This window comes from Cryptomeria japonica, chromosome 8, assembly GCF_030272615.1.
Source record: "Cryptomeria japonica chromosome 8, Sugi_1.0, whole genome shotgun sequence".
Classification (NCBI taxonomy): domain Eukaryota; kingdom Viridiplantae; phylum Streptophyta; class Pinopsida; order Cupressales; family Cupressaceae; genus Cryptomeria; species Cryptomeria japonica.
This window is the reverse complement of record NC_081412.1, coordinates 159,016,138-159,304,495: the sequence shown is the minus strand read 5'-3', so window position 1 is coordinate 159,304,495 and position 288,358 is coordinate 159,016,138. Positions and strand designations below refer to the sequence as shown.

General features: G+C 36.6%; 2 protein-coding genes across 6 annotated transcripts; one reads left to right on the top strand and one right to left on the bottom strand.

Moving 5' to 3' along the window:
- Positions 1–78,087: 78,087 nt before the first annotated feature.
- On the top strand, positions 78,088–207,791 carry LOC131044817 (probable UDP-3-O-acyl-N-acetylglucosamine deacetylase 1, mitochondrial). 5 transcript variants are annotated; one of them, XM_057978256.2, is made up of 7 exons: positions 78,088–78,461; positions 79,425–79,721; positions 80,138–80,344; positions 138,380–138,481; positions 164,250–164,314; positions 192,919–193,063; positions 199,408–199,688. In XM_057978256.2, the coding sequence occupies exons 1-7, from the start codon at positions 78,315–78,317 to the stop codon at positions 199,450–199,452; spliced, it is 1,008 nt and encodes a 335-aa protein (XP_057834239.2). In that variant the 5' UTR covers positions 78,088–78,314; the 3' UTR covers positions 199,453–199,688. The 5 variants fall into 5 exon arrangements, with proteins under 5 accessions (XP_057834239.2, XP_057834238.2, XP_057834241.2 ...); XM_057978255.2 differs by lacking the exon at positions 199,408–199,688 and adding an exon at positions 196,536–198,006; XM_057978257.2 differs by lacking the exon at positions 199,408–199,688 and adding an exon at positions 199,868–200,257 and having other exon boundaries at positions 78,089–78,461.
- A 2,332-nt stretch (positions 207,792–210,123) lies between these two features.
- LOC131044800 (E3 ubiquitin-protein ligase At4g11680) lies at positions 210,124–217,775 on the bottom strand. Its single transcript, XM_057978241.2, has 5 exons — positions 216,949–217,775; positions 213,011–213,130; positions 212,781–212,913; positions 210,762–210,926; positions 210,124–210,549 (listed from the first exon to the last, which is right to left on the bottom strand). Exons 1-5 carry the CDS (start codon positions 217,395–217,397, stop codon positions 210,382–210,384), a joined length of 1,035 nt encoding a protein of 344 aa, XP_057834224.1. The 5' UTR covers positions 217,398–217,775; the 3' UTR covers positions 210,124–210,381.
- Between the last annotated feature and the right edge of the window lie 70,583 nt (positions 217,776–288,358).

The window sequence follows — 288,358 nt, the reverse complement described above, 5'->3', positions numbered from 1 at the left end:
CTGATTGACACACATTAATCAGTTCTTTATGAAAGTTCATGACGAATATTTATAAAAAAAAAAAAGTAAAAAGGTATACATTCGTTACAAATATTATTTTCAAAATGTTATTTTCCAATTTTGTAGATATAAGGTAGAATTGATAAATTTTGCTTATGTAATCTTTGTCAGCCTATTACTAATAATAATATTATAAGTCATAAGTATTAAAGTGGAGAAATAAGGGATAAATTTGGCTGACATGATCTATCATTTCAAATTTTAAAAGTAATGATTATGGTAATAAAGTACACATGTTAAGGCCACTACCAACTCAGAAAATCTAGAACAAAGTACAGAGTGATGGTTGGCGGATCGTGCGGAATAAGTATGAAATTAATGAACCGATGTGTGTACAATTAATTGATATCTGAGATAGATCTTTTATCTTGAATTAAAAATTAAGTCATACTTATTTTGCAAACTAAGCTCAAAGTTGCAGAGTTGAAGACAAAGTTTTCAAAACTAAGGGGAGAATGGGAAACAAAAGAATAATAGAGCCAGAAAATTTCAATCTAGACCCAGAAACAGAGAGATTGTTGGAACAAGTGGGTTGGCTGAAATTCATTAAAATGTATGACGGATTTAAATTCGAAATAGTAGAAGAGTTTGTGAAAAAAATTAATGTAAATGTTACCCGAGTGGGTGGAGAAGTGATAGAAGTAACACCCCAGGTCATTAGTGAAATGTTAGGCACTCTGATTGAAGGGAAATTAGTAAAAAAGGGCCACATCAATTTTGATGAGGTAATTAACACATTTCATGAAGGAAATGAGAGACGGCTTAAGTTGCAGATACACAAGGGTAGCACGAAAGGTGTGAACAAACGCAGTTTAGACGAGCCATGAAAAACAATAGTACTCTAGCTCATGAAGTTCTTCACTTGCAAGGGACAATACGACACTGTGTTGGGCCCAGGCATGCAACTTTTGGTTCACCTGAGGTATGCAAACACCAGGCCAGAGGCTAGGTAAACCTCCCAACTTTCTTATTTTCACAAATTGCTTCAATGATATCTAGGGTAAAGGAAAAAGGTAGTCAAATTAAGTATCATAGTTTGATTCACCTCAATGTTAAGCATCACTTTGAATTTGGAAAGGAAAATAGCTAGAATTTTTGTCTTCACCTATCAAGAAAAAGGCAAAGAAGGGACCCATAACAAAAAGGGTAAAAATGGAAAAAGGGGAACCCTCACAAAAGAAGATGAAAAGGTCAATTGGGGAAACTGGGTCCACAGAAAAGGATAGACAAAGTAAAAAGAAAAGGGTAGAAACTGATGAGCCCAAAACCTCAAGAGTTACTCATAGCTCTGTTAGAAGGGTAACTAAAGAAAAGGTGGATAAAAAACCTGATTCTCCTATCGCCACCCATTTAGCTCTTGACGACCCCCCTGTGTCAAACCTTAGTGAACCCATTCAACAAACCACTGTGAAAAGCCCCCATGCCTCACCGTTTGCTAAGGTTCAACCTTTTGTATCAATTCCACCATCTGTGTCAACTCAGCCTAGTCAACTAGATGTTGATAATGTGCCACCAAAAGAACCAAAATTGGAAAAATCCCCTGAACAATTTTCACTTAAGATCATTACCATTGATGATGAATCCTCAGATGATTTTGGGATGCAACAATTAACCCAGTCCTCTGCACCTTTAGGAGTTGATACTAGAATTATAGAATCTTCTCAAGAAATTGAGATTACTCAAAGCCAGTCGTCTTCTTCCCATAACTTTGAAACCCCATTACCTTCATCCCCTCAATTTTCTAGAAAAGAAGGTTAAGAAATTTTGGTTGAGGAAAAAGTTCTTTGGCTAGTAGAAAAGGGGAGAAGAGAAGAGAATGAAGAATTGTTGAAGGTAAGGATATTATCCAAAGTAGAAACAAATCTTTTTGAAGCTAACAAGAAAATGAGGTTTCTAGAAGAAAATCTTATACAAAAAGAAGACGAAACAAAGGCCACCTTGCAAACTGAGCAAATACATAAAGAGGTTGATATGTAAGAAGAAAACTAGAGAAAATGGATGAAAGAAATAGAAGAAGCATTGTATCAGGCCACTACTCAAATATTACAAAATGAAGTAGAAATAAGGAGGTTGAGAGAAGAGTTGGCAAGGAAAGAATAACAATTAAAATGTCAGAGAACACCAACTCATGCTCAAGGCACTTCAACTTCCTTTGCTACTCCTTGGGAACTTTCCTTGGCTATTGAAAAATGTAAACAATAAAAATATGAGCTGACAAAGTGAAATATCAAAGGGATAAAGCCCCTCAATGAGTAGAGCAAGTGGCAGAGCTATTATCAACTCTGTTGGCAATGAGAAAACCCTCTGGGGTATATGCTTTGTTCCTCGGAGAGATATTTCTTCAGTGGAATATTAACGACCTAGTACTAGGGAGGAAAATAGAATATGATGACGATGATGACTTCCTTGAGGAATTTTATAGGAGTCATCATGTTTACCAGGAGCAAATGTGTGAATTTTATTTGCATGGTTTTCTCCTAGGCTACTATTACCAATCCTTTCTGAACATTTTTTGTTGGTGAAATTCAAATCAGGGAATTTGTCTCATTGTTGTAAAACCAAGTAGAGTGGGAAGATAGGCTGAACCAATACAAAGAACAACAAAATAGGTTGGGACTTCCCATAAGAGATGAAAGTCCCAAATCATCAGGATACAGATCCAAGTACATCTCCATTGCCCAACTTGAGCAGGTACAACCAACCTATCAGAGGAACCTCACTACAAGTATCAGAACATTTAGAGATGTGCATAATTAGTTGTCTTATAAGGCCCTACAATCATCCAAAGTAAGGTATAATACTATACCAGTACAACGTCATAGGAGAGAACCCATTTCTCCTACTAATATTACCTAGAGCTTAAACAAAGAAAGTTCAATCATCAGGATTATTGGAGATCAATAAATACATAGGGTAGGAATGAGGTTTAGGCCTCCATTGATAATCATGCTAGCACCTTAGTTAAATGTACCCACTAACTTTTTAGGAACAAATTTGAGAGAATGAACTAATGCAATTGAACACTGGAATGGATATGTGCCTCCTAGACCATACCATCGATATAAAATCTATTGGAAACAATGCAACAAACTAAGAGGTGGGGTGAATCAATTTGTACCAAAAACTACTGCAACTTAAACCACAATTTAGATCTGATAATGAACAGTTAAAGCATTAAACAACACCACATCAATAGCACACATAACACCAATATTTTTGACGTGGAAAACCCAGTTAAGGGAAAAACCACTATGGGAACCTATCCATAATGAGATAATACCCTATTAGGAGTAAATGTGAATATTACAATAGGAATGCACATGCATTCAGGCACACTTCCTAGAGCTCACTGCTCAAGATAAGAAACCCAAAAAGGCTACAACCTTAAGGGAAGGCTCACTACCTTACAAGAAGTCTCACTGACTTACAAAAACATTCGGACTACAATCCGGATCATATGAACTATGAGAATAACATCTCCATATACTTGAGTACAGTTTCGGTTAAGCACATAGTCTGCTTTGCACCACTTCTCTTCTTCATAATTCTAATAGATCAAATCACTCATTCGCACATACAGCTTGATCATACACTTGCAAATACAATGCAAACACTCGCAGACATACATCTTACATGATTATTACATATATTTATACAAACCCTCAACCTCTTTTTCAAGGTAGGCTAAACCCTCAATACAAATTACAAAATAATATCCTCACACGCTACAACAATACAAGAGGACCAAAAAATGTCAACTAAGACATATTCTGGACCCAAATCAATACCACAAATATGAAACACCTCAAAGAATTACGTCCCATCATCTGTAACACGCTACAACTACCAATAATGTCACATAACATGAAGAACATCACCGAACAAGGAAAATATTCAATAACACACACAATAATCAATATGAACAACCAATAAGCATAGAACACAATCTAGAGACATTCACAAGCAATGTGAATTGCATCACAACAACCGCAACAACTCGAATCACCAGAATCATCATCATCTCTCTACCGAAGCACAAGAACATCAACATAACTAACTGTCAACCTGAAAGATTTGCTTGTAGATATCCAAATCATGGACCAAACTAACTGAGGACACACATCAATGTTTAAAAAAAATTCCACTCATCCTCAACCAAAGATATATCAATTCCAGAGAAATACGGGGCACAATCCAGAATACCGAATAACATGAACAACTAAATAACATCCCAATACCATATCTCATAAATCAATCGAATCATCATGCAGGCCTCTACAAATAGGAATTAACCATCTACAGACAACATACCAGAAACCCTTTAAACTACATCAACTCATATGCAATACACAGGCTAAACCAATGCATCCAATCAAACTGCAACACTAAAATACACAGAAGAAAACTTTCCAACAATCTCCTCATCAACAATCTCCACATATGTTGACATCAATGACAACATATCAGCCAATATCCAACAATATCCCCATTTGTCATTGATGGTAACATATTAATGTGAAAAACAATCAATGCAAAGAAAGAAATGAACTCATAACAATCTCCCTCAAAATCACAAGGATCAGCTCCCCCTTTGACAAACAACTCAAAATACTTCAAGGTTTTTCACATGCTTCTCTCCCACTTTGACATCAATGACAAAGGCTTAGGAATCAGGCTTCTCTCCCCATAAATCTGAACATCTGAATCATCAACACTAACACTAACTACTCCCCCTGAGTAGCAGCCGCACTCATCAATCTAGAGCATAAATATCTCTATGAAATTCATCGGACTAATGCAAATATATGCACCTTAGTTCTCAACAGGAGGGGAAATTGTCGTCAACTTTTCTCAGAGATACTCAAAAGTATCTTTAGGCAAGGGCTTCATAAAGATATTTGTAATCTATTCCTTTGTAGATACATACTCCAATTTGACTTATTTCTCATTCACCTTCTCTCTCAAGAAATGAAACTTGATTGATATATGATTTGTCTTGGAGTGCAACACCAGATTCTTTGAGATATTTATAGCACTTGAATTATCATAATATATAGCAATAGGCTCATCATAAATAACACTTATATCCTTCAACATCTGCTTCATCCAAATTACCTAAGTATAATTGCTAACAGCAACAATGTATTCAGCTTCTGTAGTAGATAAGGAAATAGCATCATGCTTCTTACTTCCCCAAGAAACCAACTTCTTTCCCAAAAAGAATACACCGCCAATAGTACTTTTTCGATCATCAATGTCACCTACCCAATCAACATCTATAAAATCACTCAAAGTAAAGTCATCATTCTTAGAATACCACAAACCAAAATCAATTGTTCCTTTCAAATATTTGAATATCCATTTTATAGCAGTAACATGAGATTCCTTAACATCAACTTAAAATCTAGAAACATGACACAAAACATTCATTATGTCAAGTCGAGTCTAAGTCAAATACAACAAACTACCAACCATAGATCTATATCTGGCCTGATTAGCTTTCAGAGAGTCGTCATCTTTTATCAGCTTACATCTGGTCACCATAGCTGTACCAACAGGTTTAGAATCCTCAAAACCAAATTTCTTCAACAACTCCTTCACATACTTAGACTAAGATATAAAAATACCTTTATCTAACTAAGAAATTTGCAATCCCAGAAAGATTTTCATTTCTCCAATCATAGACATTTTAAATTCATTTTGCATTTCTCCATCAATTTCTTACATAGGCAATCATTTCCTCCAAATATAATATCATCAACAAAAACTTAAACAATCAAGATAGTATTCTGATCAATCTTGAAGTAAAGATTACTATCAATAGTACCTTTATTGAATCCAAAATTCATTAAATACTTATCCAATCTGGTATACCAGGCTCTGGGGGCTTGCTTCAATCCATACAATGCTTTCATCAACCAGCAAACCATGTCCTTCTCATTTGTCAACTAAAATCAATCTAGTTGCTCAATGTAGACTTCTTCTTCCAATTCGCCATTAAGAAAAGTTGATTTGACATCCATCTGATAAACCTTGAAATCTTTGTGATCAGCATACACAAGAAATAATCTAACAGCTTCAATTCTAGCCATAGGAGCAAAAGCCTCCTCATACTCAATTCCTTCCATTTGTGAACAACCTTTACAAACAAGTCCATCTTTATTTCAAACAACTTCACCATGTTCATTCAACTTATTTTGGAATACCCATTTAGTTCCAATTACATTTTTATCCTTAGGTCTAGGAACAAGAATCCATGTATTATATTTCTCAATCTAATTCAATTCTTCTTCCATAGCTTTAATCCAATTTTCATCTTTCCATGCTTCATCAACATTCTTATGCTCATAGAGTTGACAGAATGGAACTCACAGTAAAGAAGATAGCTGAAAAGAACTTCTAGATTCTCAAAGCCTTGGTGGACAACATGAACATTTTGATTAACCAATTTGATAACATCAAAGATAAAGAGGGCGACAAGGATCAGCTGGACAAAAAAGGTCACGAGAAGAGGACTAGAGCCAATACCAAGAATAAGGGCGACATCAAGGGTCGAGAGCTGGATGATTTAAAGACCTCTGCGAGCAACATGAAGCAAATGGTGGTCCACACTAAAGATATCATGAAAAATATCTAGCTGTCTCGATCTCGGTCTCGGTCTCGATCTTTGTCTTTGTCTTTGTGCTGTCTCTTTTCTTTTCTTTCGCTGTCTTTTTGTGGTTCTTCATGTTATGTGTGTTGAGATCCCTTTTTGTTTGGATGGGATTAGTTTTTTTTATTGGAGTGATCAGGCACGGTTCTTTCTAGCTCTTTTGCTCTCCTGATATGTAAAAGTTTTGGGTTCCTTTCAAAAACCTACTTTTACTTAATCAAAACATTCTTATGCTTAATCTTACAAATCAAACAAATTTCTTCAACAAGTCTTCTTCTAGTCATCACACCTTTATTCTTGTCACCAATAATCTAATTTTCTGAATGATTCAACCTCACATACCTAGGTGTTTTTGGATTTTCTTGAATTTCAGGTTCTTGAACTCTTTCTTCTACACTAGCATCTGCACCTTCATTCTCAGACTTTTTCAGAGCAATTTGAACTTGACTTTGGGTCTGCACTAGCTTTCCTCTATCAGAACTCACATCTTGATCATTAGAATAATATCTGCAAGATCTAATCTATCTTATATTACCTTCATCAACCTTCAAATTAGCACTTTCAACCATCTTTCCCATTTATTTATTATAACAATAGTAGGCCTTACTTTTAGTTGAATAACCAAGAAAGATTCCTTCATCACATCTAGCATCAAACTTTCCAAGATCTTCATCTCTTTTGATATAGCATTTACTACCAAAAATTCTAAAATATCTAACAATAGGAGCATGACCAAACCATAACTCACAAGGAGACTTACCAGTATCACCTTTGACATTTACCTGGTTAAGAGTGTATACTGTAGCTCACAACTTCTCTCCACAATACATGCGGAACATTTCCTTCAATCATCATGGTTCTAGAAGCTTCTTGAACTGTTTTATTCTTCCTCTCCACAACACCATTATGTTGTGGTTCCCTAGGAGCAGATAATTGTCTCTTAACTATATGCTCTTCACAGTATGCATTAAAATCACTAGAAGTGAATTATCTACCTCTATCAAATCTCAGATACTTCAACTTCATTCCAGTCATAGTTTCAACTCTAGCTTTGAAAATCTTGAACTTCTCCAACACTTCAGACTTCTCCCTTAATAAGGTAACCCACATCATCATTGAATAGTCATCAATCAGCAACATGAAATACCTGTCACCCTGCAAGCTTCTCACTCTAGAAGGACCACATAGATCAGTATGCACAAGATCCAATAATCTATTAGAATTATATTGTTTTCTCTTATATAAGTAACTCTTGTTTGCTTCCCTAATTAACATCCCTTACATACCGGATTAGAAGGCTTTATTAACTTCGCTAGATCTCTTATAGCCTGAGTAGAGCTTAGCTTAACCATGCAATTAAAATTTACATGACACATCCTTTTATTCCATAACCAACTTTCATCTATCTAGGCAATCAAACAAATTTTACCACCAACATTCAAGTGAAAGATATTACCTTTAGTCTTTGTCCCTGATGCAATCTTAGTTCTGAAGCTACTCAAGATCTCACATTTACCTTTATTCAATTGCAAGTTATATCCCTTATCAACTATCTGACCAACACTCAAAAGATTATTCTTTAAACCTTCAACATACAACACATCATCAATATTATGCTTACCATCAAGAGAAATAGAACCTCTACCATGGATTACACAAGCTTTGTTATCACCAAATCTTACTATACCACCATCATACCTTTCCAAGTTCACAAATTTACACTTATCGCCTATCATATGATGAGAGCAACCACTGTGCATTACCCATTCATCTTTTTCCTCAACTTTAGCAGCTAAAGCTTTCTCCTCATTAGTGTAGCTTATAGAATCTATAGTTACAAGATCATCTTCCTTGATAGCAATGAACACAAATTCATCTCCTAAATTACCCTTATCTAACTCATTATCTGGTACACCTTCATCAGCAGTATAAAAACACTTCTTCTGATATTTAGGTGTATATGGCTTAAATGGCTTCTTAGTATTTATATCTCTTTCTGGACACCTTGATGCAAAATGTCCTATCTTATTACATAAAAATCATTTAAGAGTTAATTTTCCTTCATACTTACCAACACCTTTAGAAAATCTTCTGGCAATAAGTGCTTCAAGCTCCTCAAGCTCTCTTTCTTCATCTTCCATCTCTTTCTCATATCTAGATACTCTTGTAGAACTTTCTCCTGGATCATATCTCTGCTTCCCGGAAATAGTAGCTTTGAATGCAGATTCAGCCCTAGGAAGAGGGTCACCAAACTCACTCAACTCAAAAGCAGCAAGCTTACCAAGCAACATGTATCTTGTCACATTTGTCACAGTATGGATCTCATCAATAGCAGTAGCTTTATGCTTGTAAACAGGAAGCAAGGATCTCAACACTTTATCAACAATCTCAAACTCTTCTAATACTCCACTGACACATCTGATTCCACACACAAGATCATTCACTTTCTACATAAAAGAAGTAATTCTCATCTTCACCCATCTTCGAGTTCTCATATTTACCCTTCAAGATCTGCAACTTAGCAATCTTCACATGGCTATCACCTTCATGCAAGGTCTCCAATTTTACCAAGATCCCATGAGCAGTTTCTAAGTCCATTACATTAGCCATCTCAGAATATGACAAAGCACTCAATAATGATTCCTTGGCTCTAATATTTAATTTTGCTTCCTTTATCTCATTCGGAGTAGTAGGACCATTTGGCGGAACATTATATACATTCTTGGTAATCTTCCAGTACTCTTCTCCAATGCATCTCAAATAAACTTGCATTCGGATATTCTTGAGAGTGTAATGTGTTCCATCAAATATCAGACTATCCTTCTTGAAACCAAAGGTTGCCATCCTAGATCTCCTCAAGCAGTCAAGCTTCTTCTGGAAGATCTATCTCGGATACCAATTGTTGGCAACAATACAACAAACTGAAAGGGGGGGTGAATCAGTTTGCACCAAAAACTACTACAACTTAAACCACAATTCATATCTGATAATGAACAGTTAAAGCAGTAAACAACACCACATTAATAGCACACATAACACCAAGATTTTTGATGTGGAAAACTTGGTTAAGGAAAAAACCACGATGGGAACCTACCCACAATGAGATAATACCTTGTTAGGAGTAAATGTGAATATTACAATGGGAATGCACATGCATTCATGCACACTGCCTAGAGCTCACTGCTCAAGATAAGAAACCCAGAAAGGCTACAACCTTAAGGGAAGGATCACTGCCTTACAGGAAGTCTCACTGACTTACAAAAACATTTGGAATACAATCTAGGTCATATGAACTATGAGAATAGCATCTCCATATGTTTGAGTAAAGTTTTGGTTAAGCACATAGTCTGCTCTGCACCACTTCTCTTCTTCATACTTCTGAAAGATCAAATCACTTGTTCGCACATACAACTCGATAATACACTCACAAATACAATGTAGACAATCACAGACATACATCTTATATGATTATTACATATATTTATACAAACCCTCAACCTCTATTTCAAGGTTGGCTAAATCCTCAATACAAATTATAAAATAATATCCTCACACACTGCAACAATACATGCGGACCAAAACAATGTCAGTTAAGACATAGTCTGGACCCAAATCAATAGCGCAAATATGAAACACCTCCAAGAATTACATCTCGAACATCTGCAACACGCTACAACTACCAAGAATGTCGCATAACACAAAGAACATCACCGGACAAGGAAAAGTTGTAATAATGTGAACAATAATCAATGTGGACCACCAATAAGCATAGAACGTGATCTAAAGACATTCACAAGCAACGTGAATTGCATCACAACAACCGCAACAACTTGGATCACCAGAATCATCATCATCTCTCTACCAGAGCACAAGGACATCAATATAACTGACTGTCAACTTCAAAGATTTTCTTGTGGATATCCAAATCATGGACCAAACTAACCGAGGACACACATCAACATCCAAAACACATTCCACTCATCCACAACCAAAGATATAGAAATTTCAGAGCAATATCAAATAACACAAACAACTGCATAACATCTCAATACCGAATCTCATAAATCGATCAAATCATCATGCAGACCTCTACAAATAGGAATGAACCATCTATAGACAACATACTAGAAACGCTTAAAACCGCATCAACTCGTCTGCAATACATAGACTAAACCAACACATCCAATTAAACTGCAACACTGGAATACACAAAAGAAAACTTTCCAACAATCTCCACATATGTTGACATTAATGACAACATATCAACCAATATCCAACAATTTCAACCATCTAGACCTGGTCCTTTGGATTGAGAGACAAAATAGAGATATACTAGATCAACCATGAGGACATTGTTCATAGCAACAGGGGGAGGAAATGATGAGCATTGATGATGTTACTTTTAACTATACTTTCTTCGTAAAACTTTTAATATTTTATGAACTATTATGCCTGGCGGCAGATATAATCCATGCATATTTACTCTTTTCAACTATTATATTCTGCTAATTAGGAAGTTTATTAGAAGTAATATCTTGTGATTAAATGTTTCACTTTTTGCTTACTAATATGGATGAATGATTGAATGTTCAGAATGATTACCTTTGTGTTATGTTCTATTTTCTCAAATGTATTTTCAAATGTGTTTCAATCTAACCAGAAGACAAAGAGTTTTGAAGTCCAGTTCAACCACCATGTGAATGATGAATACTCCTGATCGTTCCAGCTAGAGAGATTTCCTTGATCTCCTCTGGGTCTATTTTATCAACTATTTCCATGAACTTTAACTTCAATCTGAATTTATTAATTTAGTGTTAAGTCTTCTTCAGTTCGGTTCTTAGTTGTGACTTTGTTTTAAGCAGGTAACTTTGCTTTTGAATCAAAATAAGGATATGTACAAATATCCCATTGCGTTATTGTGAAAGCTAGCTAGTTAGTCAGATAGTCTGTAACTTGGCCAATAGTTTAGAGTCTTATATTTTGTAATCTACAAACTTGTTCTACTTCCTTTTGGAAGTTTATTTTAATGAAGATTTGAAGTTGATCCAAGAATAGTTGTGTTACAAATCCCACTGGAGGAAGAGCAAGTCTTGCTCGAACGAAGGGAGGTGATCTTTGTTTAAATTTCATTTCTATTATGTGCATTGATGTCATTGCATTCTTTTCTATTCAATTGTGATGAGTTTGAGTAGATGAAATTGATTGCAAAAAAAATTATAGTTATTCATTTTCATGCTGAGGTACCTTAGTGAAAGGATGTATTGTTAAAACTCTTAGTTTTGTAGTTTTGCTTAATTTTATTCAGTCGTGTATTTTGCTTTCATAGTAACTGATGGAGATGATGGAATTAGGAATTAAGATTGGAACAGAGATTTTATCAGTCTGACTCATCAAATTTAGTTGTTTCAATATTTGATAGAATAGGTTTGAATTCTGCAAGCATAAAATAGATTTCATTTCATGCAAACGTAAAATATATTTTCTTTTCAGCATATAACTTAGGATTCAAATTAATAGGAAATTAAAGTTTGTTTTAGTTTTAAAGTAGATAATTCCATGAATGATTCTTGATCATGTCATGTTCAACTCTTGATACAAGAGCCAAAATCTTAGGTTAGTTCTAGCTTCTTTAACTTAGACTTGTAGAACATCTTTAGACTTCAAATTTAGCTGTAGAAAAGAGATCCTAAGAGCTCCTAACAGAGCATGACCGAACCTAAGTCACTATTTTATGGTGAAAAAACCCCCAACTTTAAACCAAATCCTTATCGTAGATAGCTTTAAGACACACGCGATTCAATATTCAAAATAAATAAAATGGTGCAAGATGCAATATTAATGACCTTGCCCACCATTTGGAAGGGTTGAAGGTGTTATATTCTTGAGAGTAGCATTTCTCTCCTGATGGACAATGGGAAAATGAATTGTTGGAGTATCATTATCTTGGTCATCCTGCTAGTTTGCATCCCCCAATATTAACTCCAGACAGAGAATTATGTGGAGTGGAATTATGAGATGAATTAGAGGCAACCTGAGAGGTTGGTAAAGATGAAGGTGAAGGGTATTGCTAAATTTATGCCACAACTGCTTGGATGGTTTGGCTATTAGTATTGGGAACGTATCTTCCAAGAGAGTCCATCCTTATATGCATGCAATAAATAGGACCCTTGCTCCAATAGTACCTGCAAATGGTTAGTAAAATTGTTGGGGTTTGTTTAGAATCTCAAAGTCCTACAAACTAAAAGCAACAATTTCTATTTCTAAGAAAACATAAAAAATTATTAAACCCAAATAATTTCATAACTTGACTCCATCCCGGACAATAACGCCAAAAATATTGAGCCTTATAATTCTGATTGAGATTCGAAACCAGTTATTGATCTTCATAACTCAAGGTTATCTATCCATTCTAAGCAATCCTTCATTGTTTAAAGGCTACTCTTACTTGTCAACCAAGGGTCATATAACTTTAATTGGTACAACACTCTATGTGCATTACAAACCTATATTGGGTTGTTATCCTATATTAATTTTAAAAAATATGGTGAAAGAAAGTGCTAGAAAGAAACTATAAAAATGACTATCATTAAAATAGAGATATCAAATAAATAACAAGTGCAATATAAACAAAACATTACACTACAACAATTCAATCTAAAGCAATTAGAATAAAATAACCACTAACTTCTATTGAAGAAAAACAATCATTAACTATTGATTTGATTGGGAGGTGGAACTGAATAGATTGAATTGTTAACATGATAGATTAAATAGATAATTGAATAGATTGAATACTTAACCGAGTTAACTAGGAAGATGACTAGTTTGATTGCATGTTAGAAAAAAGTTGATTGGGAGTTAGAAATAGAGATTGAAGATTTAACTGAATTGATTAATCAGTTATAATTTTAACATGTGTTGTAGGATTTTTATTTGAAATTCAATTTGATTTGCATTTGAATTGAATTTTGATTTTCAAAATCATGAAATTGAAATGCACATGTACTTGAAATTAACTAAAATTGGAATTTGGGGGTTTGAAATTAGAATTTGAAGAATATTTGAAATTAGATGAAATTAGAATTTGGGGGTTTGGATTAGAAGAATAAATTAGTTAATTAAATAATTTAAAGAAATTATTTAACTATTACAAATAAAATTAAAAGATTATTTAATTAAAGGAATTAAATCGTAATTAATTAAATAATAAATATTTAATTAATATTAGAGAAGGGGTTAAATGATTAAATTGATGAAGATAGAAATAGAATAATTAGTAATGTTGAAATATGGTGATTAAATTAGTTCAAAAGAATAAGAATTAACTTAATTAAATAATTTTAATTAAGACGAATAATTAGCATGCAATCATTGAGACATTTTTAGGTGTCTACATTTGCCCCTCTTTGAGACAATGTCGGACCGACATTGTTTCAAAGAAAACGAAAAAAAATTGCCCCAGTATGTCTCGACAATAATTTAGGGTGTAAATATGCCCCCTCGGGAGATTGTTTGTGTATTAAAAGCATGAATGATCTCTCGAAAGAAGAAGAATGTTAGATGAAAGATGGAAGAATGGTTAACTTGATGACACAAATGAGTTTGAATGGATAGAAGAGATGGTTAGAATGATTTGTAGATTGATTGATTGATCAGATTGATTGGATTGATCAGATTGATAAGATAAAGATCAAGACTAGTCTCAAGAAGGATTCATCCTGTATAAGACAAAGATGATCAAAACGTCTGGTTTCAGGAAGGATACATCCTGTATAAGACAAAGATAGATGATTGTGCCTGGTTTCACGAAGGACATATCCTGTATAAGATGAATGATTGATGAAAGTTGGATGAGTGATGAAGATATTATGAAAGTGAATAATGATTAGTAAGAAGTGAAGAATGTTAAGAAATAGAATTGATTGAATGATAGAAAAGTTGATGTGAGGAAAGGATTTGAGATGGAATTATAGATGAGATAAAGAGATTGGAAAAGATATAACCATGACTTCTTGTGCCTTGCAATATATTCATCATTGAGCCTTATTATGCTTCAATGGAGCTTTGTACACCAAGGTATAAGGAACCAAGATGTAAATGAGATCTCATTGCAAAAAACAAACACGCTGCAGACAAGGAGTGAACCCCTTCATTCTGGGTATAACACTAAGGGTCGAGGTATGTGTGATAGTTACAAGCATAGTTATCCTTGACATCATTTTTGCATATGATACTTGTTGAATAAACGTACCAACACAGACACTCAAAGCACCATTACCCTTGAACTTCATGAAAACACACCACAGACAACAAACAAATTATAGGATCATGAACCTTCTCGACTCCTCTAGTCACTTGTGGACATCCTTGAGTAGCATAGGAACATGATCTATCATAAATCGATTAAAGATAAATCAATTAAATATAAGACTAACTTGACCAAATGTGTCAACAACCATACTAATATTCTTTCCAAGGATACGTGTTTCTAGGATGATTGTTTGATAGGATGCCCATTGTAGGAAAGATGTATTTGTTAGGAAATGATATCTGATAGGGTGCGTCTTTTAGGAATGATGTATCCATAAAGGTACATTGTTTGATAAGGATCTTGAAAACTAATAGGCTATTGATCAGTTAGGTTGTAAACTAGCTTGGTAGTCTGTCTGTTGATGCATGATTTGTTAAGCTCAATGTTTTGATCTGTTTTGCATTTTGTGTCTGTTGAAATGCTTCTCATTTGCAAAGTATAATTTATTGTACATTGTGATTGATGTATAGTTTTCGGGTTTTTGATTCTTTTTTTATTTTTAGGGTTTTTCAGTTTATTTGATATTTTTTGGATTTTTTCAGGACATTATATGATTTTTTTGGATTTTTTCAAGATATTTTATAATTTTTTTGGATTTTGAACATTTTTTTTCTTTTTTTTGGATTTTGAAAGATGAAACATGACCTATCATCAATTGATAAAGATAAGACTAACTAGGAAAAAATCTAGCAGCCATATTGATTTGTGCCATTGTTTTGATTTCTTGATGCAATGGTTGATAGGAATGTTTGGTTTCAAAGAGTGAGTACCTCATGTAAGACCAATCTGTCTAGTTTCGAGTGTACCCTTCCCTGTATAAGAAATTTTGATTGATTGATTGATTTTGATCGATGGATTGATTAACAAGACATGTGATTAGTTTGATTGTAGACTTTGAGAGTTTGGTTGTTGTTGATTTGATTGGATGATGGTATATGCTTTCTTTGTATCCACCTAGGTATTAGGTCTGCGAGAGATAATTTATTGCTTTGATTCTAATTTTTCTGGTTTTTCTAATTTTTAGGACTTTTGATTTTTTGGGGTTTTGAAAGTTTTTTTTTTTTTTTTTGGATTACAAGCAAGATGTATTTGTTTGCCCCCGAGTGTCTAGCAAGGCAAGGAATATTATGAATGGATGAATGAATTGTTGAGGTGAAGATGGATAGGAAAAAGATGGAGGTAGCTTATTATGGAATCAAATGTGAGTTGGTTTCTAAGGACTATCTTGTGATGGATAACATGTTTCCAAGCTAAGGGATTTGATAGTGTAAGGCAACTGCATGGTGCATTGAATGGCATGTGGTCCACATGAAAGGATATGTCAAGAGCTTTTTGAAACCATGCTTTTGCATTTTTCTTTATGTCCTTAGTTTTGATCAAGATCAAGGGATGGAAAAGGGGATATGGATGGAGATAGGCTATGGATAGAAGAAGCAAAGAATGGATATGATAAGGGATGTGGACTAGAGGTTATGGATAGGGTGAAGAAAAGAGGATGCTTGATGCTTATGAAGATCATTATCTTTGTCAAGATCAAAGACGGAAAAACAAGATGGATGAAGATAGGGTGATGGATAGTGGATGAAGGATAATGGGAGATGTGGTAGGAGGGATAAAGTGGATGAAACTTGCCCCTGATTATAGAGGTATCCATTTGCAAAAAGGTGATGTGTGAAACCTTTAGAACATGTAGTACTCGAATAAGTGTTCCTGAACATTTCAAAGATAGAGACCCAACCCACACTTAGAACAGAAAATTTAACAGAATATATCTAGTGACTAGGAAGCATACTCAAAAGAGAAGAAGAATCCCAAACTGGATCAAGGTACTTAGTCTTTAATTACCCATGTGTGTGCAAGTGGGTTCATTTTGGTCCATATGATCATTGTAATCTTTAGAATCTGGCATGACTAACTACATGAGTTATACTGACTTCAAAAGCATCCTTGATACAGCCTAGCCACTAGCGAGCATTTATAGCTCCAGCGAGGTTATGGTTGTAGTCTCAAGAATATTGCTTCATTTTCAACTAGGCATCCATAGCCTCAATGGAGTTACTCGCATGTTCCCAAAGCCAAGCATTTTGATATTGTATTTCATTGCATTTTTGCTTTTCTTTTCTCGGTATTTCTTTTCTTGCTCATTCTTTTGTTTTGATCTTTTGATATTGCTTTTTATCATCATGATTCTTTTGTGCATTGGCTCATAATCAATGAAGCTCGTGTGGGTTAGAAAATTACAGTGGCGTTGAAGTAGGATTTTAGATTTTTCACTAGCCACGTCTTCACCTTAAAAACCATAATGACTTAGGGCAATTGATTAATTGCATGAGATATAGTAATCGGAAGATATTCTTATTAAGATACAATAAGTGATTCTCTTTCCAAATCGAGTATGCATCCAAACCAAAAGATAATGTTAAAGAGAAACAACCTCAAATTTTGAAGTGTTTCATGAATAGATATCTAGGAAATGGACTGAACATAAGATTGAGCATGGGCGAGCATGTGATAAAATGACACAAATGTCTATTTCATAGATGAAGGATTTATGCAAAGGATTGAATGGGAGGGATGGAAGGATGGAAAATAGGTGTTGGATAATAGATAGGATGTTGGAAGATTTGTGCAAGTATCAATGGAAATGTGTTCAAGATCAATGTTAGCACACAACTTGAGAGGTGGTGGAGTGATAGAGGACAAGTGGATTTTAGATTTTGAGATATTGATGGAGAAGTAGATGTGGATTTCGGGACATAAGGACCCAAAATAGACAAAGGAGGTGATCAAAGAATAGATTTGGAAAGTGATACATGTGTAGATAGACAATTGAAGGAAGCTTTTGGAATAGCAAGCCTAGATGCCAATTTTCTTTTTTCCTTGGGATGCACATTGATTTTATAGGATCCACATTGATTTTGATTTTTTCCTTTCTTATCGATTCTTTGGAATGTATTGCTTCTATGAGAGACTTAGGAATCCACATAGTTTTGGATTTTTCTTTTCTCATAATGGGTCTTTGTAGCCTTTTGGATATTGTTTTTTTTCTTTTGGATCAGATCTTTGATTTGACATGTCTTTTAGATTAGACATGTTGATCTTTGGATGTATGTGGATTTTTGGACTTGTGGATTTTATCCTTGACATCCAAATTTCTTTTAAAGGGAACGGGATTCATTGATGAATAGGAATGATATGGAGGTATGTTGGATGGGTTCAATAAGGTAGATGGTTGGAAGGTACTCAAAGATGTGTGCCTTTTCTGATATAGATTTATGATAGGGTAATTGGATTGGGAGCTAGGGGTCATATAGATAGGTGATGGAGGAATGTAGGGTCCTAAGATGGATGGAAGGGAGGAAGGCTTTGATTTTGAGTTAAAAGATCCAAAATAGATTTGGATGATGGGGAATGTGCATGCCTCAATATAGGTGGAGGAATGTGGGATTTAGAAGAAGGGATACTTTGATATTGAATTGGAAGAGGATCATCGGAGTTTGTTCTTCACTCTTGATTTTGAATTGGATCATTATAGGGTATAGAAGGGACATCGGGATCTTGCTTAGAAGGTAGGTGTTGAATGGGAATAAGAAACACACTTTTCTCTTGAGGTGGAAAGGGCTCATTGTGAATGGAATATAAAAGGATTAGGGGATAATCATAAGACTCTTAACATGTGGGATCTTGATAAAAAATTGGATTAGATGAAAGGGTTTGTTCTTGATCTTGAGTTATTTCAAGACTCATTTCTTTTAACTTTGGATTATCCTCTTGACATGGGGTAGGGGTTTGGATATGCATGGAGGATTATTGGAAGGATCCAACATGTTGGCATGATGAAAAGGATTTTGAATGGGACTCTTTAGAATTGGTTTTGACATATTGTTTTGCTTTTCAAGATTTTTGGATGATAATGCAACTAAAATGCGCCTATGTTTTTTGAATTTTTTTTTTTTTTGGAATTTAAGATGACTCTAAAAATATGAACTAGATGCACCTGTAGACTCTAAGATCTTGATTGATCACAAGGTTTGAAATGATTCAAACACCGGTAGATAGGTTTCAATTGACCCTAGAGGCATTGGTTTTAGTAGTCGGATGCAAGTTTGAACCAGGACAAATGCAAAACAAGAGACTAGCAAAATCGAAGGACCAGATTGAGGACATTGTGAAAGAGATATTGAGGATTGTTATTGACCTAGGTTGAAATTTTGACAGACGATACTCTATACCAAACTGATGAGTAAGGGCACCCATTTTGATTGATGGTTGATATGAGGGCCTTATGAAATCAATGACTTCTTAAGCGAATGCTTGGACTTGATTTTATAAAGACTATGCAAGGACTAGTTGAAAGAGACTAAATGATAAGCTTGGACTTGATGCTAAATGCAAAGTGAGGACTATGCATGGACTTTTGAGGATTGATTCTGAGACAATGCAAGGACTAAATAATGACTATGTAAGAACTATGTATGGACTAAGCAAGGACTATGCAACTTTATGAGACTTATGGACTTTGAACAAACCTATGATCGCAAAGGATTTGAAAAAGATGACTTTGTTCAGAATTTAGGACTTGTTTGCAATTGATTGAGCTTTGTTGTTTATGTGGTTTTGTTTGAGGACAAATCTTTGTTTTGAAATATTTTGAAAACACAACATGCAGATAGCAAAGATAGTATGGCCAAATGGACTTGTTTGGACACACTCTAAAAATCAGAGTTACGTAAGGAAGAGTCTGAATTAGCCTAGATTCAATAGATCTTTTACTGGTCAAAAACATGAATGATTATCAGATATTGAAAACACTCTTCTAGGCTAGAAAGTGGAAACCATTCAATGGGGCCTCCGCAACAAAATACCCAAGCAAGACGGATAGATAGAGAATTTGGTAGCACTGGATCCACTCCATGACACACACTTCTCGGGCATGCCAGATTCTCTTACCCCGAAGATCCAAAGATCTTATCACCGGGGAATTCATGTCTCATTCTTAAAGGGTACATGAGGGGTATCAATGCAACAGTGGGTCCACCCTACATATTAAGCAAATGCTCCAAACACAGTGAACAATAATTCATTTCTTTTAAATATCGCAATGTGTGAGCTAAGATAACATAAGACAGATTCATGTCCAATTTTAAGCCCAAATTGAAGTGTGAACTGCATACATGTCCATTTTATAGCACCAAATATGAAGTGTGAATTTCATGCATGTCCATTTTAAATCACTAAATGAAGTGTGAGTTTCATGCATGTCCATTTTAAGCACCAAACAAAATATGAATTGCATGCATGTCCATTTTAAGCACTAAACCAAGTGTGAACTAAAAATCTAAGAGATCCTGCAATCACACATGTTAATAGTTTCACAAAATCTTGGACCGATTGAGACTTCCCTATTTTCCTCGCCACAGGCTATACACAAAATATCAATAACACCGAAAATCCAAAATAAAAAGGAAAACCCAAAAATAGAAAACTTACTATTTTACCAAACGAATGTGAAATCCTATCTAGACGAATGTGAAATGATGACTACACTAATGCAAAATTCTACTATTACAAATGTCAAAATTCTGACAGAACGATTGTGCAATACTGTCAGAATGAATGCCTATTTCACAAATGAAGGATGTATGCAAAGGATTGAATGGGAGGAACAGAAGGATGGAAAATTCACCATAGCTAACTAGAATATTAGGAAATCATGAATCCTATCTAGTTAATGAATTCTAATAAATATCAATGAAAGTAAGAATTCAAAACAAGGTTATAAAATAAATAAATCAAAACCCCCTTATTGCATAGATGCAAATTGTTTCCCTTGTTCTTCTCTTCTTTGAGTAATGTTGGCTCTCAGATATTGCACTACTAGCCTGCAAATGGTACAAAGATTTGAAGTTCATGATTGTTCAAAATGAAGAATTGATGTTGAATTTATAGATTTTTGGAGAAGATTAGTTGAGAGGTGGAACTCAAGTGAGCTCACATGTTGATTGATAGTTGAACTAATTTGATTGGGAGGTGGAACTCAATAGATTGAATTGTTAACAGGATAGATTTAATACATGGCTGAATATATTGAATAGTTAACTGAGTTAACTAGGGAGATGACTGGTTTGATTGCATGTTAGAAAAAAGTTGATTAAGAGTTAGAAATAGAGATTAAATAATTAACCGAATTGATTAATCAGTTATAATTTTAGCATGTGTTGTAGGATTTTTATTTGAAATTCAATTTGATTTGCATTTGAATTGAAATTTGATTTTCTAAATCATGAAATTGAAATGCACATGTACTTGAAATTAACTGAAATTGGAATTTTGGGTTTTGAAATTAGAATTTGATGAATATTTGAAATTAGATGAAATTAGAATTTGGGGATTTGGATTAGAAGAATAAATTGGTTAATTAAATAATTTAAAGAAATTATTTAACTATTACAAATAAAATTAATTAAATAATAATATTATTTAATTAAAAGGATTAAATTGTAATTAATTAAATAATTATTATTTAATTAATATTAGGAAAGGAGTTAAATGATTAAAATGATGAAGATAAAAATAGAATAATTAGTAATGTTGAAATATGGTGATTAAATTAGTTTGAAAGAATAAGAATTAACTTAATTAAGTAATTAAAGAATTATTTGATTAATTAAGACGAATAATTAGCGTGTAATCAATAAGACTTTTTTAGGTGTCTACACCATTATCCTATTGAAATTCAAGGGAACTACTTTAATATTAAACACTTGAAACAAAATTAACTAAGCTAAGATAAACTACAAGCACCTCTACCTCAAGTGGTCCCTCTTGGGTAAGTACTTTCTATGAAGTTACAGGATTACACAACTATTTCAGAATGGCATTGTATTTATTAATCACAAGTTTACATACTCTCTTGCAAAATAGAGCTGCTACAATAATCACAAAGTAATTAACCTTTTCAAGTTTCATTTGAGCTCACTTGTGTAATAAATGTATGACTATTTCTTCTAACAAACTATTGCTCAATCCTTGAATCCAGGGAGAGAGATATTGAGCGGATAAATAAACCATAAAATGAGAAAGAGACCTATTAGGATTAAAATTCCCAATAACTATTAAGACATAAATGTCCACTTGAATTAGTTCAACATATTACTAAATGACACACCTTCATGTGGTTAAGATCATTATAGAAGATGTCCATGTGCTAGTGTCATTCTTGGATAGCTTGATCCACCTGGAACTGCATTTGACTCAATCAACATTGGCTTTGCCTATGGCTGCAAGAGCTAACACAATGTTTGGTTGCAAGAACAATTGACTCTAGTCTGAATGAAGTGTTGTGCAATAGGTTAGTACATACAACATTGCAAATCATAGCAATCAACCATTTCCATCCATAACATTCACAATTACAAGCATATATATATGTATGTATGTATGTATGTATGTATTGTATTAGATCCATTAATCAACCATATTAAGAGTGCTCGTGTCAAGGCTTAATAACATAATAAGTCACACTATGACTAAAGTTTGCAACGTCTATGTCATAAAACTTAACTAAAATTTATAATGCATCTTATAAAAAGTGGACAAAATAACGACCTATCAAATGCTACAAGAAGGATATTAGGAAAAGTTACTCTTAGTCTTGACAATGGGAATAAAAAGATTGAATTTTTTTTGTATGTTGAAGGCTTGAAGTATAATATTCTTAGTGTGAGTCAAATGTGTAATCAAGGACACTCTCTTACTTTCAATGCTCAAGGTTGCGAGATAAGGAAGGCAAGTACAAAAAAATTAGTTTTTGCAAATAGAATAGAAAACAACCTATACATCTTTAGTGAGATCAAGGGAGAAAAATATTATATGGGACAAACAAATGAAATTTGGGTTATGAAATAGAAGAATCAGACATATAAACTTTGATAATCTAGTGAAAATCAACACCAAAAAAGACATAAGAGATATGTCAAAGATTGTTAAACCTTCAAACGCTCTTTACAAGAAATGGCAATGTGAGAAATAAACAAAAGAAACATTTAAGACAAAGGAGTACACAATGGCAAAGCCTTTGGAACTTGTCAACAATGATCTTTGTGGTCCCACAAGAACATGAAGTTTGCAAGTTGAAATTTATTTTATGTTTCTAATTGATGACTATTCAAGAATGACAAAGAAAATTTTGAATAATTCAACAAGTTTAAAGGTTTTAAAGCCTTGGTAAAAAATGAAATTAGATTGAAATTCAAGTGCTTGAAACTAGATTGAAGGGGTACTGCCCTACTACTAAACAACAAGTGGTCTCACTCTATTAAGGATTTTTGTATATCTCCATGTAATAGAGATTTATGGATCGCTTTGAAGGGTGAAGAAAAAGTAAATAAGACATGTTAAATTTATGCACCTAATCATTACTATGAAAGGATTGAACTTTGGAAATGGATGTGCACTCTATCTAATGTTCCCTAGTTCATAGGTGGATATTTTAACATGATAGAAGGTGATGAAGATAAAAATGATGCCTTAGATATTAGGCAGAAGGGCAATGTGATTTTAATTGAATCTTTTTGACCCTTTGAGGGGCCTTAAAAAGGGTAGTAAAGGAATCTTGTATATATGGTGCAATTTTTTAAAAAGGTCCCAAAAGAATATAATGTAGGCTTGACATATTTTATGCAAATAGATGTTTCTTTACTTTGACCTTGTTGATGATGTGAATAGAGTAAATTCTATCCTAGTTCCCTCTCTAACCATCATCCTATCGTGGCTAAGATCCTACCTAGCAATAATATACCTTCTGAAATCAAGAAAAACAACTTGTTCATACAAAATACCTTTTTGTTGAATGTGGAAGATTGTATTGATGCTATATTCACCCTAAGGGAACTAAATAGATTCCTTCTAAGAGATTGGTGTACTATTGAGAGGTGGAATAAGAACGTCAATAGTTGGACTATAATATTTCAAACCATTGGTTAGAAGAGGGTTCTTGATGGCAAAAAAAGAGAGTTGAATCTACAAAATAGATTGCACATTCTTAAAAAGTCCTTGCAATCTAAACCTTCTACTGAGGTGTTAAATGATGACTTGGCCTCTACTAAACATAGCCCTAGAGTTTTGCAAACTAAGAAAACTTGAGGCTTATGGATTAGGTCTAAAATGAGTTGTATCTCCATTGGGGACAAAGGTTCTAGTTTCTTCTTCAATTATATTAGACAAAGAAATGTTAAGGAAAAAATTGTTGGAGTCTATAGTGACCAAAAGATATTGTGAAACATTTTTTCTTATTTTACAAGACTTTATTCTCTTCTAAAGAGAATTATAATGATAGTGTTGAAGCCATAAATTGTTTTAAGGAGGTTTTTCATAAAATATTAGTAGAGTTGATGTTGAGTAGCTTAATAAGAAAATTTCCAAAGAGGAAATAATCCAAATAATTTTGACCTTTAAGAATGATAAATCTCCTAGTGTTGATGGTTTACCTATAGAATTTTATAAGAAAAACTACTAATGGATTAATGAGGACCTTTTGCAAGTTTACATTGAGGCTATTGGATCAAGTTCACTTGACATCAACATTAATAAGGGCATCATAAGGCTTTTTCCAAAAGAAGGTGACAAATCACTAATAAAAAACTAGGTTGGTAGATATTCCCCCCACCTTCACTAGCAATACTCATACTTTATTCATCGAAGGAAGATAAATTCTTGAGAATTTAATTACCAGTGGGAGGAGATGAAGTGGGCAAAAATATCTAATCAAGAATTGGGTATGTTTTTTTATAATTTGAGAAGGCTTAGGATAGAGTGGATTGGCCATTTGTATTCATGACCCTATAAGCCTTTGGCTTTCCTCCTTTATTTTTATAGATGGTTAAAACCCTCTACCAAGATGCAGTTGTAGATGCTTAAAATTAATTAAATTAATATTTAATCAATTTAGCCCTTTCGCATAATTAATCATTTATTTTATGTTAGTCTCCCCTCTTAAAATTAATTAAATTATATTTTAATTAGTTTTACCGCCTTTTCCTTACAATTAATTTATCAAGATTAATTATATTCCATTATTCTAAAATCATTTCAACCCCAACCTAAGTTAATATTTCTTCAAAATCCTAATTAACTAACTAATTTCAATTAATTACCTAATCCTCCTGATTCCTACAAATCACCTCTTTAATCCCTATCATCTAGCCTAATTAATTTTGTCCTAATCATGATTATCATTTCCTTTGATTTTATATTCCTCCACACATTCTCTCTCCCCATGTCTCATCCTCCTAACTTGCCCACTTGCACTCTAACCTCTCATTAACCTACCTAATCACTCTTCCTAATAATTTGCACATCCCTAATCACCTTGATTATGGATGAGTCAACCCTTTGTCATAAATGGCTTTCCCATCTCATCCTCCAACCTTAAATGCCACAAAATTTGGTTCATTTAAGAAATTTCAAATTCCTTGGATCTTCTCATGCCCCCTTTTCCCAAGGAATTTTTAATTCCTTTATCCTTTATTCTCCCCACACATCCTCTTTTTTGAGAATTTTTATTTCTTCTTGTCCTCTCCCAAAGAATTTTATATTCCTTTCCCCTCTTCCCAAGGCACTTGGGGAACTCTTCTCCATGTACTTGATAAGTGTGGAGACAAGAAATGCCTTTATGGAAAAATCTCTTGGATCTCCCACTTGTCCTCTCAAATCCTCTCCCACTCAATTTCAATCCTAACCCTCCATTCCTCTTCAATCTTGGTCATCTATTTTGGGCCCCTCTAATCTATAAATCGAAGTCTTCTCCCCTTACAATCATATCCATCTTTTTTATATTGTTATTGTTGGATATTGTTGATAAATTTTTTGGAATGATGTGTTGTCATTGATGTCAACATATTATTTTGTGTATTTCAATGTTGCAGTCAGATTAAATGAATTGATTTGGTCAGTGTGTTGCAGTTGAGTTGTTGTGGTTTGATGGGTTTAGAGATACTTATTTGTAGTTGATTCAACTGAACTTTCAGTGATTCACACGATGATTTGATCGAGCTATGAGGTCCGTTACTCTAGTTGATATTTAGTTGTTCGTGTTATTCGGTATTCTAGTTTATGCTCCACATTGCTTCGGAATTACATTATCTTGGTTTGTGGTTTTGGCAGAGTCTTTGGGACGTTCATATGTGTCCTTAATTTAGATGGTTCATGATTTGGAAGTCCATGAAGTGAATCTTTCCGTTTGTCAGTTAGTTCATTGTGTGTTTTTGAGGTTTGGTATAATGATAATGGAGATTCTAGTGAGTGGTGATGTTGTGGTTATTTTTGTGGTGATTCATGTTGCTACATTTCTATATCATGTTCTATCCATGTTGATGGTCTGCATTGATCGTTGTGCGCGTTGTTGATCATTTTCTTAATTCAGTGGTGTTATTCATGTTATCTGACATTATTGGTGATTGTAGCGTATTGCGGATGATCGAGGCATAATTGTTGGAGGTGTTGCATATTTGCAGTATTGATTTGGGTCCAGACTATGTCTTAGCTGACATTGTTTTGGTCTGCATGTATTGTTGTAGCGTGTGAGGTTATTATTTTTTAATTTGTGTTGAGGGTTTAGCTGACCTTGAAATATAGGTTGATGATTTGTATAAATATATGTAATATTCATTTGTGAGAGGCATCTGCATGTGTGAACATTGAATTGATCTTTCAATAGTAGAGAAGAAGTGCAAAAGAGTGTGAAAGAGTGTGAAGAAGTGGAAAGAGTAGAGTTTGAGTATATGTGCTTAATCAAAACTATAATCAGGCATTGGGAGATGTTATTTTCACAGTTCATGTAATCTAGATTGTTGTCTGAATTTTGTAAGACATTGTCTTCCTCATAGTTGTAGCCTTTCTTGTATTTGAGTAGTGAGCTCTAGGCAATGTGCCTGAATGCATGTGCATTCCCCATTGTAATATTTACATTTACTCGTAACAGGGTATTATCTCATTGTGGGTAGGTTCCCACCATGGTTTTTCCCTTAACCAAGTTTTCCACGTCAAAAGTCTTGGTGTTATATGTGTTATTGATGTGGTGATGGTTTATGTTTTCATTGCTAATAATCAATCTGAATTTAAGTTTGAGTTACGTTCAGTTTGTGAGAAAATTGATTCACCCCCCCCCCCCTCTCAGTTTGCTCCATTGTTGCCAAAAATTATGTTGTCCCTTTAAGCAACAAAATCATCCATTGCACCTACATTATGCCCAAATATTGTCTCATATAAGTTAATCCATCTATCACATTATATTAATCATATATTTTGTTGTGTAGTGGAGAGCAATCCACATCCCTCATCCTAAGGAGAAAATCAAGTGGAGATCTTGGGCGCATACTTCCACTTCCCACTCAATTGGAGGAGGTGAAGAAAGAAGGCGAAACAAGTTTATTTGTGTGCATTTTATGTTTATTGTGTTTTATTTAACATTACATGCATGTGATTTTGCTAACCTGGATTTCCTCGTCCTCATTTTGGCATGCCTAGTGGGACCCATTGTCTCTTAAATTTGACATATTTTTTGTGAGTTTCTTGTGAATATTAGCGAGGTACCAATTCAACATCTCCATATCACATCAGCGTTTGTGGCTACTTTTTGATGTTTCCGCTATAGACTAGACATCTCTGTCATGTCATTTCCAGAATTAAGTGTTTTTGCAGGTTCAGAGTTTCGTCGTATGCATTTGCAGAATAGTGTATGTTCCTTTATTTCATCGTTTGCACACAAAAGTTTAGACATCTCCGTTTAACCCTTTTTTCTGTGCAGGTTTCTCATTTTTAGTAAAATACTAAAAAAAATCACAAAACATTGTAAAAATCACAAAAATATCTCAATTTTTAGCTCTCTAGTTTTACTGATCTATAGATTTATTCTTTCTCTTAAATATTATGGAAAAAAATTATTTTCAGGACTAACTGTTTTTCTCTAGAAGCCTAATCGATGTCTGCACTTCTACACTGACATCTTTGTTTTGTCATCGTTTTGATGTCTGCACCTATCTTTCACCATCTTCACTTTAATTAATTTCATATCAAGTTTTTTTCTAATCATCTTGTGGTTTTGCAACTCCTTCTCGTTTGTCAAAGACTTAAATCTATAGACTACTAATTATTGTTGCAGTTTTGAATGTCAAAAACATCTTTTTACCGCTAGATGTATGTTAGATTTAATTTTGTGCATTTAGTAATTAGAAAACAATTTGCTTTCCGCATTTGAGTGGGATAGTAGGTATATGCTCTCCCCTTGTGAAAGATTGGGTGACCAAAAAACCAGACCTATCCCCTTTTTTTGTCATAGTTTAGAACCTTTAGAAGGCTTGCCTCCTGAGAAGCCTTAGACCAAGTAAGAGGGAAGGACCCAAGTGGTACTCTTTCAGTCCGCTATATAAATATTTATGAGGGTGATGAAAGTCATTCTCACTTGGTGTCAATCTGTTATACTGACGGATGTCTCCTCTAGTGTCAATGTGACATATTTTACATTTGTTCAAAGGATTGGGAGGCCTCTTAATTGAGTGAACCATCACATGTATAGCCACTAGTATTTCCCTAGAAGCTGACTAAACACCTTTTAGATGTAGAGGCCAAAATCCCATTTTCTTGTTGGTGCAGGAGGTCGGACCTTCGAAGCCACCCCACATCGTATTGTTCAAAGTAGAGATAGATGTCTCCCGATTCATAAGATCTCTAGATCTTTAGGGTATGAGATTTTGGTATGCCCAAGAAGTGTGTGTTGTGTAAGGGGGATCCAGTGCTACCGAATCTCTATCTATCCACTTTTTTTAAGTATATGGATAAATCCAAGTGTAGAATCAACGAGGAGAATCCTCTTTCCAACCTAGGTAGTACATTCTTTCAAATGTTTTCAATTGTGCATATCAGTGAATTTTATAAAATTGGGCTAATCTAGGCCCTCCTTTTCACGATTGTCTCAAGTGTCACATTGGCCAACATGTATTCATGCTTGATATCTCTTGCCAAGATAAACGAATCCTACATTTCCAAGTTTGACCAAAAATTCAACAAAAATCCATCAAATTTTATCTTGTCACTGTCAAACTAAATTTCATCATTTGCGCCTAAGAATCATCATCTGCATCTTTGTTTTGTTGTTTGCTCTTTCCAGAGAATTGTCATCTATGTTTGAGATTTGTCATCTCCGCCTCTATTTTTCTGTCTTCGCCTGAACTAAATTTCCTATTAGTTTTCTTCCATGCACCATAACCAAAGGTTCCTCAAGCATCCCAAAAAGTCAATTCATTGCCAAGTCAAGAAAAAGAAGCCTAGCCGCAAGCAAATCCTAAAGCGCGAAGCTTCCTATACAAAAATTGAAAGCTCATGTTGAAACACCACATCTTCCTATTGTTGACGATTTTTCTTGCTACCTTCAATCCTAGGAGAAATTATAAAAACCTATACCATGGGATTAAAAATTTAGGTCATATGCTCGACCCTATCCACAGATTGAAGGCAAGAAAACACAATATAATAGGGCTTAAACAAGCCCTCTTTACTTTGAGCTCCACCAAAATCAAGATGGTATTCCCAATTTACGGGCTTGTGCAACACCACACACTCATCCTTAAAATGCAACCACGGGCTGCTAATGATGGATAATTCTCAAGTTTACAGATAATGGGTGTTCGTAATTTACCATTATCTAGCATTAATCCTATTTCTCTTAGATAGTCTCTCAAAACAATTAAATAAACATCTCCGCTTTAATTTCTTAGAAAATGAGTGCACATTGCCCCTAGAGATTTAAATTATTGAAACAAAAAACAAAGACACGTGAATAAATCAAGATTTTGAATATTTGTGATTCTTCTACATCAGGTTTTTTGAGAACTTCATAAACTAATGCTTAATATCGGGTACAGAGTCAAACCCATAGCCAAATGCAGACACCAAACAATAATTTACCTTAGTTGGTGAGCTTTTACATCATTAATGCTTGACATTAACACAACCCCTATTATTAAAAAAATCATCCTTATTGATCCACATCATAGCCCTAAACTTACTGCAATACACATGCAGAAATTTAATCTATTCTTTAAAGAGAACCCACTAAATAAATTACACATTCACAAGATTTTGCAAAGACGAATAACAAAACCCTTGGTATTATTAATCATATAAGATGGAAGAGTACAATCTAGAGATCATTTCTGCAAAATTCTCATTAAAACTATTGGTGTAATTAATTATTCATGTTGGATGTTATTACACCTTACTTAAGTTTACTAAGGATAATGCATTTCATAGTAGTTTGGGTATGAGACACTTGGGTGTTTGTGCCACATTGGGATAGTGTGTGTAGGAGAATTTCCACCTTTTGTGGTCTTGTTGTTACATTCCACATTTGGTGGGTGAATCACCTCATGTGGAATATTATATTGTTTCTCCTACCTACCCCTACTTATCCCTACCTACCCTTGTTTCTTATTGAGCCACATGTCATGTTTGTGTGCTCACATATCCATATACTCTTGCCTATATAAGCAGGCTCATATTCATTGTATGTAACAACTATTGAACAATTGATCATTTATCTATTGATGAGAATACAATTTATTCTTCTCCTATATTTTGTCTCTCTATTTTGTACTTTTCATTGAGCTCTTGATCTTGGCAAAATCTCACATGGTATCGGAGCCATTAGAGCGTCACTGATTTGTCTTTGAGAGGCATTATTAGAGGCTTACATTTTCATATCTGAGGAGAAGCATCTTTTGGAGGCGTCCTAGACTAGATCCGACATCAGAGTTGAGTCTGGGTGGCCGTTTCCATGAATTTTGACTATAAATTCACCTATATTGGGTGAAAGTCGATTTTGGGGCTTGGAGGAAAAATTTAGCCAATATGGTACGGATTTTATTTTTTAAAAAAATCATAAAATTTTTCAAGCGATTTTATTTTCAATTTTTTCTTTTTTTAAATCGTAGTTTTAAATATTGTATTGTAAAAGTTATTTTTTCAAAAAAATCAAAAAAAAATTTGTGGGGGGGTCCGCAGACCATCCCACGACACCGTAATGTCAAATTAATTTTTTTGCAAAGTGTTGTGATTGTTTTTGGAGGCCTCACAGCATCGCCATTGAAACTTCATACTTTGTCGCCGCCGCCTAGGACCTCCCGCTGGCTCCGGTCACCTTCACCGGCATTTCTCCCTTATCGGCGTCCACCGGCTCCACGCTTCCCATCCTCGGCACCCGGTTTCTCCCTGCCACCACCCATGGTCTTCCCGGCAGCCTCACTCTGGTTGCATCACCTACCTGGTTCTCTGACTGCTTCCTTCTGCCGACGCCGCTACTATCTCCATTCTGGCCCCCACACCGTGTTGTGTTTTCTCCTCGCCATGCTGTGTCGGCACCGGCAACCTCACCAACAGTCTACACCCCCGACCAGTACCACCACTGATCACCCCCACCCTCCTCCAGTTGTTGCCAGTCCATGTTCTCCCCAGCAACCGGCGACTTGTATTTTGTCAGCCCATACACTTTCTCACTGCATACTCCGGCCCGCCTATACCTGCCACTAGCGATCTCTCGGCAAGAATTCTAGGGCCTTCTAATAGAGCCACATGGAAGGAGCTTACTTGTCTACTCAACGAACCGAAGAATACAGTCAATGCCCTTTCATTCCACTTGGCATCACCAGATTCGACCACATCAACAGGCTAAACCTGTCCATTCACCTGCCTTGCATGATGCCACATCATTGCCACATCGGCACACATGCAGACAACCAACTCATCTGACACGTCAGTAGCCACATCAGCTTCGTACATTGCCACATCGTCTTCTGTACAACACATGTCATTTTGTGATTGGGCCACGTCATTGGTTTGTACTGTACGGACGCCACGCAGGCAGGGAGGCAAATATTTGGCGATGGCCATATGACCATCAAATTTAACCTCGCAAATTGCTAATGTCGTCATTTTTAAAAAATTTGGCAGGCCCCTTCCTGTTGAGCTTTTTGATTTTGCGGTTCAACTTCAAATGGCCATATCTTGCTCATTTTTTCTCTTTTTTTGGTTCATTTTTTTTTGAAATGGGCTCATTTTTCATGTACTTTCTCATGGAGGAACTATTTTCTGATTTTCGTATACATATTTTTTAAAAATCGCAGTTTTTGGTGACTGTACCTGTCCAATCCCCGTTTCCGCAAGTTCCGGGACTCCGTTTGGGCTCATACGAACTCCTTTTCAAGTGTCATTTTTTTTTAAAGTGCATAATTTTTTGTCTACTTTCATAATTTTCTATCAGCTTATAGTTATTTTGAGTGTAAATTTTACTATTGGCATATGGTCCTATTTGGCCAATTTGGCACTTGTATTGCATATATCTATCTTTCTGGTCTTTTGCATTGTAGTTCTTAGCCTATTGGGGCAGTTGTAAAACAAAATCAGAAGTCCACCTTTCCATTGTTTGCAAGTGGCCTATTGTACATGCACTACATATAAAGTGCCAAAATCATCATTTTGCAGGGGGTACTTTGATTGAGTGAATTTGGGGGGGTGTCTCTTGTGATTTTGTGCTCTTGTGTTCTTTTTGTTTTTTGCTATGGGTTCTCCTAAGTTTCCTCTCTTAACTCCTCATAATTATGCTACTTGGAAAATTTATGCATGGAGTAAATTTATGGAAAAGGGACTAACTCATTACATTGATGGAACTATTGTTGCTCCTGTTGATCCTAAGTTTGATACTATTGCTCACTTGGATTGTCTCACTAAAAATATCATGGCAATTGGTACCTTAAGAATGTATGTATCAAAGGATCTCATCTTTCATATTAAAAAATGTACCTTAATTAAGGGTGCTTGGAAAAAGTTTCAAGACTTGTATTGTCAAGTTGATGAGATTGCAGGATATCAAATTGATAGTGATATCACCATGTTAGATCCCAAGAACTTTGATACTATACAAGATTATGTCACTAAAGAAAAAGAGTTGAGGGCACAACTCAAGGATTGTGGCATTAATAAGAAGGATACTCAATTGATCTTCAATTTGATGGGCAAACTTCCACAAGAATATACAGCATTTGTTTCTAGTTTCCAAACCCATAGGATGAAAATGGGTTCAAGCTACACAATGTCTACATTTGATGCTTTCATCTAAATGTTGATGATGGAACAAACTAAGTTGATAAGCATGGGCATTCTTAAGGCTTCCAAGTCTCAAGCATTAGTGGCAAATCAAGGGAACAGATGAAATCAAGGAAAGGACAACTCAAACAAGAAGAAATGGCAATCAAAGCCTAAGGACAAAGCACCACCTTCTCCACAACAAGGAGATTCATCCTCTTTCAAGAAGGACAATTCACCAAAGAGGGAGAGACCTACTTGTGCCTATTGTAAAAAGGTTGGTCATGAGGAGCGTTGTTGCCATTATAAGAAGATTGACGAGCTCACTCACATCCTCAAAAAGCACAACATTGATTTGCCTTGTGCCTACAAGGAGGATGCATCACCTTCCACTTCCTCACAATCAAAGAGGAAAGGGCAAGGATTCATGGCTTCAACAAGTGGGAAGACTCGCTCTTTTGGGACAAGAAAAGGAAAAGCTCTTTATGCTAGTACAAGTCATGATTCAGGGAGATGGCTTCTAGATTCAGGGGCTTCTCTTCGTATGGCTTCTTCACAGTCTATGTTTTCTACATTTGAGCCTTGCACCATGCCATAGATTTTGATGGGTAATCATACATATATGAATGTGATTGGAAAAGGAACCATTGCCATTGGTGATAACTCCTTCAATGATGTGTTGTGTGTACCCCACTTGACAAACAATCTTCTTTCCATCTATCAAATCACACATGGGGAAACTAAGAGAATTGTGGAGTTCACACCTGAGTCAGTTTTCATTAGAGACTTGGAGACTAAAGATATCATTACAACTGGGGTGGTTGATCATGCATCTCGGTTATATTCCTTTTAAGATTTTGTTCCTAGTGATGAGGATGATTTTACATATGATGATTCTTCACATGATGATTCTACATATGATGATTTAGATTTTGAGGAGAACTTTGGGTACTTGAACTTGGGGATTCTCACATGTGAACCTTTCTTGAGCCTTGCATTTCATCTCCTCTTATTGCTATCACATCACCTATTGCACTTCATCATGCAGCTAGTGTGACAGTTTTGCCTTCTTGTGATTCAATGCAACAGAGCATATCTTGTCTTCCAGCTTTAGTTTCTTGGGATGACTACTTGACAGACATTGCATGTTTGTTTATGGAGTCCTACATTGCAGATTTTGGAGACATCATTCATGATATTCATCTTCTCTTTGATGAAGATGATCCTTCTTCGATTCTTGCGAGGGAACACCCTGACCCTCTTGTTCATTCTCTACATGATCATTCTTTCGAGGTTGACATGATTGTGCATTCTTATGTACAATAGTTGGAAGAGGTATCTTTATGTTTTGAGGAGACATGTGAGTCTTTGGGACTTGTTCTACATTCATCTCCACTAGATCTTGCAATGTCTTTTTTAGTAGTGTGGAGCAGTTCACCACCTTTGGAGGGGGTATCTTTCAGCATCGACATGGAGACACTTGAGCAGTTTTTAGAGACTTCATTCATCATGACTTTTTTTCCTACATCTTCCCTTCATGATTGGGAAGACTTCATGGATACACCTTTGGTTTTGTTTCTTCCTAAGGGGAGGAGCATTGTTCGACAATCATGGAGAAGTTTCTTAATACATTCTCGATCTTCTACCATTGGTGTAGATTCTACATTGAGGGGGGGCTACCTAGCTTATCTTCTTCTCTCATATGGGGGGGACTTTTTCCTCACATGGGGTTTTGTCCTTTACATACTTCTATGAGAGTTCTCTTGTATAGTTTTCATCTCTCTTTTGGGGGAGGGTTTTTTTCCCATTGGGTTTTTCTCTCTTTCCCCACTTTATGAGAGATTTCATTGCATTGGTGTGCATTTGAGTTTGTACATGGGTATCTAATATGGCCTCGTAGCCAGGACCTATCTTGCATTGCTTAGTTTCATTGTAGACTTAAGTGAATTTCCCTAAGTTGCACTTAAGGGGGGGTTGGTGTAATTAATTATTATGTTGGATGTTATTACACCTTACTTAAGTTTACTTAGGATAATGCATTTCATAGTAGTTTGGGTATGAGACACTTGGGTGTGTGTGCCACATTGGGATAGTGTGTGTAGGAGAATTCCCACCTTTTGTGGTCTTGTTGTTACATTACACATTCGGTGGGTGATCCACCTCATGTGGAATATTATATTGTTTCTCCTACCTACTCCTACTTATCCCTACCTACCCTTGTTTCTTATTGAACCACATGTCATGTTTGGGTTCTCACATATCCATATAGTCTTCCCAATATAAGCAGGCTCATATTCATTGTATGTAACAACTATTGAACACTTGATCATTTATCTATTGATGAGAATACTGTTTATTCTTGTCATGTATTTTGTCTCTCTATTTTGTACTTTTCATTGAGCTCTTGATCTTGGTAAAATCTCACAAAAACTTATATACTATCTAACATTACTGAAGAGGTGTTTACATTTTCATCGCTGAAAATCCCTTTCCCTACCCTAGACACTGTTGCTAATGTACCTTCCAAAAAACTTCACCGACCAGAATCCTCCTCTCTTTTTTTACAACCTTGGAATTCCTTTTATAGTAACAAGGAATGCAACAAGCTTCAGGTTGCTTACAACTAGCATATTTTCTTTTGACACATATTTGGATTATATGCATAACAGAAATATTCCCATTGCAAATTTAGAAAAGGACAAAATATTAGACTATGTGCATAAGAAACCATCTTGGTGAAGAATATAATGTCGTTGAAGTCTGACTGCTTGAGTCGTTCCACCATCGCATTGTTGATGACTTTAGGGATACAAGATCCTCACTAGACAAACCAAAGGAGGAGCTCACAAAACTAGAAAATAAGCTAGTAAAACTAGCAGAGGAGCTCATGGAGCTAGAAGAGATTCTCATAGAGAAATATTGTAAGTAGAATAGGAGTTCAACTTAAGTTATCAATTTCAGCTAAACAGGCTCTCTTCTAAAGTCGATTCTCCCCTATCCTCATTGTTCTCCTCCCCACTCCCCTTGCCTCTTAGTCATAAAATGGTGAAGAGATGATGATAGGTAGCTCTTGAAATGCCTTTTGCAATTGAGACTTTCTTTCAATATCCCTTTAGCTACCTTTCAAATTTTCAATATCCCTTTAGCTACAAGGCAGTTTACTGAAGTATTATCCACCCAAAGTCGTTGAGCCTACATTTTGTAAGCACACAGTCCTTTTTTGCACATAGGCACTCCATTTTTGAAACTATTATCAAAAAAACCCCAGGGAAGTATTTGTAATACTACTCGACAAATTTTTCAATCACTAACTTCGGAGAAAGATTGAAGTTTCAAATTCATAAGTTCTAAAAATAGTTAGGACAACTTTGCCATGCATATATAAGATCTTTCCTACATTTTGTCTTTTCAAAGGATTAAAACTTATCCTCTACGATTTCCTAACTGCTAGTGCATTTCATTCTTAAAAGAAAAGTCAACATCCATACCCATGCAACTTTCTAGGCAACGCAATTCTTTCTCGAGCTTATCACACATTAGGTCTTCTAATTATCCTGATCGGTGATTATCTTCTATAGTTGATTTGTTGAGATCTTCCTATTTTTAGGTCGTAATATTTACACCCCAACCTATTATTGTGTCAACGCTTTTTGCATGTCGCCTTCTCTATGTCTTTTCTATTGATCTTCCTTTGTGCTTGGTAGAATCAAAAATCTTGACTTGTCTTCATTCGATACTTTCTTATCCAGCATGGTGCCACATGGTAGAAAACTTCTTGTTTTACCCCTCGAATCTGTCACAAAATCTGAATTGGAGCTCCTTCTTAGTCCACACGTGCACCAAATCATTTAGTGGGGGCAACCTTGCATCAACCCTCGCCACCTCCGCATGCCTGAAAAATGCTCTACCTTTCTTATGTAACACACGGTAATCTGAGGTCAGTGTCTACTTCTATATCTTCCTTATGTTACCCCCACATACTCGCAAACTGCTCTTGGTGTTATGTCACTATACCGTGGGAGTGCGGGGTCAATGCTTCCTTTGGAATCTTCCTCCCTTTCCTCCCCGCATACCCATATGATACCATAGGACAATCTTATTAGCAATGCAAGGTGTGGGGTACCACCTTTTACGTATTAGAACCTATCTCTGCATCTCCACATGGAAATTGAGGTAGCGGGTAAAACCGTAAGGATAAAATAGGCACATGCGTTTAGCCAAAGGGTTTAGGATCATGCAAAGGGGTTGAATGCTAGGTATTTGACATTAGAATACTAGGGGCACAATACACCTAAGGTTATTGCGAGCTATAAAAGTCAGTTATGATGAAAGCGCAAAGGAATGGGGCTGGTTTCAAATGATAAGAAACCCATGAGGAAAGAATTCAAGTCATGGGTGACCAGAACATAAAGTCACTAATCAAACATAAAATGCCTGCCAAAAGGATATTTGAATGTGATTTATAACAAAGGAAAGGCTCAAAACCAAGTTCACTAAGGCGTTTTACAAAAGCTCTTGCAGGAATGTGTACAATTCTAATTTTCACATTGGGCACCAAAATTTCTTGAAAATTTTGAGAGTGTCGACACCTACACTATTTCCATGATTACCTACATGGTTTCAACAACGAGTTTGACCAAGAGCCATTGAGAACTCATGCTTTTAATCAAAGGTCACCATTATCCCAATTATTAAATAGGAGCGGTCACCTTTCATTGTCTTACCTTCCTCAACTTGAGATCACATATTCAATGTCTTCTCATCTCGGATAACCTTCCCTTTCTCCCATCATTATCAATCCATTCTCCCATAATCATTTTCTCCCCACCGTTAAGGACTTAGCACAATCACATCTTCTAATCCAAAAATCAATCACCAATCATCAATCCTATATCAAGGTTAGTACTTTGCAAAGTCTAATTTAGATCTTTATCTTTAATTGACCCCTAATTAGTGTAGCACTTGAGAAAGTATCTATCTCAAGTACCTTAATTAGTCCTAATCACTTGGGTTGATCCAAACCCTAATACTTTGTCTAATTTTGCTTGGGAACTTAGTCTATCCTAAGTATAAGAAGGCTTAATCAAATCAAACCATAATCTAAAGATCTAAATTTGGCCTAGCTTGGTTGTTACCTTGCTTTCTGGATCATAACATCAACCCCTACACCTCGCCTAATCATAATCCAAGGACTAACACCATGTTGATCCAAATCAATCTTGTCTTAATCCAAGGACTATCCAATCCAATCATTTCACATCAATCCAAATCCATTCCAAAGTCGTTAAGTCCTTGTTCTCATTGTCATCTTACTCCCTCTCATCACTTCCCTAATCAAGTCTATCCATCTAATTTTAACTTGTCACCCTACTCTCGTCATTTTGAGGTTACCTATGCATGGTCTTGACTTGTTCTCAAAAAGAAAATATGGCTGCTCAAAGCAGTGAGTTACCCAACCCCAGCCTCTATGTTGATCATGACACTCAAATAAAGGAAGAACAAGCTGACCAACCCGAGCATTCTCTACACTTGAAGACCTTTGTAGATGACCCATACGATGAGGAAATGATCGATAAACTTGTCAAAATAACTCCTAGTGCTTTCCTAACTAAGCTTATCAAACAAGGAGCTCAATTACCTCCTGATTTTGACTGATCTATCCTTGACACTCCTATGGAAGGCGACATAACTAATTGATATCTTCTCAACACCATCCCTAATCCATCACCTAAGACTTTCACGCCCATTAGTACTTCCAATCCTCCCATTTCTCAACCACCTAGATCATTTGCACCTCCATAATTTTGCCAACTACATCAATGCTATCTTAGCCCCCATCAGTGTCATTTCCACCTCGCGCCCTCCGATCACTTTGTCCTATCAGTATCTTGGTGGTGGTATACTAGTTGCGTCCACACATATCCCAAGGTCTAACTCAAGTCAATACATCCCTAATGTTCAAAATCAACAACCTGACCTTATCAGGGAAATCCAGGACATGAAGGATCTCATTAAAAATTTAAAGGACGAGACTCATAAGAAATCATACATGTTTAAGGAAATTTGTCCTTGTCCTTATGAGGGTGATTGTACGGATCTGTGTCGCACTTAAGGCTAACAATGCCTGTTCCAGCCGGACTGATTTGGTAGCCACGTAGCGCTCGCATGGCAAGGGGGTTCTGGCTGGAACCCCCTTGCCCTATATAAGATCCAAAATCCGCCCAAGCCCCTCATTTTGAATTGAGCGGCCAAGCCCCTCATTTTGCATTGAGCGGCTTGGAGTTGAGCAGGAGGGCGCAAAAAATCTCAGAGATCTGACTGGAAGGGTTTCGGTGGTAAGTACCTTCTTTTTTTTTTTTTTAAATGTATTTATTTTATCATATTAATTTATATTGTTTGTTTTTTTAATAGTTTTTAATAGAAAATTATTTTTTTGATAGCAAATTAATTTTTTTTAAGTTTTTAATTTTTATTTTATTTTTGTATTTATTCTATCATATTAGTTTAGAATATTAGAAAATAAATACATACATGTTCATAAATACACAAATACATACACAAACATACACATACATACATACATACATACACACATACATACACATACATACAAACCTACATACATACATACATACACATACATACCTACATACATACAAACATACACATACATACAAACCTACATACAAACATACACACCTACCTACATACATACATACATACATATACATACATATAAAATAATTATATGTACACCTTAGGACATACACATACATAAAAATACATACACATACATACCTAGGTCTACATACATAAATACACACATACATGTACATACCTACATGTACATACACATACATAAATACATACACATATATACATAAATACACATAAAATAATTATATACGCCTTAGGACATACATACACCTCCGGACATGCTATCAGGGGTTGTGTGTGGTCCTGAGGGGTCACACACACATGACCCCTAATAGCATGTCCAACACGTGTGTGACCCCTCAGGACCACACACGACCCCTGATAACATGTCCTGAGGTGTATGGATGTATGTATGTGTATGTATACATCCTAAGGTGTATATAATTATTTTATATGACCCCTTAGGACCGCACAAGGCCCCTTACGACACATGTGCACCCCTTAGCACCTATTAGGACCACATAAGACCAAATGGTGTTGGAAGGGGTCTTAAGTGGTCCTAAGGGGTCACACGTCTTCTAACACGTGGGTGACCCCTTAGGACCACACCAGGCCCTTACAACACATGTGCACCCCTTAGCACCTATTAGGACCACATAAGAGCAAATGGTGTCGCAAGGGGTCTTAAGTGGTCCTAAGGGGTCACACATGTGTTCTAACACATGGGTGACCCCTTAGGACCACACAAGGCACCTTGTGACACATGTGCACCCCTTAGGACCTATTAGGATTAATTAAATTTTATATGCAAAAATGTAAATTAATTTGACTTAATTTGTCTTAATTTGACTTAATTTGACTAATTTTCAAATTAATTATTGTATATGCAAATATATGTAATTGTAAATTAGACATATATTGAAATTTAAAATTAACTTTATAGTTGTTTAAATTTCTTTTGTGCATAGATCTAGAAATTTGTCTTAAATTTGTCTTTATATCTAGAAAATTTTAACTCAAGTATGCATTTATGACGTTTAAATTTCTTTTTTGTATATGTCTAATTTTTTTAATTTACATGTTTAAATATGTTTAAAATGCTTTAAATGTATGTATGTACTTTTTTAATTATTGTTTAATGTGTACTACATACATGCACATGTGCAGATATATATATCTAGATCTACATTACCCACTCACATCATGTTTGATGAGCCTGGATCACATAACGCCAGTAGTTCTGAGCCTAGTGTTCATCCTCGTGGGAGTGAGTAGACGTCACATAGGTCTGCCACAACTCTACAGGAGAGAGAATCTCTACAATCAGACAGCAGAGGCACTCCAACGTGCCTTAGATCATTTAAATATCACATTGGGAAACATGTGTGATCAACCAGATAAACAAACAAGTGAGATTATTAGACATGAGCTACTTCATATGATTGACCTCATTGACAATTATAATCCATATGATGAGGTCAACGCAGAGGAATTCTATAGATCCCTTTCACGCAATGTATGTGGTATGGTGAAATGGGACACGATGAATGATAGGGTTTCCATAGCTGATGTGAAAGCCATGTTTCCTCATTTTCAGGCCTTTGGTAGGGTGAAGGGTTATATGCCTACCAGGTGCACGGATGCACTAGTAGCACCTTTTATCTATCCTAGATGGTTAGCCACTCATCATACGTGGCCCCAAAAGGATGAGTTGCCCCTTTATTTCTGCAAACAATTGTTTGTAGAGTTTCATTTGTTGGATGATGTTGATTACACCAATTTTTCAAAACATGCTGGGCAAGGGAAGGACAGATTTTTAGATAAGTTTAGACGACCAGGTGCAGCCTCGCGCATTAATAAACGGCCATTGATTGGTCCAAACCTTGCGGTTCTTCCCAAGAGTGTGAACCTAGCACATGTTGCAGATAGTATACCAGATGACACTCGACATTCCATCTTTTCCAGTATTGCTACTATAGCCACACAGGTGGATGAGATGACATCAAATCGGGTGGGTAGGTATTTGTTGCGCTCTCATACTAGCATTCATGATGCATCAGTGAGTGATGATCCATATGTTTGAGTAGACATACCATCGCCGATGGATGATGCATGCATGCATGCATGACATAGCTCCTTTACGACAGATCAGTGCATGCTTATCCAGTGATCTCTTGGATTCATATCAGGTCATTGCTATGGAGCATGGGATCCCACTAGAGGATGCCCCATCATTTTTTAGGCGTGTACTTGGTAGACCGGGTGCTTCTAGCCATGGTTGTGAGCATACATATTATTAGCCTACTGCTACTGCAGATCCTACTACCTCGCCCCAGCATACAGTAGTTGGTCAGGATACACCTCCTCCTCCTATTTATACATCAATTGATCGAGCCACAATACCTAGTACTGGATTTTCAGGGATGTTCACTACCATTCTTTTGGAGCCAGACAATGAGGGGGATCATGTTGCAGTGGGCTCCTTGCATGATTCTGACATTAGCAGGATCGGACGAGCCTTACATGCTACGGGAGAGGTATGAATTATATAATATATAATTTACTAATTTTAATTTATAAATTTTATATAGCTACTTGATTGTACACATCAACTGCATAGATTAAATTAATTATATATATTGGATTGTATTTTTTGAACTATATAGGGTATCACATTAGGGTCAATGTATGGAGATTTGGATGCTGCCACTGACCCAGTTGTTCATCAGGAGACACAGGTATATATAAAGTTTAAATTATTATTTTTTTGTTTTTAAGTTCTATTTAAATGGATATCTAGGTGTTGATTAAATAATTTCAAGTGGTTTAAATTATATATATATATATATCAAACAAAATGTGTGCATTGTCTAGGATGAGCGAGCATTGCCCAGGATGAGCCATTCATCCCGCAAACATTTTAGAGTCCAGCATGCACGCGATGGAGGTGTTAGAGACCCCGAGGTATGTTTATCTACAACCACGTGTACATGTACATGTTCAAGTAGATTTGATTTGATCTTTAAAATAAATTTTATATATATATATATATATATATATATATATATATATATATATATTTATTTATTTATTTATTTATTTATTTATCTATTTAAAACTTAATAATGAATGTTTAAATAATGTAGTATGTGAGTTCATGTGTAATTTATATTGCAGGTGCAGGGGGTGATGTTTGAGGATTTGCACATTGCCACCGGCCCTGTTCATCAAGAGACACGGGTATACATTATAACTTTAAATTAATTCAATCTAAAATATTTAAGTTCTATTTTTAAAGGGTTAGTTTTCAAGTTATAAATATATGTGTATGTATGTATATCTAATGAAATTTCAACGTTGCAGGATGCACCACTATTACGCTGGTTAAGCTCCTCATCACACAGATGTCCTAGAATCCTGCATGCACATGGTGGTGATGTTAGAGACCCTTTAGAGGTATGTTTGTCTACACATATGCTCTTAATATATATGTTACTTAAAAAAAATCACTCTATATTCAAATTAAATTTTAAATTAATATATGAGTTTATGTGGGCATACTCTATTGCAGGTGCATGGGGCGATGTTTGAGGATTTGCACATTGCCACCGGCCCTGTTCATGAGGAGACATAGGTATACATTATAACTTTAAATTTAATTGTTTCTTTTAAATATTTAAGTTCTATATTTAAAGGGTTAGGTTCCAAGTTATAAATATATGTGTATGTATATCTAACAAAATTTCAACATTGCAGGATGCACCACTATCACGTAGGTTGAGCTCCTCATCACATAGACGTCCTAGAATCCTGCATGCACATGGTGGTGATGTTAGAGACTCTTCAAAGGTATGTTTGTCTACGTACAAATGCTCTTAATCTATGTTACTTAAAAAAAAATTCTCTAGTACATTCAAATTAATTATTTAATGTATGATTTTATGTGTGCATACTCTATTGCAGGCGCATGGATCAGAACATGGTTTAGGACAGAGCCCCGAGTGACCCATTGTTTATATATGTGTGTGTGTGTGTGTGTGTGTGTGTGTGTGTGTGTGTGTGTGTGTGTGTGTGTGTGTGTGTGTGTGTGTGTGTGTGTGTGTGCACATTTTATAGACATTTCATATCTGTACATGTGTACTAGGCATTTCATACATGTGTATTGTACACATTTCATATATGTATGTGTACTAGATATTTATTTTCCATATTTCATGTGTGTGTGTGTACTAGACATTTAATACATGTGTACATGTGATAGATAGACATATATGTGTATGTGTTAGATAGATCTATATTTCATACTACTTTGCATGTTTATATATATATATATATATATATATATATATATATATATATATATATATATATATATATATATATATATATATATATATATATATATATATATATATATATATATATATATATATATAGAGAGAGAGAGAGAGAGAGAGAGAGAGAGAGAGAGAGAGAGAGAGAGAGAGAGAGAGAGAGAGAACGTTTTTGAAAGTTAAGTGTTTAAATGATAGAATCTCTAAGTCATTTGAATTTAGTTAAGTGTTCTAGTTAATTGTATGTATATGTGAAAGTTATGTGTTTATGTATATTTTAGTTGTTCATTTTAGTTAAGTGTTTATGTACATGTTTAATGAACTTACTTCAAAAATTTAATGAATTTATATCCATGACGCAAATATCCCCTTAAGACCACTTAAAACACCTTAGGACAACATAATTAGATGAATCCAAACAACATAATTAAATGAAACAATATATGTGTAAATATAAATTAAATGAATGTACATAGATGAATAAAACGAATCCATGCATGTGTAAAAATATAAAAGAATCAGTGATGCAAATATCCCTTTAAATCCCCTTAAGACCACTTAAAACACCTTAGGACAACATAATTAGATGAATCCAAACAACATAATTAAATTAAACAATATATGTGTAAATATAAATTAAATGAATTTACATAGATGAATAAAATGAATCCATGCATGTGTAAAAATATAAAAGAACCAATGACGCAAATATCCCCTTAAGACCACTTAAAACACCTTAGGACAACATAATTAGATGAATACAAACAACATAATTAAATTAAACAATATGCGTGTAAATATAAATTAAATGAATGTACATAGATGAATAAAATGAATCCATGCATGTGTAAAAATATAAAAGAATCAATGATGCAAATATCCCCTTAAATCCCCTTAAGACCACTTAAAACACCTTAAGACAACATAATTAGTTGTTCATTTTAGTTAAATCCCCTTAAGCATACAAATTTAGTCGTTAAAATTTAATTTAGTTGTTCATTTTAGTTAAGTGTTTATGTATGTTTAATGAACTTAAAAAATTTAATGAACTTATATCTATATATTTAAACTTAATGAACTTATATCCTTGACGCAAATATCCCCTTAAATCCCCTTAAGACCACTTAAAACACCTTAGGACAACATTATTAGGTGAATCCAAACAACATAATTAAATATATGTGTAAATATAAATTAAATGAATGTACATAGATGAATAAAACGAATCCATGCATGTGTAAAAATATAAATGAATCCATGACACAAATATCCCCTTAAGACATACATTTAAAGATGATTTAATAGGTGATTCACACATTGAAAATTCAAGCTACCTGTGTAACTATATATACATGCGTAACTATATATACAACATAATTAAATGAAACTATACATGTGTAAATAAAAATTAAATGAATACATAGAAGAATAAAATGAATCCATGCATGTGTACAAATATAAATGAATCCATACATGTGTTTAAATGACCCCTTAAGACAACATGTAATGAAATGAATCCATACACATAAATAAAATTAAAAATTAAAATCAATATGTATACATGTTCAATGCATAGAAACAAAATATTTAATTTAAGAATAAAACATGTAAAATCGTAGTATAAAAAGTAAAATAAATGCATCAACAAAACTAAATTTCCACAAGTTATCCAAATTGCTACACATGTCTAGAAATGTCTATATATATATATATATAGGAGTTTATCAAAATAAGACCTATCTAGTAAATTTTACTTGTTCAAACATGACAAGTGAACTTAAAGCTCGTGGTACATATAATCTGGATCCTCCCTATCTTTTATAATTTCTAAAAAAAATTCATGATCTTCAATAAGCAACCTCAACTTTTGGTTGCCACGTCCTCTTTTTGGCAATGTCTCCAACTACAATCTTGTCACTATTACTAAGTGACTATAGTGTAGAACTTTTTGGCTAGGCATATAATCAATGAATGTTACACCATTTGTATCTATCTTTATTTGTTGATAATAGGTGCCTTCAACAACAACTGAACCAGTGGGATATTGTTGCCCATCATCATCACTGACTGATTCCAATAAATTGCATTTTGGTTGTGTGCATCGCAGTAAATAATAATATACACTTCCAATATTGTCAGGATCAGCAATCACTGCAAAAATATCACCTGTGAAAATAGACCACATGTATATATATTTCAAGCAATATTAGTTCATTACACATTTTAAAATTAATTTTGAACAATATTAAATTAAATAAGAATTTAAAAATTTATACATGTACATATATATAATTTACAAAATATGCATGCACACACCTATAACAACTAAATCAGAAACACGTTCATAATCAGTTGAATATAAAGGATCATGAATATCAATAATGTCACTATCTTCGTATTGAGGCATTGTGTAAAATTCTTTCATTTCCCATTGCAAAACATATCCATTAGCAATATTTTGACAATGAGTATCTGTGTTGTTCGCAATGCGATCAACACAAAAGCATGATTTTCCTCTTGCAAGAATAACACGAGGCTTGCTAAATCCCATAGTCACAACTTGATGAAAACTTCTAATACCATTAATTGATTGACAATTATAAGGATTTGATCGATCAATATCTGATAATAGAAAAATTATTTAGTCAATTTTAGTTCATTTCACACACACACACACATATACACAAATTTTTAAAATAATTCAAGAACACTTGAATGTTTAAGAATATATATATATACCTTTAACTTCCCAAAAATAACACTTGTTGTAAGTTGTATCACGACTAGCAAAATGATTTTTGCACCATTCAATAATATCATTAGAATTATGTATGGTGTTACCTGTACAAAAGCTCTTTCTTTAGAAAATTGGACAACCCACACACACACACACACACACACACACATATATATATATATGAAGAGAATTAAAATTGTACACAAATATGAAGAGAATTAAATTTGTACACAAATATGAAGAGAATTTACCTGCAAGTTCATGTTGGCGAAGTGCACGCTTCACACATGCTCTCCTTTTCCATGTCCACTCTTAAAGAAGTTCCACAAACTTTATGCTACGTCGAACATGTTGTAGGGATAAACCAGTTAAAAGCTTTTGCAGACTTAAATTGCCTTGACATGATTCACACACACACACACACACACACACACACACACACACACACACATATATTTAAACTTTTGACCTATTATATACAATAAAATCATATATAATAAAAAAATCAACGTAAATAATCAATTTCAAATCTAATGTACTTACTAGCACATCCATCTGACCAAATCCAATGTTGTTTACATTCTATCCCACGATCTTTAATATCTTCAAAAAACATTCCAAAACAATGTGCTACATAGCTCCTATCATGACACGTATCATCACTGATATAGAAATGGACCTCCTTGATGATAATGCGTTCATTTTCAGTACTCTCTATACCATCCACATGAAATTGTGCATGTCTGTAGCAAACTTGTACAAATATTGCAACTTGATCAGAATGATAATATTGACTTTGAATTTTTGTGTGAGGACTAAATGTATAGTTCTCGGAGAAATTTACAATTGAAAGAATACGACCTGGTGGAAAATAATTATTTGAATCACGAAACTATTTAGCCTGCCATCTTGCACCATGACAATGTTGGATATGTGGATATATCATATTACAAAATCTATCTATAAACTGAATGTAGGGCAATTCACTCTCTTTCAACATAATTTTTCTGGATTTAGTTCCTTACTTACTTTGGTATATCTCATATTCAAATCTCTTCCATATAACTAGTGCATAAATATCAATATTCTTAGTTTGCAACACAAACTTACTCAAAAATCCACAATCATTGCATTCAACTTTTATACATTGTATTTTGAACTCATCTGAATCTTCTAATTTATCACATAAAATAGACTTCACAAAATTTGTTGTACTTGTAGGAATGACTAGATTTGGATTAATTGTTGCCATGAACTTCTTATATGACTGCAAGTGTAGATGAAATTCAACATGATTTCAACAACAACAAGTTTCACGTACCTTATTTATGCGTACAAAGCAAGGACAAAATCTCTCAAACATCCTTTGGAAAATCTTTACATCTGGAAATTTTTGCTTGAATGCTTCAAACAATTCACTTTGTGTTGTATCTAAGAAATGTTTTGGATGTGTAATCTTTTTACCATCTTCATCTATCATCTATAGAGTATCCCTTCTATTGGAAGAAACACGAGATTGGTTGGTCCAATAATCAATGGCCTGTCTTTTTACATCTTCAGAAATTATGTCTTTTCTAGGAACCCTACAGATATTTACCCAATTCTTTTCAATATTTCCATCCAACATATTTCTCTTCCTAATGTATCTTTGAACGGTTCTTCTAGATACATGCATTAATTGAGAAATTGCATTGGCTTGTTTTCTATGAGTCAATTCCTTACTAGTAATCATAGTCATCAATGCTCTACGTGCAGCACTTAAATCAACACCTCGACTTGTGTTGTCAATACAATTCAATGCTTCTTGTAAATTTTTAATTATAGTTTGTTTTACTAATGTATCAGGAGAACTTTTCTTATTACCAACACCCAACAACTCCAAAACAAGTTTCATTTCCCTTTTCCTAAATAACTTAGCAAATAATTGTTCTCTTCCAACAATAGACTTATTTTTAAAATAATCATCCCACAATTTATTACAATGCAATTTTAATGTGCTTTCAGGTATCATATCTTTAGATGGAATTTCATTGAAAAGACTATCTTCATCTATTTCCATCAAAATTTCCATACCCGAAAAAAAAAAAAAATTCATCTTGTACTTGAGTAGATGTTTCTTGAACATCATCATGTTGGTCTTGAATAATAACGGATTGTTGTTGACTACGTTTTGTATGACCTTTCATCTTATCGTCCCTTTTACGATCATACAACCTTGATCTAGTCCTCTTATTCTCCATTACAAAAAATATTTAGATCTTCAAAATTTTGTGCTTTGAACCTAAAAACAAAACATGCAAATATGCAAATCTTCAAAATTTAGTGCTTTGAACTAAAAAGGTTATATATCTAGTTACTTTTCCTCGGTTCTTAACAAAAAAAATGTAATTAGTGAAATGGATAAATAATTTTGCATTCTTAAACTTAACATGTGTAAATTTCATCCATTTAGATCATTTGACTTGAAGTCCAACTTTTATAATTTAGAAAATGAAAAAATAAGGCTCAAGAAATTTAGGAGCATTGATAAAAAGTAAGAAATTAAGTATACTTCAATTAGATACATTTGACTATATGCAATGTACATATGAACGTGATTTAATAGCATTAATTGCTTGAAATCACTTAGCTAATATATAGAGAATTTGAGTCAAGTATTAGAAAATAAAATATAATATAATTCAATACTAAATAGTGTTGGATATATACTCAATTTCATTAAAGTGTTTAAATATATTTTACAAATTCAATATTTAGTTAGATTTTAAGTATGTAAATTTATAGGAATTAATCTACTCATATAGTAAATAAGTTATATCTAGTTACTTTTCCTTGTTCTTAAAAAACAAAATGTGATTAATGAAATGTATAAATAATTTTGTTTTCTTAAACTTTTTAAATTGAATAAATGAAACATGTGTAAATTTTATCCATTTAGATCATTTGTCTTAAACTCCAATTTTTAAAATTTAGAAAATGAAAAAAGAACATTTAAAAGCATTGATCTAAAGAGTAAGAAATTAAGTTTACTTGGATTCTACATTTGACTATGCAATGTACAATGAACATGATTTAATAACATTAATAACATGATTTAATAACAATAATTGAAAAAATAATTTAAGATAACATAATTGAAAATAAATGATTGAATCGTAATTAACGAATAATAAAATAAAGTTTTAAATTTAATCTAAAAAATATTTAATTTCCAAAAAAATATCTAATATTGTAAATTAAGCATTATTGAAAAAATAATTTAAAATAACATACTTGGAAAGGGTAGACGCCTTCCGAAAAAAAATTCAAAAATCTTCGCCCCTTTATAAAATTAGAAATATTCGCCCCTTTATAATCTCCTACTCGCTCCAAAATGCCACTTTATTTGAAAAAAAAAAAAAAAATTTGCAAAAATAACTCTTATTATTTTCGCACTTGATTGTTTTGGTTTTTTTAATGAGAAAAATAACTCTTTTTTATATGTGGTTCAAGCGACCGATCGTACAGCGTCAACCCTCACAGTTCCAGCCAGAACGCTTTAGGCCGAAATGTTTCCGACTGAACGGCCTATGTGGAATGCTAAGTGGCAGCCACATCAACAAAAATGATGATTTTCTCAAACTTGTCAGTTCTGCAACAAAATTCAATAGGTAAATTAAACTTATTAAAAAAATTAAAAATACCTTTTTGTAGAGATCAAAGTCACAATTCTACTCATATAATTTTTTTAATATTTTGATTACATTTAATATATAAAAAATTAAAAATACTACAACTAGGTATTCTTTTGTTCGATAATAGGCTTCTTTGAAAAAAAATAAAAAAATATCAAATCACTTCAAAAAAATTTGAAAAAAATATGGTTCACTAGAAGAAAAAGTCTTCTTGAAAAGTGTATTTTTAGTTTTTTAATTATCATAAATTGAATAGACAAATTGTAGTGGGAGACAAAAACTGTCAAATTCTGGTATATTCGACTTCCAAATGCTATTACAAAGAAAATATATATCAAAAAATTATTATTATTTTTCATGCACTGTATAAATATGTGATCTATAATGGATATCAAAAAAAAAAAAAAGTTGATTTACATTTTCTTTTGAGGTGGGAACTAAACCCCCTCTTTTTCAGCAATAAAAAAATGGACTTTAAAGCTAAAAAAAACATATAAATTATTGAAATTTTTTTTTCGAAAAATAGTAGACTTAAACTTCAACAAATTTTACACATTTCATCAGTTTACATCATCTTCAAATTCAAAATGAAAATGACACTTTTATGGTGACGAAATTGAACAGTTATTGTTGTGTTAGCCTTTTCCTTTTTAAAAGTGTGACACATGTTTGTACTTTTACCCATGATCCTTCTATCTCAGTGGCTCCATACCCTCTCAATTTTAAAATGCCTAAATTCGAAAAATACAAAGGCAAAGATGACCCTAGGGAACATGTGCAATAATTCTATATTGCTTGTCAAGAGGTTTCGTATAGTGATGTCTACCTGTGATGACTTTTTCCCAAGAGCCTTAGTGGACCTGCCCTTGCTTGGTTCTCGGCCTTACCTCATGGCTCAATCAAGTCATTTAATAAACTAGTATTAAATTTTGTGTCACGTTATGAATACAACATTGAGAATGACGCCTCTATAATAGATCTATGCAATACAAAGCAAAGGACTAGAGAGACCTTCACCAACTTTTTGCAAAGGTGGCAACATCTTATTAGGAAATTCCCATGGGACATACTTGAATCCTATTAGATTGAGTTGTTTCAATGCAACCTTATCCCCAAAATGTCTCATCCCCTGAGCCATCAATGTCTTGAATCTTTTGAGCAAGTCACTAAAAAAGACTTTAGCATTAGAGAAAGTTCTCCTAGAGCAAAGTATCGTAAAGCCTTATAAAAAAAATTTCCAAGCATCCTCATCCAATGACAAATCTAGGTTTTGGTCTAAGAAAAAGAATGTCATCAATGACGAAGTCACTAATTCCAAACCTATCCAATCTATGACTATCCCAACCAAGCCTACCACCACCAATAATCAATCCCACAACCAATCGGACTCATGAAACCAATCCCTATCTCGCAACAACATCTCCATTCCAAGGCAATCATCCCATCCAAATAATCAACCTCTACGCAAATGCACTCCACTTGTTGAACCTATTGACGATGTCTTCTAGAATCTTGTCAAGGTTGGTTCTATCGACTTTCCTATGACCTGGTCATATGAGGCTAACCAACCAAAACCCTGATGGTATAATGAGAACGAATATTGTGAGTACCATCGTTTCCAAGGCAATGATACACTAAAGTGCATGAAACTTAAGAACTACATTCAGGACCTTATTGACAAAGGTGATGTTGAGGTTGTGGTTGCTAAACCTAACAACTCCAATGATAAGCTCAAGATGCATCAGGACCCTTTCCCCAAGCATGGTAACGATAAAGGCTCGTCATCTCATTTGGTCCCTTATGACTTTGTTGGAACCCTAATTTTTTGCAAAATTTAGAGTTCCACATAATGAGAAAACCTTGAAAAATGTTCTCCTAAACCCCTTGATCAATAAGTGGATTCACTATTCCATCATCTTCCCTCTCATAAAGATATATGTACATTTATATCTATCCCACCAAAGTGAATATCTTTTGCATCTATGATTGTTCAAGCCAAACCAATTGCTCCTCCCAATTGTCCATATAATAATGACCCACCATATCTATTTTTAGAATCCCAAAACCTCGTTTAGTATTTTTCCTAAGTTCAATCCATTTCCAATTTATTCAGTTTGTTGCCCTCACATTGCAAAGTTTATTAAAGTGGCCTTGTACACAAATTGATATTTCATATTCAAATAACCTTCATACCTCACCAATTGATCCATGCAATTGTTAATATGATTACGAACTCCTGTGCAAATTCCCAAAGCCTCATTCCATTTGATAAATTTTTTCGAACCTAAACCAAATGCAATTCATGCAAATCTGATGTTTGCACAATGTTAAAATCAATTATAACGCCTACTTTGGAAATTAATTTCTCTCACCTCAAGATGGATTTTACAGAACCGTTTTTTGCTATGAATTCTTGGCTCATATGTCTACATGTTTTCGGTGAAGGTGTGATTGAGCACACTTTAGCCCTCTTCCTGGAATCAACATCTGGGTATATGACTGAAAGCTACTATTGAAGTTGGATCTCATATACCGAATAATGCACGCGATGACTTCATTGAAAGATTCTATGAATTTTCAAGCAAATAAAATTGGTAGGCGTAAATCCAAAAACAACAATCTTTTTCTATTTCCTTCCAGGCTGCACAGTTATGAGAATTTTATTATAGCGAATGAACACCCTTCGAAGCATTAAGGAAAGAAGGATTTTTGGCAATTGCAGACAAGTATGCAAAATGTTGACATAATGCCTTGTAGAAATATGGTCTCATGATTACAAAATCTGCACAGATTAATTTAACAAAGATAAAAACAACTGGCATATATAAAGCACGACTCCTAGTACTCATTCCAGTAACACCAAAAGCATTGAGAATAGAGGAATTATGTTAGATGTTGAAGCTACAACTACTTCAGTAGACATGGATGCGAAATATGGGAAGCATAGATACAGCTTCTGAACCATAATTGTAATTTCCCAAAGAAATATCAACTATGGAATGCGGTAATCGCCAAATGTGCAGAAAATGTATTTCTTGAAATGTTTTTGGAGTTTTCAAGCAAATGCGAACAGCAGCTTGAGGGATTAGTTTCCAAGCAAGGAGGCAATGACATTATTTATCGAAATGTAAGGAACAAATATCCAGTGCCATCGGCTTGATGAATGTTGTAATTGGAAACACTTCAGTAAATATTCTTGGGGAGTGTAACGGTGTATCTGGCCTCAAAGAAAAATGACCTCCGGAAGTAAAATAATTGAAGGAGTTGCACAAAATGGATTTGTTGATAATATCTTTAGGGTTTCCAAAATATAATGAAAAGGCACAAGTTAGGATATTAGGGCATAAAATTAAAGGAAGAATATTATAGATGAGATTGTCAAATCGGGCAAATCATTATAAAAATGAAAAGCTCAAGTCTGCGGACTGGGAAGAGATTAATTATTAAATAGACCTTTGATTCTATTACAAGGATAAATGTGGAGGGAAGAAAAATTCTGATGAAGGTGATTTACATTTAAAGAGGTGTAACGTGATGACAGAATTTTATTTTTTTTACTCGGGTTACTTATTTCATAAAATGGGAACTTTGAAAAGGGATAAATTTTAGAAAAGAAGAAGTGGGTAACCGTGCTGGATAATTTAAGAAAGATAAAACCATCAATATAAAGAAAGTTCAACTTACTAAATATATATTACAATTATTTCAAAAAAGGGAGAATAAAGTACTTTTATAAAGATTAAAATTTATTGTGAGGCGAAATACCATAAGAAGAGAAGCAAAGTTCATTCATGGGAAAAGGAAAGATGGTTATTTTTACTTAAAAAGGAAAAATGTAACATTCAAGTGAATATGTTAGAATTTGGGTGAAACTATGAGGGAGATTTTTATGACAGAATTTACAAAGTGAAAATGAAGGTGAATGTCAAGAGGATAATTAAATTAAAAGAAAGAGAGCAAGTAAATAAATGGACATTGGTGATATATTTATAAAATGATGGATAAATCTAAATGATTTATTTAAAAGCAAGCTATTCTTATATTATTCATTAAAATGGTACTATTTTTAGGAATTATTAAGTTGAAGACCAAAGGGTTTATTGATAATTACTTATGTCTTAAGGGCTTGTCATTGAATGGTTTTATATAACCAAAGATTGTAGAAACATTTTGCTCTGAAAGTGTCTTCAATTGCTTATTATTTTAAATACAAAATATCATTAATATTGTCTCTGAATTTATTCTTCTCAATCATATAAATCAATTTATCAAGGATATACGTGATTTATCCATACAGCACAAAATGCTCATGTGTGTTCTATTTAATTGGTCTTTTCAAGGAAAAGTTAAATATTGTTGAAGGAATGCAGTGATTCAGAAGGATAGGATTGGATTACAGTTTTATGATTTGCATATTTGCATGTTTATGCAAGGCATAAACACATACTTCCAGTTTTTGCAAGGTATAAATTGGAGTACTGCTGGGCAATTTGAGTTTCCTGACATTTGATAAAGAAAAACATCATTTTGACTCGGCAACCCAAGATAAGGCACTGGTCAGTTTTAAATGCATCATTAATCAAATCATCATAAAATTTCAATTTCAATTTTATGTAAGCAAGAGATAGGAGTAGGGTTAGAACTTAAATCAATTTGTTTCAGATATTCATGCCAATTTGGAATAGAGACTAGTTTAGTTAGAATAATACAATTATAATTTGTTTAATAAAAAAAGGTACACCCACCTAGGTCCTGCAAAGCCTAAAGTGACAGGAATTAAAACCAAATTGGTTATTCCATTAGTTGGCCAAAGTTGATTGTTGATCCTGGTCACAAAGCTTGGCATATTTTTAGGGTTCCACAACCTGCAATTTTGAGCTCCAATAGACTATACCAACAATATCATTTCCTTTGACTCCTTGGTAGGCCACATTTAACTTGTCGATACTCATGTACCATTACTATCCAAGGAGTTGACCCTACATCAACACCTTGTAGACCCAGGATAACCATTCAGGGTGCCCCTCCTGCATAGTCAACCAATAGACCTAATCAAGCTAAAATAGTCATCCAGGGTGCTTCACCCTCCATTCCCCCTCCATAGAATGATTGCAACGTCACCAACCACCGAGGGAGAGTAATAATCCAAGGAGCTCCTCCTCCTCCATCTTCCATGTCATTTGCCAATTGCTACAACATCCTTGACCACCTTGACAAGGTACGTGCATATATTTCCATCCTGGAGCTTCTCAAGACCTCACTCATCCATAAAGACATCCTTGAACAAGCCCTTTTGGAATATCGTGTCCCTAACAACATAAATGTCACCCAAATTCAGGCCTTGATAGGTAATCTCCTTGCGCAACACCACCTGGTTTTCACTTCCAAAGATGCTCCCTTTGTCGATCCTTCTCACAATAAACCCCTTCACATCGAAGTCATTGTACATAAACATAAAATAAATAGTCCTTACAGATGGTGGATCTGGACTAAACCTCTATACATATAAACTAATCAAACAATAGGGAATCTCTGAAGATTTGGTTGATACATATGGAAAGATCACAATAAAGGCATATGATGATGTAGAATGCATCTCCAAAGGAACTATCACATTTCCTCTTCAAGTGGGCCCTGCAATAGTTGAAACCATCTGCTAGGTCTGGGACCTTAATCTCTCCTACAATATCCTCCTTGGCCATCTATGGATTCATTCCATTCAAGTCATTCCATCCACCTACCATCAATGTTTGAAATTCCATACAATGGTAGAGAAATCACTATCTTTGTTGATCCACAACCTTTTCAATGCTGCAAAATCCTTGAAGGAAAACATCCCTACCATTGCCTACTGAACACATCAGCTTCACCACCACCATCTGGCACTTCCAATGTCGCATCCACCTCCACCCAACCCAAGATTAAGGTCATGGTTGTTGACAACAGTTGTAGAGAATACACCCTTCAAAACACATTCTATGTGAGACATCTCCCTCCTCCAAGTCTTATGGTAGAACCAAAGAAATTGAGATTCAAAAGAAACCTACCATGCAATGTAAAAAAATCGCTTTTCAATAGTGGGGCCCACTTGATGAAGAATGCCTTGAAATTGATGTCACCTCCTAGCTCTACCAAGAGTAAAATAAAGCACCTACAAAATTCTTAAAGAAATGTATCCAAAGGCAACAACTTTAGTAGAAAAGATGGGTTACAAAGGACATGGTCTTGGACCTAAGGAAGAAGGAAGAAAAGAACCTATCTCACCAGCTTCATATAAACACAATAGGGCTTGGGTTACTCCCTAGTGCCCAAAGTTACCATCGTTGGTGCTCCAATAGACCCTCCCTCTAACGTCGACAAATCTAATGAAGAGGAATTCCATGAAGTGCCTTTCAAATATCCTAGTGACCTTTTCGATGATGCCTACATAAACACCATCACCCCTATCATGGAAGATCATGTTGACAATCTCCTGGGTAAATCAAAGGCATGTGAAGAGCACATTCTTGTCTTAAGAAGGATCTTTGAGAGATTGGAAAAGTATAAGCTATAACTCAATCCCACGAAATATGTCTTTGGAGTCACATCTGGAAAACTATTGGGGTTCATTATGTCACGTAGAGGAATTGAAGTAGATCCAGCAAAGGTGAAAGCAAATATGGAAATGCCTCCTCCTAGGACACTCAAGTAGCTTAATAGTCTACAGGGCAAACTTTAGTCTATCTATCGATACATAGCACAGCTTGTAGACAAGTGCCATCCATTTGCTCACCTCTTATGAAAAGACACAAAGTTTCAATGAGATTGTTTATGCTAGAAAGCTTTTGACAAACTCAAAGAATATTTGGCATCCCCTCCAATATTGATGCCTCCTATTATGAGACGACCACTTATTCTGTACATCTCAACTATGTTTGTGGCCTTGGGGGCATTACTTGCACAAATTGATGATCAGGGTAAAGAGTTTGTCATTTACTACATTAGTTGCACACTAGTAGAACATGATCTTAAATACACTCTAATAGAACAAGCATTCCTTGCAGTTGTTTTCAGTACTTAGAATCTTTGTCACTACATGATCAATCATAAGACCAAGCTCATTGCAAAGATTGACCCCCTCAAATACCTACTATCAAGGACTACTCTTACAGGACACATTGCCAAGTGGGTTATACTGCTAAGTGAATTCGACATTAAGTATGTAGACTGGAAAGCCATTAAAGACAAGTCATTTTTTATCAGTTGGTTGATACCCCACTACAAGGAGAACATCCTCTCATTACAAAATTTCCAGATGACTCTATCATGGCAATCACCCAGTCTACCAAATGAAACTTCTAATTTAATGGTTCCTACACACAACATAGATCGAGGGTAGGCATTCTATTGATCACCCCTCAAGGTGATTGCATACCCAAGTCTTACAAGATAGCCTTTGCAAGCACAAATAATATAGTGGAGTATGAAGCTCTCATTACTAGACTTTGCCTGGCTATTCAATGCAAGATCATGGACCTACACGTCTATGGAGACTCTCAACTTGTCATTAAACAAGTCAATGATGAGTAAAAACCAAAGATTACAAGTTGCTCCCTTATCACTGCATGATAGAGGACTTTCAACAACACTTCACTTCCATCCAATTCGAGGAGATCCCTTAGCTAAACAATAGAGCTACATACACTATAGCCACTATCAGTTCCCTCCTACAAATGCAAGCAAACAGTCAAAAATGTGAATTCTTGGTTGAGCATCTTCTAGTCCCTACATACGATGTCCTTGAGTCCAACATGGTGTGTGTCCTTGTTGGACCCGACACTTCCTGGTATCAAGAGACCTACACCTACCTTCACGATAATGCCATTCCCCCTCACCTCACTAAAACCCAACAACAGAATTTCATTCGCCAATCAGCCTGTTACACTATTATTGGAGACACCTTGTTCTAAAGGCACTTCAATGGAACCCTCCTAAGGTGTTTAGATAAAGAGGAGGATGAACGAGTATTACGAGAGGTACATGAAGGTATTTGTGGGGCATACTCAAGTGACCTTGTTTTGGCTAAGAATCTCTTACACACAAGATATTACTGGCCTACAATGGAACAAGATGCATATCACTATGTCAAGAAATGTGTGCCTTGTCAGAAAGATGGTGATAATATTCACGCGTCATCTCAAGATCTACAACCATTTATTACACCTTGGCCTTTCTTGTAGTGGGGAATCGATATCATCAATAAAATCCACCCCACCTCATCCAATGGTCACAAATTCATAATCACCACTACATAACTCTTCACCAAGTGGGTGGAAGCTATACCACTCACCTTTACCATTGGAAAACAAATAGCGAAGTTTATCCTAAACTACTTAATCTATCGATATGGAATCCTTGAGGTTATCATTACAGACAATGGTAGACCTTTCAAGAATTAGGATGTCAAGGAACTATGCCATATATTTGCCATCCAACATTGCTTTTCCACTCCATAATACCCGTAAGGTAATGGTCAAGCTAAGGCTTTGAATGAAACTCTCATCAAGATCCTAAAAAATATAGTCAATGAAGTTGGTCATGATTGGCACTTGCAACTCAATCCCATCCTTTGGGCCTATTGCACAAGTATCCTTACGCCCACAAAAGCCAGACCGTACTCCCTAGTCTTCGGTTCTGAAGTCGTCCTCCCCCTTGAGATTGAGATCCCTTCACTTTGGGTGTCCCTACAAAATTTTCTCCCTAACGAAGAATATAGAGTGACAAGATTACAAGAGCCTGAATTGTTAGATGAACGGTGTCCCAAGGCCTTAGATCATCTCCAGGTTTATCAGAATTGCCTCTAACTTGGCTAAAACAAGAAAGTCAGGGCCTGAGAATTTTCTATTGGTGATGTTGTCCTTATAGAAAATCAAAGAAACTTTCAGGACCAAGAAAAGAAAGGCAAGTTCAAGCCTAATTGGTTGGGGCATATGTCATCACTACAAAATATGATTCCAATGCTTATCAATTGGCCACACTTGAAGGAGAACCCTTGGATGAGCCTATAAACATCCTACACCTAACGAAGTTTTATGCCTAATCTTTAAAGAGTCCCAATTTTTCAAAAATCAGCAAAAAAATAAAATAAAATGAAAAAAGCAAAAAAGTAAAGACAAATCATTTTGTCCATTAGTGAAAACCACTTTGTGGTGCTATGAATAAGTACCTTGGTGAATACATGTTCTCAGATGCTAAGGTAAATAAGTTAGATCCACCATCTCTTTGGACGCTCATCACATCCTCTTGCACTCATCCCCTTCCATCATGCTTCATATCCATATTCCCCTTTGCCATTCATCCTCACTAGGCTTACCATCCTATTCCCATTCGTGCATGCATTCTTCTCTATGGTCATATCCACGCACTTCCATTTTTTTCTCCCTCTCGTTGAGATGATGAGTTATTTTCTGAACCATGAATAAGTATCGACCCATCATATTGAGCTTTACCCCATCATAGTGAGCTTTCCACCCCAATATTTTAAGCTTTTCCTATCAACCTAAGCTTTTCTTGACTTGTTCATTAACCAAAAGCCCATCCATAATGTGCTAATCAAATCTAAGCGGCAATTCTCTTATTTGCATACCTTGCACATCCATTTGGTCTTTTTGCCACTTTTGCAATCATGTCCATTATCTTTTTCCATAGGGATGCATCCTTTCCATGTCTAGAAATCCATCTAGATCCATGTCCTACTCTTGGCAAGAGATGTCTGTTGGCCATGTGTATGTCATCTGCATGATTGGTCTTTTCACTTTGATTTTTTTTTTTTCCTATGCCTATACCTATTTGGGGCTACCTTGATCATCCTATATCTTGGCATGTCTTCAGTTGGTATACATTGGGCCATCTTTTTGTGTATGATGTGTTTGATGATTTCTCGTTTATGATCCAATGGTATCGCATTTACACCATCATCAGTGTTCGCAAACTTGTGTGCATTGAGATAACCTATTGTTTGAGAGTCTAGTCCATGCCTCGGATAATCATAACATCCTAATTTCTATAATCAGTGGTGTAGATAATCCATGGCAATATCAAAACTAGGTTTTCTCTCCACATTTACACAACAAAATCCCACCCATCCACTCATTCCACTTCATTCATTTACCCTTGAGACTCCAACTTATTCATTCAGCCTCCCTCTTTCTTCTTCTTCTATCTTATGTATTTCATTGTATTATGGTTGACATATCACAAAAATTATCCACCTCCATTTTGCACAATCATCTCATTTGCATTTATCCTTATGTTTCATTTGCATTTCCTTTAAAGGATTCATTCTCATTTGCATAGATAATTTTAGAATTTATTTTCATATCATTGCATACCATAATCATTTTAGAGTTCATAATCGTTTTTTTTCAAATTCAAATTCCAGTCGCATTACATATCATAATCATCTTAGGATTCATTCCCATTTGCATATTATTTTCGAATTCATTACATTGCATATCATTTTAGGATTCGTTTTTCATACCATAATCATATTCGGATTCGTTTTCAATTTCATTTATCATACTCATTTATAGGGTTCATTTTATACTCATTTTATAAGATTCAGTTTCGTAATCATTTTTAGAGTTCATATACTTGAATATCATTTCCTTTTAAGGTCCATTTTTCATGTGATTACATTTTAATATTTATCTCATTTTATATTAATTTAGAATGCATAGTCTCATAGCATTCCATAAACATCCACTTGCATTTCATTCATTATGTGTTACATTATACAATTCCAAAATAATAATTATAATTGCAATCATACATATCACATTATATTATGAACATCATGCATATTACATCATCTGAATACCATCGTCATTACAATTTTCACATCATGCATCCATCCCAAAACATCAACATCTCATATAAGCATTGCACCGCCATGCACATATAAGTATCCCTTGCACACACAATAGGTTAGGCATCATTATAATACATTCATGTCATCCATATCATCATAGCACACACATCACATCGATACCATACCTACATGCATATAGATGTCCATCCTTCATACACAATTTGTTAGGAATATCTCATACATCAAATCATAACACATGCATCTCATAATAGTAATACACACATCATACATCCATCCTACATCACAAACATTTCATCTAGATCATCATAATCATCATATAAACATAAGCTTGCATCATCATGAATTCATCATCAAATGTACCACAGTCCATAATAAATGTCCATCATAAGTGCAATCATAATTGAATCGCCGCCAACATCATGAGCCATCTCATATATATCAAAAAACAATGTGTCCAATCATAATACAATGGAGTATAATCCTCGAAGGGTCATAAATTTTTTTAGAGTCCCAGAGCTATCCCGTGCTCTCCCTGTCACCTACACCTGGGTCAGTGTTGATGGTGATTTTATGCACTATGCAACATAGAATAAAATACTAAGTATATTATCCTCTCTTGAACAAAGACTCCCAAATGCTAAGTTGTGTGATCAAGTGGGATGACTCCAAGGTTCTCGAATGCCAGGTCTTGACGTGCTCTTGGATAGAATCAGTTGTATATGATGTAATATTGTTGGGATCACAAGGTGGACTTATGTTGAATGCTTGAATGCTTTGAATGTCATTGGAACATGGGATTTCACTTGATTTGAAAAAAAAGGGAAAAAGGGAAAAAGGATAGGGTTTTGAGAAGCTAATCTAACTCTAGGAACGTAGGAGCAATGGACAATCTTTGATGGAACTCGAACTAAGATTTTCTTTGACATGCTATGAACATATCCACAAGGCTAGTGCAATCTTATAGGGATAGCTTTATGATTTTCAAATCATCAGCACAAGCATGACACCATCAAGTTGATGCATATCAATGAAGGAGCGATAATTGAAGTTAAGCTTGGCTAAATAGATCTAGTTGACTACGCAGGGCACTTTACCATCGTCAAGGTGTTAGTAGTATGAACATAAGACTTTCACCATTGATCATACACAAAGTTCTTCCATTCATCTAAATAACATGAAAATCAAATTGAGAAATAGAGACCATGTAAATTGTTGAATCAACACATAGAATTCACCATATCCTCGATGAAGTTTACATGTCTTTTACAATAATGTCTTGGCAACAATCTTTGGCTTCTCTTCTTAGTCTAACTATTTGCTATCTGTCTGACTTGATCGACTACTATCTATTTTCTATCCACTCTCTATTCTTGAACTACTCCTATTAACTTTACAAATGAAGAAGTGGAGCCTTTTATAGTGCTCTCATTACAATTCAATGGCTTAGGTTGATTCACAATCAATGGATAAGATTGAAAGATAAAAACCCTAATTAGGGTTTGCTACACCCATTACAAAGCATTTAATGCTTGACCAATGATATATTTATAATTAAAGGGACACATTTCCTTCTTAAAAAATTCAAGCAATAGATGACAGTAGTAGGTACATCAAACTTTGTGCCCACATGTGGTAGTTATCTTCTTTGTAGGATGAGTCATGTGCATTGAATCTGGACACCTTATCTTAAAATTATATGATTGGATAAGTGATGATTGGGCGCCACCTCAGCTTCCTTGATCATTGTAATTCATCGCAAGTTGTAATTGTAAATGAGACAGATCTCTTGATACTCAACATTATCAAGCTCATGATGTGATGATGACTCTGCTCATGTTGATCTTCTCACTTTGATTAACTCTTCTGAAACTGTCTCTTGTCTTGATCACTTGCATTCTCAAGGTTTCATTTGGCTATACTAGCAATGATTCTTAGATTTCCGAAGGAAATTCAAGATTGTGAAAATTCTTCTTTGAGTGCTTGATGTTGATGCTATTCTTTGCCTTGATGTTGCTTTTCCATTACTCCTCATGTTGATTGCTTGCATCAGACCTTGTCATTGCCTAAGACGGACCTCATTCTTGTCTAGGATGGACCTTGTTCTTGTCTTGGATGGACCTCATTCTAGCCTAGAATGCCTTGAAGTGCAATATCTTCCTTGATGAGAGTTTGTCGTGTTCGAGCCATCCTTCACTTGTGAGAGATGCTTAAGTTAGTTTCATGAAATGATGGTTGATTTGCAAACAAAACTCAATTGCCTTAATGCAAGACATAATGCTAGGGTGGTAATTCTAACCCTCAACAAGGAAAAAAAAACAATCCTCTTCACTAATAATGAATCCTTGCAGATGATCAAAAAAATGTTCAAAATTTATTGAAAGAGTTATTCATGACTAAAATTGACGAAATATACCAGCACTGGAATAAAACTATGAACTAATCAAAATGGACTGGCACTTAATTCTGGACGAAATCGTCCTCTTTCAAGGCTTCTAAACAATAATCTTGCTCCCAAACTCGATTTTGATCAATTCACTGGCATTTGAAGGAAACAAAATTGTTATCTCCTTGGACAAAATCACTAGTCACACTCGATATCCCCACTGTATTTCTACATCAAAATCGTTTTGGCAATGAAGTCATTCGCTGTGATTGTCTATTGAAATATAAGATCGAAACTCCAATCCCTGGTCCCTAATACAATTCGTTGTGACCATACTTGAGCTAGATGATGATGCAATATCAATCACTTGCCTTATTCAAACTCAGATCATTGTCCATTAGCTGAATCGTCCCTTCTCATCAAAATCGTATGAAGGAGAACTTAATTTCAGCAAAGGTAAATTCGCTATCTTCCAGCAATCGTTGTCCATGAATTCATCATAACTCTAATCCAAAGTTGCATAACATGAATTGTTGCCCCTTACTAATCAATTCGCTGATGGAGTTAAATCGCTTCTTATTTTTAAATCATTACTAAGGGAGATAATGACATCTACAAATGTAATGGTTCTGCCTCTAAACTTGCTACCTTGGAATGAATTCACTTATCAATCATGCTTGGTCTTGATCAAAATCACGGCTAGCACTGCATAAAATCATTGTGACATGAGTTGAATCGATGTTATTTGGCAAAGGCAATATCGATTTTGAATTGATCAAATGAAATTCAAGCTTATACTCGCTCAAAGAGATTGATACCTCATCACAAATTGATGGCAAGCTTCATTTAATGTTCTTGCAATCAAAACAATAGAGGGATCCGGTTGTGATCATTTAATTGCGAGATAGCTAAAAAAGAACACCATATTATAAATTTGTGACTTTCATGTGAATCGCCACCTAGGTCAAATGTGTTGGGATGCATCCATTAATACAAGGTGCCACGAATTAAATGATTTCAATCGATGCTCATGAAAGACCCCGAGTTTTACAATTTGAATCACTTAGTATAAATTAAATGCAATACCTTGTATTGATCGAGTCATGTCAGAATTATAGATTCAAACGCATTGCCATCCATTCATAGAGCGAACCTCGTGCATAAAATATGCCTTAATCAATCTTGATAAAACAATCTCGAGTTTTACATCTCTCTTTAAATGCAAACCCCCTATAACCCTTCATAAATGCAAATGCCACATACTAAGTGTCTTCCGATTATCGAACTTTTAAAATTTGAATTTGAATTACAAATCGACTAGCTATATCGAACTTGGCATTTTGCATTGATCAAACTAGCTCATGATTATTGATTTTCAATGCTCTCTTTTCCATGGCAACTCTCATTGAAATGCCTTGCATGCATCATTTAAAGTCATCATCCTCCAACTATAAAACTCACATTGAATGTGGCATATAGATTGCAATGTGGAAACTCAAACTCTAAGGTGGTGCCATTAAATGCTTATGCCTTGCACAAATATGTCCATCATTTCAAACGTATAGCTTGCATGAATCAAGCATGTCATCATCCTCTTGTTCATCGTAGCTCATCACAAATTGCATCATTTTTTGAAACTCAAGGCGTTATCCTCTTTTCTCCATCTCAAATCGAATTTAGCTTGCTAGGACAGATTGGTCCACTTTGTAAATCATTGTGGTCAAAGGACAATATGTGTTTGGTCAAAGGACAATGCATTCTAGCCTAGAACAAATGGTGTTCTAGTCTAGAATAGGTAGCTTCCTAGCTTAGAACGCTTGGTGTTCTAGCCTAGAATGACTGGTGTTCTAGTCTAGAATGGCTTGATAATGCAATTGTGTAAATGTTCTAAGTCAAAAGATAGGGTGGTTCTAGCTTTGAACAAGTAGTGATCTAGCTTGGAACGATTGATGTTCTAGTCTAGAACGGATGGCCTTCTAGCCTAGAATGAGTAGGGAACTAGCCTAGGACGGGTAGTGTTCTATCCTAGAATGACAAACTTGTTTTCATGCCTTAGCCAAATTTTCTTATTATTTTAATCAAGCAATTCAAGAGATGTATCAGTCTTTAGCCCGTGTTTTAAAGGCCCAGCTGGAAGTTGCATGGCTTGATTTGATTTTCTTGAATAGTCACAGAAAGGTTGGCCTCAATGATGTGGCATTGTAAATGCCTTAGAAACTTTTTTTTTCTCTCTACCATAAGGTTTTGATGGGGCCCAAGTATGCTACGTGGGGTCAAAGGAAATCACACTCCTTAAAAAATATTTTAAATTTCCAAATTTAAAGTTTAGTGGGCAAGCATGTGTGGCACGGTAGTGAGAGGAGGAACCAAAGGTGATGAGGTGGAAAAGGGGGGCGATAGGAATGGAGTGGGATGAGAGGTGACACTGTGGCAAGGAGGGAGTTATAAGCTGCAGTAAGGGAAAGCCACAAGGGAAATGAAGAGATAGGAGGTACAAAAGGGGAGTGGAAAAAGGAACCGCAAGGTGAGTGAAAGTAGGATACACGGTAAGGTTAGGATAAGAGGGGTAGGTTAGGAGCTACGGGGTATGAAATGGGAGTGGGAAAACGAACCACGAGGTGAGTGAAAATAGGATACGGGGTAAGGTTAGGGTAAGAGGGGTAGGTTAGGAGCTACGGGGTTAGGGGAGTTATAAGGAGATAACAAAAGGTTGGGTGTAGGGTGTAGGGGGTATAAGAGATAAGCTAAGGGGGTTATGAAAGGGGTAGTAAGGAGGGTTATGGAGGGTTTTAAGGGAGGTGTGTTAAGATAAGATAGGGGTAGGAGGTAGGGCAGGAAGGTAGGTTTAGGATATAAGGTGTGGGTTAGGATATAGGAAATGGAAGTTGGGGAATAAAAGATAGGATGATGTGGGAGGTATAAGGGGTAATGAAGGGAGGATATAATAGGTAAAAAAGGAGGTAAAGGGTATGAAATATGAGACGGGGTTAGAGGAAGGTGAAAGGAAGATGGAAGGGATAGAAGATGTAGGTGAGGTAGTGATGATAGGTGAAGATGGAGAAAGATAATGAAAGGAGATGGGAGTGGAAGGTGAAGTAGAAATATAAGAAGGAAAGTTGGAAATGGAAAGGAAGGGGAGATGAAGAATGGGCTAAGGAAAGTAAGAGAAAATGGAAGGACTCTGGAATAATGAGGGAGTGAGATGGAAATATGGAAATGAGGGGAGATGGAAGGGAAGCGATCGGACTTGGGCATCCATTGGTAATGCTTGAAAGGCAATTTGGAAGCTTTGGAGGGCCAAGGAAGTTTTGTACCTCACTTCATCCTAAAGAGAGACTTCACTTGGTCAACTCCTGACCAACTACACGTCTTACAAATGAAAGGCTAATAGCAAAGAGTTGACAACTACCAACAACTAAGCTAAGACAACTAACCTAGAAAGCGAAAAAGTGGGAGTCCCCATTTGCAATGGGGTGATGGGTGAAAACGTCACAACAATCAACCCATCCTCTTGATGGTCCTGTTAGTGGTAGTTGTGGTGCTCTCGTGCCCACAAACTCTCCTAATGTATATAAATGTGTCTATCGAGTCTGGGTCCTCGCAGCAAACGTAAGCGCTCACTGGTCTAGAGGTACCATATCTTGATACAACCCTTTATAATACTAAGCCTCTCATAGGGCCCTCTTTGCAACTCAATGTGAATCCATGGCATAAGTGAACACCTATGTCATCTGTGTTGGTATCAGTAGCTGCCTAGTGACATCCCTCTCTCCTCTGAGGTGGGTGACATTGGCCTATAACCAGGCCAACTGAGATTTCAATTCATCTACCTCTACCTTGAGTTGCTCAATCCTCTCCATTAGCTCCCCTCCCCTATCCTCCTATAGTACCTCTGTTGTGGAATCCTTCTTCGTGTAGTCGGTATCTCTCTCTGTCGTCACTATATCTAGGGCCATATGTAGTGCATCCCTCTTTGCTCAAAGCCCATTTGTCCTCGCTCTCTCCCCATTTGTCCTCGCTCTCTCCCTCTCCACCTCATCTTGAAGGATCTCTGCATGAGCCCTCTCTTTGTCCCTGACCCTCTCCTGACCTACCTCATCTGCTAGGCTTGTTGATCGATCCCTATTCATGTCCCGCTCTAAGGTGATCTAATCTAAGGTATCCTGTAAAACTTGTGCTCCTTGCACCTACGGTTATGGCCCTTAAGGTGGTTGCACTACTGGTGGTGCTACTATTGGGACTTGTACCTATCCCCCCAACTGACCCTGTATGATCTGTATGGGTGTCGTTGGCAATTGTACCTGAACACCTTACCTCCCCCTCCTTTGTCATCGACATGGAGCCCTCGTTGCTCTCTGCTCTCTCTGGCCTCCTCTAGCCCATCTCCCTCTACCTCTCCCGCCTCCATCTCCTCCCCCCGCTTCGTCATCCCCATCCCCTCCTACCACCTAATTCAAGGACGAAGCAATCTTATTTGGTGCTAGTACCTCTGGTATGGTCAGTCATGTTGGTCGGTGGAACTCCCACCACACTGTGTATGCCTTTGTGCAACCAACGTCAATAATATCAGGACTAGGGTCCCAGTCTATTGTTGTCATACCATCTTAGCTAACTCAAGCCTTAAATGGCCCTATAGCATCCCCCCATGTAGTAGTCTCTTGGGTAGTCCATGGATGTGTCCTCTCCTCCTCGACAATGTCATGTTGTATCCCAAACTACAACATCACCCGATGAGGTAGGTACTGATCTATCATATGTACAGTGTGGCCGATCAACTAGCACAATGTCGGAACAAAAGAAAGATAATAGGCATCCACTGCCCACTACTCATAGATTTTGTAAGGGTGCCACGTAAAATCCATTATTTCATCGATGCATTGATGCCAATAGCCCATTTCACCTACTTTGGTATAATGCAATAACCCACCATATTTGTCTACGTAGGGGTATTGGGGCTGCCACTCCCTAACATGGAGAGGCCGACATAAGGCTATGTGCTTGAATGCCCATATGTGAAGCAAAGTAACACTAGTCCCCGAGTTCTTGTACCCTCGATAGGCACACATGTGAATACCGTGGTACAATTGCCTGAGTATGGCATTCCCCCAGGCAAACTGAATCCCATCCTCCATAATGTAATACAAGAAATGCAACCAATCGATCAAAAATCCATTCCCACTAAGATTGGGCATCATCCTACCACCAATCAAACTGCAGATGTATAGAACCAACCATGTCATCCATTGAGGCCGCTCCATGGCCCGCTCCAACACCATGTGTGTCTTGTCCATAGGTAGGTCATCCATCTAACATAGATGCCGCAAGTAGTACTCCCCGCCCCCCAGTCGATACTCTAGAATCACACCATGAATAGGAACTCACAAAATGCACCACACATCCAGTAAAGTGATAAAAGCCTCTTTGGTTGGCAGATGGAAGGAACAGGTGTCACTGTGCAATCGCTCCATGAGTGTTGTCATCATAACTGTATGAGCATGAATCCTAGGCCATTGATGTACCCACTGTAGCCCAACATGATATAACACACCCCTCTCTACTCTAGTAAGATGGCTCTAATATCTCATTATGGGATACCAGGACTCTCGTGATTTTAGTGGACCTAAATCCCCCTGCATCCACAAAACCACTCATACTAGCCTTATTCTTCCAATTTCCCATATCTCGCACCTTGGGGCATCTTCTGGAAACCCCTCATATCCTCTCCATCCATTTGTCTTTCCCCTCTTGTCCTTTAGGTGGAGAAGGTGATATCCCCTTGTAGAGATGTCGAAACTGCAACTTGGGCATCGTTTTGCAGAACACGGACAATGATCCTTAGACCGCCTTCCTTTCCCCCTCCCTTCCCATCACAGACGTTGATCGCCTGATCGATGCCTACGTAGGAGACAATCCACCTGTAGAGACATGGATCTGTCGCGTAGATGCCTAAAATTAATTAAATTAATATTTAATAAATCATATTAATTATGTTAGTCTCCCTTCTTCTTAGATACCTTTTTGCATAATTAATCATATTAATCATGTTAGTCTCCCTTCTTCTTACAATTAATTAAATTACATTTTAATTGATTTTACCACTTTTTCCTTATAATTAATTTATCAAAATTAATTATATTCTATTCTTCTAAAATAATTTCAATCCCTAACCTTAGTTAATATTTTTTCTAAATCCTAATTAGCTAATTAATTTCAATTAATTAACTAATCACCCCAATTCCTGCAAATCGCCTCCTTAATCCCTGTCATCTAGCCTAATCATGATTATCATTTTCTTCAATTTTATATTTTTCCACTCATTCTCTCCTCATGTCTCATCCTCCTAACTTGTCCACTTACACTCTAACCTCTCATCAACCCACTTAATCACTCTTCCTAATCATTTTCACATCCCTAATCACCTTTATTAGGGATGGGTCAACCCTTTGCCATAAATGGCTTTCCCATCTCATCCTCCAACCTTAAAGGCCACCAACTTTGGTTCAAACTCCTTGGATCTTCTCATGTTCCCTCTTCCCAAAGAATTTTTAATTCCTTTATCCTTTATTCTCCCCACACATCCTCTTTTATGGGAATATGAAATTGCTCTAGTCCTCTCCCAATGAATTTTATATTTCTTTCCTCTATTCCCAAGGTACTTGGGGAACTCTTCCCCATGTACTTGAGAAGTGTGGAGATAAGAAATGCCTTTATGGAAAAATCTCTTGGATCTCCCACTTGTCCTCTCAAATCTTCTCCCATTCACTTTCAATCCTAACCCTCCATTCCTCTTCAATCTTGGGCATCCATTTTGGGTCCCTCCAATCTATAAATTGGAGTCTCCTCCCTTCACAATCATACCCATCTTTTGCACATTGTTATGTTGTCCCTTTGAGCAACAAAATTATCCATCACACCTATATTATGCTGAAATATTGTCTCGTATAAGCCAATTCATCTATCACATTATCTGAATCATATACTTTGTTTTGTAGTGGAGATCGATCCACATCCCTCATGCTAAGGAGCAAATCAAGTGGAGATCTTGGGAGCATACTTCCACTTCCCACTTGATCAAAGGAGGTGAAGAAAGAAGGTGAAACAAGTTTATTTATGTGTGTTTTATATTTCTTGTGTTTTATTTAACATTAATTGCATGTGATTTTGCTAACCTGGATTTCCTCATCCTCAATAGTGACCCAAATTGACGTCACTAGTATTATATTTGATCCTTTCACTCTTCAAAGGTCCATCAAAAAAAGATGCCCTTAGCCCCTATCCTTTTTGTTATTACTTTTCATCGTATTCTTTTTTTTTTTAGGAGTCCAAATTTGGGGCTAAGTGTGCAACCTATCTCCCTTCCAAATCAAGACAATTTGATTCATGTGCAATTTGTTGATAACACTATTATGTTTTTTACATTTAATGTAGACAATTTTGGTAACCTTTTGAACATATTATAGATTTTTTATAAAGCTTCAAGTGCTAAGCTCTCTAGAGACAAGTCAATGGTTTTATGTTGGAAAGACAAATCTCCTGTATGGTTTGGGGAATTTGATCTCTAATGGAGTGACCCAAATAAACAAGTCAAGTATTTGGGAATCCCATTTGCTGTTATTCCTTGCCTTAAAAATAGGTGTAATTGGATAAAGAGAAATTTGATGCAAAAATTGGTAAATTGATAGAGCATTACATATCCCTAGTTGGGAGGTTTCAAGTCTGTCAAAAGATTATTTCTTCATATAGTCTATACTACTCTTCGATTTGGCTATTATGTAGTTATCAAGTCAACAAGATCCCAAAAAATAGTTAGGTCATTCCTTTGGTCAAATGGAAAAGGGAAGAAGAAAAAACACTCAATGAAGTGGGAGTGGTGTTGTTTAAGAAAATTGCAAGGTGGCATAGGTCTTACAGACCTAAAAACACATGGTATCTCTCTAACAGTTAAATGGATCTTAAAAGCCTTGGAGGGTAATCAACCCTAGAAATTTGTTGTGAGGAATACCATTCAACTAATATACCTTGAACATGCAAAAGGGTGGGAAAATCTGAATGTTTATGACTCCTTATTTGGTAAATTCTCTGTGGTCCCCTTTGGTTCAAGAGCATTTGGAAAGTCGAAGAATTGGTAAGAAACAATGTTATTGGTTGTGAATTATTCAATAATAATGACAACAATATTGTTGAATCTTGATCTAAATGGTGTAATTTATATCATAAAGATAAAGCCCTGGCATCATTGTAGGGTTGCTCCTCCAAATTATGGTATAGTAAAGACATTACAAATTTCACTCATATTTGAATAACATGTAGATAAATATTAGTATGATCTGAGCATTGATTATGGCCTTCCTTAGTTTCATTGCAAGACACATTCATTAATCAGGGAAGCTCGTGAGAATTTTCCTTTTCTTATCAATGCTACTTCTAATTTAGACATGGTTAACACTGCTAAATGGTGTGATGGCACATAATCGAAAGTGGTATATTGATCCATGGTACAAACTCATGTTGTGATCAATCACCTCAATGGTTGCTAGAATCTAAAGCTCACTCTTGCCTAATGGTCCAAAACTATTAATCATTTGTGGTCTTGTGTGTTGGAACCAAAGAAATGTTGCTTTAAATGGCTCAAATTTTTAAAGAAACATCAAATGTCCTATCCTAATATCAACATTTGTCTAACATGTAGAGTTCCCAAGACAGTTGAATATATTTAATTTTTTTTTTTGGTAAGGAGGTTTGGTCGATTTTATTAGTTGGGTTAGAGTCTTGGGTTGCCAACTCGAGTCTTTGTATGCTCGAGGTTTTATTTGGTTATATTAAAGGTCTTGGAAAAGTTTATAATTTGTTTCGAGTTGTTTTACTTGATGAGATTCTTTGGGTTTTATGGAAGTTAGGAATGAAAAATGGTTTCATGGATGGAAGAGAAAGCTTACTGAGTCATCTAGAAGGCCCATTTTAAATATGGTTTTAATGTTGATTACTATTACCATTGAAATTTTTAGGTAGAGGTTCAAGGATCTCAGAGGTCTTGGTCACATTGTTGTCAATAGGTTAAAAATAAAGTATGTTGGCTACTGGCCAGAATCAAGGAAAGGTAATGAAAAGTTTCTAGAAGACTATCTTGAATTCCAAAAACAATACAACAAGAAGTACAAGGACACTCTCACAGAGGATCTAGGATTCAATATTGAGAAAATATATAGTTTTTTAGTTAATGATGATTTCATGCCAGAGATTAATAGGTCTAATAAATATATTTCCACTATTGATCCATCTTTAAGGTGGAATGTCAAAGACACTTATAGTGAAAATTTTGTTTTAATTGCTTGCTTACTTTTTTTTCTCTCTTTGACAACAATGACTCAGACATATACATATACACCTTTTTAATAGTAGTAATGCTTCTTGTCAATTGGTATGCACCATCTTTGGGGATTTCAACTGCTTGGCAATGGATATTCTCTATTTTGACAAGGAATATATAACACTATTATAATAAAACCACAATCTTTTGACAAAATTGTTATAGTAAAACAATAATGTTTAGGGCTTGAAATAGGTTACTACTTCAATAGTGGGTTTATAACATCTAGACATATAGTTTTTGTTGAACATAAGGGACATTTCTAGAGCAATGGTAGTGGATTTAGTCTTTCTTGTTAGCATGGTTAATATTTGGGTTGCAATGATATTTTCTTTCCACCATGATGTATATTTGTTTTGAAACATTGCCTTTGATCCTCTAGACTTGCATATCCTCATTTTGTGTTTGATATTATACTCTCTGAGTTGTTCTTGGTAATATATTATGGATTCAAAAAATGCTTGATATTAGATCATGGAGGTGAGTTTACCTCAAATAAATTTGGATATTTTTGTGAGTATCATGGAATAGAAATATATTTTCTATCTTCAAGGACTCCATAACAAAACGGAGTTGTAGAAAGAAAGAATCAAATTGTAAAAGAGATGGCTGGAAAAAAATTGAATGGATATATGCTACTCGACAAGTTTTGGAGGGAACTGGTTAACATAACAATCTATGTTCTAAACAATGGAAAATTAGAGTTAATTATAGTACTTGACACCTTATGAACTTCGGAAGGGAAAACTAGCAACAATCAAATACTTCAAGGTTTTCAAGAGTAAGTGCTATATAAGAAGAGATCATGGCGATTTGGGAAAATTTGACTTCATATTTTATGAGAGTATCTTTCTTGGTTATTCTTTAAGAAGCAAATATTATAGATGTTATAATAGAATACTATGAAATATTGTAGAAAATGCCAATGTGAAAATGGATGAAGCAATGCAAGCAAATTATCACCTGGAAGACCCAAGTTGCAAGGAAGAAGAAAATGAAGACTTGATCTACATGGAAGAAGAAGAAGTCAGAAGAGAAGAAGTAGTGCAGAGAGATATGAATACACCGTCTAGATTTGTCCAGGAGAATCATTCAAAAAATCTAATTCTTGGTGATAAAGATATTGGGGTACATACTAGAAGAAGATTAGAAAGTACATCAAAACATGCATATCTCTCCTTTCTATCTAAAACAGAGCCAAATGAATTTGCATAAGCTAGAGAAGACAAGCATTGGATTGATGCTATGGAAGAAAAGTTGAATCGAATTGAAAAGAATGAGACATGGGAGCTCATTTTTATACCAAAAGATAAGAATGTGATTGGTGCAAGATGCATCTTTAGGAACAAAGCAAGGTTATTTTGCAAACGATATGCTCTAGTTGAAGGTATTAATTTTGAAGAAACTTTTTTTCTTATTGCAAAATTAGAAGTTATCAAAATGCTTTTGGCATTTGCGTATTTCAAGAACTTCTATGAAATTGATGCCAAGTCAACCTTTCTTAAATGATAATTGAGAGGAAGAATTATACATTGAACATTGAAAGAATTTCTATTATAAAAAAATGTGGATTATGTGTGCAAGTTAAAGAAAGAACTATATGGGCTAAAGCAAGCCCCCGAAGCTTGCTCTGAAGACTTGACAAATAAGTCTTTTGATGCTTCTGGATTCGATTGTGTGCAATTTTTTTAGACATCAACATTTTGAATCACACTCTGTGATTCATCATCTTTCATCTCGTTTAAACTCTCATCCTGATGATGAATCACAAAGTGTGATTCGAAACGTTGATGTATAAAATTTTTTTGCACACAATTGAATCCAGAAGCATCAAAAGAATTATTACATGGATTGTGCAAATCTGATAGCATTAATTACTTGACAAATATCTACAACAACAAGGCTTGAAAAGAAGAATTATGGATATTAATCTCTACATCAAGACAGAAGGTGAGATTTAGTTGATTGTTGTGGTTTATGTCGATGATATAATTTTTGGAGGTAACAACTTAATAGATTGTGCCAAGTGTTCACAAAGGAAATGCAACAAAATTTGAGATGCTTGGTGAGTTATCATTCTTCCTTGGTTTTTAATTTCTCAATCCGATAAATATATGTTTATTTTACAAACCAAATACATTAAGGAATGTTGAAGAAATTTAGGATAGAAGATTGCAAACTAGTCAACACACCCATAGTCATATGTTGTAAATTAAGTAAAAATGACGAGTCTCTTCAAGTAAATCAAACATTATACAAGTCAATGATTTGGAGCCTACTACGTATGACAACATCACAACCAAACACTATGCAAGTGGTGGGCATGGTAACACATTTTCAATTAGCACCAAAAGAAATTCGTGTACAAGTAGTCAAAAGAATATTTAAATATCTAAAGGGCACTTTGGATTTTGTCTTGTGGCATTCACTCTAACAACATACACAAATGTAGATTAGGCAATGTTGATAGAAAAAGTACAAGTGGAGGAACATTATTTCTTGGCAACAATCTAGTGTCATGGTTAATCAATAAACAACCTTCAATTTCTTTTCCATAGTAGAGGCATAATACATGGTAGTAGTATCATGTTGCACACAAGTTATTTGGATGGAAAAGACATTGAAGGGCATAGAGGTAAAATATGATCATCCTATTCTCATACTTTGTGACGACATGAGTGCAATTAATATTTCAAAGAATCTAATTATGCATTATAGGGAAAAGCACATTCCTCTCAAGTATAATTTCTTATAAGAATATGCTGCGAAAGAGAATGTCAAGTTGGAGCATGGTGTCAAATAAGAATAGATTGCATAAATCTTTACAAAGCCCCTTCTTAAAGCAAAATTTGAGTATTTAAGATAGAATTCGGGAGTAATATCTCTCTCATCTATTCACTAAATTACAAAGGAGAAGCATGAATTTAGGGGGAGCTATTCATTGTATTGTCTTTTAGCTTCATGAATACTTCTCTATTGATGTCAAAGGGGGGGGGTTACAAACAATTATTTCTTTGCAAGGTTACCATCAATGACAAAGGGGAATATTGTTGGATAAATTGTTGTCATTGATGTTAAAGGAGAATTGAGCATAATTGCTACCATCACATTATTGCTGACAAAGAAGAAAATAATATGTCTTACCATGCAATGATGGAGGTTTAAACAAAAATGAAAATACTTTTTTGAGTCTCATTTTTGGGCTGGCTGACCCATGTATTATTGACGCCCACATCTTGCAAATTAATAATTAAATTTATTATTTTTGGGGCCTCCTTGGCATGGGTGAACTCCCTTAGTGTGGTCACCCATCTTGGGAAAAGTTAATATAAAATAACTTTTTTATTCTTGCAAGCGGCTGGCCTCCTTGAGGAAGAATCGCTTCCCTTCATGAAGAGGCATAGGAAAGGTATAAATAGAAGTCGTGTGGGGGTAAATGAAAGCAAGTAATTAAATAAATATCTTTCTAACTCAAGCACATTTATTATAGATTTAACAAACTTTGAAGGAGATTTATAAAAAACTTTGAAGGAGATTTATAACAAACTTTCAAGGAGATTTATAACATATTTACAAATAGACTCACAAGAAAAAATTACGAAGAAGATTCACATGATTATCATGCTTTCAAGAAGCAATAATCAAGGAGATGAAATTTTCATTCATTTGGAGGTTGATGCCTCTTAATCAAAGAGATTGGTATCTCTTGCTAAGTTGGTGCTTCTAGTGGGGTGTTGTCTACATAGATTTATAAGAGCATTTTTCTTTTGTGGTGGTTGGATTTGGATAGTAGATCCAAGCAATCCTTCACTATGGTTTTTTCCCAAAAGGGTTTCCATGTAGATCTTATGTTCTTAACTGTGTGGATCTTGTGTGTTTGATGTTATTATGGTTTTTAAGTTTTAAATAAGCAAAATAGTCTTGTATTGATTCACCCCCTCTTAATATAAGTGTGCGCTCATCATCATCTTGTGATGGTGGACCAATTAGAATACTATTGTCATCTCTTACATCTTCTCTTGGCACTCGACATTAGCCATTCTTTAGCCCAAAATGATTCATTTTACATGATGCATTCTTTACTAAGGTCTTTTGCTTGGTTCTTATTTGTATAACCCATGTCTAACCTTGGAATCTGCAACCCCTACTGTCATTTTTGTAGACAACTGGGGTCTCTCAAGCATCTTTTTTGGTTTTGCACTAGAGCTTAAGAAGCTTGGAGTTGGATACATGACTTCTTCAAACTTTTTTGATCAACACCTTCTCATGTCATAATGTTGTTACGTGATCGAGCTTGTCTCCCATTTAAACTTGTTCATATTTGTCATGTTTTCAAAGAGGGATTTCTCTTTAGTATTTAGAAAGATAGAAATTTAGCTCCAATTTTCACATTGTTTGATTAATACTCTATTTTCTTTATATACAAAAACTATGATTTTCTCTAATGTGCTTATGTAGATCCGAGTACAAGCTCACAAAGTTCACTAGGATTTGCACATATGTAGGAATTCCTTGATCCCCAGGGTAGTTCTTCTTACACAATTTCCAGAGTCTTAGCTCTTGGTTCCTCCTGGGTGCATGCATGGTTGTGGTCGATTTGCCATATGAGACCAATTAGTCTAGTTTCAAGGCTCTTAGCTGCGAGGTTCTTGAGATCGTGCTCCTCATAGATGATCTCAACCTTTTTGGCCACCTTCCACCTCTTCTCATAAGTGTGGTGCTCTTGACTAGTTGAATTATAATAGATTCCATCCCTTGAAATTGACTATTTCCCTTGTTTGTGCCCAACAACTTATTGAAAACCTTTAGAAAAAAAGTCTTAAACTAGTTGAAAGCCTATTGATGATTGATTGGACTTTATATATTTTGATCTTTTGTTTAGATTCGATCCCACTTTAATTACGAGGGTGTACAAGTGAAATCCAACTTAATTCTTCAAAAAAAAAAGCTCTAAATTCAAACGTTGTCACTCCATCCATACTGAAAAAAATTCATAAATAAGAATTCAAATTCCGAACGTTTATGAGTCACGCTTTTCCACCCTCCCGCGTTTTCTTGCCTGTATTCTTTCATTCGTTCACAACTTCCTGCAAGCAAATCTTGCTCATCGGTTATATTACACGAAACCTGATAAAATATGGCTAGGGTTTCTAAGTTCTCTACAGCAATGCAATTCGTTTACTCAAAATATTTATCAACTGCGCGTAGCTTCACTGTAGCAGCGCAGGAGCCAATACTACCCGTCAAATCGTGTGCGTTTTCTCCAAAGGTGGCATGGAAGAGGGTAATCGTTCGATGTTCTGATCTCGTATATATAATTAAATCTTGTGATAAGGACGAATGCTACTGTTAATTTTCGTTATATTTAAATTTAATCAGTTAAATTTTACGTTTGCTAAAATAACTGAAAAAATCTTATGCTGGAAACGTATAGGAATGAGGGTTTCTGGTACATAAAATTTCACAGTGAACCCTTAAAAATATTTAGATTTTCGTGGAATTCAGTGCCCATATGACTTCTATGGGCTGTGATTCTGTTCAATCTTTAAAAATAAAGTAATTCTTTATCGTTTTTACTGTAAGCCTTGATTATTTGCTAGATTTTGATGGATAAAATGCACATTTATGATATTTTTAATGGTAATTAAGATGAATAAACGTGTGTTTAGCTGTTCAAAAAGTTTGCAAAACGCTGTAGCTGTGCCTACCATGTTTATAACATACCAGGGTGAGCACTTGTTTACAAGATTGTTTCTGCCTGGATTGGGTAAACTATGTTCTGTGGCGATACCTTCATCCCGCGGTTTCTCATCCCTTGTATAGGCCTCGCTCTTTCCCCATGCAATTTTACTGCTGAATTATTGATTCTAGGATTTTAAGGATGCTTCTAGGCATCTCCTTTTTGTGTCCCCGTGTTCTCCATTACCTCCTCTGAATGGTGTTCGATGGAAAATAGATTTTAAATTAATTTCTCAAGATTTTATGTCCTAGTTAACGACTACAAATAACTATGCAATTGCTCCGAATTTTGTTATGTAGGGAACATGCTGAAAAAATATCGTTTCTATTGGTGATTGTTTTATGATAAGTTCTCCAAGCTTCAGAGAAGAGGCTATGTCTCCAATTTTTTTTGCAATTGTGCTTGTTACATAGTGTGCAATATGCATGTTAGAAAGAAATGTGTATCGTCATGTGTTTCACTTTCGCTATATATCTTGTTATCATTGTAATCATATGAAAATTTCAGACAGGGCAGCTTCAGCGCACAATTTCAAGAGGGTTTAGTAAAGCTGGGGTGGGACTTCATTCTGGAGATGAAGCTGTTGTGAGAGTCTTACCGGCTATGGCTGGAGAGGGCAGGTATTTTATTATTGGTAAATGTAGGGTTAGGGTTCCTGCTTCTACAATACATTTGAGTGATACCACTCTGAGTGTTCACATTGGGAAAGGTGGCACAAGTGTGCGCACCGTAGAGCACTTGCTCTCTGCTTTGGAAGGGATGGGGATTGATAATTGCCGCATTGAAATTGAGGGTGCCAATGAGGTAATTTGATTACTTATCCATTTATTTTGGTAAGTTGTTTATATCTCCTGTTAAACCGGTGTAGATTCTACTAGAAATCAAGCTTAGCGGGCAGTTGTTCTTTTTTTCCTTTAATGAAAGTTGAAACTTTCATGCTGCAGTTAAAAAATATGTAATGCTCCGCATTGTGGGTTTGGTTTAATAGTAAGTATGGGAGCAATGACCAACCAGTAGTTTGATATTTCAAATATCTTTAGTTCTTTCATTTTTAAACAGTTTATGTCTGATCTAAGGTGGAAATAACTGGTAGGATTGAGCCTCAATTTAGCGGAGGGATCGATATTCACATGATCTTCTTATTTTAAATTAAAAATTTAGCATCTGGATTTTGTACTTATAATAGATTTGCATAATATTTAATTTTGATTAACATGTAGGTGCCTATATTGGATGGATCTGCATTGGAATGGGTAGAAGCCATAGAGGAAGCTGGTACATGTATTGCAAAGAATAATTTTGGCATGGATGTAGAGAAGATGGCTCTCATAGTCTGTGAACCATTCCATGTGATGAAGGGCGAATCATTTGTAGCAGTTTATCCTGCAGCATCCACCCGTATAACTTATGGTATTGATTTTCAACAGGCAGGTAGATTTATTATTTTATAGAAACTATTCATTTTATGTTACTTCATAAATCACGACAGAATTACATAGACATATGAGGTTTGAGATAGTCTTTCCACAAAAGCAGAACAATATCCTTGAAAAGTTATATGCCTTCTACTTAGAAAGGAAATTGTAACAGGGTGGATGGTTACCCATAATCTTTGATCATCAATGTGAATCCTGTAAGTGTCCCTTTCTAATCCAAGGTGCCCATAAAAAGATTGGCATATGTTTCATGGATCTACAACCTAAAGGATTTACAGTATTGGACATCAACAAAATATATTCAACACTATTTTCTTGCCATCATAAAACATGTACGGGACATAGGATTTTAAGATACATGGTTATCAAATATAAAGTATATCCTAAAATCATATTTTCCAATATATAATCCCTGTGGTCCACAATCATGAATTGGTTATTTATTCCCAGTTTTCTGTAGATTTGAAGATATACAATGTAGAGACATTAAGGTGTTATAAACAATCTTGGCTTCATTAGTAGCTTTGCTGGAGAAGCAGCAATTCAGATACTCTCTTCTCAAATTCAGTTCTAGCATTCAAATATTTTGATCAAACATCACTTCTTAGGATCTTGACTCAGCTTTTCTTAACTCAAACAAGATGAAATGTAAGGTTTTGTCTAACACTGTCATACAGATATTTAATTGCATAGCAATAGAATGGCTTGTGCATCTCCATTTCTAGTTTCTTGAAACAGACATTGAATCTATTGTCATTTAAATGGGTAAATTTATGGAATAGCTTTGAAGAGTTGAAGATAAACACACATCAGTTTTTTGTTAACTTTTGACTACAAAACTATTTCTGCCAGCTTTTTCACTTTGTTTTAAATTATAACCTCATAAAACCTTTCATCAGAAGATATCCTGTTTGTGATAGAGACTCCTTAGGGAGTTTATCTATCTATCCTCAAACATGGGAAATTTAAAAACGGTTTTTGTTTCCGTCCCAAGCGATATACAAAAATTCATACCCACTTATTCCCAACAGCAAATTGCTGTGCTTGCCAAATTTGCTTTAGGATCTTTTGGCACCATGGATTTGTTGATGTGTTTTTTATGCACATGCAAACACAAAATAAAATACAAAGGTATCTTATCCTCTCTTGAACAAAGTCTCTCATATGCTATGCTTCGCGATCAAATGAGACAACTCCAAGGTTATGAAATGTCAGGTCTTGACGTGTGGATAAGTTCAGTAGTTTGATGTGATAATGCTGGAATCACAAGGGGACTTACGTTGTACATGAATACTCAATCTTATCATGGATTAGGATGGGTATGCCGATGACTTAGGATTTAGCAATGTAGCTCCAGACTTAATTCTAACAAGAATTATTGAAAAAGGGGGCAAAAAGAATAGGGTTTTGAAAATCTATTCTAAGCCTAGGAATGTAGGAAATGATGAACAAATTTAGTGGAATCAAATTAGGCAGGGTCTCATAAATAGGTATTGACACAAGCTTAGTGCAATCATCTAAGGTATACTTATTGATTTTCAAACTATTACCATCAAACGTTGACACCATCCAAATTGACGCTTGTCAAGGGATGCATAATAATTGAAGTTAAGCTTACTCAAATTTCCAGTTGACCACACAAGGCGCACTTACCAATGACAAAAGGCTAGAGGTATGGATTAAGGATTCCACACAAATATACTCAACAAATCTTCCACTCAATCTAACAAACATGAAAACAAATTCTAATCTAAAATTCTAATCTAACTTGGAGGAATTGAGAACCATGAATGCAAAAGAACATTTGAACAGAAAAATCACCAACAAATTGAACAATGATTTAGATTCAAATAGCTACAACATATACTAACAATTCTACAAAAACTCTCTTACAAATGAGAGGCGATGGGGTATATATAGAGCCTCAAAAGAAATGAACGACTCAGATTGATTCAAGATCAACGACCAAGATTACAAGATAAAACCCTAATTAGGGTTTGTACAACCACCATTACATTGGCCAATAAGAAATGAGGGTAGGTAAGATAAATAATATTTGATGTAGCACCATGTGTCACCTATTCCCTCCTTGAATGAATGTTGACTTGGTACCCTTTGATTGAATGGATGGTGACTAGGATGCCACCTTAGCTTGCCTTGTACATTCTTCATCTTCACAATGTTTGGAATCCCTTATGATACTTTACATTCCATCCTTAAGTTTAACTGTTCCCTCCTTATTTTTGGAAAATTTCCCAATCTTGGAATCCTAAAATATTTCCTTCCTTGATGCACTTTGATATTGGAATTCCTTGATGTAGTTCCAGATTTCATAATGTGAAATCCCTTTGTGCTCATGTCTTGAACTTGCTTTCCTTCATTTATTCATCATCAAGGTGAAGTCTTCTTCATGATTGATCTAGTCCTCATCTTCACCTTCTAGAATCTCTGTCCGGAAATCCCCATCCAATCTTTGAAGTATTGATCTTCCTTATCTGCATTGCGTGCATCCTCTTTCACCTCAAGCCTTGATCATCATGCTTCCTATCCTCGTAACAATCCTGCAAAACAAACAAGCATTGAATCAAACACCCATGTGATAAACTTGATTTTAACCTTGGTGGGAAATCCATCCGCATAGGGGCAGTTTAGTCCTCAAAACCATCCGCATCATCCCTGTTCATTTCTTCACTTGGTGGAAATTTGATGCCTATCTAGACAACTTCTTTCCTTTGTAATTCCACCCTACAGTGGAAATCCGACTCCCATCTGGATTCATTGTTCTTGAAAATTTTGTGTTGATTCGATCACCATTTGATGGAATGGACATCCGGGCACCATCAGGGCTTTGTTCCTGACATTTGTCCCAACATGTGATAGGTATTCTTAGAAAATTGTAACACCAATTCTGGAAAATATGAAGGTTTGGATTGAAATCTAGAAAATTCTCCCGAAGAAAACCCGATTTTCAGACTTAGGATAAGTCTGATCACAATTGCTAAGTCTGAAGACACCCATGTAAACTCAGAAAATCAAGTATCTGGAGCCCAAAAATGAATGTCCAGGTCTGGAAATATCACTTGGAGGTCTGAAAACACTCAGAAAGTAACTGATTTTTGATATCAAAGTTGTAATAAAAGTTTGTTTTTCTGAGGACAAAGTCTGAATATGCCCTCCAATGCCTAGAAATACTCAGAAAATGGTGTATTCAAGTCTGATTTTCTGATTCTTAAGTCTGAATACACCCTCTGAAAGTCTGAAAATGGCTCCAAAAAGTCTGAAGACACACTGAAAATGATGAATATCAATGGCTGGAAGTGGTCACAGCCTTGTCACATGCTTGCATTTGAATTATTTTGACCTTCAAAACTCAGAAATGGTCACATCTGGGCGCAACTATGTGGCTGGAAATGAAGTTTCAGTCTGAAGACAACCTGGTATACTTAGGAAAATACCAAAAATGGAGTCCAAAAGTATAGCACAATGCTTGGAAAAGGGTGTGGAAAAGTCTGATTTTTAGTTCTTAAAGTCTGAAGACACCCTTCCAAGGTCTAACAATGGCTGCCCAATGTCTGAAGACAACTTGCAACTTCAATAAATTAGTCATTTAAACTTGTCGCAGTCACAAGAAACACCTGTATTTGATGGATTTCACCTTCCCAAAGTGAAGTTTGTCAAATCTGGGCACAAACAAAGGGCTGGTAAAAAATATCCAAGTCTGAAGACAAATCTGAAAGTGAAGTTTCAGACTTAGATCAGCAATGGAAGCTCCACCAGATGCCCAAAAAACTCATAGGGATGATGCACAAGTGAAATTTCCCAAGTGGGCAAGTGACTGGAAATGAAAATCAGTTTGAAGACAACTTGCAACTATGGAGTTTCAGACTGTAACAACAATGGCAGCCCTTGAAAATGCACTGAAAAATCCTCCAAACAGGCCTTAACCAAAATCGCCTTAGTGTGGATGAGCTGGGCAATGAAAAATAACTCCGAAAATGAAGTTTCCAGCCAACATGGCGCCCAACAAGGTCTGAAAATAATGGCAGCCCCTTAACACTCAAACATATCACCAAAATTCATCAAGATATGGAGGAATCAGCCTCCCAAATAAAATCGCCTAACTTCAGCCATGACGCCACTTCATAAAAATCGCCTAAGACATGAAAATCGTCCTCCAAGCTTGTTGTAATGGTCTCCAAAAATGACGCCCAGGTCTGATTGGGCAAACAAATACTTCAAATTTGCAACTTCAACTCCCAACAATGGTGTCAACTTGACATTTGGGCAAAAATCACCCAGCTGGGACCTCCAATCTGCCTTCAATCAGCCACCTAACTGTCACATCAACAACTTATAATGTTATTTTAATGCTGGGTAGGCATACTTAAAACACATTTTCACCTTGAAACTTCACCACACAAGCAATGTGGGATAAAAATTTGATACTTATACTTGCCTGGGGAAAATCGATTTGCTTCTAGAAGTATCTAATCGTTAAATGTTCATTGCAAATTATTTATTAATTGTTTTTTGATTTTTTAAATAATTATTAACACTTGATCAAAAACAATTAAATGAGGCTCATTTATTAAAATATTTTAAAATTTAGATCAAAATTGACCCTTGGGGGGAAAATCGCCCCATGTTGGGATAAAAATCCCAATGAGAACTTATTAAAAATCATTAAAATGGTCTTTGGGGGAAAATCGACCCCAGTCTGGATAGCAATCTGGACTAAAAAATCTTCAATTTGTACTTGTTCGTACTAAAATCCACAAAAAACCATCATGAAAAGCTATGGTGGAAAATCGATAGTCATCAGGAATCCTCACTTAACTCATCCGCAACTTCATCCACACTCCCTAGGGGAAATTCAAAGGTAGTCAAGAAAATCCCCAACACTTAGACAAAATTTAATCATCCTGGGGGAAAATCGACCCTAGTATAGATCCACAATGGTGGAAAAATGGGGCATGTCTGGATTCCAAGGGAAATCCATGTCCAATCTGGATTTTGAGTGGGGAAAATCATGGGTAGTCAGGAATATGAGGGGAAAAGCACCTCTAGTTTGGAATTTTGACCTTTTGACCCTTAGAATATGGATTTTCATCCGGAATATGATTATTTTTCCACTCAAAACCACTAGGAAACTTCAAAACTCAATAAAACTCAACTGGACTTAGGCAAATTCACCAAAAAATTGAGTGAGAATAAGGAAACCTATCGGGATAAAGTGCAAAATCAACTTGAATAACTTCCTAGGAGTGAGAAAACAACTCCTAAAGGTCCCGAAACACCTTGGCACTCAAAAATCACTGATGTGGACGTTCAAAAACACGCTAATGCTCAAATGTCAACGCAACACTTAGCAAGAATAAATCAAAACCCTAAGGCAACCCCTAGACTTAGGCAAAACTCAGGATCACTCTAACATTTTGGCATTTTAAACACATGATCCTATCCAAAATTCAAAAACCCTCTTAACGGCAAAGGCAAACACTAGGAAACTAGGCAAAACTTCTACTCTAAAAAGCGAAAAGTGGGGGGTCGCCATTTGCAATGGGGCGATGTGTGGAGACGTGACAACAAGATTCTAAACATTCATGCCCCATTAAAATGTTTGCTTGTTCTCCGAGATTAGAATCATTAAGATCTTCATGGTCTTGAGGGAACGCATGTAAGTTCTATGATGTAGTTAGTGTACAATTACTATTATTATGTTCTAATAGTATGGGTTATTTGATTATGTATTAATTGTTTGAAATCTCATGTAGTTATAAGTGTCAGTTTGTGTTCCTTTTGCCAACTGTTGGGTCCTTTAAATACATTGTATATTGCAAGGAAAGTAGTATGATCTAGTTGGATCACTTTGATCCTTGGATAACCATCTCTGGTTTTGTTCTGTAATAATTTCATGTGCGAATAAAGATATATTTTACTCTTTTATCTGGTATGCTTTTTTTATGTCTATTATTATATCATTATTCATTTTATCAAAGAGAGCAGTAAACATATGATGCAAGATGCATCCCTTTGTTCCCCGTTGACTCCTTAATAGCCATTGTAATAACAAAGTTCTAATTTGTGGTTGTAGATAGTTATTTCTTATCATTAATAAATATTCTGTGTTGTCTAAGATAGTGAACTTTACATGGCTGTCATGACCATTGAGACCAACGCTTGTGTCTTACTCAACAATTATTGGTATTTCAAATAGCATTTCCATTTGTGGGTAAGGGTGTTGATTTTATGATACATTCTCCTTGTACTCCGAAACATTATATTGAACACTACCTATTAAATATAAGCATCATTCTTTATATTCTAGATAATATTTTCCTAGTATGATTTGTGATTCCAACTTTTAATTTGTATTGCAACTCATGGTTTAGTAGTGTAGATCTTAGAGCTAACATTTTTGGCATTGTCGCCTTTGCGAACTTGAGTCAAATTTGAAGTAAATTTGAAAATCAGTTGATAATAACTATTAAGATGGAAGCCTAGGAGTAAATGGGTTGACCTATACAAGAACCACTTGGCACATAAAAACAAAGATAAGGACTTACTCCCAACTTAAGTATTTGTGGGAACTCTCAATACAAGAACATGTAAGAGAAGATTAAACTACATAAGTATTCACATATTTTATTTGGCATAGTTGCTAGTAATCAAAGAGGTCAATTGACTATTGGACATTCTATGTACTTCATTATAAGGCAACAAATCATTTTACAAGATCTTCATGCTGGAAGATATTGTATAGCATAAAGACAACATATCTTACAATGGAAAAAAATGGTGCCATTGGGAAGAAGGGGAACAACTTGAATACTAATGTCGAATTCCAAACAATTAATGCCATCGAGCCTAAACAAAGGTGATGGAAGGAGATAAAGTGGTTAGGGAGTGGACTACGAAATTTCATGATCTATTGGATTGGTGTAACAACAAGATTGAAGAAGGTTGTGAGAGACAATCAATTGTAGACATTTATCAAAACAATATTGAAGCTGAACCAAAAGCACAAGCCGAAGTAGTTGGCCGCACCAAATGTAGAATTCATTCGACACTAGAGAGTTTTACATCACTCACAAGGGAAGAATGCATAGAAATTGCTAGATAATGACCCATTCTAGAGGAAGAAAGAATTGAACTTTGCCACTAGGATGGGTTGGAGGGTGTTGAACAAGAATCCATAATATCGATAAAATCAATTGAGTCCCCTCATTTCTAGGGAAGTCTTTGTTTTGAGATAGAGTTTGATGACTAACTTGTAGAAGAAGAGATAATAGCTTATGATGTATTGAAAAATTGCTTTTAGAAGATACTGAAGTAGATGCTAGGGTAGAGAAAGTGACTTCAAAACACAAAGCTTGAAGTCAACAAAAGTACCATATAAGTTGCCTATATCACATGAAGGGTCGAGGATACAACTGTCTGTGATAGTGTTGAAAAAGTAGAGGAATGTCATTGGCAAACTTTTTTGAGGAGGATTCTACATTGCAATTGCATCTAGTATGACAATCTAAAATGATTACCATGATGCCCCCAAATAAGATTCCATCAAGTATTGTTAATATTGAGAAAGCTCCTTGTATTATCTTTATGATGGTGTAAATAAGGAACAGTGAATAGTCTATGATATATGATAATGATTCATAAGATCAAAAACTATACAGGCAACATTATAACAAGTGGCTTCGCTAGAGGGTGACAACCGACTTTACGTGATTAGTAATGGTCAAAGTATGGTCAATGTATCATCAACTTTATATACAACGCATGATCAACTTTATGCTGTACAGTTTGTGGTCAGCTTATGTAATAATCAGCTTCCTAAGACAGCCCAGGATCAATGATGATGAGTTGGGGTATTACCCACTTCATTGTGAATTAAGGAATTTGAAAAAAGTTTATTAACTCCAGAAGATAAGACATATGTTCATTGCATTGATAAGAATGATATGGACATTTAGTGTTGTTGGGAATGATGTAACTAACACTATCATTGATCCCATACGATATGAACCCGTTAGCAGACAATCGACCAGTATTGACCATAATATTGATTAAGGAGGGGAGACTATCCATCCTTGAGGAAAGCACAAAGATTGCCGTCAAACTATGGTGCTTAATGCAAGGACTATCAAGAGATGAAGGGATATACGATGATGAGGAGAAGGGAATGCTACATGAACAGGGAAAGAGTCTCATATAGAGACGGTAAATGGCTTAGTCGACATATGTATCCACAATCATAAGAATTAACAAACTCATCAATATTCTTCATCAACCTCAAAAGGCTGATCGTATTATCATCATCGATAATGAATTGTCAAGTCTAATATACATCGGCGACTATGATTAAGCACTCACTTCCGATAAGCAAAGGATTGGTATATCATGGTCAGCGTTTTTGATTTATGTAGGGTCAATGATTAAGTTATTAGCAATAACAAATAACTTTGGGATATAAATATAGCAATTAAGTAATAATCAAAGGATATCGTTGCCTGGAAGGAAGTGGTCAAACAAGTGAAGATTAATGCTAACCATTAAGATTAGATGTCTATACATAACCCAAACTGAATTGTTATCGAATGGCTATGAAGAGATGCAACCTCTTCAATTGCAAGATATAAGAAGGCTGACGTTGAAGAGACGTTGGAAAAAAAAGGAGAGGAAGTTTTTATTATCTGAATTTCTGATCCCTTGGATCTTTAAAGCTGAGCAGATTGACCAAGTGTCAATAAAGTTGCATAGAGAACATAATTGAAATCAGGAAGAGTACCGTTAAGTCTGGTTGCAAGCACACAACGTCAGATTGGGACAGAGACATACCACTATAGGTGATACCAGCAAATGCAAATGTGCATTCATATCGATACGTCAAACATCACAGCATACTCCTAATTATATAATTATTTTGACATATCAGATGTAACAGTGGAATTATAATTGCACAATAGACCGATACATCAGACACAGTATTATATAGTTTTATTGTTATCTTCAGGAGGAGATTCGTTGCATATTTTATCAAAACATCAGCTAGAGCAGAGATCTTTAATTATCTGCAGATTGGAATATCTTACTTGGCTTAATTCCTAATGACATATCAGATACAGTAGCAATCTGATATCCAGTCTTCGTATTAAATACAGAGTGCTCATATCATCTATATATATATATATATATACATAGAGACTTATCTCAAAATTGATTGGTTGAGTAATTGTTCCCTAAACTCATAAAGAATAACACAAGGGGACATTACAATTACTCCATCTCTGGGTCCAAATTTTGAGAGGTAGAAGGTGCCAAAATATATTGTGATGGGTTTGAAGATTTAGTGTGCTATTGTAGAATATGCATAACCATTTGGGTGTAAATGGATGAACAAATAAATTCCGTTGGTTCTGATTGTTTCTAGCAATAGTTAGAGGAGTGGGAATTGATTGGTTCATTGATGTTCAAGTTGAAGCAAATTTATAATAACTCTTGGGATAAATTGGATGAGGCGAGAATGAATTTTGGTTTCTTTGAGATGACAATGAAACTATGGGAGAAGTTTCTAACATGTGACAAAGGTGATATCGAAATGTTTGAATGATAATATTAGGCTTAAATAATTGCTAGGTAAATTGGCAAAGACCTATTGATGGGTTGACATAAAAGGATTTGTAACCATGTTGTGGAGGAAGACACCTTCATTTTATGAATATGCACATAATAGAGCAATGGATATTGAATGCAAATACAAAATGTCCTCATGTTCTAGGAGAAGTAAAGATAACGAATCTAATTCAAGTGACAATAGTGAACTAGGGTTTTCACAAACTTTGATGGGACATGCTTTGGATGGTGAAGGAGGTTTCCAAGAAGGGAAAAAGTCTTGAGGTGTATAGATCATACAATAAAAGGGCCAAAGGCCACACCAAGGTTGACTATCCAAAGAAAGCGTCTTGAGGTTTTTGCACTTTCTTTAGTCTATTGTATGTCTTATCCTTTTATCATACACTTTCTCCATCCTCTAGTTGTTTTCTTTTTGGCTACATCAATTGTACAACTTTTTTGCATAAAGATCAATTGTACTCCCCATATCTCCAATGATAATAGTGTAGACTACAATTGCAATTGTCTCATGACTCCTCTTTGAAGCTATCAAATACCTTGCATGATGAAAGAGTTTAAGGAGGTTTCCAAGGAGGGAAAAAGTCTTGAGGTGTATAGATCATACAATAAAAGGGCCAATCGCCACACCAAAGTTGACTATCCAAAGAAAGTGTCTTGAGGTTTTTGGACTTTCTTTAGTCTATCATATGTCTTATTCTTCTATCAGACACTTTCTCCATCCTTTACTTGTTTTCTTCTTGGCTACATCAATTGTACAACTTTTTGCATCAAAGATCAATTGTACTCCCCATATCTCCAATGATAATAGTGTGGACTATAATTGCAATTGTCTCATGACTCCTCTTTGAAGCTATCAAATGCCTTGCCATTCCATTGACTATATGGCTTCCATTTGACATCATACGTATGCTTCTTCAATTGTTGTGTAACTCTCTATTAGAGCCTCACAACCCTCTACCAATAGTTTGTGAGTAAATTCTCTTTTCTATGGCCAAAAAGGTCAAACATTACAATACAACTTGCCTTTGATTCAATTGTTTGGTTTGCGTTTCCGTTATATTGCTTGCTTTTAATTCCCTTGGACAACTTATTAATTCATTGCATGTTGCTCCATCTAGCCAATAATTGTCATTTATATGGGCCTCAGCAGGTCATTGTATTTTACAATTATTTACACCTTCACACTCTATATAGCTAGCAAATCTTAGGTATGTTAAGTTGAAAGAATTTTGTTTTATAGGAAAAATTCTTTGTTTTTCTAGAGGAGTAAGATTTCTTTTTTCCAAGGGCCAATCTTCTAGAAGAGCATGCTATGTAGGACGTGCCACCCTTTTTCTAGAGTTTTGGGTGAAAGTCACAAATTCAAGGGCCAAAACCGTGTTGTAAGATTCTCTAACAAAAGAGTTTTAGCGAGCATTTTGTGATGAAAAAATTAGGCTTTGCAAGCATTGTAATGACTGAAAAATAAAAACAAGGCATAGGTACTTCATCCTTAGTTGTATGGCCAAAAATGTAGAAGACAAACTTAGATAAAGTTTTCACAAAATATTCCATTGGTTAGGAGGGTTGGATAGTTCTAGTTTAGCCCAAAATTTGATTGTTGAGAATGACTCAAATTAGAGGGATTTTGGAAAGAATTATCACTAGATTTTTTCTAATTTAATTGCAATGGATTGTGGAAACATAATGCCTCTAAGAGAATGATTTAAACATTCTTGCTTTGAAGTGGTGCTAGTTTGAAATTGCCTTGGCACAGTGGTTTTAAAATGAAAAGGAGGAATTTTTTTTATAAAAGCAAAGCAATGCCACACTTACAATTCTCAATTCAAAGAGTTGAACCACCATTCAATCTAGGGCATGATGGGCTAATAAAGTACAAGACCACAAATTGAGGATCACTTTATAGAGGGTTGATGTAGATAAAATTCTTCAAATGTGTTACTTTAAGTATTGTGATTTTGAGCTTGATGTTGCATGCTATCCAACTATGATTGAGAGGCCAAATTCCTCGAGTGCTACATGGGTTAGGTCTTTGGTGTACCCTATTAATTGCTTAGTTTAGATGCAAACTAATACTTTGTAGGTTATGCAAACTAAAGACTATGCTATTCAAGCTTTTTCAAGTAGATATGATTGGTATATATTTTCAGGCATAGACGTGGATCAAAGGCTATAGGGGTAAAAAAAGAACATTTGGTTACTATATAATGAAGGTGTGTTATGGATATTGTATGTTGTTGGTTGGTTTGTGCTACTATGGTTGTTTGTTATTTGACCCTTGGGTTGAGATTTATAGTCGGGGAAAATTGCTGTCTACTTGGATTCATGAGATCTTTTACTTCAAACATAAGCGATTTTATATTACTCAACATGTCATTAGACTCTTTTTAGACAAAACAAGTGATGTTGGGAGGAGCCTTGAGGGTCGACAACAATTTTGACCTTACCTAGCCATTTTTTTTTCAATGGTAGTTTTTGGGCACTTAGTTGATAGAGGCGAAAAGGTAGGATGACCCCACATAAGATAGCCAATCCACTACTAAGGAAAATAAAATGGATTTTTATCAGGAAAGTAGCTTTTGCTAATAAAGATTTGGTCAATTAGGATGAGTCAAGTGACATCGACGACAACTTAGAGGAGTTGGAGGACAATAGGGTGTTGAACCTTTATTTAGCACTTATCACTTAATTTTGAAGATCGGTGCCTCATTTTCAAAGAGATTGGTGTCTCTTGCTGAGTTGGCACTCGATTGTGGGGATTTGTGTCTCCAATAGGTTGGTGCCTATGGTTCATCTAAAGGGGATTGGTGTCTCTTGTAGGTTGGTGCCTACAAAGATTGTAATAACTTTCTAATACAAAAGCACTATTTTGCCATGGTTTTCTCCTGGAAGGGTCTCCACATAAATCATGTGTGCTTGTGTTCATACTTGCTAGATCATGCTTTTGTGATTGATTAAGTCTTGAAGTATTGCCATTGTGATTAATCACTTTGAAAGTTAAAAGTTTGTTATTATACGTATTCAATCCCCCTCTCAATATAATCGTGTGCTCTTCAATTGGTACCAAAGCTGGTTCCTTTGGATATAGTGTTGAGCACAGGGTTATATTGAGAGGGGGGGGTGACTCTGTATAACAATAACTTTTACCAATTTAAACTTCATCAATCCCAATTACGACAATCATTCAAATGCAAAGAACATGGGAACACGATATTTACATGGAAATCCGTACAAGAGAAAACCATGGGAAATTACTTTTTATAATAATTTGTTTTACAAATTTAGAAGCACCAACCCCTCATTTGATTCGTCAACTCTTGTCCACTTGAGGCACTTGTTGGAAATATTGTCATTGATGTCAAAGGCAATTAGTGAAAAAGTGAAGTTATGCTATTGATGTAAAAAGTAAGAAGACAATACAAGACGATCATCAATGTCAAAGGTAAGAAGACAAGCTATGCCTATGACTTATATTATAATCCAACGAATTTATTAAAGATTGGTAAAGAAAGACAAAGACTTCATATTAACCTTGTTAATTTTAAGACCAGACAGATAATAGTAAGCAGAAAATAACAAAGAAAACACACATAACACAGCAGTACCCTGGGAAAACCTCCCTCTTGGAGGTGAAAAACCCAGCAACAAGTCTTAGATGTTTATTAGGCAATAATCAGAAGTGATTTTACAATATGCTTCAGTACTTGAAGCTGTCAACACATAATGGACATAATAGCTTCAACCTAGGGAGTGAACTTATCTGCAATTCGGATGGTGCTGTCCCAAAGATGAAGTTCGCTGCCCTTTAAATGGAATTCGCTGACCTCCCAAGGTGATAGCAGTGCTTCAGATAAGGTTCGCTGAGCTTCCAATAATATTCGCTGTCTTCTAATAGCGTTCGCTGTCCCCTGATTGTGTTCGCTGTGCACTCAATGATGATTGCTGCCTTTAGATGATGTTTGCTGATCTCTGATCATAATATGTTGATCGCTGAAGTAATTCGCTTATGACAGATAGGAATGTATTTTCCAAAATGTGTATTTGATGTTTGTAAATGACTTTGTATATATATGTGACCAACCAACCTAGAAGCCTTAGGTCGGCCTTGCTAAATGATTTCATAATAATCTAAGGTTGGCGTCCAATATAGGGTCAGACCAATAATCATTTACAAGTTACATTTATATATAGGTCTTGTCCTATCCACAAGTTACATTATACATAGGTCTTGTCCTATCCATAGCAAGATATAATTACAAGTTACATGTATTTGATTCAGCCCTAAGTTACATCATTTGCCTTCACGTTACATGTGTTTGGGCCTGGCCCTAAGTGGTTTGGATTGCATGAGAGATAATACATAGGAATTTTTATTGTCATTGACAACATTAAAATTCAATAGTCAGGTATCCGAGCTAGCTACAATTTTCAACACCCCCTCTTAGCTAGGGAGGATAGCTGCCACTTGTCATGATCCATTCATGACCTTCATCTTGCATTGCCCGCAAGGATGAATGTATAAGCTCCATAGAGTATACCTGCAATAAAAAACATAAATATCATGAACTCATTTCATGATGTCCATCTTGCATTGCTCGCAGAGGATGGATCCACCTTGCATTGCCCGCAGAGGGTGGAAGAGGTCTTACACCTCAGCCTTCTCCCAGAGAAGGATATAGTTTCACCTTGTATTGCCCGCAGAGGGTGAAAGAGGTCTTGCACCTCAGCCTTCTCCCAGAGAAGGATACAATGTCACCTTGCATTGCCCGCAGAGGGTGGAAGAGGTCTTACACCTCAGCCTTCTCCCAGAGAAGGATATAGTTTCACCTTGTATTGCCCGCAGAGGGTGAAAGAGGTCTTGCACCTCAGCCTTCTCCCAGAGAAGGATACAATGTCACCTTGCATTGCCCGCAGAGGGTGACTCCACCTTGCATTGACCGCAGAGGGTGGAAGATGCAAACTAAATTGCATCACTAAGATTGAGACTCCCTCTCAATCAATGCTGTGTTCTCCACTATTCCAAGCTTCTCTCTGAAGTACTCAAACTTCACTTGAGCTAGAGGCTTGGCGAGAACATCTGAAACCTGTTCATCAGTACTGATATATTTCAACTAGATTGCACCTCTTTGTGCCATATCACGAACATAGTGATAATGAGTTTCCACGTATTTTGACCTGTCATGAAACACGAGATTATCAGACATTTTAATACAACTCTAGTTATCACAATAAATAACAGTGGATTCTCAAGGTTGTCCAAACAACCCAGGAAGAAGTTTGCGAAGCCAAACTGCTTCTCTCATTGCCACACTTGAAGCAATGTATTCAACTTCTGCAGTACTCAATGCAACTGAGGACTGTTTCCTACTGGCCCAAGAGATTATAGCAGAACCCAAGCTGAAACAAATTCCTGAAGTGCTTTTCCTGTCAATAACACTTCCAGCCCAATCAGAATTAGAGTAGCCTTCCAAATTGATCACCGTGTTGATTGGATACTTCAGCCCATAGACAACTGTTCCACGTAAGTATCTCAGGATGTGCTTGGCTGCCACCAAGTGAACATGCTTTGGTTGGTTCATGAATTGGCTAAGTGCACTCATTGCATAGCAAATATCTGGTCTAGTGTTAACTAGATACATCAAGGATCCAATCAATTGCCTGTACTCTGAAGAATCTGCAAAATTAGAATTAGCTGCATAAATACTCAACTTCTTTAAGTTAGTTTCTATAAGAGTAGACATAGATTTACAATCCATCATATCAATGGCATATTATCTTGGCTAAGGATAAGATCTTTGCCATACTTCTAGTCCTAGACAGTAATTCATTAGGCCTAGATCCTTCATTCCAAATTCAATGGCTAATTCTTTCTTACATCTAATGATGAGACTATCTCCAACAATTAGAAATAAATCATTCACATATATATAAGAAACAAAATTAGCAGTTCACTATTGAATACTTTTAAAGTGAAGATTAGAATCAACATCATTCTTGCAAGATCCTAAACTAATCAAATACTTGTCAATCTTCTCATACCAAGCTCAAGAAGTTTGCTTGAGGCCGTAAAGAGCTTTTCTTTAATCTGCACGCATGAGATTCTCTATCTTGATTCTCATAACCTTCTAGTTATTCAATATAGACAACATTAAGAAAACAATCTTTATATCTAACTTCCAGCCTGCAACATTAGCTATAATGGTTCTAATATTAGTATATCTAGCAGCAAGAGCAAATTTTTCCTTCTAACTATGAGCTACTCATCTAGCTTCATATTTTCAAAAACTTCCATATGGAACTCCCTCTTGATTCTTAATATAAAATTGTGGTAATCAAGTCTTATGAAGATTGCATCATATAAGAATCAATCAAGGAAGGCAGCCATAAATCAAAGATGAGAAATGCCAATCTTTTCCTTACTTCTCTTTTACGAAATTGACCCATAGCACAATCATTATGATCAAGGCATACCTTCAAGTGAAGAAACCAAGCTCCCTCTTAAGCTTGAAGGCATGGTAATTCAAGAATCTCTTGAAGAGAAGCATCAACATGATTAAATATCCCGATAGAATGAATTAACATGTAAAGTAACTTATCGCTTTATTGACTAGACTTCCACCATTGACAACATATGCCAAGATTGCTCAAAAGGATATTGCTAGTCTATGATCAACTTCAACCATAGTGTAAAGCTACACAACATTCTAAAATTGTTTTCCATATTTGAATAACAGAGAGTTAGCTATATCAGAAAACAAAGGCAAGTGTATGACTTCAGAAAACATTTTACAAAATCCATAAGCAAGGTATATAAGCCAAATTGTCTTTCCAGCCAATGCGTAAAATCAAATATGAGTATCAACCACTGAAAATGATACACATTGTAGTTGAGCACAAGCGTATGATAAAAAACCCAACTCTAATAAGTTAGATACCTTATTCATCTTAGGTTTCATCATCAAGAGAATACTTACTTCAAAGAATGTAATAGGCAGTATGCTCAAATTGAAGAGATAATATCACAATGAATATTTATGTGAGGATGGCGAAAGCCATTACAAAAAAAAATGCATTAGAGCTAAAGGCAATCCTCTACACAAGAGGAGCAGAGCAAGGTTATAATAGAAGTATAACAAGGATCATGAGAGCTTTATGAAGAGCTGAAGAGAACCAAGAGTTGCACAGTCACAACCCTACATGACAACCTTATCCAAACATAAATTACTTATAGAATAGAGGATACAACCCATAGAAGATTTGATGCAAATCAAGAGACACACCATAAGAGTATATAATTCCAGAGCAACAAGACTATTGAGCATTTCAAGACTTAGATAGAATACAGTGCATCAGAACTATGCAACAAGTATCATAAAGGATCAGATCATAATATGAAGATAGTGAGGTCATCATTGGGCATAGATACTAAATAGGATGACTAAGACATCTTACCTTTACAAGCCTATCACACCAATGACTAAGGTTCCATGTTTCTGAATCTCCTATAAATTTATTCATCTTCCTATTTGTGCTTGTAGTTATATCTATCATAATACTCCTAGATTTATATCTGATTACACATGCTGAAGTCTTAAGTGCCAAGGATATATTTAGATCAAAGCATCAATTCGGATCATTACAAACCATATCAAATAGGTTGAGAGATAAACATACTCAAAATAGAGAGTAGGGCATAACTAACTTCAATAATTCAAACTGGATTAGAACAATTTCTTAACACAAGAACAAAGCTCGAACTAGGGTGACTGTTACAAACCCTAAGAAGATAGTTATGCAACCCTTAAAGGAATACTAAGATCTGAAAACAAGTGCACAAATCAACATATGAAAGCACCCTCAGATGAAGTAGTTAACAAGCAAGAGAACTTTGTGCACTAGATAAGACACCAAGGCAATCAGATGCAAATCTCCAAACCAAGTGGACCCTACAATTGAGAATAGAGAAATGAGAACACCTGAAATCTTATTCTTGCTATCATCCCATCGATGCCCTCAATTTGCCAGCAGGTATGCTGTCCAGATTTGTTGCTGATTCATGCTAGCCCTAGTCCTGCAAAAGAAGTAATACAAGATCTACCTTCAAGCTGTTAGGCTTTATAGAAGGAACCTGCTCTGATACCATGTTAATTTTAAGACTAGATAGATAACAGTAAGCAAAAAATAACAAAGAAAACACGCATAACACAGCAGTACCCTGGGAAAACCTCCCTCCTGGAGGTGAAAAACCCAACAACAAGTCTTAGATGTTTATTAGGCAATGATCAGAAGTGATTTTACAATATGCTTCAGTACTTGAAGCTGTCAGCACATAATGGACAATAATAGCTTCAACCTAGGGAGTGAACTTATCTACAATTCGCATGTTGCTGTCCTAAAGATGAAGTTCGCTGCCCTTTAAATGGAATTCACTGACCTCCCAAGGTGATAGCAGTGCTTCAGATAAGGTTCGCTAAGCTTCCAATAATATTCTCTGTCTTCTAATAGTGTTCGCTGTCCCTTGATTGCGTTCGTTGTGCACTCAATGATGATTGCTGCCTTTAAATGATGTTTGCTGATCTCTGATCATAATATGCTGATCGCTGAAGTAATTTGCCTTATGACAGATAGGAATGTATTTTCCAAAATGTATATCTGATGTTTGTAAATGACTTTGTATATATATGTGACCAACTAACTATTGATGTGTATTTTGTACATGACCAAACATAGAATAAAATACCCAGAGGTATCTTATCCTCTCTTGAGTAAAGTTTCCGAATGCTGAAGATATCGCAAAAAAGGATCAATCGGTAAAACTTCAAGGTTTTTTTATGTAGGTTCTCTACTCGTGGATAAGCACCAGTGGTCGTTGTGTTTATTGTTTTTCAAGGGGCCTTACGTACTTTCAAGGAAAGCTTGTTCGTGCGACTACTTTTCAAATGAGGAAACAGGATTCTCCTAATGCTAATTGATGTTTCAAAAAAGATCAAAAGATAAAGTTTTTAAGGAGGCGAGACTAAATTAATCCTAAGAATGACTCAGTAATGATTGGTCTTGATAGAACTCTACCAATTTCAGTATTGCCAAGAGATTACAACTCCACTGGAATTGGTGCGATCTTCTAAGGGGATTCAATGATTTTCAAATCACTAAGGGGATAGATACTATCAGTAAGATACATATCAATGCCTCCAACAATGATTGAACTCTTAAACAATCTCAATGTTTCCAGTTGACCACACAGGGCATTCTTACAATCAGTGGAGCTAGTGGTTTGGAATATGAGTCTTATCAAAGATCAAGCACAACATTCGTCCTTCAAACTTAAAACTTAAATGCTATCTCTACTAGGAGCGATTCAAGAAGACAAACAACCATGAAAATAGCCACAAGGATTGCAATAAAACACCACAACTTCAATATTTCATTGATCTCATAGCCAAATAAAACAACAATTGTTCAACTTTCTCTCTTCACTACTTATTTCTATGTTGCTGTCAATGTTAAACTCTTAAATTCTAACTCTCTCTCATACTTTTTCTAACTTTTTAAAATGAAATGAGCAAGGGCTTATATATCTCTCTCAAATACAATGAACGGCCTGGATCAAAAGAAGATCGATGGTTGAGATTTTGACACCTAAACCCTAATTAGGGTTTGTTACAAAAAAGCCCCCATTTAGATAAACATTATCAATCCATAGCCAATAGGAATTGGCACAAATAACGAGGAGGCAGACCAATAGGAATTAAGTTGCCACATCATTTTATAGCATATTCAATGAAACTGGATGCGATTGCCGTAATCTCAGCAATGGGAATCTCAGGAAGATTCTTCATCCGTTCTTCCAAGTGAAGGACTTGATCAAAGGCAGTGAGAAGAGTCGTCTCCCATCCAAGCTCTATCTCTTTTGTTTTCTCAATCAGGAACATAGTAGCATACATCTGATTTTGCTGCTCTTCGGTGACTGTGTTTCTCCTCTTTGCAAAAGATGATCTTGATCTTGTCTTCCAATTCCTAGATGTCTACATCTGTCTCGATCTCAATTCTTCTGTCAAGGATCGTACACAATACCTCAAACATCTTGTCTTGAATAGGATGGATAGTTCCCTCAACTTGGTTGCATCTGGAACTGATATCCTCGAAAAGAACTTCCTTCATCTGGAGCAAAGTTGACCACTGCAGAAGGCTATGGGCTTCTCCATTCATTATCTTCTCTTGTGCTAGAACCTGTCTTGGTGTCCTTCTTATCACTTGCAAGACCGGGATGCCAACATCTCTAGTGTGAGCGAATGCATCCATAGTTACCAATAGATTATGAATGATCTCAAGAATCTGGATAGCCCGATGGACCGTCTTCATCATCCTTGTTGCAAATTCAATGGCAACCTTGTAAGATTCATCAATCCAAGAACTCATGATTTGAGCTAAGTTCTTCATTCTTTCTGCCTCATTTACTGATTCAAGAGGGAGTGCATGCAAAGGAGATATTGCTGGATCTTGTCGTCTCAAAGGTTGATTAAGATGGCTAAAATAATTCCTCCAAGCACTGACCTCTCTTTCTAGTTTCTTATTCTTTTCCATTTCTTCTTTGAGTTTGTCGTTAAGTGCTCTCACAGAATCAGTTGCTTCTTCCATAGCCTGCTCGAAGGTAAGTGGGCCAAGATCAATTGTATCTAGATCATATTCTTCTGCTAGAATCTCATCCTCATACTTGTCTACCAATGGTGTAGCTATCTGCACCTTTCTGGATCCTGCTTCATCTCTAATTACTTTTGACATCTTGGTGGCCTTCTTTTTGACCTCTTCATGAGAACTTCCTATGAGACTTTCCAAGTCGAGCACTTGTTCCTCCTCTTCGACCACAACTACCTTTGTCAGTCTTTCTTTTAGCCAATCTGGAATTGAAGACTTTCTTTCCCTTACTTGTATTTCTTTAGGCAGAGGTCTATCTTCCCTGAAAGGAGATGTTGCTTCATCATCATTCTTTTCTTCTTGTTGTTCATTAGCACCAACTTGGAGAGATTGACTCGATGAATGCTGAGGTGCCTGTCCTTTACCTTGTTTATCATTCTGCACCATGGATTCCATAGACTCATCAATTTCATACACTATCTGCCTTTGATCTTCTCCTTGACTTGCTTCCTTTTCATGCCTAGAAGATGTACTCGGTGGACGATCAGGATTCACTTTTTGTTTCTTCTTGGAAGGTTCTCTTTTCTCAGGTCCTTCCTTTCTCTTTGATCCCTTGGAATGAGAAGTATTCTCACTCACACTTGCTTCTCCTTCTTCCGTTCTTGTTTCCAGGGTGAATGTCATAGATACATTCTGTTCTTTCAACTTTTGATGCTGTACATCCACCCATTTGCGAGTGCACTTTAAAACAGGATCCATCAATGCTCTCAGGTCTGCAACTTTGGGTTCGTTCCAATCTACCTTCACCTCTTTATCCTCCTTCTCATAGGAAGATTGGAGATATCTGCCACTGTCTTGGGCTTGATCAGCTACTCTATAAACCTTACACTTCCTGATGAGATCCAAGAGTAATCTGGAATGCATCTTTCTTTTCACCTCTATGTCATCCTGAACATTCATCCAGAAATCCTCTACTTGAAACTCATGCTTGTTCTTCTTCTCGACTGTCTCTTCCATGTGACCATGAGGGTCAAAATTCTCCCTTGAGGCAAAGGATGTGAATGAATATAGAGATAATTCTTTCTCTGCATCTTTAGCGGCTTGAGAATTTGGACATGCTTCAATTGAATTTCCTAGCAGGATAGGCACGGGAATTCCATTTCCATGCTTATGTCTTGATGCTCTAGCATAAGCTGCCAATTGTCTAGTCACTTCAAGTAGTATTATTCTGTCTGTAGGATATCTCGGCAACATGTAGGGAGGTGAAGGACATCCATGAACTCTGATGTATGTGAATTTTGGAAACTGAATGAACCATGCACCATGCTTCTTCACGAGCTCCTGCGCTTCCAGAGACAATCGATTGTGAATCCCTCCTTGCAATGTCTTGGTGATATACATCGTGAAGGTATCATTGATTAGCTTGTAATCATTCCTTGGTGGATGATGTAGTTGAATATAAGAATCACAAGCCCTTATTTCTCCGGGTCCTCTCCCAACAACCCCTCTGTGCGGTAGCCTTGCATACTCAAAACTTCTGACTAAGGAATATATGACATATGAACTCATGTGAAAAGACTTGGTAGGGGCTAGCCTCCTCAATTACTCGTCCAGGTTATTACTAATGATTCTGGCCCAATTGAACTTTCCTTGTCCTTGCATAATCACTTGTATGAAGAAGAACATCCATTTGTCGAAGAAGAAAGCTTGAGAGGCACCAGTAACCCGATTGAGCATGGTTATCAAATCCTTGAATTCTTCTTGGAAATCAATTCTGTGCGGCGTATTGGGAATCTTGTTCAGGCGAGGTCTACTTTTGAGCAACCAATTCTTGTTGATGAAGTTCAGACAGGAATTAGGATCATCCTCGTACACAGACCTAGCTCCTTCTAGACTTTTGTAGATCATGTCTCTCTGCTCCGGGAGATGAAAAGCTTCACTTATAGCTTCCTCCGAAAGGTAGGCTAAGACAGTTCCATCCTCAGCTACGATCGTCCTTGAATGTGAATCATAGTGTCGGGCACATTCGATCATCAACTCGTGACACTTGACTGCAGGAGGGAAACCTGCAGCCTTGATGATGCCACTCTCAATTATCCTCTTCGCAACAGGTGACGGCTTGCCGATGTAGGGCGCTTCCCGAAACTTCTTCACATTGAAGTTTCCTAGATTGGTGTCTCCGATATTGCTCCACTTGGACACGATCCTGGTCTCCAATTCATCGTTCTTCTGATCCTCCTTGATGAGAGCCTGCTGGGTAGTGGATCCACTGGCCTTGGGGGTCGTCATTTGATACCTACAAGAAATGCTTAAGTTAGGTTTGAGCATGATATCTTAAGATAGGGAATTTGAGATCTTTCAAGGAAATAAGAAGATTACAATTTGAAAATAATATGATGAACCTTTAGAATTATGAATTTTCAAATTGATATTAATTGTCAATTAAATCAGATTGTGCAAGACCTAACCTTACAAAGGATTGCTATGGAAAATCAAATTAAATCCTGAATAAGGTTTCAAAATCTGATCATACATACCCTTTCCTTGATTTTAACTATCAACCTTGAAAAAATGGATAAAGGAAAATGGAGATTTGCTGGACAAAGATCCTTAATTTGAATTTCAGGTCCTTCTCTTTGATGGCTTTAACTGTCCATCAACCTTCGAGCTTCCTCCAAAATCCGGAAATTAGCCTTCAAGTAATGATTTCGCCTTCAACTTGCTTTCAAGATCTGGAAATTATCCTCCAATCTGCTCAATTTCACAGCTCCAAATCTGCTCCTCAAATTCGCATGAGGGAAAGTGAATGAATGATTTAAAAATTTCAAAACACACCTCTCCTATATAGGGCGCTCACCTCACTTTACCCCTAGGCCGACTTGGCAAATAGGTAAATAAATAAAATAAAAACCACTTTAAGGCATGGCCGACTTGATTATAAAGCAAAAATAAGATGTCTTGAGCGCTAAAGTGGGGATTTTTTGATTTTTAGGATAATTTGAAAGCCTAAAGGTTGATTTTTTTAATTTTAAGGCTTAGAAAGAGTTAATTAATCAATTTATTAGTGCCTTAGCTCCTGCGAATTTGTCTTGGTCCGCAAATGAGATTTAATTCAAGGTTTGATGAAGGCTCACCTTTTCCATAGGCACTAAAATACTTAAGATATGAGGAAGGCTTAAATTATTCCAAGGAGGCTTGTTTGAACTTTTCATCTAGGCTTATTCACTCCATTAATCAAAATCCTCACAACCTAGATTTGTCATCAGTTCATGTTCTTTGTCTAGCCCAAACAAGGTGAAGAATAGGCTTCCTCAAGGATTTCGCCCTAGACCCTTTGGAAGGGTCAGGAGCGATTTTCTTGATTAGGCCTCAATTACTCCATTTTTTACTTCAAAATTCTCCGGAGGGTGAGCAAATGCTTGTTTTCGTTCAACAAAGTCCAGGGATCCATCCTTTTAGCCTCTCACATGGGTAAATTAGGTGATAATGGGAATTTCGCTCTGGACCCTTTGGAAGGGTCAGGATCGAAATTCCTTCTTTAGGCTTTATTTTCCACTTCCTTTACCTCAATTCACCCTATAAGGCAAGAATATCTCACTCTAGCCTCAACCATGCCATAGGTATCAATGTTTTAGCTTCACTCAAGGGGAAAATGGTTGATTTGGAGAATTTCGCCCTGGACCCTTTGGAAGGGTCAGGAGTGATTTTCTCTCTTTGCTTGTTTTCCTTCACTTCAACTCACCTTGCAAGGCGTGAATAACCTCCCTCCAGTCTTTTCATGCCTTAGGAATCAAAATCTTGTCTTGACACAAAGGGGAAATAGTGATTTTGATGAATTTCGCTCTAGACCCTTTGGAAGGGTCAGGAGCAAAATTCACTTTTTGCCTGCCTATTCACACCCAATTTCACTTTCTTCACTTCACTTCATCTGGAATCCCTCACATTGAATCCATTTCCCAACTTGGCAACATTGGTTTGATCTTCACAAGGCCTAAAAGGTCAAATTCGCTCAAAAACCTAGCCAGGGACAGGACCTATCCAAAATTTCGCTTTGGACCCTTTGGAAGGGTCAGGAGCGAAATTCCAATTTTAGCTCAAAATTTGCATCTTTGGTGGTCAAAAATCTTTCCAAGGAATTCCAAATAGCTTCTTTCACTCTAGTCTAGGCCTGACTTCACTCAAATCTTGGAGAAAAAGGTGGTTTTTAAGGGTTTTTGCTTTGGACCCTTTGGAAGGGTCAGGAGCGAGAAACTTGTTTTGAGCTTATTCCTCCATCATTTCAACTTGAATCCACCTCACAAGGCAAGAAAACACTTTTCCTCTCTCATCCAACCCAAGTTTGACTTGATTTTGCAAGAAAAAATAGGTGATTGAAGAATTTTCGCCCTGGACCCTCTGGAAGGGTCAGGAGCGATTTTCATCATTTGGCTCAATTCTCTCAAACTTGATAATCATTGGCAATTTGAAGTCATTCTTAAGGCCTTCTTTGATCCTGATCCACACTAGATTTGGCATAAAATCAAGGGAAAAGATAGGTTTTGCACAATTTCGCTATGGACCCTTTGGAAGGGCCAGCGGCGAATTTCCCTTTCGAGCCCAAAATCATAATTTTTTGAGACAACAATCAATTCAAGGGCAATCTCAAGGGCATCCCTCACCTTGGTCTAGGCATTGCTTGGCACATATTTTGGAGAAAATGATGGGTTTTAGGATTTTCGCTTTGGACCCTTTGGAAGGGTCAGGAGCGAAATTCCAACTTTAGACCAAAATCATCATTCTTTCAATCCCAATCTTCTTGGCAAGGTAAAATTTTATCTCTTTTCGCCTAAGGAACAAGGTTTTAAGCCCAAGCAAGGTTGAAAATATAGGTTTGCAAGGAATTTCGCCCTGGACCCTTTGGAAGGGTCAGGAGCGAAATTTCTTTTCTTGGCTAAAACCCTCATTCTCCAACGCTTTCAAACATCCCTAAGGATTTCAATATGTCCATTCTCTCTTTCAACATGTCTTGGACATCAAAATTTGGTCAAACTAGGGAGGAAATGAGTCTTAGGTAGATTTTCGCTCTGGACCCTTTGGAAGGGTCAGGAGCGAAAATCTTGATTTAGGCTTTGATTGCTCATTTTTCAAACTTCAATCTTCTCTGGAGGCAAACGTAGATCATTTTCCACCTAAGGAACAAGGTTTCAAGCCCAAACAAGGTAGCAAATGAGGTTTATAGTGAATTTCGCTCTGGACCCTTTGGAAGGGTCAAGAGCGAAATTCTCTTTTGGGCTAAACTCTTGATCTTCTAAAGCATCCCACTCCCTCTCAAGGCAAGAACATACCAATTTATCCTCCATCATGCCAACACCTAGCCAAAATAAGGAAGAAAACAAGAGCTATAAGGATTTTCGCTCTGGACCCTTTGGAAGGGTCAGGAGTGAAAATCATGTTTTGACCTTGATTCTTGAATTTTCCAATTCCAATCCTCTTTGAGAGGCAAACATAGATCCTTCCTCTTGCATCTCCACCAATATCCTGACTTTGGCTAGAGGGAAAATGAGTGCTTTCAAGAATTTCGCTCTGGACCCTTTGGAAGGGTCAGGAGCGAAATTCCAATTTTAGGCTAGAATTCCTCATCTTTCAATCTTCACAAGGCTAGAACATTCAAAAACACCTCCAAGCATGCCTTAGAAATCAAGAGCTTGGCCTGGACAATGAAGAAATTGAGGTCTTCAAGGATTTTCGCTTTGGACCCTTTGGAAGGGTCAGGAGCGAAAATCACTTCCCAGGTTGATTTTCATCTTCCTTTCAACTCATTCTCATACAAACTTGTTCAATTCAACTTCCTTTCATCGCAATCAAGACAAATCTCCATCCAATTGGGTCTAGGCGAGGTCAAACTAGGTTTCAAGGTCAAAGGAAGGCAAAAAATGGAAGATTTCGCTCTGGATCCTTTGGAAGGGTCAGGAGCGAAAATCTTCATTTGGGCTAAAATCTTTCATCTCCTCCACCTCAAGTCACTCCCTAAGGCTAGAATATGTCAAACACTTCCATACATACCTCAAAAACTAGGAATTTGGTCTCGACAAGTGAGAAATTGAGGTGTTAAAGGATTTTCGCTCTGGACCCTTTGGAAGGGTCAGGAGCAAAAATCATGTTTTTGGACAAAATCCCCACCTTTTAGTGCCTTCATTCACTTCTCTTGGCCAGAGTACATCAATCCACCTTCCAACATGCCTTAGAGACCAATAGCTTAGCCATAATTAGGAAGGAAATGAGGGTTATGAGGATTTTTCGCTCTGGACCCTTTGGAAGGGTCAGGAGCTAATTTCCTCTTCCAGGCTAACTTCCATTATTTTAATACTTCAAACCTCGAATATCCTTCCAAAACTCCTTCAGTCATCATCAAGTGCATTTGCTCATCCACTTTTGAAATCGCCACTTCCATCTCTCCCTGACCACTGACTTTGCTTAATTGACTCGGACCTGGAGGAAAACAAGACTCTGACAAGAAAACCATCACTCCAGACCTACCCCTACCTGAGACTTACCATCCCTTTTCCTCAATCTATCCATCTTCATTCTCCTAAAAGGAAAAGCTCCACTAAGGCAAACCTAGGGTTCCAGGCAGACAACTAATGACCTCCCAAAACCAGGCTAGACTTAGCTTGAAAGAAACCCTAAGACAAGCTCTCGGAAGAAACCCTAATCTACCTAGCCCAGGCGACCACTCACTCACTCCAAACCTAGCAAGCAGAGAGAAAACATAACCAAGGGAAAACAAAACCCTAAGAAAAAGAGGGGGTCCCCATTCTAATGGGGCGATGTGTGAAATGGTCACAACACTAACCTAGAAGCCTTGGGTCGGCCTTGCTAAATGATTCATAATAATCTAAGGTTGGCGCCCAATATAGGGTCAGACCAATAATCAGTTACAAGTTACATTTATATATAGGTCTTGTCCTATCCACAAGTTACATTATACATAGGTCTTGTCCTATCCATAGCAAGATATAATTACAAGTTACATGTATTTGATCCAGCCCTAAGTTACATCATTTGCCTTCACGTTACATGTGTTTGGGCCCAGCCCTAAGTGGTTCGGATTGCATCAGAGATAATACATAGGAATTTTAATTGTCACTGACAACATTAAAATTCAATAGTTAGGTATCCGAGCCAGCTACAATTTTCAACAAACCTAAGATGCATACAAGACAGTAAAAGTAAACAGATAAAGCAAGTGGAAAAGACATAAAAGAACAGTGACTATATGAGAAACCATAAGTAGCGAATGACACAAAGACTATCATTGTTTGCTAAGGACGTGAATAATATAATCAACTCTTGGTGATCGTCTCCCATTGTTTAGAAGACACCGATCAGATTTGTATGAAGACTTCAAAGAATAAAATGAGAGTAATTATAAGTATCTTGATGCGTGGCGGTATTTCATCAAAACAAAGCTTATCGATTCCATGCCAGGCGAGCAAATTCATAACACGTATGGTGATTTCATAACATCAAGGAGGTAAATAATTAACATGCTATCTGATTCAAATACAATTTGCATCGATCGAAAGGAATTAAGACAACTGCTATGGTTGGTATTGTTTATGGATCTGTATTAAGCCAAGAAGACAATTTTCAGTTTATGAATGATAGTGATTATGAAAGGCAGGTTTAATAAAAGAGTGAAAGCGACTATGACTAGAACAGTAATGGGTATGTCCAACGTGGCCCAACACTACAGCGACTTGCAGGAAGAATGCCGACTTGATATGGTAGCCGACTTATAGAGCAACGACTTAATCAGGAATATCTATTTTCAGACTACGGAGATTGTGCTTAGTATAGGAATGACTGATGTATTTCATTCAAAAAGGTGTCAAGGAAGCAATCTAATAATCAACGATCAAGAATTATATCTATATTACCTAAGTCAAAGCAACGATTAAGTATACAACCATAACAAAAGGCGGTGATACCACATAGTAAAAATATGAACAATGACTTCCTCATTGACAGCAGTGAATGAAATACGAAGCTTCTATAAGAGTGTAAAGTTTGTGAAAAATAAGTGCGAATATAAGTATAATCAACAAAGGTGTGATTCTATATGAATCACGATTTGAGCCAAGGCAAAGATTTGTTAATATTCTGTTAAGACAAAATGTTAGAACTGCAGCGATTATGATATTAGAAGCGGCTTTATTCAAAGGATAAATATATTGAGAACAACAAAAGAGGCAGCGATTGATATTATATTACTGTTCGGAAGGAGATCCACCAACCTCATCATGAGCAGCAGACAGAAACAAACAGAAAAGGATGCGATCAAGGTAGTATTATAAAGAAGCAGTGATTCAGAATATTAAGATCAAGCGTTTAAATGGAAGTGATTTAAGACAGCATTGGTTATCAAAGTTTGATCCATATAATAGAGGAAAGGGTGCGTTTTCATATGATCAATGTATCGATAAAGTTAAAGAAAATCGATTTAATTAAGTGTGGAAGAAGAAATTAATATGCCAGTAGACTTCATACAATTAAGGAACAACTGAAATCATCATTCCGGCAGTAATGAAGAAAAAAATGACAGAATAGACAACAGCAATCCTTAGGAAAAGAGTTTATAGAACATTCAAAATAAGGACAACATTTAGTTTACAAAGACAAGGAGGGTGCAATGTGTTTGATGAGGTGGCATTCTGAATTTTTAGAAGGTGGCATACTTGATAATAAATGAAGTTTAATACAGCATCTTGATTAATGAGGTGGTCTGATTTGCTTTATTGAGGAGAGACGTGTTTAGAAGATGCATCTCTTGGAATAACTAAATGAATGTTTGCTAATTGTAAACAACGGTGGATGAGAGACAGCTATTAATTAATTAATAAAAAACAGCGTTTGATGAAGAAAAAGGTCAACTTCTTTGAGCATTTATGTTAAAACGAACATTTGTTTATGAAAGACGTCTCTCTGTATCCTTAGTGAAGGGTGACTTATCTCTTCAATAAAGAGGAAAAGGTATATTATAAGATTGTGTATGGTGTGTGTTTTAAAAAGTATATGCACAAAAGGACATTAATATGAAGAGAAAGCAGATTTGGTAAAGACTGTATGAACAGATAAACTTAATAGCAGATTAAGAAGATAGTTTTTGTAGCAGAGTTGATCAGGAGATTATGGCAGATTTAAGAAAGAAAATTATGGCAGTTTGAAGAAGAGCTTGTGAAGTGAACATACATAGAATCTACCATCCGTTGTTATAGCAACATTGTCAAGGTAGAATTTCAGATTTCAGTAAAGTGGGTTGGTGCTCACGAATTCTGAAGTGGGAGTTGGTACTTCCAGTGGGTTGGTGCTCACAGAATTCAGAAGTGGGAGTTGGTGCTTCCAGTGGGTTGGTGCTCACAAACATAGGGGTTGGTGCCTACGAACTTTGTAAAAGAAGATATTCATATAAAAGCATTAATTTGCCGTGGTTTTCTCCCGTAAGGGTTTCCACGTATATATCTTGTTTTCATATTAGTTAAATCATATATGAATGTTGGTTTGCAATGAATATGTTAATGAGATAAGTTGCGTACTTGTAATTAAAGTTGAAAAGGTTTAAGTTGGTGAAATTCATTGTTACACTGATTCATGCCCCACCCCCCTCCCCTCCCCTCCCCTCCCCACCTCTCAGTATAACTGTGTGCTCTTCAGCACCAACCTCTCATTCAGTTTGTGAGAACTTTCCCACTAGAGGCACCAACCTCTCATTCAAATTTCTACCATAGTAATGTTGTTTTAATCAACAGATGATGTATCCACATTTTTACTATAAATCTCTTCCACAAATCTGCTATAAAGTCTTATATAACCTGATCATAAGACTGTCATAAAGTATCCACAATCTCTTCTCAAAAGTCTGTTACAAATTCTTCATACACTTCACCTTAAATCTGAAATGATCTTCATATAATTCTCTCTTAATCTGGTGCATATATTATATATTTGATTTTCTTCTTCACACACAATACACACACTCCTCTTCATCTAAACAACCTTCCTTTTATATCTTCTCATCTCCTTAGAGACATCTCCTTTCAAGTAACCATAACTCTTCAAACAAGTCACATCTCTTCACATTCCTTAGTAACCGTACTTAGTAATCTCTTTACAAGTTTGTTTGCATATTAAACAAGAAATAACGTCTGTATTTGCTGTGTGTTTAGTGTTAAATTGCCTTTGCTGCATTTTTGTTTATTGTCATATGAGTTGGCCAGCTTTTATCAATCTGCCACCATTCATTCTTTGTTGCACATTAATATGTTATTACTGTTCTATGTAGTTGACCTTCTTGCTATAGTCGGTTCTATTGAATTGGCTCTATGATTTTGTGTGTACCATCTTTGTACTCACTGCCTATTGTCATCAAACAAATTGCCACTTTTATATCCATTAAATCGTTTTGCTTTGTTATCATATGTTTCTTTAACATTCTGTCTGCAATCATTTTGTATAATCATGGAATGTCTTTAGACATGGATACCAGAATTAGTTGTAGTGTTCTACCTCAAGTTAAAGAATATTTGTAAAGGAGATGATAAAGTGAAAAAGGCAAAAATTCAAACAAAGCCTCAAGATGAACGAAGAAGAGAATACAACCTCCTATTTGCTTCATTTTGATGAGATTGTAAACACAATAAGCGGTCTTGGTGAAGAAGTTGATGAAGCCATAATTGTTCAAAAGGTATAAGGTCCTTGCCTTTAAGAATTGATTCCAAAGTTTTGACAATTGAAGAAATGAAAGATCTAGACAAATTGACAAAGGAGGAGTTGCATGGAATTCTTACCCCTTATGAAATGAGGATTGAAGATAAACTACCAAAAATTGAGGCCCCCTTCAAAGGATCAAGGAAGGGAAAGGTTAAAGTATGCAAACCAAGTGATAGCTCATGCAATGAAACAGATGAAGAAGAAGCTCACTTCATGAGAAAGCTAAAGAAAGGATCCGAGAAATATCAAGGTAAGTTACCATTTAAATGTTTTAATCATGGTAAAATAGGATATTTTGCTTCTAAATGTTTGCAGGATAAGAATGGAAGCAGCAAGGATAAAGAGGATCATTACATAAAGAAAGGAATAAAGCATCACCAAAAGAAGAGCTACAATCTGTTGTGCGTTGCACATGCTCCTTGTCGCCGACAGGGTCCCCCTTCCTTTTTTGGGCCTTTCCGTCTTCGCCCTGTTGAGTTTCTCATAGAGCCTCTCGCATCCTTTCGAGCGAGCCTGCGATCAGTCCGTGAGATGATAATGTTGTGCGGAGGAGCCGGTGATCCATGTGGTCAGTCGAGCCCTCGGGCACAAATTCCAAGAGATTGTTTAACCTTGTAAAAATTGCCTTAAATAGGTGTAGGATGATGGAGTTTGGCGAAGTCCGCCAATTAAAGAACAACGTGTCTGAAGGTCGCGTGAGGATCTAAAGTCACTAGTTTTTGCATAAGAATGATGAGAGAGATTACATGATGTTGGTTCTTACAAATTCACAAGATTTGAATGAATGGCGATTTTCACCATCTGAAAGGCAAAGGAAGAGAGAGATTTTTCAAAATGCCAAACTTGACAAAATGGCCAAAAGGGCTGAAATTCGGACCTTAAGGCCAAAATGAGAGAAAAAGGTTAAAAATCTTGTCAAAAAGGCCAAAAGGGCCGAAATTCAGACCTTTAGGCCGAAATGCAAAACAAAAAGAAAATTGGCAAAACTCACAAAAGGTCCGAAATATTAGAAAAGTGAAGAAATTGGTGAAAAGGCCAAAGGGCCCAAATTTTGGACCCTTTAAGTGAAATGCTTAAAAGTGAAAAAGTTTGAAAAAGGGCCAAAAGGGCCGAAATTCGGACCTTAAGGCCGAAATGTCAAAAAATGAAAAGTTTGAAAAATGGCCAAAGTGCCGAAATTGACAAAATGGTCGATAAGTCCGAAGTTTGCAAAAGCCTCGTGAGTGCCGAAAATCGTGAAAGAGGAGAATATCGCGAAAGAGGAGAATGTTGCGGGAGAGTTAAAAGTTAGAAAGTTTAAAGGCTTGCAAAACCACTGAAAACGCCAAACTTAGGCGATAAACCAAAAGGTGCGAAAAGTTTATAGGTTTTCAAAACCTCTCCAATCCCCGAAATTCGCCAAAAGGGCGAAAATTGTCAAAGTTTAAGATTGGCAAACTGGTCCAAAGTGCCGAAGTTTCAAAACCTTCGAAAACCGCATTGTGGAAGGGAAGTAAAGCAAATAAAGTTCGAAAGGCAATCGAAAACCCCGAAATCATGCGATAAGGCAAAATCATGATTTTTAAGCTCTGTGTGAAACCCCCCCATTCTCTAGAAATCGCTGGAAAAGGGCATAAGTGCCACGATTTTTAAATGCTTGCAATAGCACGCAAAATGCCGAGGTTCGTGTAGCCCAAAAATCGCGATTCCTATACATTGCAATCATTCCAAACTCTCATACCACCAAAAATCGCGATTTGAGGTAAATACGAAAGAAGGTTCAAAGTTTTAAATAGTCTTCAAAACTCTCCGATTCACCGAAGTTTGCCATCCACAGTCCCCTTTCAGAATCGTGTTTCAACTAAGTTACCTAGGTTAAGATCGCAAATCGCCCAAGGTAAAAATCGCTATGACTAAATGTTTAAATCTGCATTTACCTTTCAAACCATGGGCGCGAGAATTTGAATTAAAGTTAACCGTTGAAATTCAAAATTGCAGACCCTCCCATTCAAAATTTGGAATTTATTCTTGTAGGGCCAATCGTACAAATTTCTCGCCTTTCATTTTCGCCAGGTAAGTGTGCTCTACCTCTTTCAATCATCTGAAGTATTTGCAAATTGGATAGATGTGTGTGCGGAAAAATTGATTAAAATGCTTAAGTCTTCAAGTCCCATCTTTTTCCGTTTGTAAGGCGTCATGCAAAGCGATCGAAATAAGAATTTACTCCTAAGGTTTAACAAGAAATTGCATTTTCTAACTTAGGAAAAATTTCTCAAGCTTTGTCCATTTTTGAAAATTGATCTTGAAAATGCCTAAGTATAAACCTGTAGTCGAAAGGTTCATAACTATTTATGTTTCAATCAATCAAGCTTTTTTAGCTAACAATATCATGTTGTTTTCGATTCAATTTTTGAATTAATCCTTGAATGCTGGCATATTCTTTATCTAACCCCCTTTACTTCCCTTTTATCGCCTCGTAATCTGCGTCCGACTGTGTAGGATAAATGCCTAAATCAGTGATAGAATCATCAAAGACGCCTGCTATAGCCGAGACATTGCAAGCATCCAAATCAGATATCCCTCGCCGAGTCGAAAGGATGAAGTACCAGTATCAAAGAGGGGGTTGAGGGAGTCAAAAGTTCAAAGTGTTTGGGACAATGTCGGTGATACTGACCTAGGCCATATCGATATCCAAGATTTCAAAAGCCGGGTCTTCTCCCCTAATGCCTACGGCAGGCCTAGACAGATGATGGAAAGTGGCATCGCCCAAGCAGCAGGATTTCCCCCAGCAGTGCAAAACTATGAGTTAGTAGTAGAGGCTGCTCGACATTACCAACCAGATTCTAGTTTGGTGCTCCTCGAGGACATGGTCCTCGCTAATTTCACTCCTGAAGCCATTGGCGACGCATTCGACATTCCCTTCCCAAACAATCCCACGGCCACAACTGTAGATGAGGCGCAAGTGGCGTATGATATGAATCCTACCAGGTGCAGAACATTGATCAATGAAGAGTGGTACAAGGAGAGAAGACCTCCAAGAGTCAGAATTGGGAAAAAGACCTCAAGAAGTGACTTTCACAATGAGCATGGGGACATGGTCACATTGCTCAACAGGGTTATGGGACTTCCCAAATCCAACTACTTTGAAGAGTGCATGTTTTATTTCACAGAGCAAGTCTTCGCTGGGAAGTCCAAGTTTGACTGGGCCTAGATTATAAGCGACAACATCCGCACTCAGCTAATCGAACTTGAGACAAAGAAGTACTTCACTATGACATCCTATTTAGTCTATATGTTCGCCAAGAACCAGCCATTGCCAAGTTTGATAATGAAAGGTGAAATTGGGAATGGACCTGATCAAGTAAAAGTATATGATTGTTACCCATAGCTTCACTATCAGGATATAGCCCAGAGAGAAAAGAACAGCCCGACTTATGCAGTTGGCTAGTATGAGCGCGTCAATGACGCCTTCACAATGCGCTTAGTTAGGCTTATGCAGGGAGGATTACACATAAGGCTCTCAGAGCAAGCTACTATTCTAGTACAGAGATACGGAGCCTGGTTCATCCAGTTCCCAAGGTTCTCCTATATCCGGATAGCTAGCTTTGATGGTGCCCCTCTCCGACTTCCACGGTACCCAACCGACAAGATAGTTCTTATGGAGGTCGCAAGGCAGTCACGTCCGACCGGCATCTTACTCAGAGACAACAAGGAGGCTGGATTCGCATTCCCCATGATTATAGGCAACCAGGATGACCATCTAAAGACCCCCACTCAAGCAGAGGAATCCTTCGCAGAGCTGGCCTCCTATGGCCTACAGGAGCATTTTCCAAGGAAATGCTTCGATCATGACAATTTGGCAAAGAGAGCCTATGGCAGGCGATATAGAGCAAAGGAATCAGTTCAAGATTATTGGAAAAATTGCTCTGATGACTATGAGGTCCGGAGGCGTGAATATTCGAGGCTGAGTGTGCAGCAAATGCGGTTCTATGAATATCGCCGGGTCCTAGATCAACTCATAGATTCAGGGAATTGTTTGCAGGTTCGGGAATTTGAGGCGGTAAGACATCTTTTGCCGGGTGTTGATTGGTCGTAGGACCTGATCACTGATTTTGAGGCAGTCATGGCAGCCCCAGGAAGATATACTGACCAATGGTTACACCAACAGATTGAGCGACTAATTCATGAAGGGGTCCAGTTCACTTACCACTTAATGGGTAGCCTTGATTCTCAGTCCTCCGAGGATGAGGGAACTTCCAGTGCACCGAGGGAAGAAATTGAAAAGCCCGAGAAAAGGAAGAAGGCTAAAGCCAGCAGAGGAACTCGGACATCCAAGAGAACAAGAAGGGAAAAAATTCCCATTAGGAGACCAGAGGTCACTTCATCGTCAAAGGACCCCAGTTCGTCCGACGATGTCGTAGAACTAGATTATATACCTGCTCCGCCTTCCCAAAGCGATATTGATGCGTTTGGAGTTGATGACCCTCCCACACCCGACATGCTAGACGTCGAGCTAAGAGTCATTGAATCGGCCGAGCGGGGTAACCAAATTGAGGAAGGAGAGATTCCATCCATTCAGGGGATCGAAGTACATGAACCTACCCAACAGAGCCGCCACTAATTGCTGCTCCACAATGCTACTAAAGATGACTCTACCGTTGAAGGAGAGCAAAGGACAGAGGAGACCCGCGAGCTCGAAAGGACTGCAGAGCAAACATCACACGAGGGCACCAGACAATTGTTCAGTGAAGTGGGAGAAAACTCTGTTGCAAGCAAGGAGCTTGACACCTCCTCCACTCCTCCAGTAATGGAGCAGCTGCAAATTTGTGATGAGTCGGCTGAAAACATCAAAGAGCAGAGTGTAAACTTAACCATAGCATCAGCCCAGACTGTACCTCAAGAATGGTTAGTTGCCTGAGCTCAGCGCAAGGCCGCCACAAAGCCACCCATCGATTTGGAGGATATCTTCTCATTGAGGATGTAAAGAAAATGGCCCACCACCAAGAAACCGTTTTGGTCAAATTGTACGAGATGAAGCGGGAATGCCTCATAATTCATGAAGCCGTTACTACAACTCTCCCCCTCTGACGGCTCTCTTCTGGACCCATCCACAAATTCCTACATTGTCTGACATCTTGGACCCCCACGACGTCAACATTTTTAAAGAATGGTACTGGACTATCAGCATGAAGAATGACACAAAGGCCACCATTAACAAAGAGCAAGAGACATGCGATGAAATTTTGAGAAACACAAGGGACCTTGGTGGAGTAATCCTCCGATCCATGGTTTTGGGTTGGCAAAATAGTCTGTCCGATCCCATAATCCATCTAGATTGGGAGGATAGATTAAAAATAGATAAGGTCGCCTACTCTACAGAGGACCTAGATTTTGCTAGTAAATTACACTCTGATACCTTGAGTTTTGAGGCTAATCGGTCTAGCTGGCAAGACGGTTTGAAATGCATAGATCATTATCTGGAGAGCATGTAGTATAAAATTCATCATCCCCCTATGCCTCAGTTCGGTTTGCTGTTCCAATTGTGCATCAGGTTCTAGAGGTATGTTCGTGAGGAACGCGCAACATGTCGAGACCTTTGCCAAGAATATTTACATGGAGAGGATCAATTCTTGGTAAAAGGATATGAAGCTGGAAAAGAAAAAGTGCTCTCCTAAAGTGTTTTTCCTTTTTAATTTTGAAAAGTGCACTTTTTGGCCAAAGGGTCATGTTTGACTTCCAAGTCAACTAAATGTAAAACTTTATGTGTATGCACTTTTTTGAATTATTTTTGGATAAGTTCTAATTACCTTTTGGGGTAGTTATTGCTCCCTTTGGGGTAGTTGTTGATATTTACCCCCCATTTATGGGTATGTGTACTCTTTTTGTATGGATGAATCTTGGCCATTTGTTTAGATTAAATCTTGGCCGTTCATCCATTTTTGAAGCCTATTTAAGGGACTGGTTTTCTCTCATTTTGTAAGTTCTTGGATTGTTGCTGAAGCTCTGGCAAAATTTACAGGATTTAATGCAAAGTTAAGACTGTTTCAAGTTTCCTTGTGAGTGCATGGTCTCCTTCTTCATTAATCTAGAATTTTCAGTTATGTTTCTTTCCTTTATATAGCATTTTCTAAGTAAACATTTGACAGAATCCTCGCTGTTCATACCATTAGGGAATGGCTGATTGTCTTTCCTTCTGCATGGTTAATTTGAACCTTTCATAGGCTTAGTTTGGTTATTGAATGCTCACTGAATGAATGTCAAAGTTCTAATGTTGTGTTTAATAGCATGAAAATTCAATTTTGCCTTGAAGATCGCACTAGATTGATGCAAGTATTGTTCTTAAATGGCTGGTAATGCTTAATTTAGTTATTCAGAGGTGTCCGTCTGTTTATTGAATCTGCTATCTTAGTTAAAATTTATATTTTCTCTATCTCTCTCTCTCTCTCCATCCTTCCTTTTTCCCCTTTTTTTACCAAGAGAATCCGCAATCCTATTGAAAACAGTATCAACCCAATTGAAGTCATTCGATAAGCAAGACTATTAAAGTTCCAGGGAACTCGTCCAGCAATTGCCTATTTTACCGTAAGTCCCCTTGTGTTTCCAGCAAAAACACATCAAACCACTGAGTAATCCCACAGTCAAGACCTGACAAACGAAACCTTGAGGTTGTCCCCTTTGATCAAACGTAGAAAATAGCACTAGGGATTTCCTTATCTCAAGAGAGGATAGAATACTCAGCAAGTTTATTCTATTCTGCGTTGGCCATATGGAGTTTGCAGCAATGCGACTTTAGACACGTCAACACAATCAAGGCAACAATGAAAAGAAAAAGAACTATCATAAATACAAAAAAAAGTCTTTATTCAAGAAAAGATGATAGCTCATTGGAGGGAAGCAATGAAGAAAGTTCAAGTTGTGATGGAGAAGAAATACTCTTCATGGCAATGGAAATAAATAATGATAAAGACAGAGAAAAAGAAGGAAAAGATTTAAAAGGGATGTGCAATGAAGACAGAGAGGAAGTAAACCTTGAGGAAGAACTACATTATGCTTACAAAGGAAACGAGAAGCTTAAGAAAATTTCAAAACAGAAGGTATGAGTTCAAGAGGATAGTGAAGCCCATGAAAAACTAAAACAGAGTCTTGAAAAATCGGATAAAATGATTGTAGATGTGAAAGTACAATTAGAAGAGGCAAAATGAATTGAGGAAGTTATAAGAGATCAGCTTAAGGCAAAGGAATCCGATTGCGAAAAATTGGAGCCTCAAGTCATCTCTTTAAAGGAGTTGGAGAAATCTATTGAATAGTTGAATCGAAGCTTGAAGTTTGACAAGAGCACTGAAATATTAGATGACATCATCAATTTGCAAAGGTCACCTCTTATTAAAACCAGCCTTGGTTTTGTTGAAGATCAAAAGAAGGTAAAGGAAGCTACAAGTTCCAATACTATCGATTTGCTATAGAAGACAAGTGAAGAAAAGCTAAAAAGCTACATCAAAGCTGTCAAGAGTTCCACCAGAAGGGAAGGAAGCAAGGAGGAGAATTAAGTCTCACAAAATAACAACCCAACTCCAAAGGCAAACAAGGACGACTTAAGAAAGCCCTTTTGTCAAAGGCATCCACATATAACCAGGTTCCATTCCTTTCATGGCTATTGTTTTTCATGCAATCATTTTGGTCACAAAGTAGTCGATTGTAGAATTCATACAAGGGATAACATTGGTTTCACCAAGAGGAGCTATAATTTATTTGCTCCTCTAATGGATTGTAACATTATATTATACAAGTGCAACAATTTTGGGCACATAACATGTTTATGCAAAACTACTTTTGCTGAGCCTCCAAGACAAAATAAGGAGGAGGATGTTCATAACAAAAAGGATGAATCAACTAGGGTTTGGAAGGAGGAGCAAGAAAAGGAAAAATAATCTATGTTTGTTCAACCAGCTCTACATGCACAAAACAAAGGAGATAATTGGTATGCTGATAGTGGTTGTTCAAGGCACATGATAGGGGACAACAATAAATTTCTTACTCTCAAACAAGTGAATGAAGGGACAGTGAAATTTGGAGACAATGCCAAGGCAAATATAAAAGGAAAAGAGACTCTTAGTTTGGATAATGGAAGAACAAACATTGAGAATATCCTGTGTCAAAGGGTAGAATCTCTTAGGGTAAGTCAATTGTGTGATCAAGGGCACACTCTCACATTCCATCCTAAGGGATGTGAAATCAAGAAGGATAGGAAATTGATATCAGATGCATATAGAACATCTAATAATATCTAAATCCTCCATGAAATTAAAAGCCAAAGATGTTACATGAGGAAATAAGACAAGAGCTGGCTATGGTACGAGAGAATGGGGTACCTAAACTTTGACAATCTTGGCAAGATCAGTCTTAAGGAAGTTGTGAGAGACATGCCAATGATTTCAAAGCTTGTAAACATTACCTATAAGCAATGTCAACTTGGGAAGCATACTAGAGTGAGTTTTAAATCAAAGGAACACTTTGCATTGAAACCATTAGAGCTTATACATACGAATCTCCGTGGTCCAACCAAAACAAGAAGCATGCAAGGAGAAAGATATTTTATGTTATTAATTGATGATTACTCTAGAATGACTTGGGTCACATTTTTAAAGGAAAAATCTAAAGCTCTTGACAATTTTAAGGCATTCAAAGCCTTAGTGGATAATGAGTTAGGCTTGAAAATCAAATGTCTTGGAAGAGACAAAGGAGGAGAATTTTCTTCCAATATATTTCGAAGACTTCTATGAGAAGCATGGGATAAGAAGACAGTTGCCATTTGCAAGAAATCTGCAACAAAATAAAGTTGTGGAAATAAAGAATAGAACAATCAAAGAAATGGCTAGAGCCATGTTAAATGAGTCAAAGTTATCTCACACCTTTTGGAGAGATGCAGTTCATACGATAGTTTACATTTTGAATCATGCACAAAACTAAGTAAACAATAACAAAACAACATATGAGTTATGGAAAGGAAGGCCTGCAATAGTGAAGTATTTCAAAGTGTTTGGAGGCACATGTTACATAAGGAGAGATGAAAAAGATCTAAGGAAGTTTGATTCGAGAGCTGGTGAAGGAATATTCCTAAGCTACTCTACAAGAAGTAAAGTGTACAGATGCTACAATAAGAGGCCACACGAGGTCATTGAAAGTGCAAATTTGAAAGTAGATGAAGGAAAATACTATAAAGAAGTGCAAGAAAATGTTCCTCAAAATGAGGAAGTTCTCAAATAAGAGGAAACAGAGGTAGAAACTAAGAAAGAGATAGTTGGGCAAGGGAACCCGAAGAAACCATCATGAGCACCACCCAAGACTCCATCCAGATTTGTCCAAAAGAATCATTCGAAAGATTTAATTATTGGGGACAAAGATACAAAAATTTATACTAAGAGGAGATTTACTAGCACATTAGAACATGCAAATTTGTGCTTGCTCTCCAAAATAGAACCAAAGGACTTTACAGGGGCGAGGGCAAGCATTGGATAAAGGCTATGGAAGAGGAACTGGATCAAATTGAGAAGAATGAAAATTGGGAACTTGTCCCAAGAGCTAAAATAAGAATGTGATCAGCACCAAGTGGGTTTACAAGAACAAGCTAAACGAGGATGGACAAATTGTGAAAAACAAGGCAAGATTAGTTTGCAAGGGGTATGCTCACATTGAAGGAATTGATTTCGAAGAAACTTTTGCCCTTGTTGCTCGTATGGAGGCGATAAGGATATTTTTAGCTCTTGCTAGCTTCAAGAATTTCAAGGTCTACCAAATGGATGTGAAGTTTTCTTTCGTTAATGGCAATCTAGAGGAAGAGGTTTACATGGAACAACCAAAAGTTTTCTTGTTGTCAAAAAACAAGGATTATGTGTGCAAATTAAAGAAAGTGCTTTATGGACTAAAACAAGCTCCTAGAGCATGGTTTGCAAGGGTGGATAAAAGCTATAACAACAAGGGTTCAGGAAGGAGATGTAGATAGCAACCTTCATGTCAAAATTGTTGGTGAAGACTAGTTGATAGTTGTTGTGTACATGGATGATATTATATTTAGCGGATTAATGATAATGTCTGTCAAGACTTTGCTAAGGAGACACAAAAAAGAATTTGAAATGTGTATGCTTGGTGATGGATTTTTATCTCGCAAACCAAGTATATCAAGGCTATGTTGAAGAAGTTTATAATAGAGGATTGTAATCCTATTAGCACACCCATGGTAACAGGATGTAAATTAAATAAGGATGACGAATCACCTGAGATAAATTATACACTCTATAGGTTGATGATTGGAAGCCTATTGTATGTGACAGCTTCAAGGCTTGACATTACATAGGTAGTTGTTATGGTAGCAAGGTTTCATGCCGTGCCTAAAGAAACTCATGTGCAAGTTATAAGATGGATATTCAAATATTTGAAAGGTACATTGGATTTTGGCCTATGGTATCCATGGGGTGAAGATTTCACCTTAACAACATATATAGATGCAGATTGGATCAGTAGTGTTGATGAAAGAAAGAGTACAAGTGGGGGTTCATTCTTTCTAGGAGATAATCTTGTCTCTTGGTTTAGTAATAAACAAGCATCGGTTTCTTTATCTACAATAGAGGCCGAATATATTGCAGCAATAGCTTGTTGCACACAGGTTCTTTGGGTGAAACAAACTTTGAAGAATATTAAGGTTAAGTATGAGCATCCCATCTCATATTTTGTGGCAATACAATTGCAATCAAGATCTCAAAGAATCTAGTCATGCAAAGCATATTTCCATTAAGTATCACTTTTTAAGGGAATAGGTGGTTGATCACCAAATAAAGTTGGAATATATTTCTACAAAGGAACAAATTGCAGACATCTCCACAAAGCCTCTTCCAAGAGAGACTTTTGAGTATCTAACGGAGAAATTGGGGTGATATCAGTCTCATCTAGTCACTAAGTTATTCAGAAGGACCATGTGTTCAGGGTAGCTATTCCCTATCTTATTTTTTGACCTCGGAAAGCCTTTGCTATTGATGTCAAATGGGGAGGAGTAAAGTAAGGGGGAGCATTAAGTTAGGGGGAGAAGTATGTTTATTTGCATTTAAGATTTTTTCTTTGTAGGGTTGCCATTAATGGCAAAGGGGGAGATTGTTGGAAATTGTTGTCATTGATGTCAAAGGCATTCAAAGAGCAAGATTGAAGGTTAGTGAAAGATCCCAAATGGATCCTTTTGCTGTTGCTGCTGTAAATTCTTAATTAAACATACTATATTTTTTGTAATTTTCCGGTGATCTTATAGAATAGACAGAAGTTGCAGAAAGGGATTGTTTCTTTTTGGGTTTTGATGTTATAAGTAAAGTAATTGATAAATAGCAACAACTGTGAAATAAAATAGTAAACAATGTTCATATGTAAGAACACTTGAGCAATCTGAAAATACTGCAAATCATACCAGGCAAAGAACCTAGTTTTGTATTCAACAAGAATCCATACTTTTATTTGGAGTTGTTCTCAATCTCGATTGATGCCAGATGGAGGAATATTACTGGCAACGAACAAGGAAGACCAAATAAGCTGATTACAACCCTTCAAGCCAACATACAAACAAGGCGTGGTTGCAAAGGAGGCGTGGAAGCTGTTGCAAATCATGTGCCAGCTGAAATAGACCAGCCGCCCTGTTGAAACCCCCAATATGCACGCTGAATCTTCAGGACAAGAAGATGTGTCTTCTACCTCTGACAATCTTTGTGCAATCCTGGATAAATCCACTGTCAACTCCTGCTGAGGGCTACGTCCCAGCAAGCTCAGACCTAGGGTTTGCGTCCCAGACCAAAATCACTCTTCTAGAGCAATTCCCAAATTCGCAAGTTTCAAAATGATCAAAGATGCTATCAATTAGGTTTTCATCTCTTTATAACTCCTTTCCCTTTGCAAATTGAACCCTAAAGAATAATAAAGCTTGTGCTTTATAATTAAAGTGACACTTTCCCAATTATGGCGTCAAACTATAGAAAAATATCACTTTATTGCGAATAAATAGCTTCAAGCATCCAAAAAGACTCCGGGAGGTGAGAATCATGTAGCAAAGTTCAAGACCTTTCCAACGAGCTATAACACATAGGCATATCAAACCAGATGAAGCCAAAAACCCCTTATTACTCCGAAATGGCTATATACGTAGCTTTATTTTAATTTATTTAATCGCTAACTTAGGAAATATTTAAATATATTAAAAGATTTCCATAGATCCAATAGTAGCCCAAAATAACCAACCAAACATGAATCTGACTTTGTCACCTATCCGTGACTGATACTGGACAAGATGGGCCAATTGGCAGTCCCATCCCTAAAAACTAGGGTTGCTCCTAGAAACTAGGAAACACACCCAATCTTCCTGAAACTGAAACCATGGTATGCTCTCGTGGAACCTCAAATATGGAAACTGCCACAACCTCCTAGAAAGTAGGGAATCGCCCTAAAAAGTAGGAACCTCTCTCCAAACACTTGTAACTGCTCAAAAGGATCCTGCTCTACTCCTTGGTCCCCTAGGTGGTCATTTAGTCAACTGCTAGTTCTCCCTAAAAAATAGGAGACCTCCCTAAAATGTAGGAACTATCATTTGAAGGTCCAAAACGGCTCACAGAGCCCCTGCAAAGCTCCGTGACCCTCAAAATGAGTCCCCTAACCATGCCATTGACCTACGGGAACTCGAATGGTAGGTCAACCCCTGCTCATCTCATGTCCGGGAGATGCTGATATGCCTATATCCTGGGCCTCCTCATGGGGACTCTCCACCAACTCCTCCTGTCGAGGACTCTGTACCACCTACTCCTGACGGGGACTCATCGCTGGCTCCGTCGTGGGTGGAGGGTCTTGCTCCACTACTCTGATGTCCTTCGTCGAACTGTCACCTACCAAATCTACTACCTCATGAGGGCCTGGCAACTCTCGACGTGGGGAAAGAAGGGCTGCTCCCACTGGTGCTACCGGTGCCAATTGGAACTGGCTCAACCATGCACTCATCTCAGCCTGGGATGGGGTGCCACTCTGCACATCTGCTCTACCCGCGGTGCCAACCCTACCGCTGTGATTGCTGCGGCTCCCTCCATCTCCCCACTTGGTATGGCGTCCTCTATCAGAGTCCCTCCATCAACATCTCCAATAGCTAATACTCCCACCAATGTCATGCTCATGCCTGGAGGGGTCATGTTTACAGGTGCTCTCAATCACCCAAAACTTGGTACTGGCACAAAAGTTGTCGTGGCACCAAGAGGTGGCATGGGTTGGATGAACTCACTCTTCCCAGATGAGAGTGGAGGTGTGAACAAGATGATTGAGGTGGGTTTGACAACAACTGTCTCAACAAGAGGGATGGAGGACGCGATATCTCTCTCCTTTGTAAGCTCTCCCCCTCTGCCAACCATCCAGAGACTCCCCCTGCTGGCGTGGGATGAATTAGTGGATGGTGCCTTCGTACTCTCTTCGCCATCCTACCCATTCGTGTCGGCGTCGGACTCTGATTCTGAAACCACCACCTGCCGCTTCCTCTTCTTCCCCATCTGCTTTTCACCTCCTGGCCCTAGGATATCCAAATGGGTCCAATAAAAATAAGGTGGCTGGTCAGGAGCCACCCGACCTCTCAGTACTAGAAGATCCTGGGTCCTTGGTGGTATCTGCTGGCGCACCGCATCAAGAAATAATCCTATGGCATGGTGGGGCTTGTATAATGTGCGATGCTGCATCCTCATAAACTTGTCCATCTGGTTCGCCAAGGGGGATGCTCAGTCATACACCACCCCATTCCTTAGTCCATTCATGAGGACAACCTGGGCAATGGCGATGTTGGATACCCTACTTGCCCCTGTGAGACGACTCTTCAATACATCCAATAGGCATTTCCACTCCCCTTCGCGTAGAAAAGTCTTCTTCAGTCCTCTGCCCTTGCGTGCATGCTTCAAGCTATCCTATTCCCTCTGCGTGAGATCGCTGTGACACATTAACTTCAAGAGCGTCTCTTTGAAGTCGGCAGTAGGTTTCTGATTCTTGTCAATTTTCTTTCCTTGAGACCTTGGAATGCCAAAAACTCTCGTAAATTCCTTTGCTGCAAATGAAACCACAATCTTGTGATGTTCATAATCGAACACTGATTGTCACTGATGCCTATCATAGGCGTGGATCATGCTTTTGAGCACTACCTCAAAATTCTTAATACAAAAGATGGACATCTGGATGCCCAATGCACCTATGCATGTTTCAACTGCTTCTTGATGGTATTTGTGGGGCATCTTGAACCACCACTTCCTACAATCAGCCCCATTCAAGCCCTCAAACGTGACTGTCTCAAATGTTAATTCGTCTTTTGCTGCCATCTATACCTGCACTTTCGATCTATTTTTATGTGCCTTACTCTTGTTGCTGTCTTCCATGCCGCCCCTTACTTTGATACCTGAAGGCAGAATCCGAATAGCTTTCTTGTTGGCAGAGGGTGACGACACTATAGCAGGTAATTGCCGCAATTGTCTTTTCCAATTCTTTCCTCTGCTGGGGTCCATTAATGATTTCCCTTTTGTCTCTTGTCGCTTTAAATATATTAGAAAAATAGGGTTAGGGAAACAATTTCAGCATGTGCTTACCCCCTCAATGCGTGCTTTTATAATTCTGTGACCACAACCTCCCCGCGTCACTTCCGTATGGGTGCTGCCAATTTAACCCTTTCGTTCGACCATTAATATATTGTACGGTTTTTATGTTTCTCTCCGCTGTACTAAAATCTATGTTTGTCTCGTTGTACGCTGTATGATATTTGTTTTCTTGCCTTGTTTCTTTGCCACTGTACATCGTACGGTGACTATATGTTGTACGGTAGTCTTTTTCCCTCCATTGTACGGTGATTTCCTTTGTTACTTGGCAATTCGTTTCTCCTCTTGCTGTACGATGTGTAGATATAGTATATACTGTGCGAGGCTTTTTTTCCCTTTATCCACTGTACGGTAAGAATACACCGTATGGTTATTTTTATTTTCTTTCCCCGCTTTTCGCCGTACCGTGATTCGTTTTTTCAATTTTTTTTTTATTTCTTAACTTTTTTTTTAGAAAAACAACTTTACCTAAATATGTCCACTAGAAGATTTTGGGTCGGTCTGCTGCCCATGATATGGCTTTAATTTAGAACCATTCACAGCCTTCGCCACTTCTCGACCATCTAAGGTCTATAACTTGATTAACCCGTTTTCAGCCACCTCTATGGCCCTAACCATTTTACTTTGAATTTGCCGGGTTTAATCTCATTGCGCCCATTGTACTTCAGCACCAATTGTCCCAGAGTGAGCCTCATCCGCTTTAAGTGTTTGTCATGCCACATCTTCTTGCATTGTTGGGCTGCCTTGGTGGCCCATTGAGCCATCATCCTTTTCTCGTCCAATTTGTTCGAGGTATATAAACTCCCTCTTAGGCTCTCCATATCCCCAAGTCTATTATCAATAGCAATGCGAAGGCTTGGCACCATGAACTCGGCTGGTACAACAACTTCCTGCTCGTACATGAGTTGAAACGACATCTAACCTGTTGTCACCTTGTAGGTCGTGCAGTAGGCCCACAAAAGAGAGGGTAACTTTTCTTCCCAGTCTTCTCCCTCAACACCACACGACTTATAGATTACTCCCACTATAATCTTGTTGGTAGCCTCGGCTTGGCCATTGGCTTGTGGGTAATAAGGGTTGAACGAGTGAAATTTTTTGAATTCAGTCGTGAGTAGTTTGATGATGTGATTCACAAAGTGTCCACCCCTGTCACTGGTCAACTGAATGGGGATGTCGTATCGTGTGATTATTTGTTCATAAATGAACTTTGCAGTACTCAAGGCCGAGTTGTCAGGTAAGGCTCGTGCTTCTACCCATTTAGTTAAATACTCTGTGGCTACCACAATGTAGCGGCACCTCCTGGTTCGACTGGCCTTGAGTGGCCCAATAAAATCCAGCCCCTAGCGCTCGAATAACTCTTGAGCATGCAAGGGGTTAAGGGGCATGAAATCCCTTTTCAATGGCTTTCCCGACTTTTTGACATGTGTCGCAACCCACTACCCATTCTCGGGCGTCATTATACAGCATGGGCCACCATAGACCTGCAAGTAGCACCTTTCGTGCAGTAGTGTTTGGTCCCATACGACCTCCCGTGGGGCCCTCATGTGCCTCCCTTAGAATGCTAGGCACCTCTTCCTCCTTCACACACCGACACGACACCTGGTTGGGCCCCATTTTGTACAGTAATCCATTAATTAACAGGAATGTACGGCTTATTAACACGAGTTTCCTCCGTTCTCTAGGTGGCAAACCTTACGGAAACACGGAGGTGGAGAGATATTCCCCGATAGCTATATACCATGATGGCAGTACTGCGATCTTGAACAGGTGTGCATCCGGAAATTCATCATTAACCCCCTCTAGCAGCTCCCCCGACCTTATCCTTGATAGCTGATCAGCTATCACATGGCTCTTTCTGGGTCACACAATGATATTGAATGTAAACTCCTGCAACAGGATCAACCATTTGCTGATCCTTCCTTGAATAATTGGTTTATTGGCTAGATACATAAGTGCCTGGTGGTCCATGTAAAACGTAAATGGCGTCACTAGAAGGTAATGTCTGAATTTCTCCACAGTATAGACCATTCCTAGGGCCTCTCGCTCTGTTGTGCTGTAATTCTTTTCAGCCTTAGACAATAATCTACTCGCAAAAGAGATTGGATGGTCCAGTCCATGGTCACCCACTTGAGCTAATGTGGCACCAATTGCAAAATTGGAGGCATCCACATGGACATGAAACTCCTTGTCCCAATTGGGGTATTATGCAAGGATAGGGGCCGCCACCAACTTGGTCTTCAACTCTTCAAAAGCTTTGCCTTCCGAGGTCCCCCACGTGTACGGCTCACCCTTTCGAGTTAGTTTATCAAAGGGGTAGGATATCTGAGCAAAATTCTTTATAAACGTTCTATCGTAACCAATGTGACCCAAGAAAGATTTTACCACTGTGACATCTATGGGTGACTCCATCTGCATGATCACTCGGACCTTATCGGGGTCTGTCTTCAACCCCGCTTTACAAACAATGTGCCCTAGCAGTTTGCCTTGCGGCACCATAAATTTGCACTTCTTAGGGTTCAGTGCCAATCTTGCCCTCCGGCATCTCTCCATGCATTCCCTTAGGGCTACCAGATGTGTGTCCTGCCCATTGTAAATTGACCAATCGTCGAGGAAAGCTTTGAAGTTTCCCACAGACATCTTGTCAAAGATGTACAGGATGATCCTTTGAAAAGTTTCCAACACATTGCATAGACCGAATGGCATTCGGTTGTATGCATACACACTGTCTTCCACCACGAAGGTGGTCTTGAGCTTGTCCTCCTCGGTGATGGAAATTTGGTTATAACCAGAAAATCCATCCATGAAAGAATACATCTCGTGATTGGCTACCTCTTCCAATATGCTATCCGTGAAAGGTATGGGAAAAGGATCCTTGATAGCGACTGCATTCAGGCACCGAAAATCGACACAGATCCGGATTTGATTGGCCTCTTTCTTTAAGGAAATGACAATAGGAGACACCCATTCGCTGGTCTGGACCCGATAGATGATGCCAGCTTCCAACATCTTCTCTATTTCCTCATTGACCCTTGTGGCATAGTTTCTATTCATTCGATACGACCTCTTTCGCATCGACTGGGCTCCAGGTACCAGTTGAATGCGATGTACACACATCTCGGGGGGCACTCCTTTCAAATCTTTATATGTCCAGGCGAAAACATCCTTATACTCCAAGAAGATTTTGAAAGCTGTTGACTTCAACATAGGATCCCAATCGTCCCCCACCAATATGTTTTTTGGGTCTTCCTGCTTTTCAAGGTTGGTCACCTTCAACTTGGACTCCTCATACTTAATAGGTTTGTCTTTCTCAAACTGATGTGCGGGAGCTTCATCCACTCGGGCCTCCCCTTCTCTGTATTCTTTGTACTCTGGTGGGAACACATCTTTCTCATCCGACTCTTCTATCTGGAGCATGTTGCATTGGAACAGCTCATAGTCCTCCATCTGCCAGTGGAAGAGTCCATTTAATGAGCACATGTCGTCCTCTAAGCAACCCTCGAGTTCCAACACTCCTTCACTATTTGGTTCCATCGGCTCCTTCCCTTCATCCACACCCATCGTCTCTTTCTTTGATTCAAACTCCGAGGAACAGGCCAACTCCTCGCTTACCATTTGTGTGCGTAGATCAATGACATACTTCCGCTCACCTTTCTCCATGGATAGGGTGTTCCTCTTCCAATTGTGATTTACCTTTACTGTCACCAGCCACCCTCGCCCTAAAATGGCGTCATAGCCCTTCTTCTTAATAGGGATCACCACAAAATCTAGTAAGAAGGGTTGTCTGCCAATGGTCACTTGTTGGGCCATCAGGGTGCCGAGTGGCTTAATACCATGTTGGTCTGTTCCCACCAAATTGAATGTGGGTGGCCATAGTGTCGGCTTCCCTAACTTCTTCCATGTTTCCTCCGGCAACACGTTTACTCCGGATCCTCCGTCCACGATGGTATCCGTAAGGATGGTCCCAAGGATGCCCATCTCTACCACCGTGGGGTGTTGACCACTATTGACGACCAACAACATTGGGTCAGCCAAAGAGCTGACTGGAACTTCCAGTTGGTTTTAAGGTGTGTAGGAAAATGTGTGGGCTGTGTTTTGCACAGAGCTCAGGATGGCAGTCCTCAGTTGTGGCATTGTTTCGAGAAGGTCCTACACCTTTATTAGTACCTCCATTTGCAAGATTTGCCGCATAATATTTTTCTCCGCCTCCCTATGGGATGAGGTGCTCGCCACCTCCGTTGTTACCCGTCATTTTGTCATCATGCCTCGTTCAATCTCATCCTTTGCCTCTAGTGCTCTTTCTTTTTCTATACGAGGGTTCGGGTAGGTGGCCTTCTTTGCTTGTGCCCGGGTGAGTGCCAACACCTCCTTTTCCTCACCAGGTTTCTCAATATTTAATAGATTCACTTCGGGCATGGGGCAATTTGTGTCATTGTGGTCGCTAGGACCACACCATCTGCAAAAGTTCTGAGGGGTTTCAGTCTTTTGGCAATCCTGCGCAAAATGCCTCGACTGGTTGCAGGCCCGACATTGAATCATTGGCCGTCCTTTAGCGTCGTATTGCATTCAACCTTGATTATTGTTGCCTCTTCCCCCCCTTCGGTTACCTCTATAATTGCCGGATGATGCCATGGTGTTGGCTTGGGGTTGGGATGTGCCCGCGGTAGCGGATGGTGAGGGTTGCTCTTGGGTGAAGAGCACCTAATTCCCTCGTGTCTTCATATTGTACGGACACTCTTTGGTGGAGTGTCTTTACATTTGGCAAATTTCACAGAAGGCCTTTTTAGGACAGGTGCCTTTTGTATGACCTTCCTCCTTACACTTTGTGCACCACACTTCCTCATTCTTGCTGGTGCTTCCCTTCATACTTTTAAATTCCTTCATCAAGCGGTGCATGTCCTTCTGGAGGGCTTGCACCTTCTTGCTGGATCCCTCATCACTGCTACTTCCATTCGAGGATTCCTTGTCACCAAAGGACTTGTCTTTCTTCTTACTAGATGTCTTGCCTTCACTTTCCAAGTCCATGGCGAGGTTATAGGCATCTTCATAGGATGTGGGTGGTACAATTTTTATTTTCTTCTTGAGGGACGATTTCAAACCCTCCACGAACCACCTTTTCTTTAATCCATCCCCCGGTTGGTTGTTCATCTTTCCCAGCAGTTCCTTCAGTCGCCGACTATATGCTCTAACTGTCTTGTGTTTTCCTTGCTTCGTACTCAGGATTTCCGCGACAATTTCATTGTCCTCCCTAAGGAGTTGAAACTCCATCTCGAAGGCTTTATGTAATTCGTCCCAAGTTCCTATCTTTGTTTTATCGGTATCGGAGTACCAGTCGATGGCTACCCCTCGTAGGGTGGCGGGGAACTGCACCACCCATTCAGCCTTGTCGGTCACTCCATTGGCCGATCAGATCGTTTCACATGTACGACAATGCCGTACATGGTCTTCCTTCCCATCTCCAGTGAATTTAGGCAACTTCTGCCTATTTGCCATTATGCTCCTTGGCTGAGGCCCAGTCTGCCCTCCAAAACTTGACCCTCTAGGACCTCCTCCAGACACTTGTCTTCCAGAAGGTACTCCGTCGAGATTTGGTACGTTGGGTTCCACCAGGTTACTCTAACTACCAGGGTGTGATGAGCCTGAACTGAATAGATTGCTTCTACTACAGTGCCCTTGTGTCCTCTTGACACCTTCGGTCGCATTGGTATCCTCTGCCTCTCTATTCTTGGTCTCAGTGTCCTCTTCTCTCCTGGTCTCAACACCTCTAAATGGCGTGTACGGCTCTACCGTACTCCCTTCACCAATCTCTTCCAACGTGAGGGAAAGGTCCTGTTGTCATTTTATGACACCCTTAGTCCATTAGTAAGAACTGATCAAAGATACGTTCCATGGACCAGCACTGCCCTAGTTGATCAAGGAGAAAGCAAAAGAATCATGAAGTGTGAGGTGTTGCCTTGTTTGGAGGAAGTTCCTCCCTTGGCCTTTTCTTCCTTTCTTTCTTTGAAACTCCAAAACCCCGAGGTTTCGAAGTTCCTTCTCTTTGCCTTCTCTTGTTTTCCTAATTTGGAACTCCGGAACCTCGAGGTTCCGAAGTTCCCTCTTCGTTTTCTTCCCTTCCCCGAAACTCTGGAACCTCGAGGTTCCGAAGTTCCTTCCCTTTGCTACCTCTCCTTTCTTTTCCTGAAACTCCGGAAACTCGAGTTTTCGAAGTTCCTCCCTTTTTTTCCCCTTCTCTTCCGTTCCTCAGAACTTTGGAACCCTGAGGTTCCGAAGTTCCTTTCTCTTCTTCTTGCCTTGTTCGGAACTTTGGAACCTCGAGGCTTCAAAGTTCCTTTCCCTTGCTTTCTTCGAAACTCCGAAACCTTGAGGTTTTGAAGTTCCCTCCTAGCCTTTCTTCCTTTCTCTGGAATTTCGGAACCCCGAGGTTTCGAAGTTCTCTTCCTTTGCTTCCCTTCTTCCTTCCTGGAACTCCGAACCCCGAGGTTCCGAGGTTCCTTCCTTAGCCCTTTTTTCAGTTCCCCGGAACTTCGGAACCTTCTGAAGTGCCCCGCTGCTCTCTTTTCTCCTTCTTGGAACTTCGAGGTTCCGAGGTTCTTTCCTTGTCTTCCCCACTTCGGGAACCTGAGTTTCCGAAGTCCTCGGACTTCTTTCCGGCTGGCAACACTTCCGGATGCGGTGATCAACACTCAAAGCTTTAAATGCTCCGACGACTTTTGTGACCTGTGCACTTTCTTTTATGGAGCTATAGTGGTGCATTTAATGTTTTTGGCAGGATTTCCATCAAGAGAGGTACGGGGCCATGCTTGTTGTGGTGACTTATGTCATGTTTGCATGCTCAAACTTTGGAAGGTCAGTCAATCCACCCTTCTCAGGGTTGCCTTTTCAGAGTATGGCAAGGTTGCTTGCATGTATAGAAGTCAAGTGCATGCACTTCCCTGCACTCCCAGACTGACATACAGGGGTCATGATCACTCTTGTAACCATTTTTCTATATAAAGGCTGTTAAGGTTCATTGTAAAGGGTTCTCTCCCTACAGGCTTGAGCTATTCTATGCTCTTTCACTTCTCTTATTTATCTTGCATTTATGCAACTGTAAGTTTGGCCATTGGCCTTATAATGAATTGAAATCTCCATTCTTGCCTTCCTTCAAATTTATGTATGTTGTGTATGTTTCCTTACCTTCATCATAGGTGTATGTTTTGTGGCTCTTCTCTCATTTATGTTGTGTTAACTTATTTCTGAGTGTGACCTGTGGGAAACCTTCTCCCCTCTTGGCATTCTGCGAATTCTAACCTCCATACATGCATTGGGGTCACTCATACAACTGGAGTTTGTGCATCTCTTGGGTTTTTCAGTTGATTCTTTGTGTCATTTTGGGTAGGGAGAGGAACAATCTCTTCTTGGTGCATCACCTCCTTTTATTTCAAGCAATTCTCTCTTCCCTTTACCTCTGCAAGTTGTTAGGATAGGCTTAGGAGTAAGTTTTGAAGTGTTGAGCTGGTTCAACACCTGCACCTGGATTGAGAAGGAAGCCAGCCTTCTCCGGAGATTCAACCCCCTTGCGCAAGGTCCCACACTTCGAGGTTGTTTCCATGTTTCATAAGGTTGTTGAGTTGATAGCTCAGCAAGGGTGCAAGCTTTTGTGATAACAGGTCCCCCAACCGCTTTCTAGTGGTTTCTATTAACACCGAAACTTGGCCTTCGTCACTCGAGCCATCATTGCCATTCCTGCTTCCTTCTTCAACAGGTTTCTTCAGCTGTCTTCGACGTTTGGCTTGTTGCTCCAAGCTTAGTGCGCTCGTTGCTGCTTCGTGTCCATCTTCTTCTTGTCCCTTTGGGACACGGTTTTTGTCCTTATTGAGCGTCATGGGCATCAATTCCTTCCTTCCATGGGATTGAAGGTTGGCTTGCGACTTTCGTCACGTTCTTCCTCCTCGCACCTGCTCCTCTCTTCGAACTGCTATAAGATTTGTTGCCGCCAGTTGTCACGGTATGTTTCCTCTCGACGGTTTTGAAGGGCAAGGAAAGCTTGTGCCAATAGGCTGGGTAGGTTATTCATCAACTGGTTCACCGCCGGACTTATGCCAAGGGCACTCCACACAACGCTCTCAGGGACGTCTTCTCGTGCTGCTTCCCTTCGTACGTGAGTTTCAATGGACGCTTGTAGTATGCACCTTAAGTCTACCGTCAATGCTCTTTCCCCTTCAAACTATTCTCCGGGTTCGTCTTCCTCAAGGCTACTCCTCCCTTCATTCAATGGTTGGCCCATTATCGTTGTGCCATGTAGTATATTGCTGTCATTCCTAGGTTTAATCTAGCAACAACGCTAGATGTTTGCCCTCTGGGCGGATAGTTTAATGCATCCAGACATAATACATAACACAGGACAATAATGCCATAGATTCAAATAAGCACAGTCACAATATTAAGTTGCACAATGAACATCAATTGCTAGCCAACATAAAAGATACTATTCCATTCATAATCGTACTTATGGCAAGTTACATCACATGGTATATAAAGGTATCGAGGGGGTGCGAGGGACAACCGTCGCACCTGTAACTACCTACCCTCGGTTACATCACTAAACAAAGTACTTCCTAATTGCTTAATTACTTTTTATTCCTGACATACAATATGCTACCAACAAGGGTCATTTTTTGAATGTTACCTGATTTTGTATTTGCTTAATTCCTTTTTTCTTTCTAAAAACCTAGGGAAGCATTTTTTTTTTGAGTTTCCTTAGACATGCAATGTTTGGCATTTTTCTATTAGGAGGGTATTTCTTAAAATTATATCTCTGATCTTTGTTAATTTAATGTTGTATGTTTTGGGTAGTGTAATGCCCGGCCAGGAACCCTAAAGGAAAACAACACAACTAGGCAACAAAAGGGTGAAATAATTTTTTTTTTTTGTTAAAGACTAAGTGCACTAACTAAAACCATTGCATGTTTAACAACACAGCGAAAACCTATCATATGTTTTCCTAAGGGTAACCAACGAAGATTAATTTCGTAGATTATATTCACACCACAGTTAATCCATTTAATTAGATAAATTGAATACTTAAGTTTAAAACTACACATACATCCAAATTTCATAATAAAGAAATAAAAGTATTCCAATGCATCCAATTTCCATAAACCATTTGAACATAAGATCAAAACAATAACATTCATTTCACTGATATAATAATATTACAATATCCATAAATACATGGCTTCCAATAATACCACTGATTACAAAGGTACAATATCAAGGTTACATAAAAGTCTGATACAATGACCACAAGGTCTCAAGTGAACAATGATCTTGAACAAGAGCTGGTACATAAACCACGAACCAAGAAACACCAGAGAAGCCTTTCCTCGCCTGAAGACACAATCCAGATCATCCGATGGGAAGTGGCACTACCACCCGACCATGTGATCTCAAAATGGAACCACCCCACCGTGCTAGGAGATAGTAGAAAACCCTCAAGCAAGCAAAGTAAGAAGACAAGTACGAAAGGACTACAAGACTCTGCAAACATCCATGTGACTCAACTCACAAAACACTAGTGACTCTAAGAAGAGAGTGTCGTCGCATAGCTTGATGGTTACCATGGTACAACCTCCATAGGTCCCGGCCCCCATTCTCGGGTTTCTCCTAGTAACCTCTCCCGAGCCTTCGGTTCCAACTAAGTCTCATGCGGACCCTACCAATCCTTTCGTGAAGACAAGGTGGTAAGTTTGCCATTCCAGGCCTTCTCGTAACATTATGAGCCCTGTACTAGCACTCACCTATGCACGAGGTACATTTATCTTAATTAATATTTAATCTACCCACCCCCTAATCAATTATTAGGTTATCACTTTTTAACTAACTTTCGACGGGTTATCTTGTCATCCACTTCGGGCACGGCCCCCGCTCGAAAGCCACTCTCTCTCCTAGGACACTAACAGGAAATGTTTCTCTCTACGAGAACTCTATGGCGAAACAGACAACCATAAACAATCTTGACAAGCACAGGTGAAGGATACACAAATACCAACCTAAGATTGACCATTTGGACAAAAACACACAATGGCTCATATCAAATAGGTTATACAACAACACCTGGTCTAGGAGAAATAATAACATAGGACACAATGACAATTCAACCAAAATACCAATGAAATTTAAGCTTGACTGAAAACACCATTTACACAAGATCCTAATACAAGCAGTCTTTTCTTAAAACAGCCAAAGCATAAATTATTTGCGAATAAAGATTTTTCCAATAATAAGAAAATACCACTATTTAAAAAAACATCCTTCTTATCATTTGTCCAAAAAGATTTAAAATAAAAATAATTCTCCTAATGTATTTTCAACATTTTTATAAAAATTATAAGCTCTATTCCTGAAACATTCCAAACTGTAATTAAATAATATTTAAAATACATTTAAAATATTATAATAACTACCATAAGAAAAACATATCTAATATATAAATATATATATAAACACATATATGAATACACATATATCTATTTATATACATATATACATAATAAATTTTATTTATCCAACCCCTAGGTACGAAACCCGAAACAGACATACCGTAGTACGCACAGGGGTTGTAAATTAATCCAATAGCACTGCTATCGTCGGCAGTACTGTGTACTACCGCCTGTAGCGGATGCTACCGTAGGTAGTATGCCCTACCCTTTATTTTTTTTAATTTATTTATTTTTAATGAAATTTTTCTAGTAATAATAAAAACCAATATTTTTCCAATAATTCCATTTTCACAGAATTTAAGTAAAATAATAAATTTTTTTTTTTTTTTTCCAATAATTCCATTTTCACAGAATTTAATCCTTCATATATATATATATATTTAAAATTTAATTAACCCAAATAAATTTAATGTGTAATTAAATTTATTTTCTTAAGGTAATTAAAACTATTTCTTAGGTAAATACCCTTTCTCACAAATCTTGCAATTTCCATGCATCCTAAAATCTTGACAAATTTTCTATAATAGTTTCTCTTAATTTTCTCAAAATTACATACTTCCCATAAATTAGAGATACACATCAGGCATGGATTTTAAAACAAAACTCGAATTCACCAGAAGAGGGTTTGTATTTAAAAATAACTTTACACTCACACATCAATCAAAGAAGAATAGAAATATTTACTAAAAACCCACAACTAAGAATTCATCCAACTTGGTATAGCTTTCCTAGAAGAAATCTGTAGAAGAGCCCTAATCCTTTTAATAACTTCCAATAAATTTCTTCACCTAAATTCTTGACCTGTTCCTGTGTAACTAAAAATAAAGACCTAACCCCTATTTAAACTAAAATTCTAGGTTCAATAGCTTTTTCACAAAAAACCTAAATTTAGAATAATAGTAATTTTTATTTTATTTTCTAAATTTATCACATGCAATAATTAAAAAACATTATTCTTTCTTTTCTTTTCTCATGCACATTAATTAATTTTCTAAATAAAGAATTAAAACAATATTTTAATTCTAATTAATCCTTTTATTCATTTATTTAATTATAACTTTAGAAAATAATAAATACAATTAATCTAATTTATTTTTAAAATAAAAATATATTTCTAATACCATGCAGCTTAATTTAATAATTTATTTAATTAACTAAATTTATAATCTCAATGTATAAACAATACAATAATGAGATAATTTCATAAACTTAATTAATTAATTAATTAAATCCACTAAAACACTCAAATTAAACAAATCTCGAGCAATTTCCCATACAAGATAAAATGACAAAAGACAAAGACCGAACTAACTGACAAGACGACCAACTGACGACACTCATACGAGTGCAACTGAGTAAAAATAGGGTCAACTACTATCTCCTCCACTTCCATCGGAAAATATAAGGCACGCTTAGACCTGTGAAGCCAGGTGGAGACGATACCCCGTACCTACCCGGTACTTGTACTTGCAATATCCTGCATCACCGAACCACACATGCATATATATACAATATAGAAAACACGGCATACACACCGATGAAGGAGAATCGCGACGTTCCCTGTCTCATTGAAATGAGTGAAGGAAAATCGTCCCCTTGCATCCAATACACTTGTAAACATACAACATATAATTACACATTGCATAGATAAAGTAAAATGTTAGTACATAGCAATAATCCATAAAATGCCATAAATCACAAATACTGAAATATTGCAAATAAATTATACATCTCATCTCCAAATAAAGCATAATGTCATAAAAATCCGAATAACATATCATGGTAATGTATCCACTGAAAAACAACCAATAATAAAATATGAGTCTAATGAGTTCAAACTAGTAGGGGTACTACAGGTAGTTTCCATCAGATTGACATTGGGTTTGTTGATGATATGCCCTTTTATCATGCAGGCACCTGCGATTGGTTGCCAATGGTTCTCTTGGTCTCCTGTGGATAGCATGACATACAAGGAGAAAGTTGCACCTTCAAGGACATTCGGCTTATACGAACAGGTTCTTTTCAGTTCTGCATCATACTTTCTGTTTATGTGTGATTTAAGTTGGCTTTGAAATCACTAGTTCACAAACACTTAAGCTCTATCATGATTTTCTTTAGGTTCACTTCTTAAAGGTGAATGTGGATCTCTCTTGTGAGACATTATTGCTGGAGCTGTTAATGTATTTAAATAGCAGATACATCAAATGTCATTCTACTTTCCATGACATGCTTATGCATAAGACATAGTTGGCAAACTCTGACTCAATAAGAACTCAGCAAAAGCTTGGCAAAATCTTGGCACATTAAAAAATATCTTAAATCTCTTTAAAAACACTTTTTTCTTTTGCAAAACTCAATGAGAAAATGTATCTAATGAGTCCATAAATGAGTACAAATGTGTTTTTATTAAATTTGAATAATATGAATACAAATTGAGTAAAAATTTGCATCATCATGCAAAATCTTGATACAATAGTTAGATTAGAACATCTTCCTCTTCCATAATCTAGTGAAAACTTGCAGAGAGGTTCTAATCTTTGCACTTTGTTGTGACTCCTTGCTCAACATAGACGGTTGTGCTTGTGATTTCGACTCAACCTCCATCCTACTAATAGATGGCAGTGGCTCCCCCTTTGGCTCATCAATTTCATCCAATGACAATCCAAAAGTTCCTTTTGTTGCAGCCACATCCTCGTTTGCAGTAAGCGATTGGGGCTGCTTATCCTGCCCTGTCCAATTGTAATAAGGATCAATGTTATCCAAATAATTGACCTTCTTTAATTTGTCCTCAACCTTTCTTATGCGAAGCTGAAAATTGTATTGTACAAAGACAAAGTCATTGAGGTGTTTTTCATTTTATTTATTCTGCTTCTTCACGTGGCCTTAAACAAATTCCAGTTGTGTTCATAGCAAGCTGTACTACAAGGTTGACACAAAATGTAGAGTGCTAATATTTGAAGATTTAGGGTATTTGCACCCCAATCTACCTGCTGTGCGTAATGCACACACAGCCCTTTCTTCGCAGGGGACCCCCGTGTCTAAAGTAAACTCACGAAAAGAGAAAGGAAGAGGCTATGAATGTCAGGACAAAGCAAGAAATCACATGTTTTCTCCTAAAAGCCTGAGTCTCCCAAGCCATCTCCGGTGTTGATATGATCCCAAAGTATAAGTTGCAATTTCCTCCATTTTGCTGATAAAATCTCAATAGCGCCCCAAGTTCGGCGAATGGAAGCAAAACGATGAATTAACCTCTACAAATCGCCTTGCAAAGCCGAAATAAACCTCGAATTCACATCCTCTCCCAAAGGTCTGAGTTTGGTCAGCAGAGAGGGCAAACAATGAAAATTGCAAGTCAAAAATGCCTTCAGAAAAATTGCACGTTTTCCTCTGCATGCCCGAAATTACTTGGAAAGGGGAAACAAAGCCCTAGTCGTTGCATCCCAAAGTCGAGACATGTAAAAATCGTTCCTTTCATGAGAAACAATCGAGTCATGTTGACAAAAATCGTGCATTTCAAGCTAGAAGCTCGAGTTTTAGGAGGCATTTTGTTTCTTAAGTCCAAGGTTGTTGAGAAAAGTCACGCATTTTTAATAAAATGCCCGAGTTTTGTGAGGGGCGTCTTACATAGAGTCGTCTTTTTTTAGTCAAATGGCCGAGTTTTGTGGCAAGTAGAAGGCGTCTGAAATGACACAATGAAAGCTCGCACATTTCTATAAAATGTTGAATTTGATTGCCAAATGGAAAAGCACCTAAAACAAAGCTCGGCATTTGCCCCAACTTTGCAAGTAAAAAAAATCACACAATACTTGCAAAATACTCGAGTTTTATATCTAAGGAGATAAAGTTCGACATTTTAATAACAAACCTTGAGTTTGATATCAAAAAGAGAAGGCACTTAAACTTCAAGAAAAATCGCCCAAAACATGTCAATTGGCCGAATTTCAAAAGGGGGCGTTTAAAATAAAACCCCACATGTTAAGTGAGATTCGCACACTAAGGCCAAGAAACCCGAAATTAAAAGAGAAAGCATTTAGAGCCAAACCAAAGTTCGCACATATTGATTGAAAAAGATGAGCTTTCTATCAAAGGGTTTGGCATCGTAAAACATAAACCAAAATCACACATTTTAGGGAAAAATGCTGAGTTTCCTACTAAAGGCATAAGGTACCTACCCAAAAGAAATCGCTCAATACTTCTGAAATAGCTGAGTTTTGTATCATGAAAAGGGCAAAATAAACTTAGGGGCGATTTTTATTAGGCGATGAAAGGCAAAAAGGGTCGTTCATTTTAGCCAAAGGTGCCGAGTTTTATAAGGGGAACGTTTTAAAATTTGGCTATTTAATTAAAATTGTAAAGCAAAGTATAAGTCTTTCATTCTTCTCCAAGTGCCCGAATTGGACGTATAAAGTAAGCTGCACTTTTCCCAAAATGGCCGAGTTTGCTAGCATTAAGTCAAGAGAAGTTCGCTGAAAACCCTAATTTCGCAAGGGGGAGTTATATTGTTTTAAGGGCAAACATCTTTTGTCTTCGGCGAAACAAAACCCAATATTGCCTAAGGAATTTAATATTTGTTAAAAATATTTAATTTTGCGAGATGATTGATTCAAGTTGAGATCGATTGTTTGCAAGTCGACGATGTCGTTGAAAGAGCCGGGAGAAAACCTGAAGCTCAAATTGAAGACGTGATTGCAATCAAAGCTAGGAAGTGAAGATGTAGGAACGCAAGATCAAAATGGCAATTACGAGGAGCGCCACCACCTGAACCAACAAGATTGAAGACAAAAGAGCACACAAAATGCTACAAATATGCATTCTCAGAAATGCACAACTGGAATTAATTCCAGAAAGACAATTTGTAAAAACTAAAATTGTTTAATGTACATGACTACTTGTGGGCCCCGTCTAATGAATTTAAAGTGAGGGGACACAAGTCAGTTATTTCCAACTACTGGATTGATTTGAATTGATGCTGGATAGTTGTAGGTAGTTGAGAAAGTGGTTGGGAGGATAACTGTGGATTAATTAGGCATGGGTTAAAGCTGCCATGCTTCTGGAAGGTAGATTGCAGCTGTTGGATGCAGTTCATCTTGGCCTTTGGTTCATTTTGTAAAATCTATAAAAGGCAGGATGCCTCTCATTGTAAAGTGTTAGAGTTTTTTTAGAAGGTTAGATTTTTTTAGGAGTTAGAAGTATTTAGCAGTTAGTAGATTAAAAGTAGCATAGAACTATTGCAAAAATTGTTGTAATGGTAGCTGAAGCAAAAATATGAAACAAACGAAAAAAACTTCCGGACTTTGCACACCAATGCTGGGAAAAGCAAACAAACCCCTACAAAAACTGACAGGGAGACAACCCCTTCCGAAAGGACACCTACACTACGGCAAAGCAAACTAAACTAAAGCAACAAAACAGGGAAACTAAATTAAAAACAAAAAATGAACTAAAACAGAAAACAAAAACATAAACTAACTATGTACAAGAAGAAACCGACTGTACAAAATGCGGACTATATGCATGCGTTGACTCGGGGTGATTTTTCAGTATGTGCAACAGTAACAAGGCAGCGGGAATAGTTCTCAATTTGGCTGGTTTGTCTTTATACTCTAAAAAGAAAATTTTCAATTGGCCACTCTCAGGTTTAACCAGGGCATCGGGCAAAATTATCAATTGAGGGAGTTCATTAGGTCTGTGGTTAATCCATTTACAGGTTGTTTTCCTAGAATATTCAAAATTAAACGAAATTTTTTCAGAATTAACATTAGAAAGGAAAGAAACAACCTGGTGCGATTCTGAGTCATGCAGAGTGTCATGCGGTGGGAGAAGATCTTTAGTAGCTTCCTCAGGAGGTCGCAATTGGTGGTGCAACATCTTGATAGCGTCCGGTGTGTGCAAATCAGCATCAAATTCCACATTAGGTTGCACAGGCTGAAAATCAGTCTTGAAACCGAACTCGAACTCAAGAAAGAGTGGTGCATCATCTATCGGTGTATCTTCGGATTGAATGAACCATGTAGCCTTATGCACTTCTGTCAGCACGTCTTCAAACAACAGGGACTCTTTGATTGATTGATCCTCAAAAACGTCCTCGACAAACTCCTGGACTGCATTGTCTATTGACAGGGCTGTTGCAAACTGCTCCTTGGTGTTGGGTTGATCTATGGAGCTCACAGGATCATTCTCAAAAACATCCTCTTCAACCCTATCTTTATTAAGTGCACGGACAACACAGTCACCTGCTGTCACATCCTCTTTCGATGCAAGGACAACATAATCATTTGCTGTCACAGTTTGACTGATTGGTTCACCCTGCTCAACACTTGGCAACTCCATCTTTTCATCATCAGGTTCATCATCGGGGAGTGTGACGCTGCATTGATTTTGCGATCTTCTGTACTCGTCTGCAACAAGGTAGGCACTCCATTCTTTGTTGGTGATGGGCTCCTCTGGTTCTTCCAACAGTCCATATTGGGCTTTGACTTGACTAACTGCCTCCATGCATAGCGAGCAGGTGAATTCTGAATGTGGGGTGCGGTGAATTCTGCACCACCAAGGTGACAACACGCTCTCCAACCGTAATTCCTCATCAAGACCAAACTGGTTCTCAATCTGATCCTTAAATCTTGTAAACTCCTCAATGCTTGATGGAGGATTGGGGATATCCGGCTGTACGTTCTCCTCTGGTTTGGGGATATCCCAAAAGAATATCTGCCCCTGTAATGTGAGCTCGACTCTTGACAAAAATGTCAATCAATTCAGTTCTTCATGCGCAGTGGTGCCATGAATTTTGTAGTGAGCTGCAGATGCAAATTCAGACAGCTGCCTGGGATGTAGTTGCAAACTAAGCCCTTGTTGGATCTGGAAAATTTTGGATTGCAGACACTCTTCATGAAATGGTTGACTCAACATACTGACTCAGAAATATTTTTGGTGTTTTCAGATTTTTTGATTTTTTTGGTTTTTTCATGTATTTGGGGATCTTGCATATCCCGAATATATCATTGGAAAGGTCGATTAGACTCAAGTTGCTGCAAGGTACCTGCTGATGTGTCTTAAGTTGCAGAACTACGACTTCATCCGGCCAACGCAGAATAGAATGCTAAGAATCCTATCCTCTCTTGAGATAAGGAAATCCCTAATGCTTAAATTGATCAATGGGGATGACCTCAATGTTTCGGTTGTCAGGTCTTGACTGCAGGATAGCTTAGTAGTTGATGTGTTTTGCTGGAAACATAAAGGGGACTTACGGTGATACAGAATTGGTTTCGCATAGGTTCCCTAAAATATTACAGTCCTATTTCATCTGATTTGCTTCTAATTGATGCTACTTCAGGTTGACTTGCGGACTTCTTTTAATAAAAAAGGAAAAAAAGGGGGGATAAGGATAAAGCGTAAATAAGAACAGCTAGCTAATTTAACTAAGACAACATATTTGAGCACATAGACGGAAGTCTTAAAATAACTAGAAATTACTTTGCCAGCTAATTAGCACAACTAGGTAAAACCAGTGCAATCATTTAGGGATTTTGAATTTTCAAGTTACTAAATACAAATGATGGACTCTTCCACCCATTCATCCAAATCTAATAACCGAACTTAGCACAAAAAAGGCTTAGACTAACCATGTAGAGGGAATAATAAGCAACTATTTCCTAATGGTATGAACCAAGATTTCCATCAAATACATGCATAAATAAACTGTCTGAAAATAAATACAGTTGCAGAAATATAAAATTGATAGAGAAGAGGACCATGCACTCACAGTAAAAAAGACAGAGCTTTAACATCCATTAAATTCTATATATATTTTGTCAGAGTTTTTGCAACAATATTTTTTTTCTGCCTGAAATAAAGGAGAAACTAACTCCTTTATATAGAGTTCTCAAAATAGGTGAATGGCCAAGATTAAACTTAGACAAGTGGGCCAGATTCATCCTCTATCAAAACTTTCCATACCCATAAATGGGAGGCAAAGTATCAACAACAATCAAAAGGGGAAACAATAACTACCGAAAAGGTAATCAATAACTACCCAATAAAGCTGCTCCAAAAAGTGCACATGCACGGAGCTCAAAATTTACAACAGCTTTGGTAGTTAGGAAAGAACTTTATGTCTGTAAAAGTGCATTTTAAGATTTAAAAAGGGACATATACTTTAGGAAAGCACTTTTTCCTTCTCTGCTGTGGACCCTTTTTCCAAAAATTCAGCCTCGTCGTTCAAATACTCCTTCCAGATGTCCCAACCTACTGTACGCTCTTCTCGGATGTAATCCTGAAATTTGATGCATAGTTGGAACAACACCTTGCTTGGAGGCATAGGAGGATGGCGTATTTTGTATTGCATACCCTCCAGGTGGTGATCTACATGCTTTAATCCATCCTTCCAGTTGGACCGATGAGCCTCAAAACTTAATATGTCCGCATGCAGCCCACTGGCAAATTCTAGGTCCTCTATGGAGTATGCTACCTTATCAATTCTTAGCCTATCCTCCCACCTTGGTTGTACTTCATTATCAGACATACTATTCTTCCAGCCAAGGACCATTGATCTAAGGATCTTTCCACCAAGATCCCTCATGTTTGACAAAATTTCCTTGCACTCCTGCTCTTTATAAATGGTATCTTTCGTATCATTTTTCATGTTGGCAGTCCAGTACCACTCCTTGAAAGTGCTGATGTCATAGGGATCCAGGATGGTAGGCAATGTGGGAATCTGCGTGTGGGTCCAGAAAAGAGCCCTTATGAGGGGAAGAATCACACCAACCACCTCATGGACCTTGAAACATTCCCTCTTCACTTCAAACATCTTGACGTGAATGGTCTCTCGGTGGTGGGCCATTTCCTTCACATCTTCAATGATCTACTCTCCCTTTTCTTTAATGTCCCGAATCCATTCCCTGACGGCCTTTGCGGTATCACGCACTCCTTCAAACTCGGTTGTAGTCCTTTGTGCCAATACCAATGGGGGAACATGGGATTCAACGACATGTTGCAGCGGTTTCAGCAGGTGATCAATGTACCCCTCAGCTTGCTCAGCACGAGCTCGGTACATGTCTCTCTCAGTGGTCATTTTGTCGAGCTGTCTGAGCATATTCTGCATGGAATCTTTGAACTCTTCCCTTTCTTGCTCTTTGGTGGCTCACCCTATTGGGATGGTCGCAATATTATAATCAACTAATGCAATTTGATCTGTTGGTTTATCTATAGGTGGGGTGGCAATATGAATGGTGCGGTTCCTTTGCTCATCCTGGCCTGATTTTCTTCCATTTGCAAAACAAACCAAAAGATGATTAAGCACACATGATATATTTATCCTGGTCATAACACTTTTACCTTAAATCATTAACAAGAAGACATTAAAATGAAGTTCGCTCAAGATCCTCACTAGGGACAGGCCCTATAAGAATTTCACTCTGGACCCTTTGGAAGGGTCAGGAGCGAAATTTGCATTTTAGCTCAAATTTCATCATCTCGTTACCTTGAACTTCTCTTGACCTTTGAATCGCTTTCTCCTGAAGACATCATTGATTTGACCCCCAAAAAGACCAAAAAGAGGATTTCTCTCTAGACCTAGGCCAAGGACAGGAACTATAGGGAATTTCGCTCTAGTCCTTTTGGAAGGGTCAGGAGCAAAATTTGCATTCTAGGACAAAATCTTCACAACTTGTGACCATGACTTGCTCAAATGCATGTCTAAGGATGCCCTCAATCTCAATCAATACCAAGTTTGATGCAAAATTGGAGCAAAATGGAGTTTTTAAGGATTTCGCTTAGGACCCTTTGGAAGGGTCAGGAGCAAAATTCTTGAATTAGGCTCAAATTCTATCATTTCTTCACTCCAAAATGCCTCCAAGACAAGCATATGCTAGCCTTCTCTCCACCAAAGCGTAGGAATCCACCACTTGACCTTCATCATGAGCAAATTAGGTGAAATTGAGAACTTCGCTTTGGACCCTTTGGAAGGGTTAGGAGCGAAATTCCTGATTTGCTTGTTTTCCTTCACCAAGGTCTATCCTTTTCACTCTCTATACTTGGACTCTCATCTTTGGATCCCTCTCCCATGCATGCAACACTTGTTTGACCCTCAAAATGGCTAGAAAGGAGAATTTCGCTAAAAATCATGGCCAGGGACAGGACCTATTTAAGATTTCGCTCTGGACCCTTTGGAAGGGTCAGGAGCGAAATCCTAGTTTAAGCTCAAAATCTTGATCATTGGTGGCCACAATCAATTCAACGGAATGCCTAGGGGTCCTTCCAAGCTTAATCTACCTTGATCCATACTTAGCTTGACACAAAAATTGAAGGAAAAGAGGGATTTTGGGAATTTCGCTTTGGACCCTTTGGAAGGGTCTGGAGCAAAATTCTAGTTTTGAGCACATTTCTTCATTCTTTCAACTCCAAACCACCTCATAAGGCAAGGACACGTCACTCGACACCTATCTATGCCATAAAAACCAAGGATTTGACCATCTCCAAGGGAAAATACGTGTCTTTCAAGAATTTCGCTCAGGACCCTTTGGAAGGGTCAGGAGCAAAATTCTAGTTTTAGCTCAATTCCTTCACGTTTGGTGATCATAAGCAACTCAAAGCCATGCCTAAGGACATCTTCAATCTTGATCCACACTTGGCTAGACACAAAATTGAGAGGAAAAGATAGATTTTAGGAATTTTGCTCTGGACCCTTTGGAAGGGTTAGGAGCAAAATTCTAGTTTTAGGCCAAAATCCTTCACTTCCTCACATTTTATCACTTCAAAAGGCAAAGACATGTCATTTCCCTTCCAAATACGCCCAAGGAACAAGGTTGGTAGTCTAAACAAGGAAGAAAATGAGGTTTATGAAGAATTTCGCTCTGGACCCTTTGCAAGGGTCAGGAGCAAAATTCACAATCTTGGACAAAATCCTCACTTTTCAATGCTTTCAATCACTTCGTAAGGAAAGAACATATCAATCTACCCCCACCATGTCCAAGGAACAAGGTTTTTAGTGCAAACAAGGAAGAAAAAAGGTGTCTTCTAAGAATTTCGCTCTGGACCCTTTGGAAGGGTTAGGAGCGAAATTCACATTCTTGATTGATTTCTCACCTCTTTCATCCAATTCATCTTCAAAATTGATCAAACTCACCCTCCTCTCGCCATATTCAAGTCCATTTGCCATCCACTTGGCTCAAAAATCTTCATTTTCAATGCCTTAGGCCAAAATTGAGGGTCAAATGAGGATTTCGCTTTGGACCCTTAGGAAGGGTCAGGAGTGAAATTCTCATTTTGAGCTAATTTCTTACTTCCTTTCTCCTTTTCATGCCTTGGACACACTTTGTTAGGCTTCCTTCCATCATGACCATGCAAATTTGCTCTTTAAGTTGACACATCGCTCAAGATTTTGTGAAAAATAGGGTTTTATATGAATTTCACTCTGGACCCTTTGGAAGGGTCAGGAGCGAAATTCCTCCTTGGGCTCAAATCTTGACTTCATTTTGACATTTCTTCACTCCAAATAAGTGTTTTGCCTTCACAAATGCCTGGGAATGAGCTAGTTCATGGCTTTGGGCAATGTAGAGTGTCTTATAGAGGAATTCGCTCTGGACCCTTTGGAAGGGTCAGGAGCAAAATTCCTATTCTAGGTTCAAATCACCTTCAAACTGACTTGACTTTGTCTCAGACTTGATCCTAGATCCATTTCCTTCCATATCCTTGCAAATTTGCTCAACCATTCAATGATTTAGGTGAACAATTTAATGTCCTTTGTGAAATTTCGCTCTGGACCCTTTGGAAGGGTCAGGAGCGAAATTGAAATTCGCTCTGAATCCTTTGGAAGGGTCAGGAGCGAAATTCATGATTTTAGCCTCTCCGTCAGGATTCATATATGGAATATAACATTTAAGTACTTTAAGTTATATTCCATATATATTGTCAGGATGTTTGAGAGTGGTTTTGGACCTCCCAGAGTTATAATGCAAAATCTAGTTTTTGGAGGATTCTTCAATTTTCCAGACAGTCAAATTTTAGGATCAGGATGACATTCCAGACTTAACCAAATTTCAGGACATTTGAGGATCAAGATGACATTTTAGACTTCTCAAGGCAAATTCGCTCTGCCCTTGATGTAAGGGATGGGACCTAGGAGGACATTATGCATTCAACCAAGGTTTGATTTAGCAACTTGAAGTGCGACCAGATAGTACACAAAAACACCCTAGGAATGATCTAAATAACCCCTAATCACTGAATTGACCTGACCTCGTGAGGAGATCCACCTACCTCAAGCAGAGTCTACTATCCTAATGATCTCGTTGACAACTCTCCAATGCAAAGACTAAAAGCCAAGACCAAACAACCAAGCAAACTAAACTAACCCTAGAAAGCAAAAAGGTAGGGGTCCCCATTTGCAATGGGGCAATGTGTGAATACGTCACAACACCTAGGAAATTGGATAAACCATGCACCATATTTCCAGATCAAAATGATAGCCTATTCCGAGAGCCTTATGTGCAATCCTCCTTGCATTAATTTGACTAGGTGCATTGTAAAGGCATCATTGACACGCTCATACTGACCAATTGCGTAAGCAATGTTATTCTTTTCTGTTTGAGCAATGTCATAATAATGCAGCTGAGGGTAGCATTCATATACCTTTACCTGATTCGGCCCATTCTTGATCTCACCTTTCTTGATTAACCCTGTCAGTGGCTGGTGTCGGGCAAACATGTAAATCAAGTAGGAAGTCATGGTAAAGTACTTCTTTTCTTCAAGCTTGATCAGCTGTGTATGGATATTGTCGCTGACATAGTTGGACTACTCGCGACTCGGCTCGACTCGCCAAGCCCCTGAGAAAAAAACTTGGCAAAAACTCGGCGAAAAACTTGGCAACGTAAAAACACGCTTAATTTTAATAAAAAATGCATTTGTTTTTGCAAAATTTAATGAGAAGATGCATCCAATGAGTCAATAAATGATAACACAAAAGAAACAAGCTGATTCTAGATATATTTAAATGCAAAGTGTCTACAAAATCGCATCCTCATGAGGAATGCTGATGGCTGGAAGCAAAATAGTAAGTTTTTGTAAAACCAAAAGTAAATACATCATTACAAATTACAATTACAACTTCCTCTTCCCAGCTCTAGCTAAAACTAGGGGAGAGGTAAAACTAGAGGGTCTAGTCCTAGAAGTCTGTAGTGGGTGTGACTGTGCCTCCTCGCTCGGTATGGCTGGCTCATCCTCCATCCTGGATGAAGCTATGTCACTACTTGCTTGTGGCACTAGCAATGACTCCTCATCCTCATCCTCTTCCTCCTCAATGTCATCCAGCGTGAAACCAAATCCACCTCCCTCCTCCTCCATAGCTTGCCTCTCCAAATCAGTGTTGTCATCCTCATAAAACAATGGAGGCTGCTCCTGTGAAGTCCAATCACTGTAAGGATCTATATCATCCAAGTCAAGTGGACCACCTGCTACTTCCTCTACCTTCCTTATGCGCAAGCAAAGATTATATTGCACAAAGACAAGGTCATTAAGGTGTTTTTGAGCTAGCTTGCTCCTCTTCTTTGTGTTGATGGCTTCAAACAAGCTCTAATTGTGCTCACATCTGGATGAACTACAAGGTTGACATAAGATTCTGAGGGCAAATTTTTTGAGATTTGGGGTATTTCCACCCCAACTTTGCCACCAAGCATATGCAAATTAAAATTAGGTTGAAAGTAGCACCCCTCGCCAGGGTTTGAGGGTGAGAAAAAGAGGGGTAGAGAGATAGGTCTAGATCTTGGTGGAGATCTACAAACGCGCAATATTTGAAATTTCATCATTCATACTCATAGTTTCAAACTTTCATCTCTAAAATGTATAATACCAGGATTTCTTCAATGCTAATTATGTTGTTATATGGAGCCTAATCAGACTCAGAGGTTAAATTTTCCCTACTTCCATCAGCGCAGTTTCCCCCTATATTTTTCGACGGGGGTTTGGGGGCAGCACAGTTTCCATCAGCGCAGCTTCCCACTTATACTTAAATGTTATATTTCATGTGTATATTTTGATGAAGAGAATGAAACTGACCTGAAAAAACAAAAATTGATAATTTTTTCACATGTTTGGGCCTCTTTTTTTAGTCTAGCTGAATTTTTAAAAGAAACTTGGCGAGTTTTTGCTGCGAGTTAAAGTCGTAAACACTCGTAGAGCTGAAAAACTCGACGAGTACTCTGCGAGTGTTCCATCTATGGTCGCTGATGATTTGAGCCTAGTCAAACTTGGACTTCCCAATGAATACCTGCTCAGTAAAGTAGAACATCTATTCCTCAAAAAACTTAGATTGAGGGAGAGGCCCATAACCCAACTGAGTAAGGTGGCCATATCACCATACTCGTTATGAAAATCACTTCTAGTGGTCTTTTTATTGATCCTGATGCTTGAGGGTCTTCTTTCTTTGTACCATTCTTCGTTTATCAACATCTTGCATTTAGCAGGATTCATGTCATAAGCGACCTGCGCCTCATCAATTGTTGTAGCAATAGGATTATCGGGAAATGGGATATCAAATGCCTCCCCAATGGCCTCAGGTGTGAAATCAGCTAGCACCATCCCCTCTAGCACCACTAATCTAGTTTCTGGCTGATAATGTCTAGCAGCCTCAACCCCTAGTTCATAATTCTGCACGGCCGGAGGGAAACCTGCTGCTTGAGCAATATTGCTCTCCATCATCCGCCTGGGCTTGCCATAGGCGTTTGGAGAGTATGCCCTGTTCCTGAAATCTTGAATGTCTATGTGGTCCAAATTTGTGTCTCTTATGTTCTCCCATATACTCTGGACCCTTGATTCCATAACTCCTCCCCTTTGGTATTGGCACTTCATTTTCTCGCCCTTGCGGGGAATGCCAGACTTGGAAATCCGAGACGTTCCGGTTGCACCAGGTGTCTTTGAGGATTCAACCGCCAATCTAGGCATCTATCTTGCATAACCGGACATGGATTACAAGATGAGATAAGGCAACAGAAAAGGGTTAGCCAAAACAGAGGACGACGTTAGCGCATAGAACCAATGATCAATGGGAAAATTGAATTTGAGAAAGCATGACGCTTCAATACAAAGAGCTTGATTATTTGGAAACGAAATGCTATTTGAAGCAAAAAATTAAGTTGGTTTTGTTTAAATTTTGCTACATGGAGCGGGTTTCAAAAATGCCGCTTTCGATGGATTACGGCGGCTAAGGCAAATGTTCTAGCTTGTGACTTAGGGTTCGGATGTTTTGATGATTGCCAATGTTTCGCACTGGGAAAAGAGTTTTGCTTAAGTTCAGATTTAAAATATTCAAAATTTCTCTAAGTTTGAATTTTTTATTTCAAGGTTAATTTCCCTAGTTGGTTATTGTTATTGCATGCTGGGCTTGATGTTTCTAAAAATAACGATCTACAAAACTTCACTTTCCGATCCACTCTCTATCATCCGGTTAAACATCATGACCAATTTTGCACAAACTAATGATTTGAAGGAGAGAATCGAATCTTACTTGGCGGACTGCCCAACATAGAATGATCTTCGGCCAAAAACGACCTTCTGCAAAGTGCGATTCTTGAGATTTTGGAGACTTGGGGGCGATTTTGCAAATTCTAATGCCTTTCAAATTCTCTTCCTTTTGCACGACCTTGGACTGCAAGGGTTTTCGGGCTGAGGGAGGGTTTTGAAAAGTCTAAGAACAACGCCCCCTTTCCTTATGCGATTTGTATTTCGGCAAAATAGAGGTGAATGCAAAATCTAACACCTTCACCACACTCCCGAACTTCGCATTTTCGGCGCAAAGGAAGGCTCTGCAAAATAGCGTGAGGAAAATACCTCTCTCCTCAACTTGATCTCGGGCTGGGAGAGGCATTTGAAAAAGCCTTTTATGTTTTACGCTTTCACTTATATATTTCACGATTTTCATGCTTGCCCATTTTCGGGCTAAAACCCACTTTTGAAAATGTCTATGAACGCCCAACTAAATTTCGCGTTTTCGGCTAGAAAAGGGGTTTTAAAAAGTTTTAAAGATGGTGCCTCCATGCTTGAAATTCGGCCTAAAGAGGCTTTTTGCAAAGTTTTATTTTAACGCCTCTTTCTTGACTTGCACGATTTTCATGTTTGACCATTTTCGGGCTAAAACCCACTTTTGAAAATGTTTTAAGTGACGCCTTCCCTTTATTGGCATTTTTGGGCCAAAAAGTCTTTTTGCAAGCTTAATAAGTTAAATGCCTTTCATGCATTGTATTTCGGGCTGGAAAGACCTTTTGAAAAAATGTTTTAAGTTAACACCATTCTTGCATTGGCATTTTTCAGGCTAAAGGCATTTTTTCGCAAGTTATTAAAAGTGACGCTGTAATATCCCTTGGCTAATCTGACCCTGTTTTGCTTATATGAACACCAAGGAATATTGTCAAACATTTGGCATACAATGTTTGAAGCCGCTGTAGTGAATTCTTTCTTTGTCTTCTTTGGGTTTGTAGGCTGCAAATGAAGTTATGGAAAGCTTCTAACAATGCAAAATTGTTATAGAAATGATATACTAGCTGTTTTAGACCTTTCCACACATGTAATGACTGAAATTAACTAGTACAGCTAGTTGACATTAAGACAAACACTTGTCATGCATCCCAAAGTACACCTACAGCCATTAGGCATTTAAGCAAACAATTGGCATGAAAGCTAAATGGCTGATCAATGTTGAATGTTACCATGAATGTGGAATATGCAAATTATATCTCCATTAAACATATGCAACCTCCAAATATTTCATGATATAATCATAATAGAAAATGAGGCAATGAAGTAATGATTTTCTAATACAATGGCCATAGATAGAAAACCTGGTATTTCAATGGCTGCCTTGATATATTGGTTTGATTCTCCTCATATGCAAATCCCTTGTCAAATATATATAGCTGTTCAACCTTTCTAAATCCCCTTCTATAGAACTCCAACTACTGTAGCGCACTGTTCACGGCACTGTTCATGCGCACTGTTCACGGCACTGTTCATGCGCACTGTTCACGGCACTGTAGCGCACTGTTCACGGCACTGTTCATGCGCACTGTAGCAGCAAGAACAAACTTGCAATCTGCTCTTAAAACCTTGAATAATTTGTTGATAATCTCTCCCAACAAGAATGATATAACTCCATGTGCCAAAGAAGGATGATTCACAACCAACTATAAATGTTCTTCAACAATAAACTTCAAACCCTTGTAGAAAACTTCACCAATTTGCACAAATGAAAGAACTGAAGTATTCTTTCCCACAACTGCAATAATTCAGGTGTTATTTCACACCTTCAAAATTACTATCAATAGGAAGTTTTCGTTTCCTATGATCAAAGAAGAAAATTGCGAAAACCCTAGGCTCCACAATAAAAATCAATCAAAATACTATTCATCAACTGGATGCCGAGAATGAACTCTTGCCTTTCCTTTTATTCTTTCCTTAAGAGAGCTCAAACACCTTCCTGGCCAATGTGGGATAAAAGATTTATTCCCACATTAAATTATTCATTTAATGCACTTTATTATATTAAAGTGACTTTATTATTATAAAATTACTTTAGAACTTTATAATAATATTAAAATATTAAATAAATCACTTAAGTCACTTAAACTTTAATATCTCTTGATGTACTTGTCTGATTGCTAAGCCGTCTGAGCCAGGAGTTGACTCTCCCTGTTCTCCATGCGATTGGATGCCTGTCTAAAAATAGAAACCCTGAATAGTAACTTACTATAAATAGTAAGTGTGCCAATCTGAGTCAAAAAACTTGTGCAAAGGCCAAAACCTGAATCCAGCTGAAGAGTAATGTCTCTAATCACCAAGTAACTGCCACACGAGGCCCTCTATCAATAATTGTTAGCCTACGAGGGTCAAATGATAGGCTAATTCTTACAAACTCTGATGCTCGCAAAATGGGGACATTACAGTCCGCCCTCCCTGAAATTGCTTGTCCCCAAGCAATCTCCACTGCAAAGAAACTCCAATCCTCGGGAGGCCCAAAAGAAGAATTGTGAAATGTCCCACACATCCTTAACCGACTCCTGTAGCACCAACATAAACATAGTTGCGCACAATATCCCTGGATCCCAAACCCAGAATGGAAGTCTGCCAAGCCTAATACCCTCAGACTTCCTCTGCGCTACTCTAATCTCAACTTCACCATGCCAGAAGTGGTGAAGCAAACCAATGGGACCCATCCAATACACTGTGCCAAACCTGTCGCCTCCTGGATCCCAAAACAACTGAACCCCACCTCCATTCGCCATATAGAGATAAAAATATCTGGAAGCGTCTATAACACAATATCTCTCTACAGCTCTCGGTAAACTCCCATGGATGTGATAACTAACCAAACCATCATGCCCACTGACACCATAGTCATCCTGTAACCATCTACCCATAAGAAAACTTTGTGACATAGAAGTAGCAAACCCTGTTGGATACATATCAGCATGATGTATAATTGACAGCTGTCCCTGCAAGTAATCCCCCATAAACTGCTGAGTCGGGTGCTCGCAACTGCTAATCCCATCTTCTGAAGATGATGAATACCCATCCCACAAAGGATGGCATCTCGGAGCCAATCCACACGGATGCATCATCAAGTCCTCTGTGTGTGGATCAAAAGAAAAATGATGAGCACTCCTCACTGTGTAGTCGCGGTAAAATGCTCCAACCTCTATCAATGGCTCATCACTAACAACACTTGAATCGAGCAGCTGATCCCTTTGATTCTGAAAAACAACAAGCTGGCATCCAAAATCAGCTGCATGGGATGAAGTGACAGATTTGCTTCCAGGAGATGGAAACAAATCAACATGGGAGCCATACTCCCAACTAGATGACACTCTGCAAATGCCCTGTGAGGACGGAGTAGCGTTGTGTACTACCACACAACTCTCAAGAGAATCCACCATTGTGACACAAGAGCTACCAGTAAACTGTCCTGCATCAACTGTCACAGTACTGACCTCAGGAGAACTTGATGCAACTAGTGGTTCTCTACTGCTCTCAACCAAGGTACTCATCCCAGCTGAAACTTTCGTACCTATATCTGTGATAGATGTAACCACATCCTCACTACAACCAGTGGATATAAAATCCTCATTAACTGCCTCTGTATATAACTGTACTATATCTGCAGTTGGTGAAGACTGTGCCAAACTCAACTCCTCGGTAAGCTTCTCAATCTGTAACTGTGACTCTTGAAGAGCCAACTCGGCACTCTGCAATGAGTCCATAGTCACCTCAAGCTCATGAGTGAGCTCATCGACCTGCTCCTCCTTTCCCTTCAATGCATCATAACAAATGCAATCCCACTCGAGAAGAAAATCCCTATCCGCAAGTAGTTTTAGGTAATTTTGTTTCATCATTCCAATTGCTTCTCGAAGTGCATGTATCTTTGCAAGGGAAAAACCACTATCACCATGCTCATCTGTCAAAGGAGTACTCCAACCATAGGTAGCCAACATCTGACGAGCAACATCAAAATGCTCAATGGTTGTGGCAATCATATTGTCATTCACTTTTAGTTGCCCAACCAAATGATGAGGATTTTGTAACTTATGACCCCCATACAAGTTTTCCGGTTCACAATATGCACTATGATATGAGGCTGATTCGTCATCACTCACTACATGATATGCAGCATCATGTGTGCTTTCATCCATGCACACCTCAACATCTAAGGTACTGCTGCTTTGTACCTCAAAGGATGGCTCAACTGATAAGGTAGAAGTTGCTGGTATGACAGTATCTTCACACACCTCCACTCTCAAAGTAACTGCATGCCCATCCAAAGCACGATCTTGGGATTTCGTATCAACATATGAATCTTCTAGCTTGTTTTCAAAGGTCTGATCTGGAAAATCAGACTCACCATGACATGAATCCTCCACATACAATGCATCATTAGTACCCAATTTCTGAGTACTTTCATGTGACAATTCAATAGGATCATTTTGCACATGTGAAAACACTGCTGTCTCATGCTCATGCAAAGTTTCATCATCGCTGTCATGATTGCTAAGCCGTCTGAGCCAGGAGTTGACTCTCCCTGTTCTCCATGCGATTGGATGCCTGTCTAAAAATAGAAACCCTGAATAGTAACTTACTATAAATAGTAAGTGTGCCAATCTGAGTCAAAAAACTTGTGCAAAGGCCAAAACTTGAATCCAGCTGAAGAGTAATGTCTCTAATCACCAAGTAACTGCCACACGAGGCCCTCTATCAATAATTGTTAGCCTACGAGGGTCAAATGATAGGCTAATTCTTACAAACTCTGATGCTCGCAAAATGGGGACATTACAGACGCCTAACTTATACATTTTGCGATTTTCACTTTCGGCTCAAAAGGGGGGTTTTGAAAAGTTAATAAATTAAGCACTTTACTCCTCATTTTCATTTTCGGGCCAAAGGGGCGTTTTGAAAAGTTTTTAAATTAAGCGCTTTACTCCTCGTTTTCATTTTCAGGCCAAAGAGGCGTTTTGAAAAGTTTTTAAATTAAGCACTTTTCCTTATTTTGCGATTTTCGGCCTCGAAGGGAGTTTTAAAAAGTTTTTTTAAGTTCTAAGCTTTCCCTTCATTTTCATTTCGAGCTAAAAGCCCCTTTTGCAAACTTTGTGAAAACAACCTTACTTCTCATTTTAGCAATTTTCGGGCTAGGAGGGTTTTTGCCTATTCACATGATTTTCAAAATTCGGCCTAAAGAGGCCTTTTGACAAGTTTTAAAGTTAAGTGTTTTACCTTCTATTCTCCATTTTTCAGCCCAAGGAAGGCTTTTGAAAAGTTTTTAAATTATAAACGCCTTTCCTTTACTTTGCGATTTTCGACCTAAAAGGCCTTTTTGCAAAATCCGTGGACAACTGACATTTTTGCTTACTTAGCCGATTCTCAAACTCATGCGAAAATTAGTCTCCCTTGTGAGAATTTTGAACATCTAAAATTACGAGACTCTTTGCAAATTCACCCCCTTGGCCTTGCAACTTAAATTAACAGACGCCCCATCTCCTTGTACGGCTCATGATTCAAACCTCCCATCACGGACGGGATCATGCTTGACCTCTTACGAACTCCTCAGGACTTAAGGAATTGGGCGGGCTCACTCTCCTGCAGGGTCATTTCTTCACTACTACCTGTTGCATCTCAAATGGCGGATAAAAATCAAAATCCCACATCGGGGGCGAGACGAAAATTAGAAAAGAAAAAGGGGGGACCCTGTCGGCGACAGGGAGTGTGTGCAATGCACAACGATTCCTAATAACAAATCATTGACTTTGTCTCTTCATTAATTGTTCTTTATCAAGTACTTATTTGAATCGATGGCTTCTCATAAGTTTAACGAGCAGAACTTAAATATAATTGCAGCACATGGGAACAGACTTAACCATATCGCACTAATAATAATAACACAATATATTCATTGTTAATACCATCGGTGCTCAAAATAACGAATCTTATATATTCTATATAATATCAATATTTATATAATAATATAATATAATAATACAATTAATCATATTAATATATATAATAGCCGTGAATTAATAAAATTATATGTTGGGAATAAATATATATTAATAAACATATCGAGTGTCAATAATAAGTCATATTGACTATTGACAATAATTAATGTGATTATGATCTATAACTTCTATATGAAGATTTCTATTTGTATAAATAAAGTATGAGGGATTACGTCATAGGGCTATTACAAAGTGTCATCACCACACTGCAGCATGCATACCTTAAAGACTTAGTAAGGGCATTGAAAAATTAAAGGGCAACATGATAGACCAGTTACTAGGTCAATAGGGTCGATAACAAACAACATAATAAAATTTGACTTTATAACTTAAAGATTGACAACGGGTAGTAGCAAGTCATCGACAAAAGAAAAGGAAAAGGTAACTAGGGCTTAAGCGGCCATTAGGGATTTTGACATTTGGTCAAAATAAAGAGCCAGACAAGGTTAACAAGACCTAGAAAATTTGCAAGCTGCTATCAGAGCAATCAACAAAGTGTCTTTAGTGGTTGACAAAGTGCTGCTGAAGATGGATCATGATGTTGAAGTATATGTAGTTGCTGAGGGAATGTTGTTGAAGAGGATCCTTCGGCTACTAAAGTTGTTAGTAGTTTTTGAAGTTCATTTAAGCTGCATAAGAGATTTGGCTGTTCCAAAAGTCATCATTTGGCTGATGAAGTGTTGTAGGGTGCTGTGAGTGTTTATAAAAGATTGAATGTGGTTGATGAAGTGTTGAAGAGAAGCTGCTAAAGTGCATGCATTATTGCTCAAGTGGTTAAGACATTGTCGAAGTGCATAGATGCAGAAAAACATGTATTTTGGATGTTTGATTGATTTTTAAATTGTGGGAAGGCCACAATTGTTGTTCTTTAGGTGTGTGGTTGATAAAATCTGTAATCATTCTTTGATACCTGTTGATGTTTCTTATTGCTAGCTGGTGATCATTAAATTTTAGAAAATGGATGATAGGTTACCTTTCTTGGATGGTTGGGCAGTTGCAAATGTGCAACTATCTTTTTTCCCCAGCAACTGTTCATCCTAAGGAGAGTTGAGTAGTCAAAGAATGGGAATTAAAAGGGGAATTTGAGACCATTCAATGGCTTGGTTGGCTCAGGAAGTGACTCTTGTACCAGATAGAATTGGAGAGAAGGTGTGAGAGAGTTCTTGTGGCTGCAGGAGCAAAGAGTAGGCAAATGAGTGTGATGTAGAAATTATAAAACTTCAAAAGACCCTGTTTATGGCAGTGTAATCCACATATTGGCACTGATTAGCGATGGGATGCCAAAGGTATACCCTTCTTCGAGTTTTTCATCCCTTTTGGGTTTTCTCCAAAGGAAAACTATCGTGTCACATGTGCTGTTTTTGTGTGTGTGCTCCGTTATTTTATATTTCCTTTTTGTTATTCTGATTTGCATAATAGATTGTTGAGAGTTTAGAGGTGAGTTAATTTGACATCTGCATTAGGATTATGAATCCAACAATTTATAGATTGGCAAGATTTGAGAAACAATCTCTATTATTCTAAACATTATTGCTTTTTAAGTCACTTTGATCACATTTGACAAATTGCAGCAGATCTTTCAAGTTGTTATGAAACTTAAATTCATTTTCCAATTCAGTTTCTTGTTCAATAAGTATTTCCAGATTCATAGCTGCTAAAGATGTTTTGGATTCTTTTGCACACAAAATGTTACAGATATCATAGAGAGGGTGGCAGGGTTTCTACATTCGAATATTTTAAACTAATATACAGGTGGTACAATAATAAACTCTATTTGTGATTCATGCCTTCATGAGGGAAGACTTAACTACTATACATGTACAACAGAGAAATGAGGTCTGTCTATTTTGGGAAGAGACAATGGCTGTCATAAACCATCCATGTACAATCAATTATACACAGACCAACAGGAGCGAAGCTGCACATCTAAGTGATGAAGAATTTTATTAGTTTGTCTACAACCTTCACTTGTCAAGAGTACTCTTAATTTCCAAGCTATTCGTTACCTACCAAGACTACCTACAAAGACACACATCAGTTTTAAGCAGCGACTTCCATTAAGTTTTATATTTTGATAACATACACTAACAAATGAAAATATTAAAAGTCCTTTTTTGTGTGCCTTTTAACTTCAACTGATATTGTAATGTCCCTACTAGTTAGAGATCAATAACTTGCAAAACAGATTGTTAGAACACAACAAACATATATATATACATATATAAGTAATCCAAATTACAATCAAACTTCGATGCTTAATTAACATAATCATAATTTTTATCTAATAAAAAGGATACGAATGCCATACGAAGGTATGTCCTTAGGCGACTGTGAAGCCCGCCTTCTTGGAACCCCTTGGTTCCAAGCCCTCCAGGAAATCGAAGATGAATTCGAATCCTGTCTTGGGTGTAACCTCTTACACCCAAGCCCTCCAAGGAAGACCCTTGCCTTTCCTTGCCTTGGATGATGCCTTCATCATCCAAGTCCTTAGAAGGGATCGGCCCGACCTTTGAGTCCTGTCTTGAGTATAACCTCTTACACCCAAGCCAGCCAAGGAAGACCCTTGCCTTTCCTTGTCCTGGATGATGCCTCCATCATCCAAGTCCTCAAAGGGAATTGACTCGATCCTTTCCTTCTTGGTTGAGTTTGAATCAACCAAGCGTTGTATTTGCATAATGTTTTTAGTTCGTAAATGTTCCTTTATGTTAACATGAACTCTTAATGCATTATTTAATTAATATATATATATATATATATATCAACATGACCTTTCATCCTTCACATTTGCAATATGTTTCTTAAAATACCTTGTATTCATAAACCCCTCTTAATATGCACTTATGTATATAACATTTACAAGATTACTTTTTGTTCCTATTTTATAACTAGTGAATGTTATACCTTACAATGTGTATAAATTCTCACTAGACAATTATGAACATGACCTATCAATGGACTTACCCCTTACCCATTGTTCATTAATTAATATTAATTAGCCTTACCCTTAATCCTACCTATTAATATTAGTAATAAAGAAAAACCTTCATATATTATACCTTCATTTAATATAGGACAGGGTTCTTACCTGGCTGTCCGCTGACCTCCCTCCCTTTCTTTCCCTGCAGTCCGCTACCTTCCCTTCCTCCTTGCTACCTCCCTTTATAACCTGTGAGGGGTTGTGTCCCCCCACGGGCCCCTTCCGCATGAAGGGGTGCGGAGGTAACCCAGCCTTTACACGGTAACCACGTTCTATTTTTATTTAAACATTTAATATAAAATATAAATGTTAATTACGATCCACATTACCTTTTTAATTATTAGTCCCTGCCTTAAGCAGGGAACTAATGTTTTCATCTCCAACATTAATATGCTTTGATAACTGTGTAAATTGAAAAATTTAATCTTATATCAAAGTTTCATTTTTATTCTTATTAAACTATTTTAAAAATTATTAATTTTTTGATTTGTCATTGGCTGTTTCATTTTTTGCTGGGGTTTATTTTTTATTTATTTTTAAATATTTGCTATAAAACTATTGTTCATAAAAACTATTGATCATGACATATAATGGGTATTGGCAAATTTATTATACGCACTCATTCTCCATGGAACTCATTAATTGCTGAGGTACGAATGCATTTATTTCACCAGCTCTTATTTCACTAGCTCTTACTGCCTGTGAAGTCCACCGCCTCATCTGCGAGACCTTCTACATTGTTCGAGGAGATTTGAAACACGACAACTACTTTTTGTAAGGTATGGTAATATTTTTCCTCCAAAGCTTGGCCATTTTTCCTAAAACATATCATTGATAGCATAATCCAGAATGCCTCAAAGAGATATGCAGGATATGCACAAATGGATATGTTGAATGCTCTTCATCTCTACCTCTGATGGCAGTGCGGTTATCAGAAAGCTCACATGACTGTAATAGCGCATGGCAAACAAATGCCTCCAAAAAACACACCAAAACCAACATACACTTGAGAGAAGACATCACAGAACCCGTCCTCCCATAAAGAGTAAACTCATCAGGCCGACTCTCCACTCCCAACTGTAATCCCACAACAGAGCAAGCATTAGCGGTTGCAGCCAAAAGTGTATATTCCTAATCGTTTGCACCGTGAAAACTCCTTTTTTAATCCTTTAATACAAAATTATGGTAAATTAGACTTGAAGTCCTCTACAATTTAAATAAATTCTCTGCAATTTTGCATTGAAATTAGGAATACAGAGCATTCACCTTCATAATGGCGTGCACCCTTAGCCGCATGCTGATGTTTTGGGATGGTCGGCGATCTTGTAAACCAGATAAACATGGTATAAACCCATCAAGATCACTCCTGCGGGTACCAAAGTCGCATCCAAATACTTTTCCGGTATACCCCTTTGTTAACCGCAGGGGAAGAAACAGAGCACCGAGCACAAGGCACCAAGCATATATGGATACAAAGCATCAAAAATCTGTTCAGGTGAGGGATGCTCTGTAGCAGACTTAAATGCCATAACACGTTGAAGCTTGCATGCACTTTTCACCCGCCATGTACGCCTGTAGGGTGGAATTTGGAGTGCCACAACCATATCTCATCTTGGAAACCTCCCAGTAGCTAATATTATTTTAAATTAAAAAGAAATTAAAGAAATTTTAAATTTGTTGAAGAAAAATTTAAAAATATTAAACATTTTAAATTTCTTTCCCTCTCAGTTTGATGCACGTCTGTCACAAAGTTAATTTCCTCATGTTCTATAAAAGTTTATTTTTAAATTTTTTATTATCTTGAAATCTTATATGAGATAATAAATATGTAAATGTAATATTTACAAATTATTTTTATTAAATTAATATTATTTTATATAAAAAGAAATTAAAGAAAATTTAAATTGGTTAAAGAAAATTTAAATGAAGCTTGCAGTAAATTTACATTGCTCTCGTCATTCCAAATCGATTTATGGTAATAAAGGAAGAGAAAGGACACTTCCAAGATATGCAATACACTTTGGGTTTTTAATAATTATATAAGAAAATAATAATAATGTCATATTTATTAAAAAAATAATATCATAATGATAATATAATCAACAATATTAAAATAAATAAAAATTATAAATCAATTTTTTTAATTTAATTTATAATGTTATATTTAATAAATAAATATAAAAAATTTGATTTTATTCTATTATTCAAGTTATAATCTAATTTTCTTTTTTTTAAAAATTATTTGGTATGTTAGTAAATTTTATGTAAAATGTCATTGTCATATATAATCTTGATAAATTTATTACAAGATTTTGACTTATTATTTATCAAAAGTATACATTGTGTTTGTGTCTTGTTTAAACATCCAAAGGACTTCAATTATGTTTATTGTCTTGTTTAAATATTTTTAGTTTAATTTTAACTTAAATGATAGAATTATATTCTAAAATTAATTCGAAGTATATTTTACTACCGACTTAACCATTATACCTCATTTTAGTACAACTGCTAGTTTAAAGAAATAAATTTCGTTTGTTGTTTGGGAGTCAAAATTATGCCATGATCTAGATAATAGTTTTAGTTTGCTTCTATCTCTTCCTCTTTATATACACTTGTGATCCACTGACAACTGAAACTGCATTGCTAGCATGTTTTTAGCTAAAGGCAGGGACTCATGCTGTCTCACAGCTCTTGTTTAATATATATTTCATGTAATATATTATTTCTTTTTAATGTATTAAATATGAAGTGCATTTCATGTATTATTTCCTTTTAATACATTAAATATTAATCATATTTCAAAAAGTATAATTTCCCCCTTTTTAAATATATACATTTCTTTTAAATATATTCGATATTATATATCAAGAGTATATTTAAATACTTTTTCCATTGAAATATTAATTTTAAATAACATTCCCTTTTATAAACATATTTAATTTATTCCTTTACAATATCTTTAACCCTGCAAATGTTTTTACATCTTGTGATACCGTAGGGGTTATCACAGATATAGACACACTTCAGTAAATGAAAATATAAGAAAGTAAATGGTAATAAACGTTGAAAGAACTGAGACTGCAGAACAGGTATGCATTGCTGACCTTGAGATAGCTATTCTGAAATGTATCCACAACTTTTTGTGTAGGAATGCCTAATAGAGACTGAACCAATAATGGGCTAGTATGTACCACTTATTTTGTTCAATAGATTCATTTTTTATGTCCATTATACATCATGTTGCATAATTGTGTACAAAATGATTAGGTGTTTTTATATATGCAGGTTGAACAACTACGGACAGCTGGACTTATAAAGGGAGGGTCAATAGACAATGCATTAGTATGCAGGTTAGCAAATTGGATTCTGATGAACCACAACGTTTAAGAAGCCATATGATGATATTTCATGAATTATATATACAGATATGTTTCATTATAGATATAACAAATAAAAAATGCCTCTGTTGAACCCACAACTTAAAATGTGTGAAAAATATATTCTTTGTTATGGTGAATCATTTATTATGTTATTAGTGAAACTTCCTATAGGAACTAGCATTTGGAGGAGAGACGATAACACAAAGAAACTAGCAATCATCTTGCATGCATCTTGGAGATTATAAAATGGTATTTGACCATTGTAACTTTAAGATTTGGACTATTGTCTTGTATGCTGCAAACAGTTATGTTTGTATTGCAGTTTTAAACAGTTTATTGTTCCATATCCACACAACATATTTAAAAGAAAAATCAACAACTCAATTGTTCTCTTTTTGTTTCTTATCTGCTATTTCCAAATTTCATAGCATATTATAATGATTGTCTTAAAGAAAATTAAAACAGCATTTACCATTCAAAGTTTATAATAAAGAGACATAATCCTAAAATTTATTAATTTGAACCAACTTTTTGCTAGTATTCTAGTGAGATGCTTTCCCCCTTGAAAAAACCCAATTTTGGAGATGGGGATGTCCCAAATATGCAAGGATAGGAATGGGATATTCCCACATTGCCCCACCACTATTGCCTCCAAGACAAGACATAAAAACACACATGCAAACACAGAATAAAATACCTAAAAGTATCTTATCCTCTCTGGAACAAAGCTTCTCAAATGCTGAAGATTAGCTTAAGGATCACTTGAGACAACTCCAAGTTTCTATTATATCGGGTCACGATGTGTGATAAGCTCGTTGTTTTGATGTGATTATGCTGGAATCACGAGGGGACTTATGTTAAATTGTTGAATGCTTGAATTGCTGGAACTTGATCATCTGATTTTGCAATCTTGCGATGCTTTTTTTATCCTAAACTAGCTCGAACTGGAAAAAAAGGGCAAAAGGAAAGGGTTGAAAGAGTCTATTCTAAGACCTAGAATGTAAGAAGATGAGTGAATGATTAAATGTAATCCTACTGGGCGAGGTCTCACCATCAAATTGAACAATTTGACACAAGCTCAATGCAATCTTCTAAGGATATTTCAAAGGTATTCAAATCATTATCATCAAACATTGATTACCATCCAAGTTAATGCGTAAGTAACAGACATATAACAATTTGAAGTTAAGCTCAAATTGCTCCAGTTGACCGCACAAGACACACTTACAATCAGCAAGAGGCTAGTGGTATGGACTAAATGGATTCCACGCAGATACATTCAATAATTTCCTCCATTCAATCTAATCAACATGAAAGTAAATTGAGAAGTAAAGACCATGAGACTTGTTGAATTAATACATTTCACCATAACTTCAATGAAAAGAGTATCTCATTTACAAGTCTTTAACAACAATTCCTTCTCCTAATCTATTCTAACTCCTAACTTCTACTAAACTATTCTTCTCTTATTCACTGATTCCCTTGCTACTATTCACTAACTATTAACCTTTACAAATGAAGAGCTTGAGCCTTTTATAATGCTCTCAATACAATTCAATGGCTCAGATCAATTTGAGATCAATGGTTGATATTTTACAATGAAAACCCTAATTAGGGTTTGTTACAACAAACTCAATTCTTGCCAATGAAATAATTACAACATTTCGACAATGTCCTCACTTGAATATTTGACCAATGGATAATGGGGGTAGGTGCCTTGAAGTTTGTGCCATCATGGACGAGTCAAGTACATTGCATCTAGACATGCTGATGTGAGACTTTTTCTGTTTGGCGGAGTAGTGACTGGGATGCTGACTAGGATGCCACTTCAACTTGTGCTCGTAGAATTGGAATATTTCTTGATACTCAACATTATCCAGCTTTAGTGGTGATAATGATCTTCTAACTTTGATTAACTCTTTTGAAACTATCCTCTTGAATGCTTCAATCATGGAGGTGCAAGGTATATATTTAAGTTTTGAAGTATTAATGTTGCCTCGGAACGAACTCTTGATGTCACCACTGCTTCTCTGCTTCGGAATTCCTTCTCTGTGACTCCCTTCATGTTGTTGGTGTTGTGGATCATGTCCTTGTGTAAGTGAATGCTTCTTGTGTAATCACCTTCTTATGCTTCTATCAATGGTTTAAGAAGACACTAGATTTGGGTGCACTATGTGCAAATAGATTGGTGGTTGTTGGTTCATTCCTTGTAGGCTTAAGCTCATTGAAGATTTACACGCCAATAAATCCCTAGATACCCTTTTCTTGCTTTCATTTATTTTGTGCACACCTAGAAAATAAGTTTCATTTTGAGCTTTTGATGATATCATGGATGTGTACATTAGATTTGTATGAGTATTCTTGAGCTGAGATTGTTTCATAAAATTGAATTCATGTCGATTAAACTGGAGTAAACATCTTTCTGTATAGACAAACCCAAAATGAACTTAATCACCAATTTTTTTGACTGAATATGTGAACCAAACCCTTGAAATCAGACTTGAACTGATACCCAGATCAGTAGCTTAGACAAAAGTAGTCAACAATTTCTTGAAATTAAATTTTGATGGATTTTTGAAGGGGAATCCTAGTTCAAAAAGCACAAATATTGCGTTGACAAATGACTGAGGGTTTTTTGGTAAAAGTGGCTTTTTATTTCTAGGTGTTTGCTCTAATAATGAGACTTAAGGATCTGCTATTAATTATTGTCTCTACAAGGTGGGAGAGTTGGGTTGCAAAAGGTTGATTGTGGAAGGGATTTCTTTTGTAGTCATCTAGGGTTTGACTAAAAGAGATTGCCCCAACTAGAAGACAAAATCATATCTAGATTAAGCTCTTGGTTTTGCCATGAGTTTGAGCCTTCCATATTACATGTATTTAAGTGGAACGCTTCTTCCACCTTTGTGATTTGTCATCATTGCCTTTGCATCCTTCTTTTGATGGTTGATTGGCTCTATTGCTTGTCAATTACTAAGGATTTAATACAGAGGAGGCTGCCTTGTGTGGGATTTATTACATTACAAATGTGTTGACCTCTTGCTAGTAATGCCCAAATTTGTTTTCACTATTTGTTGGGACATTTTGTCAAACTCTCAAGATTGAGTTTATTGTGTGAAAATCCCTAGTAAAAAAAATTATGCATATCTAGGGGCTATTGTAGAACACTAACCTACTACTGAGAAGGGCGGGGGGGGGGGGGGGAATCAGTAGTAGACTTGAAGCTTAAATAACCTTTAATTATAACTCTTTTATCAACTGCAACCTGAATTTAAAAGATATAGCAAACTAAACTGAAAGAGATGCAACCACAAGAACACACAAGACAAGATTTTTACGTGGAAACCCAATATGGGAAAACCATGGTGAGAATGCTGCTAGGATCTGCTGTCCTAATCCAGCCTCACAATCAAAACTCCAATTACACCTTTTAGGGCACCAACCCAAGGAATCTCCCAATTCCCTCTGAGAGCACCAACTCTCTACAATTTACAAAACTGAACTTCAGTATACTGAAATATGAAATGTGAAGTCTAAATAATTATCAGATTTTAAATCTGATTCATTACAACCACAAAATCTGATTCATTAAAGCCACAGTATGCTGCAACAAAACTTTTATATAGTGATTAAAGTATCACCAAGACTTTATACCGTGAGATATCTTCAACCTGTAACTTTTAAATCTCTGTTATAATGCTACAACAAAACTATTATATAGTGATTAAAGTATCACCAAGACTTTATACCATGAGATATCTTCAACCTGAAACTTTCAAATCTCCGTTATAATCAGTATAGAATCCAAAATTTCGAACATTTATATTACTGCATCTGTGTATAATTATCAGTGTAAGTCTGCAATCAATAATAGTTTAGTGACATACAAAAAGTTTCCACAAAATTTCCTTGAATGATTGCACAAATTAACTTGAAAGCACAAGACTATTACCCCTTTTTTCTGAGTTACCGGGTTCTCCTCTAGACCCCTGGTTCGGGTTCTGGTTCGTGGTTCTGGGCCTGGTTCGACTGGGTTCGACCAGGGTCCTTAAAACCCAGAGGTGGTTTGTCTTGGATCGAACCCAAGTCGAACCAAAGAGAATCACAGAGAACCCAAAGCGAACCCAGGCGTCTAGGCGGCCCAAAAAGTGATTTTTTATGCAAAATTTAATTTTTTTTTCAATTCCGCCTAGGTAGTTCGTCCTATTTTTGCTGTTTGTACAAAATTTTCCATCAGTCATGTGTATCTATGCATGGCACATATGCAATAATTCCTTAACTTTCACCAATGGTAGCACCTATTCCACAAACTTAAACCTAGTTATGAACGATGTGTATCTTAATGCACCTAAAAATTTAGGGTTTAACACTTCTTCCCATGGCCAATCTCCCAGTAAGGTCTACGGTGTGCTCTAGTGCATTGGAACTATATCAGCAGATAGATGCTCAAAATGTGTAGTGGAAGCAAATAAAACCCTTCACGACCTTTGCCCGAATGACATAGTCGGGAAAATATGGTTGGATGACTGTTTCGTGCACTATCACAATTCTAATTTCATTTCAAGACTAGATACTAAAAGAATTCTCTTGGTGAACACGATGGATATTAATAAAGGTAGAGATGCTTTCGAGAACACAACCAACAACCTTCTGTCAAATTTGTTTGAGAAAGCTTACATCCCTGCAAATAAGTGGTTCGCTGCTGGAACAACCAAATATAATGCTAGTGGAACATTATATGGTTTAGTTCAGTGTTGGAGAGATATATCAATACAAGATTGCAGAACATGTTTGGCTACAATAAGAGCAAATCCGAGCAATTGTTGTTCTACAAAACAAGGAGCCCAATTTCTAAGCGCAAGCTGTAGGGCAAGATATGAGATATACCCAATTGAAACCTACTATTGAGATAGGGATACTTGAATATTTTGTCATTTTGATATTAAACTTGATGTATATGACTGAGTTACTGGGTTCTCCTCTGGACCCCCCTGGTTCGGGTTTTGGTTCGAATTGGTTCATGGTTCTAGGCTTGGTTCGACTGGGTTTGACCAAGGTTCTTAAAACCCAGAGGTGGTTCGTCTTGGGTCGAACTCGAGCGAACCCAGGTCAAACCAAAGAGAACCACAGAGAACCCAAAGCGAACTTGGGCGTCTAGGTGGCCCAAAAAGCGATTTTTTATGCCAAATTTAATTTCTTTTTCAATTCCGCTTAGGTGGTTCGTCCTCTTTTTTCTGTTTGTACAAAATTTTCCATCAATCATGTGTATCTATGCATGGCACACATGCAATAATTCCTCAACTTTCACCAATGGCAACACCTATTCCACAAACTTAAACCTAGTTATGAACGATGTGTATCTTAATGCACCTAAAAATTCAGGGTTTAACACTTCTTCCCATGGCCAATCTCCCAGTAAGGTCTACGGTCTGCTCCAGTGCACTAGAACTATATCAGCAGATAGATGCTCAAAATGTGCAGTGGAAGCAAATAAAACCCTTCACGACCTTTGCCCCAACAACATAGGTGGGAAATATATGGTTGGATGACTGTTTCATGCACTATCACAATTCTACTTTCATTTCAAGACTAGCTACTAAAAGAATTCTCTTGGTGAACACGATGGATATTACTAAAAGTAGAGATGCTTTCGAGAACACAACCAGCAACCTTCTGTCAAATCTGTCTGAGAAAGCTTACATCCCTGCAAATAAGCGTTTCGCTGCTGGAACAACCAAATATAATGCTAGTGGAACATTATATGGTTTAGTTCAGTGTTGGAGAGATATATCAGTACAAGATTGCAGAACATGTTTGGCTAGAGCAAGAGCAAATCTGAGCAATTGTTGTTCTACAAAACAAGGAGCTCAGTTTCTGAGCGCGAGCTGCAGGGCAAGATATGAGATATACCCAATTGAAACCTACTATTGAGATAGGGATACTTGAATATTTTGTCATTTTGATATTAAACTTGATGTATATGATGCTATTATGGTAAGATCATGATGCTATGATTACAAGTTTATGTTTGTTTTGTTGTTTATATAATGCTATGTGACATGCTAATCTTAATTCATGCGTATAGGCTGCACAAATATATATATATATATATATATATATATATATATATATATAATTTACATGTTTTTGTACTAACGAACCCAAACCCCTTTTCAAAATTTTGCCATACTGGCATACCGGTTCTTTGAACCCAAACCGGCAAGCTAGGTATATGATGCTATTATGGTATGATCATGATGCTATGATTACAAGTTTATGTTTGTTTTGTTGTTTATATGATGCTATGTGACATGCTAATCTTAATTCATGCTTATAGGCTGCACAAATATTAAAATATATATATATATATATATAATTTACATGTTTTTGTACTGACGAACCCAAACCCCTTTTCAAAATTTTGCCGTACCGGCTTACCGGTCCCCGAACCCGAACCGGCAAGCTAGCCTTTTTTCTTAACACTGTCATTCCAGAATAGATTAATGCAATCTGAGTTTAGGGCGACTTCTATTTGCAGTCAAGTAGAAAACTCTCCACTTCGCTGTAGCACAATTATCTCTGTATGTGGACAGAGACGTTACGAGAAAGCACAGTATTTGTTTTTTTTTAAATAACTTAACTCTTTTTCACACAAAAGTTTTATCTCTACATTCGTTCTTTTTTTGGTATACGTCTTCACCCACCTTTTTAACATATCCAAAGTTACAAACAACATGATGTTATATATATTATTTGCCAGCAATGGAAGGCTCCCAATCATATTGGTAAAGAGGTTATAACTGCCTGCCAAGTTGGTTTGAAACCAACAACCGGTTGTCAACTAATTACAAACCAACTAGAAACAAATACAATTAATGATGCAACTTACAACCAAGTCGAATCAACCGATTCAAACCAAACTCATGTACTTTACATATATCGAATGTCTTTTCCAGAAATGAAAGCATTATCTCAAGTCAAGTCTTCTTCTGAGATAGAAATCTTTACACAACGCAAACCAGTGATACACCAAATGCTAGATATAAGGAAATCAGACGTTACAGTGCTGGAAATCAGACATCATTGCACTATGGTGAATAAAGAATCATGTGCAAACATTCACATATCTCTGAAAACCAAGAATAGATGCAGAGCAATCTGAAAAGAGCAGTGTTTATGAACCCCTATCCTAAGGTGTGTAAGTGTCTCATGCATTCTGAAAATGAATATGCCAACTTAGACATCAATGCCAAACTAATCTGGTAACAGCTATTACTCTTATTGTTATATCTTGTTGTTGACCTTTCTTGCGTTACTTGTCATGTGATGTTAATTTATTTGACAAGAGGCAATTGCTTCCCAATGATTTACATCTCATTGAGCTACTTAGCTTTGGCCATAATGCACTTGCCTTTGGATTTTGTTTACCTTGTGTCAATTGTCAATATTATCTTTTGCTAATAGTTGTTTACTATTTCTTGTTGCTTGTTGATTCTTATTAGCCCATGTCATCTTTGTGGCATGACTATTCCTACATAAGCTTCTGTTTACACTTGACACGACAATTTCTCATTAGCCAATGGCTAATACATTTTGAGTGGCTAATAATTTTTATTACCAATTTCCAAAGGCCTGCTATGTGCTAAATTTCAAAGTTTGAAGTGTATAAGTTGTGGGGTTGACTAATTTGTTTTAGGACACATGGATGCTTGTCATTGGTTACTGCATTTATAAGACTTAAACCATGGCTAATCCATGTACAAATTGACAAAACAATACGTGCGACAGATGATATGCATAATGTCAACAAGAAAATACAACACAACATCTATCTATGCAAATTGTTCTTATGTGGAGTGATTTGATTGGGTAATAGTTAATTTCTTTTTAGTGGGCCATCAAATTGCTTGGATGTTTAATGTGCTATTATTTGCTAGCCCTTAGATCTAAAAGCCAATACAAGGGCAATTACTTGTTGCTGACTAAAAGGAATTTAAACAATTTAGCATTTGTGGTCACGTTTGCATGAATAGGGTTGATGACCATTCATGAAAATTTACCTCTTCATGTTGGAAAATCATCTTGCTTTTAGTGATTCATATTTCATTCGAAGCTTTCTCCACACCACTCAAAGGCCATGGTTTGAAATGATGGAATTTATTTGAAAGGTGATATATTTTTTGAACAACTTAGTTAATGCTTGAGGTTGTCTAGGAGAGTGCCCAGAGAACTTGATTTTCAAGTTGTATCAATTGGAAATGTGTCAGACTCAACCATTAGAAGTGTGTAAGTCCAGGTGGGCGTCTAATATTTGGGTAAGTACATCCATATCTTGTCTGTATAAAATTTCTTAAGCATAAATAGTAATTATCTTGATTCTTTATAATTAGGGTTTGTCATCTATGTTTTGGGGAGGGTTGTTGTATTCATTGGCTCAAATAGTTCATCAATATATTTTTGAAGTGATACCCATAGAGCTCCCATGTAATAGAAAACCCTCGTTTATTGTTGTCATATTAGTTATAGAGACTAGTAGCATCTAGACACTTAAGATTTTGCTCCATTTTTAGTGTGGGAGCGAAGATGCATGTTAAGAAAGGCCTCATTTTTCTTCCTCTTCCTTTGCACCACCATCCATTTTTCTTTTGTCTCATCAGTACGCTCCAATACAGCTAATTTGTTTGGGGTTTTTCTTCCTTCAAGAGACAAATTGACTGAGCTCTCTATTTGATCCTCCAATTCCATATTTGGGTTATGTTGATGTGTCTGAAATCGCATTGTTGCAAACTTCATATGGCCAACACAGAATAGAATAACTAGCTGAGTATCCTATCCTCTCTTGAGATAAGGAAGTCCCTAATGCTGTTTTTGGTTTGATCAAAGGGGACGACCTCAAGGTTTTGATTGTTAGGTCTTGACTGCGGGACTACTCAATGGTTTGATGTGTTTTTGCTGGAAACACAAGATGACTTATGATTTGCAACAAACTGGTCTGCTACGATTCTCGAATTACGCAATAAAGAGCAAAAGGAAAGGGTTAGGAGATCTAAAACTAACAACCTGGTTATGCAGGTAGACGGATTCAACATAACCAATTCCTGCTCGGCCAGAATAGCTCACAACCTTACAGGAACGGTTCAATCTTCAAAGGGACTTGGAAGATTTTCAAACTGGAGACGCACGGCTAAGCACCCAATTCTAGCGCAGCTCAGACGGACACCTGCAATTGAACTAAGCACAATTAAAGGCTCAGGTTAACCATACAAAAGGATACATAATCGGTATATCCTCAATGGTATGAGCTTGAATCTATCAAATACCTGCACACCCAAAATAGAAAGATCTATCTAAAATGCTGAGAGAAACCATGCAAACAAGATGAAAACAAGACAATAAACACCAAATCAATGTTTATATATTGATTTCAGCTGCCTATTACAACAATTTCTGTAGCATCTCTATGCTGCTGCATAAAATCTAACTTATTCTAACTCTAAAATCTAACTCTCTCATACTTGCGTAAACTTGCGTAACCCTATATCTTATCTTATTCCCCGGCCATCCCGGTATAATTTGTGAGAACTATCTTACTTTACTATCTTACCTTACTAGCTTCTCTTTGTCCTGCTTGACTAGATTTTTGCGGTTATGGGGCTGGGGCTTCTCAGTCTGCTTTCGTATGGCGTTACTCATTAAGTGTTATTTAGCTAGGGAATTAACGTTGTATTACGTGAGCCATATAACTAAGTCTTGAATTCGGTCTAGGCTCAAGGAATGGGCCACGCTCGGGTAAGTTCATCCTCCCAATGGCTAAGGGACATAATGGTAACAGCCTAATGTAATGGTAACGGTAAGAGTTACCCTACGACTCCTCTTGAGCATAATGTAGCTCAGGGTTGGGTAAGGAGGTTTAACGGGAACGGGAACGGGAACTAACCATCTAACCCTTTACAAAAGAAAGGCCTCTGCCTTTTATAGATATTACAATTTTGAATCGAAGGCTAGGATGGACTGCATCCAAGGGTTGCAACTTGCCATCCAAAAGCTGGCAGCCTTAACCCATGCCCATTAAATTCTCAGTCATCTAACCAAAAACTATCTCAACTACCTGCCACTATTTGGCTTCAATTTGAGTCTATCCAATCTTCTTGGTGGTTGGGAATAGTTATCCACAAAAATATCTTGTGCGGGACCCATAGGCAGTTTACAATAAAGCAGTTTCAGTTTTTTAGAAATTGAATTCCTGGAATTAAATCCAGCTATGTGCTTTCTTGAGAATGCATAGACTTGGAGCATTCAGAGTGTTCTTTGGTCTTTGGTCTCGGTGGTGGACTTCATCTTTGTTCAGCGGCACGGTTCCCAATGTTTGGTTGCTCTCGCACTCTTGCATCTTTTCTTTTCCAGTCTTCAGCGCCTGGCCTTGATTGTGATCCTTCTTCGATTTGCGTTTCAGGTTTTTCTCCCGGTTCTCCAATGACGTCCCGCAACTTGCGAATGATCAATTTCATTTTAATAAATCAATTTGAAAAATTAAATAATTTAATTTAACAAACATTAAATTTAATTACGACGTCTGGCTTGAGAAGCTCTTTGTGAGATGTATCTTGAAAATGCTTCTCCTTTCTCTTCGAATGTGAAATCTAATCCTTGGTCTTGATAGTGTTTGGGCGATTTACTTCTGCGTGATTTTACCTTTGGAGTCTTGGGTGTTTTGAATGGGTTTATGGCATTTTGAAAACTTCTTATTGCGCGATTCTGGAGGCTTGAAGAGCCTCTGCAAATTTTAAAATCCTAACACATGCCTTTTCTGGTGAATTTCGGAGAAGTAGGGGACTTTGGAATTTCAACTGCGCTTTATCTTCCAACTTCGGACCCTTTGGCGAATATGGAGTTTTCGCGATTTTTGCCCATTTTGGAGTTTTCGGACCTTTAACGCCTTTTGCGATTTTGACGATTTCCAAAGCTTAATGCCTTGCCAAAAAACTTAGGACCTTTCGTATGATTCTGCAAATTTCGGAGCATTAAGCGTTTTTGCAAGTTAGAAAAGTTTTTCGAACCTAAATGCCTTTCGTAAAAAACTTCAGACCTTTAAACGTGTTTTGCAAATTTCGGATGTTTGGTGTTTTGGCGAGCTGGAGATTATCGAACCTAAACCCACCTTTTCCAAATTTCGGAGTGTTTGAACTTTTTGCAACTTATCAAAATTTCCAATTTCGGCCCCAGGGTCCGAAATTGGGAGACTTAAGTGATTCTCGGACCTAAAGGGTCTTTTTGCAACATTTCAACATTTTCCAATTTTTGCCCCAGGGTCCGAAATTGGGCATTTTAAGTGAAATTCGGACCTAAAGGGTCTTTTTGCAACATTTCAACATTTTTAAATTTCGGCCCCAGGGTCCGAAATTGGGAGACTTAAGTGATTTTCGGACCTCTGGGGGCTTTTTGCAACTTTTCCACATTTTCGGACCTAAAGCACCTTTTGGGAAATTTTGAATTTGGCCCCAGCGTCCGAAATTGGGAGACTTAAGTGATTTTCGGACCTCTGGGGGCTTTTTGCAACTTTTCCACATTTTCGGACCTAAAGCACCTTTTGGGAAATTTTGAATTTGGCCCCAGGGTCCTGTTGACATGTATTTTGTACACAATCATACACAGAATAAAATACCCAAAGGTACCTTATCCTCTCTTGAATAAAGTCTCTGATTGCTGAAGATGTCGCAAAAAAGGATCAATCAGGGTGACTCCAATGTTCTTTTATGTAGGGTCTCTACGTGTGGATAAGCACCAGTGGTCATTGTGATTGCTGTGTCATCAAGGGGGACTTACGTATCCGAATTGTAGGACCAAGATTTCCTAATACTAATGAATTCCAAAAAAAAAATCAAAAGGGGAGGGTTTGCAAGAGATAAATTCTAATCTAATCCCAAGAATGACTCAATGCGGGCAGGACTTGGTAAGATTCTACCAACTTCAGTATCGCCAAGGAATTACAACTTTACTGAAACTGATGCGATCTTCTAAGGTGAATAATGATTTTTTCAAATCATCAAGAATCATAAGTACTACCATGAAGGTACATATCAATGACTCAATAATGAATGAAGGTTTATGCAATCCAAATATTTCCAGTCGACCACACAAGGCGTCCTTACAATCAGTAAGAAGCTAGTGGTTTGGAGTATGAATCTCACCAAAGATCAAGCCCAACACTTAGTCCTTCAAACTTAAATACTATTTTGATTGAGAATGATTTAAGAGAGTAAACAACCATGAAGATAACCACAAGAATTGCAATAAAACACCATAACTTCAATATTTTATTGATCTCAAAGCCATCATGAACAACAATTGTTTGAAATTCCTTCTTCAAAGCTCAATCTTGCTACAAAATAACTTGCTTCTCAAAACTCTAACTATTTCTTATTGCTCTCTCTGAATTCTATATCTATCTATCTCCATCTCTCTCAAAATGAAAATGAATGAGGGTATAAATAGCATCCTCAATTACAATGAACGGTCCAGATCAGAAGAAGATCAATGGCCAAGATTATGACACCTAAACCCTAATTAGGGTTTATTACAAATAGCCCCCCTTTTTATTGAACAATATTAAATGCATAGCCAAATATTAAATTTGGCACAAAAACCTAGGAGACATAGACCAATGAAAATTAAGGTGCCACATCATCTATAACAACCTTTCTTCTAGAATCTTATTCCCTTTCCAATGCTCTTTCTTAGCATATGCAATGAATCTAGACACGATTCCTTCGATCTCAGCAATTGGAATCTCGGGAAGATTCCTCATTCGTTCTTCCAAGTGGATGACCTGATCAAAAGCCTTGAGAAGAGCAGCGTCCCATCCAGGTTCAAGTTCCTTGACTTTCTCAATCAAGAGCATGGTAGCAAACATCTGATCCCGTTGCTCATCTGTAATAACATTCTCATCTTTGCAAAAGATGACCTTGAGTCTATTTTCTAATTCTTGCAAATCCACATTTGTCTCAACTGCAATCCACCTGCCAAGAATAGTACATAATACTTCAAACACTTTGTCCTGGATCGGATGGATAATCTCTTCAACTTGATTGCATTTGTTACTGATGTCCTCAAAAAGGACTTCCTTCATCTGGAGTAAAGTTGACCATTGAAGTAAACTATGAGGTCCTCCATCCATTATCTTTTCTTGTGCTAGGACCTTCCTTGATGTTTGTTTGATTACTTGCAGGACAGGAATGATAACATCCTTAGTATGAGCAAAAGCAGCTACAGTTATCACTAGGTTGTGGATGATCTCAAGAACCTGAATAGCCCGACGAATAGTCTGCATCATTCTTGTTACAAATTCAATAGCAACTGTATGGGATTTGTCAATCCAAGAACTCATAAGCTGGACCAAACTCCTGACTCTCTCTGCCTCACCAATTGATTCAAAGGGAAGTGCCTGTGCAGGAGACACTGCTGGATCCTGACGCCTCAAAGGCTGATTGAGATGGCTAAAGTAGCCTCTCCAAGCACTGACCTCTCGCTCAAGCTTTCTATTCTTGTGCATTTCTTCTCTAAGCTTGTCCTTAAGTGCCTCAAATGAATCAGTGGCATCATCCAATGTCTGCTCGGCTGTGAGTGGACCAAGCTCAAATGTCTCTACATCATATTCTTCTGCAAGGATTTCACCTTCATACTTGTCCACTGCTGGTGTAGCTATCTGTAATTTCCTGGATCCTGTCTCATCTCTGATCATCTTGGACATCTTAGTAGCTTTCCTCTTTTCTGTCACTTCTTGAGAATTTCCAACAAGGCTCTCTAAATCAATCACATTATCTTCGTCCTCAATCACAATCACCCTTGTTAGTCTCTCCTTCAACCAATCTGGAATGGCAGATCTTGTTTCTCTAACTTGTATCTCCTTAGGCAATGTTTCTTCTTCTCTGAGAGGAGATGTCGCTTCGTCATCATTCTTGTCTTCATGTAACTCATTGACTTGACTTGACGAACGTTGAGGTGCTTGTCCTTCTTCCTGTTTATCGTTCTGCACCATTGATTCCATAGATTCCTCCATTTCAAGTGTCCTCTTCTCTTGTCGAGAAGATGTGCCGGATGAACGATCTCGATTGGCCTCTTGCTTCTTCTTGGAGGATTCTCTTTTTTCAGGTCTCTCTTTCCTCTTCGATCCTCTAGGATGAGGATTGCCTTCACTTACGCTTCGAAGATTGCCCTCACTTGTGTTTCTGGGATTAGGATTACCTTCACTTACACTTGCTCCTCCTTCGCCTGGCCTTTCTTCTAAAGTAAAAGTCATAGATATGCCCTGCTCTCTCAACTTTTGATGTTGCACATCAACCCATCTGCGAGTACAAGACAAAACTGGAGCCATCAAGGTATCTAGATCCAAAATTTCAGGTTCATTCCAATTTAGCCTCACTGCTTTGCTTTCTCGGTCATAAGATGATTGGAGATGTCTGCCACTGTCCTGAGCTTGGTCAACCACTCTATAAATTTTGCATTTCCTGATGAAGTCTAAAGGCAATCTGGAATGCATCTTTCTTTTTACTTCAAAATCATCTGAGAGATTCATCCAAAAGTCCTCTACCTGAGATTCATGTTTGTACTTTCTACCAACTGTCTCCTCTATATACCCATAAGGATCAAAACTCTCTCTCATGGCAAAGAATGAAAATGAATATAAAGCTAACTCCCTTTCTGCATCATCCATGGCTAGAGCATTAGGACATACCTCAACTGAATTTCCTAGTATGATAGGAACAGGAACTCCATTTCCATGTCTGTGTCTGAATGCCTTCGCATAAGCTGCCAACTGTCTAGTTACCTCAAGTAACACAATTCTGTCTGTCGGATATCTCGGCAACATATAGGGAGGTGAAGGACATCCATGAACTCTAATATATGTAAACTTCTGAAATTGGATGAACCAAGCACCGTACCTGTTTACAAGCTCTTGTGCATCTTGAGATAGCCGATTGTGAATCCCGCCTTGCAATGTCCTAGTGATGTTCATCGTGAAGGTATCATTGACTAACTTGTAGTTACTTCTTGGAGGATGATGCAAATGAACATAGGAATCACAAACTCTGACTTCCCCGGGCCCTCTTCCGATCACTCCTCTGTGAGGTAGTCCTGCATATTCAAAACTCCTGATCAAGGCATATATGATGTATGAACTCATGTAGAAAGACTTGGTAGCCTTCAGTCTTCTTAATTGCACGTCCAAGCAATGGCTAATCATTCTAGCCCAATGAATTGTTCCTTTTCCTTGAACTATCACTTGGATGAAGTAGAACATCCACTTCTCAAAATAGAAGGCTTGAGGAGCCCCTGTAACTCGGTTGAGTAATGTTATCAAATCTCTATACTCCTAGAAGTCGATCCTATGTGGAGTGTTCGGAATCTTGCTCAGGCGAGGACGACTCTTGAGTAACCAATTCTTGTTGATGATGCTCAAGCAAGTGTCTGGATCATCTTCGTACATGGACCTGGCTCCTTCTAAGCTTTTATAGATCATATCTTTATGTTCGGGTAGGTGAAGAGCTTCACTGATAGCCTCCTCTGAAAGATAAGCCAAAGTGTTTCCTTCCTTGGACACGATCGATCTGGACTATGGATCATAATGGCGAGCACACTCGATCATCAACTCATGGCACTGGATTGCTGGAGGGAAGCCGGTCGCCTTGATAATGCCACTTTCAATTATTCTTCTTGCGACAGGTGATGGCTTGCCAATGTAAGGGACCTCTCGAAACTTCTTCACACTGAAGTTTCCCAAGTTGGTATCTCCAATGTTGCTCCATTTAGACACGATCTTGGTCTCCAATTCTTCGTTCTTCTGATCTTCCTTCATGAGGGCTGGACGACTGGTAGATGCTCCTGCCTTTGGGGTCGCCATCGTGACACCTACACAACATTTCATAATGAGTAATAGATTTTGCAATATAGCAATATAGACTAGATTAAAGATAGAATTTAGGAAACTTCATGATAAGTCTTTGAGTTATCATTTCCTAAATACGATTGAGCTACTGGAAATTCAAAATTTCAAAATTCAAAATTCAAGACTGAGACTAGGACGATTAAAATTCAAAATTTGAACAAGGGAACTTCGCCATACCTCACTTTGAGAGCTAACTCTAACAAAAGGATGCAAAATTAGGAAATTCGCCTAGGCAAAATAAAGATTGAAGTCTTCACCATGAGCTTCCTCTAGCAAATGCGTCTCCTTTATTAGCTTCACCACCTTGAGGGCAAATTCGCTCCACCATAAACAAAGTTCGCACTCCTCTTGATGAGATCTCGCACTTCCCTATTCGCCTCTCCAAATCGCATATGAACAATGATTGAATGATGGTTAAAACATGCTCACATACCTTCATTATATAGGCGCTCACCTCTTTGCAATCCCTATAGGCCGACTTGGAAATAAGGCAAATAATAACAAGATTTAAATAAAAAGAGGAGGCCGACTTTTGTAAAAACATTAAAATAAAACCCAAGCGCTCTCTTTTTATTTAATTTAATAATTAATTAATTTTAATGCCTTTGTATTTAATAATTTCGATTTTAAAAAAGGCTAAATTAATCATTAAATGCCTCATGCGCTATTTTTAAATGCTAATTCAATTAAATATTTCAAGTTTTATCGATTTTTAGCATTTAATGCATTTCGAAAATATTGGCGCCTAATCATGGGAGGATTTTGGAATATTAACAATATCGCTCTGGTCCCTGGGAGAGGGATAGGAGCGAACTTTGTGTTTGAGCTCAAAATTGTTGACTTTCGACGTTAACCCCTTGTTCATCATCTTCCTAAAGACATTTTCGATCTTGCATGTCCTTGCCTTGACGTGGTCTAGGAAGGAAATGATTGTTTCAATGAATATCGCCCTGGTCCTCCAGTGAAGGATAGGAGCGAACTTTTGTTCCTTGTGCTAATCCTTGATCATATCAACTTTCAATTGCTTTCAAAATGTAAATTAGTGTCTCTTACTCCTTCTTGAACGTTTGAAACGGAAGTGACACCTCAAAATTGGACACACTTGCATATTTCGCTCTAGTCCCTTGGAGAGGGACAGGAGCGCCTTAGTCATTTCTCATCACTTTTCGTGGTCTCTGTAACCTTGCTTTCCTTCGAAGCACCTCCAACATCTTCGCCACCTTGTGCCTTGGCTTGGATCCGACCAAACTTGGAAGGGACGACTTGATAATCTATATTTCGCCCTAGTCCCTGGCAGAGGGACAGGAGCGATTTTACCTCTATAGGCTAAGTCATTCATTGCCAACGTTTAAAACTATCTTCAATGGATTCATTATGCTCCCCTTCACTCATCTCCAACATGAAACTTGTTCTAACTTTGTGGGAAATTCGCTTCATGAGGAAATCGCTCTGGTCCCTTGGAGAGGGACAGAAGCGCCTAGGACAAAATATGTTTCACTTTGCGTCTTGCAACCTTCCAAATTATCCTCAATGGAATGACTACGCCTTCTTTTATTTGCCTCAAACCTAAAACTCACTTCACCTTCGCCAAAAACTTGTCCTTTAAGAAAATCGCTCTGGTCCCTTGGAGAGGGACAGGAGCTATCTTTAAAATTCGCCTTGGTCCCTGACAGAGGGACAGGAGCGATTTGACGAATTTGGATAGGTTTTCTCCATGGTGGCCCATTCAAGTTATATTCAATGGATAAAGCATACTTTCCTTGTTCTTCTCAAATCGCGAAATCGTTTAAATCTTGCAAGGATAAGGCGGTCTTGGAATTCAAGCTCTGGTCCTTCAGTGAGGGACAGGAGCGATTTTGTCATTTTGGCACATTCCTTGTTTGCAAATTACTTCAAATTATATTCAATGGACAAAAGATGCCCTCCTTGATCTCTTCCAATCCAAAAATCGTCTTGGTCCTGCAAAGACAGTGCAATTTTGAGAAACAAGCTCTGGTCCTTCAGTGAGGGACAGGAGCGATTTTTGTCCTTAAGGACAAATGTTCAACTTTCATTGCAAATGACTAAGTCTGGATGCTCCATTAGGTTGATTTCATCTCTTATTGTGTCCTTGATGCCTTAATTTTGATCAACTAAGACCCAAAATGGTCTAAGTAGGCCATTTCGCCCTGGTCCCTGGCTGAGGGACAGGAGCGATTTAACCTTAAACCTTGAAACTTGCCATTTTTGAGTCTCAAAATCTTCAAAAACCCCCTATTTATGTTCAACTGCATCTCCTGGCGACCCTTGAAAAACTGACCAATTTCAAGTCCCAAAATCTTCAAAACTTCCAATTTACACTCGACTGCATCTCCTGGCGACCCTGCACAAGACAAATGAAACAAGTTAATAACCAAGAGGTATGAAATACCAACTTCGCCCTGGTCCTTGACTGAAGGACAGGAGCGATTTTACCCCTATAGGCCAAAATATCAAAAATTTAGGCTTTCAGTCACTTCACAAGGCATTATTAGGTCATCTCCAAGGCCAGGGGTCAATTATCAAACTTTCCAAAATTTGGTCAAAATTCACCCGGACAAAATTGCACAATTCCATCACTAACACTTAGGCAAAATTTGAACTTGCTTTCAAAATTCCGACTGAACCTAGACAGACTTATCTGACATCCCGACAGATTCACCCTATTTCAAAATTGCAACCTACACGAGGATGCTCAATAAACTTCCAAAAAATGACTGGACTTCGGCTTGAAAATACTAAAAAGGAAACCCTAAGGCTTAGCCCTAATCCAGACGACTCACTCACTTACTCAAAACCCTAAAAGAAGAGAGAGAAACAGGCAAAATTGAGCAAAAAAGAGGGGGTCCCCATTTTAATGGAGCGATGTGTGAAATGGTCACAACAGGTCCGAAATTGGAGGACTTAAGTGAAATTCGGACCTTTGGAGGCTTTTGGCAACTTTTCCACACATTTTAAATTTCGGCCCCAGGGTCCGAAATTGGCGATTTAAAACTTTTTCCTCAAGAAGTGCGAGCTTGGGCACTTGGGCGAGTTTGTCAAGATCTCGCTGAAAGATCATTTTATGGAATATAACATTTAAGTATAAGTCTTATACTTTAAGTTATATTCCATATATACTTTCAGGATGTTTGAGAGTGGTTTCGGACCTCCAGGAGTTATATTGCAAATTCTAGTTTTTGGAGGATTCCTCAGTTTTCCAGACTTAGTCAAATTTCAGGATCAGGACATTCCAGACAGCCAAATTTCAGGATCAGGATATTCCAGACAGCCAAATTTCAGGGCATTTGGAGATCAAGATGACATTCCAGACTCCATCACTCACCAACTTGACCTAACTTGGACCTTCAAGGATGATATTCACTCACCAAGCAAGACACAATGAGCAACAAGAGTAAAACCAGGCCCTAAGGAAGACTCTCAGAGAAACCCTAATTCTGGGGCCCTATTGACTCACCCTGGCTCAAGCAGAGCCTGCCATCCCAGCGACTCCCCTGACAGCACTCATCATGCAAAGGCTAACAGACAAAACCTTAAAAAAAAAAACTAGAAAAACAAACCCCAGAAAGCAAAAGCAAGGGTCCCATTTATGGGGCGATGTGTGAATACATCACAACAGCCCCATGAGGCCGAATTTGGTTTTAGCTGCACTTGACCCTTCATATCCCCTTCCTCTTCCGCAAAGACAAAAGGCACAAACTGGGGGGTCCTTGTCCAAGGCGGGGATGGGTGTGCGATTCGCACAACAGGTTAGTGTCCCCAACAACCTTAACATTCTCCTTGTCGCCTCGAGTAGCTCCATATGTGGCCATTTGTATGGCTTGGATTTTCCTTGGAGATTCCTTGTATTTGCCATCCCCACAGAGTTTTTAGGGGGCAGCAACACAAAATTAGCCATCATGATTGGAGTCAATCTTTCTCTACTGAATAATGGTGGGAGGAGACATCTCTGCACCAAGTGGCCTAAATATCAACTTTACGCTTTGAGCAACGAGCAACAATGTGGCCAATGTTGAAGCACCTGTGACAACAAAAGGGTAGTCCTTCATAATCTAACAACTGAGTCCAACACCCATTAGCAGTTTTTAGGGAGATATCCACTAGGATATTTTTAGCAAATGTCCATCTCTACCAAGATACAGGCACAAGTAGTATGCAAATAGTTTGATGAACCTTCATCTACTCCTAGAAATTTTCCCAAGATTTGAACTAGAATTACAATGGAAGATTTGGGAGCCTTACCCAAATGGGTGCAACATCAAAAGATTATGTGGCAAGATTGAATGGAGGGTACAATGGTTTTAACACCAATAAATACTATTCAAAGCTCCACTAAATTTCACATAAGGTTGTGTTTCTATCTTGAACATTGTCAAAGGCTACCATAAAATCCCTCTTGCACAAGGGTATATTTGCATAGCACCAACCAATTGGGGGCTGTCATGTGTCTTAATATACTGGTGTAGAGTAGAGAGGCTTGGCCAAAACCTGCTGAATCTTTCTATCAGGCCCATTTTTGCAAAATACTGTTAATTTTAGTGATCAGATAGAAGGTAAATAGCTGAAACTAGAAATGCAACCATAACAGTACAAAAAACAACACAAGAACAACACTGCAGGACCCTGGGAAAACCTCTCTCTTGGAGGAAAAACCCAACAACAAGATTCAGATCAGATTATATTAATGTCAAGGGATAGCCAAGTACAAATTCGCCCACTTAGGGCATAAAAAAACTAACTTATCTGAATCTTGAATTCTGATCAGAATTTGACTTGTCCTTCAATCTGATGATAATCACCACCCTTGACTGGATTCACACAGCTAGAATGAATTTGCTATTCTCCAAGGTGAGTTCGCTGACCCTAGAGTATAATGGCAGGCCCTCAATGTATATTCGCTCTGTCTTAAATTGCTTGCAGATCGGATCGCTGAATTGGATGAATGCATAATTGGTATGTAGAATGGATTACATCGCCTTGTTTATATAGGAGATACAAGTAACTTATTTGCCTTAGTCGGCTATAATAAACTTGCCTCCAAAATACAATAAATTTGAATTATGTTTACAAGTTACATGAATAGGTCTTGACCTATAATGTCATCACAAGTTACATGTTGCCTTAGCACGTTACACCCAAATAGGACCAGTCTCATATGATTACAAGTTACATTATTGTAATCTTTTTAATAAATTAAAAATTTAATTACTAGGCAACATCAAAATTTAATCAAGTATAATCTGAACTGGCTATGTTTTTTCAACACTCCCTCTTAGCTAGAGAGGATTATCATATTGTAATAACACAATACCCATCTTGCATTGCCCACAGAGGATGGGTCCACCTTGCATTGCCTGCAGAGGGTGGAGGAGGTCTTTCACCTCAACCTTCTCTTGAGAAGGATTCAATGTCACCTTGCATTGCCCGTAGAGGGTGGAAGATGCAACTTAGTGCATCACTGGGACTGAGACTCCCTCTCAGCCAAAGCTGTGTTCTCAACAACTCTAAGTCTCTCTTTGAAGTATGATGAATAATGATGAACAATAAATGCTCAACAGATACTGAGAGGGGGGGGGGTGAATTAGTATAGACAAAAACTTCTTCAACAACTTAAATAGCAAAGACTGCACAAACTGGTAAACAACATCACCGATCTAAATTAGGGCACAACCGGTAAAACATAGTGAGACTATGAAAGACATAAACCGGTAACACTTAGATCTTCACACAACCTAATATCTTATTTCCACTTCACCCATATGCATAAACAAGTAAAGTAATACATCATCAGAAATATAATGACCACTGGATCAACATGCTTTACCACTTAACAGAAAACACTAATCATCACATGAAAAAGAATCACACATGACACACTGATTTTTCATGTGGAAACCCAACTGGGAAAAACCACGGTGGGGATGAATACCCACAAGTTGTTCTTGAACTCTTCTGAAGTCCGCTCTGTTAGGAGCCTAGTTTGGTTAAGGACTTTACAACAGGTTCTGCTAGGAACCGATCCTGCTAGGGATCACCCGGTTAAGGGATGGCTAAATACTTGGTTAAAGGTTAGAACCTTGTTAAAGGTTACCTCGCAAGAGGATTTGAAGAACTCAATGATTTTGAGTCACCCTGTTAAAGGATTTACAGAAAGCCTGTTGAAGCTACCCGGTAAAGGGATTTTCAACTGCTGAAATGGTTAGAAGTCAATAGGTAGTACACTGATCTGATAACAACACTCAATGCTAAGGCAGATCCACTTTAGTTCCTTTACATCTGCAATCACACTCTGCAGATCTCTACCCACTGCACCGGTTTGGCAAGAATCAAGTATCTCTACACTTAGATACACGCACAACATTTGCCAACAACTTCACAATGCAAATCATCATTGACCTTATAGACAACAATTAGGTCGGTAGCCAAAACCTAAAACCCTAAGCATCTAGGTTATCAATACAGTCGGTCCAATCCTGACCGTTTAATCACATTGCATAGAGTAAAACAATCTTGAACAAATCTCAAGACGTTCTCCATCGTTCGTTCTTTGCCGCTTTTGGAAGCTGATAACCCATCACGCGTTCTTCACCGTTTACAGAGACTTCGCACATTCCCGAGGTAGATAGGGTCAATCTTCTTCATGCAATATCCTCAAGGAAATCCTTCATGTGCACAATGCTGACGTGGCAACACGATATGATCTTCATTTTGATGCTAACTCATCACAGAATGTGGTCGGTCGAATCACACAGACTTGAAATGCATCAATCGGAAACCCTGAAGCTGAGACTACCAACCGGTAGTCATATCAAATGAAACCCCGATACAAACTTTGCATATACCGGTTCACATTCCAACATACCGGTTCACCTTTTCACTTATACTGGTTCACATCAACACATCAACATACCGGTTCACTTCATACCATCATACCGGTTCTCTTACCGGTTGCTTTCTTCAATATACCGGTTCATACTTCAGCATATTGATATCAATGACAACATACAATATCATCATGTCATCAAACTCTGCACATATGCCAATAAAGTATTCAAACTTCACACGAGATAGAGGCTTGGTGAGAACATCTGCAATCTGCTCATCAGTGCTAACATATTTCAGTTGAATGACACCTCTCTGTACCATATCACGAATATAGTGATAATGAGTTTCCACATGTTTTGACCTGTCATGAAACACGGGATTAGCAGACATCTTAATACAACTCTGATTGTCACAATGAATGACAGTGGGTTCCCAAGGTTGTCCGAACAACCTAGCAAGAAGCTTGCGAAGCCACACTGCTTCTCTTGATGCAATGTACTCAACTTCTGCAGTACTTAATGCAAATGAGGACTGTTTCCTGCTGGCCCAGGAGATAACAGTAGAACCTAGTCTGAAACAAATTCCTAAAGTGCTCTTCCTATCGGTTACACTTCCTGCCCAATCAGAATTAGAGTAGCCTTCCAAGGTGATGACAGTGTTGATTGGATACTTTAACCCGTAGCCAACCGTGGCTCGCAAATATCTCAGAATATGCTTGGCTGCAACAAGATGAACATGCTTCTGTTTGTTCATGAACTAGCTGAGGGCACTCATTGCATAACAAATATCCGGTCTAGTGTTAACTAGATACATCAAGGATCCAATTAGCTGTTTGTACTCTGATGGATGTGCAAAATCAGAGTTAGCTGCAGATAAACTCAATTTCTTCAAATTGTTTTTCCATAGGAGTAGACATAGGTTTGCAGTCCATCATTCCAAACCTTTTCAATATATCAGTAGTATATTTTCCTTGACTAAGGATGATTTCATTAGATTTTTGCCATACTTTTAAACCTAGAAAGTAATGCATTAGGCCTAGATCCTTCATTTCAAATTCTATAGCTAATTCTTTCTTACATCTAATGATGAGACTATCTTCACCGGTTAGAAATAAATCATCCACATACAAAACCAGAATTAGCATTTTACCATCAAATAATTTAAAGTAAAGGTTAGAATCAGCATCATTCTTACAAAATCCTAGACTAACCAAATTCTTATCAATTCTTTCATACCAAGCTCGAGGAGCTTGCTTGAGGCCGTAAAGAGATTTCTTCAATCTGCACATGAGATTCTCTATTATGAATCTCATATCCTTCTGGTTGCTCGATATAGACTTCTTCCTCAATGACACCATTAAGGAAAGCAGTCTTTACTTCTATCTGATGTAACTTCTAGCCCTTAGCTGCAGCAATAGCTATAATAGTTCTAATAGAAGTATATATAGCAACAGGTGCAAATGTTTCCTCATAATCTATGCCTTCCTTTTGAGAGAAACTACGAGCTACAAATCTAGCTTTATATTTCTCAATACTTCCATCAGTAGTATGTTTAATTTTAAACAACCATTTAGAGGATACAACAGACTTACCTTTAGGTCTAGGCACAATATCCCAGACATCATTCTTGATGATGGATTGATATTCTTTGTCCATGGCTAACGTCCACGCTTGTTGGTTCATGGCTTCTTCTACATTTGATGGTTCGGTCTCAATAATGTTGCACATCATTTCAACATAGTTGGAGAGCTTCTGAGGTCTCTTGCTTTCTCTGAATGTTCCTTGGGGAGCAGCAAACTTTTCGTCTTCTTGGATGGTGTTCCTCACCCAAAGTGCTCTCTTCTTACTAACTACAATGTCTCTGGGTCCATCAGTTGGATCCAGAGGCTCAAAAGGATCACAAGGCTCAATAGACTTCCTCTGAATCTCAGGGTTAGTATCAACATCCATATCTTGATTTCCATTAAGTTCTTTATCATCATCAACCGAGGAACCTTTAGATTTCTTAAGAGCAATATTTTCTTCAAAAGTTAAATCTCTACTTACCTCAATGTACCTTTGTCCTGGGATGTAGACTCAGAATGCTTTGGAAGATTCACTGTATCCAACAAGGATGCCCTTCTTCCCGGATGGCTCTAGCTTAGGTCTCTTCTCCTTTGGTATATGAACATAGACAGGGCTTCCAAAGATCCTTAGGTGGTTGATATCAGGTTTGACTCCAGTGAAGGCTTCTTCAAGAGTCATGTTCTTCAACACACGATGAGGGCATCTATTCTGAATATATGCTGCAATCTTAGATGCCTCAGCCCACAAGAAGGTTTGTAGATCCTGATCATGAATCATTGCTTTAGCTGCTTCGACAATGGATCTATTCTTCCTTTCAGGCACCCCATTTTGTTGAGGATTGTAGGGAACACAAAACTCCCTCTTAATTCCTGTCTCTACACAAAAGTAATGAAAGCTACTTGAGGTGTATTCACCTCCATTATCAGATCTTAACACTTTAATTCTTTCTCCGGATAGATTTTCAACTAAAGCCTTAAATTCTTTGAACCTACTTAATACTTCATCGGATTCTTTAGTTTTCAGAAAGTAAATCCAAGTCTTTCTAGAGAAATCATCTATGAATATAACATAGTATAGGCATCCATTAGGTGAAGCAACAGACATAGGTCCACATAAATTAGAATGAACAAGTGCTAATTTTTCTTTAGCTCTACTTTCACTTTTATAAAATGGACTTTTAGTGTTCTTACCTAAAGCACATCCTTTGCAAGTATCATCATGAAATTGACTAAGTTTAGGCATACCTTTGACCATCTTCTTAAGTGAGGGAAGTGCTTGGAAGTGTAAATGTCCAAGCCTCTTGTGCCATAGTTCGCTGATCTCAGGAGCCTCATGAATGAGAGCTTGAACAGGTTTGGCTGAAAGCTTGTATAAGCTATCATATCTATTACCAATGACACGAGCAGATTTAAAACTAGATTTCTTAGGCCACGCAAGTACTCTACCCTCAGAAAATGCTAATTGATAACCCTTATCTTCTAGTGCAGAAATGGAGATAAGATTCCTTTTAATTCTAGACACAAATAAAATATCACTGAGATGTAGAGAGATACAAGAATGTAAATTTAATGAAGTAGTACCGAAACCTCTTACCGAATATTGAGCATTATCACCAATTACCACATGAAGATTGGATTCTTTCTCTATCAAGTCTGAAAGATGCTCTTGGTAGCCTGTGATGTGTCTAGATGCGCCGCTGTCGATCAACCATGTGTTGCAGTCAATTGGTACATTGCTTGACAAGGCAGAGATGAAGAGGAAGTCTTCATTGTTCTTCTGTTGTGCAACCTCATTGAGATTCGCTTCTGCTTGCTTGAGCTGATTTTGACATTCCTTCGCATAGTGACCAGACTTGTCACACCTGAAGCAGCGAATGCGTGAGAGGTCTCTTGGCTTCTTCCTTGAATCATGACTTGCTGAAGGTTTGAAATCTCTATTCCTCTTGAAGTTGCCCTTCTTCCAATTTCCACCTTTCTTCTTGACTGATTGGGCTGCAAGCATGTGATGATCTCCTCCACGAGAGTTCCTAATTGCCCCCTTGGCAGCCAACCGAGATTCTTCTTGGATGCAATCTCCCCTCAACTGTTCAAACTTGGCAAGCTCAATCCTCGCACTGATTCCTTGAATGAATGGTTCCCAAGTTGGAGGAAGACTGTTGAGGCAGTCAAGGTAAGATCACTGTCTTCAACTTCCTTCCCTACTGCTGAAAGTTGATCCTTTAAATCAGTCATTCTCATGAAGTAGGAAGTGATAGATTCCCCTTTCTCCAATCTGATGTGGGAGAGCTGATTCCTCAAGGCAAGAATGCGGCTAGTGTTGTTGACTTCATACATCTTCTCCAATGTGTTGAACATCTCTCTAGCAGACTTCATCGTGGAGATAGATGACACAATATGGTCCTTGACAGAATCAATGATCAACCTTTGAGCTTGAAAGTTCTTCTTCCATTCTTCCTTTTCTTTTTCATCAGTAGGTTCTTTAGCATCCTTGCTAACGTATTCAGAAAGATCATTCAAGGCCATCATCATACAAACCTTCCAAGAGGTGTAATTTGCAGAACCTTCCAACTTGTCTTCAGCCCCAAGAGAAGAAGCGATGCAGTCTAAGCTTTGAATAATAGGTTAGACTGAAAGACAATAAAAGATTGACAAATCTGATCACAACTATTTACGAACCAAGCTCTGATACCATGTTAATTTTAGTGATCAGACAGAAGGTAAATAATTGAAACTAGAAATGCAACACATAATAGTACAAAAAACAACACAAGAACAACACATTAGTACCTTGGGAAAACCTCCCTCTTGGAGGAAAACCCCAACAATAAGATTCAGATCAGATTATATTAATGTCAAGGGATAGCCAAGTACAAATTCGCCCACTTAGGGCATGAACAAACTAACTTATCTGAATCTTGAATTCTGATCAGAATTTGACTTGTCCTTCAATCTGATGATAATCGCCACCCTTGACTGGATTCACACAGCTAGAATGAATTTGCTATTCTCCAAGGTGAGTTCGCTGACCCTAGAGTATAATGGCGGGCCCTCAATGTATATTCGTTATGTCTTGAATTGCTTGCAGATCGGATTGCTGAATTGGATGAATGCATAATTGTTGTGTAGAATGGATTACATCGCCTTGTTTATATAGGAGATACAAGTAACTTATTTTCCTTAGTTGGCTATAATAAACTTGGCGCCAAAATACAATAAATTCGAATTCTGTTTACAAGTTACATGAATAGGTCTTGACCCATCATGTCATCACAACTTACATGTTGCCTTAGCATGTTACACCCTAATAGGACCAGTCTCATATGATTACAAGTTACATTATTGTAATGGCTTTAAGTTATTAAATTTTAATTGCCACTAGGCAACATTAAAAATTAATTAAAATTTAATCAAGTATAATCCGAACTGGCTATTTATTTTCAACAAATACCCTTTGTTCGCTGCCACTTTTTCCTTATTTCCTCTCCAAGAAGCACTGCTAGAGACTTGCTTGCACAATGGAGAGGTTGGGGCAACTGCTCCGAGTCTGAATCCCATCACTAAATGCCTTCTCCAACACCCGACCCGTGAAGGAAGCTCACTCTTGCGCCTCGCACAAAGGCCGTTTGCCATGGTTTTAGCCGTCGAAGAATCTTGCCAAGGATTCTCACCTCTGGCATAGCGTCGTGGTTCAAAAACATTTGCAAAAACCCTAGTGTGCTTAGAGTTGCCCAAACACCGAATATCAAAAGATTTTCCTTAATAATAAAATAGCACTAAGAATTATGCACAAAAGTAGTTATATATTATTATTTTTGTATTTGTTTATATTCTATATACATTGTTTCCACACCATACCCTATCCAGTATCCCCAAAAAAATGACCTTTCCCAAACCAAAACATAGAACTTCTACCCATTTCCTTCATTGTAGCATGAATGTTAACATGGCGGTTACTCATTTTTATTTTTTATGTCATTGGATGTAGCAGTGTTTATGTAGAATGATATTATTTTCTAATTGGTCTCTCCAAAAATTATTATGTTGTATTTCAAAGTACATCAAATAGTTTCTAAGGTCCAATCGTACATGGAATATATATGTGCATCCTGTCAAATTTTTTGTAAGCAACTAAATAAGTGGCGAAGGTAAAAATAATTACTTGTGCAAGTCCTTGGTACAAAATCAGAAAAGTATAATGCTAATCTAAGTTATCCTTTTTGTGTGCAGTATTACCAAAGGTTGGGTGAATCCACCATTGCGCTTTTCTGATGAACCATGTCGACATAAAATTTTGGATCTTGTTGGAGATCTCTCTCTGTGTGCTCAAGACGGTCACCAAGGCCTTCCAATTGCCCACATAATCGCTTTTAAGGTTGGTAACCCTCTTTCATACATTTGCTCACTAAGACACCTACAAACACAAGATTGCACATATGTTGACTGCTGCTTTGATATCCTTTTTTGAACCCTGATCTTTAGTTTATGGAAACTTGATGTCTTAGTAGTTAGTACTATATTAGTATTTAGCATGTGCAAGTTAAGCTAGCAACTAGATTGGATAAAAACTTTCTTTTTAGTTAGAAATTCTACCAATACATAAATAGAGATAAAGTTTATACCTGTCATATTTAATGAAATTGGCACAATATTGAGATCTTGGTCAAAGAATGATAGATGAGAGTCAAAACAATTTTGTCTGGAATAGTTGGAAAATAAAAGCAAACAACGGACGAACGTGACCCAATGTAGATAAGTATTAAAAATAGAAATTGAGAGTAAAAGGGTTGATGTGCTTTAATAAGGAAGGATAAACCAAAAACTGAGAAGTAAAAAGTAATAAGTAGATGACAAAGGGACCTTTGAAGCAATAAGATTATGTGTAATACAATATCTTCAATGGATTTTGAGATAATTATTATATTAAGCAGTTGGAGGATTGTTTAAAACTGTGTTCTTTAAGGCCCCCTTGGGTACTTCCATTAAATTCTTAATAAGGATTTTTTTGTATGAACCTATGAGGTTTACTATCTCAGCCAAAATGAGATGCCTTTGGAAGAGGATACTTGATAGGGTAATAAAGGGGCCTTCCAAAGCTCATAGTCATATTCTTCTCAGATTTATGCTGCTAATTGTAGGTTTATGTTGCTAAAAAAAATCTGATTGGAATTCCCCCCTTTTTTAGGGTAATAAAAGAAGTATAGGAGCCTTCAAAAGACCATAATTGTATTCTTCTCAAATCTATCCTGATAATTGCAGGTTTATATGCTTCACAAAATGAAAACAATCTTCATGGATTTCTTCCCTCTTTGTGGTAGGCTTAAAAAAATAGATTACCTTGCATAGACATCGAGACTGGTTATAAATTGAGTTTGTGATACTCTTGAAAAGGATTGCAATTGTATCCGCAATCCTTGTATCCTTGTTGAATTTACTTTTAAAATTCCTCTGGAGGTAGATTTCTGTGCCCAAGAGTAGAAGGTAGTTTTAATGAATTAAACTATTTTCATTCAGTTTCAGCTTATCTCGGTTGCTTTTATCACGTAAGGTCTTTGACATCCATTGGCAACTTTACTTGTTCCATTTTTGCTTTGTATGTCTGTTTTGTTTTGTTTATGTTAGTAGCAGACAACAGTAGGTGACTTGATTCAATTTGAAGGCTGGAAGTGCATATAAGTCAATATTTCTAGCCAGCTTTTGCTGGTTCTCCATTTCAAATCATCCTAAATTCCCAAGAAAAGATTTTTGGTCATCTAATATGTGTTTTCCTGCCACTCCAATAGCAACTGCCCAACTCTTATATGATAAATTTCAACCCTTTTTCAGTGCTCTACAGGTTCCAACCAATTACTTATGAGAGCATCATATTTTGATGTATAGCATGTCATAAACATGGTTGCCTGGTTTGGGATTACCAAATCTTACAAAAGCGACAATGCTTGGTTAAACAAGAGCTACCAATCAAATAGATAAGTATGGATTTCAAATATCTAAAAAGAAGTATGTAGCATTAAACAAGGGAAAAAAGGTTGAAGAAAACAAAAGGTTAGGTCAACCATACAAGAGAGACACATGGGAAAACTGATATGAACTAAGGTAGACAGTTGCAATAACTAGACACAAAAGTTGCAGCAGCTACATGTACACTCCAGAATTACAAAAAAATAGTTGTTAGCTAAGCATGGATCGGTAATGACCATGGTAAAAAATTTGAACATCCAAAAGAAGAAGCCCTTTCTCAGAAGAGATTCTCCTTTCTCTGATGGATAAGTATTTTTAAACTCATCTTGATGGTAAATCCCAGCCTTGGACTGTCCAGGCACGAGGAACTGTCAACTTTCAATTTTGTGAAAGGGCCACATTACACAAGAAAGACACATAGGAAAGTTGATATGAACTAAGGTAGACAATTGCAATAACCTGAAAGACAAGGAGTTCCAGCAACTACATGTACACTCTAGAACTAGAAAAACAGTTTTTAGCTAAGCAAAGATGGTTTGCATTTAATATGTATTACATCCTGATCATAGTAAATATTTTGGACATCCGAAAGAAGCAGCCTTTTCTAAAACAGATCCTCTTTCTTCTCCAAAAGAAGCAGCCTTTTCTCAAAAGAGATTCTCTTTCCTCCCATGGATAAAATATTTTTGAACTTCCTCTTGATGGTAAATCCCAGCCTTGGACTGTCTAGGCATGAGGAACGTTCACCTTTAAATTTTGGAAAAGGGCCATATTACATGAGATATTTAAAATCCTATGGAGAAATATTTTATATCATTTCAAGACTTTCCTTAATTCATTATGTAGTAAGTTTGATAAAACATCATCTCCACTATCAAACCAACCAGTATAAGATCTGAAGTAAATCTAATTGAGAAACCCTCATTAATGTTTTGAAATGCTGCTTCTTGAATGTTGATAACATAGATAGAAGACTCAACAACGATCCTTCTCCTACAAATGTGTTGAGTTTGTATCTTTGCAATAATCAATAGTGATACGGAGGTTAACGTTAGGTTTTCTAGCTTCTAGTGTCTGAAACGTCTTGCACCCTTTCTCAAAAGGGAGACTTGAAGAGACTTGCTAAGATGGTAGGCACAACCAAAGCTTACGTGGTTTTAATGACCAGGTGCATTTTTGCTGGATGAGTATTGACAAGAAAGTAAAATTTTCCTTCACAAAATGAACCATCCTCTTTGGGAGTTGATCCTAGCTTGATTTTGAAGTATTTCAATGGATATTCCTAACTTCTTTAATGAGTAAAATTGCAACATAGTGACAAATGTTAAAACTCCAAACATTGCAAATAAATTAGCAACCCACTTCACACCAATAACTTCAAATCCCAAGCATTCACATGCACACTTGCACATGCGTGCACATACACACATGGTCATGCACACACACACGGTCATGCACACACACACACACACAAACATCCACACATGTAGACATACCTGCATACCCACACACAAAATATGTCAAGATGGGAACACTATTGACCCTATTTCATCTTTGGTGAATAGGTAATATACCCTATCAATATATGGTTAACATGCTTGCCATATTGAAATCCTATTCAATGTTTTGTAGAGTATATCTTAAAACTAGTTAATAGCACTACAAATAATTAGTGATGTCCTATGGCATATTTGATAATAGATGCAAATATGTAGGGACTATTACACAATTGGTTCATATCTATGAAGAAGTCAATAGATAGGTGTGCTTATTGGGATACCTTTGCCTTCTAATTTATGGTCGATGATTCTTTTGTTTTGTTAAGATTGCTCACAACTCAAGTACTAAATGCTTCTTATTAAATCTAAAAATCTTTGTATTTATAGATTACAAATGGTGCACAAGAGAGTTTCAAGAGGAAGGAAGCTTCTAGATGAATGAAGTTTTGAGAAAGGAAGCTTTTGGATGGAGAAAGTTTTGAGGAAACTGTAGTCCATTTTTCAAATGGCTACATTTTTAAAGTTTAAAGTTAAAAAATTAATTATGTGAAATGTTGTGATCAGTTGTTGCCATTCAAAGCCATATTGGCATAATTGTTTAAGGTAAGGAAGAGCTAAGAAAGAAAGCTCCATGCATTTCTAAGTTATGGCAACCAAGATTTTATGGTGCCTTAATAGTAATAGAAAGGGTGGCCACTACATATGGTACCATTCATTGCCAATGCAGCCAAAAAGCATGTAGGCTGCAACTTAACAAGAGATATAGTAGTTTATGAACCAGATAAAAGGCTGTAGCTCATCAAGCGCCATATATAGAGGAGGAAAACAAAGGAAAACAACGGTTCATAAAAGGAAAACACCATCCAAAACAAAGAAGAAACCTCCAAATAATATGGTGTAGTCCAAAGGATAAACAAATCTGCAAGCTATGTTAAATGTGGTTCGAACCATAAACAAACATCCATATCCAGTGCCAAAATCACTTCAAACTCACGTATGATTTGCAGATGATAGCATAGCTATTATTTATCAAGATCACAGTTCCAAAATTCCAACGTAGCCAAGCAAAGCATTGGGTGAACAAACAATGGTGCATATGTATTGTAAAAATGGCCTGAGAAGATCTACACAACCATGGGGAAGAGTTGAGCAGTCTCCAAATATTGCACAGCTAGAGAATGAAAAAAAATAGCACAAAGGGCACCCAAACACCCAGCAACATCTCAACCATCAAGTCTGGAGCTTTGTCTAACGGCTGGTACTTGTTTTCAATGTTGTCAAAGGTACAGCTCTAAGACTCTTGTTCTATTGGTCACCTTCATCAGCTCAGCAGTCCCTCCAACCAATGGCTCACCATTTAGGAGTTGTCAGATGTACTTGGCTGGAGAAATTGTCCCATTGGTCCCTCTAATCCTATGTGGTAGATGGTGGGCCTTGTAAGGAAAAGATTTAGTTTGTAAGCCCCTCTTTATCTCATGTAAGAATAAGTATCTTTATTAAAGTCTTCTAAGTTGCTTTTATTAAGAATTTTAAAAGACGAAGATATGGGCATAAGGCATGTGGGCCCATGAAGTAAAAGCTTCATTTAAGAAAGGTAACCATAATAGCAAAGACTATAATGATAAAAGCTACTTGAAACGAATGAAAGCTCATGAAAATGGAAAGTGCAGTGAACAGGGAGTGCTGGCGAACACGCAAGAAAAGGAGGTCTTTTGCATGTAGAAAGAAATCAAAAGTGGGAATAAAGCCAAGAGGACTCCAATGAACTATAGAAAAAAATTGGCTTATGGAGAAAATATCATTTATCCAATATTTAGCTAGCAAAAGCTCTACCATTTTTGTGAATTGGTCCTTTGTTGTCAATATTTTGTAATCATGGAAGCTTGATAACCTTTATGCAGCTATGCATGTTGCCTCTTACAGATCTGGTTGATTTATTATGTAAATGAAATAAAGCATTTGGTTTCATTGTGCTCTTATTTTCATTCTTGCCAGTAAATTAATCCCTGCCTTTTATTTTTACCTGTGTAGCCTTTATTCACAATTTTGAAATTGATTAACGTTTTGCAAATTAATGATTGTGCGATCCCTGCCTTCAATTATTGCATTTAAGTTTATTTTGTTTCCCGACTGCAGATTTTGTGCAAATAAGAGTGTTTTTTCAGTTTGGCGTTTCGTCTTTTAGATAAATTTTAATTTCAAGTTTCCTTATCTTTTCTTTGCAAAGAATTATAATTCATTGAAGATCCTATGAAGAATTCACTTCTAAAATCCCAGAGGTTGACTCACAAATTGTGTACCATGTTTGTGAGGTTTCCTATGTTGGTACAATTCTGTATATGGGTGCAGGTTTGAACATCAACAAAAGCTTCTCGATGAAATAGGCTTCTAAGAGAACAAAAATGTATGTTGAGATATGTACGTGTAAGAATACAAATTAATCCTATTATAACTACACAACATTTAATAAAGTACACTAGCCTAGGGACAATTTTTAATAAAACATGCTTGCACAATTAATTGTCACACCGTTTCTTCCTTGCTTTGAGAAAATTTCTGCTGGTGTATAATCATACTTAGGTGCTTAGGTGGCTTGCCTATATGGCATCATGGTTAGTTAGCATGGTAGGTAGGGTGGTAGGTAGAATGTCTTCTCTATATACGTACCTCCTTCCTATTCATTTTTCATCCACTCAATATATTCTTTATTTGCTTCTTGCAATTTGCTCTCTTTGTTGTTTCCATTTGCCTAGATTCCTTGCCAAATTTCACATGGTATCAGAGCCATGCTAGTGCAAGGGAGATGCAAACGAATTTGTAAGCAAGTTGGCATGAAGATTTGAGAAGGTTTGGAAATTCTGCAAATGTTTACTCTTTGCCAACAGGATTTGTCAAATATTTGATGGAATTTGATTAATCTTTGCAAATTCTCTTGAAATTCTGAGAATTTTTGCAATTTTTTCTTGAAATGTGGACAATATTTGCATATTCATGGCAAAATATTAGTATTTGCAAATATGTTTAAATATTGAAGAAATTTGTATGAATATTGCGTTCATTTGCAAAGTTGCTGCAATTCTGTAAAATATTTGTGAATTGTGCATATTTTGGCAAAATTTGTAGTTGGATTTGCAAATCCTTCAGCATTTAAACCTTGCATTTCAAATCTATCTGGTATTTGGTTTAAATTTGCAAATCTTGTTAAGATCTTCATAGATGTACCAATATTCATCTGTTCTTTAGCTTTGCTAATTTCTAGTTTTGGAGCTTCGACCTGCAAATGTCTGGCATTCTGGGTGCATGAAGATAGCAGATCAGCCTTTTTTGGCATTGACCTCAGGGTGTCTTGACAGTGGCGAGTTGATTTTCATAGGCATTGATCCACACTTTACATTTCAGTTGGCGCCTTTTCATCTATATTTGTGGCTTAAATGTACACTTTTGGTGGCCATTTTTATTTTCATCGGCCTGTATTTTTGCATTGACTGGAAGGTGTTTCTTTTGGCATTTTCTTTGATGTATAGTCTACTGTGGAAGTGTAAAGAATGCCTTTTAACTTTCACTGTTTTTTTTTTGCTTTGCTGGCCCTGCCGTATGGCGTTAAAATTTACAGAAATTTTGGCTTCTTTTGTGGCACCTAAACCTGCAATATAAATTTACATTTTAGCCACCAAAATCCACTATTATATTTGCTATGAAATTTGGCTATTGAGCTGCAGTTACAGTGAAGCAAATTGGACAGCTAAGGTAGCATATCGACCTCCATTCTGTTGTGGAAGGATTGGTGCACAACCTACAACTTGGTGCAAGTTTGGCTTTGACAAGAGTTGAGGCCATTTCAAGAAAGAATTCAGCTTTTAACTTTGAAATTTGATTGGAGATTTAGGCTCATAAGGAGAGATATTGGCATTTTCTTTTTGTTCGACCAAAGATATTAGCCAGCTTTCTTTGGCATTTTTACTTGTTCAAGCAGATTATTGCTTCTTTTTTTGGCATTTCCTTCTAGTTGGCATCTGAATTCTCCCCTAAACCTGCACATCCATTGTGGCAAACGAATCTCACTTTTGGGCGGCATTTTCTGGAAAATTTACAGCAACTAAGGGTTAGCATTGGAAATTTCCTTCCATTGAATTTGCTTTAAGGCACTCATTTAAACATTACCTTTAAACATTTCTTTTAAAAGGTGGAAATTTCATTTGAAATTATTGGGAGAAATTTGAATTTGCCTAATTGGAAATTGCCTTTGTATTTTCCACTGACATGTGTTTGACTGTCAAGTTGAATGTTGTAGGATGGAGCATTATTCATGGTCAAATAGCTAATGTCCCCTTATTTCTCTTTCATTTCTCCCTCAGACTCGCAAAAACAAATAATTTGCAATTGTAATTTTTGCAAGGCATTTTGTAAATTTGTAATGCACTACATTATAAAGTGTCAGATTTGGGAGGGTTTTCTAGAGTGAATCAAGTGGGGTATTTTTGGTGTTAATCTTTGTTGGTTGTAATCACATCTCCTAATGCATGGAAAGTTAAATGTGATTACCGTGGGAAGAAAAAGCATGCCATTGATCATTGCTTGCAAAGACAACTTGATGATATAAAACTTCTTTATGAACTTTATCACTTGCAACATCTTTGCATTGCAAATGGCATCAATTTGCCTAATTCATCTGAACCAGCATCAACAAAAATATCTGCAGTTGATGACACTCCAGTTGATGACTCTCCATCTCTTGTTATTTCCATCTCTGGATTCCAGTGGTTCAATGCAGCAGGGTACCCATCATCTTCAAGATACAGCTACTTGGGACACATTTCGATCACACATTGCATCCTTGTTTGTAGAGTCCTACATTGTCAACTTGGAGGACAGCATTGAGGACATTCATCTCCTCTATTTTGATAGCTTCCATGGAGTTGCATTACCTTCTTCCACTATTATGGGCACATGTTCAAACCCTCTTGTTCCATCTCTACGTAATATTTTGTCACCATTTGACATTGGTGTGGAGACATTTGAGTAGCATTTGGAGCACTTATCATTGTCTTTGGATTATGATTTGCATTGGTCTTCATCAGATTCTAGATTGCCATCTTCATCGTTGTGGTCTAGAACACTTGATTTGTTTGGGATATCTTTCGACATCAACATGGAGACACTTAAGTAGAGTTTAGGGGCTTCATTCATACTGAGTTTTTTTGCTCATATCCCCTCTAGGAATGAGAAGATAACTTTCATACTTTTTTAGTGTTATCTCTTCCTAAGGGGAGGAACGTTGTTCACGGGGCTTGGATCAGCTTTAGCATTCATTGTCAAGCATCTACCATTATCGTAGGAGATTCTACATTGAGGGGAGGGGGGGGGGGGGGGGGGGGGTTGCATTGTATTACTCTCTCTCATATGTGAAGGATTTTTTACTCACATGGGGTTTTCTACTTCTCATCTTTTACCCTCATTTTTGGGGGAGTTTATTTCCATAGGGTTTTCTCCTCTTCTTTATGAGTGCATTGTACTTGGGTAGCTTATAAGGCTATGATATCGGCACCCACTTATCTCCTCACCTAAGCTAGGCTTAAGGGGGGATGTTGTACTAATCCTTCTTAGGTGGCTTGCAATGTCTCCTCTATACATGTACCTCCTCCCTATTCATTTTTCGTCCACTCAATACATTCTTCATTTGCTTCTTGCAATTTGCTCTTTGTTGTTTCCATTTGCCTAGACTCCTGGCCAAATTGCACAATTTCCCCCATCTTCAATAGATGATCAACACCACCCTGTAACTTCCAAGATGAGTTGGAGGAAAGTCAAATTGATTAGCTATGTAGGTACACTATCCCAAGGGCAATATTCTATAGAACATGCTAGCACATTTAATTGTCTCATCATTTCCTCCTTTGTTTGAGGAAAATGCCCCCAACTTCAATAGATGGACAACAACACCTCATAGTTTCTACGATAAGTTGGAGGAAAGTAAATTTGACAAGTTATGGAGTTCATGCAAACCATAAATAATGATAAGGGTGTTACTAAATAGAGAGTGTAGATGTCAATTGAGATTGGTTTGAACACTTAGGAGTGGAATATGTGAGAATGAAATGCTTGTCAATACCAAAGTATACACATATGGATATTTCGGTTCTAAAAGTGCCTACTTGCATAGATTATGTGAATGTCACAAATAATACAATTGTAGTGGTGTGAGGATTAGATCCATATCATAGAACCCGATCATCAAAGTCATTGAATGTGAGACTAGTGGGAGTCTTTCTTACTTAGGAATTGAACCTATGTTAGATATTGAAGAGATGATGCCAACAGTAAAGTTTCATAGTTTGTTGAGGAAAAGAATTGTCAATATAGAGTTTATTATTGTTTTGCATAATTTCTAATTAAATAGAGGAAAAGGAGGGCATTGTAATTGGAGAGATAGACTTGTGCAAAGTGAAGCTATTGTATAGCAATTCTAATTTTTAAAACTCTAGATTCATTATTGATCATGCGGCTAACATTTGAGGAACATGGGATGGCTCATAATTAGGATGGTGAGGATATTGTAGAAATGGCAGTGAATGAGAATCATCACTTGACTTGATAGTGTAGGAAGCTAGAACAAAAAACTTGATTCTATAGGCAGATCTATATTGTTGGGTGGAACAATTGAGGGATTAATTGTATGATTGCTCACGTGGTTTGTTTTCTAGGAGCAACTCTTGGAATACTCACAACTTCTTGTATTAGCCTATTTTAGCTCGTAGTCTTGTTATCTAGGGTTTGTTCAAAAGTGCAACATGAATGATAAGGATCTGCTTGAGAATGCTAATACTTGGTGATTATGAGGATTCCCTTGTAACTTTTGGAGAAATTTTGTATTAGATGCATGATTAAGAAAAATGATCCACTAAGGTTTTGCAATCAATGGTTGCAAAACAACCTCTAGGCAAGAAGATATGCAATTTTTCTTCTCAAAGTGAAGAATGACATTAAATTTGCTTATCCAAATTAGAAGATATGAAAATGCTAGTCATGATTGGTAAAAAGCTAAAAAAACAATACAACTATTCTAGAAGACTAGCTACTCAGGGTCACAAATCATTCAATGTTGCTTGGATTTTTTAATGTGTGATATTATTGTAAAGCTATTGGAAAATACTTTTTGATGAAACAAGAACTATTTTGATAAGATAATTTTATAGTACAAGAAGCATTTTTTTAGGCGGAAAATAGTAAAATGACTTAAACATCAATGTTTGTGTAGTGGGTGTAACCGTGTAACTTAGCAGGCTACAAGCATACAACAACAAAATTCACTAGAACCTATGACACTTGTACTAGTTTGTTGGGATATGTTGCTACAAATTGAAGTGCTAATCTACTTTGAAATATGAGGCTAACGTTAGAGCTTACGAGTAGGAATTTAATCTACTTTGTGTAGTGGGTGTAACCGTGTAACTAAGCAGGCTACAAGCATACAACAACAAAATTCACTAGAACCTACTTTGAAATATGAAGCTAACGTTAGAGCTCACAAGGAGAAATTTAGCATACAACATAAAGTGAGCTAATTGGTTAACTTGTTATATGTATTCAAAAGCATGAAAAACAAACTTCTACTTTATAAAGCAAAATCTCTCATATTTGGCTCTAGAAAAGCATTTCTAGAGATTACTTTCCTTGCTCCAAGTTCTCCTAATTGTTATGATAGTGGTCAAGGAAGAAAGATCACTGATTTGAGCATAATTTGTAGTTGCTCATTGGTTCTCCTTCCTTTCGAGATTTGAAAATGTCCTTGAGAGATGAGTAGTGGAAGAGGAAGGGAACGAAACCTCCAAGATTGTAGTCAATTTTGAAATGCCTTAAAAATTGTGTATTATCTAAGGGCATTAAGGTTAAGCAATGTGAGTGAGAAATCCTATAGCTTGTGGGTATAAAATTGCTTTATTCTTTTTTCTTTTTTTTTGAGGAATGGATCTTTATAAGAAGATGTTATGGCCAAGGGAACTATTTGTGGTTGTTAGATCACCCAAACAATTGTAAACATCTAGTTGTGGCGAGGCTGGGACTCTTAGGAAAATATTAGCCTCATGCAAGGTAATATAAGTGTCTCAAAAAAAGTAGTAGCGTAGCTTTTCCAAGTTTTAGACTTTGAGAGGTGATTTGAAGTGGACAAGGTAGATTTATAAAAAGCAAAACATCAATCATGTAAGAATTTGGCTTTATAATGGGTTGAAATAAATGGTGTGCTCTCTCAATGGCTAACCTATCTTTGTTTTGGTTGTTTCAAGTTTTCATTGCACAATAATTTTTGTATAGTTGAGTCGGGATGTGTCCCTACTTAATCTAGTATGTTCAATTTTATTCCTTACCAAAAAATTTGGGGTTTTTTTTAACTCTTTGTAAGTAAATGACTTGACCATCTACTATATGTTGTTACTCACCAAAAGGCAAGGGACCCCACAAGTACATAAGCATCTTTAAGAATTTATATGGGAAAAAAACATTGATTATGAATTTCCGGTGAGCACTACTCTCATTTGTGGTTACTTATTTAGTATCTTGTAATGTATAACATATATGATTCTCCCATAGATATGTAGCTAGAGTTAGAATTGAAATTATCATCAAACATAACTATGCTGGATATGATTTTAATGCTCAAGGAAGTTGCTTATAATGTTATGATAAGGTAGATTTACATATATGGTGTGAATCTCTTGGTATATTAAAAGGTAAAAGTAGTTTTTATGATCATTGCTAAATAAGACATTAGCTCTTAAACTCAACAATATGATTGTTTTACATCTATGTAATCAATGAAATGTACATACCCCACTGGGTTTGAACTTTTACTTATTTTACTTCTCTTGAATGCATGACTTCAACATTAGGCCTATCTGTTAACATATAAAACAATTTATACTCTTAGATATCTTTAACCGTAATTATGATTCTTCACACAAGGTTTGATTGTTGCAAGGGAAGAGTTTAAATTTATTACAAAGATTTGTAACTTGAAATTTTATATTCAAACATGCATACAAGTTTTAGGTAACTTTCACTTCTTATATGTTGTAGTAGGATAAACATCTATGATAAGAATCTTGACATTAGCCTTTATAACATTCTATTGCATTCTTGGGAGCTTTGCTTGTAGATATAAGCATAATGCCCAATTATTATGGAAGTGTCTTGAGGCAAATAAAATAATTGTCATAGAAGTATTCATGAGCCAAGCTGTATCAAGTCTATCCCTAAAATTAACAATAGGTCCATGTTTAGCAAGTAACTACCAAGTTGACATAATCATAAAATAAGATAATTGAGTTGGGTAATAGTTCCAAATTAAATGGATATTAATAAAATATATTGACCATATCAAAGTGCTGGTAAAATCCTTTTCTAAAGGATTTATCTAATTTAGAGGAAGACCACAATTACATTCTCTAAGGCATATACCAATTGTTAAAAGACATTCTTTATTAAGAGTGCAATAAATTATTCTAGCCAAAAGGAGAAAATGAGTGCAAAAATCAAATAATGTTATGAATGGTTTTCAATTTTTTAAAAGTGTTCACATGTATTTACACAATTTTAAGCATTCATGATGAGGAAAGTGGTGAATAAAGAAAATAGATAGTTGTCTTAAAACAAATATATAACAATAGAACGGATCCATTTTGGTTCTCATTATAGGATTGTTGGCTCAGTTACTTGATTGTGGAGTGCCCTCTTTGATCATTTGATTGGAGATTGATTTTGTTGTTTAAAAGTCTTTGGTTGATGAGGTTTCTTGTCCTACCTGCTCGTTGGTGGATAACACTACAACCTTGGAGGGTCCTCTTGAGGTAGCTTTCGTTGGGGTTGGTATGGTCCAAGTGATTTTATTGTTCCCTATGAGGACTTCTTTAGAATTAGTTTAGGTATCTCCTTTGTTTGATTCTATTGCCTTGGTAGTGGACTATGAGAGGATTCATGCTCTTGCGTAGGTTGCACACTCCATGCAACATATGACATCTTCGTTTTTCTCTTCATATGAGGTGATTCGGGTTGAGGTGGTGGTTGAGGACTCCATCCTCCATGATTGGGTGAGTTTGAAAATGGTCTGTCTTGGATGACTGTTCAAAGAAGAAAGAGAGGTTTGCTTAGATTTGTTTCAAAATACCATCCTCAAGTTAAGGGTGTGTAGATTGTAAAGAAGAGAAATGGTATTTTGTAGGTTGGATGGGTTTTAAAAGGTTTTAGGCATTTCCAAAACCTATTTAGTTTTTGTTGTTAACTATCTTTTGTTGACATTTTGATCTAATTGGATTTTAAGAAAGGTTTATTAAAATGAAAAATTAAAATAATATTCTACTATAAGCTTTAATTTAGGCAAAAGTTCAAATCAATCCTAGGTGGAAGAAAAAAAAACTCTTTCATTCTATGAATGTTAAAAAGCTCAATTTTGTCCTTTTTATTTGCTTAAACAATATTTTGTCAAGCACACAAATTATGACAAATCACCATCACCAATCTCAACACAAGCCTATACAACGATGATAAGAATGATAGGTGAAATAAGGCCATTTGATTTTTTATACTCACCAATAACCATCACTTAATGATTCATTTTGTTTCGTTCAAAATAGTCAGTACCATTATCTTGTTCAAAGTTTAGTGGAATATTCATAATGAAAATCATGATTTGCTTCCCAGAGGAAATAATAATCTGTTAAGATTTTTTTTTATTAGGTCGCACTCAAGTTCATGAATATAAACAAGAATGATGTTTGAGTATTGTTTGTTACGATGGGGTGCAATGCTTGTGTTATCATGTTAACCATCCAAATTTGAGACTAGCAAATTAAATGCTTCTTAATTACTAGAGGTTAAAAAAAAAGTGTATCAAAGAGTTAATTGTTAAAAATGTTTTAAATAATTCAAAGAGAAAAATAAATAAATAAATAAAGAATTCAAAGAACAAAACAAATAAATCTGAAGATGATAGAAAACAAAAATGAAATAAAATTGTGAACATGATATCAAAAGAGAATGTTGAAGGATAAACATGGCATATCAATTTCAATGCTAATTGGAAAATGAAAGAAAAGATTAGGAGCCATGCCCTCTCACTTATGACAAATGAAAGTACAAATGAAGTCAAATTAAATTAAGATTCTCTCTTGAGCTTAATTTGTTTATCTAAAGGTTCGTATTCACAAATAAAATGATTGTCAAATTTTATTAAAGAAAATTCTTCTCTTAAAAGTTATTTTTTATTGCTTTCTTATATTTCAATAACATGTATTGATAGATTGACAACATCACACATTTATTTAATGAGTTTGGATTATGACAATAGACTTATGAATTTTAACATTGAGAATGAACTTATATAAAACATCTCTTATGCCTTGGCAAATCAATTAAGGCACAATTAGTTTGTCTTCATGATATATTAAATGATATTGAAATCATTTTGTTACATATATTGAAGTTGAATCCTTAACTAACCATTGTTTATTATTTGCAGGCAAGCCATGAGCTCCACACTCAATTTGCAAATGCACTTCGATTGGCTTTGTGACAATGTCAATTTCATAATATCAAATTCTATTGATGACCTCCATCTACAAATTATTCAAAATGGCATGATAGTTTTTCTAATTTCTCTAATCAAAATGCAAAATTTGATATTATTCATAATTTGGTAGTTTGCTTCACAAAAGAATGTAGATCTATATGCATGCTTAAAACTAATAGGAACATAAAGGGGCGTAAAGCGATAGCAATTTAAAATATGTTATTTGTTGTGCTATTTATTAAAAGAAAAATATTAGTATACATTACAAATGTAGATCAAGTAAGTTATTTACAATTTAAAGGGTTTGATATGACCTTTAAAGGACATATTTAAACCAATTGATATGTAGGATTTTAATAATGCTAACATAAAATATGTTAACATTGTACACTTTTAAACAAATGCAATAAATTACAAATGTGTATTAGATAAATAATATATGACTTAAAATAAAAAAAATGTTTGTAAAAGTGTTGATATCTTTAATTCTCTCTTATTTATACTTCTTATCTTAACATCAATTTAGACTATGGAATGATCTTTTACTATGATTATTTATCTTCTATCTAAATCATTATAATATTATTTGTTATTACTTATTATTCTATAATTTAGATCTTATTAGTAAGACCATTTTTGAGGTATTGAGTTGTTGAGATTGAAGCCATTACTCGATAGTATATATTTAACGATTTTAAGAGATTCAATAAAAAATATATCATAAAGCATGAAGGGCTTGACTAATAAGGGATGTCTTTTTGGTTGAAGAGTTATTCCAATGGGTGGAGTGAAACTACACAATACTTATTTAACTTCTTTGATGATGGCCTTGACTAATAAGAGATGTCTCCTTGGTTGAAGAGTTCTTCCAATGGACGGAGAGAAAATTACACATGATACTTACTTACTTTTTTGATGAAGAGCTTGACCACTAAAAAATGTCCCTGATGAGTTCTTTGTATGGAAAGAGAGAGCTACCTACACCACATCTTTTACAAAGAAATATTATTTTATAAACTAGAATTTAATTGTTTTATTAAATAAAATTTCCATCTCATATACCCTCTCATATACCCTCTTTAACCACAAATTGTCATTTTAGATAGTATTTTTAGAATTCAACATTAGTTCATCATTGCAAGGTGCAATGATTAGATAATGAGGTGTATAGGGCACCTTACACTTGTTTCTCCAACCATATTATCAAAATAGCTTTTAACACCCTATTCAAAAATTTTCAAAAGGTCATTGTACTTCAACTTAAAATAAAAATAAAAACTTCCATATCAAATTCACAATTTATGAAACATCCATAAAGAGGTTAATTAACAATTCGTTCCAAAAGCTTATCACATCTAGTCCACAATCTGTGCATCTTAAAAAAACTTTCCATTCAAGTTGGATTTGAAACAACAATCAAAAGCATTTTTTCTGAAAGCCAATTATATTTAACCCACAATCTATACGCTTTATCCCATCCTAAGAATTTATTAAAGGGCTCTAAAACGTTAAGTAAAAAGGTTCATACACAAAAAAAAATTTAAGTTTATATCTGGCACATTAAGCTACACCTTTCTTTTAACACAAATAATTTAACGGCTGATTGTAATCCAGAACATCAATAAAAAATAGTCATTTAAAAAAGCCACTCCAAATCTTTGGAGTAGAGAAAACCTTACAATCTTTAATAACCTTTATGTCTTACTACCAGTTTTTTGAAAAGCTCTGGTAAAGGGGATAACAGTGAAGCATTTGTCGTGATCTTTGGACTTCGATCTTCGCAACAAAAACCTAACTATGGATTCAAAAAAGAAAATATAGAAAAAAATTTCCAATTGCAAAACGCTTTTCTTTTTTTATTGATCAAAGCTGCTTAGAAGAAAATAATAGCAGTTCAAATAGAACTGCAAAAGAAGAGATCAAAAAAGAACTACAGATATCTTTTCTATTTGCTAAACAATGTTTGCTTAGGAAAATATCAATAATTGTGCATTTGTTCAACGGTGTGATTAGATTAACTTTGCCACTTTATCAACAATATTTTATTTTGTACATGTCACAATTTAATTAGGATAGCCCAAGAAGTAAGAATGTGCCATAAACTTACAAAATAAATCTTCCTCCGCACAGCTAAACAAACTATCTATAGCTACAAACAAGCATTGTCTGGACTGCTATGGGTTGCAAATAAATATGAATTTAAGACGTAATTAAATAAGTTAGCAGCACGGTTCTATCAACAAAAATCAGATGATTGAACATGGCAGTATTTCTAGGAAGCAAGCAAAGTCTTATGGCTATCATGACTTGATATTGTCATCTAATGTGTTTGATGAAATGCGTTATAGATTTTTGGAAGTCATTCATTATTATCCTTGTAGAAAGAACTATATCACTGCATCAGAAGTTGCACGGTTTGCACAAAGGAATAATTATGTATACATTATGTTAACAAAAGATACTTGTAAATTTATTAACTCTTTCGTGAATCATTGGATACCTAAAGGAAAAATGAAGGGGGCTTAGCAGTGTTCCAATTTACAAACTATACATCCATTTAAAATTCCACATGCATTTACAGTATATAAATTATTTATGAATCACATCAGGCCACAAGTCAACAAGTTTGAGCTTTGTCAATCCCTGAGAAACTGTGATACTTTTGTGAGGATTTTACACGTTACAGTCTTCTCTATTCTTCACAATGTCATATTTGCAGAGAGGACATGTTGCATTCATGCGCAACCACTTTTGGATGCATGCACAGTGAAAATGGTGGCTACATGGAAGTTCATGCAATTCGACACCATCTTCATATGCAGAAAGACAAATACAGCATTCCTGCAAGTATTCAAAGACGGGGTATGCCATAGGACCATTATGTATCCAAATGTTTGTGCAAAACTTAGAAAAGATTAAAGAAAAAGATTGAAATTAATGAAAATTGAACCCAGTGAATAGAATTTAGAACCACCAATAACAAAAAAAAATGTGCTGAAAACAAATATCCTATCCCCTTGCAATGCCCTTATTTATTTTATTTAAGCACTTACAGCATCCTCTGCTTCAAGAGCTTTTTCAGATGTAGTTTCTCCAGATATTGAACTCATTATTCCTCCACATGGTCGAGATTTTTCACCACTGATCTTCTCAGAAGGACCTGCTCTACAGAACCTATACTTTGGAAGAAGGCTAATATCTGCTTCAGAGGCACCATTCTGTTTTGACATTAAGATAAGAAAAAATACTTCTTGTTCAATACAGCTATGCATCAAACTTGATTGGTGGTGCATACAAATTGATGACCAAATCATTGCACAATAGTAATATGCATATTTAAGTGATAAGACAGTAAAATATACAACATTATTATCATTTTTAGTATCTTACAAATTGGGTTGTGATTAAAAAGATATGGAAACCACTTTACATAAATGCTGAGAAATTTTGTCACGTTTGAAGTTTTTTTAAATTCCCACAGGCTGACTTCAGTATACAGATTTTTGGATTACTTCACTATCATTTTTGCCATTTAAACTGACTCATATGTAATCCCCGAACCTCGTTTAGTAATCTGCCACTACAATTGTCAAACAAACTTTTTCTCTTACCTAGGTATGCAATGGGAATAATTAGAATTTAATCTGCCGCCAACAGGATTAGAACATAATCTCATGCCCATGCCAAAGGCAACGTTAACTTATCTTGAATGAATTAAAGGATTACTATTTCATTCTAGCCTAGACTAAAATAAACTTTGTAATGAATGAGGCAGGAGCTTCACAAGTACTAATAGTGTTAAAAATGTATCCTAGTAATTAAATTTATAAATTCACCTAAAAAAGAACCTTCCTACTTGTAATTTTTAAAATATTGAATTCTCATTTATGCCAGGATTGTTTCTGAAAGCTATCGAGAATGGTTTTTTCAGTGTGTTAAAATGATCCAACAGAAAGAAGGAATAAGACAAGCAAAGCAATATGCATTACAGTTGTACTTAAATTGCAAATATAATCAAAACATACAAAATGGGTAATCACATGGACTTCATCGTACACCAGGGCCTTCAACACATATTGCATGCTTTGGTAGCAGTAAGATGTTGATGAAAAAACTTACATAGCTGAATTTACGAGTTAAGGTTATTGAACCTTACTTTATAAACTATAAAGATGATGCCTCTCAGAAGGGAAGCAGAAATTAATTTTAAATATGCTAAGCAAGGAACTTGTTGCAAAGATACTATCTGGATTTTGCAGGCATGGGAATCAAACTATCCTGTTACCTAGATTTTAAACATACTATGCAAAGAAATGTTGCAAATATACTACCTATATTTTGTAGTCACGGGGATCAAACTATCCTATTACCAGAAACTTCATAGACAGAAAATTTGACGGAAGTTTGGTTGTGGTACTGGATATTATAATCTGGAGCTCCTTGTTTTGTCACATACAAAGTCTTATTTCTCTTTAATTATGCAGTACAGCTGGCAATAACTTTTGAAGGTGTAGAACTCCACAAGAAATCTGGCATAACATAGTTGATATATAGGGTAATGATGTGATGGCTACCACTACGTGCAGATCACACTGTCAAGGCAGAATGTTGGTATACGGATTGCTTGTTCATTCTCCATTTCGTAACACTTAAAGTTATTTTGGTAATGGTTTGTAATGAAGGAAGCTTTTACTCTGAGAAATGGATATGCCGACATGTCCATGTTGTTGTAGAAATTACATGTATAGTTTAAATATAAATATCTAAGTAGCCATGACTTATGGTGTATTCAGATATTCTAGAAATTGTTGTAAAAGCTGCAGCAAATATAAGCATCTGCGGTAATGAACTCAGAAAGTCCAAGCTTTTGTATACCGTCATTTCTTAAAATGAAGAACAGTGGAAACATCTAATTATCAGCAGTATATTCAAGGTGATTAAAATAACTGTTACTTTTAGCATCCCTATATATTCTAGGGCAAACAAGCAAAGAAAGATGTTGCATACATTAGAATCAATTAAGAAAATCTGCTTAATTTAAAATTTGAACTTATACCATGAAAGTAACCTACCTGGTCAGCCACAGCATATAAAATGGCGATAATACAGGGTAGACAACAACAGACTGCAATCCCGATTACACAGGCGAGGGCAATGCAGAATACTACAAAAAATACATCAAATGCTAGAAATGCAACACAAAGCCTGCAATGTAAATACATCATACAATCTATTAGTTCTGAGAACGTGTCAATATAAGATTTTTCAAGATCCAACTCTGGTAAACAGTGATTTCACATACCAGTAAAGTCGAGGAGCATCTACTCCGAGAGACTTCCCACCAGCAATTATCCAGTAAAATCCAACAATCCACCAAAAAAAGGAAAACATTGTATTTACAGATTCTAGCCGCTTTATTACACTGTAACAATCGAACAGCTATCCAAATAAGAAGATATACAATTTTAAAAATGAAAACAGCTTAGATCAGGAATGAGCTTCAACAGTATAGCAGAAAACACAGAAGATTCCAATTCTTTAAAGGATATTTTGATGTATAACTTTAATAGGGAAAATAAAAAATTCAGGTTTAAATGATCTTATATTCCTTTTACTCATCATTAAGGGATTCCAACTTTTCCCTTGTAATAAAATTAGATCCTACAAATAACTTGATTTACACTAAATTTGACAAGTTCTGAAAGTATTCTGAAGGCAAGTTTGAAATTAAAAGTGCAGACATGTACGAAACATGGTCTAGTAATATGGGTAAAAACCATTCCAGTAACATGCTTAATCTTGAATGCCATTCTCTAATTACATATCCATATATATTCTGAAACTACCTAACATGAGCGAAAGCTTCAACACATAAGGTTTCTTTCTTATACTTATTTGTATTTCTTGGAATCAGTGAACAGGATTATGTTTTAACAAACAGGTATGACATTGGTCAACACAACTTTAATTCCCTCAATGTCATCAACAAGAAAGGCCTTAGATAATTAATGAAATTGTGGAAGTTCAAATTAAAATGTAAGATCAATTTAAGTGTTTGCCCAAACATACACATATAGAGAGAGGAAGGAGAGGAGAAGTTGGCAGAAGCATGTGCCTGATTGAGTTAGCTGTTCAAAACTGACTTGTCAAGGTGAAGCTGAAAGGACTAAAATGTGATTCTTTTGTCAATGTTGGCAATTTTATATGGTTTTTCCATGTCCTTCTAGTGCACTTGTCTAGAACAATTTATTATTCTTATCTTTGTTTGTGTGTCAATACAAGGACCGTGGACTCTGGACCTGGACATGCTTTGTATAGCTGTGATGCCTGTCCTATAGATTTTTATCTTGACTTTTTTTTGTCTGTGGCTGTGGAATCGTGGATTTATTTCCTTTTTTGAGCAATTAAATTTTAATTTCCTCAAATAAAAATGTGATAATAAATATTTCATCAATTTTATACTGTTGAATGCAATTAATTTATTTTTCATAACTACCATTCCTTACAAGTTCTATAATGTAACCTTCAAAAACTAATCCATTATTTGTTTGCAAATGTGAAGAAAAAATTCATTGAAAAATTCATGCATTCTTTATGTTTGCATGCCTTAAAATTTCTTGTCAGGATTATGGTAGTTCTTTACAACTCTTCAAAATTGGGACTTGTTCTTCCAAAATACAGTTCTAAATATAATAAGAGAGTTTCAAAAACATGATTACATTTAAATTGAACAGTTATTTGAGTGCATAAATCATCTAATCTAATCAAACATAATCTACCATTCTAATTCCATAATTATTTCAGTCCACTATAATCAAGGCAAGTTATGAAAACCTAACTCGAGAATCACTTGCTATCACTGCATCTTTTTTCAAATGATAACCGTTTGGCCCAAATTTAACCTGTTATTTGTTTCTACCTATGATCCCCAAAAGAAGTCAATCGACTCTAACCAAGGCATTAGGTGCAAATCCAAGTCCAGAATCATTCTCTATTGCTTCATTTGCTGTGTAAATGGGCACCATTTACAAAGACCCCTAACTCAAATCCCTTGAAAATTAGGTATTTTTCTGCCAAATTTAACCAACAGTTTTCATGACTTTGTTGTCCTTTACAATTTTCTAAACTAGCATTGTTCTTTACAACTATTTTCAAACATTAAACCTTTTTTTCCTAAAGTTTACCTGTTATTTGTTTCTAAATGTAATTACACAATTTCATGTGTTATGCATTGCTGCATGCATTTAAAGTTGTTTTCATCGCCAGTGTTCTTTGCAGTTTCTTCTCAAAATTTAACCTGTGATTTGTATCTAAATTTGTGATATAAAAATATATTTTCATCTAGATACAAAACATAATGCACAAATCTAATACTAAAACTATTTACTATCAGTTCATTATTTTAAACAAAATTAAGTCTTCTGTTTCCATAACTTAACCTGATGGTCGTTTTTAAATGGCACAAAAAGTTAAAAATTTATTTCTGTAGGTTGTCAAGAGAGATCAATTTGTTGTATGAGATTGCTTATAGAAGGCTACAAGGGAGTACTTTTCCCTTTATCTTATTGTAAGGGATATTTACATCACTTTGGGTATAGCATCGTAGTGCTCAACTTGACTTGTTTGGCAACCAGACCGACCATCATCCTCAAACCCATTGCAAATAATTGACTTATCCATTGCTTTAGTGAAGACGAGCCCAATTTCATTCGATTTTTACCTTCTTGAAATAGGCTGCATGCACATACCTGTCACTTGGATTGGGCCACGCTATAGGTACTGCCTGCCAATTTCAAATTTCAGATCTCCCACTCTTGAGCCCAACTTTATCAGAATTTGACTGCTACTGTGTCAACTCAAGTGCAAATGTTATATACTTGGATATCCATTTCCTATGGATATCCACTATGTTAGTATTACATCCTAGGCGTTGCATTTGAGTGTGGGGCATGTCTCAGGATATCGTATATCAGCGAAGAGGTTTGACTGCTATCAAGGAAGTGGACATGACTTCCCTTTGCCATACCAACCTTCACTGTGTTTTTCAGCACACCCTTCTTTTTGACAGGTAGGTATCCAAGGCAGGAGTGCAAAGCATAGAAAACAGATCTGTGGCAAAAGGATTAGATTGAATGAAAACCAGGTCACATGTCATAGCCTAGTCTTGCATCAGTCAGATGTCATTCCAGATTTTCTCATCGACTCCAGATCACAGATTCATATTCAGATTTCCAGTTCCAAATGTTGATCACAGCCAAAAAAACATGATCAGAATACATCAACAATATTAAATCGACAAGAGCTTAGATCACTCTTTCCTCTTTTCAATTTACCATTACATTCCAGTCTCAGTTCTGTTAATTTAGATTTACTTTCAGTTGTTGCTTGACTATAAGATTAGACCTAGATTAATTTGTAAAGAATGTATTTATTTTTTTGCTCAAATTTGTACTCGTTTAGTTTTTGATCTTTTGATCAAGCTTGTTATAAATCACCCCTTGTCAATCCATCTAAGACAAGGGTTACAATTACATGCATCAATCATCTATTGTAAGAGGGGCATATTTTGCAGATTTAATTTCAAAATTAATCACTCACTTCATTTTTTCTTCAAAATTTTAGCTTATTTCCGTAATTTAACCTACAAAGTATATTTATATGCCATTAGAAAATGTACCTTTCGCGCAACTTATCTCTGCATTTTAACCTATAACTATAATTTATCTCTGGATGTAATTAGTCAGCACGAATTTCAAGTATTCCCTACAGTTGTATGCATCAATCACTCTAACTGTACAATCCCCTAATCGCATTTTAATGTTCTTCACCATCACTTCGTTTGCAGTGTATAAATAAACAGTATTCAAGTAATTAAGCCTCCACAGTCCATGACAATAGCGTAACGAGGCTTCTGGATAGACCTGTGACGTGGTTCATTATGATAAAATATAAACAAAATTAGATGATTTGAGAAATCTCATCCACAGATCCCTCCAGAAGCCTTGTTTACTACTCACTACAAATATATAATTAGTTGAAAAAGTAAAAAGAAATTAAAAAATAAAACAAAAAACACAAACTTTTATCTATGGCAAATTACCTAATTTTCGGCTAACGAGGTAATCTTTATCAGAACTTAAATTTAAAAAGTAACAACAATAATCATTATCAAAACCAAAAAAACTTATATTTACAAGCAAATTAGCAAATTTAACGTTAAAATTGACAGAAAAAAATTACCTGCTAGTTTCTTCCGTTGGTGGCTCTTCCTCGGAATCGATCCGCTGTAAATTACGTCGCCTTCTTCTGAATTCGTAAAGCACATAAATCATATGTAAACAGCACTGAAGAATATATCCCCCAATCCAAACCCTAAGGGGTAAAGACGGCCTCTCACGCACACTACACGCCAAAACCGCAACGGAAACAGCAACAAAGGCAAGGTTCCAGAGAAGGTCCAATATCACCACGGGCTTCGAATGTGCCCAATCAGTCTGTCGTTCCTCCAATTGCTGCGCTGCCGTTTCGCGCACCATAACCGACGGTTCTCTCATTATTCTCCTGCTGCTCTGCCTCCGTATGAACCGCGCTGCCCCCTGCAAAGCTGCCATCCTCCTAATACTATTATTGTTATTATCACTATTACTTCTTGTGTCCAGCAAGGGGTTGCTGTCTACGCTTCTGTCCATTTCCTCACTTCAAAATAACTCCAATCTCTGTTTTTTAGAATCAAACGATTGCTTATAGCTTCACAATAACTTCAATTTCACTGTAATATACAGCGGCAAAAGGTCCTAAATTGCACCCTAATAGGCCAATTCTGTACGGTTTCGAAAGATTGTTTCTGTCTGTGGAAATGAGTTGTTACTGAGATTTTTGGAGCAGAAAAGCTCACGGGATCGAATCTCGTGGTTTCTGGTTTTTTCTGTGTAGGTGCTTCAATTCAACTGTAATGAGCTGTCTGTACTATAATTTGTTAAAAAAATCATTTGTTATCAATTATTGTGAAATAATGAGAAATAATAATTGTTATTTTCTTATTTTTGACGATTTCGTTCCAACCCAGGCAGATGGTTTAATTAGTAGAACTAGAACGATACATATACATTTAATAATATAGGAGAATGGTAGGGTTTATAGTTTTAAAATGGGAAAAAACATTTTATTATTTTTAGAAAGTTGCACTCACATTTAAAAAGACAATAAAGATAGAAAATTGTATTTATTAAAATCAAATAAAATTTAATAAGAAATAATTAGAATTTTTAAATGAAAAAATATTGATGTTTCATTGATCAAATTTCTAAATGAAAACATGTTCATATTATTGTCTTTTTGTTTTTCTTTGACTTGAGATCTTATAATGCTACAGGATGGAAAAATACTCATGTTTCTCAATCTTCTAAATGGAAAATCCATGTTTCTCAATCTTCTAAATGGAAAATCCATGTTTCTTACAATCTTCTAAATGGAAACAAGTTCATATTATTATTTTGTTTACTTGTCTTTTTTGTTTTTCTTTGACTTAAGCCCCTCTAATGCTACCTCCATAGGTTAGGTTTATAAGTAATTAAATTATTAAATTAAATTTAGATTGAAAACAATTAATATTGAATTAAATATAAATATTAAATACATTTAAATATGATATTTAACTAGCATACATATAGTTAAACCAGCAATCGCACTTTGGTGTGCAATGGGTACGTTGAAAAGGTGTGAAAGGTCAATTAGGGAAAAAATTGGTGTATTTTGCATACATTTGTTTAGTCTGTAAGTTCAATTGGTAGGCCATTTAAAAATTGATGTTGTTTGTGCAGCCAAGGTCTCAATCAAGAAGTGATAGCTTAAAATGAACTATGCATCTAGTTATAGGGATCCAAACATGAGTTAAACAAGAAAGATAGATATAATGAGATATAGATAGAGAGGGAGAGGAAGATATGGGAGGATAGAGATAGAGGGATCAAGAGAGAGGGAAGAGAGATACAAATAGAGATACAGATAGAGATAGAGATAGAGATAGAGATAGAGATAGGGATAGAGAGGGAGAGGGAGAAACAAGGAGTGTGTGTGAAAGTGTGAGAGATATTGAGATAAGATGCAGAGGAGCAACAAGGAGTGTGCAAACAAGATTTAGATAGATAGATAGAGGATAGAAAAATAAAGAGATATAGAAAGAGGGAGTAACATAGAGAGGAGAGAGAGGGAGAGGTATATATATATATATATATAGAGAGAGAGAGAGAGAGAGAGAGAGAGAGAGAGAGAGAGAGAGAGAGAGAGAGAGAGAGAGAGAGAGAGAGAGAGAGAGAGAGAGAGAGAGAGAGATGCACAAAGAGGTAAGGAGATAGAGGTAGGGGAGAGAGATAGAGAGAAAAATGTGGAGATGGAGAGAGAGACATAGAGGAAGAAGAAGGCAAATAGAGAGATAGAAAGATAAATTAAATGTATTATATAAATTAAAAGAAAAATTCAAAATATAACTGTTCTAAAATAAATTTTAATTTTAATAAGATAAATAATTATAAATTAAATTAAGGGGGATGATCCCACAACGCAACAGTGAGTTGCGAGCCTCCTACATGGGAGGTCTTGGGTTCGAGACTATTCGAGGCCCATGTGTCCCACACACAAGTAGTGGAGAGAGAAGGTGATACCTGGGCGTGGAAGACAAGATGACACAAGGAGATATAAGGTTGTTCTTGTTGAACATACATGACGATGAGGCCCCTCAAAAATATGGTCTCACTGGTTCATAGCTCCATTCAAAAGAAAATATTGCTTTGACTGTGATTGATTAAAAAAATTATAAATTAAATCAACTCTAATAACTTTTAATTATTATTTATAATTTCGTAAAAAGATATAATAATTAAAAATAAATTTTAAACTTAAGTCTTCCTGCTAATGGGCAATATAGGGTTAATCCTAGGAGGTATAGGGAAGATGTGGAGTGGATCAAATTGGAACAAGGTTGGGTGAAGGTTACTTTTGATGGTGCTTTGAAAGGGAATCCTAGACCTTCGGGGGAGGGGTGTGTTGCTAAGGACTCTGATGGAAACATTCTTGCCATAGATTCACATAAATTAGAGAATGGGACAAACAATGTAGTAGAGGTGCAAGCAACAACATTGGCAATTGATTTCTCAAAAGGATCAAAGTTGATCAATTGCATCAAGAAGGGGATTCTCAAATAGTAATAAATGAAATTGCAAATGGGGGCGCCCATGATTGGAAAATTGACAAGTGGGTCAAAATTATTCAAAGAAAATTAGAAGGTTTCAAATATTTCACTCTTTCACATGTGTACATAGAAGGAAATGTTTTGGCCAACTTGTTGTCCAAGTTGGTGGTTGAGTTGGCAGGGTGATCTTGATGCCATTGATTTGATGTTGGTCTTGGTGATGTGTGGCATCCGTATGGGTCTTAATTCATTTATTTTTGGTGGCCTTAACATAGGGAAAGACGATATTTTTTGAGGTGGCAGAGTGTGGGAGCTCAGACATTTATTGTCCACATGCTTTGAGGCTTTAGGTTTGATATTGTGTTTATTTCTGATTTGTGTGCATTTGTGTTTGCTTGGATTTGGTTTGGAAAATTCTTGGAGAAGCAGTGCATGGGTAATCTATTTCCATGGAGGCCAACTTTAGCTTGAAAGTGAGTAAGCAACAAATGGCTTTTTGGGAGAAAATCATAAATGACCATTTGAAGAATGTATTCACTACAGATGACCACTTCTTTCTCATCCAAGTTAGGCAAGTTTTGGGATATGAATTTTTGCTGGCAAACATGAAGTATGGGGTAAATATAGACATTTTGTCCATGTTTTGTGCATGGGGCTTGGAGTGCAGTATTGTCCAAGAGGTGAAGAGAATAATGGAACTTTGTGTGAAACCAGAATGGAGGGTGGGATTGGATGCCCTGCTTGCATTGGCAGAGCCACTAAAATTATTAATCAAATCACCACAATATTTTTTAAGCTTACATTTAACTTTAAAATTATAATAAATTGTAAATTTTTAAAATTTATAACATTTAGTATCTAATACAAATAAATTAATTTTCTATTAAAAAATCAACAATGACTAATTATAATTTTAGAATAAGTTAAAAGACAAAAGTCTAGATTTAAAACTAACTTTCAATTCTAATTTATTCTTTTTTGTATGCAAATCATTTCATATTAGAAATTTTAAATGATTAGTAAATTAAATAAAATTAAATATATAAAATGATATATATTCACTAAAAATCATTCTATTTTGTTTAAAAAATCACTTTTAACAAGAAAATTAGTCTAAAATAAAAAAGAATTTATGTATCTAATTATAAAAAAGCATTGTATTTTATCAAATGAAATTGTCTTAAAACAAAAATTTAATTTAAATAAAGTTGTGTGGGATTTATATTGCTTTAACATCTAATGGTTGTAAACGTTTCAATCGTCTTGCAAGCCTCTAATATGATATCAACTGTGGATCGTCCAATTGAGCTAGTAAATCTCACATAGGGAATGCCTTTGGCGTAAAAATCTATGTAAAAAACATGGAGAAAATAATTTTTATTTTTTAAAATTGGAGCTCTTAAACTATATTGTTCTTTAGTGGTCATCTCAATTGCTGCTAAAGATATAGTATTGTGGTAGTAATCTCAAGTGCTACCAAAGATATTGTATTGCTAAAATAAATTCATGTTGCAACAAATAGCATACACACAACCCTTTCATATAACCTTTTTCAATACAATTGGGAAGAGAAGGAAATATAAATGACACAATTAGACCTCCAATTGAATGGCTAATAAAAGTCATTTTTTTCTCTTTAAAAGCTTTATGTATGCATTTTATCTTCGATTGTAAACGATTCATGGTTAGTGGAAGTTTAAAAAATAGACAATAATTCACCATTCACAATAATCCATCTTAAATCTTTATCTTGATATCAAAAGAAATTTGCATAATTTTATACGTAAGAGTATATTGATTATGTGCATTGTTGGCAAAACCAACAAAGAAAAATCAAAATTCATATGTTTGTTGAAATTCATTCAAAATCAATATGTATGTTACAAATTTACACAATCTTCTCTATCGTAAATTTGGAACACTGTAATGTTGGTCTAAACTTATGAGTTCCTAACACAAGCTCAATGAGTTCCTACCAAAGGCTCAATTTGTTGACTATATAGCTATATTTGCATTTTTTTTATTGTAATATACAACAAAACAATTCAATACTTGCATGGTACAAATGTGAATGTTTGGCCATACTAAAAAAAATATGAGCAATCATAATAAACATAAAATGAATGTTTAAAATTCTTTCTTTATCATGAACCATTGGAAGAACAATGGTAAGAAGATAAACCACCATAAGAAGTCTACCCAACAGGGAGGGTGAGCTATTAAAAATTACTTCTCATGGATAGTATCTTACACGCAAAAATCAAAACCTCTCCAAACTCAAATGATCTAAATCTAAAGACAAAATGTTTGAGAGATGTGTCAACTATTAAGATTTGTTCCCAGTGTTTATGCTTTGACAAAAATAAATTATTTTGAACAATAATCATTAAAAACCAAAATAGTAGAAGATTTCAAACAATAGCTAAAAAGCTCATTAGATTATATATCATAATCCTTGATTCTAGAATTTTCTTTTCTTTGTATGATGGATGATATGCTTAAAATATAAAAGGGAATGAATAATGCATCACAAAATAGGGCATACAAAATTTTTAAAAATAAAATGTGAACTTACATCCATGAAATTTAAAACTCAAACAACCACATGAAACTTCCCATTAGGTCATGCTCTCGCTTGAAAAAAATCTTTTAGCAGTTCAATCTTTGGGTTAGAAAGACATATTTATGAATCAAAGCTTACCTATACATATCTATTCATAACTAGTTTTATAATAAAATATCAAAACTAACAATCATTCAACTGAAAAATTGGTTAACAAACCACATAAAATACTCAATTTTTAGTATGGTTCTTCAAAGGATTTTGGAAACAATTTGAAATCATAGAGTAAAAGAAGCACAACCATGTAGGTCGATCAAGATAAAGCTTAAATAGAAAGTTATACCCAAGTCATTGGTCTTTGAATTCTCTGCGACATTTATGAATAATAAGTTCAACAAATAATAATTCAAGATTTGCAAATATGATTTTTTGAAAGTGGGTTTTGTTATTCTTGAAAGTGGTCTGACATATATGCAGTGTAGAAATGTCTCAACAAAACTATCTTAGAATTAACTCATTGATAGGTCCTTGCAATGCAACAACACATAATTTACAGTAGTTATCTTGTATGAAGGCATTTGATTTAAGAATTGTCTACTTCGCCCTTATTTGTATACCAAGATTAGGGGATTATAAATAGACTTCAAATCCGATACCTTAGACTATCAATGAAATCACCTAGCCATAAGTGTCTAAAATTGCCCATAACCATAGTCATTCATAGCAACACAATCAATGCCTCACCAACCAACGAGGATTAAAGAGAGATTTTTTTTATTACATCGAGAGGCAAATTACACTCAACGTTCATAATAAAAACTAAAATTATTTATTTTGATGTGCTTTGTGAGTGTCAATGAAATTAAATTAAATAACTAAAATTAAATTAAATATTTTAAATTAAGTATAGGTCATTTAAACTCAATTTTTATAATTAATTAAATAAAATTGAATTAATTAACTTTAAAAATTATGGCATAATATATTCACATATGGATCTCAAAACGTTTGTAATAAAAACCAAAAGCATTTAATTTGGCGTGCTTGTGAGCGTCAATGAAATTAAACTTAATAACTAAAATTAAATTAAATAATTTAAATTAAGTGCAGGTGATTTAAACTCAATTTCTATAATTATTATTTTTTTGTTATAAAAACCTAGTTTTGTAAGGTCCAAGAACTCAAAATAATAAAAAGAAAGGATAATGGGATGTTCCTACTATTAGCTAACCATGAATCGTTTACAATAAAGAGAATGGGATGTTCCTACTTTTAGTCTCCAAAGAAAGTTTCTCTTGACCTCCTCTAGATGTTTAGCCGCCTTTTTTGGAATTTGAAAAACAAACATATGTAAATAGGGACTTCTATGAGAGAGTCCTTAATGAGAGTTGTCCTGCCAACATCCTCTGAGCATAATTTTTAGCACTGCTCCAATCTTTGATTGAGGTGGGTTTACTGATTAGAGGCATTCCCAAATACTTACTTGGAAGAACATCAGTATCAAAACCAAGAATCCTTTGAATCTCAAGCTTGTCAACATTTCCCTTCTTCAAAAAATATATTTTTTTGACTTGGAAGCGTTGACCCTTTGCCTTGCAACTTCATCAAATTTTCTTAAGAGTCTCTTGAAAGTTCTCGCTTCTCTAGCTTTAGCAACACCAAACATGAGGGTGCCATCTACAAATTGTAAATGTGCTATGTTTCTAATTCCACCTAATACCTGGATGCCTTCTAAATTTCCATCTTTCATCTTCTTCAAGTTTCTACCCATTACTTCTGCAACCAAGAGGAACAAAAAGGAGAAAGTAGGTCCCCCTATCGTAGCCCTTTTTTAGTTGGAGAGAAATCTGTAGAAACACCATTGGCCAGAACAACATAAGAAGTGGTAGAGATACAATTGAAAATCCAATTGTACCAAGATTCATTGAAACCAAATCTTTTCATGATCTCAATCAGAAAGCCCCATGGGACTTTGTCATAAGCTTTGCTCATGCCCAGTTTAATCATCATCCCATCTCTCTTCTTACTAACGGTTGGATGAATGGCCTCATGTGTAATAATAATACCATCAAGGATTTGTCTATCCTACAAGAAGTCGCTCTTCTCTTTGTTGATTATGTCATTCAGACATACTCCAAGTTTGGTTGCCATGGCTTTTGCCACAATCTTATATATCACATAAGCAATCAACCTATACTAATAAAAAGAGGATGGGACATCAATATTTGGAATCAAGGCTAGATATGTAGCATTCCATGACTTCAGAATAGCCTTGTTCTTCCTGCACTCTTCAACAACTAACCCCACATCCTCACCCACCTCCTCCCAATATCTTTGAAAGAATTCATCCTGGAAACCATTCGACCTAGGAGCTTTCCTAGCACCGAGGGAGAAGAGAGAAATCCTAATCTCCTCCTTCAAGAACGGGGCCACTAGGCCCTCTTTACTCATCAAAGATAATGCGTGGGATGTGCAATCTAGCATCGCATCTTGAATTTATGGTGAAGTGATAGCTTGAGTGCCTAGAAGATCATGAAAGAAATGCAACCCTTCACTCCTAATAGCATCTATGTCCTCAAGGAGAATATTGTCTTCCCTTTTGATCTTTAAAATCTTGTTGTGTTGCTTCCTTATTTTGGTGAACAACTAAAAGAATTTTATTTTTTGATCCCCCTCTCTAAGTCACTTCACCCTAGGCTTTTGTTGCCAAATAATTTCTTCCATCCTTAGTAACCTATTTAGTTCCCCAATGAGTCTTGACTCCTTATATTCTTGGGAGTACTCATTGGCTAAGATTGCATCAACCACATTTCTAATTTCTAAATCCATTTGATTTTTACTAATGAAGATGCTTCCCAAAGATTCCTTATTGCACTCCCTAGCACTCCTTTTGACCACTTGAAGCTTATTGGAGACAACAAACCTCCTACATCCTCTGACCTCCATTCTCCACCACTGATTGACCAACTCATCAAAATCTAGTTGTTCATAGCAGCAAGATACCATTTTGAGAGGTATGCCTTTGGTATTATAATGACTACTTAAAGTAAGAGAAATTGGCCAGTGATCCAACCCACCAAAGTGTTGCGCCTCTAATAAAAATCCACCTAAATCCAAAAGCCACTCTGACTTGAGAAAGAAATGATCGAGTGTACATTGTATGTTGTCAACCCCTAGCACTCTCTTGTTATTCCAAGTAAACCATCCATTCATAGGCTTGATATTCACAAGAGAAAGATCATCACAAACCCTTCTGAGATTGATGGACCCATTGTAGCTAAATCCATGACCACCACTTTTATCTTCAAGAGCCAAAACGGAATTGAAATCTCCCCTACAACCCACTTTTCATCGTTGTGACATTGTCTTAAGGATCAAAGATAATCCCATGTGCCCAACCTATTTGATTCAATATTATGCCCATAAACATTGATTAAAAGGAATTGTATCCCACTCCTCCATTCTTTGCAACAAATGGAAATGTAGGACTATCTTGAGTCAACTAAAATAATTTTTGTTACAGAGAATAGCAAGACCGCCAATTGAGCCCATAGCCTCTTGATCCACTCCATCCCTAGCCTTCTAGATACTAGGTGTGGTGTCCTAAACTGTACTCCCTTACAATGTTTACCGCATTTGGGTCCTCACCTTAGAATTTGTGCCCCTAGGCCTAATGAGGACATGATTTTGCACATGTCATGCAAATTTGACTTCATTTTGACCTTATGCATCATTTAAATCCTTTATCCTGGCCCCAAAATTAGGTAGGACTAGGGTGTGGTGCCTTGGTCCTGAATACGACAAGGGCATGGCACCTTGGTCCTCCCAATTAGGACCGAACCTTAGGCCCCTTGGTCATTTCAAAAATTGAGCGGCAAATCTTGCCCCGTGTCGGCTAATATCAAAAAATTAATATGTTTTTCGACTGACAAGTATAAAAATGAGGCTTTCCCTTCTCATTTGAGGGATACACACACATGAAATTCAATTCGACATCAAGAAATAAATCATTCAAGTCAAGTGAGCAAGCAATCAATATTCCTTCAAGCATTGGACCAACAATAAGGTCAATATTCAAGCATTGGAGTTGTCATTCACATTTGATGTTGTTGAAGACCATAAAATCCTAATTCCGTGTGGAGACAAACAAAAATCCACAGGTAGGTAGATCATTTGTGTTTTAAATCATTATTCAACATCTCCCTCAAAAGGAAACCTTTCCATCACTACAATTCAATTATCTTTCATGGTTAATTTTAAAATCGGCGTTTGACTTAGGCAAAACCTTATTCCTAACCTATTTCCCCTTATTTATGTGTGCAGGAAACGGGTACAAAGATGTGATCTTCAGAATAAGTATTATTTATAGTGACAAATAGATCCCCCATTGGAGTGCAAATTTTTTAAAGAACCAAGGCGACCACCACCACGGTTTTGACATTTTAGGAGCTCTTTTAGGGATGTAGACTTTTGTCCACCGTGTCCCTTTGAGGGAGCTGGTTTTTACTTTCCCTTGATCGAAGTTTTAATTTTTGCATCCTTGCATCTTCCACGTGGCAGAACAGCTCAAATTGTTTGAGCTTCTCTTTTCCCTTTATCAAGAAGTTGTGAGAGATTGACACATGGCAGGTTGCTTTTTCTCTCTCATGTTGGTAGTCTCGCGTGTTAAAAGGGTTTTCAGTATTTTGTAACATGGTAGTTCCTCGCGAGGCACCTTGTGCAGTTTTGTTAGAACCCCCATTCGCTCCCTCCTACTACCACATTTTGTTTATAGCAATCATCGGGTGACCTTAGTGTGCATTTTGAAATAATGGGCATTTGTCGCTAATAATATGTAGTTTGGTAACGGTCCTGAGTTCTCCCATTTTGATCCGATCGTTAGAAGATTCGGTGACGTTTGTGCTAAAGGCCGAAGTTTTTATCCAGCTCTTCATAAGATTATTTTGCAGTTACTAATGGTGCTGCCAGTGGTGCATATGGTTTTTGCTCTCTTTGTTTTCTGCCAGGCCATTGTTTCTTGTTTATATAAGTGTTTCTTTTTGCCTTTGTAGGGGGTTTAGAGCTTTGAGAAGAAAATATAGATAATTGTTGTGGGAATTATGCCTTTAAGTTGTGATTGTACTCCTGAATTTTTGATAATCAAATTGTTCCTGCAGCCTATATGATCACTATTTTCAGTGTGCATGAATATTTTCTATGCTTTTGTAATTCTGTATAACTTTTGGAATATATGTTGTAAGACTCTATAGATTAAACTATGTCTTTTGTACTTGTTATCTTGTAGATTAATAACATCTGTTGCTTTATGTTAAATGAGTTGTTGTTTATATTTCAATCTTGATTTTTTGAGCATGTAGATTGTTGAATGAACCTCAGAGTTGCACATTTGTGAAGTTTCTTTGTGCTTATAACGCACTAAAATCATTTCAATGCATCGCTATAGAGTAGCTTTGTTTTAAGTTTTCCTTCTTCCCTTTTCTGGACCCCAAGTATGAAGAGTCGGCTTCTAAAATCCTGGAGGTCACTCACTGAACACACGTAGGTCCCCCATCATTGAGTTTCCCATAAGGTTATTCTCATAGAAGCAATTTTATTGATCAACAGTTCATTTTCTGGCATGCCTTGTGGGACCATTTTTCTTTTTGGTTAAAGAGGACGTATGAGACATAGGCCAGTTACTAGGAGCCAAGCTGCAGTGAATCCGAGTTTATTGCTACCACCCATAGTTATGGTCCAAGTAGTATTAGGAGTTGGAGTGCAAATCCCTGTCTAGGTAGCCCACGTCCCAATGGCACTCCAACCTCCAAGGAATTTTGTCACTTGGAATAGCGGGAGCCCTCTTATCCCATCCGTTCCTCTTGCTCAATGGGATGCTATCCCTACATCGGCGTTAAAAATGTTGTCAAAATTCATTCGAGATGATTCTAAGACCCCTGAGGAGCATTTACAACATGTGGCCAATGTGTGCACTATACACAATGTCACACAACAAAATGTTGCATTAAGATTTCTTGCAGCTTCTTTCAAGGGAAAAGCCCAAGATTGGTATTGATACCTCACACCAAATTGAATAGGAAGTTGGGACCAATTGGGAGATCGTTTCTTTGAACGATTTACTGAAAAGGGAAATAGATCTTCTCTGATGCAACAACTGATCACGATAAGAAGTGCCCCTGAAGAAGTTGTGACATATTTTAATACCAGATTCCAGAAGGCATGGTAGAGAATACATATATCTGCTGTCCCCTTGCAGATATGGATTTCGTATTCTATCTGAAAGCTTTTAATTCTGACATATCTATCATGATTTAGTCTTTGGGAGGTAGCACTCTTTGTGATGCTTATGAGCTAGTTGTTCGGGTAGAGAACAACTTAATTGATGCAGGGAAGGTCCCACCAAGACCATTAATGGCCATCTTTCCTGACTTGTCAAGTGAAATGTCCGAGCCATCACCTTCGAGCACATCCACACCTCAATCTATGTATGTTTATCCCAATGCTCAACAGGCAAGCACTCTCACTCCCTCCGCTCTAGCTGTAGAGGTTAACGATATGAAAAAATTGTTTACAACCTTTTCAAAAGAGATTATCAACCTTAAGAGGCAAAAAGTAGCGCCTTCTCGCCCCCCTTTTCAAAATTACCAAAGCGTGAGCCCCCCTTAACAACAAACCCAATATCAAGGCGATGTGAAAGCTAATCAAATTCAGTCGAACAACCAGCTTGTGCCTGTGCCTACCCCTCTACAAACTTTACCTCCCAATAACAACAAGGAATTGGTTGTGGGCCAAAATAACTTCGTGGACGACACCAATTCATGGTGTTTCCCTTGCAATGATGTTCATATTCCACGAAATTGTCTGAGAGGAAACTTGCAACAAGAAGTGTCCAAGCAAAGGAGTCAAGGATTGGGCCCTAATGTTGGGGTCTATTCTTCTCCAAGTATGGATAACGCTTCACTTACTGCTCAAATGTAGGGCATGTCCTTAGAGAAAGAAGCCGAGATCACTCCGGATCACGCTCTCTTTCATGGATGGAGGAAGAGGAGATTGTCCTCACAAATGATGCTTCTACATCATCTGCCAAGATGTTGCAAGTGCAGTTTGATTATAACCTCCGCTCCAAGCGCCGGTTTACCAGAGAACCTGTGATACAATAGCTGAAAGAAAATATAAAGAAGTCAATAGAGCAGCCCATTGCAGTCTCCAGTTCTCAAAAGGCAAAAGGTTTTATACCTTACAAGGCCAAAGACTCGAATGCTCCTCTTCCCACAATTCTTGACATAGTGGAGCAATTGAATAAATCTCCCACAAATGTATCTCTATGGGATATCCTCACTATTCCTAAATAAAAAGACCATTTGCAGGAGGCGCTCAGTGAAACAAAAAAGCTCTCCACTGAGTCAACAACACAAGAACTGCACATGAAGAGCAATGTACCTATTTCAAGAAACCAATCATGGACCCTGGTGGTTCTTACCAATGAAGGCCTTGAGGTTGCTGCTAATATGAAGGAAGGTAAGCTAAAGCCCAATCCTTTCTTTTTCACTCTTATCATTGGAGGTAAGTTACTTCACAATTCCATGATTGATTTCGATGCTAGTACTACTGTCATGCCTAAGCAAATAGCGAAAGTTCTGAATTTGGAATATGATCCTGTAAGTATGAGAGTTATGCAATTAGATGGAAACAGAGTCCAGACTGTAGGAATTATAAAAATATTTCTCTCACTTTATTCGCTTTCCCTAGCATCACAATAACCCAAGAAGTAGCAGTCATTGATATCCCCCATATTTTCAGCCTTTGTTTGTCCTGAGATTTCATCGCGAAGGTCAGAGGATATCTCTCTTTGCATTGGTCTCACGTTATCCTTATGATTAAGAATGGGGCTAAGTTGAATATGTTATCTAAAGCTCTTCATTCAGAACACATAGCTGATGAAGCTATTATTAACTTTGAAGCTGCCCACACGTCCATTTCTGGAAGTGAAATGAAATGTGTAGAGTTATTAGAAGATGAAAAAATAACTGAAGACCAATCCGTAGATCAAGAGGTTTTCCTAAATGAATTCATAGATGCAGATCCTAATGGGAATTACCACAGCACTGGGATTGAGACGTATGTGATTTTTGATGAAGACCAACTAATTCCTAAAGTGTCAAAAGACTAACAGGATAGAGAAAAAGAAAAAGAAGACTCGACCTCTAAACTCTGGACCCTCCACTTTGATGGAGCTAGATGTTAAACTAGATCCAAATCAGAAATTTGTCTCACCTCCCCTTCCAAAGAGAAGACCTTGAGGTCTTTCCATCTCTAGTTTTCCTGTTCTAACAATGAGGCAGAGTACGAAGGTTTAGTTCATGGCCTGGGCCTTGTAGAGCACCTCAGGGTTAAACAATTGAGATTTTTGGGGGATTTAGAGTTAGTCATCCATCAAGTTCGGGGAATATCAGCTGCAAAGCATGTCCACATGCGTTCATACTGCCATAAAGTTTGGGACTTGATTGAGAGCTTTGAGTCTTTTAATATTCAAAGGATTCCCCAAAAGGAAAACAAATCCTCTAACCGCATGGCCACAATAGGATCGTAGTTTGATCCTGCATTAAAATTATTGGAAAACAAACATTCAGTCTGGGTGGTCGTCAGACCTACTATACCAGACAATGACATTCATTGGAAAGTTTTTGAAAGTGATGAACATATAGCCATGTTCATCCAGCAATCCGGGGAGTTCGCAGACCAATTGCAGCCTAAGGTGTTTGAGGCATACATTGACCAAGTGATCCAGTTAAAGACAAATAAACTTCCTAAAGGTTTGATTACACTAGAAAATCTTTTTGACTCCGAAGATTCAAGAAATGATAAAAGGAAATTCACAACAGATAAAGAGGATTATACCTAACTCCATGTTAGGAATGGTTGGAAGCTTAAGGTAGGTAAAGATGTTCCCCAACATGATAGAGACATGCTAATTCACTTCTATGATGAATATATCGGGGTAATCGCATGGTCGTGTGACAAGCTCCGTGGGTATAAACCAGAGGTAATCTAACATACCATTGATCTTTTTGAAGATGCAAAGCCTGTCCGACAGAAGCAACGTCCAGTCAATCCGAAGATAGAATCCTTGATGTCACAAGTTGTGGATATTAATTGACTCTCGGGTTATCTATTTGATTGAGCATAGCACCTGGGTTTCTTTTTTGGTGCTAGTTCAGAAAAAGAATGGAGACATCCGCCTTTGTGTGGATTTTTCAGGACTCGAATAGGGTGTCCTTGAAGGACTATTATCCTTTACCTCCGATGGAGTAGATTCTACATATAGTAGCTGGGTTTGAAATGTTCTCTATGCTTGACAACTTCTCCGGGTACAACCAAGTCCTTGTCAAACCAGAGGACCAACATAAAACCACATTCACCACCAAATGGGGAACGTTCACCTATCAGAAGATGCCTTTTGGGCTGTCTAATGCTGGTGCTACTTTTTAGAGGACTATGTATAAAGCCTTCCAAGAGCTAATTAATAAGACAATTCTTATTTACCTAGATGACTTGACAGTATTTTCAAAGCACAAAGAAGATCACTTCAACCATTTGGACCTAGTTTTCCAAAAGTGCCAGGAGTTTGGCATCTCTCCAAACCCTAAGAAATCTATCTTCAAAGTGCCTCAAGGGAAGTTGCTAGGACACATAGTGTCCAAAGGAGTGTCAATTGACCCAAACTGGGTAAAAGATATCAAAGAGCTCCCCTTGCCAGTGAACAAGAAGGGTGTCCAATCTTTTTTGGGAAAGATCAATTTCGTCAACCAATTCATTTCAGATTTTGTTGGAATGATAAGACCGATCTTCATTATGCTTAATAAGGATATGCATTTCAAATGAACTTCGAAGGACATAAAAGATTTAGAAAAAATTAAAGAGGCCATTACATCTGCCCCGATCTTAGCTAATCCAAATATTTCCAAGGATTTATTCATGTATATTTATGCCAGTAGTTTTAGTATTGTTGTTGTATTAACACAAAAAGACGCAGAAGATACAGGGAGAGCATCCAATTGCTTTCCATTAAAAATTGCTAAAAGCATATGAAGTCAATTACAACTTTGTTGAAAAACAAGCATTCACCATTGTAAAAGGCTTAAAGAAGTTTAGGCATTTCATTGCTTATAATAAGACCATTGTCTACATGTCTCACCCCACGGTCCATGAATACATCATGGAAGGAGAAATCGTGGAAAAAAGAGCTAATTGAATTTCCAAGATCCTTGAGTATGACATTGATGTCAGGCCTACCAAGGTAATCTGAGGCAAAGGTCTCTTTGAATACTTAGATTAGGAACCTAAGAACTCGGGAGAAGCTCAAGATGAGATGATGTTGATCCATACAGAACCAGAGGAGAGGACCTAGATCACCGACTAGAAACTCTTCATGCAAACCAAAATTTTTCCTCCAGACCTCCCTGCAAAAAAGAAAAGATTTTGCAGGCTATAGAATAGTGATTATCAATTGTTGGAAGGTGTCTTATTCAAGAAAAACTTTGATTGAGTTCTACTATGTTGTGTAGATAGGCAACGAGCCAAAAAGATTCTACATGAGTTTCATAGCAGCCCCGTGGGAGGTCATTTCTCGGCCCAAACAACTGTAATGAAAAGTCACCTATGCAGGCTATTATTGGCCCTTGTTGTTTAAAGACACACACACTCTTGTTTGGAAATCCAGAGAATGCCATTTCTACGTTGGAAAATGCAGAAATGTAGCTATTTCACTTAGGCCTGTAATGGTTGATGAGCTTTTCACTCAATGGGGACTGGACTTCATAGGTATGATCAATCTGTCATCTTCTGCTAGCCACAAGTGGATCCTCACGGCTACAAAATACTTCACATGATGGATAGAAGAAGTACCACTGAAGAATGCAACTGAAACTGAGATTTTGAGTTTCTTAGAGGAGTTAGTTACAAGGTTTGGTTCGTCAAGGACCATAATATCAGATAATGCTAGAGCATTGACAGGGTCCAAGGTAACCCAGTTTTCCCTAAGCCATAACATCTAACTAAAGAGTTCCTCAAACTACTACCCACAAGGGAATGGTTTGGCCAAGTCTACCAATAAAAATTTGATCTGTATTATTAAAAGAATTGGGGTAGAATATAAAAGAGAATGTCATTGCCATTTGAAAAGCATTCTCTGGGCGGATAGGGTGACTCCTAAACAAGTGTTGAAGAACTCCCTGTATAGGCTCATTTATGGGAAGGAAGTGTATTTTCCAATCTCATTAGAGATTCCATCCTTGCAGCTCCTTAAATCCCTTGAGATGGAATAAAATGAGCCTATGGAGGTAACATTGGCGAAGCTCTTGGAGTTGCAAGAAGAAAGGGAGGCAGATTTTGAAGACCTCCAGAATCGATAGAAAATAATGAAAAAATGGTTCGACAGAAAAAGTTCGGACCCTGGTTTTAAGAAGGGGGATCTTGTCCTAAAGTATAACGAATGCAGGGCTAAACCAGGACACCACACCAAGTTTGATAGCTTGTGGGAAGGTTTGTTCCACATCTTTGAGTGCAAAGGTTTTAATGCTTTCATGCTGGAGGACTCATAAGGTGAGCTATTGGAGATCCTAGTCAATGGGATCCATCTCAAAGATTTTCATTAGGCTGTTCCTTGTTTTTGCGTGTAAATATTGTAAATAGTGTTTCTTTCTGTTTTTTCAGAGGCCTTTTTTTTCCTGGTTCTTTAAGCTTTTAGTTCTGAGTTGTTTTAGACCCTTGAAAGACAAAAGAAATAAATGACAAGCATTTTGAGCCAAAGAAGCCATGTAACTAAAAACAAACCATCTTTTATATTACATATGATTTCTTTACATATTTACATTCAGAAAGGCTCTTAGGCCATTCCATCATTTGAGAAAAATGCAAAAATGAAAGCGAAAAGCCATTTGCAGGGGAAAGGCTTGATTATTCTTCCTCCTCATATTCATCCTCCTCAAGCTCCTCCTCGTCGACGTTGTCATTTTCATCTTCATCTTCTTCTTTGATCTCCTCAAAATCCGAGTCTGAGTCCGAGAAGTGCAGAATCACTTGGAGGATAGGAGGATTCTCTGGGGTCATGATTCTCGAGAAAATGTAGTTATGGAAGTCTAAGTACCATGCTACCCCTTCTGCTTTGACCAAGATGTGTATCTTCAGCAAAAAATCAGCCACTTGCCACACTTGGTAGTGATGTGTCATTATCGACATGGTTTTAAAACCAGAGACCAAGGGCAACCATGGAACTACCTCACTGTCATCTATATAATGCCTCAGGTCTCAAGCCCCAGGGATGCCCCAGATGGGGGTTGCGATGGCAATCACCTTGTCCAAACCACTCAGATACTTCTCATGAAAAAGCATGTCAGTAAGCTACATAATAAGGTGTTTGGAAAGACCAATATCTAGTAGGGAGGCAAAAAAGTGGGAGGTGATATCTACGTTTACATGATATCGATACTTGGAGCCTACAAAATATTCTCCTAAGACCCATTTGATAGCAGCTATACCTATAGGGTTGCTATGGGTCATCATCAATTGCACCTAAGAAAGCAACTTGATTGCTTGTGCTTGTTAGTCTAATGGGAGTATCCATTACTTCTATCCTATGTAGCTGCTTACCCCTATTCTAAACCACTAAGGCTTGATTTTTAGTATGATTACAATGGTTTTCTCAAGTGACATTTATAGAAAGATTATGCCTAAAGAAGTATTAGTGGCTCAACGATTAACGCAAGTTGGCATTAATGGTGTTTGTTTTTGCACGGATTAGCCTTTAATCATCCCTGCTACGCAGTCTTTTTATAGGATGTGCGAATCACAAGCTTCTACCACACATCTATTTGTAGTATTTCTTTTTGTGGTAGATCTTTGGTAATCTCTCGAGTATATATGTTCGAAAAGCCTTCATAAATATACATAGATCAAAGAGCCTTTCTAACAAGAATGTCATACTAGCCAGTGCAAAAGCTTTCAAAACACAGTGGTAAAGGACATAATTGCCTCACTCCAATGAGCTAGCAGTAGTGCCCGTAGCATACAAATTAATTCCACATGTATGTGTGAGTTGGCCACTTCACCAAGTTAACTCTCGGTTAACGTACCATTCAACATGATTTTCAGGGACGCCTTCCTCATGAATAGGTTTTATCAAGGATAAAACATGCATGTAACAGTAAGATAAAACAAGAACAAAGTTTTCCAGTATCTAAGTGTAGATTTAGAGAAAGCACATTAAAATGGTGTCATCCGCAGTAGTTTCTGGTACCACTTTCAATAGTCAATATGTGGTCATTTTCTGGGATTTGTCTTTTTTTGCACATGTCATGCCTCCAAAGCCTAAACGTTCACACACTAAGGAGAAAGTAAAAGGCCCTATCAAAGACACTACCGTGGTTACGGACAAGTTCAAATATGTTTTTGACCTAGACCTCCGCGTTCAGCCCAAAACCCTCTGAGAGGCCTCCTATCAAAGATGGAAGAAGAGTGGTTCAAGTAGGGCTGCCTTTCAGCTTTGGCACTTTGGTCTCCTGCAATATATGGTTCCCATGGTGCCTCATCCCTGATTTCATCAATGCATGTGTTGAGAATTTTACCCCAAACCCGCCAATCATTGAAGAAGAATTGCTAAGGGTAGTGATAAGTGTAGAAATCATCAGGGATATGTTGTGTATCCCTTAGGTTGATATCAATACAATGATTTTCAAGAAAAAAAACTCTAGAGGGTTATTGGAAGAATAGAGACACTGCTGCAAGTTTCTGTAATGACCTAATGCAAAGGGACATGAAATACACCAAGCTCCCTCAATTCCCATTGGCTTACTGTGATCTTAGACCACAAGATGTGAAAGACGCTGCATTTATGCTGGCATATGTTTTGGTCTGGATGATGATCAAAATATTCACCCATTTCATATGGGTTTCTTGTTTAAGTTTCACAACCAGAAGGAAGCCTGCTAGTTTGACTTTGTGGATGTCTTGGTGCATGAGATGGTGGGGCAGCTAATGAATTTCAAAAAGCAACACTGGTTCAGGTACACTTCTTTCCTCATTCACATATTTGTGCACCAGAATCTTGACTTCTTTAAAGAATTCATGGAGCTTTCAATCCATGATGGTTAGAATAGAATGAATCCTATAACAATATGGACTCATTTATTGTCTACCACACATGATGCCTATGTATTTTCAGATGCTTTCTTAGGCTCGACAATGTAGTATCTGAGTAAGACAGATACAGATTTAATCACTCATTTTTCAAAAACGTAAATTGTTTGGATGACATCCAATGTTCTCTCATGATTGGTATCTAGGGCTAGAGTTTTCTTTCATCAGAACTCATGGGTTCATTGAGGAGCTTTTTTGCCTCTTGTAGTTTGTTATGGCTCGAACTTTGGCCCTAGAGATGTTCAGGTAGTTGGTCATTATCGAGCGATGCATAGGTGTAGGTAGACATGGGGTTGCCATATTTAAGGACAATAGGATAATTGGACCCATTTTTGTCTCTAAAAGACTCCAAGAAGAAGGTGTTCTCACTTAAAAGTTGGTTCAAGTAGCCCTTGTTGTTATTGATGACAAAGGGAGTTATGACTCAAACGAATGCCTCACCTCGAGAAAGAATCTTATAATGCATGTATTGTGCAGCCTCGCTTGGGATTCATGGAGAAATCTTCAGGAGGATAACTTGATATTATACATAAATTTGCATATCATCCCCAAAGAAGAACACCTTGGTTATCTTTTAACATAGTAAAAGAAAAGTACGACTTGACCAAGAAATTGCCACCCACTTTATAAAGAAAAATGGAAGAAGATAGTTGGTCTGAGGATAAGAGGCATGACTTTTGGGTATATAGGCAAGAGATCAAAGAACTCAAATTTGGATTGGGAATTCTCCCTAGTGATGATACTTTTGAAGAATAATGGTAGAAATATAATAGAGACACTGAGGAAGATTATGATGCTCCTCCAAGCGACACTAATGAAGAATTTGTTGTAGAAGCAATTGATGTGCCTGGAGGAAAGGGAAAAATAAATCAAGATCATTGCACCAGGCCCCACATGTAAGACCACTTTTCACTCTATAAAGAAGCCTATTGGAAGGCCTCAATCTAAGGCATTGAGAAAGTGACCAAGCCAAACCCCAACACAACAAGGTTCTCCAAAAGAAGTAGAGACCTCTCAAAAGAAGAAAAAGAACACTTTTAGTGTTCTTGAGAGTTCCCAGGATCAGGTCCCTATACCATCGCAAGCCCCTCTTGTATTGACAACATCTCCAGTGCAAGTACTATTTTCTCCCCCTCTTCTCTTTCCTCATTCTCTAGTTTCTGTGTTGGCGTCATCTTCGACCTAGCCTGCTATTGCATTAAGTAATCCTGAGATAGTCTTGTTATCTATTCCATCTTCACAGAACCAATCAGTCTCAGTCTTGACTAGTTCATTTGTGTCTTCCCCACCTAGTGTCTCCACTTTCAGAATTGCAGTTAGTCAAACCTACTTCGCTCAGACCCCGAGCCAATCAATTAAGACATCTTCCGTATTGTGTGTCCTTGGGTTTGCAAGTCATACACTCATTGTCTCATCTAGTATAGGGTCATTGTTCTCCTCATCTACTGATGTTATTCCCATAATCCCTCCTTTTTCCCCAAATGCCCTCTCTTTGACCACTCCAGCCCAGTTGCAAGCTAGCATGATCCCTGTTCCTTTCGTTCCACCCCTAGGAGCTTCTTTCATAGGGAAAATGATCCCTTCCCCATCAGAATTCCTACAGTATGCGGACTCAACCGAGCTTTCCCGAGCTCAGAGGGCATAGAAAAGAAAGGTTAAAGATTCCCAGAAGCTCAGAGAGTCTTGCATCCGGATGATTTTTCAGGGAGGATTAGCAGAATTTGTTGTTTACAACCATGATGTCGAATTTTATCAAGCCAGCTAATCAGATGCAACCTGAGGATTATTCTATGTATGCCATTTGCATCGATTTAAGTAGAGCTTGATCGCTGGACATGGTTGAAATCATGGAATAATAATAGAAGGTGGTCTCTTCGGACTATCTAAAGTGTACCCATCACTTGAAGAAGCTCACAGTTGAGCTAGAAAGAGTGAAAGATACAAATGAACATCTGCTCAAGGAAGGAAAGGCTCGAGAAAAAGAGATGAATCGTCTGCAATCTGCGATACTTCAAGAAAGGGGTGAGAAAGACAAGCTCCAAAATGCATTAAAGGTCTTTGAGGGTCATCTGTGAGTGGAGCAGTCTGCTAGAAACATAGTGATAAAAGAATTATATGATAAAATACAGGAATTATTGTGCGTACAATTCATTTCCTCAGATATGGTTCAGATTCAATCCCAACTGCAGGAAGCTACTACAGAGAAAGAAAAAGAGCATCAAGAATTGGTTAGTGTTCAGAATCTTCTTACAAAAGAAAGAGCTGCAATAGATAAAGCTTCATAGGACTTCTAGAGTTTGCAAGCTTAATCCGTTTCGAAGCTTCATGAATCTAAGGTGGAAAACAAGTGACTGTAGGAAGAAGTACATGATAACCATATTAGGATAATAATGCTGCAACATTAGGTAGAAAAACAAGCGAAGGATTTGAAAGAAATGCACGAGAAATTGGAATCCAAAGAGGCTAAGGTGGAACTACTTTCAAAACCATCGGATCCCCAACTTGCTCCCCCCGCAGACTTCACCTATCTGGTGCAAGAGCTGCATAATGTGTATTGGGAAAGGATAAAGTGATTCATTCCCTTCCTGGAACTGGCTTGAAGTTCTTAACAGTTTCATATGGTTTGTGTGCTAAGGTTGGTCCTTTCATTGAGCACGCCATGCATTTGGTAGCCCCTAAAGTCTCTGAGGTTCAGAAGTTAGTCAATTGACTTTACACCACTTCTTCCCAAGAATTAACTGCAGTGGCAATCATAGATTTTGAGGAAGTAATTCAGCAGACTAACCATTTCATCAATTGTAGCAAGATGACCAAACAAGGTTCTTCAAGTCTATCAGCTTTAAAGGAAATCATTTTTGTTACAGAATGCCTCGAAGGTTTCGTAAAACTTAGCCTACCCTCCCCCTTTCTTCCAGATGGTTCAGTCATGGAAGTTGAGCAGCTCTCAAGCTTTATTGCGTAGAAGAAACAAGATCAGTCATCCCTACAAGCTTCGAGAATCCCCCCTGGGGTGGATGAGTTTGAGACTTTATTTCATCCTTTGGCCATACTCCTTACCATGCTCGACTTAACTCATAAAGGGTTAGAATTGATTCCTTTCAAGGATGTCAGCGAGTTAGATTAGACTTTTCAGGCTCTCAAGGCTCAGCCTATCTCGTCCGAGGATGATTCATTTCCTATGCAACAACTTTTTGATAGGCTTTTTCAAGCCAAAGGTATAGGCTTGGTCCGCGAACCAAAATTAAGGGTATCGACATCCCGCGAGCAAGATTTTCCCAAAATTCACCAAATGTAGACTTTTGTCCACTGTGTCCCTTTCAGGGAGCTGATTTTTATTTTCCCTTAGCCGAAGTTTTATTTTTTGCATCCTTTCGTCTTTCATGTGGCGACACGACTCAAACTGTTCGATCTTCTCTTTTCCCTTTGCCAGGAAGCTATGAGAGACTAATGTGTGGCGACTTGCTTTTTCGCTCTCCTATTGGTGGGCCCATGTTTTAAAAGGGTTTTCGGTATTTTGCAACGTGGTAGTTCCTCGTGAGGCACCTTGTGCAGTTTTGTTAGAATCCCCAGACACTCCCTCTTGCTACCACGTTTTGTTTATAGCAATCACCGAGTGACCTTGGCGTGTGTTTTGGGATAATGGGCATTTGTCGCTAATAGTATGTAGTTCGGTAACATTTGCAGGTTCTCCCATTTTGATCCAATCGTTAGAAGATTCGGTGGCGGTTGTGCTAAAGGGCGAAGTTGTTATCCAATTCTTCATCAGGTTGTTTCGCAGTTGCTAACAATGCTGCCAATGGTGAATATGGTTTTTTCTCTCTTTGTTTTCTCTGTCAAGCTATTGTTTCTTATTTATATAAGTGTTAGTTTTTGCCTTTGTAGGGGGTTAAGAGTTTTGAGAAGAAAATAAAGGCAATTGTTGTGGGAATTACGCCTTTAACTTATGATTGTACTCTTGAATTTGTGATAATCCAATTGTGCATATGACCTATATGATCACTATTTTCAGTGTGCATGAATATATTTTGTGGTTTTATAATTCTGTATAACTTTTGGAATATATATTGTAAGACTCTACATATTAAACTATGTCTTTTGTACTTGTTATCTTGTAGATGAATAGAATTTGTTGCTTTATGTTAAATGGGTTGTTGTTTATATTTTAATCTTGATTTTCTGGGCATGTAGATTGTTGAATGAGCCTCAAATCTAGACATTTGTGAAGTTTCTCTATGCTTATAATGGACTAAAATCATTTCAGTGCATTGCTATAGAGTAGCTTTGTTTTAAGTTTTCCTTCTTCCCTTTTCCTTCCCCCATGTATGAAGAGTTGGCTTCTAAAATCATGAAGGTCACTTAGTGAACACGTGCAGGTCCCCCATCACTGAGTTTCCCATAAGGTTGTTCTCATAGAAGCAATTTTATTGATCAACAAGGGAGTAGGTCCAAATCTTCTTACATTGCTCAGATCAAGGTTCGTGGCTCAATTTTGTAATTTTAGCTTACTGTTTATGCATTTCTACTTCAATTTCCAACACTTTTACCCTAATTTCAATAATTTAACTTACAAAAGAGGGTTTACTAATTCACATCATCGAACCCCCCAATCCAATCATAATTCTCAATCCTAATCCTTGTTGGTTTGTGGCTAGATCTATTGGATTGGGACCCTCTTTTGAATGTAATGGTCTTAAGTCATAAATTAGTGGTTTCTTCCGTTTATGGTGGAAACCCTAATTTTTCACCTTTACATTTCGGTGAACCCAACTCCTTAAACCTGCAATTATAATTTTTGTTTTCAGATCTGAGTGTTTATGTAATTTCAAATTCAAGTTTACATTTGCAAGTTTAAATTTTTATTGAATTAAAAAAATTTAGAGGTTAAATTTACAAAAACCCTAATTTTTTTAAATTCTAAAATTGAGCTCGTGGGTTGTCTAATTTGGATTTATCATTTTAGATCTAATTATTCATTTAAAATTCAAAATTTTCATCCTAGATATCATATTCAATTTGAGTTACATAAATTTTGTGGTTGAATTTACAAAAACTCTAATTTATAATTATAAAATTTACAGTGTGGATTACATAAATCTTCAATTTAATTTTCAGATTTGATTTTTATGAATGCATTTATCTTTCAAATTTACAAATCAAATTGCTTAATTAATCGGTTAATAAATTATTTTCCCAAAACTTTGGTATTGTTTAATCATAATTTGCAAATTCAAATTCAAATTTCCCTCCTTTGTGCATGAGTATTACTACTATTAGTCCTATCTATAATATTCTCATGAGAAGAAGTTGTAGAATTAAGGCTTCCCAAGGTTTAATTACTAAGGATATGAAGGCTAATTTGGATAACTTGTTTCATGAGAATGTGGGTGGCTCTTATATTCCAACAAATGATGTCATTTATCCCCATTCTTTACATAATTCTCATGATGAGGGTGAATCACTAACTAGGGTGTCCGTTGACCAATTGGAGAAGATTGATAATGAATTTGAAATTCTTTAACAATGGATGAGTCAACAATACCCAGAAAGTGAGTCTATTCCATTGACTGAAGAATTAAAAAGAATGGTTCAAAGTGATAAAATTGGTGTCAATTTGTTGTGTGGCCTTTCTCATATTGTTGACACTAATATCATGCCTTTGAAAAGTTGAGCTAAAGCCCTCAGTTACACTCAACCTCCTACCGAAGTTAAGAATTCTATTCCTATACCTACTTCCATGCCTAGTGTGCCTAATTTTACATCCAACATCATGGCTAATTCCACACAAAATGATATTCCTACACATGTTAGTCAAGGGGGCAATATTAATAATCAAAACTCTTTCATCCCTCCTATCCCGAGTCTTCCATTTGTTACCCAGTCATCTCCCATACCTACCTATCATAGTGTCCCACCTCCTTATTCTCAACCTCCTTCTTTATTTAACAATGTTACTCTTCCATCCCAATCAAGCATGTCCAATTTCAACCCATCCACCGAAGCAACCATTAATAGCCTAGCTCAAATAGTGTCATCCTTGCAACAACAAATAACTTCCATGAACCAATCAAAGTATAATGCGTCCACATTTGATGTAGCAAGCCCGTTATCTAATGATATTGTTCGTGTTGTCCCCCCTAAACATGTAGAAGTCCCTCAATTGGAGATTTATACTGGAAAAGGAGATCCTATGATTCATGTGAAAAAAATTCAAACTTTGTGTAGTGATTTTGCCTATGATCAAAGACTTTTGGCTAAATTGTTTACTAGAACATTTAGAGACAAAGCTTTGAAATGGTATTTTTCTTTACCTCCTTATTCTATTACATCATTTCAACAATTGCTAATGCTTTCATTCAACAATTTCACAATAATATTGGTCCTAAGATTACTTTTAATGCATTGTAAGCAAGGTGTTAAAGAAAAAGTGACTAATTTTATTGGTAGATATAAGCATTTATATTCTCAAATTTCTTATCCTATTTTTGATCAAGATGTTCAAAGAATTTTATATCTAATTTGCAAAAAGACATTAGGGATAATCTTCTCTTTTCCGAGTTTACTTCCTTTATGCAGTTGTGCACAATAATTCATAATTAATATCTTCAAGTGAGTCAATTTGAATCATCTCCTTCAATGGCTCTAATTGATAAGAATGAGAGTACTCAACAACCTTTTGTGAAGTTTAAATTGAATAAAAGATACATTAAGTTCAATGACAACAACAATACCTAAGTAGTAGTTGCGACAATAGATGTACCTCCTTTATCCAAGTATTTTAGAAAATAATTTACTCCTCTTAAAGAATATCTACATAGCATTATGAAATAATTGATACAAAAATATGTGTTCAGACTTCCTCCCATCAAACCAATTGACACAACTAAGCCTTTGCCACCTCTTTATGATGCCAAAGCCTTTTTCCAATATCATCATCAACCCAGTCATGACATTGAAAAGTGTTATTCCCTAAAGAGTAAGATCCAAGACCTTATTGATAACAATATCATATTTGTAGCTATTGTGAATGACAAAGGAAACAAATCCATAGCTCCTCCGAATCAAAATCTCCAAATCTTTACCAATCCTTTGCCTTCTCATTCTACTAATGTGATTGAGTCCAACCATCTTTCCTTTTCTCTTAATGATCTTGGCCTTGAGTCTAATAATGTGGTGAATATTATTGATAAACCTACACCTCCTAAGAACCTATGTATTACCTTTGATCCTAGTGATACTATTGAAGCACCTGATGGCCCACTATACATCATTGCGAGAATAAAAAACACGCTTTCACGAGGAGTGCTCATTGATCCTGTGTGCATGGTAAATGTGATAACTGAAGAACATCTTTATACCTTACAATTGAACCAAGTGACATGTGATAAATATGATGTGATAATTAACATCTTTTGTGTTCTCTCTTGTCCCATGATTGGATCTATTACCCTTCCCATTGAGGTTCGTACTAAATCTTTAGATGTTAATTTTTCAATTATTTCTACATCGAAACAATTTCATGTGAAGTTGGGACATCCTTGGCTATATTCCAAGAAAAATATCCCTTCTACTGTTCATAAATGTTTAAAATTCCCTCTTGATACAAAATCGTAACACTTAATCATAGAATGTACCAACTCACAATGAGGAAATGAGATGTTAATCTTGATTACTTTTGGTATAAATAATTTGAACCTCTTAAGCCTCAAAGTGATGCTCTTTTTCAATCTTATCGAAGATGGAAGAATGAGATGACCCTATCCTTGAGCAAGCCTAGAGATCCTAATACCATTCCTCCTCTTCATAATAGACCTATTCCTCCTCCTACATTTTAAAAAGGAAAGCACTTGTCATCTCCCATTTTTCAACCTAAAACACCTTCTCCTTTGCATCCTTCTTAAAAGGAAGAGAATAAGCCTATGACCGTTGATCCCAAACCTTCACAACCTTCAACTAAAACTAAAAGAAATTGTTGTGTGAGAGAACATTGATGGGGACATCATTCTAGAGCTCGCAAACTTGCTTCTCAACCTATTTCCTCCTTGAAGACTCCAAATATTGACATGATTCCATTTGTCCAGCCTTCGTCTAACCCTAGGGAGGAAGTTCAATCAGAATCAACAAGACATAAAATGTCCAAGAAAAATGATGGTTCATGTTGTATTCCAACTAAATCTCCTATTTTTATTAATCTTGACATGAAGAGATGGATGAAAATGATGCTCATGCTAACTATGTTTTTGATTACGGGAAAAGTAGGTTTTGAAGGGATCCTGAAACCCTTTACAAAATATCCTTAAGAGATAAAAGCATTAAGCAACAAGAAAAGACAAATTGCCAAAAAACCAGCACAATCATGGGCATAAATCAACAAAAAAGCCCAACAAAACCAGCCAAGTCCAACTAAAACATAAACGAGATAGAAAACAAATTACTTCATGTTTTTTAGGGCATTAGCCAAATTTCCGCTAATCCCTTGCAAATATTTGATATTGTAGACGTCTAAAAATGGTCAACGCTTGCGGAGTCATACTTTAACATTTGCACATTGCCTTATTTTAGGGTTTTTGTGTCGCATTAACATTTCTTCTATGTTGTGCACTTGGTCTTCATCATTTGTGAGCATCGACTCCTTCTTCTACATTCCTCATGTTTATCGCTTTCAAATTTGGTCTTGTCGATAGCAATCTTCAGTCATGATTTTGGTTGATCTTATCCTGTCGTATCATGTTGCGTGCTCATTTATCATCATTTTGGACATCGTCAATCCTAATCGATGATAGAATTAGGGTTTTTGTCCTCTTGTTAATCTTGTCATTTTGTGATCGATTCGTCATCAATCCTTGTCCTTGTCAATCTTGTCATTTTGCGATCAATTTGTCATCGGTCCTTGTCCTTGTCAATCATGTCAATTTGGATCAATTAGATGTTGTTCCTCGTCAATTAGCGCTTATCAATTTGATCTCCTTGTCAGTCTTGTCATTTTGCGATTGATTCGTCATCGATCCTTGTCCTTTTCAATCATGTCAATTTGGATCAATTAGTCATTGTTCCTCGTCAATTGGCGCCTATCAATTTGATCTCTTTATCAATCTCAATCATTTGTCAGCATTGGTCCTTTATTAGTCAGAATCATGATCAAATCGAATCGATATCAATTATCTTTTGTCAAGACCTAATTGTCATCCTTGCATTTCTAATTCATCTTCTAGTGTTTCATGATTTATTCATTTAATCTTGTTTGTCATTTCTCCCTCTAGGTTAAATAGTTTATTTATCCTAAGTCTTCTTGTCACAATTAAATATTTATTTAATTGGCTAACTAATTCCTCCCTTTTAGTAAATTAATTAATGAATGAAAAATTATTAATTAATTTACCTAATTTTCCAATTTACTAATTTCTAATTCATCTAATTTTCTATTTTCTCTAATATTTCTCCTAATTTCATGGGAATGACATACCAAATTTGTCATAATTTGTCAATCAATCAATTTTGTCATAATTTGTCAATCAATCAATCTTGCATAGAAAGTGTCAATTTGTCATAATTTGTCATATTTGTCATTCTTGATTTGAAATTTCCTTTCAAATCTCTTCATGCTAATCTTGTCTTTTCTCCAATTTATCTATAAATTGGATGAATTTCTTCAATCAAGGGATCCATCTAATCACTTTTTCGAATCGATTCTCGAATCAATCACGCTTCTAGTATTCTTGAGCTACCGTCTTGTCAATCTTGCTTTCACATTACGCTTATGCACTTGAAGGTGAGATCCACAAACCAAAGCAATTTGAAGGAGAAAGAAGGACAATGGAGAATCATGGAGGAGACATTCACGTTTGCGTTGGTTTGCATTTGAATTGAATGTTTTATTTCCCTTTCTCTATTGAATGTTTTTAGCAGTGTTGTCATTGCATTCTAGATTTGTGATTGAGCTAGTTTAATGTTTATATTGCTTTGATGAATTCCAGATTCGGAGTTACATTTCTTGTCATTTATCATCATTTTGGACATCGTCAATCCTAATCGATGATAGAATTAGGGTTTTTGTCCTCTTGTCAATCTTGTCATTTTGCGATCGTTTCATCATCGATCCTTGTCCTTGTCAATCTTGTCATTTTGCGATCGATTTGTCATCAGTCCTTGTCCTTGTCAATCATGTCAATTTGGATCAATTAGTCGTTGTTCCTTGTCAATTGGCACTTATCAATTTGATCTCCTTGTTAGTCTTGTTGTGAGGCCTCACCTCGACTCAGTCTGACATTCAGTGGATTTTATATTTAGACTATTATGGATACTTTATTTTGATGCATTTTGAGACTTTGAACTTATATGATTTCAGGATTTGGATAACATTGCTATGATTGGATGATTTACTTACATGCTTTATGAGATAGAACACTACATGATTGTTAGATAGGATGATATTGCAATGATAGATGTCGTTATTGAATTTGCAGGACTTTACTCTGAATATAGAACTATGATGTATGTTTAGTTTATGTGAATTGGGATGAAATTGCTTGGTAAAAGAGGTATTCAATCTATGCAGATGAAAATTGTATGCAAGTAATGATGTGTATTGTTATATTATTGAATTATATTATATATGGATATTTGGAGGCACTAATGTGTAAATTGAGATGCGCAGGAAATTTACCATGTGACCATGGAAAATTATGGAGAATCAAACCTAGACTTATGTATGTTCGTAAGCCAGGGTTTGTCTATTTGGAGAGACAACACCCCGTTTGTGTTGTATTTTATTCGTAATAGTATATGCTGCATGAGTGTTAAGTGTTATTTAAATTTATTGTGTAAAAACCACAAGAGACAATTTCATGTTTTATTTTTGTAAAAGTGTTTTATTTGTGTCACTTGACACATGTGTGGATTTAAATTTAAATGTTTTATTTGTGTCTCTTGGTGGGAAAGTGTTTAATTATAGTTCTTCTTAAATAAAATAATGTGTTGTCATAAATACTTTGGGAATATAATATTTGGGGTGGTCAACTTATGTTTGACCCGAAAATAAACTACATGATTGTTAGATAGGATGATATTGCAATGATAGATGTCGTTATTGAATTTGCAGGACTTTACTCTGAATATAGAACTATGATGTATGTTTAGTTTATGTGAATTGGGATGAAATTGCTTGGTAAAAGAGGTATTCAATCTATGCAGATGAAAATTGTATGCAAGTAATGATGTGTATTGTTATATTATTGAATTATATTATATATGGATATTTGGAGGCACTAATGTGTAAATTGAGATGCGCAGGAAATTTACCATGTGACCATGGAAAATTATGGAGAATCAAACCTAGACTTATGTATGTTCGTAAGCCAGGGTTTGTCTATTTGGAGAGACAACACCCCGTTTGTGTTGTATTTTATTCGTAATAGTATATGCTGCATGAGTGTTAAGTGTTATTTAAATTTATTGTGTAAAAACCACAAGAGACAATTTCATGTTTTATTTTTGTAAAAGTGTTTTATTTGTGTCACTTGACACATGTGTGGATTTAAATTTAAATGTTTTATTTGTGTCTCTTGGTGGGAAAGTGTTTAATTATAGTTCTTCTTAAATAAAATAATGTGTTGTCATAAATACTTTGGGAATATAATATTTGGGGTGGTCAACTTATGTTTGACCCGAAAATAAACTTCAGAGGGGTTTAAAATGGGTTAAATGAACACCTAGAGGTAGTTTAATAGGGTTTCCTAAAGCCCATAAGGTATACCTAGGGGTTAGGGGTAATTTTAGGCAAGTTTCTACTTTATAATGATCTTTTTAACGCTTTAAAAATTGGCTTTTTTGAGTTGTGCGAAAATTGAAAATTTAGAAGTTAAATCTAATTTAGTTTTTTCTTATTCGAATGAGAGTCTTTTTGCATTTTTGCTTTCTTTCCCTTTTGGTTTTTAGAAACTTGTGAGAACTCAGAGAATGAGCTTCTTAAGCAAGATTTTTGGGAATTGAAGGGTAATCACCCACTCTCCATTTTTGGAGACAGAAGAAAATTTGAAAAGAAAATAATGTTATGGAATAGAAAAATTGATTAAGGGTAGAAGGAAAAAGATTTGTGGATTGGGCAGCTCTTCATCAAATATCATAAAACCTTTGGGCAGATTAAGGTTGGTTTCATTTATTCATTTTAATGTCTTCTTCTTGTTTATGTCTGGAAGTTGTTGGTGTAAGAAATCTGTGTTCTTGAAAGTTTGTGTTAGAAAATCTTTTGGTATTTTTGCTTTATGAATTGTTGTGATTTGGGAGTTTTCTCAAGATCTCTTACTCTTGGGATAGAAGAGGATCTTGAGGGTGGTAGTAGTGACAACCCTCGAGTGAGAGACTCTCTTTTGAGAGCGATCACAAGGGATCTTTGTGTGACCCTTGCTGCATGGCCTGTTTGTGCAATGGGGGTCATAAGGAGGGATATAAGGCTAGAATGCCTTTGGGGGGGCATAAGGAATAAGGGGTTGAGATTCTTGATATTATTATTGTGCCATGAGGTGGCTTCTTGTTTATTTCATACTTGCAGTTCTCCTCAGGGTATTGGTCCACTACCACCCTTTGAAAATGTTCATCACCAAAGTGTGGTGCTGTGAAAGCCAAGTTGGGAATGTGTCTGGAATATCTGTATGCATTGCTTTCTATGTGTTTGCCTGTTTGTTACCCGTCTAGGAATTGGTTCTCCGAGCTCGGGGGTGGCTACCAGTTAGCCTAGGCTGGGAGGTGAGCACTCCGTGGTCATATTGTGTTTATCTATTATGCAGGAAAGTCAGGAGAAAGAGAATAGGATCCATGAGAAAGATACAGAAGATTATTATTTGAAGATACTTAAATCCAGTTGCAGATAATTATTTAAATTTGTTATAGAAGTATGCCTCATTCATAGAAAGGAGAAGCAAGTTGTAATTATTGAAAATAGACTTGAAGTTTTATTGTTGTGGCTATTCAAGAAACATCCTGTAAATTGGTAGTATATCTTAGAGCTGTTAAAGAAAGAAAAAGAAAAGCTTGTTTTATTTCTACTTCTGGTTTTTAGTAAAAGAAAAGTTATTTTGAGTTGCATGCAAAAGCTTCTTTGTATTATAAAAAAAAAAAGAATAGATTTCATTTAAATTTTATCTATATTTTACTTGTGGCAAAACAGGAGTTTAATTATGCTGAAAGATCTTAAGTATTTTAAAGAAAAAAGATGTTTTATGTAAATATTTTATTTGAGGAAAAATCAATGAATCTTTTTATTCTAGTGAGTATATTGTATTTCTTAAAATGTATTTCTAAATTGTATTTTTAGTTAGAGTTGATTAAAGAGCTTCTCATATATATATATATATATATATATATATATATATATATATATATATATATATATATATATATATTCCTGAATTAACTTAATGCTTTTCCCTTTGTTATATTAGTTTAAAGTTTTTGCAATGTAAATCCTTTTTTTTTTATAAAAAAAATATATATTTATATTGAAATATTTACACCCTTTTTAACTATGATTATAAATTTATATAAATATAAATTTATATAAATATAAATATATATATATATATATATATATAAATATATATTTATATATATATATATATTTATATATATTATATTTAAAAAAAATTAAATTAAATTTTTAACAAAAAAAAAAAGATATTGTTTTTGGGTTCACGTAGACCCCACTGTGTGTGTGCACAGTGGGGGCCAATATATATATTATATTTAAAAAAAATTAAATTAAATTTTTAACAAAAAAAAAAAGATATTGTTTTTGGGTTCACGTAGACCCCACTGTGTGTACGCACAGTGAGGGCCGCGCGGCGCCCACTGTGCACACACACAGTGGAGCCACTTTGGCTCCCACTGTGTGGACACACAGTGGACGGCCGCGGCCGCCACTGTGTGGCCACACAGTGGGGAGCCGCTAGCGGCGCCCACTATGTGGACACACAGTGGAGCCACGACGCCCATTGTGCGCCCACACAGTGGTGCCATGGCCCTCCCCGCCTCCAACTTCAGTAACCTGCACAAAAAAAAAACATGGCCGCCTTGGGGTCTTCGGCCTAGCAAAAAAATTTCCTGTTAAAAAAAAAAATGGGTTAAACCCTAGCCCAGGTGGGGCTAGGGCAGATGGATTTTAAAAATAATATGATAATTAGATTTGAAAATATATATATGAGAAAATAGAACCCTAATTAGGGTTGGGGAAATATGGATTAATATTTAGAATGTTATTATGTTTTTGAATTAAAATTAAAATATTTAAAATATATGTAATATATATATATATATATATGTATCTATATATATATATATATATGGATATATATATATTTATATGTATATATATAAATTCTGGTCATAATTTGGATTAAGTATTTAATTATAAATATATATATATATATATATATATATATATATATATATATATATATATATATATATATATATATATATATATATATATTCTGGTTATAATTTGAAGCAAGTAAAGTGAAATAAATAAATTATCGGAGGTAAGCCTAGCTTTTATAATTTTAAATGTATTTAATAATGTCCAGTGTAATTTAATTAGAGTATTTAAAATTTAAAATTGGATGTGTAGACTATATGTCTTATTGGAGATTAAATTAATTTTTCCTCTCCTATTTCTTTAGCGTGATTGATTTAATAAACCTAATGACTAGGTATATCGTGGAGATAAAATTAAACCAGTTAGTTTTCCGCAGATAATATTTAACAAACTCGAATTTAATTATGGAAAGTTCTATAATGCTTGTTGTGTGAGTGAACTTGTTAATTAATTAGTATGTTTTAAAAAAAAAAAATGTTCCATTTTTGCCCTAAATTTTGGGCATGACACTTGTCATTTTGCGATCGATTCGTCATCGATCCTTGTCCTTTTCAATCATGTCAATTTGGATCAATTAGTCATTGTTCCTCGTCAATTGGCGCCTATCAATTTGATCTCTTTGTCAATCTCAATCATTTGTCAGCATTGGTCCTTTATTAGTCAGAATCATGATCAAATCGAATCGATATCAATTATTTTTTGTCAAGACTTAATTGTCATCCTTGCATTTCTAATTCATCTTCTAGGGTTTCATGATTTATTCATTTAATCTTGTTCGTCATTTCTCCCTCTAGGTTAAATAGTTTATTTATCCTAAGTCTTCTTGTCACAATTAAATATTTATTTAATTGGCTACCTAATTCCTCCCTTTTTGTAAATTAATTAATGAATGAAAAATTATTAATTAATTTACCTAATTTTCCAATTTACTAATTTCTAATTCATCTAGTTTTCTATTTTTCATCAATTTTCTAATTTCCTAATTTCTAATTCATCTAATTTTCTATTTTCTCTAATATTTCTCCTAAATTCATGGGAATGACATACCGAATTTGTCATAATTTTTCAATCAATCAATTTTGCATAGCAACTTTGTCAATTTTGTCATAATTTGTCAATCAATCAATCTTGCATAGAAAGTGTCAATTTGTCATAATTTGTCATATTTTTCATTCTTGATTTGAAATTTCCTTTCAAATCTCTTCATGCTAATCTTGTCTTTTCTCCAATTTATTTATAAATTGGATGAATTTCTTCAATCAAGGGATCCATCTAATCACTTTTTCGAATCGATTCTCGAATCAATCACGCTTCTAGTATTCTTGAGCTACTGTCTTGTCAATCTTGCTTTCACATTACGCTTATGCACTTGAAGGTGAGATCCACAAAACAAAACAATTTGAAGGAGAAAGAAGGACAATGGAAAATCATGGAGGAGACATTCACGTTTGCGTTGGTTTGCATTTGAATTGAATGTTTTATTTCCCTTTCTCTATTGAATGTTTTTAGGAGTGTTGTCATTGCATTCTGGTTTTGTGATTGAGCTAGTTTAATGTTTACATTGCTTTGATGAATTGCAGATTCCTAGTTACATTTCTTGTCATTTATCATCATTTTGGACATCGTCAATCCTAATCGATGATAGAATTAGGGTTTTTGTCCTCTTGTCAATCTTGTCATTTTGCAATCGATTCGTCATCGATCCTTGTCCTTGTCAATCTTGTCATTTTGTGATCGATTTGTCATCAGTCCTTGTCCTTGTCAATCATGTCAATTTGGATCAATTAGTTGTTGTTCCTCGTCAATTGGCGCTTATCAATTTGATCTCCTTGTCAGTCTTGTCATTTTGCGATTGATTCGTCATCGATCCTTGTCCTTTTCAATCATGTCAATTTGGATCACTTAGTCATTGTTCCTCGTCAATTGGCACCTATCAATTTGATCTCTTGTTCAATCTCAATCATTTGTCAGCATTGGTCCTTTATTAGTCAGAATCATGATCAAATCGAATCGATATCAATTATTTTTTGTCAAGACCTAATTGTCATCCTTGCATTTCTAATTCATCTTCTAGGGTTTCATGATTTATTCATTTAATCTTGTTTGTCATTTCTCCCTCTAGGTTAAATAGTTTATTTATCCTAAGTCTTCTAGTCACAATTAAATATTTATTTAATTGGCTAACTAATTCCTCCCTTTCTGTAAATTAATTAATGAATGAAAAATTATTAATTAATTTACTTAATTTTCCAATTTACTAATTTCTAATTCATCTAATTTTCTATTTTTCATCAATTTCCTAATTTCTAATTCATCTAATTTTCTATTTTCTCTAATATTTCTCCTAATTTCATGGGAATGACATACCAAATTTGTCATAATTTTTCAATCAATCAATTTTGCATAGCAACTTTGTCAATTTTGTCATAATTTGTGAATCAATCAATCTTGCATAGAAAGTGTCAATTTGTCATAATTTGTCATATTTGTCATTCTTGATTTGAAATTTCCTTTCAAATCTCTTCATGATAATCTTGTCTCTTCTCCAATTTATCTATAAATTGGAGGAATTTCTTCAATCAAGGGATCCATCTAATCACTTTTTCGAATCGATTCTCGAATCAATCACGCTTCTAGTATTCTTGAGCTATCGTCTTGTCAATCTTGCTTTCACATTATGCTTATGCACTTGAAGGTGAGATCCACAAAACAAAGCAATTTGAAGGAGAAAGAAGGACAATGGAGAATCAAGGAGGAGCCATTCACGTTTGCGTTGGTTTGCATTTGAATTGAATGTTTTATTTCCCTTTCTCTATTGAATGTTTTTAGGAGTGTTGTCATTGCATTCTGGTTTTGTGATTGAGCTAGTTTAATGTTTACATTGCTTTGATGAATTGCAGATTCCTAGTTACATTTCTTGTCATTTATCATCATTTTGGACATCGTCAATCCTAATCAATGATAGAATTAGGGTTTTTGTCCTCTTGTCAATCTTGTCATTTTGCGATCGATTCGTCATCGATCCTTGTCCTTGTCAATCTTGTCATTTTGCGATCGATTTGTCATCGGTCCTTGTCCTTGTCAATCATGTCAATTTGGATCAATTAGTCGTTGTTCCTCCTCAATTGGCGCTTATCAATTTGATCTCCTTGTTAGTCTTGTCATTTTGCGATCGATTTGTCATCGATCCTTGTCCTTTTCAATCATGTCAATTTGGATCAATTAGTCATTGTTCCTCGTCAATTGGCGCTTATCAATTTCATCTCTTTATCAATCTCAATCATTTGTCAGCATTGGTCCTTTATTAGTCAGAATCATGATCAAATCGAATCGATATCAATCATCTTTTGTCAAGACCTAATTGTCGTCCTTGCATTTCTAATTCATCTTCTAGGGTTTCATGATTTATTTATTTAATCTTGTTTGTCATTTCTCCCTCTAGGTTAAATAGTTTATTTATCCTAAGTCTTCTTGTCACAATTAAATATTTATTTAATTGGCTAACTAATTCCTCCCTTTTTGTAAATTAATTAATGAATGAAAAATTAGTAATTAATTTACCTAATTTTCCAATTTACTAATTTCTAATTCATCTAATTTCCTATTTTTCATCAATTTTCTAATTTCCTATTTTTCATCAATTTTCTAATTTCCTAATTTCTAATTCATCTAATTTTCTATTTTCTCTAATATTTCTCCTAATTTCATGGGAATGACATACCAAATTTGTCATAATTTTTCAATCAATCAATTTTGCATAGCAACTTTATCAATTTTGTCATAATTTGTCAATCAATCAATCTTGCATAGAAAGTGTCAATTTGTTATAATTTGTCATATTTGTCATTCTTGTTTTTGAAATTTCCTTTCAAATCTCTTCATGCTAATCTTGTCTTTTCTCCAATTTAACTATAAATTGGATGAATTTCTTCAATCAAGGGATCCATCTAATCACTTTTTCGAATCGATTCTCAAATCAATCATGCTTCTAGTATTCTTGAGCTTCCGTCTTGTCAATCTTGCTTTCACATTACGCTTATGCACTTGAAGGTGAGATCCACAAAACAAAGCAATTTGAAGGAGAAAGAAGGACAATGGAGAATCATGGAGGAGACATTCATATTTGCATTGGTTTGCATTTGAATTGAATGTTTTATTTCCCTTTCTCTATTGAATGTTTTTAGGAGTGTTGTCATTGCATTCTGGTTTTGTGATTGAGCTAGTTTAATGTTTACATTGCTTTGATGAATTCCAAATTCTTAGTTACATTTCTTGGTGAACCTGACATGAACTAACCCCCTAACCATGCTTTTGAGCTGATTTGCAGGTGAAAAACCCAAGAAACAGGGTAATTTAGGGCTTTCTGGGCACTTCTGCGCCTATGTAGGTGAGATTTGCACCCGTGTCAAGTGATTTGTGCCTATGTCAAGGACTTCTATGCCTGTGTCAAAGGGATTTGCGCCTGTGTCAATGCATGCTGTGCCTATGTCAATGCATTCTATGCTTGTGTAAGACATTCTGCGCCTGTGTAAGGCCAGAAACAGAGGTAAAAATTAGTGATTTCACTTGCAAAATTACATTGTTTTGCATTCTATTTTGGTATTCTGGTTTTCTTTGGTACTGATTCTCTGTGCAACACCTTGGCATTACACATGGAGAAGACAAAAATGAAACTACTAACAAATCTTATGCAGGTTCGCTAGTCAAAGACCAAACAAATCAAACTTCTAACTTAGTGATTTTTTAGGTTGCCTTGTACTCCAACTAAACTTTGTGTTTGTAATTCATAATTAGGCACCTAGTATGATTGCTAAGTAGGATGGAATGAACATGTGTTTGCTTTGATTGTCGAGTTTGACATTGGAGTAGGAGAGTATGCTCTCATCCTTCTTAGGGTGATCAGAAATCCAGATCTTCGATACCATTCTCATGTTTTGGATTGTTTGTCACCTTTAGAGGGCCTGCCTTCCCGACCATTTGCTTTCTTTTGCAAGCAAGTGACAATCATGAGAAGGGGACGACCCAAAGTGAGTACAGCTAGAGTACCTTGGCATTCTAACTCACTATTGTTGGTGGAAATAATTATTCATCATGGATATTATTACACTTACTTAAGTTTACTTAGGATAATGCATTTCATAGTAGTATGGGTATGAGACACTTGGGTGTTTGTGCTACATTGGGATAGTATGTGTAGGAGAAATTCCACCTTTTATGGTGTTGATCTTGTTGTTACACTCCACTCTTGTTGTTACACTCCACATTCAGTGGGTGATCCACCTCATGTGGACTATTATATTATTTCTCCTACCTACCCACACCTATTTCCTACTTACCCTTGTTTCTTATTGAGCCACATGTCATGTTTGTGTGCTCACATATCCCTAGCCTTGCCTATATAAGAAGGCTCATCTACATTATAAACAACTATTGTAATCATGTTATTGATCATTTTCTATTGATGAGAATATAGTTTATTCTTGTCCCATATTATGTCTCTGTTTTGTACATTTCATTGAGCTCTTGATCTTGGCAAAATCTCAAAACTATAAATAAATACCTGATGGGTGAAAGCTTTGAAGGAAGGGTTACGTGGGAATTGTAGTTACTTAGGAAGTGATGACCCTTGGACTCTTTCTCATATCAACATCTAAGTAGGGCCTCGCGGTCTAAATCGTGCTTGCATGACTACATTTGTTTGGTATCTTGGTGGACTTATGTCTCAATCACGCTTGCGTGACACCAAGGAGTAACGCTTAACAGAAATCCTTATTAAACACCTTGTATTTAGAGGCCAAAAATCCTTCTAGTTGCTTGAGAAGGACGAGTTTGGATACTTGGAAGAGATACTAAGTTCGTCATGGGGAGATTTCCATGGGGACTGATGCTTGGCTGCCCTGAGAAGTGAGTGCAGTGGAGGGGAGCCCATGGGGTCAAGCATCTATGTATTCTCCTTGAATCTCATAATGAGTCTACCTCTCAAGTACCTACTATCCTTACCTACCATAAGAAATGTGTGAATGAGTATGATTGTCTTGAGTCTAAGTTAAAATATCTTGTCCTCTTTACTTATCAAAAGTTGAGTTGTGTCTCATTTCCAAAAACAAGATAAATTGATTAAAAACAAGGTTAGACACAAGAGTATTTCATCCAACAAAGTTCAAAACACCTTCAAACATGGTTGTCAAACATTTTTCAAAATCTTGTCTCAACCTTCATGTCACTTAGATTTAGGTTCATCCTAGGTTTGCATTTTGCAAATTCATTGTCAAGTACCAAGGTTAGGTTTCACCTAGGTCATACTCCTTTGCATATCAATAAGGGTCATCCATTTGCATGCGTCCTCTTGCATTAGAGTAATACTATTTCATAATTCAACCTTAGTTTTTGTCTTAGGTTGACATTGTCATACATTTGCATTTGCATCTTTGTCCTCATAACATTAGGTCACATTTGCATACCCTAGGTCTCTTCATTAAGCTTAGGTCATTATCATATCATATTAGGGTCATTTGCATGGTAATTGTCCCTTTGCATATAGTGTCAAAACTAGGTTTTGTCATACTTGAGTAATCCAAATCTTTGAATAAACCCTAAGTCATTATTAAGAAGTTTAGACCTTATCAAACCTTTGTCTTTTGTCATTGCTGTCATTTGGTCAAAGCTAGCTTAGTATCCAAGCATATAGGGGAGACATTGTCATTTTGTCCTTTTGTCACTTGGTCCTTTTGTCCTTTGAGGTCTAGACATCATTTCAATTTCCTAAGGGTCTTATTTTTAGAATTGCATTCATGAGTTTGTCCAAATCTTGAAAAACAACCAAAAACATAGGTTGCATTCTTGCTATAGATTGCATTTTCATCTATTTAGTTTGCATTTAGTTGCATATCATACATTATCCTTGAAAATTTCCAAAAATATTGCATTTGCATAGTGACATGCCTATTGAAACAAGGTCAAAATCTAAGAAGATGGGCGAACCAATGTATCAACCCATTGATAACATATCAAATTCACAGTTTCAAACTAGTCAAATAGTACAAATTGAAGGTTTGTCAAACACATCATTACCACCATATGGAATGGTTCAACTTGGACCACCTCCATTATATGAACCAGTGTTTGTACCCATGAAACCAGGACATGGGAGTGTTCCACCAACACCAAGAGGAAATGCACCTTTCAATTGGAATCAACCAAACCTGCAACATGATATTCAAACTCAAACATTATATGAGGAACAAACTCTTTCACAAGGATTTGGTTCAGATCAAGACATTCAACAAGAGACAAATCCAAATGTTTTACCAAATTCTTCATCAAATTCTGATGCTTCCAATGATGTTGATATGTTCCTTAAAGATCCTAAGATGATGAAAAAGATGGATAAATTCTTGAACAAGGTCTTTAAGATGTTCCCACAAAAATATCTTGACATGATGAGTAATGTGACCTCCTCAAGTGAGCAAATCAATGTGCAAAACAACAAGGCGGTGAGCTGTTAAGTTTCTCTCCACGTCCAAATGCAGAAAATGTGCAACAAGAAACTCAACCTACCTTGATGGGTAAATGTGCTTCAAAGGCATTGACAGTGACTATTCCTCAAAAGTCACCGTTTGAAACAATAAATAATCCATTATTTAACACAACACCTGTAACACAAGATCAAATGAGGACCACACAAATATTGACAACAGTCCCTCAACAAGAAGTGGTTCCTCGCATGCATAAAATTGGATCAAAATCTAAGATGCAAGAAAACTTCACGACTGGAATGCCTGATCTCACCAATGTCCAAAACAATTCCACAATGCAGCAAAGTTCCTATGTCCCATTAAGCTCAATATATTTACCAAACACTCAAGTACCAGCTATGCAAACTATTGTGACAGATCCTTTGATAATGGAAACACAAAGAGCTATAGATAATGATTTGCATCAACAACAAATATGGCAACAATTGAGTAATACACAAAAGGTACAATCGAATGTGCAAACAAACAATGCACAACAACAACAATATCGTATTCGACAACAAGTTGCAGTGCCCTCTGCACCATTACAAGTTAATGCAAACTTGCAACCATCACAATGGATTGGACAAACCACACAACAAGTCAATGCAAGTGTCATACCCCATCTAAAGGAGAAACAACAAAAACCTCCCAAACAAAGTTTTTTGCAAATGATGGGATTTACACCGAGACAACAACAATTGGCACAAAGTCAACAAATTCTGATTTGTTAGCATCAACAACAACATATGCCTCAATATGTGCCAAGATAAACAAGTTATCATACTTCACAACCACAATTGACATCTGCGCAATATCAACAACACCCTCAATTGCAATATCAACCTAGGCTACAAATGATGATTCCACCACAAGAAGCACAACAACAAGGTCAATATAAGGCATGACACAACCACCACAACAAGAGGTGTACCAAGAACATTATATGCCAGAGACACCAAAGACGACAAATTCAGATCATCAACAACCGATCGGAAACACGATGTATCAACAAAGAGTACCCACCAGGATGAATGATGGACCTCCAAAATCTGACACAATCGCACAACAGCTTGAGAAGTTGCAACGACAAGTCGATGCATTGGAAACCAAAGGAACAAAGAAGTTGTACACAGATCAAGATTTATGTCCTAATCCATTTGACAAGAGCTTGTACATGCCTCCCTTCCCTAAGCATTTTGAGGCACCTAATTTTGAGAAATATAAAGGGAATGGCAATCCAAAAGACCATATTTGAGCATTTTTTGCAGCATGTACTGAAGTGAGTTATGAGGAAACATATTTAATGCACTTGTTTGCACGAAGTCTCACGGGACAAGCCATGGATTGGTATTCGCATTTGCCAGGGAATATAAAGACTTGGTCAAAATTGGCTCAAAAGTTTATATCTCACTTCACATTCAACATTGACAGTGACGTGACCATGTCAGATTTATGCAACACCAAGCAAAAGCAAGGTGAACCATTAGTGACGTTCTTGCAACGATGGCGAAGCTTGTATAGTCGTTCTTCCCTAGACATACTTGAAGAACAACAAGTGAACTTATTTATTCAAAATCTAGTCCCAGAAATGATGTATGAACTCAAATTGAAAAGTCCCAGTACCATTGAGAAACTCATTAAGAAAGGAATGAACATTGAAATTGCTCTTGTAGCTAAGGGAATCATTAAGCTCATTAAAGACAATGACAACACAAACAATTCAGGGGACATAAATAGATTTTGGTACAAAAACAAGAATGTCACTAATGATGGAGTTGTTGACGCAAGAGTGGTGAATCCAAATCAACCCCCATTCACAATCAAGAAATTGAGTGCTCCTCATATGTCAACTATGGAACAAAATCAAACACTAGCAAGCAATGTTACTCAACAGCCGCAATACCAACAACATACTCAACAATACACTCAACAATACAATCAGCAACAAGGTCAACAACAAAACCAACAACAAAAACCTTTCCAATCTAGAGATGGACCTCCTTGACAGTTTACGCCATTGGGAGAGCCTATTGAGTCAGTAATGAAACAATTAATACAAGCAAAATTTATCAAGTTACCAGATATCAAGGCAGAACCATTGGTAAAGTCGCATTGGTGGAATGATAATGCCTATTGTGAATACCATCGGTCAAAAGGACATAAAACTGCATCATGTTTTCAATTGAAACATATGATTCAAGATTTGTTAGATCAAGGAGTAATTGAGGTAGACCCACCCAACGCGACCTCTAACACTGATCATACAATTTTCAAAACTCCTTTGCTTGATCATGACAAGGGTAAAGCATCTTCTTCGAGCTCTACCCAAACAACAAATTATGCAAATACTGGTTATAACAATTTTGTCAATTGTTTTCGAGCATCAAATGAGTATGTTTCAACCCTAAGAATAAAGGAACAAGATCCCTCTTGTGCAGTCACCACTCATCAATCCAAAATAGTCCTGAAAGGAGCTCCTGCAGTTCCTCCCAAATCAACTCCTGCGAGTCAGTATAATCTCCTAGATCATTTGGGAAAGACACCTGCACAAATATCAATCCTTGAGTTGTTGAAAATGTCCCCCATGCATCGCCCAGTCCTAGATAAAGCTTTAATTGAGTCTACTGTCCCGACAGCATTGATGTTGACCAGTTTCAAGCCCGAATTGGACATCTAGCTGTTTCCCAACATGCCGCCTTTTCTGACAACGATATCTCTCCTGATAAGCTCCCTCATAATGATCCTTTACATCTTGAAGTCTTTGTCCATAATTGCAAAATTCGACGAGTCTTGATAGATGGTGGAGCGGGTCTTAACATTTGTACCTTGAGAGTGGTCATTGGCCTTGGTTATACAGAAAATGACATTGATTCTTCCAAAAGAATAACAATCAAAGCATATGATGATGCTGAGCGCCCATCTAAAGAGATAATTACATTGCCTATCAGAGTCGGTCCAGTGACAGAAAACACTTTCCTGCAGGTCCTAGACCTCGATCTCCCTTACAATATGATTCTTGGCCGTCCGTGGATCCACGCAATGAAAGCAGTTCCATCCACTTATCATCAATGTTTAAGATATCCTTACAATGGAATTGAGATAACAATTCCAGGAGATCCTAATCCATTTCAATTTTGTGCTACTCTAAAGGATTCCCACAGCAGCAAGTCCCAGTCAATAGAGAGGCCCACTCACATAGTTATGTGGATCCTAATGAATTGTTAGATGTTGTCAAAGGAAAATTGAAGATACAGGACCAAGGATGCAGAGAGTATTCAATGGCTCAAAATTTCCTCATCGGGAATTTACCAATATCTCCAAAATCATATGGGAAACCACATTTGTTGCAAAAGGAACCTAAGGTAGTTAATCAATATCAGCCCTCCACTACATTTACAAGATGGGGTGAACTTGACAAAGAAACTTTGGATGATGATGTCATAGACTGGCTTTATAAGGATCCAACTGAGACACCACCTATCAGGTTGCTGGTGGAGCAGTATGGCAAAGGATTTACTATGCTGCAAAGAAAGGATATGATGGCTGTAGTGGCTTGGGCCTTGACAAGAAAGGAAGGCTCGAACCTATTATACCCAAGATGCGACCTCCAACTTTAGGGTTAGGTTTTGTGCCATTGCAAATTAGACCCTCGTCTACCAAAATGACCATGTGTAGAAAGGGGCATGAATCTAATGATGAAACAACACCTGAGGATACTCGACCCAAAACTGATTCCAATGAATGGGAGTAGAGTTCTTTTTCTTCTAGCTCCTATGCCCTTGACAATGTTTTCCTTGACCCTAATGATTTGCCCATGGAAGACAAACATGAAATAACTCCCCCTCCTAAAACATGTCCTAATGCTTGGATAGAGTCATTCTGGGATCCAAGCTCTGAATCAGATGTGAGCAGTTCAGACAGTGATACCACGGACGTTTACATCTTTACCATCTCAGCCCTCTCCCTCCTTAAAACCAATGATGACATGCCCCTTGTCTATCCACAGCTTATCCAACATGACCAACAAGAACCACTCATATTGGATTGTTTTCAAAATGACGAAACAATTGCAAAATTCCTTGGACTACGGGAAGGCATACCACAAGGTGATCATAAGGCAGGATTTGCTATTGATCTGGATTCCACAACATATTTTGGGGAGTCAACTCCATCTTCCAGTCATCAAAATGAAAAAAGAAAAGAAAAAGTACAAAATAAAAAAGATAGGTCTTTGAGTGAAAACCGTAAGGCACTCTCTGATCATACAAAAGTAAAAATAAAAGACGTACCTATGGGTGAAAACCTCTCTAAGGCGCCCAAAGGTGGAAGAGTGGACATACCCCTATCAAGTCAGGATAAATCAACATTGCTTGTGGAAATGACTGAAGAAATCAATTTGGGTACACCTGACAACCCTAAGGTCATTCATGTCACTACTTCTTTATCAAAATAGGAAAAGATAGATTTTGTCAATTTCTTTCTTGAGAAAAAGATCAGTTTTGCATGGTCCTATGCAGATATGCCTGGCCTTGATCTAGAATTAGTCCTTCATCACTTGCCATTAAAAGCAGATGCCAAGCCTGTCAAACAGAAACTCAGAAAGATGCATCCCCAGGTGGCTCTTTTGGTCAAGGTAGAACTAAAAAAATTACTAGATGTGGGCTTTATCAAACCCATTGATTATGCAGACTGGATTCAAATTTGGTACCAGTTAGCAAAGTAACTGGGGGCATCAGAATCTATACAAATTTTAGGGATCTCAATAAAGCATGCCCTAAAGATGACTTTCCACTGCCAAATATAGACATCATAGTTGACATGACTGCAGGATATGAGATGCTCTCATTGATGGATGGTTTCTTCAGCTATAACCAAATTTACATTGCTCCTGAAGATCAACATAAGACTGCATTCACATGTGCTTGGGGTACTTATTGCTGGAATGTGATGCCCTTTGGTCTTAAAAATGCTGGCGCAACATATCAAAGAGCTATGATGACAATTTTCCATGATTTCATGCATACTTTGATGGAGGACTATGTTGATGACTTATTATGCAAATCTTTCACAAGAGATAGTCATCTAGCCATCCTGGGCCCAATCTTTGACCGAATGGCAACCTACAAGCTTAGACTCAATCCAACGAAGTGTGTCTTTGGTGTCACAACCGGCAAATTACTCGGGTACATTGTTTCTCACATAGGCATCAAAGTCAACCCTGCCAAGGTTAAAGCAATAATGGATATGCCTCCTCCTTCCAATCTCTGTCAACTAAGAAGTCTGCAAGGAAAGCTACAGTCAATCTGCCGATTCATAGCTCAATTAGAAGACAAATGTCATTCTTTCCAGCATTTATTGCATAAAGGTGTTGCTTTTAAATGGAGTGAGCAATGTCAATCAACATTTCAAGCTCTCAAGGATTATCTGCTATCACCACCTATTCTAATGCCTCCTATAGAAGGGAAGCCATTTATATTGTATATTTCTACAACTGAAATGACACTAGGAGTTCTCTTGGCCCAACAGGATGAGAACGACAAAGAGCGGGCTATTTATTATATCAGTCAGACACTAGTGGGCTATGAGTTGAATTATTCAACTATTGAACGGGCATGCTTAGCAGTAGTCTTTGCAACACAAAAGCTTCGACACTATATGTTAAGTCATCAGACATTACTAGTTGCAAAAATTGACCCCTTGAAGTACTTGCTTAGTCGGGCAACTTTGATAGGTCACCTAGCAAAGTGGGTTATGATTCTCAGTGAGTTTGATATTGAGTACATGGAGCGAAAGGCAATAACAGGACAAGTCATAGCGGATCAACTTGCAGAGGCTCCTATTTATGATGATCATCCCATGTTGACAGATTTTCCAGATGAATCAGTCTTTGCTTTCACATCTTCTACTGAATGGAAGTTATATTTTGATGGATCCCATACTAAGTTTGGATCTGGAGCAGGTATATTGTTTTTCACCCCTCAAGGTGATGCTATTCCCAAATCCTACATCATAACTTTCCATTGTACCAATAACATTGCAAGATATGAAGCTCTGGTCACAGGAATCCGAGTAGCGGTCCACTAGAATATCACACATTTGCAAGTCTATGGAGATTCCCAGTTAGTCATTCGTCAGGTGAATGATGACTATGAAACAAAAGACGAAAAGCTTATTCCTTACAAACACATGGTAGATTTCTTCAAGACAAAATTTACGGCTATCCATTTCAATCAAGTTCCCAGAATCCAAAACAAGTCGGCAGATGCGATGGCCACTATTGCTTCCATGATAAATATGCCCCACAATATGGACAAATGTGAATTCTTGGTTGAATAGTTGCTTGTCCCTTATGTTGAAATTTTGACAGCAAATGTGATGTGTGTTCTTGTTGGTCCTAACTCCCCGTGGTACAATGACGTCTATCAATATTTGAAATCCCAAACCCTACCACCTAACCTTTCCACTAACCAACGCCGAGCCTTCATCCGACAGACAGCCAAATATGTCATCATTGCCGACACCCTTTTCTGTTGTTCCTTTGACCATACCCTCCTTAGGTGTTTGGATTCTGATGAAGCACAAATGACTTTACATGAGGTTCATGATGGTATATGTGGGGGCCATTTCAATGGTCTAAGCTTAGCCAAAAAGTTGATTCATGCTGGGTATTATTGGCCTACTTTGGAAAAGGATGTTCATGATTTTGTCAAGAAGTGCTATAAATGCCAAATCCATGGAAATTACATTCATGCGCTAGCCCAAGAGCTTCATTTTGTCATATCTCCGTGGCCCTTTTCTCAATGGGGATTGGATCTTATTGGCAAGATTCACTCAACATCTGCAAATGGACACAAGTTTATCATTACAGCCACATAGTATTTTACAAAATGGATTGAGGCTATCCCCATGACTTATATTACTGGTGTACAAATTTCAAAATTCCTATTGAATTATATCATATGCCGATATGGGGTTCCCCTTGCCATAGTCACAGATAATGGCCATCCATTCAAGAATAAAGATGTCAAAGAACTCTGTGAAAAATTTCACATCCAACACTGTTTCTCCAGTCCATACTATCCACAGGGTAATGGTCAAGCCGAAGCATCAAATAAAACCATTATCAAGATCCTAAAAAAAGTTGTCAATGACGCTGGTCGAGATTGGCATGTACAGTTGAATCCAACATTATGGGCTCATTGCACTTCTATCCACACACCTACTGGTGCAACCCCTTATTCCTTGGTGTATGGTGTGGAAGCCATTTTACCCTTGGAAGTGGAGATTCCTTCTTTGCGTGTTTCCTTGCAACATCTGATTGATGATGAGATGCACATAGTCTCTCGGTTTCATCAGCTTGAGATGTTAGATGAGAAACGTTAGACAACCCTGACACATTTGCAAGCATATCAAAACTGTCTCCGTCGCTCTTATAATAAGAAGGTCAAAGGGTGACACTTCGAAGTGGGAGATCTGGTTTTAAAGGCAAATCCTAAGAATGCACAATCTACTGACATCATCAAAGGCAAGTTTGAACCTAATTGGGTTGGGCCTTTCATAGTTACTATAGCCTATGGCTTGGGGGCATATCAGCTTGCCAACTTAGAAGGTGAACCTTTGTCCGATCTTGTAAATAGCATGCACCTTCACAAGTACTGGGCATAATTTTCTATCAGCAATTCTATGATCCTAAAAAAAATACAAAAAAATCAAAAAAGCAAAAAAATACAAAAAAATCAAAAAAGCAAAAAAATACAAAAAAAATGTGAGAAAGAAAAAGAACAAAAAAGTAAAGAAAAATGATTAGCCCTCTAGTGAAAACTTGGCAAATAGGTGCTTTGGGCAGGTACCATGGTGAAAACCTGGCAAACAGGCATCATGTGTAAAAAGATCATTGCTCCGTCATCTATCAGGACCTCTAGCTATACTTTTCCTCGTAGGTTTATCATGCTTACTCTGACCCAATGTTCTATTCTAGGCTTGTGATTGGTCAACATCATTGTCTTGCATACTCCGGTTTCTTGTGCATATGTTTCGGTCCTGGTTTCTATATATGTCTTTCAGATGTGCATTGGGTGTGTGCCTCTTGTCATGATCAATCACTGGAACTTTCGAATTGCATAAAGTCCTGAAAGAAAATTACAAAAAAATCAAATAAAGTCCTGCAAAAATTTAAAAAAAAAAAATCAAATAATGTCTTGAAATAAATCCAAAAAAATCAAATAATGTCTTGAAAAAATCCCTAAAAATCATATAATGTCCTGAAAAAATCCCTAAAAATCATAAAATGTCCTGAAAAAAAATTAAAAAAATCAAAAAAAAGTCCTGAAAAAAGTCCCTAAAAAGTCAAATAAAGTCCTGAAAAAATGAACAAAAACATTGTAAAAACTCGAAAAACAAAACAAAAATATCCCTTTTGTGCATAGACAGATTGCTGAGCATACATCCACTGACACACAATCACAACACTACACTTTACTGAAATCATGCATTCACAGATGAACTTTTCCATCAAACCAGACATTCAAACTGATTAAAATTGTCATATCAATCAATCAACATCAATACCATTGGTCCTTGTCAATATTATCATGGGTCTTATACAGGGTGTGGTATACTCGAAACCAAACTATGTCCTATCTTAGACGGGGTACCGCATGTCCTGAAACCAGACAGCATGATCATTCTATCAACACTTTCAACTTTTGACAATGAAGATCAAGATGTTTGTTTGACTTGTTGGAATTAGTGAGTCTTATCATTTATTGATTTATCTTCGATCATGTTCCTATGTTGCTCGATGATGTCACTGAGTGATTTAGAGTAATCGGGATGGTTCATGGTCCCTTTCATTTTTTTTGTTGTGTTTGCTGTTTGTGGAATGTTTGTTACAAACTGGGGCAACTATATCATTGGGTGTCTGTGATAAGTACGTTCACTTTGTGAACGCCGCACATACCTCTACCCTTGATGTATGCACCCTAGGATGCTTCACTCATTCCTTGTGGGCGATGTGTCTGTCTTTTGCAAAAAGGGTTGCGTTTTAGCTCTGGCCTTCAATGCCATGATGCTATGCATCCACTTTGCTACATTAAATAAAGGTTCTCACCTACAAAGTGCATTAGTGAAAGCAAGTTTTTCTTTGTCTCTAAACTGTCCTCTGTATCATTTCTTCTTACTAACATTTCTTCTATTAGTTCGGGTAGTCAGTTCGGTGTAGTGCTCCGATCTCCAAACACATAAGCTACATCCTGAATTCATTGATTAGTACATTTGCATTATCTCAAGCATTACATCAAGCATTTTATCCATTTCATATTATAAATGCATCAAAAACCGCATAAAAAAATATATTCATACATGTTCCACAATAGTACATAACCAGTGCATAAGCCATCCATACATGGAAAATAACTATAAGTCATAACACATTGCATCCCATCATATCGATGCATATCATATCATATATCAAAATAATATCGGAGTACAAAATTGGACTGTCTGTCCTAAGTATGGCCCGTAGGCTGACTATATAATATCACACTACATAATGTCCACTGTCTGTCATAAGGAGCACGTGCCTCTATCACTGGGTGCTCCCTCTATCCTCCTCATCCCTACCATGTCTCAAGGATGATGTCCCTCTTGTCCCTGGTCCTAGCTGTGGTGGTCTCATAGGTCCACTTACCTACATGTTGCTCACTGACCTCCGAGAATGTGGCCTGCTCTCTGTCCTTGATCGTGCCTGATATGATGCTGCTCTCTGGTGGAACTGCACTCTCATATAGTGTCCTCCAATGGTGTATCTCCTCTCCGGTCTCTACCAACATCTGTGCCATCTCACGTGCACTGGCATCCCTAATCGACCCAATATACTCGGTTACTCTCTGTTCTTCTTGCTGTGCCTAGGCTATTGCTGCATCTCAAGCCACTGTAAGTCTGGCTATCTCTGCTCTGAACTGATCCTGCTCTATCCTCAAGATAGCATTCTGTCTCTCTAATGTTGCAATGTGATCATGCTGACTCACTATGGTAGCCCTGCATATCTCCATCTCCTCTATGCTAGCTGTCTTTGGCTCTATGGGTATATCCTGCAATGATTCCTGATCGGCTGAGTCTGGCTCATAATCTTCATCCTCATCATCTCTGTCCTCATCGTCCCCCTCAAACTCATCACCACCCTCATCCTCCTCATCCTCCTCATCTCCCTCCTCTCCAGCGAGTGGGAAGTCCTCCTGTCTCCTCGATACTGGAATATCAGGATCTGTCAATGGCACTGGATGTCATCGTACAAACCATCGCTCATACTCCTCTGTCATCCTGACATCCACCATATCTGATCTCCAATCCCACTATCTCTGCTATAGCTATGTGAAGTCAACATACGCTATGTGTGGTTGAATCATCCTCCCCCACTGACTCGTCTCTCTATGAGATCAGGCAAAGTGTGTAGTCCCTCTAGGTACATCCTGCCTCTCTCCAAACTGTCGTCTGACTCTCTCTGGTAGGTACATCTCAATTACTCTCTGGTGATTCACTGGTCACCCAATTAGGTATCTCTCTTGTTTGCAATATGGTAGCTCATCACTATCATTTGACCATCCAAGGCAATCAAGATATGGCCTCCATGTGAACTCTCTCAATCTGTCTAGCTCATGTCGCCAATACAATATGTATCCGAAAGGACCCTGTCTCAGTGCTCCTCTATAGTAGTACACATATGGTCAATGTGGTAATACCTGTCTCTCTGCAATCGGTCGACATATGGCTATGTGCTCAAATGCCCATACCTATAACAGTGTAACTCCACAGCTCAAAGTCTGCACTCCCTGATATGCTATCTGATGCAACTGAAAATATAGCATAGCGAGAACGCATGGTCCCCATGCATATACAGTCCCCTCTATCATCATCCGCTCTAGTACTCTTTCCCATCCAATAGGGAATCCATGTCCTCATCTGTCACCTGCTAATAAGCATGCTATAACCATTGCTATCACCACATATCACCGATCATACTCTAATGCCATGGTCTCCTAGCCAATCTCCCTCTCTATGATATCCAAATCATCTGCATCGCACTCAAATAATCTGCACAAAGTGTCTCTCCCTGTCAGTGGGTCATACTCTATCATCTCCCCATGAATTAGAATGCAGAGGATACGCCATACATCCTCTAGTGTCACAGTCGCCTCTCCAGTCGCCAGATGGAATGAGGAGGTCTCTAAATGCCATCGCTCTGCCAATGCGGTGAGTAGTCCTGTGTTTGCCCTAATCTCGGGCATGAATGTGATATAGTATATTCCAAGTCCTACTAATGTATCTCTGTTCGTGCTTCTGAGTCTATGTCGTAACATGAAGCAGTCCGGTTGGTTCTCCCGCGTAATCAGTGGATACTGTTGACTCTGCATCACAATTGGGGCACATTTTGTCAATTTTAGGGTTTCCTCCTATGGGCTGCATTTCCTTGTTTCATCCACAAATCAGGGTGTTTCTAATCTATTTTGACCTATCCTACCCTTATCCCCCTTTTTGGAACATTCGCATGCTATTTTTGACCAAATTTGAGTTCCCAGTGCACAATTGCGCCTGTGTGCTGTGTCCTATGCCTGTGTTGCATTCACTTGCACTTGTGTACCCTACACAAGCATAGGATGTGCTCACATAGGCGCAGAAGTCACTTTCTGCATTCCTTGTGGGCCCCGCAATGTCCCACAAGCAAGTCAAATTCATGAAATTGACAATATGGGTTTTTGAGCTACATACTGCTGCTCCTGCATCGCCCGGTTGTCTGCAGGTGCGTACACATTCCCCGATGTGATCTGCCATTGGAATGTTCACCATCTCTCTGCAAGTGTCCTTTTTTAGAGCAACAAATCCTCCTCTTTGTCTAGTGCAAATGAGCTCTTTTCACTCTCTTTGTCTCATTATAGATCTTTGTTAGTGCATAGATGGATGTGCACTCTCTCCATCTTATGCTAGTCGTGGTCTTTTGCGCCTTCAATTGCTTGTCCTTTGTGTATCCGATTCCCGATTGTCAGTCTGTTTGCTCCTATCATTTTCTATCATTCTTATCAATCAATTGGCCTCTTTTCTGGATGTTTCCGGCCAATTCCTCGAGGGGGCATGCATATGTCATTGTCATTATCTGGGGCATTTTCATTATTGTTCTTTGAAACAACGCTTAAAATCATAGTCTCAAAGAGGGGCAAAATGTAGACGTCTAAAAATGGTCAACGCTTGCGGAGTCATACTTTAACATTTGCGCATTGCCTTATTTTAGGGTTTTTGCGTCGCATTAACATTTCTTCTATGTTGCGCACTTGGTCTTCATCATTTGTGAGCATCGAGTCCTTCTTCTGCATTCCTCATGTTTATCGCTTTCGAATTTGGTCTTGTCGATAGCAATCTTCAGTCATGATTTTGGTTGATCTTATCCTATTGTATCATGTTGCGTGCTCATTTATCATCATTTTGGACAATGTCAATCCTAATCGATGATAGAATTAGGGTTTTTGTCCTCTTGTCAATCTTGTCATTTTGCGATCGATTCGTCATCGATCCTTGTCCTTGTCAATCTTGTCATTTTGCGATCGATTTGTCATCGGTCCTTGTCCTTGTCAATCATGTCAATTTGGATCAATTAGTCATTGTTCCTCATCAATTGGCGCTTATCAATTTGATCTCCTTGTTAGTCTTGTCATTTTGTGATCGATTCATCATCGATCCTTGTCCTTTTCAATCATGTCAATTTGGATCAATTAGTCATTGTTCCTCGTCAATTGGCGCCTATCAATTTGATCTCTTTATCAATCTCAATCATTTGTCAGCATTGGTCCTTTATTAGTCAGAATCATGATCAAATCAAATCGATATCAATTATCTTTTGTCAAGACCTAATTGTCGTCCTTGCATTTCTAATTCTTCTTCTAGGGTTTCATGATTTATTCATTTAATCTTGTTTGTCATTTCTCCCTCTAGGTTAAATAGTTTATTTATCCTAAGTCTTCTTGTCACAATTAAATATTTATTTAATTGGCTAACTAATTCCTCCCTTTTTGTAAATTAATTAATGAATGAAAAATTATTAATTAATTTACCTAATTTTCCAATTTACTAATTTCTAATTCATCTAGTTTTCTATTTTTCATCAATTTTCTAATTTCCTAATTTCTAATTCATCTAATTTTCTATTTTCTCTAATATTTCTCCTAATTTCATGGGAATGACATACCAAATTTGTCATAATTTTTCAATCAATCAATTTTGCATAGCAACTTTGTCAATTTTGTCATAATTTGTGAATCAATCAATCTTGCATAGAAAGTGTCAATTTGTCATAATTTGTCATATTTGTCATTCTTGATTTGAAATTTCCTTTCAAATCTCTTCATGTTAATCTTGTCTTTTGTCCAATTTATCTATAAATGGAGGAATTTCTTCAATCAAGGGATCCATCTAATCACTTTTTCGAATCGATTCTCGAATAAATCACGCTTCTAGTATTCTTGAGCTACCGTCTTGTCAATCTTGCTTTCACATTACACTTATGCACTTGAAGGTGAGATCCACAAAACAAAGCAATTTGAAGGAGAAAGAAGGACAATGGAGAATCATGGAGGAGACATTTACGTTTGCATTGGTTTGCATTTGAATTGAATGTTTTATTTCCCTTTCTCTATTGAATGTTTTTAGGAGTGTTGTCATTGCATTCTGGTTTTGTGATTGAGCTAGTTTAATGTTTACATTGCTTTGATGAATTCTAGATTCCTAGTTACAGATATTATCCCTAAGCTTAGGGATATCCTTGGAAGAGGCCGCAACAAATTTTTTCATGATTGCCCTTGTTCTTTTTGCCACACCACCAGGAGCACTTTCCACTGTTCTTGCCTCAATATAATCCTCATTAATATCAAGATCCACTACAGGTTTGGGGGTGCTAGAATCATCAAGGAACTTGGAAATATCCTCTAAATTCTGAGTAACAGAGGTAAGGATATCTGGAATCATCATTAGAAAGTTTTTCATAGTTGTTTTTCCTTCCTCAAGATTACCAATCTGAGCTTCCAACTTCTCCAATTTTTCCTCCATTCCTTTTTTCCACTATTCCTAGTTTATTTTGGCTTTCTTCCCATTTTCTTCCGTATGTTTCTCAGTTCTTTCCATCTTCTTTATTCCTTCATAAAGCCACCTATCAAAACCCATGCGAGCCTCGGACTGGTTTTTGAGTTTGTCCAGAATAAACCCCTCTCCATCTTTATCCTGACACCTGCTCGAATTCTTTTTGTCCTTCTTCTACCCAGTTTCCTTGTCCTTCTTTTGCTTAGCTTCCTTGTCCTTTTCCTGTTTAATTTCCATTTCCTTTTCCTCATTAACCTTGTCCTGCTCTTCCAGTGGCTGACTGTTAACAATTCCTATGCTCATACTGTGGGTTGGACTATTCAAGTGATGAATATGAATATGTTGATGTTGACAATGATTTATCTAAACAATTTTCACAAGTACTAATCTTAGCTCCAAGTAACAGACAAAGTGATCCATCATTAGAGCATGGTCCTTGTTTGGAACCTGTGATAGTTTCATCTCTGATGTTTCTCCTCTTACATATCATCCACCTTCCCAAAATAATGTTTAGTGAGATTGGGAGGTGGATGACTTGCTTGATTAGCTTCATTCGTGTCGTAGATCCTCTTTCTCTCTCTCTCTTGCTTATTTGTAAACTTCTTCTATTTGTTGTCCTTAGTGTTGTCTACTTGAGGACGATGCAAAGCATTGAGATCTCATTTGGTCTCTCCCATGTTGACTCAAAAGACACATGTGCCCTTCTTCCACAATGGTTCTAATTTCTTTGGGGGATAAAGACAATTCAATGCAAATATATACATGATATACATTACTTATCATAAGAGCATACTAACCCTAGAGTTAAGTAGAACCCTTACGTGTTTTCTATTTTGTGATCATTGTCCTTTGATTCTTATCCTTCTTGGGGGCATATCATTGCGATAACGTGCTTCTCTTTTGGATTAATATATACTACCTTGAAGAAATTGCTCTCGATAAGGTACACACAATCACTTTAACATGGGGATACACACTCCACTCAATGTTTCTCTCTTTGTGCATCTCAATACTTAAGTTAGCCAACTTAGCCTTTTGCTTTGTAATTTTGGTATTTTTTTTTTCATGACTTATGGTAAGTGAACCTTAATAAGTTTGCAGTCATGGTTCTATTTCCCTTTCTTGTGACATCCCTTTTATCTTGATCTTGAGGTCGTAAGATACCTAAGGTGCACTAGGGGCTTGGTGTTCCTTGCCTCCTTAACATCTTCATGAAAGCCTTTCAATGTGAACCTTTGTACTTTATTGAGAGTATTCTTAACCTCATACTCCTGCTAAAGTAGGGGATAAATGTAATGTCCTAAATTATACTGCCTTACAAATTTGATCGCATTTGGGTTCTCACCTTAGCGGTTGTGCCCCTAAGCTTGATGAGGACTTGATTCTGCTCATGTCATGCAAATTTGACTTTATTTTGACCTTATGCATCATTTAAATATTTTGTCATGGCCCCAAAATTGGGTAGGACCAAGGCATGGTGCCTTGGCCCCTAATAGGACCAGGACATGCTGCCTTGGTCCTCCCAATTAGGGCCAGACCTTGGGCCACTTAGCCATTTGAAAAATTGAGTGGGAAATCCATTCCCATATTGGCTCATGTCGAATAGTTAATATGTTTTTCGACTGATAAATATAAAAGGAGGCTTTCCCCTCTTATTTGAGGGATACTCACACATGAAATTCAATTCGACATCAAGCAATCAAGCATTTGAGTCAAGTGAGCAAGCAATAAATCTTCCTTCAATCATTGAAGCAACAATAAGGTCAAGACTCAAGCATTGGAGTTGAAATTCATGTTCCAGGTTGTTGAAGACTTCATAAAATCCTAATTCCATGTGGAGACAAACAAAACTTCACAAGGAGGTATATCATTTGTTCTTTCAGTCATTATTCAACTTCTCCTTCAAAAGGAGAACCTTTCCATTAATGCAATTCAATTATCTTTTATTTCTATTTGATGGTTAATTCAAAAACCAAGGTTTGACTTAGGCAATCCCCTATTCCTAAACTATTTCCCCTTCTTTCTATGTGTAGAAAATAGGTATGGAGTTGTGATCTTCAGAATAAGCATTATTTACAATGATGAACTGATCTCCCATTAGAGTGTAAAAAGTTAGAAGGACTAGGGCAACCACCACCATGGTCCTAAAATTTTAGGAGCTCTTTTAGGGAGTAGGTTTGAATCTGCTTACATTACTCAGATCCAAGTTCATGGCTCAATTGTAGAACTATGGCTTACTACTTATGCATTTCTACTTCAATTTCCAACACTTTTACCTAATTTTAGCAATTCAACTTACAAAAGAGGGTTTATTAATTCACATTATCAAACCCCCCAATCCAATCATAATTATTTGCCCTAATTATTGCCAGTTTGTGACTAGATCTATTGGATTGGGACCCTCTTTTGAATGTAATGGTTTTAAGTCATAAATTAGTGGTATCTTCTTTCTATGGAGGAAACCCTAATTTTTCACCATTACACTTGGCATCATCTCCTAGAACTTACCACCAGAAAACTTGGTTTCTTGAATCAAGACAAATTCAAGGGATTCTCTCTCAGTAAGTCATTTAAGTAAACAATGATTATCCGGGTAGTTAATCCCTCTGATGTTCCAGTTGGTGTACTTCATGGAAAACCAATTTTAGGGATGTGCTTGCCTCCTAGAGTCACAAATTTGTTCAAAGATGCCTGTGAACCATTTTCCAAATCCTCCAATGCCTTGGTCCTCACCTTATAAGCACCAATTTTTCTTTCTTTAGTGTTTGTTCCCCCGATATCAACCACTAGTGAGGCTTACTACCAATTTTTATGTCCTCCTGGTATCAATTATCCATTCGTTATTCTTCTCTACCTGATCACTTCCCTTGACTCTATCTACTTGCAAGCCCATGTTGTCAAGGAAGAGAGGGATAATTCAATCCTCTTCTTTCTTTAGATCTGAATCCCCATCCATATCCTCCTGAACCAATGGAAAATATCTTGGTGCAAGGTTAGATTGTTAATTCAAATCAAAGCACAAAAAATGGAAATAAAAGACATAAAACAACAATCTATGATACCTTGACAAGAGAGTTCTCTTGTTCCTTCAATTTGGACTCTTGGTGAAACCAAGAATGTGCCTCTCCTTAGCTTGATTGGATTGGTCCAATGTAGATATGTGGTTGGATCTCCAAAGTGTACACAAATGAGGATGGAGATGGATAGATGGATGGAAGAGTGAAGTTGTGGATAAGGATCAAAGTGGCTAAATATGCAAGTGGGGATGATTTGGTGAAAGTTTGGGTATCTAGATGGATTGCACTAAGCAAATTAACATCATGCACTTACAAGATTTGGAGATGAGATATGAGGGGATGGAGTCCTCAATTTATAGGAAGAGAGGAGGAGAAATGGAGGGCTAGGATTGACCCAAGATGGAGGGTCAGGATTTCTTGTGAGTCCGTACAAGGCCCAAGAGGAGGTGTCGAGACCAAGAGATATGCCTTAAAGGAATTTTTTATCTCCACACTCCTCAAGGTTAATTGGGAAGACTTCCCAATAATCCTAGGGAAGAACAAGGGATAGGATATTCCTTGAGGGATAAAGATGAAGAATTAAAAATTCTTCAAAAGGGATGCTCATGGGGATTGGAGGAATAAGGAGGAATTATAAATTCCTTGGAGGATGGGATACCTAGAGGAATGTGAGATTTTTAAAATCTCACATTCACCTAGGAAAAGAGAATTTAAGGAGAGTGGTGGGATGGAAGGGACAAGGAGTTGACTTTGTGGCTAATCATGATGATTAGCCACTAGCAACTCATTATGAGAGGGATTAGAGGAAAGATTAGGTGGGATTAGGGTAGATAAGATTTGTAGGAGGATTTGACTAGGAGAGAGAATGAGTGGAGGGAATTAAAAAATAGAAGAATAATGCTAAGTGCGTTTAGGGAGTTTCTAGAAGAATTTATTATGTTAATGATGGATTAGGAAAAAGGTGATTCCTATGAATCACTTAGGTTAACTAATTGATTGAAATTAATTAGTTAAGAGGAGGAATTTGAGCAGTTTTAATATTGAGGATTTTTAGAAGAATAAAAGGGGATTGATTTATTAAATAAATCAATCAACAGACCATAGTGACAATATTAATTATAATTAATTAATATTGAGGAGGAATTAAAATTGGCATAATTAATAAATTAATTATGTCAGGAACTTTAAAATAATGAAAACAATTATTTTTAAGTGTTTACACTTCCATAACAACACTATCCAACATTATGCCCTACACTTCGGAGGGGGTCGACTTATTGACATTTGTCTCAGTGTTGCCATTTGAAGAACTGGTAACATTGATGGGGATGACCAGAGATGGTAGCTGAATCATCCAAATTATTTTTGTTATGTTCTAATGCTTGAAACCCACTTTGAGCATTGGGGCAGGGGGAGTCACTGCTAGAGCACTAACATGTTTCATCTCTATCATAAGTATTTCACCTCCATTAAGCTCTTTTTTTGCCACCACTACCACCTTCTTCACCTCCTTGTCTTTTCTCATCTTAGGGCACAATCTAGCCAGGTGCAAGGATAATTTGCCGCATCTAGAACAACTAATCAGAAGCCCTTCATATTCTACCTTTTGTGTCCAAATTCCTAGAACAGAAGAAAGACAAATGCTTAGTTTTAAGGGTTTCCTTAAATCCATCCAAACACAAATCCAAACTTTTTCCTAAATATTTCTAACCCCATAAGGTGCCTCACTTCGGATAAAAAAACCCATCAAATCCCCAATAACTTTAAAGATCCCTTCAGATCTGAGCTCATGTGAGAGTTTATGTAGATTGATCGAAAGTGGAACTCGATTCAATGCCTCTTGCCTTGGGTTGAAACTAGGGGTCCAAGATCTAAAAAGCAATCCAGCATTGTTGAATAACCAAGGGCCTCCTCTAATGATAGCCTCCCTTTTGTACTATGTTGCAAAGGTCATCTACATAAACCCTAAATGATATGAGGATGATTGTCAGGACATAGCCCTTCTAGTTTGATTTACACGAATTCCTAATTTATTCCAAGGAAGGCCAAATACCAATGAAATTGGAAATCACTATCATCTGTTTGATTCATTCCACCTTCGATTGTAGTAAGTAATCTAGGATGACAACATCTAGGGCATCCTTGGCATCAATGAGATTAACATTTTTTATTGCAACCAATTTGAAGTTACTCTCCACCATGCCCTGATCCATCTGCTTGTTGGCTTTGACAAAGAGGGAACCCATACTGCTCGCACCATCCATGTCTATGCCCACTTCCCCATCTCTATTTAATTCCTTTTGCACCTTTGCCTATTCTTCCTGCTCCTGCTTGATTTCTCACATTGTGCTCGCTCATGAATTGTCTACTTCTATAATAAATTATATAAAATTTAAGAATCGTTTAAGAATTTAAAAATAAAATTAAATAACTTAAATTAAATTAAAAAAAATAAATTAAATAAAACAACTTTAATTATATTATGTTATATTATCATGTAGTATGTTATTTCTTTGACATATTTGTTCTATTTTTTTATCATTTATGTAGCTGAAACATTCTCGATATTACACTCATAGAACAATATAATTTGTGCATAATCTTGAGGTAAGTGACTTGCCATGGTATCACAATTTGTTTATCCACATATTGATTATGTCAAGAGACGTATTATACTCACATAATGGATTGAAGAATGTTCGTCAATACAAACTATTTTGATTAAAATTGATGACTATCTATAATTGATATTACTTTTACTTTTACTTTTTTAGTTTTAATAATACAAGTTTTTCATGATAAGTTTGAAAGTTAGCTAGTTTCCAATTGCTGCCATTATATTGCTTTCTATAACTACAAATGTTTGCCTTGAATCGAATTAAATTGAATTGCCACGTGGTGGACAAGGGTTTTAAGAAGAAAATTGCATGAAGTTTGGGATGATTTTAATTGTAGGTTTTTCCTAATTATTGGGTATGGGACATGACTCCCTTTGCCATGAGACCCTAATCAGATGACAAAATCATTTGAGTTGATCTTTAGGCTGATGAGTGTTGATTTGAGCACCTAGGGTTTGGTTCATTATAGATAGGGAATTTTAGGCGATTTTTGAAGAGAAATAATCAATTTTCTAAGCATAAGTATTGGAAATTTTAGGGTAGAATAAACTCAAAGACAAATGGGGTCAATTAGCATTTAATATCCTTTATTTAGGCATCCTTAAAACCTTCATTTTTGTTGTTGTTAGAGTTTTCAAACTTGCTACATATGGGCCACCAATGATATTCCAGGAAAGCATCATAAGTATGTGTTTGAATTCTTATTCTTGGACCACACTGTGTAAGTTATTAGTACTTGCTATAGGTAATACTATTGCATTCACTTAAGCCTAATTAATCGATATTTCACACCAATCAAAAGTGATTATTATTCTTGTTTGTACAAAAGAAACTTGAATTTTTTATAAAGTTGAGATTTATATTTTTAAACTAAAAATTATTTACCTGCCATATGATTGGATGAAAATATTTGGTGTTACAAGAGCAAAATTATAAGAATGAGAAATGCTATATGTTTTTTTTAGATTTCTTTATATTTAAAAAATAAATGTCTATTTTTAATAACTTTTTAAATTTTTAATTTTAATCTTGTAAATACAGTGATTTTTCTCATTTCAATTATAATAAATAAATTTAAGTATGTATCTTTTATAATTATAATTTTGTAGAATCTTTTTTGAAATCATTCAATTTTTTATTAATAATTTTTAAAAATCATAATTTTCTTTTTAATCATTTTAATATATACAATATAATTTTATAATATCTAATCATAAATTTAAATATTTTGTCATTAAAACATACCTATTTTCACTTTATTGTCTATATTATATAATTTTATAATTATTAATAGTTATTTTATTTAGATCAAGTATAATTAATATTAAATATAATTAAAATAATAAATAATCTTAAACAAATAATTAATAATTAAGTTTAAGATTGATTTTATTATAATAATTATAATTATATAGATTTTATAATTAAATTAGGATTATAATCTTAAGACAAATGTATTTTTTTCATTATAATTTTTATATTATATTATAATTATTAATATTATTTTATTAATGTGGGAGTTATAGTTAATATTACAAAAGTATAATCAAAATAATATATTTCTAAAAGTACTCTCCACTACGTGGCACTTGTTCATAAATTTTTTGGTGTAAATAATTATTCATCTTGGATATTATTACACTATACTTAAGTTTACTTAGGAAATGCATTTCATAGTAGTTTGGGTATGAGACACTTGGGTGTTTGTGCCACATTGGGATAGTGTGTGTAGGAGAAATTCCACCTTTTATGGTGTTGATCTTGTTACTACTTTATCATATCCACTTATTGTGGAGTGATAATTTCACCTTCGGTGGGTGATCCACCTCATGTGGAATATTATATTGTTTCTCCTACCTACCCACACCTATTTCCCACCTACCCTTGTTTCTTATTGAACCACATGTCATGTTTGTGTGCTCACATATCCATATAGCCTTGCCTATATAAGTAGACTCATTTTCATTGTATGTAACGATTGATGATCCAGTTGATCAGTGTTTTCATCTTGATAGAATACAATTTATTTCTATCATCTATTTTGTTCTCTCTTATTTGTTCTTTTCATTGCCTCTTGATCTTGGCAAAATCTCACATGGTATTAGAGCCATTAGAGTGTCATTGGTTTGCCAATTGAGAGAAATTTGATGCTATTTGGGGTTTGCATTTTGGAGCTTTCTATTGCAGGTTATTATTTAAGCTTGATGGGTCAAATCTGAGGTCACCATTGGATTGAGGAGGTCCAATAAAGTCAATTTTGCCTTTTGTTTCATCCAAATTGGACTTCGAAGGCCAAATCAAGAGGCATTTGAAGTTTGAAGCCGTGGCGGAAATTGTCCAGAAATTATAATTTTGCAGACAATTTTCAAATAGCGACATCTCACTCATCCAGACTCCTTTTTTTGAGCAATTTTTTTTGTTTTGGGGTAGAATTTCATGATCTGTATAATGGTGCAGGAGTTTTTGGATTTTTGGATACATGTTTTTCGGAAATAGTGAAATCCCGATTTTTACAACTTTGGAGGCTTCATTTGGGCTCATATGGACTCCTTTTCAAGTGTTGTTTTTTTTAAAGTGCATAATTTTTCATCTAATTTCATAATATACTATCAGTTTTCAGCAATTTTGGGTAGAAATTGTACTTTCATCATATGGTCTTATTTGGCCAATTTGGCATTTGTATTGCATAGATCTATCTTTTTGATCTTTTGCTTTGTAGTTCTCAGCCTATTGGGGCAGTTGTAAAACAAAATCAGAAGTACACCTTGCCATTTTTTGCAAGTGGCCTATTATACACGCACTACATATAAAGTGCCAAAATCATCATTTTTGGAGGGGTACTTTGATTCAGTGAATTTGGGGGGTGTCTCTTGTACTTTTGTGCTCTTGTGTTCCTTCCTTTTTGCTACTATGGGTTCTTCTAAGTTTCCTCTATTAACTCCTCATAATTATGCTACTTGGAAAATTGATGCATGGAGTAAACTTATGGAAAATGACTAACTCATTATATTGATGGAACTATTGTTGCTCCCACTGATCCTAAGGTTGATCCAGTTGGTCACTTGGATTGGCTCACTAAAAATATCATGGCAATTGGTACCTTAAGAAAGTATGTATCAAAGGATCTCATTTTTCATATTGATAACTGTACTCTATTCAAGGATGCTTGGAAAAAGTTTCAAGACTTGTATAGTCAAGTTGATGAGATTAGGGGATATCAGATTGATAGTGATCTCACCATGTTAGATCCCAAGAACTTTGATACTATATAAGATTATGTCACTAAGTCAAATGAGTTGAGGGCACAACTCAAGGATTGTGGCATTGATAAGAAGGATACTCAATTGATCTTCAACTTGATGGGCAAGCTTCCACAAGAATATGCAACATTTGTTTCTAGTTTCCAAACCCATAGGATGACAATGGGTTCAAGCTACACAATGCGTACATTTGATGCTTTCACTGAAATGTTGATGATGGAACAAAATAAGTTGATAAGCATGGGCATTCTTAAGGCTTCTAAGTCTCAAGCATTAGTGGCAAATCAAGGGAACAAAGGAAATCAAGGAAAGGACAACTCAAACAAGAAGAAATGGCAATCAAAGCCTAAGGACAAAGCATCATCCTCTCCACAACAAGAAGATTCATCCTCTTCCAAGAGGGATAACTCACCAAAGAGGGAGAGACCTACTTGTGCCTATTGTAAAAATTTTGGTCATGAGGAACATCGTTGCCATTCTAAGAAGATTGATGAGCTCACACATATCCTCAAAAAGTATAACATTGATTTGCCTAATGTCTACAAGAAGGATGATTCATCAACTTCCACTTCCTCACATTCAAAAGGAAAAGGGAAAGCATTCATGGCTTCTACAAATGGGAAGACTCACTCTTTTGGGACAAGAAAAGGAAAAACTCTTTGTGCTACAACAAGTTATGATTCAGAGAGATGGCTTCTAGATTCAGGGGCTTCTCATCATATGACATCTTCGTAGTCTATGTTCTCTACATTTGAGCCTTACGCCATGCCACAAATTTTCATGGGCAATCATACATACATAGATGTGATTGGGAAAGGATCTATTGACATTGGGGATAACTCCTTCAATGATGTGTTGTGTGTACCCCACTTGACAAACAATCTCCTTTCCATCTATCAAATCACACATGGCGCAACTAAGAGAGTTGTGGAGTTCACACCTGAGTCAGTTTTCATTAGAGCTATGATTGCGACTGGAGCTATGATTGCGACTGGGGTGGTTGTTCATGCATCTCGGTTAGACTCCTTTTCAGATTTTGTTGTTGATGATGATTTCACATTTGATGATTCTACACATGATGATCACACTTCTTGTGATGGTTCAGATTTTGAGGAGAACTTTGGGCACTTGAACATGGGGATTATTACATGTGACCCCGTTCTTGAGCCTTGTATTTCATCTCCTCATATTGATATCACATCACCTATTGCACCTGATGATGCAGATAGTGCGACAGTTTTGCCTTCATGTGATTCAGTGCAGTAGGATATTCATTGTCTTCCAGCTACAGATTCATGGGATGATTACTTGACAGACATTGTAGGTTTGTTTGTGGAATCCTACATTGCAGATTTGGAAGACATCATTGTTGACATTCATCTTCTCTTTGATGAAGATGATCCTTCTTCGATTGTTGTGAGGGCACACTCTGACCATCTTGTTCATTCTCTACATGATCATTCTTTTGAGGTTGACATGATTGTGGATACTTATGTACAACAGCCAGAGGAGGTCTCTTTATCTTTTGAGGAGACATGTGATTCTTTGGGACATGTTCTACATCCATCTCCACTAGATCTTGGAGTGCCTTTTTCAGCAGTGTGGCATAGTTTACCACCTTTGGAGGGGGTATCTTTCAACAATGACATGGGGACACTTGAGCAGTCTTTAGAGATTCCATTCATCATGAGTTTTTTTCATACATCTTCCCTTCATGATTGGGGAGACTTCATGGATACACCTTTGGTTTTGTTTCTTCCTAAGGGGAGGAATGTTGTTCATGGAGCAGTTTCTTCATACATCGAGCTTCTATCATTGGTGCAGATTCCACATTGACGGGGGCCTTCCTAGTCTCTCTTCTTCTTCTTCTTCTTCTTCTCTCATATGGGGGGGACTTTTTCCTCACATGGGGTTTTGGCCTTCACATACTTCTATGAGAGTTCTTTGTATCCAGTTTTCATCTCTCTTTTGGGGGAGGGTTTTTTCCCATTGAGTTTTTCTCTTTTTCCCTACTTTGTGAGAGATTTCATTGCATTGGATTGCATGCATTTGCATTTGTACATGGGTACCTATCATGGCCTCGTAGCCAGGACCCATCTTGCATTGCTTAGTTGCATTGTAGACTTAAGTGCATTCCCCTAAGTTGCACTTAAGGGGGGGTGTTGGTGTAAATAATTATTCATCTTGGATATTATTACACTATACTTAAGTTTACTTAGGAAATGCATTTCATAGTAGTTTGGGTATGAGACACTTGGGTGTTTGTGCCACATTGAGATAGTGTGTGTAGGAGAAATTCCACCTTTTATGGTGTTGATCTTGTTACTACTTTATCATATCCACTTATTGTGGAGTGATACTTCCACCTTCGGTGGGTGATCCACCTCATGTGGAATATTATATTGTTTCTTCTACCTACCCACACCTATTTCCTACCTACCCTTGTTTCTTATTGAGCCACATGTCATGTTTGTGTGCTCACATATCCATATAGCCTTGCCTATATAAGCAGACTCATTTTCATTATATGTAACGATTGATGATCCAGTTGATCAGTATTTTCATCTTGATAGAATACAATTTATTTCTATCATCTATTTTGTTCTCTCTTATTTGTGCTTTCCGTTGCCTCTTGATCTTGGCAAAATCTCACAAAATTAAATCTACTATTAATTCTTTGTAATTTTTTTGGTATTCTTCGCAATTTATGCCTGAAAGTTAATGCCAAAATCTTGTTGTTTTATGGATTAATTTAACTTTGTTATAGAACATTTCAATATTTATGATTTAGTTCTTAGATATAACACATTTGCTAAAAACCCTTGCAAAACTGAACTCAAACTTCCAGATACAATTTTTTCATTTTATTTCATTGCAAATCCTCAAATATAAAAGAATTTAGGAGATTTGCAATTTCCTTTTGATGATAATCAAAGTTGACAAAGTTAATCTTGCTCACTCGTCACTCTCAAATACCTCCAAGTAAATGTGCTTGAAAAAATAGATTAAAAAATGAAAACACCAGTTTTCTCTCTTTTAAATCTGGATTTTTTTGTTTTCCCAAGACCATATGGTATGATTGTCACATGCTTTAATTGCTTGTAAGACTATGAATTTATCAACCAATTTTGTAAGAAAATCTTTAAACTAATGCATCTCATTAGTACCTCTCACAAAAAAAGTTATTTTTAATCATTATGGAAATAACAGTTTAGAGTAAAGCACCACACAAAGGAAATATTTAGTCTTTGTAATTAACTTCAAATTTGAAACTTAGTTATTTTTCAATTTAGGTTTAAATTATTTTTATGATTAGTAATTTTAGATTTATATTTAATAACTAATCTTAATTTATTTTATATTTATGAATATTATATATTTTGAAATTTGATATCTCTCAACGTATATTACATTTTTTTTTTTTTTAAAATACAGGTATACTAGTTTTTAAAATATTTTTAAAAATTGTAATAAACATTTTTTAAATATGAATTTAAAAACTTGCTTTGATCATGAGAGGAAATCTAAATTGGCAACACAAAGTGGGTGTACATAAAATCTATTTTAAGGAAGAATATCCTTATCCATTGAATGCCAATTTATTATTTGACATTTCAATTTTTTTGGGGGGTTGGAGGAGGGGTGGGGGGAAGGATATCTTTATCCATATCATTCTTATGCTCTTTTAATATAACATATATAGATATATTTTTTGATAAAATATAACATAGTTTTTTAATATTGATAAAATATTTACAATTTGAAACTATAAATTTAATTTAAAATAAATAAATGACTAAAATTATATATATATATATATATATATATATATATATATATATATATATATATATATATATATATATATATATATATATATATATATATATATATATATATATATATATAAAGCAAGCGCATTCAATTTAAATTGCATGGATATCCTTATCCATTGAATGATAATTTATTATTTAATATTTTAAAGAAAATTCTATTTCTTTGAAAGGATATCTTTATCCATATCATTCTTATGCTTTTTTAATTTAACATAATTTTTCTAATATTGATATAATATTTACACTTAAAAATTAAAGATTAATTTAAAATAAATAAATGACTAAAATTATTTATACTTTGTCGATAAAAACCGCATGTAGTTTTTATTGACAAGGTATAATGATATAGAAGATGTTAGGAATTAATTTTTCATAATTTTGGATTTTTAGTGTTTGTTTAGATGACTTGTCTTAAAATTTAGAAATTTGTTCAAGTATAATTGAGATTTGTTCCTAAGAAATAGATGATTATGTTACAATTTATAAATTGACTATGTTTTTGCTCTGGCTAAGATTTGTTAGGATTTAGATGGCATCAACCTTGTAAATCCTTTAATTTTTTTATTTTCCTAATGTCATTTGTAATTTACCCATAAGAGGTTAGACCATTTAACCAATGGTGGTGAAGGAGACCATGTACAACAAAATTACTTTTAATGTTTATCCTCTAGGAAATGGACAAAATATCTAGGTGACCCCTCTTGGAATATTCTATTTTTGAGGTGCTTGGACACTTGTCAACAATTATAAGAAAATAGATGACGATTATGATAGTCATTATTGATATGACATCATCTATAACAATATTTATGATAGAATCCTTACATAGGTGTACATGCATGAGAGATGTCTTATGACAACTATAAGAGCATCTGTAAGAGGCTATTTTGGGAGGTGTGTGTGATATTTTCGAAGTGGTTTTTTTGCCTGTTGTTTGGTGATACCATAGTGGTATTCATACTCACAAAATCCTATAAATTGGAGCCTTGTGATTCAATCTTGTTTAGTTTGCAGGGTAACAGAGTGATGTCAGGTTTTACAATGGTCTACAAATAAGTGTATTGTTGTTGTATTCTTAATTGGATAAGTAGTATACTTTCCTTTCTTTTTTGTTTTGGATTTTTTTCATGAAAGAGTTTCTCCACACAAATATGGTGTTTATTGTGCAATGGTTTATTGTTTTTGTTTTGATTCTACGATCATTGTCTTAATGGTTAATCTTTAGTTTCAACTTTGCAATAACTTTGAGTTTAAGTTCATATTGCAAGATTTATTCACCTTGTTTTACAACAAGATCCATGTCCAAAGACTTTATCTGTGAAATTGAATTATTGTATATATTTGAATATGACATGTACGAATAAATAATGATGTGTATTGGGAGTCTTCTTCTTTGCAAGCAGTTGCCTCACGACTTGTGCATCATGATCCTACATTTTATCCTCTGAGAATGTTTGAAGCTGTCATCTAAGGTCATTTAATGAAAAGGTTTAGTTTGTCTTTTAGATCCACATTTTGAAGGTTTCCTTATGTGACCTTTCTTGACTATAAGAAGTTCTCGATTATTGACAAAGATCAAAAGTAGGTGAATCAAATTTCCCAGGAGTCTTCCTATCAGGCTCATCAACAAAATCCAATTAGAGATACCCAACATGGATTCTTAGGAGGCTTAGCAAATGAGCACATTTGGTCTGCAGAACTAGAGTTCATGGGAACCCTTCGCAATTGAAGATCCCCTGTGAGTCGCCAAAAATTACTATTTTTTCTGTAGCAATCAATTTCCTGAACTTTTGAATCAAGGAGTTAGTGGCAATTGTTATCGATAGAGGATGATGGTGGGACCCACTTGCGCACAAAGGCTAATTTCGTCTCTCTCTGGAAGGTTTTTCCACCCACCACACTTTGTCACTACGAGATTCTAAAGTTGCTTCGCGAGGTTCTTTTCAAGAAGTTGCGCTAGCTCTCCATGTGTCTTCCTCGTGGAAAGGCTCCTCCAAAGAACCCAAAAGGGCCAAACTAGGCTCTGATTGCAATACATGTGTACCAACAACATCCCTTCCATAAGAAAAGATAACCCCTGGCCGTTAGGTTACGACCACCATGGAAGCTAAATGAAGAAGATAGACTGGAAGAGAAGAACACATGCATGAATCAAGGAAACTTTTGGCGTGCTTCAATAAAAATAAATTATGATGATAATGGCAAACAGTTATAACCAAAAGCATGCTGGATATTAAGGGAGATCGATGACTCAAATCTTTTCAGTGCATTAATTATTAGCAACATCTTGTGCCTCGCCTTTGCTAGTTTTGTCGCCGAGCAATGATATCTTTTTGGAAATGGTTATAAAAGGGGGAGAATAATTTGTATAAGTGTATTTTCTTGATATCATAACTAAAATCACTATTATGAGATCTATGTTAAAAAAAGAAGTTAGAGATTCCAGTAATTGAGAGTCTAAGATGCTTCAAGTTGTGTTTGAAATGGTTGTTCATTTCTACTTTTCTATAATTTAATGAATGAGAGATTATGTCTTTATTGTTTTTATGTTATCATAGATAATGCAATGTGTCTATGGAAAATGTATGGTTACTATCTTGTTTGTGTTTCTCTAGTTTCTCTTCATGAAATTTGGATCATGTTAAGTGTTTACTCTTTCATATTTCATAAATAGAGAATCTAGATTAATACCATTTCACAAGTAAATTGATCAAATTAATGATTTCACTTGGCCTTTATGCAACTCCCATAAATAGGATCTGAATATCGTACCTCATGCCTATGTCGCATTGTGTCCCTTGTTCTCTTTCTAAAATGATGGATTGGTAACATACTATGCCGAATTTATAAAATAAGTAGAATCTCTAACAATATTTCATGGGATTTTGAAGTGTTTTAAGAGCTTTGTGTTCATTAAAGCTTCTTTTTTTAGAATCCTTTGATTTTGGTTTTGATTTATTCTTTCCCATTTCTCCC

What these genes read in the sequence shown, in the direction of transcription:
- LOC131044817 (XM_057978254.2), top strand. Translation starts at nt 78,315, where the DNA reads ATGGCTAGGGTTTCTAAGTTCTCTACAGCAATGCAATTCGTTTACTCA. An exon ending in CATTCGGCTTATACGAACAG is followed by an intron (nt 138,482 to 164,249) that starts GTTCTTTTCAGT and finishes TTATATATGCAG; the next exon opens with GTTGAACAACTACGGACAGC. An exon ending in CCCACATAATCGCTTTTAAG is followed by an intron (nt 193,064 to 207,657) that starts GTTGGTAACCCT and finishes TATTATTTGCAG; the next exon opens with GCAAGCCATGAGCTCCACAC.
- LOC131044800 (XM_057978241.2), bottom strand. Translation starts at nt 217,397, where the DNA reads ATGGACAGAAGCGTAGACAGCAACCCCTTGCTGGACACAAGAAGTAAT. An exon ending in CCAACGGAAGAAACTAGCAG is followed by an intron (nt 213,131 to 216,948) that starts GTAATTTTTTTC and finishes CGATTGTTACAG; the next exon opens with TGTAATAAAGCGGCTAGAAT. An exon ending in CTCTTGAAGCAGAGGATGCT is followed by an intron (nt 210,550 to 210,761) that starts GTAAGTGCTTAA and finishes GAATACTTGCAG; the next exon opens with GAATGCTGTATTTGTCTTTC.